The following is a 288,358-nucleotide window of genomic DNA, read 5'->3' on the forward strand; positions in this document are numbered from 1 at the left end:
ACTTAACCAGCTTAAATGATCCTCCCTGCCTGCTGGCATCCGTTGCACTTACCAGGCAGTTCCTCAGCTCTGCTCATTAGTTTGCCCAAGTAGAGACACGCTGTCTTCTCAGATGCTGCTGGCACTTCAGGCAGCCCTCGCTTGAAGGCAGAGATGTGCTGGGGCCAGGCTGGTTGAAAAGCAAATTTTTGATAACTGACTCTGATCAACTCATTGGCTTTCATGATAAACACAAGAGGTGCTGCAGAAGTGGGTCTCTGGAGGAGAAATCACACATTAGAATTCACCATACTTTAACAATCAAGTATTTGAAAATTCTGAGAAAGTCATAACTACCGTTTTACAGCTCGAAGGCAAAAGGCCTGGATCTAGTTCCTAGCTCTGCCACATTTTTGCCAAGTAAACTAGTATCAATTATTTAGCCTTGAGTTTCAGTTTCCTCATCTCTCCACTGGCGATCAGAAGATGGTTTGCTCATGACGTGATGCTTAAATGAAATAGAAACATATATGTAGGAATTAGCGTGCTGCCTGTCACACAGTAAATTCCTAGTAAGCAGAGGCTGTTATTAATGAATTATTAATACAGAGCCTTAGGTTGCAAGTTTTAAAAGTTTTGTGAGGGTTTTGTCTCATTCAGTTTCATAGCCTGCCAAGGTTTCAAACTCCCTGGAGCACATTTCTGCCTAAGGAGAGGTCTCTACATAAAAAAGATGGTCATGCAGTGTTTGGACCTGCTTAGTCTTCACAAATGCAGGGGAACCTGGTTCAATCCCAGCTGGAGGTGAGTGTGGATTTGCTGAGGAGGCCACAGCCTCTAACTGGACCTTTAAGGCCAGACCTCCTGTCTGGGCAGACATGCAAGTTACCTGCTATGACTTTCCCTGGCCACCGTTTGAGAGGACAGGAGTTTGGGAGGACGTGGCCCAGAACCTAAGGCTGTACAAACTGTCTTCCTGACTTCCTGCTGTTCTTGAAGAGAAATCAAAGGCAAACTTGAAGGACTCCGAGCCTAAAATGTTCTTGTCTGTGTAACCAAAGAGGTCAAAGATCATTCCTAAAATATAATGAAACATTAATTACAACAACTACATATTGAGCAGCTTCACAACTACATATTAAGGCGCCTGTATGGATGAGTGATACTAATTCAATACAGGCAATTATAACCACTGTAATTTAGTGAGCAAGTGCTACATGCCAGGCACTTGCCGATCACCAATGAACATCACCAGCCCTCACAGAAACTGCAGCTCTGGCATCTGAGGAGCCTGCAGGTGTCTCCAACTTTGTCATTTAGCAGCTATGGGATTTTCAGAAAGACATTTTGTCTGTTTCTCTCTCCTCTTCTTCCTCCTTTTGTCCATATTTTTCTCCCTGCCTACTTTTTTCTCACTTTAAAAATAAAATTCACTATGAGAATTAAGTAGGATAATGTGAAGTAGAGAGTATTTAGAAGGTGGCAGGTCCTGGAAAATGTTTACATTTCTACTATGCCTTTTTTACAAGAGGAAGAGACTATGCCTTTTGGAGAAGGTGGACTGAAATGGCAACGTACGTCTGTAAGATCTGGGTCAGTTTCAATCGGAGCTGGACAGGTCCTTCCAATTGACTCATGTCTCTCCTACCTGGCCACACATCAGAAGCAACTAGGCAACTTACTTCAAATCCTCTGTCCAGGGAGATTCCGATTCAGCAGGGCTAGACTCTCAGACTGCAGCGCTGCAAGGCCAGGTGGGGACCCAATGCTTTGACTGCTGCTACCTCTGTCTCTGGATCCCCCTCCCTGTCTCACACAGGCAAGTGTCTCTATTATCAGGAGCTACAGAGGACATGGTATTTTAGCTCAGGCTGCCTTAACAAAATACTGTAGACAGGTGGATGGAACAGCAGCAATTTATTTCGTAAGAATCTGGAAGCTGGAAGTCTAAGATCAAGGTGTTAGCAGGACTCATTTGTGGGCGTCCTCTCTGTCTTCCTGGTTTCCGTGAGGCTGCCTCTTGTGATGTTCTCATCTGATGTAGAGGTGAGGGGGGTGAGCCAGCTCTCCAGGGTCCAGCCCTCAAGGCATCATCTCTCAAAGGCCTCCTACAGATCACCATATTAAATTTTGAGACTTCTATGTAGGAATTTTGGAGGCACAGAATTCAGTCCACATCACCTAACCTAATTAATTTAAGATGTTCTCCTTTTGTGTTCCATCTTATAAGCAATTGTCTTAAAAAAAAAAAAAGAAGATATATCGGCCAGGAACTTGTTAACTGGGCACTGTCCCCAGAGGACTGTTTGCTTATTTATTCACTTTTTACACTTGGTCTGATTTCAAGAAAATTAGGATGCCTTCTGGGAGTTTCAACCTTCACAGGAAACACTGGCAAGGACACAAGGGTTTGAAGCCTGCAGGATACCGCAGTGATTTTCCGGAGGTGTTCCACACTGCCATGCTCTGCTCATCTGCGCAGGTTTCATTCATCCTCCAGTGGCTCTCTTCTCTATCCTCCCAAGTTTTTGTGGCTTGGTACCATGACCAAGTCATCAGGCAGCTCCGGACTTCAGGTGCCTCAGCAGAAACAAAAACAGATGACAGCATCTTTGTCATAAGTGATGATCTGAACAATCTACACCTCCATGTTCCTAGGATAAACACGATGCTAGGAAGAACAGGTAGCTTTCACCAGTCTTGTCTGTGTGCCAGACACAACCCCATTCAAGTCTCTCATCAACCCATGAGCAAGGGCTGCCATCTCTTCCTTTCTGCAGAAGTGTAAACTGAGGCCGAGGGAGACCACATGTGTTGCTCTAGATCTATTTTTGATTATTTGTTTATTTATTTTTACTGGTGCATTGTAGTCATACATCTTAATGGGGTACAAAATGGTAGAGGCATATACCATTTGTTCATTCATGTCCTTCATTTAGCTCTAGATTTTTTTACTACAGAGAAATCTGGAAGCTACAGAGATGTGCTTTGCTGCCTCTGCCTCCACTCAGGTGTTTCCATCTCTTGAAACATTGCCTACTATTGAATATCTGAGACAAGACGTTGGCATAAATATAGGGTGTCTCCTTGACCAACTTTTATGCATCATGGAGAAAATGTAAATATAGGAAGGCTAGAGAGGAGTGATCTCAGCAAACAAAAACGCCCAGCCACCATCAGTCTAGAGAAACAGATTCCAAGACTTGTTACCAACACTTATTAAAACTGATTTAAACAGACAATCGCTATGATAACTGAGTAATCACAAGCCCAGCTTCATAAATTCTTTCTGATTTTACTTGTCACATTCTAGAAGTAGATTTGGAATCTAAAAATCATGCTTAAATTGCAAAAGCAAAATAAACAGGAAATATCAGGTCAAATGATTCAATTATACTTTATAAGAATGATTTGATAAAATCTGCTTTCAAAACACCATCTCCCTGTCCAGTGTATGTTCATCAAGTAAACATATAAAGACCATTCCAGGAGGATTCAAACTGAAAGAAAAGAAGTGATATACCATGTCTGGTGTTTGTTCTCAAACTTTCACATAAACACGTCTCATACAGTTTTACACATATATGAAGAAATGAGAAATGAAAGCTGAAAATCTATTTTCCAAAAGAGATGGGCATACTTCTTTCTTTCTAGCACATCTCCACTCACAGGGCCATCTCCCAGGGACCCCAGGGTCTGGTACTTGGTCTAGTTTGCCTTAGATGCAGCGCTTGGAAGTTATAGCAGATAGTTTTAAGTTGAGGTCTAAAATAACTTACGTACCTTTGTAGGTATCTAAATATATACTGGAAACTGGGCCTAGTGGCATATGCCTAAAATCTCAATACTTGGGAGGCAAAAGCAGGAGGATCACAAGCTTGAAGGTAGCATGCAATAACTTAACAAGGCTCTGTTTCCAAAAAAAAAAGTAATGGGGATGTATCTCAGAGAGGTAGAGTACCTGGGATCAGTTGCCTGGAATGAACACACACACACACACACACACACACACACACACACACACACACGCATGTTTCTGAGATAGCCGATAGTTGTTTATTTCACTCTGGGCTCTGTGACCTCTACCCCAACATCTCACCTCTCCAAGTCATGGACTTCATTTGTAGAATGAAGATATTGGCGCTGCCTACTTCCTAGGGCTGTTGAAAGGATTATGTTAGAAAATACCTATATGCAACTTAGAGAAGCCACTGGGTAGTGAGAGCTAGATAATTAATAAGAATCAACACACTTATTATTACCCTGAACACTGCCAATGTCCCCATATGACTATTGCTATCATTAGTATCTCTATTACTTCCACTACCATTACTCCTCCTTTCTTTCCAGCTCCCACAACTGCTACCACAATGACTTTTTACTGCTCCTACTGCATCTTAATAAATTGTTAAAAATGTCTTTTCCATCCTTATTTTTCTCTGTGTCCTTTTACTCCTTCTATTTATAATGGAGAATGAGATTGTGTTTTCCTGCCAAAGGAGTTGCTTGAGATTGGAACATTAATTTATTTGAGCAGATGTGTGTCAGTATTGCTCTGAATAAAAGGATTCAATATGTTCTTCTGACACATTTCATGAAAAAATGAAGTATGGGTAATACATAAATTCATATTTCCACTCAAGTTCCACTTCCTTTTCAAAGCCTTTGGCCCACATCAATATCTTTCTTTTCTGAACTAGCCACCATCATATTCTCTAACTTTTCCAGGCTTGTGAGAATTGTCTAACCAATTTTTAAAATGTCAAAATATTAGTTCATTGTAAACACATATCATAGTGAATTTCAGAGTGATAAGGATATACATGCACACAGCACTTGGTGAGCTTTTCCCTGGACACCCCCCCATGCCTCCATTCCCTGTACATAATATTGAGATTGACATTGGTAATTTTATATATGTACATAACATACATTGAAATATTTTCTGCATCAAATCTGCCTTCCCTCTACCAACTCCCTTTCTTAAACCCACTCCATCACTCCAATGAGGTTTTCCTCTTTTATGTGGGGTCCCTTTTTGTCTCAGTTATCATTCTCACTCCTGTGACCCAATGTACCTGGCTGCTGCACAATTTAGAGAAAGAAAATTTATTTGCTAAAATTTCTGGGTATTTCAGAGGTTCAGTCCATGTGAGTCTGGGTCTGCAGAGCTCAGAGAATGCTTATGGGAAGCAGAGAGATAGAGACAGTGAGGGCCTTGCCTGTGCATCACAGAGGCAGGGAGAGAGGGGGGGAGAGAGAGGGAGAGAGAGAGAGAGGGAGAGAGAGAGAAAAAGAAAGAGAAAGCACCATATATAATCCCCAAGGCCACACTCCCAATGCCCTCCCTTTGAAAACCAAGCCCTACCTTCATCACAGCTACCTGGTTTCCATGAGGGCTAGGGGAAAATTCTAAATCCAAACCATAATAGTCTTATATAGCAAAATTTTCCTAATATTTTCTTGTTCCACCCATTTCCCTACAAATGGCACAATTTTGTTCTTCTTTATGGCTGAGTGTAATTATATTGTGTTTCTATTTCAGAATTTTGTAATCCATTCATCTGTGGATGGACACCTAGGCTGATTCCATAATGTGATTATTGTGAATTGTGCAGCTATAAACATGGATATATGTTTTCCAATTTGATAATTATCTGCAGGCAGACTTTAGTAGCATAAACATAGTATTTCAATAATATTGACATATGAAGATGGTATTGACAAAAACAAGAGTCTGAGCCCTATATGGATATTTAATTTTGCTCATGTAATCCATCAAATTCCAGCCTTAGTTCAGAGACAGATGGATTTGTAGGCTCACAAGAGGCCATCAGGGTCTAGTCTCTCTCCATCTCTCTCATCTATTTTTTTCTCTGTTGTTTCCAGGTAGATTCATCCCTGGTGTTAGGGAGCTGTGCTTTTATTCTTATACTGATGAGTCCAGCAGGAAATGTACTGCCTTTCTCTAGCTACTCCTGCAAAAAACACAGGGTAGGTAGCTTGCCCCTGGGTGGGCTCAGTCATGTGCCCATGCCAGAGCTGTGGGAGTGTGGTCAGCCTTGTCCAATTGCCTGAGCCAAATGAAGGGAAGAAATTTTGGAATAAGCAGCATGAACATTGGCTGGGGGGGAAAAGCCTTTTCAGAGCTCTTGCTTGTGTTTTGTAACTACCTTACCTCAAAACACATTGAGACACCACAGTAAGTGCTCATGGTAAATTCTAAGATGGATATATTTTTATGCATCAGACCTCTAACCTAAATCCTAAGTGGCTTCTCCTCTGACATCATTTCAATGTTTACATGAATTCAGGGATAGCATGTCTATAAAGGACTAAAGTTTTCCTGTCCTTAGTTGCTGCCTCCAAGCCCAAGGCAAAAGCAAGCCCCCCACCCCGCCCACACACACACACACAACCTCCCATAAATTTCCACTTCACTTGGCCAACATTTCTGCTCTGGCACTTGCCATGTTTTATCCTCTTTGTTCTTGTGTATGTTATTTAAGCCTTTTGTTTAAGTTGTTTAAGTGATATAAATCCTTACCAAAAAATAAAAGAAACAAGAAAGAAAGAAAGAAAGAAAGAAAGAAGGAAAAGAATGAAAAATGAAACAAGAATTATCAGAATTGAACAGTCCAGAGCTAGTTTTTTTTTTTAAATCAGAAATGGCTTGATCCATGGTTTTTGTGATATCAGCAGAATGGGGTTTCCCTCTCTATTTCTTTGACCACATCCCTATTACTTACTCCATTCTCATTCCCTCTGCTCACAAAATAGTTACCACAGCTCAAGCCTTTGTTTCTTGTTAACTTCTAATAGAAAGACAAAAAAAATGTCTTTTTAAAAATTCTGATAGTCCCCTTGCTTGTTCTCCTAGGCTCTAATTGAGGCTCATGCCTCCTAAAGCAACGAGGTCCTGGCTCAGGTCTAGGTCGCATGCTGCATCCCAAAGCTAGGTATGAGGTAAAATCCAAGCACAAGTCTAAAAATGGGAATGAGCCCTTCTCAGAGAAATATCCAGTCTGGTATTGGGAAGATAATTCTGTACGGGGGATAAAATAAACAACATATGCGAACTCTGATATAACTCCTTGTTTAGATCCTATGTTCGTCATTATCAAACACCTGCTGTAGTGCAGGGCACAAGCTAAAGGGTGCTTAATAGATGTTGGCAAGAGGGATGGAGGAGGAAAACCACAGACAGGGTGGGAAGAGCCATTGGCTCGGCATCTGTAAAAAATTCACAGAGCATCAGTAAGGGCCATCTTCCTCTATTTTAAAGGGAATTTAAAATGGAGGAATACAAAGCCACTCATCAATTTGATTAGCTTTAGCCTGTGCCAAATGAAAGTTTTCCATAAGCATTGGCTGTTTGCTTTCTTGCTTAAAATGTCTCTTAGTAAAAGCACCACAGAAGAAATAATTCATGTCTGAATGAAACTAAATTCTTACCTCTTTGACCCCAGAATCATGCTGCAAGCCCTGAGCCATATGATGAAAGAAACACCGCTCATTTTGGAAATAATTTTGAGTTGCCACTTACAGAAGCAGTTAGAGAACTGATTTACCAGAGTCAGTTCTGATGAAGTAATTTACCTTACATTCTCAGTTCTACTATACTTTTGGTCCAGTGAGGGTTTAATGGTAATATTGGTCTCTTTTTTATTTTTTATTGGTCTCTTTATACAGGGTTTAATTTACAGAATGAATATAGAAACCAAGCCAGCTTCAGAGTTGCATATTCTAAGAAAATGTCATTGGTATGACCTGGGGCTCATTCCTTTCTCATCTTTCCTCAAAGAAGCCTGCCATCAGAACATGAATGTGGGAATTGGGAATTGTAGATTCAGGATCATTGATTTTCTTATGCCCCTGTCAAAACCATTTAGATTTCTTGGGCCATTCCCTTTTCTGATCATCTCTTCCATCAAATACAAAAGAGAAATGACCTTAGTTAGGGTCCTCTTTGGAGATTAATGAATCAATACCTTTAAGTACCTTCACATAGTGAATTCTTGTGAGTTCAACTTTTTGTGTGGGATAAAAATTTCATATTCAGTGTAATTAAAAATTATTTTCGGATTATCAAAAAGCAATCGCATACTTCTCTCCAAAATTGAACACCTCAAGACTTGACTCCTCAAAATCATCCAGCCAATGTGCCAAGCAAAATACTAAAGCTGCAGCTGAATTCAAATCGAGAAATGACAGGACCTTCCTGCAGGGATCCCAGGAAATACACTGCACCTGGTCAATATCCTTTTAATCTACAGACCAACCAGCCAAACCTCTTAAATAACTCCTGTGGCTCTAGCTGAACTCCTCTCTGCCTGCTGGTACCCAAGTGGCACTCTTGAAGGCTATAAGCTTACAAAGCACCCCAGTGGGAACCTACATGGCTGTAAGGACTTGTGTGGTAACAAACAGACTCACAGGGTCTGTGAGTTTGAAAATCATCCTTTTGGAATGGAAGCTCTTTGTCTGCTATTCCTCTGATAGAAAACTAATACAGAGAATATGCAAAAAACTTAAGAGAATTAGCACTACAAAAAGTAACCTAATCAAGAAATAAATAATTGAACTAGACAATCTATAAAAGAAGAAATACAAAAGGCTAATAAATACATGAAAAAATGTTCAACATTATTAGCAATCAGAGATCCAAGTCAAAATTACATTGAGATTCCCCCTAATCCCAATCAGAATGGCGATTACCAACAAATCAAACAATGATAAATGCTGGTGAGGATGTGGGGGAATAAGCACTCCTCTACACTGTTGGTAGGATTGGAAATTAGGACAGCCACTCCTGTATATCTTTCCAAAGGGGCTGAAATCAGAATATTATAGTAATAGATGAATATTCATATTCATAGCAGCACAATTGACCATAGCCAAATTATGAAAGCAACTTAGGTGTCCATCAACAGATGAATGCATTACAAAATTATGGAATGTGTACACAATGTAATTCTAGTCAGCAATAAAGAAGAGCAAAATAATGTCATTTGCAGGAAAATTGATGGACCTAGAGAACATAATGTTCACTAGGATTAGCCAATCACTGAAAGTGAAGTGTTATATGTTTTTTTTCATATGGGGAAACTAGAGAGTAATTGGGAGACTATAGGGACTTTAGATAATGAGGAGAAACTTCAGTCAAACCAGGGAGGTGGTCTGGGGAAGGAGGTAGGGAGAGGGAGAATCATGTCCATTGGTATTATGTGGATATGTGAGAATACCAATGTCAATCTCAATATCTTGTATGGGCAAGAGGGAGGATGGGGAGTGAGCTGGGGGAAATTCCACCAAGAGCTCCATGAATGTATGTCACTATCACTATAAATTGCATTATGTTGTGAGACTCTAAAGCACCAGTGAAAGTATTAAATTGTTTTGAATGAATTCTGCTGATTTCATGAAATCAGAAGCCAAGAGAAGCTATGTTGTTGAAAATATTTTTCTGGTAGTAAAATATCCTACTTAGGTGATAAAAAACTCAGCTATGGAAACTCAGTGAAGGAATCACTGGAGCTTTATGAATTTTTATTTTAAGGCAACTCTCAGTGTTGTTAGTCATTACATGGATTGGCCCAAAGGAAAGAAACTGAACTGTTTATACAAAATAGAAGTAGGAGAGAAGTGGCAATGATTCAGGAAAAGTCCTAAGAGGACATTATAGTGAATAATTTATTCCTTAATTTATCTAACTCCATTAGACATCATATGTCATTCTGTACTAAAATAGTGTCTGCCACAACAGTTTTTGGAAAGATTCAAAATTGTTAATCAATATTAAGAGACAAAAACCTAGACCAAACAACAATAATTAATGTTCAAGGGACCTAAAGTTTAGTTCTGGCTTGATGTAGAATACTTAGGAGAATAATGGGTGCCATGAGATGTCTACTGAAACAGGAAAAATGGCAATATATTTTATAACAAAAAAGAAAGCAAAAATGGCTTCAGATACAATGGAAAAGAAGATAAATTTTTTTCAGAGGATCAGATTCTAGAAATTTCTGTAAATAGGCACAAATTATAGGAAAATGGAGACTAATATCTGAATTATTTAAGAACAATTTCAAGAATTTTAACACATGACATACTTTCCTAATTTTTAGAAAAACAAATGTTCATACATTTTCCTACAAGAATATTAAAATGATTCAGTCTCTGTGTCCATGGATCAGCTGAATTAATATCCATATTGCTGAAAGCAGTCTAAAGATTCAATGCAATCCCTGTCAAAATACCAATGACATTTTTAAAGGACTAGAAACATCAACCCTCAAATTCATATGGAAGCCAAAAAAACAAACAAACAAAAAAAAACCAAACAAACAAAAAACCCTCAAATCGCCCAAAAAATCCTGAGCAAAAAGAACAGTACAATACTAGAGGTGTCACCACCCATGACTTACAGTTATACTACAGAGCCATAGTACCAAAAACAGCAAGGTGCTGGCACCAAAACAGTCTGTTGCACCAGAATAAAAGAGAACACAGGCTCACGCAGCTACATCCATCTGATTCTTGACAAATGTGCCAAAAACATACATTGAAAAGAAGAAAGCCTCTTTATCAAATAGCACTGGAAAACAGAATATCCATACATAAGTCATTAAAACAAGGTCCCTGTATCTCATCCTATAGAAAACCGAATTTAAAATGAATCAAAAGCGTGCTGTGAAAGTTCTAGAAGACAACATAGAAAAACACTTCCCAACACAGAAGAGGGAACGAACAGCTTCCCACATAGGACTCCAGGGGCTCAGGAAATGATAGGCAAGGTGAGGCTGCATCCAATTAAAACGCTTTTTCACAGCGAAGTTAACAACAGAGATGGCCTACAGAATCGGAGAAAAGCTTTGCCAGTTACTCTTCCAACAGAGGGTGAATATTCGGAGTACATAAAAACTAAAAACCTTAACACCGAAAAAGAAATCCAAAGAACCCAATTAATAAATGGCTGAATGAACACTGCTCAAAAGAAGTGCTAATAGCCAACAATTTTATGAGAAAATGTTCAACATCTTTAGCCATCAAATTAAAATTATATTGAGACTCCGTCTCACCCACTGGCAGAGTGGCAGCATCAGGAATTCACAATAAATGCTAGTGGGAGTGTAAATTAGTACAATCATTATGAAGAACAGCGTGGAGCTTCCTCAGAAACTAAAGTATAATCCAATTATATCACTCCTTGGTATATACATGGAGGAATTAAAGTCAGTGTATTATCTACCTGTCCATGTTTATCACAGAACAACTCACAGTAGCCAAGTTAACAGAATCAGCTTTGGTGAACTTAACTGATGACTGGATAAAAAAATATATATATGGTATATGTACACAATGGAGTATTGTACAGCCATACTCAAGAATTAAATTGTACCACTTACAGGAAAATGGATTGAACTGGAGATTATAACATTAAGCAAAATAAGCCAGATTCAAAACTCAAAAAGACAAGTATCACGTTTCCCTCCCTCTCTTCCTTCCTTCCTTCCTTCCTTCCGTTCGTTCTTTCTTCATTCATTCATTTTTGTGGTATCAGGGATTAAACCCAGGAGCATTCTATTTCCAAGCTACATCCCCAGATTTATTTTTTATGCTTTATTTTGAAACAAGGTCTCACTAAGTTGCAGAAGACCTCGCTAAGTAGCTGAGGCCGGCCATGAACCTAGGATCCTCCTGGCTCAGCCTCCCAAGTACTAGGATCACAAGTGTAGGCCACCAAGCCCAGCTATGTTTTTCTTTATTTGTGGAATTTAGGGAAGAAAAAAAGACATGAGAGTCAAAGGGAGATTATGAAGGAAGAGGAGGGGTAGGGCAAGGCAGGGTCATTGGGGGTAGATATGATCTAACTGTGCCATATACCTGTTTTAATATGTCACAATGAAATCTATTGTTCTGTATAAATAAGATAGTAAAAACTATCTGTTCTCATTACTCAGAAATAAGTCAGGTGTAGTGGTGCACAGCTGTACTCTCAGTACTTGGGAGGCTGAGACAGGAGGATCACAGATTTGAAACCAGCCTCAGCAATATCATAGGACCCTTAGCAACTTAGACCCTGTTTCAACATAAAATAGGGCTAGTGTGCAGCTTGGAGGAAGAATGCCCCTGGGTTTAATTCCCGATATAAAAAAAGAAAGAAAATAGTTACTTTATTTCAATATTTTCCCTCACATTCATACTAGCATTGACATCTTACTTTTTGTTAAATCTTTCCAAGGTTTTGGGAAAAATTTATAAATCAAGGAAAATGTAAAAATATTTAAGATTACTCATGATTATACCAGCAAGCAGTATCCACTGTTAAAAGTCTAAATATATTTGCTTCCAGTGTTTTTTTTTTTTTTGGTGGTATTGGGGTTCCTGGAAACCCTTCTACCTCTGGGCTACAGTCCCTGACACCTATTTTTTATATTTTTATTTGGAAAAGGGTCTCCTAAGCCAGAGCGCCTGGCTTCAAGCCTGCGTGATCCTCCTGTCTCCGCCTCCCAAGCGCGGGGATTACAAGTGTGTGCCACCACGCCCGGCATTGCTTCTAGTGTTTTACTATACATTTTCACACAGTATTATATAAGTTCTTGACATTTCCCCCCTTAAAATTATAGAAATTCTACTGTTGGGCATTATCCCAGAAAATGAAAACATATTTATACAAAAACCTTTACATGAATATTTCTAGCAGTCTTATTTGTAATAGCCACGTTATAAACACATGTATTTCAACCACTGAAAGGTCACACTGTGGTACATCCATGCTCTAGAACACTATTCAGCAAAAGTAAAAGAAGAATTATATGTACACGCAAACACTAGGATGAATCACAAGAAAATTATGCTGAGTGAAAAAACCAATCATAAGAGGTTACCTATTAGCCAGGTGTGGTGGCACACACTTGTAATCCCAGAACATGGGAGGCTGAGACAGGAGGATTACAAGTTGGAGACAAGTGTGTAATTTAGTGAGGTAGTGTTTCAATAAACAAACAAATAAAAGGGCTGGGATGTAATTCAGTTGTTGAATTCTCCTGGGTTCAATCTCCACTATCATGAAAAGGTTACCTATTATAAGCATTTATATGACATATATGAATTAAGATTGTAGTGATGGAGTATGGTGTCTAAGAGAACTGGGGCAGAGAGGTGCCCATATCTATAAAAGGGAGGCAGGAGGGATTCTTATGATAAAATTGTTCTGTATCTTGTCTGTAGTGGTGGTTACATGGCATTTGACATATGTAAAGTCACATGGAAACAAACACAAACATACACAATGGTGCATGTAAAACTGGAGAAAGCTGAAGAGGGTCAGTGGAGTCTATGGATGTCCATTTTTCAGATCTGGCACTATCTGTAGTTGTACAGGTGCCGTCATTGGGAGAACCAGGTAAAGCACTGTATGTTGGAGCAACTCTGTTGTTTCTTATGACTTCAAAAGACCATACAATTACCTTAAAATAAAAAGCTAAGACAAAAAAAACCCACAAATCAAACTCCAAATGCAGCATAAACATTTAACCAGGTAAATATAATTCTATAATTTTACTCTCTGTAAATGTAATTTTAATGCATAATTAGATTTTCATCAAAACATTACTTACCCAAACATTTCTTTTAATACCAGCTTTTAACATTGAGCTATGTGAAAGATTGGAAATGCAAAGATTTTGGTGTGTAAAACTTTCTCTCATTTTATAGCACTTTCTTGGAAACGTATTTCATGAAGTGGAAAATTAATAGCTACAATGCAAAAATAAAGTCCTGTGGTTAAGTACACTGGGAAACAGATTAATTCATTCTGGGAATTCTGAATCTTTAATAGATAAATGCACAGTGAATCACCCAGAGGTGAAAATAGAACTGACATTTCTAAAACTTACTTGCTCTGGAAAAGTTCATAATAAATAAAAGGTGACTGTCAGGACTCCAGACCTCTGGTACCAGTGGCTCCTTCCCAGACATATCCAGCATTTGAGATAACTCAGCTGAGGTCTGAGTCACAGCAGAGCTCAGAAGAATTGTTTCCACAACTCTCTATCCAAATTCCCAAACCTAAAATTATGAGCAGAATAAAATGATTGTTTTCACCAATCCATTTGGGGTTGTTTGTTACACAGCTTATGGATGGCTATTATGCCTCATCTTTTTTTGTTCACAGCAAAGCACAGTGTTTCTGGTCCTTAGGCTTTAGAATCAGAGTAACAAAAGAGTCTGCAGTTTGCTAACAGCGTGATATTAGGAAATTAAGTTCTTCAAAATCAAGTGTTTTTCTTGGTAACATGGAAATGATAATAGTGCTCACAAAGTTTTTGACACTGACATGAAATTATACATGCTAAGTGTTTAGTATCATGTAGAAAGAGTTCAGCAATGATTTTATCTACCCATCGCTGGTCAACTAGGGCCATGTTGAACAGAAGAGGAATTACACATTCAAGGGTCTGTTTTACTTTTCTTCTTACAACATTTTAAAATTCAGATTGCTAAGTTTCCCCTAAAGCATGCAACAGTTTACACTCATCCGAGTATAGTAAAATGTTGAGAAAACTTTCTATTCCAGAAGGAGGTTTCACAAACCTCATGCAACAGATCAGACAGAAACTATTTGAAGCCTTTGTTTTTATCATGACTATTCAACTCAACTCTGGTTTGTAGTAGGAAAACAGTTTGTAGAAGGGGCCAGTTTGTAGAAGAATGTACATGGCTGTTTTCTGTGAAACTTTATTTGCAAAAGATAAGGTGGTTGAATTTAGATTGATTTAGTTTGTCAATCTCTGTTCTAGAGGTTGATCAAAGAGGGTTTTTACTCTATAGTTGTATTAATGGGAGTGTTGAGAATGTGAAAAACCATCTCAGGTCTACTATGTTCCATGCTTTTATTGTCCTGTCTCCTTCAAAACGAACTAGTCATTTTGTTAGGTATATAAGTGCCCAGGGCATGTAACTGCAATTGTACCATTGTACTCCCTGTGGAGTTAGCCACATCATCTGCTCCTACAAACTTTAATTGGTAATCGTCTATGTGCAAGGCATACATATTCTAATACATAGTTAAGCTTGCAATTAGGAAAGTGAGCTATTTCCTTGAAGCAAAAGTGATTTGGATTCTTTTTTAAGCACAAAGTAGATATTCAAAGTGAAATAAAGCCAGAGGCACAATCACTAAATATAGACAGTAGCCTTTCACAGAAAAAGGCCTGGGTGAACAAAGAAAAGGCCTGAATTCTACTTCTAGTTTTAGCTTCTAATGAGCTATGTGACTTTGGAGAAGTTAAACCTGGACCTCAGTGTGCTGTAAGTATATACAATGGGACTAATGGTTCCTTCCTTGGGTTGCCTTACAACATTGAGAAAAATACAAAATACCACATAAAATTTATAAATCTCATAGTGTAATATAATAAGCTATGTATCTTCTTTACAATTGAAAAAATGTAGTCCTTGGGAACAGGAGTTATGCCTTATGAATTTGTAAGTCCTCATTTTCGGATATGGTACTTTAGTATATACTTAGTGCTCAAGAAATGTTTGTAAAATGAGTACTCAAATGGATGGATGAATGAAACACTTGTAAATGCAACGATTAAGATCTGAAATTACAATGAAGCTTGTTATGAAGAAAAATGACATATATTGAAATAAAATGTTTACAGTGGAGTCAGCATTATGTACACCAGTAATTTTACTGGGACATCTCCGAATCTCTGAGATATAAGAAGTATCAGATGACTCACTGAATAAATGTTGGCTCTGCTTTTGAACTAAAAATGAACAATTTTTTGAAAAGTCATATACATAATTATTTGCAATCCTTAAAACAGCAATGAAAGAAAAAAATTATCGCTGTTGTATTTTATTCTAGGAGTAGGGCTAAAAGTAATATTCCTTTGTGAAACTTAAAATGAAATTAAAAGAGACGGGTGGATCAAATAAGCACCTGTAGAGTTAACCCCATTTGCAATGGATATTTTGGAGCATGAGGCTTTTATATCTTCCTTTCATTTCACTAGTCAGGTTGGTCTCCCTTAAATGAATCTCAGAGCCTTCGGAGGCTTTGAATTCTCCACTTGTTGGTAAATTCACAGTACTAAAGTACTGATATATATTTTATATCCAGTATGATGAGTTGATCAACAACTTGCAGATGAATGTGTCTCGCAAAAGATCATTTATAACAGACAATCTTTGTGCGTGTGACCATTGAATTATGACTGTACTTAATGGACTGGATGCTTTTACGCAAAAGGTTTCCTTTGCAATGCTGTGGATTTTAGTGCCTTCAAATGAGGAGATTGTGTTGGCCTTTCAGGTCTCTCTATGGCTGCACTGACATTATTGTGAGAAGAGTAAATAGCCAGAATCTGGAACTAAGAATTGGCAGCGATTACTGTTAATCAGCCTGATTGTTTCTCCTCTGAACATGCAGGAGAGAAACATTATTCCTTTCATAGCTCCTTTCTACACAGTAGAATACTAGCTAGCTAAAGGAAGGAGGATTTCTGTAGAACCTTACCTTCCTGAACAGCATGATTTTGCATAATTCTGCTCTGGATATCTCACTTCTTTTCCTGCTCTGAATGAGGCAAGTCAAAGGATTGATTGGTAGTGTCCTTTCTGTGCACATTTATACATCAGTGCATCTATAGAAGATTGAGGGAATGTGGTGTCCCCCAGGCTCATTTATCTAAATTTATATGATTCTGATTAGAGACTATATTTTACTTATTTTTAAACCCACACACATGTGATTTTACAAAGAGTTTATATAATGCAGAGTATATGTCATTTCTCTTACTGGGAGAAGAGCAAACAAAGGAGAGAAAATGACTTGAAGTAGCTATGGGAATTATCCCACTGCAACCTGTAATTTTCTCATTTAAGCCAAAATTTACTGCATGGGCTGGGTGTGGTGGTATATGCTCATAATGCCAGTACTTGGAAGGCTGAGACAAGAGGATCACAGGTTCAAGGTCAGTAAATGGTAACTTAGAGAGACCTTTTTTTTTAAAAAAAAAACAACAACAACAAACAACAGAAGAAAGGCTGGGGATATGGATAGCTCAGTAGTAGTAGAAAGCCCTGAGTTCAATCTCTAGTACTGAAGTAGGATAGCAAAAATAAAAGCAATATGTACAAAGATATGAAAAAGGACAAGAAAAATGTAACTTTAATATGGAAGGACGCCTCTGGCAAAATTTCTCAATACCCTTACTTTTCAAATCAGGCCTGTCATCCATCCTCCCCTCATCCAGACCTGTTAATCCCAAATTTCTGAAGAATTTATTTTTTTGGTGGTACTGGGGTTCCTGGAAGCCCTTTTACCTCCAGGATACACACCCAGACCTATTTTTTATATTTTTTATTTGGAAACAGGGTCTCTTAAGCCAGCACAGCTGGCTTCGAACCTGCACAATTGTCCTATCTCCGCTTCCCAAGCGTGGGGATTACAAGCATGTGCCACCACGCCAGGCTTCTGAAGATTTTTTAAGTCTTTAGTAATTACCATGAGCACAGTTGAATATCCTCAAAAGGGTATCTACTAATCAGACTAATAGACTATGCAAAAAATTCAGAAAAATGTCTGGGCACCATACTGGAAATTCACTCATTTACAAAATACTTTGAATTGTTAATTATCCAACCTGGGAAAAGTTAAGCAAAAGTAATATCTGTTGATCAGACAATAGAGGTGACACAAAAGAGTTATCTCCTTGGGTACTATTAGCTGTCCCATCTGTGAATAGCTTAAACCACAAAGATACCTCTTGATAAGACACTGAAGCCTGCGCCTCCCCAGTCAGGACCCAGAAGATGACCACAACACCCTAAGTTATCTTTTCATCACTGGAGTGTTGTCATCCTCATATACGTCCTCCCACCCACCCCTCATGAAAGTCTCCTATAAGAAGAGCCAAGCAACCTCATATGTGTCTCCCACTCTGGAGATGGCCTGCATTCTCCCTTGAATGTGTATTTCTTGCCTTCCTAAATACTGTATGTCTCTGGCTGACTCATGCTGAAATTCATTACCATCATTTAAGTCATGACTTGTGTTTCCCTCTCTCTCCTACTGGCAACTCCTCTGAACCCTTCAAAGACTCAACCCTTCTCCCATGACACCATCATATATACCTACACACACACACACACACACACACACACACACACACACACTGGCTGGAAGGAGTGAAACACTATACCCACTCTGCATTTACGGCAGATCCTTGGGTGTCCCATACAGTTGCTACTTTCCACTCCTTGCTCAGCTGTAAGTTTTATATTGTGGAGCCCGAGACACAGACTGGCAAGTTATTTAAGGTCACACATCACAACGATGACAGAGACAAATAATTCTGTTGAGATATTTAAATGAACTAATGGAAATTTTAAGCTTCCCTTTCCCCATATTATAACAGTTTTAAACATACATGTAAAGAATTAGCAGTAATACAATACGGAGACTTATATAATGAGATTTATTATGAAGAATTGGTTCAAACAATTACAGGGCTAAGAAGTCCCACTTTTTTGTGTCTGTAAACTGAAGACCCAAGAAGTTAGTGGTATGATTCCAATCCCAATCTGAACTCAAGAATCAGAAGTACTGTCTGAGGGCAGAAGAAGATGGATGTCCCAGCAAGCAGGGAGCAAATCCATGCTTCCTCTGTCTCTGTGTTCTATTCAGTCACTCAGCCTGATTCCCTTTCACATTGGTGAGAGTGGCCTTCTTTACTCAGTCTAACAATTCAAATACAGTTGCTCCTCAACTTACCATGAGGGTCATATCAACATATCCATCATAAGTCAAAATGTCCCTAATATGATGGGGGTTGGCAATGCAGTCCACTGTGGATGCCAGTTGCTTGACCTCGTGCTTTTGCAGCTGGCCACGAGCTGTGGGTTATTTCCAGGACTGAGAGTATCTTACCACATGTCAAAACCAATCACAAGCGGAACCATTGTAAATTGAGCACTGATTGTACTTCCCCTCTACTGGAAACACTTGACAGACGTACTCAGAAATAATGTTTTATCAGTGTCATCTGGGTGTGTCTTTGCCAAGTCAATTTGACATAAAATTAACCCTACCTTATTTATATATTCACCCACATATCATTAGCATTTTGCTTTATGTTTTCATTTATACCATTATACATCCATGTATGCATCCACAAACCATTTTATTTTGACACATTTTAAAGTAATTGTAAGCCAGGCATGGTGGTGCACCCCTGTAACCCTAGGACTTGGGAATTTGAGACAGGAGGATTGCAAGTTTGCAGCCAGTTTCAGCAATTTAGTGAGACCCTATTTCCAATAAAATAAAATAAAATAAAATAAGGCAGGTTATAGCTCAGAGGTAGAATGCCTTGGGTTTAATAAATTATAAACATTGAAACATTTCTCCCTAAATATTGGGCTTAAGGCCCCTGGGTTTAATTCTCCAACACACACACACACACACACACACACACACACACACACACACACACCCCACAGAGTATATTGCAAGCATTGGAACATTTCTCTCTAAATATTTCACTATGTATATAATTCACTACAGTTTGGTATTTGTTCAGTTCTTTTGACATAAAATTTATATACATCTACAAATTTAAAACTATACATTCACAATGTTTTGACAAGTAATATACCTGTATAACACAATCCTATAATAATACAGAACATTACCTTTATACCAGAATATCCTTCATGGCCCTCTGTCAACAGCCAACTACCATTATCAGAAGCAACCACTATTTCAATTTTTTTCCCCTTTGGTTAGATGCCAGCCTTTTGCTCAATTTTCTGCTACTTGGAAGCTTTCCTATTCATATTCTAAATGGCGTCTTTTGACAAGCTGAGTTTTTTAATGTTGAAGAACTAATTTATCTTTTATATTTTGGTCTACAATCTTATATAAGCCCGACCAGATAGTATATAAAAGCTTTATTTCATTCAGCATAATGTTCAAGAGTCATTTGTCCTGGTTGTTGTATTAGTAATTACTCTTAATTTCTGACCAGTATTCTAGTGTCTGAGTATACTGAAGTTTGTATACTCATTATCCTATTGATTGATCCAACAGCTGGTCCCGGTCTTGGGCTACTATATATAAATCTGCAAAGGCTTTTTGTACAAGTCTGCTGCAAATTTCTATTTTCCTTTCTTTTGGGTGTCTTCCTAGTTACATAAGAGGTGGTGTGAACATTCCTAAAAATAGTTATACGATTTACATTACTATCAACAACACATGACAGGTCCAGTTGCTCCATAGCTACGTTAACATTTAGTGTCAGGCATCTTAATTTTAGCCATTCTGGAGGGCACGTTGTCATTTCATGTGGTTGTAATATGCATTTTGCTTATGACTAATGATGCTGAACACTTTACCCTATGCAATAGCCTATTATTATATTTGCTTTTGTGGAGTATTAGTTTGGATCTTTTAAATATTAAAAAATTTTATTTATAGAGCCTAGACATCAGACCTTTATTCAAGATGTTTTGACAGTATTTTCTCCTACCTTGTGACATTTCTATTTATTTCGGGTCTTTTGATAAACAGAAGTTTTTTTTAATATTGATGAACAGTTATGTATCTATTTTTCACTATTATAGCTTTCTGTGATTCTTATAAGAAATATTATTGTACATCTGAGTTTAGAATATCCACTGATACGCTTTACTCTGACATAAACAGGAGTTTTCACTTTTTTTCTCATGAATACTTAGTTATTTCCACTTAATTTACTGAAAAGTCCTTTCTTTCTCAATTTGTTTCATTTAAAACCTCTACTGGAGCCGGGCATGTTGGCGCATGCTTGTAATCCCTGCGCTTGGAAACCTGAGACAGAAGATCACGTGGGTTCGAAGCCAGCCTCAGCTACTTAGTGAGGCTCTCAGCAAGTCAGTGAGACTCTGTTTTTAAACAAAATATAAAATAGGTCTGGGATTGTAGCCTGGAGGTAGAAGGCATCTGGGTTCCCTCCTCAGTACCAAAATAAATAAATAAATAAATAAATAAATAAATAAATAAATAAAATTTTTTACTGGAAGAAATAAGTATATATTTGGATTTGTTTCTGGGGTTTCTATTGATTTATTTGTCATTTCATATGCCAATAATGCACTTTGTAGCCTTCTGTATATCTATGTTAGAAAGTCCAATTTTCTAACATTGATTTGGTAGTATGTATGTATGTATGTATGTATGTATGTATGTATTGGTACCAGGGCATTCTACCTCTCAGCTACACTATCAACCCTATTTTATTTATTTTTATTTTGAAACAGGATCTCATTAAATTGCTGAGGGCCTTACTATACTGCTAAGGGTGGGAGAAATGCAAACCTATGACCCTCCTGTCTCAGTCTCTCAATTACTGGATTAAAAGTACGTGCCGCCGTGCCTCATTTCAGTAAGTTTTTTAACATCGTTTTTGTTCAAGATTTGAGTTGGACTATTTAGAACCTTTGCTTTTCTATATAAATTTTAAAAAATAGTGTATGAGTTTTATGAAAAATCCCTGGCATGATTATGATCGGGATTATGTTTATCTATAAATCAATTTATAGTCAATCAACATTTTATCAATACAAAATGTATGAACTCATGAAGTTTAAGCTTTTCTTAATTTCTCTCCACAGTGTTCTGTAGTTTACATTGTTAAGGTATTGCATGCCATTTGGTCAATTCATTCCTAAGTCCTTTTTTCAATATAAATAAAATTGCTTTTTAAATTTTATTTCCAATGTTTTGCTCCTAATCATAAAATTGATTTGGGTGTACTAGTCGTATCATATATTAGTCTTATTAAGTTCACTTGTTTCTTCTTTTTTTTTTATATTCCTTAGGACTTTCAATGGAAACTACCTCAGTTCTGGAGATAGTATTAATTTACTTCTTTCCAATTTTAGATCTTATTTTATTTTGTTGAGCTGTTATAACAACTAGGATCTGAATCACAATATTAAATAAGAATTATTAGAATAAGCACATTTCTGCCTTTTTATTCTTTCTGATTTGAAGGGTTTTAATATTTAGTGAACAATAAAGTTATCTTTTGATTTTTTACAAATTCCCTTTATAAGAATGAGGAATTTTCCTCCTATTTTAATTTGCTTAGATCTTTTACAAGGTTTAGATTTTTAATCATGTAATTTTCTTCATTTATTTGAAAGTATCACATTTCTCCCTTTTATTCTGTTACTGTAAGCAATACATAGAAAGATTTTAGAACATTAAACTAACTTTTTTTTTTTCAGAACTGAATATGGAACCCAGGGGCATTCTATCTCTGAGCTACATCCCCAGTCCTATTTTTTATTCTTTATTTTGAAACAGGGTCTCGCTGAGTTGCAAAGGGCCTCGCTAAGTAGCTGAGGCTGTCTGTAAACCTCAATCCTCCTGTCTTAGCCTCCTAAAAGGTGGGATTACAAAGCATGCACCACCAAGCCCGGCTTTAAAATAGGGTTGAGGGTGTAGTTGTATTTCTGAGACTTGTATTTCTGAGAGAAGTCTTAGTTGCTCGTGTGATATTATATTTTTTGTAGGTTACTTAGCTCAATTTGCTATTACTTTATGGAATATTTGTGGTTTTATTCCTTAAAGCTCATGGTCTGTAACTTTATCAGTGTTTCTATTTAAAGAGATTTTCCGGCCTCATAAAACAAAATGTAAATAGTTCTTACTTTATTTTTTCAAAGATTTGTATAAAATAAAGTATCATACTGAAAAGGAGTGATCATAGTGAGTAAACTTGTTTTGCTCCTGATTTTAAAGGGAATTCTCACAGTTTTTCCCCACTCAATATGATGTTGGCTTTGAGTTTATTGTATATTGCCTGTATGATTGATGTAAGTTTCTTCTATTCTGATTTTCTGCAGTGTTTTTACATGAATGACTATTGGATTTTATCAAATACTCTTTCAGCATTTATTGAGATGATCATGTGATTTTTGTCCTTAGGTCTACTTATGTGGTGAATGACATGATTTGCATAGGTTGAACCAGCCTTGCATCCCTAGAATGAAGCCAACTTGGGCATGGTGTACAACTTTCTTGATATGGTTTTGAATTCATATCACTAATATTTTTTTAGAAATTTGAATCTATGTTCATTAAGCATATTAGCATGTAATTTTCTTTTCTTGAGATATATTTATTATGTTTTAGTATTCAGGTTATATACATGTGATAAAAGAAGTTTGGAAGAATTTAATTTTTTTCTACTTCATGGAACAATTTGTTAAAGATTTGGTGTAGTTCTTCTTTAAAAGTTTCACAGAATTCACCTGTGAATTTATCTGAACCCAGAGTCTTCTCTTTTTTAAATTGCTGTTTCTATCTCTTTAATTGTGTTTGGTCCATTTAGGTTTTCTACATCCTTTCGGTTCAATTTTGGTAGGTTGTATGTGTCAAGAAATATATAAATTTCTTCTGTTTCCCATTTTATTGGAGTATAAACTTTCAAAATAGTTTCTGATGACATCCGAATTCTCCAGTGTCTGTGGTGATGTCTCTTTTTCATTTATTTTAGTAATTCAGGTAGATTTCTTCTTCTTTTGGTTAGGTAGGCTAATGGCTTATAATTCTTGTTAATGTTTTCAAAGAACCAGCTTTTAGTTCTTTTGTATTATTTCCTTTTCTATGTCATTGATTTCTGCTCTGATTTTAATTATTTGCTGCCTCCTACTAGCTTTGGGATTAGTCTGCTCCTGGTTTTTGAGAGCCTTGAAGTGTATTATAAGGTTTTTATTTGGTGACTTTTTGTTTTTCTTGTGTGGGCACTCAGTGCTATACATTTTCCCCTTAAAACCTCCTTCAAAGTGTCCCATAGACTTTAGCATGTTGTGTCTCTATTTTCATTTAATTTCAGAATTTTTTATTGTTTTATTTCTTATTTGATCCAGTCCTCGTAGAAAATATACTATTCAATCTTTATATATTTATGTAATTTCTATGGGTCTTCCTGTTGTTGAGTTATACTTTCATTCTATTATAAGCTGAAAAAATACAAGGAATTATATTACTTTTTAAAATTTGTTGGCATTTGCTTTGTGGCCAAGAATATGGTCTATTATAAAGATACTTCCATGAGCATCTGAGAAGAATATGTATTCAGCTGTTACTGAATGGGATATTCTGTATATGTCTATTAAGTCCATTTGGTTTAGAGTGTTCTTTAGATCTTTAGAGTCTTCACTGTTATTTTGTCTGAAAGATCAACCCAATGGTTTGAGAGGTATGTTCTAGTCTCCCAGTTTTGTATTGGGTCTATCTGAGTCTTAATGTCCCAAAGAGTTTGTTTCATAAAAGTGAGTGCATCCACATTTTAGGCATTAATATTTACTATCATTTATGTTTTTTATTGTATTTTTTATTTTGTCAATAAGAAATTACTTACTTTGTTTCTTCTGATAGGCTTTGGCTTAAAGTTTACTTTGTTGGATGTGAGAGTTGATACTCCTGCTTGTTTTCAGTCTTCATTTGAATGAAATATCTTTTTCCATATTTTTACTTTAGCCTATGTCTTTGTCTGTAAAGTGAGTTTCTTGCAAGCAGCATATAGTTAGATTATGGTCTTTAATCCACATTGCAAGTCTATGACTTTTAATCACAGAGTTTAGACTGTTGACATTCAATATTATTATTGAGATATTTTTTATTTCCTGTCATTTTGAGTTGTATTTTATGCTTGATTTTATTTCTTCTTCACTTAGATGCTCATGTGGTGGAATTAGTCTCTTCTCTGGTATTTACTTCTTGTTTCTTCTTTGTGTTTTATTTCTTTAAGTATTTTCTCTAGTACCAGCTTGGTAGTCTTGAATTCTTTTAGTTTCATCTTGTATTAGAACACTTTTATTTCCCATTAATTTTGAAAAATATCTTTTCTGGATATAGCAATCTTGGTTGTTTCCTTTCAGAGTTTGGAGTTTGTCATACAGATAATTTCTGGCTTTTATGATTTGGGTTGAGAAGTCTGGAGTGATTCTTATTGTTTTGCCCCTGAATTTCACCTGTCTTTTTGTTCTTGATGTATTTAAGATTCTCTCCTTGACCTCTGTATTAGTCATTTTGATTAGTATGTGGTATGGAGAAGTTCTTCTTTAATCTTTTCTTATTGGGAGTCTGAATGTCTCCTGTATCTGGATGCTCATCTTGTTTTTCATATTTGGGAATCCTCTGATATTATTTTTCTAAAAAGATTTCTAATACTCTTAGTTTGTGTGTTTAGGCCTTCTTAAATACCATTATCTATAAGTTAAGTCATTTCATATTATCTCATATTTCTTGAATATTCTGGTCATGTTGTCACATATGAACTGATTTTTGGAGGGAAGTACACATGGGATTGAACCTAGGTGAAGTCAACCTCTGAACCACACCTCCAGCCATATTTTATTTCATATTTTGAAATAGGGTCTCACTAAGTTACCAAGGTCAGTCTCAAACTTGTGACCCTCCTGACTGAGCCCCCAAAGTAATGGGATTACAGGCATGCACCACCATGCTCATCATCTATATAATTTTTAAGATTATCTACTTTTTGATTGTTCATACAACTTTAAATGGAGGTTTAAGTTATATCTTTGTTTATTATTTATATGGAAGTTCTTGGTTTCTGTATATTTACTTATTTGGATACTTACTACTTTATGACAACCATTTTGTCCTGTGCTTGGAAAATTTTCCAACATTTATAGCCACAATTTCTGAGTCTTATCTGATTGCACTGACAAAATACATTCAAGATGATTTTAAGTAATCACTGTAGGAGCATTTTTCAACTTTATGATAGTATGAAATGGTAACCATACAACCAATTTGTTTTTCAGTTTCATCATTATATTTAATATATTACATAATATCACCAGATTATAAAAAAAGCTTTGTGCTAGATGATTTTGCCTAAATCTAGGATGAGTATTCTAGTTTGTTTACAGTAGGCTAGGCTAAGCTATGATGTTCTGTAGAATATGAATATTAAATGTATGTTTGAATTATGCTGTCTTTCATTTACAATGGGTTTATTGAGATGTATCATGTTATCATAAATCAAGGAGCAACTGTAGTTGGCAGGGTTCCTTGATTATTTGAAGAACTACATGTAGATAGCTTGAGTTTCCTTGTATAGTGGTCACAGTACAGTTCTAGAGGATGACTTTTTCCTAGGAAAAACCAGATTTTTAGTCCTTAAATCCAAGTTCTAGAAGTGACAAAGCATAATTCTTCCATATTTTATTGGTCAAGGCATCACAAAGCCAGATAGTTCACATTTGAACATAGGCAAATTAGACTCTATTTCTTGATAGATGTATCTGCATGCAAACAGAGGGATGGAAGAAATTGATAACAGCTATTTTAAGACTATTCATCACAGATAGAATGATATGGTAGACCTAGATTCTAAACACAGTTGGTTAGATTCAGATTTCTAAAGCCAGAATTCTTCTATAAAACAACCTAGCTGGGCGTGGTGGCGCACGCTTGTAATCCCCGAGCTTGGGAGGTGGAGACAGGAGGATCACGCTGGTTTGGAGCCAGCCTCGCTGGCTTAAGAGACCCTGTTTCCAAATAAAAAAAATATAAAATAGGTCTGGGAGTATAGCCCGGAGGTAGAAGGGCTTCTAGGAACCCCAGTACCACCAAAATAATAAAGAAAGAAAGAAAGAAAGAAAGAAAGAAAGAAAGAAAGAAAGAAAGAAAGAAAGAAAGTAAAACAACCTAGTAATTTTCTGTATGGGTTAATAGCATCAATAATTTGCCTAGGCTCACTGTTATCAAGAGGTGCTGGTCTCACAAATCACCATAACCATTTGGACTTCCTCAGGTCACTGTAGATACCAGACAACCCGAGAGACTTTTGGGTATGTCTGGGATTTTGATTCAAGCTACTCAATTATTTCATAATCTAATTGATAAAAGCCTCATTCCAACATTGTGTCTTCTGAACTGATAAAAGAAAAACACAGTGGTTTTATTCATTGATTTGTTTGCTTTGATTAGACCATCTCTTCTCTAGAATATAAACTTAAGGGCAGAAACATTTTTCTTGACCATTATTCTATTCCTGTACTTAGAATAATGTTGAACATACATCGATATTCTTTAAGCTCTGTTAAACTACTAACTGAGAACATCTGAAATGTTAGTTCCTTGTTTATAACCTTTTCATCGACTCTATTGTTTTAAGGTAAAAGTTTCAGCATATCAATATTATCCACAATAATTTCTAGGATTTCACTTCTGTTCACCTCTGCAATTTTATCTAAAATCATTCTCCCTAATTATTATGCCCTCACATACTTATTATGTTCAGTTTTCCTTTTTCATTCATTAGGGGCTAGGAGAAATTAGTGCATTTGCTTGAGTAAGCTTTAAAAGAATGCTTGAGCAATTCTTAAAAGAATGTTTAACATAGCTGTTATTATTCACATTTACAGATGAGGAAAGATCATAGAAGTGAAACTACTCATCCAGCTAAGTGACAGAGTCAGGATTAAAATCTATGCCTATTATCATCATGCCATAGTTCCTCCCTTCAGTATTTCAATTACTACCTGAAATTTGCATTTCCCTAGCATCCCATAATTTTTCAGACATTTGTGTATAATCAGCCCCTCTTTCTGGAACACTCACCCTAGCTCTTCTTGATTTACTTGAACTCATCTTTGAGAGTAGGCTCTAATATCATTTTCTGCAGAAACCTCCCCTGTCTAATCTCCCCAGTTACAGTCTGAGTTACAGGCCCTTTTTGGGCATCTTAGCACACTCTGGGTACTTCTCTGTCATGCACATTACTCACTTCTGGAAGCACTGATTTGCCTTGTGTGTCTCTTCTTTAGTTTCTGGAAAAGAGAACCACTATTTGTTTGCCTCCCTCCCCCCCCCCAAAAAAAAAACACTACCCAGAGCTGTGTTGTCTAATATGATAGTCATTAGCCACATGTGTGTACTGATCACCTGAAAGGTAAATAATCAGATTAAAATGCATTGTTAAACATAGATTGGATTTTGAAGACTTAATAAGAAAAAAGTATGTGAAGTGTATCACTAATAATTTTTATACTGAAATACACATCAAAATTATGATATTTTGGATATCTTGGTTTATATAAATTATTAAAATTGAGTGATTGTATTTAGTCTTTTAAATGTGGCTACTAGATAATTTTTTTTTTTTTGGTATTGGGGATGGAACCCAGGGGCATTCTAGCTCCAAGCTACACCCCCAGCCCTATCTTTTAGTGTTTTTATTTTTGAAACAGAGTTGCAAAGGGCCTCACTAACTAGCTGAGGCTGTCCTCAAACCTCAATCCTCCAGTCTCAGCCTCCTGTATGATAGGATTACAAGTGTGCACCACCATGCCGGGCTCGCTACTAGATAATTTTAAGTAACAAATATTTCATTTTGGGGGAGAACAGCAGTGCTCTAGTGTTCTACCCTATAGCTGGTGCTTAGTAGGTCTTTGATAAATTATCAGATGTTGTGAAGGGATACTGTAAAATCTAAATCATCCTCCTTGGTCTGCTTTTTTTTTTCTTCTCTACTAACTTTGGGCAGTGTCATGGTTAGATATAAAATAGCTCCATGTAGAGCTCATGTTTTAATGTTCAGTGTTGATGTGATTCAGTCAGGAGGGTTATAATCTCATCAGTAGGTAAGTCCATTGTGATGGATTTCCCATGGCCTGGGTGGTCAACTAGGTGGGGTATGGCTGGAGAAGGGGTCTTCCCGGGGGTGTGGCTTTGGGGATTGTGTTTTTTTCTTTGAATCCCCTTGATTATTTGCTCTGTCTTGCTTCTAACCTTCATGAGAGCAGAGCTCTCCCTCTCTCTGCTTCCCACCTCCACACCCTGAGCTCTGTAAATATAATGTGGCCTGACATGGAATGAATCTCTAAGATCTCAAAAGAACTGTGAGGAAGCAAATTTTTATTCCTCTAAGTTTTACGGTCAGTTGCTATGGGTTATCACAGTTAGAATGTTGAATAAAAGAGCAATTTGAGCTGGAGAAGTAGGGTCACCATTATTTCCAAGCCTAATCATGTGATTGTGAGTTTTTGGAACTGGTTTGTGAGAGAAAGTTTGAAGGGCCAGAAAGCTGATAGAAAGGTGGCTTCTATCTATACAGTCTCTAAGAAAAAGATTGTGATCAGGAGATTTTGGAGGGCAAAAAGGACTGCAAAGAAAAAAAATGTAGAGGCCACACATCTTACATTATGGCAAAGAACTTTTTGGCATTTTGCCCATGTCCTGAAACTTTGTGTGAGGCCCAATTTAAAGATGATGAACTGTTTCAACTGGCAGAGAAAATCACAAAACAGAAAGATATCCAAACTGTATTCTAGATACTGATGACTTCATTCAGCCAATTTTACAATGAATTTCAGAAGCAGAAAGTCAAGCAGAGACTTTCTAGTTTTGCAGTTTGGCAAGAAAGGCACATGGAAAGATGAAACCTAGAGAGATAGTATTGTGAAATAAAGTAAGTTGGCTGAAGGGAAGTCTAATGTTTTATTTTATTTTATTTTATTAATTAATTAATTTATTTATTTTTGGTGGTACTGGGGGTGGAACCCAGAGGCTTTCTATCTCTGGGCTATACTCCCAGATCTATTTTATATTTTGTTTGGAAACAGGGTCTCACTAAGTTGCTGAGAGCCTCACTAAGTAGCTGAGGCTGGCCTTGAACCTGTGCGATCCTCCTGTCTCAGCCTCCCAAGCATGGGGATTACAAGCGTGCACCACCACGCCCAGCTGGTGTAATGTTTTAAATAGGAATAAAGAAAGGAATGTATTCAGAGCATTCATTCCGAAGCATGGAACTATTGCAAACAAGAGACCAGTGGTGGTGGCTATGATTAAAAAGGGACTGGTGGCGGCCAGGATGAGACAGGCCAAGTGGCAGTGATTGAAAAGGGCCTGAGGCAGTGATTCTTAATCACTAAGGTGTGATTAGCTGGACATGGTGGCACACGCTTGTAATCCCAGCATTTGAGAGGCTGAGACAGGAGAATTGCGGTTCAGTTCATAAACAGCCTCAGCTACTTAGTGAGGCCCTTTGCAACTCAGTGAGACCCTGTTTCAAAATAAAGAATAAAAAATAGGACTGGGGGTATATAGCTCAGAGGTAGAATGCCCCTGGCATCCATCTCCAGTACCACGCTCACAAAAAAATGTGACTATCTTTTTTCTGTTGGTAGTAGTTTGAGAGTGCTTATAATTCTGGCTTTGTTTTAAAAAGGGGACCATGGAATTTTTCCTCTGAATTTGAAAGGAAGGACTTGGAAGGCAATGGGGCAATTTGTGAAGCTGTGAGAGTGAAGCCAAGATTCAAAAAAAAAAAAAAACTCTGATATTTAGAAATGTCAGAAATGTGGAATGATTTTGAAGGAAGGCTGCATCATCAAGCTATGGAACCAGGCTAGAAGAATGAGTATGCTGCTCATTGCAATAACCAGGCCACAGGGTCAGGGCTGCTACATCTCTTTAGAGATTGCATCTCACCACCATGTGCTCTGGATGCCAGGTGTGGAGCTGCAGGGTCAAATGCCTTCTCTGCTGGATTTCAATATTGTTTTGGTCCCATTCCTTCTTTCTAAGGTCCTGTTCCTCCCTTTGGGGATGAAAATGTTTACTCTGTGCCATTGTATACTGGAATCATGTAACTTTTACTTTTATTTTCTATTACAAGTATTTACAATCAAGAGTTCACCTTAAATCTCAAAGTATACTTCAGACTTTGGGACTTTTGAGTGATACTGGAACTGTTAAGACTTTGGGAACTCTTGGAGATAGACAATGCATTTTGCATTCTGAAATTAACATGAATTCTTTAGGGACCAGGGGAAGGATATCATGGTTATATATCAAATGTCCCCTCATATATTAATGTTCAGAGTTAATATAATTAAATTATGAAGTTTGTAATCTCATTAGTAGATAGATTTATTTTGATGGGCTTACCATAAACTGGATGGTAAAGTAGGTGAAGTGCGGGTAGAGAAGGTGGGTCCCTGGATAATGGCTTTGGAGACTGTGCATTTGCTTTTGAATCCTCTTACTATTTTCCCCTCTTTTGCTTCTGCTGTTTGTGATGTGAGAGCAGAGACTTGCTCTCTCCCTCTCTCTTACTTGCAGCCTCCATAATGTGAGAGTAGAGTTCATACTTTCTGCCTCGCTCTGCTTCACACTGCCATGTCCTGAGTGCTGAGGATATAAACTCACCTGACAGGGACAAAAACATTCAGATCTCTAAAAAACTGAGCAAACAAATCTTCCTTTTTCTAGGTTGTGTGATTAATCTCTTTGGATTATAGCAGCGAGAATGTTAACCAAGGCAGATAGGCTACTAGTAAAAATTATGATCTGATTTGGGTTTCCATGTGTACTTATGCTGTGCCTTGGGATACTGATGAGCAGATGGGCAATCAGCACATCAGTGTTTTACTAGCTCTGTAACCAGAGACAAAGAACTGATGTTTGTGCCTCATTCTCCCAAGCATAAAACGGAGATGACAATAGATTGTTGAAAGGTTGAAATCAGTTAACTTGGTGAGGTAGTTCACAGGTCCAGTGCTGGCTGAAAAAGTATAAACACCAGAACATGCCAGCTTTATTGCTGTGTCATAGCTGTGGGGGCTCCCTGGTGGTAAGATGCAGAGAACTGCCCTCAATCTGTGCTCTGTCAAATCTGTAGAAAGCCCTAGGCACCCTGGGCAGTTTCCAGCTCCTTGATGGCAAGCAGTGAGAACAGTGGCAAGGTCTTAGAGTGCCAGGCTCCTGCAGATGAATAGCAATCTAATGACTTCTCTTGCCAGCTCTGAGACCTTCACACAGACAGCTTCTCTTCATTGGAGCACAGGGAGCTAAGCATCTAGAGAACTGCAAGCTTAATTATCTTAAGCAAGGGCAGCACAAAGAAAGACGTCATAGACAGAAGCCCCAAACTTGCAAATTAAAGTGTGGAAGGCACTTGTATCACAAATGCACCTCATTAATGGACCAGGCCTTCCAATTGAGTTTCCATATTTTATTTGTGAAGAGCTGATCCTTGACCTCAAAAAGAATGGCAAAAGAAAGGGACCTACACTTGGCTCCATGTTTTTTGATGCATCTTCAAACCCACTAAGGAATTCTTTCTTTCTTAGATCTCCTGTAACTTGACCTTGGTTTGCCAATTAAATGTCTTTCCAGTCAGTTTGTCTAAAGATAAAATCTGGCTCTACCCTGGATTGCTCCACATATGGGACTTTAGTGATATATTCTGAAACTCATTGTTAGCTGAGACTCCTAACAGCAGACTTTGGGCAGATAGTAGAAATGTTTTGGTAGTTTTAGCCCTTCTGTATTCCTACAGATGTTTCAGTCCAGAATATAATCTGAAGACAAACTAGGTTCACCCAGCATAGGCAGAAGTATTGTGGTATATTTTGAAAGAACAGGGGACTTGGTTTAGGATGACAGACCAAGCACTGACCAGATGTGTAATCATAGAGGCTGCTTCTCTGTTTTTCACCTGTAAAATGGCTACAAAATTATCAGACTCTCAAATTTGGAAAGAGGATTAAATGAAATAGCATAACACTTCTATCATAATGCCCCAAATGTAGTAGAGATTTAAATATAGTAGCTGTTGTTTATTGTTTGTGGCTAACAGTGTCACTAAGAAATTAGCCTGTAATCATAGGAGGTTGACACAGGAGGATTACAGGTTTGAGCTAGCTTTAGCAACTTAGCAAGACCCTCATCAACTGTCTCAGTCAATATTCTCATTGCTATCTTCCAAAAAGACCTGCCCACACAACTTAAAAGAAGGAAGATTTTTTTGCTCACAGTGTTTTGGAGATTCTGGGTTCAATTCATGTAAGACCAAGGTCTGAAATTCAAAGTATGGAAGCTGAAAGTGGAGAGAGGCACAACACTCAGCTCTACTTTTCACATAACAGAGGTGGGAAGCAGAGGGCAAGGAGAGGAGAGAACCTGATATAATCCTCAGGTGCCCCTCCTTACCACCCAAACCATGCTTCCAACATTGCTACCTTGTTACATGAAGGCTAGGGGACAATATAAATCTAAATTATTACAGCAATTTAGAGACACCCTGTTTCAAAAATAAAAATAAAAGAGGTAGGGTTATATATCAGAGGCAGAATACCCCCTGAGTTCAATATCCAATGTTAAAAAATAAAAGCTAAACAAACAGCATCCCCCCCTAAACACACACACACACACACACACACACACACACACACACACACACACACACCATACTCCTGTGTTATCCAGCCCTGACAATCTTGGTAAGTGTGGAACATTTTAGCTCTGCTTAACTAGGCACCAATGAACCATTACTGGGCATTGGGGTAAGTTCTTTTATTCATTCAGTTCTTTAGAAAAAAATAGTCTGGATATATACATTTATGAGCCTATTTTGAATTCAAAAAATTGCGCCAGTCTCTAGATAAGGGCCTTTTCTCACAGAACTTAAAATTCAGCTGAGGTGTGAATGACACACTCCCAATGTTTCTTACATATTCTGAGCCATTAAGGTTTTATAATTGAGGCATAAAATTTTGTTCTGTTTATTTAATTTTAAGATGGAAAAATGGAAAAAAAAATCCCAGGCTCTCGCTCTTTAAAAATGTTATGTTATATAACTAACAAGGAAAAATAGAGATGAAAGAATTTTCACATTTCATTTTATTCTTTTCACAGTAGAAGCAAAATTAGTCTGAGAAAGCCTTACCATGAATACAGAAGTGCTTCAGCCAATGATTTAACTGCTGAGAAGGGGAAATAACATGATGTATTTTAGGAGTTTAAAGCTACCCAAACAATGACACTTGCCTAGTTCAATAATTTTCATTTTCCTTCTTTTCTTAGGTTAAGGCCATATAGACAAAGAGGGAGTGAGAACATGTATATTTCAAAAATTGTATCTATTGCTTCACATAAAATTATTCATGATTATCAAAAAGACTAATGATAACAATAGCAGTTACAACACTGAATATTCTGATGATCCAAGAACTTTCTCTACATTTTCTTTTTGAATACCCACAGCAACATTAATGGTAAAATAACTGACTAAACCAAAAGGTTAAGAAGTGATGAGGCAGGATGTGGGAAGATTTAATCTTGTACATAGAAAGTACATGCTTTGTTTTTTAAAAGTACTTGTATTGGCATCAAAAGAGACAAACAGAAAACAGAATGATTTTGTACAAAGTGTTCAATGGGTAACTGATTTGGTTGTTTTTATGCTAGATATTTAATAACATAAATGGCTTCAAGCCAGTCACTAGTGTTCTTTCTGGGCCTATGTATGTTTTAGGCTTGGGCCATGCTCTGCTAATAATTCAAGAGTTTGAAGGTTCTTCTTCCTATCTTCATAAATCCTATTTTAGCTTGCATGAGGAAAAATAATCCTAGAACCCACACTCTGAATCTCAGGGCTGAGATGAGCTCTCACATAGCATCTCCAACAGCTTGCCGCTCCCCTTGTAGATGACTGAGATGGGTCATGACGAGCACACTCGGCTCAGTCAGCATTCTCAATCCTGTGACTCAAAACACCTGACGACCACATCTGAGAGGAAGGAAGAGTTATTTGCTCACAGCTCTGGAGATTTTAGAGGTTTTAATCTAAGTCATGTCTGGGGAGCTCAGGGAATGGCAGAGAGAGAGAGAGAGAGAGAGAGAGAGAGAGAAGAGAGAAGAGAGAAGAGAGAAGAGAGAAGAGAGAAGAGAGAAGAGAGGAAGGGAGAAGAGACTTCGACATTTATATAGTTCCCAAGGCCACACCCTCAGTGACCTACCTCCTCCAGTCATATTTAACGCTATTGGCTTAAATTATTACCTAATAAATCCAATAGTTATCAATGGATTTATCCACCAATTAGATTTGTTCCCTCATAATTCTATATAATCCAGTTATGTCAAATCTGAACTTCAATGCTCTTCTAGGGGACATTCTATATCTAAACTATAACACTTATCAATATTCCAGATATGGAAAAATGTGTTTGATATTTTAGAGATATAATTAATATTCCATTATTAAGATATGTTTTAAAAATAAATCAAAGTGAAGTCTTATCATGGAATTGCCTTACTCTACCTTAAAATGGAAATTAATTAGAATGTGACTAAAGGTGTGGAGGGGAACACACGGAAAAGCATTTTAAATATAGGGAAAAATCAACAAAATAAAAAGACAGTCTAAGAACTAGAAACAAATGTTTGAAAACCACATATCTGACAAGGAATTACTATAAAAACATATAGAGAGCCAGGCATGGTGGCTCATGCTTCTAATCCTAGTATTTGGGAGGCTGATACAGGAGATAGGGGTTCTCGGACAGCCTCAGATACTTATTGAGGCCCTTTATAACTTAGTCAGACCCTGTTTCAAAATAAAGAATATAAAAAATTGTCCTGAGGTGTAGCTCGGAGGTAGAATGTCCCTGGGTTCCATCCCTAGTACTGCAAAAAGCAAGCAAGCAAGCAAACAAACAAACAAACAAAAAAACCATATAGAGAACTCATACAACTTAACTGCAAAAAAAATCCTATTTAAAAATGGTCAAAATATTTGAATAAATATTTTTGAGAAGACATAAAAATGGCCAACAGGTTTATGAAAAGGTTCTCAATATCACTAATCATCTGGGAAATGCAAATAAAAACATCAATGAGATATCACCTCACAGCTGTTAGGATAGCTGTTATCAAACAGGTAAGAGATAACAAGAGCTGGTAGGATGTGAAATGGGAGCTCTCACCACATACACAAACACATGCATACACGTAAAAGTAACTGAGATGTTGAATATATTAATCAGTTTGACTATATATAATCATTTCATTATATATAAATACATCAGGTCATCCTATTATACACCTTAAATCTTATATTTTAAATTAAAAAATAAAAATAGAGAAGATTGTTGTCAATAACCTTCTCTTCTTACAACCTACCATACAACTTATGCTACTTAGTAACTTATATATCTAAATACTACCCAATCCTTTTGTATTTCAGTGTGGAAGGCCACATCCTCTTGCTAAGAAAGAATAAGAAGTGTTTACCATAAGGGATTACAAGAGTCATATTGGGGCAATGGTAGTATAGTAGCTTTGACATCTAACAAGTTTGGCTTCCTACTGCCTGTGCAATCTTGGGCCAGTTATATAACTTTTCTCTGCCTCAGTGCTCCCTGCTGAGGAAATAATGCCTAGCTGATAATTTTACTGTGAGAAATTACTGTGTTGGCAACTCATAATAAAATACCTCATCCAAAGAAGCTCAGTAAATGTTAGTTGTTAGGATGAGGATTAGTAATATGTTATACTTTATAATTTGCAATTTGTCTTCTAAAATTATGTATTCATGTGTCAGAATCATCAAATGCTCAATATCTATTATTATTGTTATTTTAAAACATAGGCCTAGCTACTTAGTACTATAATTATTATTAAGCAAATAGGACCAGATCAAATATTGGGGATGACAGAGGGCACATAGACTTCTTAGCTGGTACTAATTGAATATAAAATGCATGTAATACATTTTAACACAGGTGGTATCAGTGATTAGTAGCACTGATATTAAAGATTTATTTTCTACTTTTTGCAAATTTAATACTGAGAATCCTAAAATGTCTCTTATGTTATTTATTGATCCTTTGAAACTCCAGAAGGAAAATTAGATTAGATTTTTAAAAACTTATTAGATTTTTTAAAACCTGTTTTTACACTAGTACATGAGCAAGCTAATCTAAATCCACTTTCAGTTTACTACAAAACACATGTCTTTGACCTCTAATCAGGGTGAAGTCAACTTGAGTTCTACCCTGTTAACCTTTGTGTAGTCTTTGGAGCTCATAGGAAGATAACACATATATGTAGTGACCCTTCAGAAACTGGAAATAATAGAGGAGCTTAAGAAACTGTCTTTATTTCTTTTGTAATTAGCCTCTTGGGACAGTATTTCTTTAACATAGGCTGAGCTTTCCATGAAATAATTTAAAAACTAATGTGGTTTCACGGTCATAGATATTAATTCTATTAAGAGAACTGAACTCCAGAAACAGAACAGAGCAGGAGCTCAGTGAATGGGTTGCAATGTATGAGCAGCCTGGAGGAGCCTTGCCTTCCCTTCTGGGTTCCACTGCCTCCTTCTGTTGAGGCCTGCAGAGACATCTGAGCCGCAGCAGCTCCAGATAGGAATGCAAGCTCTGGAGGTAGCAGATCTGTGTCCCATTCCTAAGCCCAACACTTACTGAGTGTATAATCTTAGACAAAGATTTGACTCTACTGGGCCTTCATTTACTTCTCTCCAAAAAGGGGAAAAATAGTTGTTTACCTTTTGCCGGAGACTGCTGGCAAGAGTAGGGGTTCTGAAGTGAGGCATGAGAATGAAGAGTTTATAACACTAACGTGGGGGAGCCGCCAGCCTACTATCTCTACCGGTCAACCCCTGTTTGTGGGTCAATATTTCCTACAGAATACTGACTATGCCTGAGTCAGTATTCTCTATTGCGCGGAAGTTCCTGGCCAACGCAACTTCTGGGTCAATCTCATCTTTATTGTGCCCACGCCGACCCTGGGTTTGTTTTTCCAGAGGTATTTATACACAGCTACAGGTCAATCAACATTCTCATGCTACCACCACCAGAATACAATAAAGACCAATACAAAACACATCATTACAGATAGGCCTATCAGTACCCTCGTGTCATCACCACCTGATCTTCTCTCAGACCTCTTTGAACTTTCCATAACCCCAAACCTTGTTGAATCTGGGCGAAGGACAGTCAGCTGAGTCAGAGACACCAATCTAGGGGAAGGCCTTAATGGCTCCCCACAACCTTTTAGGGATTTGTGAAGATTACCTGAGTTATGAAGTTAAGCCACTGGGTACCACACCTGGACCATAGAAAACATTGAATGGTGGTATCTATCCCCGTGCAAAGTGGTTTTCATATAGGAATGATTTCAGTCTAAATACAAACAATCAGCCAGGCAATTACCACTTAAAGATTAAGTATTGTAACTGAGGGAGCAAAATGTCCAGTGTTGGGCTTATTGTTTTCTATTAGTTCTCTGCTTTTCTGAGAACTGTGAGGTTTCTGAGGAAGAGCTCAGGGAGCAGTTGATATCTGTATTGGAGGATCTCATTTCCTGTTGTGGCAACAACATATCCATGGTCAGAACCACCCCTTGTCATGGAAACCATCATGGGAAGACTCACAAACCCTGAATGGTTAGCAATGGCAATGAACTATAAAAGAAAAAAAGAAGGGTTCTGATAAAAACAGCAAAGAAGAGCCTAGGGTCGTGAGATCATTCCTAATGCTGATCAAGTGCTCAATAAATATATCTGGTGTGCCCCTAGCATCTTTTCTCTTGATAATGAGCTGCATTATAAAAAATAATTTTGTTAGCAAAAACAGAGGAAGCAAGATCCATGTGAAATAATAATTCTGGTCTCCTAAATCCTTCTGTTCTGTTCTTCACAGTCACTGCATACCATTTTCTTTTGTGGCTGGAAGTTGACAGGTAACCTCAAAAGGAAGAAAAGGAGAATTAATTTGCTCCATCTGGATTGGGATGAGAACCTGAACTGTGTATCTAGCTCAGCTGCAAACTCAAGATGTGATGTGCAAAAGTCCCTTCACCTCTGAGCCCCTGGCCTCAGTTTCTTTACCTTTGAGAATGAGGCGTGTACAGATCAGTTGAGCTCTATGGAGGCAGGATTGCTGAATCTACAGTATCCACATCAGTGCATGGCGTAGTGGAGGGGCTGAAGAAATCAGATATTGTTGTTAAACTAGGAAAGTTCAAAAGACTGTTGGCTTTGCTTTTGAGACTCCGTTCTGTGAGCATATCCAACAAACTATGCCTGAATACTAATAAGTGAGCTTTAAAAGAAATGGAGCTGCTTCTTCAAAGTCTGGCTGACACCACAGGCTGATCTCACAAGGGGCATACCCAGCTCACAGCTCAGATCCTCAAGGAAATATCTGAGGTCTCTCCATTCTCTGAATCCCCATCATAGCATCTCTACTGAACAGAAGGCAGGGGTATTTGGAAGAATTCTGAGTGCTTGGGAGACAGCAGTGCACTTGCCTAGAAATTCACAGTTTAAAAGCACTATCTCATCTACTTTCACTTTGTAGTCATAGGAGTACTATGAGGAGGACAGGAAGTGGTGGCTTATTCAGTGCAGGATGCTGTCACTGAAGCTCACACGAGGAATCTGCTTGTTAAGAGTAAATTCACTGATAAGTCAAACAGCCAGGAGCTGAGCCTAAGACTTTTTCAAACCAAGGTCCAAACACTGTGTATGGACCCCCATCTATTGCCAAATGATAGTCAAAGATTCTATGTCCTGAGCAGAAAAGCAATTAGAAAGCACTTGTGTTAATTGCTACTAGAATCGTCAGTTCACTATATCTCAGGGAGTCTTCTCAGCACATCACCTGTCTTAACATCACAATAATGCTATGAGGCAGGCACTATTTTCATTCTCAGTTTAGAGATGAATGAGGTATGGAAATATTATAGTAACCCACCCAAGGTTGCACAGCTACCAAGGGAATCTATAGATAGTCGGGGTGTCAATAAGTCCTCTTTTTCCCAGTCCCAAGAGACAGCTGGTGGGAAGCCACTGTGTATAAAGATACCCTCTGTTCTCAGCTCATCAAAATGAGACTTGGGAGCCCAAAGAGGTCTGCCTATGTTTGAGGATGAAAGCCTTCCAGTGTGCATCATTCCAGGTTTGTAGTTACTGGCACCAAATACTTTCCCTTTTCCCTTTGGGATCATGTATCATGCCCCCTTTTCTATTTGCAGCAGCTGCTCCTTTTTATTTTCCCCAATTTTCTCACTGGTTAAGGCAGGGCTGAGAGAAGAGTGCCCTGGTATTTTCAGAAAGCTCTTTTGTCACCAGTTTCTAAGGACTAGGGAATAGGAGGGGTAAGAAGGAGGTAGGGCCATTAGAATCTCAACCAGATCCAGAGCCACCTAAGGTTCTCAAGTGCCTGCCATGTGCTAAACACTGAATTAATTAATTCATTCATTTTAAACAAGGCAACTATTATGCATCAGGTGCCAACCTGGTCATTCAATATGAATTAATTTTAAAATGCCATTGATCATTTACAAATATCAAGTGCTATGGTAAGCCTTATTCATGAATAAAGGTTATGATAAGATATTTATCAGGAACTTAACAGTGCTCTATTATATTTATTAAGTAGTTTAATCTCCACAATTTTATTACAACAGTAATAAACATATTAGTATTTTTATTTTATAGATTATGAAAGAGATGCTTAGAGAGCTAATATCATACAAATGGTAACTAGTAGAGCCTAAATCTAAAGATAGCTAAAATTTGGTTTTAGGTTTAGTGGTGACTCAATCAGTAAAACTTATTTATCCCTAGCAACAATACTTTGAGAAAAGTAACAGCATTGCTTGTATTGTGGATTATGTCTATTTAAGTTCTATAGTTTCTATTATAAGTGCTTAGTGGGCAAACCACATATGAAACATTTATTTTTTTGATAGAGCATGAGCCCTAGTGTCAAAGTAATTTCTCATCAGTCGGTAAAACAAAGACCTTTTAAAATTCATGAGTTTACACAAAACCATACCCAATATACTTTAAAGTGAGTCCATTTTGTTGGACAAATGAGAAACAGGCTTGGAGACTTTAAGTGAACTGCTCAGACTCCATCATTAACAGGTAGCAAACCCAGTTTCTGAACTTTCTACCAAACTGTATGCATGGGCTTGACCTGTGGGATTTTTTTTTTTTTAATCTTAAAGGTATCTCTAATACTAATTGAAAACCAACTGGTAATGGCTCTTTAGGGAAGACACTTCTTCATTGTCAATAGCCTCAATATATTTTGGAGTTCTCTGACAAATTCTGAAAAACTGTCGAAGCTAAATTTCTAAAAACTGTCTCTTGTTTTGATGTCCTGTGTAAAAGTTGACAAATGTGATAGAGGATGGAGATTAGGATCTCTGGGGTTGGGGTGGAGGATTAGGTTTAAAGGCCTGAAATAGAATACTTCAAATATAATGGAGAGCCCCTGTACAGTAATGTCCTGTAAGCAGAAGAAAATTAGTCTTTATGAGAGATTTAAAGATGACAGTTATTGGAAAAGTTTGGAAAATTTTCTTCTGCTTAAAGTATCTGCCCAATGCTTAAAAATCCCAGCAGGAAATATCAATAACCCGCTCTTTGTATACCTTAGCTGAACTTTTAAATGGATAAACTTTTCTTCTGGGGTTTTGCTAGCATTTGAATATAGAAAGTGATATTAGGTGACTCACGCAGCTCTCTGGATTGCAGTTCTTCCATTTTTTTAAAAAGGAAAAATATAGAAAGAAATCTTTACATAAATTTTTGATATTATGGGTCTGAATCCCTTTGACAATCTAATAAAATTTCTGGATATTCTTTCCTGAAGTATGCAAATATTTTATCTTACAAAAATTCCAGGTTCCTTGAAGCCCAATAATGGTTTAAATCCTCAGTTTAATGGATTTCAAGTTTAGAGATTGTAGTCTAATTTCTTTCTCAATTTAATTTCAGAAAAAATGTATTATTTCTATCATTAAAAGTTCTGGATTTTGTATATACCTTAGCACTGCCAAGTGTCTTGGCTTCCTTGATCAGAGTTCTAAGGAAAGTTCATAGGATGAGGAGTTGTCCCTGGGGACAACAAAGAGACTAGTTTCTTTAGAACTTCCCTTAAATACTTGACTTTGTGAGGAGATAACCCTTTTTAAGTAGAAGAGCTACTTTGGGAATTTCAGAGGCTATAAGATCACTAACCTAGTGTCTTGGTTAGTATTCTCTTTGCTATGGTCAAAAGACCTGGCCATACAACTTAGAGTAAGGAAGATTTATTTACTCAATTTCTTGGAGATTCCAGAGTCAATCCATGTGAGACCAGTGTCAATGGATCTTAGGGCATGGGGGAGGGCAGCGAGAGGGAGCGTGTATGGGCTCCACTCCTCACATCATGTAGGATTGAAGCAAGAGAGAGCCAGCAAGCAAGGGAATTGAAAGACACAACACAATCCCTAAAGCCAAACCCCCAGGGATCCACCTTCTCCAGACACATCCTACCAGCCTAAGTTACCCCCCCACATTGTAACAGATTTATCTACTGATAAAATTATAATCCTTATGACTCAATGATATCAACTCTGAACACCAATATATGAGGTCTTCAGGGCACAGTCTATAACATTCTGCTCCTTCCCTGAAGAGCTAATGGCCATTTCAGAATGCAAAATGCATTTAGTCTATCTCTAAGAGTTCCCAAAGTCTCATCAGTTCCAGCATCACTCCCCAAAGCCCAAAGTCTCTTCTGAGAGTCAAATTGAACTCTTGACTATGAGTCCTTGTAAAAAATTAAAATAAAAAGCAAGTTAAGCTGGGTGTTGTGGTGCATGCTTTTAATACCAGCATTCGGGAGGCTAAAACCTGAGGATTGCAGTTCACAGACAGCCTCAGCTACTTAGCGAGGCCCTTTGCAACTCAGTGAGACCCTGTTTCAAAAACTAAAAGAACTACAAAATCGGGCTAGGGGTGCAGCTCGGAGGTACAATGCCCAGGTTTCATCCCCAGTACTGCCACAAAAAAAAAAAAAAAGTTACATGATTCCAATGTACAATAACACAGAGTAAACATTTGCATTCCAAAAGGGAAAAAAGGACCATAGAAAGAAGAAATGGAACTAAAACAGTATCAAAATCCAGCAGGGCATGCATTTGATGCTATAGCTCCATTTCTGGAGTCTCGGGCACATAGTGGTGAGATGTAATCTCCAAGGGGCCTTAGTAGCCTGTGGCCTGGTCGATCTCAGTGGGTGGTATACTGACTCTTCCATCCTGGCTCCGTGGCTTGCAACCTTCTTTCATGATCATTCCATGTTTCTGGCATTTCTAAATCTCAGGGTTTTTTTTTTTTTTTTCAACTTTGTCTTCACCCTCTCAGCTTCCCAAATTGCCTCCTTTGGGCCTGCTTTCAGGGATTCTGACCCAGCCACACATTGCCTGGCTTCATAGGCCTTCCTTTGAAATCTCGAAGAAAGACTCCATGACCCCTCTTTTTTATCCAGCAAAACCAGCATTTTGTGACCACCCAAAGGAAAGGTAGCCATGCCCTTTTCAGCCATTGCCACTGGACCTGTTTAATCACAGCCAACACTGCTGGGCCTTTGTTTCTCTGGTTCCACACTTGGGCTTAAACTGCCTGAACCACATTCCTTTCTTTTTTCCTAATAAAAACATTCAGTCTCCCTTCAGCCATCTCACTTTCATTCTCAACACCATCTCTGTGGGCTTCAGCTTTCACATGCATTTTTCACTAAACTGCAAGTCTATAAAGTCTCTCTGCTTTCCTTTCCATTCCTAAAATCCGGTGTGTAACTGGCTGAATGCAGACATCAACATTCATAATTGAGCTTGAATATTTTGCTGTTTTGAGATTTTTCTCTGTCAGTTTAATCACTCCATCATCTTTAAATTTGGTCTCACACAAAGTTTCAGGATATGGGCAAAATGCTGTTAAGTTCTTTGCCAGAATGTAACACATGTGGCCTCTAGTCCATTTTCCTATGGAGTCCTCTTTGCCCTCCCAAATCTCCTGAGCACAGTCTGTACCATCCACCTTTCTAACTACATTCTGGCCCTTCCAAATTCTCTCACAAACCAGTTAGAAACACAAACACATAGTCAGACTTAGATAGAGCAGTGACCCCACTTCTCTGACACCAATTTCTGTGTCAGTCAATATACTCACTGATATATTCAAAATGACTGACCACATAACCTATAGGAAGGAAGATTTATTTGCTCACAGTTTTTTGAGATTCCAGGTTCAGTCCATGTGCGGCCAGGGCCAATGGATCTCTGGATGGTGGAGGAAGCAGAGAGGAAAGCACGGAGGGAAGCTCACAGGCTCTGCTCCTCATACCACTCAGACTGACATCAAGAACCAGTAAGCAAAGGGATTCACAAACACAAGCACAGTCCCTAAGGCCATATTCCCAGAGACACACCTGCTCCAGACACATCCCACTAGCCTAGGTTACCACCCAGACAAATCCATTATAATCATAATTATAATTAATACAATTACATTATAATTATTATATTATGATCAATAATTATGTTATAATTGATAATTATGGTATAATGGATAATTATATTGTAATTAATACTTATAACTAATAATTAATATAATAATTATAATGGATTTATCTAGTGATGAGATTACAACCATTGTAACTTAATTACCTCAACTCTGAACACCAATTTATGAGCTATTCATGAGATATTCTATATTTTACTATAATACCTAATAGCTCCTGGGGTAAGATATGCCTTGATCCAAATTAGTTGTTGCTAAGAGAATGTAATCTACTATTGCCTTTTAATATCCCTTAACCTTTCAGTTTTGATGATCTTTATTACAGAAGCAGTTTTCAAGTTTATTTTTGTTTGTGTAGTTGTATCTATATAAGAACTTGGGAAATAAAAAGATGAATCATCACTTTTCATTTAAACATATTAAAAAAGACATATTTCTAATTTCATTTAGTGATAGTTTCAAAATTATGTAGGTGTTTAGGAGCATTATTTTGCTGGTTGTTCTTTCCTGATTTTTCTTTACATTGTAATATTTCCATGTGTATTTAGTATATGTACATGTACTGTACATGTTTGAGTTCATGTTCCTTACAAATCTATCCATAGGAATTTGGGGAGGGCTTGACAAGTACTTTTTCTGTGGATGTATTACTGTTTGGTATACTGGAAATACTACTGATTTTGAAATTCATTAATCCCCTTTAGAGGTATTTTATATTTTATTGGCAAGGTGAATTTGGCTACAAACTCACAATAGGATCAACATAGAGTTATAAGATCTCAAGGAAATGTTTATATATTATATTTCCCCATTTACGCAGTGCTGTCTCATCTTAAACAGTGGGTTGGTTTCTCATTCCTCTTTAGTTTGAAACTGTTGCCCTAGAGGATCCCAGGAGTGGAGATGTCAGATGAGTTCCTTACCTTTGAAGAGTTGTAGGCTTTACTTCCTTCTCTTATACAACCTTCAAAATTGGACCTCGATGATACAGTTTTTCTGGAGATGCCATCTGAGATTACTTCAGTTTGCCTTCATTTTTCTCTTTGCAGTTTCCTCATGTCAAATGCTCTGTACTTCATTTTAAATTACAATAGCATAATGAAGTGATATATTACATATTTCCATGTGTTTGTTTTTATTCACACCTCTACATGGTACATCTCATTTAAAAATTCTTATCTTAAAACTATAGCCAGAACTGACTTCCATAAGTACTTCAACTATTCTTGTCTTAACGCATGCAAGAACAATAGTCAAATTATGGCCTTGGACCAGCCGCTTCAGCATCTCCTTGTAGCTGGTTATAAATGCAAATTCCTGAGTCCCATCTTGAACTTACTGAATGAGAATTTCTTAAATACACAGTCCAGGAATCTATGTTTTTAATAAGTTCTCCAGGGCTCTTCTCTGACAAGAAGAAAAAAAGTTTGAGCAAAGACCAAGACTGGAAAGAAGTAATGGTAAATGGGAATACTAAGTTGTTGAGTTTGGCAGGGGCTTCTGTTTGGCAGAGCCAGATCACTGAGCTCACATCACTGATGAGTTAAAAACGCAATTACATTCTTTTTTTAGCCTCCTAGTAGTCTATACAAAAGTGGAAATCAATGGAGACAGCATAGTCTTGAGATAAAGTAATAAATTATTTCCTAAGACTCATGGAAATAACACAGAACACTACACTGAGTTCTGTAAAAGGAGTAAGGAAGATCTACATAGGCTGATACTAAGATTAGCCCAAGGCTTGGAATCTTCCTGAAGCACTTACAGTTCTGCGTTGGCAAGAAGCACATGGAAATGTATTTTCACAATTTAAATCAAGAGGCTTTAGGAGAGGATTGCCAAGTGCACAGATGCGGGGGATGTTAATTATTCCCATGGACAAAGCACCTGAGGACTTGGTGTGAATTATTAAAACGCTGTGCTAACATATTGCATTTGAATATGAACTGACTAGATTTCAGTATTAATAGATCTTTACTTCAGAACAAAATAATAAAAATTCTAGTTATCCCCTCTCTCCCAGAGCTGCAATTATTGTTGCCTTTATTGAATTACATGCTATGGAAATTGAACGGTGCTATGTCTGTACAAATACAGACTCCGAGGGGTTTTAGAAGTAGGCAGAGGAACAAAGAAGAAATAGAGCTTGTGTCAGTGATTTGATTTCTTCGAGGAAATGTTATCAGTTTTCTTAAGAAATGCTATCCTGGTGTTCTAATTGTACAACACCAAATAAAAGCACTTAAACGGTTAAAAGAGGGGTAGGTTGGAAGGAGGGTGGGTGCCCAGGGGAGTCATGGCGTGTTCAAAGTTGCCAATAAATGACTCGCTGATTGATTCCTCGTAGACATCTGCATGTAAATTAACCTCATTAGCCCCTCTGAAAAACATAGACAGCAAGTACTTAATTTGTGAGGATTAGGGAAAAAATCAGTTTAGTGCACCTTGCAAAATTTACAACATATGGTAGAGGCTCAATACATGGAAGTTTTTCCTCTTATTAGTGAATTAAACTTGACCAACCAGGAGCCAGAATCAGATCATGTGTCTCCTAACTGTTGCTTGATTTGCACAATGACTATTCTTCCATGAAATTTTGACATCAGTTGAGCCCTTTTCCTTTCCAGACAAAGCTTCAAAGATCCAGGTTAGGCCATCAGTCTGATGCTGATAGGTGGTACCCAACAGCCCCCAAACAGGCCTGCTAACCAAAATGAACCTAGTTCCTACCTGAGAGCCTAAGAGCACTGTGACACCTGCCCCTTCAAAGGCTGGGTTCTTCAGCCATTTCTTCTATTCTTTGGGCTTCCTTATTCTTTTCAATTGCTTGAGAAAAAAAACCCAACTTTAATTAATGTAGAATATGAAAGTTGGAATTATCTTCAATATCATCTATCCTCATTCCATTGTTTTATAGAGGAGGAAACCAGGGCTCAGAGAAATAATGATTTTTTTCCCCTCTAGGTCATAGTGACAGAGTAGGGACAGCTCTGTCACATCTAGCTCTCATGGTTTTTAACTATTCCTAATTATTTCTGCCTGGCTAGGGTCTTACCTTTCATGCCATCTGTGGATATTAAAAGAATTTCTACAAAAACAATGCTCAGGTTAGTAGCAAATGTCAGCTTTCTAGTGTGTCCTATCACAGATGGCTCTGAAGTATAAGATAAGGTATCCCTGCACACTCAGCTGATGCCTCATGCCAGTCTCTAGGAAGGAGAGAAGGAAAAGGAGGAAAAGCAAGAGGTGGAGGAGGAGGTGGCGGAGGAGGAGGAAGAGGAGAAGGAGGAAGAGGAGGAGGAGGAGGAGGAGGAGGAGGAGGAGGAGGAGGAGGGAGGACAAGGGGGAGGGGAAAGGAGAGGAGAACGAGAAAAGCATCAAGCAGAATGAATGTTCCTGTCAATTTTTAAAAAAGGAGAGATCTGGAGTTCATGGCTTGACAGTTATGCAATTAGACTGGACAAGCAAAGGTTTTATTTAAATAGTAACTGACATTATGACTTATCTGTTTGCTTTACTTTCTCCTTTTATCTTCCTTCCTCTCTCCTTTCATTTTTCTTTCTGTCTTCCCTCCCTCCAAATATGACTATGATTTTGTTTCTCCCATTATCTATATGTCTGAAATTTTAAATTATTTTAAGCACATTAAGGAGGAATATACAGGAGAGAAAAAACGCCAATAGGCAAACCACTGATGTTTTTCTTTTTCCTCTCTCTCTCTCTCTCTCTCTCTCTCTCTCTCTCTCTCTCTCTCTCTCTCCCTCTCAATTTGTTTTCAGTGCTGGGAATTGAAACTGGGGCCTTGAGCTCTACCAATATCCAGTCTTTAAATTTTTTCTTAATGATCTACCTTCAAGATGAAAATGACTACACAATGTACTTACATTAAGGTTTTATGATTTTCAAAGCTTGCATTAATGATAATCATGAAACTACATTGCATAGCACAGTGATTAACAGCTCAGTCTCAAGAGGCTCAACACAGCAGGCTTACAAGCTGGTTCTGCCGTTACTGTCTGTAAGAGTGCAGACAAGTAGCCCATTCTAAGGCTTCCATTTCTTCATTGAAAAATGAAAATTATAAAAGTGGTATTTACAGAGGCAGGCATGGTGGTGCACGCTTGTAATCCCAGCATTTGGGAGGCTGAGACAGGAGGATCGCAGTCACAGACAATCTCAGCTACTTAGTGAGGCCCTTTGCAACTCAGTGAGACCCTATTTCAAAAAATAAAACATAAAAAATAAAAAATAGGGCTGGGGGTGTAGCTGGGAGGTAGAATGCCCCTGGAGTACGGCTGTATTTACCATGATAGTCAAAGTGGCTGTCTCATAAAACATTCATTTCAAACCTCTTTGTCCATGACTCATATCTATTTGAGGCAGAGAAGTTAAATAGTTGCATTTTCAGCTTCTCTGTTATCAAAGGTTAGCCATGGGAATGATGTTACATTTCTGGCCATCAGGGTGAAAGTAGAAATCTGCTGGAGAACTGGGTAAACTCCTCCCTCCAAAACCATTATAACTTTGCTCCTTTCTTCTTTCCTTGAAGATATGATGCTGGGCCCTGCAGTTTCTATTTTGTGACTATGAGTGAATTAGTATGAGAGAAAAGCAAGATAATCACAGAGGAACTAATTAGTGAACTTTCCAATAATACTAATTGCCATTTATCTCTTATTTTCTTTTTATGAGAATACTGAGGTGATGCTTTTCTCTAAGGCAGAACCATATGAGGTTTTCAATATTTGAGCATTTTAGCTTGCAAAACAGAAGTTTTACCTGGTTCAGTCTAACATTTGCAGCTAAGACATTTCTAATCAACTATTTGTTTCATATTGTTAAGAAATTAATGCATATAAAGAACTTATATTGCCTGGCATTTGCTCCGTAAATATTAGTTAACATACTACCTACATATAAAGGTACGGTTTTTGCACGTTTAAATGTTTCTGAAAGTAAAATAAATCTTCCAATGAATGCAAATAGTTGATGTGGCATTGTTTCTTTTTTTTCCTCCCTAAGGGGCAATATTAGTCTTTTATAATACAAGATATTGAAAAATTGAGTTCACATAGTACCATGATTAATTTATGGAATTAACAAGCAATCCTTATTAGTCAGTTTACCAAATTAAGCATACAATAGGTATTTTCTTTCAAGAGTACTTTTTGGGTTTGGTTTTGGTTTTTAATAATTGGAATGAAATGAGCACTGTTTTAGCTCTCTGCTATTATTTTGGCCCTAAAGATAAAGATATAAAAAGAAATAGCCAGTTCCGGGAAGATGGTGACGGAGCAAAACGGGGCTTACGAGCCCCGCTAACAAGCAATCTCTATTACCACAAAATCAGCACCTTTCATAGCCAGAAAACACCATCAGCAGAGAATCAAAAAATGTAATTTTAAGGGACAGAGAAAAAGAGGGCTGGAAAAATGAGACACCAGAAACCAGACCGCAGTGCTGCAGCCGGAGCCGTGGGGTGAAGCGGCGGGCACCATTTTGCCTTGCAGCACCAGGCTCCAGAGAGGAAGGGAACTCATAACGGAGTTCAGAAACCAGAGAGGAGATACGCCGGCCTCACGCCCGAGAACGCAGCAGCAGCGCCTTGCTGCTGGCGGCAGCGGTGAGTTCACCAGACGGCATCAGACCAACACACTCAACAGCCCACCAAACTCCAGAGAGGAGCGGCGGACAGCGAGCCAAGGTGAGCCGCTGCGGAACAGCCGGGCGGGATTCGGCAGATTTCTCAGTGCAGGAAACATCTAAAGCTCCCAGGGGCTGGGCTCAGCGAACCCTGCAGGGACCCATAGCGGAGTTCAAAAACAGAAAAGAAATATGCCAGCCTCACAGCCGAGGGCGCCGCAGCGGCGCCATATTTCTACCGGCGGCAGCAGCAGCGAATTCGCCAAGTCCACAACAGCTCCATCTGCCCACTCAACAGTGAGTCAAATTGCAGCCCCTAGAGGAGAAGTCCCAGTACTGTACTCCCAGGGACTTGACCCAGTGGTGGAGTGTTGGTGGCAGAGATATTACACCATAGGAAAACGCCCAACCTGGCACCCCCCATGGTCTAAAGCAGCCTCGATTGACTCCCAAGGTCTGAGAATTTGCGATACAACCCAGTAAAGGAGTAGTGGTGACTGAGATACCACAGACTCGAGATCAGACCACCTTAAGTGAAGACGTAGTGACCTAGGGAAGAACTCAGAGAAGGCACAAACTTCCGAAATCATGGGAAAGAGGAATAACAATGGAGCAATGAATGCCCACAACCCAACAACATCAGAACCTGATAAAACAGAAATTCAGAGATTTATAGAAGATCAAATCAGGAAAATAACTGTAGAAATAATAGAGGTGTTTCGAAAAGAATTCAGAGAAAGCCAAAGAGAGATAAAGGATGCAATTAATGAAGTAAAGGCCTCAATTCAAAGTACAAACAACTGATTAGACCACATGGAGAATAGAATCTCGCTCCTAGAAGATGACCATTCAAAAAATGAACGCATAGTTTCTAATTTAGAAAAAAATATCTGACAGCAGGAATCTGACACTGAAGAAATATGGGCCCTTTTTAAGAGTGCTAACCTAAGAATAATTGGAATAGAGGAGAGAAAAGAAAGTGAAACCAAAGGGATTAACAATCTTTTCAAGGAAGTGTTAGCAGAAAATTTTCCAAACATAGAGCAAGAGGTCGATACACAGGTCCAGGAAACTTATAGAACTCCCGTTAGAGAGGATCAGAGAAGAGGATCCCCATGCCACATAATTGTCAAAATGACCAATGTGGAAGCCAAGCAGAGAATCTTAAAGGCAACAAAAACAAAGGGCCAAGTGACATTCAGAGGCAAACCAATTAGAATCACTCCAGACTTCCCAAACCAAGTCATGAGAGCCAGAAGGGCTTGGAGTAACATATTCCAAACTCTGAAAGAAAACAACTTCCAGCCAAAAATTTCCTACCCAGCAAAACTTTCTATCAAATTAGATGGGGAAATAAGAAGCTTCCACGACAAACAGAAACTTAAGGAATTTATGTCTTCAAAATGAGTGCTAGAGAAAATACTCAAAGAGATTAACTACAAAGAAGAAATAGGTAACACACACCAGAACCAGAAAAAAAAGATTTTCCATTCAACAGATAACTAAGATTGGTTATCTATGGAGATTCATTATTTATGTTAGTCTTTTACCTATCTCTAAATTGTATTGTCTGCTTTTATTGTTGCTAATCTTTAGGATTTCTAGTTGGAATATTAATATACCTTCAGATATAGCATTTGGAAATATTTTATCCCATTCTATCAGTAACTTTTAACTCTGTTTACATTGTCTTTGGATATACAGTATTTTTTTTTTATTTTTGGGGGGAGTTTGTTTACTCTTCTTTGCCTGTGCCATTGAAATAATATCCAAGAAATCACTGCCAATTTCAATGTTGTGAGGTTTTATGACCCAGATTTTCTTCTAAAAGTTTAAAGTATTAAGATATATACTTAGATCTTGTATCTATTTTGAGTTAATATTTGTAAATATGTTAGGTAAGGGTCCAATTTTATTCTTTTTCATGTAATTATTCTTTTTAAATAATATTTAGTTAAAAGATTATTATTTCCTCCACCAAATGTTCGTGGAAACCTTGTCAAAAATAACTTGACAATATATGGAAGAATTTATCTCTAGGCTTTTATTTAACTCCAATGGTTTATATATCTGCCTCTGGAACAGTACTACACTGTTTCAATTATTGTAGCTTTATATGGTTTGAAATCAGAAAATATACATCTTCTAGCTTTGTTCTTCTTTGAGATTGTTTTGGATATCTAGAGTCCATATTCCATATCAGGATAGATTTTTTCTGAAAAATAAATAAATAAATGTATGATAGCTTCACCCCCCCCAAAAAAAAAACAAGAGAAAGAAAAAATATTATCTGGTAAGAAAGAAAGCAAAAAGAAATATTGAACTGTTATTTTTTAGTCATCAAAAGCTTGGTATCAGACAAATGAAACTGTTTTGTGAGATTATCATCATTAATATTGGATAAATTGCTATAAAACTAGATGTCAACCACTAAGCCAAGCATGGGAAGGAGGGATGGGGAGGGAATGGGGTGGGGATCGGGTAGGGGCTAACTGGGCGATGTGTGCATGTATGTCTACAAAAGTATTTTCTTTATACCATTATGATGTATGAATACATTGCACCAATAAAAAATAAAATTAAAAAAAGAAATAAAAAAAATAAACTCTATAAAATGCCAACAAAACCTTGTGAATTTAAGTCATGTATTGGAACCCACTGTTACCAATGTGGGAATAAAAGAGCTTTTATATCAAGTCTTATGCTCCATCCAAAGGACTTAAGTTCCACCATGTGAGATGGGAGGCTTCGTAAGTTACCCCAGTGGCTAAGCACAGAAATCTGGGCCCAAGTCATTCTCCCAATAAATATGAGGCTTTCCCTAAATGCCCCTTTGTGCCAATAGACTTGGTACCTGCTGTCCCCCAATCTGCTAACCATTAACCATGCTTCCTTTCACTGAAAAATGACTTCTTTATTTAGAACTAGTAGTTTGGGGGCTAAGGGTATAGCTCAGTGAAAAAGCATGTGCTTAGTATGCATGAAGCCTTGAGTTCAATCCCAGCATCAAAACAAACAAACAAGTAAAAGAATTAAAGCTTGTATTGTTTAAGTGCCTAATATCTAGACACTAGGTTTCTATTGTTCTAGATCTGTGGGTTGTAATTTGTTAGTGGATCATGGCTAATACTTAAAAAAAAGAGATAAAAATAGAATAGAAAACATGAAGGTATGTCATAAGTGATAAAAATATTGTTTTGTGAGATGTTTTTCCAATTTCATACAATTCATTGATCATAGGTTTAGGATATTGCTGTAAAATGTGATCAAACTTTTATTAATTTTATTTATCTTTTATTGGTGCATGGTGATCATATATCTTTTTTATTTTTTGCAGTACTGGGGATGAAACCCAGGCGCATTCTACCTCCAAGTGATACCCACAGCCCTACTTTTTATTCTTTATTTTGAAACAGGGTCTCACTGAATTGCAAAGGGCCCCACTAAGTAGCTGAGGCTGAATTCGAACCTGAAAAATCCTCCTGTTTCAGCTGCCTGAATGCTGGGATGACAGGTGTGTGCCACCACACCCGGCTCATACATCTTAATGGGGTACAAAATGGTAGAGGCATACATGCACACGTCACTCATTTAGCCCTTCCTTAATTCCCACCCCATTCTTTACCCCTCTCTCATTCTCATATTTGGCTGTGATCAGACTTTTAAGCGGCATTATCTTGGCAGTTATGGCTATAACAGTAATCAAAGGCTGCCTGTTCATGCAGAGGTTTTATCCTGGAGGGTGGGATAGGTAAACAGAAGCAAATCAGCAAGTGAGTAATTACGGCATTGAGGAAGTATATAAATTGCAAAAATAAATTACTGGTTGAAGTGTAGACTGAGGGAGTCAGAGTTGCTATTTTGCCTAGTAGTCAAGGAAGAGCTCTCTGATAAAGTGACATTTGAACAGATTCCTGAAAGAAGCAAGGGAATGTAGTGTTCAGCTGTGGAGGGAAAGGTGTGTGGGCAAAGTCCCAAGGCACAAGTAATACAGAGTTAGACTGAGGGGGCACAGGTGAAAGATGAAACCAAAGTCTTACATTGTGTTCCATGGCGAGAACTTGGGCTTTGTCAGGGAAGATGGGGGATTCTTCAAAAGGCTACCCAACAAGACTGAGGGTAACAATCAACACAGATTCCTCTCTGTTTGAGTCATTATGGATCTTAGCATCTTTCATTTGATCCTCCTTGCCTTCTCTTGGTTGCATAAGTCTCTCTACATCTAGGTTGTTCATTCTTTAAAGTAATTTAAGTATGGGTGTAAGCACATGGCTATAGAAGTAAAAAGATGTTGATTTATCTCTCTTTTGCTTCAAATAGTACCAGGAACATGGTAAACTTGATATGTGATTAATTTTTCATAAATCTGTTAAAAATAACGGAAAATTTTTTGCTATTACTGAATTGTTCTTGGTTCAGGGACATACATTGTTCTTTCAAGTAGTATTAAGAATTGCCAGGTGTTTGAGTCTTATAGTCACATTGGCCAACATTTATGAAGTGCCTGCTGTGTGCCAGGGGCTTCATATGTAATATACACATTGGGAACAGATATCTTGTGTCCTAATTCCTCTCTCTCCTCATAGCTGCTTAGAGCCTGTTCTGTCTTAGAACATCATTACTTCTCTTATCATCATCATTTCTCTCTCTCTCTCTCTCTCTCTCTCTCTCTCTCTCTCTCTCTCTCACACACACACACACACATACACACAATTTCAAAATCATTAGTAATGAATGAGGTAGGCACTGAAGTTTTCATACAAAACAGAAGAGAGTGCCACACCTCACTCGATACAGCAGAATTTAAACCAAGTCTGCATGGCCGGGCGTGGTGGCACACACTTGCAATCCCAGCATTTGGGAAGCTGAGACAGGAGGGTTGCGGTTCACGGACAGCCTCAGCTACTTAGTGAGGTCCTTTGCAACTCAGTGAAACCCTGTTTCAAAATATAAAGAATTTAAAAAATGGGGCTAGCGGTGTAGCTTGGAAGTAGAATGCCCCTGGGTTCCATCCCTAGTATGGCAAAAAAATAAAATAAAATAGAATAAACCCAAGTCTGCTATTAAATATTTCAGTCCTTTCCCCAAATTATCTCTACTTGGCTGCCCTGTTGTTGAATTTCTCTTCTTGTCCTTTCCCCACACAGCTTCTAAAATGTCCATGATATTTGCCAATGCAAACCAGATCTTCCCCTCAGATATGACACTTCATCCACTAAATCAGAAATCCAGTGGTTAGCCCACCAATTTTCATTGCAAATCACCATTAAATGTGGCCACCCACTCTGTCCCTGCACAGTTGGCCTTTTCATACACCAGCAGTTCAGACAGTACGGCGACAGGTAAGGAAGGGGCAGAGCTGGGCGTGAACACACATCTGCCTCACTCTAACAATCTGTGCTCCTTGCGCTGGACGTGTCCCTCGGGGCCTGCCCGACACAGGTGGACAAGGAGACAGTTTTCCTGGCGGGGGCTGTTGTGTGGACACAGAGGACAGGTGGCTCACACCGGGCTGTCCCCTCTGGAAACCATGGTTTCTGTTCCAGAGTGTGTTGACTCTCAGACCTCGGGCATGGCGTTCTCTAAAGTTTCTGTTTATGAGTGGACTGTGCAAAAACATATGTGATTACCTGGCATGTGGTTAAGAAGTAGGCTATATCAGACAACACTGCATTTTAAAACTCACAAGGGTTGATTCAAAACCAGATCCCTTTCCTGAAAAGCAGGTTTTCCTCTTCCCTCCTAACTTTACATCTTTGCCCTCCTTTCTCAGCATATATTTTTCTTGAGGTTATTAGGATACTTATGAAGTCATTATTAAGGGGTGTGAAGCATGTATGCTGTCCAAGTGTGGAGTCATCAATGTATCACATAGCTGATATTATGGAGAAGTAGCCTGCAGTAGCGCATATAGGTAAACAAATTGTATATCTAAGCAGAGTGGGAATCTTAGCAGAATTAGCAGTGCAGGGCTTCTAAGTCAGAATCATCTATGTTTGAGAGTGAAGGGTCATATGTTTTATTTAATATGTGCAGGATAGGGAGTAACTGGGATACAAGAGAGACTCCAGATAATGAGGAGAAACCTCAGGGGAGCCAGGGAGGAGATATAAGGGTAGGGGTGGAGGAGGACTTAGGTTCATTAATAGAAATACTACCATAGACTATGTGTATACATGTGAATGTATACTAATATCAACCTGGGTACTCTGTATTGGGATGGAGGGAAATGGAGAGGGAAAGTGCCGTAAGCCAACTCAGTCCAAACAGGGCGCGAGTCCACTCGCGGTTGAGAATCTCAGAAATGATGGAGAAGGATAGGGTGAAATACTGCAGCCTCTTATCTGCAGCGATTCTTTCCCTTCTAGGAACTAAATTTCTTTAAGTTCCTAGTGACGGTGCTTTTGGAAAGAACCTGATATGGACAAGAGCTTCTTGAGCTAATGACACTTTATTACAAGAACCCCGAAAAATGTATACCCTTCACCAGTAAAGTTAATAATAAGAGAAAAGGAGGGGAATGCAATCACTGTAAAACAATAGTGAATGACATGTAAACAAAGGTAAAAAAACTAGTCCGGCTTTCAGCTGGCTTTTGGCTTTCAAGAGATTAACTCCGGATCTTCTCCCCGATCTTGCAGACAAGTAGTTCCAAAGGGCAATCTTCCAGAAGAAACGGGCATGCCCAAGGCTTGGAGGCTTCTCGGGGAATCTTCTTTAACTTTCTTGGAACTTTCCATCTTTTGGGCTCAGTCCATATGGCAAGTGTGGGGAGATGTGGTGATTCAGGTGGATGTGATAGAGTTTCTTCAGGTGTTGCCATCTTACCTTCTAAAATCTGAAAGCTTAAGCAAACTCACAACACAGTTTGGCAGACAAACACCAAAAATACCATGTAGTTTTTAGATTTAGTTGTCAGATATACTTCCTTAGCTGTGAAACACTTTTCCCCAAACGATAGGCTTATTAGAAACCTATTCATCTTATAAATAATCTATATTCCTGTCCCAGACCCTTTGCAATATCCTTTCCTGGGCCACGTGGTGCCCTTCCCATCTCGGGCAGGGCTCATACTGGGTGTAAAGGTCAAGAATCTTCCTAGCCTTCAGCTCAATTGTATTGGGCAGTATTAGTTGCTCATAAACTGGGTTGCTTTGATGTTACACCCAACGTTTGTCTTCCCGTATCTGGGCAGGATCACAAAGAGAGGTAAATGGAGGCATCGGGTCGCCTCCCCCTCTAGGATAGTTAGTAATTAGGTTGAAGGTCAGAGATTGAGAGGAAATCTGCGTTTGTAATTACTGACTGGAATGCTACCACTGCATCTAATCTCTAACTAAGTTCTTTTACCATCTGAACAAAGCCAAGGACATTTATAGGTTTGGACAAATTACCAGAAATTTTATTTTCCACGGACTCAGTTTCTCTCACAGTCCTGATCTTACACCACCAGAGCAATTCATGTGGAGAGTTAAAAGAATACTAAAAGAATAATAGTTACGAAAGAATATCTAAAAGTGGAGAATGCTTTTGGCCAGCGACCACCCCTTCTCTCGGGGCTATTTCTCACTTTGAGATTCTGCCTATGGACTGCATGAGTAATAATAATGCAGATGCCGAGAGGGCGTGGCTGTTGCTGGTATCTGCAGAAAGAACCAAGAGTGTGTGCATGTATGTCACGGTCAACATGGTTTACATTACAACGTGAGACTATAATGCACAAAAAAAGAGAAACTTCTCTGATCGACCAAAAATTGCAAAGTTTGGGAATGAAAGAAATCTCTGCAGGGAAAATGCACAAAACACATTTCATCAGGCTTCAATGGGTCTCTGAATTAGAAACAAAACCCTTGCTTCGGTGGAGTTTTTATTAGCTCTGGCACTACTTTTTCATGTATTTGGCTTATCACTAAACATGCATTTTCTAAGAAACTGGAGCTTTTCCTTGTTGTTGCTGTAGCAATTAAGGACAGCTCTGGCCGGGCAGCTCTGACTTCCCAGCAGGGCTCTGAGTGCTCTGCGGCCTTTCCTTGACTCTCTATGACACAGAGAGCTCTGCTCACTTATGAACATTGCTATTGTTCTGGGAAATGCGAGATAAACTCTGCCCTAGTGCAATGAGCCAGGTCAGACCTATAAATATGATTCTAGTAATAAGTCAATGACAGTTGATGAGAGGAAGCTATATTTATTGATTAAACGTCCTTTTGCCCTCCCCCAAACAAGGCACCTTATTATCTCCAGAAATATGTGCCTTATTGTTTTATTCTCTGTGCTATAGTGAAAAGTGTGGGGCACAGCAATGTCTGCTAGCTCATCTCTGCAATGATTATACTAAAAAAGGCCACACTGTGCCTAAGAAGACTGGTTCCACTCATAGTGTCCATCTTTCTACTAGGAAGGAATAAACTCTCACACCTCACGTGTGTAGGAACAGAGAGGTGACTTCACTAGTTCACAAAGTGAGCCAGTGGCTGCACTGAAAATAGGCATGTAATTATTAAGGAGAAGCCCCAGACCATTTTCTTTATCCACTACCTATCTGGCGATCTCTGTTGCCATCACCAATTCATATTATATAATAAAAAACGGATCAAGAGCCGATGTGGCAATGTGCTCCTGCAATTCCAGTACTTGGGAGGCTGAGACAGGAGAATCACAGGTTTGAGGCTAGCCTCAGGTACTTAGTGAAGCCCTCTGCAACTTAGACCCTGTTTCAAAATAAAAAAAGAAAAAGAAAAAGGGCTGAGAGTGTGGTTTGGGGGTAGAATGTCCCTGAGTTCAATCCCAGTACCACAATAAAAATAAATAATAAATAAATCAATAAATTCATTAAAAAATCTGAAGACTTTGGCACTTGTGCATGATTTGAAGATATAAAAGATTATGAACCTGCCACCGATAGCTGGGACAGGCCAAATCGTTATTTTTCAGTGAGAGAGTGTCTCCCCCTTAGTTGAGGCTATTATGGCTTCTCAACTACTCAAGTAAATTCAGAGGAACAGAGAGTAAAAGCTCAAGATAATCAGAGAATCATTAGGAGTGCAGAGAGAGCGTCTCCAAGGAGCAGTCGTTCATTGCAACACTTGCAGAAGGAAAAGCTTATCTCTTTTCTCTCAAGGGATTTTAGAACTAAATAGAAGAAAGCATTCTTGATGAAAGGAAGCTAGTTTTCTTTTTTTAAAAAAGAGCAAAGCAAAGCAGCCAGATATTCCTCACTGCAAAAGGACACCAGAGATATCAGAAAGATAAAAGCAGACAGAAGATGACACGGTTACTCACTGTGTGCTGATGGCAGGATGGGGCTCTGTGACCTCCTTGGCTGGGCAGCAAGTCCGCGTTGAATTCTGAGCCACGTCCAGAGGCCCAGGGTGCAGAAGAACCAAAGTTCCCTGTGGCATACCTGAGAGGCCTCATCACAAGCACTGGAGCCTGACACTCGCACACATAGAAACCTACTGAGACTAACAGTTAGTTTTAGAATATACGAATCTCTTAGATTCATCTGGTCGAACACATAAACAGCAGACTGTGCTGATCAAGACATTTGGAAGCTGTTGATAGGAGGCAGGTACACAATCAAAGTGACCTACATTTGAGACTATGCCCTTGCAGGTATGAGGTTGGGATTATTGGACTTCTTTTTGAGCTGTTGTGAGGATTAAGTAAATTTATATGTAAAAGGGAAACAAAGCCCTTGACATAAAAGTCAATAATATGTACTCGCAAACATCATTAGTGTTGTTGCTGATATGATTATCATCTTATTGGAAAGAGTATTTTTTTTTACATCCCTTAAGTGTGGGCCACACTTAGTGACTACCTTCCAAAGAGTACAGTATGGAGAGGAGAAAAGCAAATAATCTCATAATACAGAAACCTGATAAATACTAGTTTGGCCAGATTCAAGGTCAACATCAACAGGTAGTTTGTCCTTTCAAAGTTATATGGTGAGAATGGAACTATTCCTGTAGCCTTCCTCCTTCAACTACATAATGCTAGTTTAACCATTAGTAAAATCTCAGACACATCTCAATAAGGGGGCTACTCACCAACCGACCTGACCAGTGTGCCTCTTTCTTCATACTAGTGGCCCCACCTTAAATAGGACTTTCTCAAGTTCAGCATGTGAGGTTTTTCTCATCTGATATAAACTACCATATACTATAGAGAAGGCAAAAAGAAGCTGCTGCTGTGGTTAAGTACACCTGTGCATACTACCTCAGCCTCTCTGGGGAAAAAAAAAAAATTCCCCAGCTCCCATCCTTTGATACCCAGGCATCCTGTCACAAACCACTCCACCTCCAAGAGCCTCAGTTCTCAGTTACTTCTCCAAATGAATATAATGCTGGCTGTCTGGTCTACATAATGTTTACTAGGCATGCACTGATAGATGATTCTGGCAGCAGTGTTCCGTTCATAATAGCTTGTAATCCCACCACTTGGGAGGCTGAGACCGGAGAATGGAGGTTTGCAGACAGCCTCAGCTACTTAGTGAGGCCCTTTGCAATTCAGTGAGAGCCTGTTTCAAAATAAAGAATAAAAAAATAGGGCTGGAGGTGTAGCTCGGAGGTAGAATGCTCCTGGGTTCCATCCCCAGTACCACAAAAAATAAATAAAATAAAATAATAAAATAAAATAACATCTCACTGAGGAGGATGGGAAGTTTCCCAGTGAGCAAGGATTGCCTGTGCAGATTCCACACAATGAGCACCAGGTGAAGCGTTTTTATGCCATCATTTTATTTAACACTCGCAAACACCTTTTGGTGCAAATTATTACTGGCCTGCTTCACAGATGCAATAATTGCAGCTTAAGGATGGTAAAAAGTCTCATATATATATATATATATATATATATATATATACATTTTTAAAATGTGTATAAAATATGACAACATGGCTTAAAAAGTGTGAGACCAAGAACATGTTTCCTGTGCATTCATTTTAATTTGGTGCCACGTAATTATGGAGAATAATGAGACTCATCGTAGCACGTGACAGTGTTTGTTCTGTTTCCTTCCCCGAACCTCGCCTCCTCCCTCCTTTATCCCTTTCTACTACTCTACTGCATAAAGGTTGCATTCGTAGAATGTCTTATTTGATGCGCTTTTGTTTCTTTTCGCAGTGGTGGGGATTGAACCCAGGGCCTTCTGCATGCTAGGCAAGTGTTGTACCGCTGAGCCACACCCCCAGCCCTGAGACCAGGACATTTAAACAGAACACATGAAAAACAGCATTCATTGCTCACTTTGTGCCCTCCTTTTCTCTCATCCCTTTTTCTTAGGTTTAAAACTTCATCATATCTGCCTTTAAGCCCAATTTCCTGTTCACTTATGAGTCATCTAATGAGGCCTTTCCTCCCCTTGCTGCTTGCATTTCTCCTTTCTGCCATGCAACATACCTCCTCCCCCCAAAGCTTATTGTACAACTGAAAAGGCTCAGGCTTTTGTCTTCAGGACAAATCAGTAGTCCATCTTGGGAAACAGACTTCCTCTTCCTTCCTTCTGGCCTCTGGGTCTATAATCTGCTTCTGAAGTTGGAATGCAGAAAGGCTGGACCAGAGTCATCTGTACCTTTCACATCACTGATAAGTCAGCCAAAGAAGCCCGTGTGCGGCAAGAGCCCTGCTGCAGAAGTTTTGTGTGGTAGCAAGACAGATACTGCAAGGGACCAAAATAAATGATTGATGTTATTGCTTTCCTCAGATGTGTTAAGAAACAAGCAGACAATGGGCTTTCTGATTTCCTGGGAACACAGTGCACAGGGCGTGCTGAACACAGTCACGCTCTCAGACTCCTAAAAGAGAGAGTGGGAGCTCGAAGCCCTGGTTGGCTCTGTTCTTACTGGAACACACTCAGGGGCAGGTCATTTAACTTTCCTGAGCCTCAGTGTCATCAGATAGAAAATGGAGCTAATACTCACTTTACTGGAGCATAATTCCATAGTATGCAAGCCAGATGTCCAGAAGTCATCCTTGTTCCTTCTCTCTTCCTTACCCCAACACCCAGTCTGGATCTGAATTTTGTTAACTTCATGTCTTAAATATCTCTCCAATCTCCTTATCTCCATCCCAACAGGGATGTAAGTTCAGGCATCAGGATGTCCTCACCAGACTTGTGCTTTATTCTCTTTGTCCACCTCTTTGCCCCTAGTCTAACACCAAAATCAATCATTTCCTTTTCACTGCAGTTATCTTGTTCAAGTGTACCTCTCATTATCTTGTTCCAGATTAAAGTCATTATCTGAGTTTCAATCGTTTATTTATAAAGTACAAATTTACTAGCCGAGGGTACAAAGTCCTTCATGACCTTGACTTTACCTAGCTGTAATAGTTAGGAATCTTTCAGATGCAAGTCACAAAAACACTTCTCCGAAGTGTTTTGTCTTAATCAAGGACAAATACTTATGGCCATAAAACCAAAAAGGCCTGGGGCAGAGTGCTTGTTCCAAGGGCTCAAACTGTCTAAGAAGCTGTCTCTCTCCAACCTGGGTTTTGCATTCCCAAAAACTTTGGGTGGCTTTGTTCTTGGTTAGGCTCTTCCCATTTAGTAACACATTTGCCCCCTGCAATTTCAGGCTCGCCTGGCACTATTTAGCAATTGCCTCCACACCCACCCCAGGGAGCATCTTTTTCTCATTAATTTCAACAACAGTCATGAGGCAAAATCTCCATGTTCTGCCTTGATTCCTTTGCTCAAACTTTATCAATACTGACCCTCAAGGGGAACTTGATGGCTGGCAGGCACACTTTTGAGGCGGGGAAGTGACAGCCCTACTTGAACTACTGTCCTGAGAATAGGTTGCCCACATCCCAAGCCACCATCACCGGAACAAGAGATGATGAGAGCTAGCCTGGCACGAACACCGCCTTCTTTTTATTACCCTCACCAAAACCGTCTTTCCTACTCCAGGCTCCAAAACGTACTGGCCCAACACAACCATTTTGGTTTGTTTGTGATTTCTTGGAGACCAGGAATTCCGAAAGAGATCGGCTGGGAAGTTCTTGGTTGGGATCTCTCCTGTGGTTGCACAGAGCTGTTACAGGATGCTGTGGCTGAGAGTCTAAGCTGGACTATAAATGCTGCCTGCCAGAAGGGAGCTCGGCTGGGCTCCCAACTGAATGTCTACTGGCGATTCCTCAGCATGGGACTTCCTGCATGGTAGCTCAGGGCTCTAAGCACTGGCTTTCCAGCGAAAAGGGTGAGATGCGCCTCTCTATCCTAATCTCAGAAGTCATGTAGTGTCACTTTTCTGAATTCTGTTGGTCAAGGAAAGGGAACATAGACTGTACCTTGCAACAAGAGGAATGGCAAGCAATCTGTAGTTACTAGCATTTTCTATGAATATATCTTATCATTTCAATAAATTTTTCCCTTAGGGATGTACTTATTTCTGCCTAGAATGCCCTTTTTGTTCATTTACCAAGCCCTACTGATCAAGGCACACCCCCACTGTGAAGCTTCCCCTCCAAGCAGAAATGCATGTTACAGCCTTTGGACCACCCACCTAGAGTACATATCTCCTTAAAAGTGACTTTTTTTTTTTTTTTTGCGGTACTGGGGATGGAACTCAGGGGTGTTCCACCTCCAAGCTTACACCCTCAGCCCTATTTTTATTCTGTATTTTTGAAACAGGGTTTCACTGAGTTGCAAAGAGCCTCACTAAGTAGCTGGGCTATCCTCGAACCACAATCCTCCTGTCTCAGTCTCCGAAATGCTGGGATTACAAGTGTGCACCACCACACCTGGCTTCTAGAAGTGATTTTTAATGATGTATCATATACAAGGCCTTTTTTTTCTGACTCTATCACTAGGCTATGAACTCCTTGAGTGTTGGGACCAAGTCTTATTTGCCTCTGTACTTCAAATATTAAAACTGTCTCTTACAGGTCTTCAGTAAAATACTTTCCTAAGGACAGAATTATATGATAATGCCAGAGTTTTTCAGATGTTCAAATGCTATTCAAACGAAGGGTGTCATTATTTACAAGAGAAGTGAGCCTTTTACAGAGAAAATGTAATAGTTTCTAGTGATAGCTTTCCGCCTGAAAAATTCTAAATGAATAATCCATTTAACTGAAAAAAATGAAGATTTCCTTTTCTTTCTCTAGCTTAAAGACTAGACACCTAGCTGTTTTTATACTTTATTTGGTATTTGGGTCATGGTTCCCAGGTTTCATCAAGTCACCTCTCCTTGGTCCTGTTTGATCATGCTTATATTTTTCTATGTCCCTTATAAAGGTTTGTACCTATTTTTTATCATCTAATTTTCCTAATTAGAAAATTATCATCTAATTTATCATCTAAATTTTCATCTAATTTATTTTATTTAATATACATTTGCTGAGAATCTGAGGGCCTATTCTTTTTTTTTTTTTTTGTGGTACTGGGGTTCCTGGAAGCCCTTCTTCCTCCGGGCTACACTCCCAGACCTATTTTTGCATTTTTATTTGGAAACAGGGTCTCCTAAGCCAGCGCGCGGGGCTAGCTTCGAACCTGCGCGATCCTCCTGTCTCTGCCTCCCAACCGCGGGGATTACAAGCGTGCGCCACCACGCCCGGCTCTGAGGGCCTATTCTATACCCAGCATTGGGATGGACCCTGGGGATCCAGTAAAAACAAGTTAAACTCCCCCAGAACAGGAAATCAGTGCCTAATGAAAGAGGAAAATGTCAATGGAAGATAGAAGATGTTAAACCACAGGCCGGCAGAGCGGTCTGAAGTCTAACCTTGTCTGGTTTTCTCTACAGGGAGAAGCAGCGAACCACTTCCTAGCATTCCCAGGAATTAGACTAGTAAAGATGACATTCTGAAAGAGCATGCAGAGCAAAGATACAGAGAGCACAAGGGCGTGCACGCCCAGCAACACTCCCACCCTTCGCCGTTGTTTTAGTCAGCTTTTCTGTGGCTGTGATCAAGATACCTGACAAGCACAGCTCATAGGACTCACTCACGGTTTCCAAGGTTTCAGAGGCTTCAGCCCACCGTTAGTGAGCTTCAAGGCAGCAGAGCTTCAGGCCAGAGAAAAGCTGCTCTCAATAATGAGATAATGATCATTCTGGAAGCAGAAGGATCTAGAAGAGGGGACCACGGATGATGTATATGGTACATTCTCTCCAGGGCCACACTCCAGTCTTGTATATGATGCACATATATATCCAGTCGATATATATGATGCACCTTCTCCAGCCTTGCCCTGCCTCTGAAGTCTCCTGCACTGGGGAACACGCTTCCAACACATGAACTTTTTGGGGAGAGGGGCATTCTAAAATCAAGCCATAAGAAGTGTATAAAGTAGGAAATAGAAAATCGAAGTTTTCTAGAGATTCTACCCAACAAAGTTGTGGAAACCCTCACACATATTAGACTCCAGAAATCTCTGGATATTTGGGATGCTAATTACTTATCAAAAGAGATTCTTACAAATAAGAATACTTAACATTCCTGCCTATCTCGGAAAGCTGCTGGGCAGATCACAGAAGATGGTATAAGCGGACATTCCTTTAGTAGAGAGTGGTTATTCTGCCCAACCTGCTGCCCCATTTCTACTGATGAGAGCCCACTTTCTTTCCTTCTCTCTTGGGATCACAAGGCTGCCACTTCACTCCATGTGTGAGCTTGTGATCTCGGCCTGGCCAGTCAGTGCACGATTTAGCTCTGTCCATATCAAACTATGCAGGACTCAGCATGTGCCCCGGTTTGGTTCATGGATGACCAAACAGTTCCATCTGATTCAATCAGAATAAATCCTGATTCATAAGAAACTTAAAAGGAGGAGACTTTTTTCCTAATGGAATTATAAAATGAGTACAGTTCGACCAGAACAACTAAAGAAGTACAATATATGAGAAACATGCCCAAGAAAAAAGAACACAGAGAAAAACAGGAGAGACAGGTAACTTATGAGTACATATGATCTCTAAAATAAAAGTACATCTTGCGGTTATTAATTAATTTTTTTTTGCAGGTCTGGGAATGAAACCCAAGGGCATTTGACCTCCGAGCTACACTCCTTGCCCTATTTTTTATTTTTTATTTTGAAACAGGGTCTCACTAAGTTGCGGATGGCCTCACTAAGTAGCTGAGGCTGTCTGCGAACCGCAATCCTCTGGTCTCAGCCTCCTGAATGCTGGGATTACAAGCGTGCGCCACCATGCCCCGCTATTAATTTCTATTTTTGTTTAGGTGATTTCGACTGCTGTTTATGCATTTTACAATCGAAAGAGTCCTAAGTTATGAAGTGCTATATATAATTTAAGGTTATATAACATCTAATGATTTGCATATTTTATTTGGCTATATCATTTACTTTCAGTATTACATTCTCCAACTTCCATTTCAAAACAACTTCTGAAACTTAAAGTTCAAGCATTTTTTACTGAAATAACATACCAATTGGACATGCTATATACCTGAGAAAACTGAGCTTGAAGGCCGGGCGTGGTGGCGCACGCTTGTAATTCCCGCGCTTGGGAGGCGGAGACAGGAGGATCGCGTAGGTTCAAAGCCAGCCATGCTGGCTTAAGAGACCCTGTTTCCAAATAAGAATACAAAAATAGGTCTGGGAGTGTAGCCCAGAGGTAGAAAGGCTTCCAGGAACCCCAGTACCACAAAAAAAAAATGAGCTTGAGTTATTACCAGGATATATTTCTCTTTTTTTGTAATAGTTTTATTGAGATATAATTCACATATCATCCAAGTTATTCATCTAGTGTTGTGAAGATTTTCCCCACTATTTAACCTAAGAATTCTATGTTTTTAGTGTTTTTATTTCTATGATTCATTCATAGTGAATATGTGTGTCTAAGTGGTAGTAGTGATCAAACGTTATTCTTCTGCATGTGCTACCCAGTAATTCCAGCATCATTTATTAAAAACACTAGTGTTTTCTATACTGATTTTTTTCTTTGCACCCTGGCTGAACATCAATTTACCATGAATATAAGGGTTTATCCCTAAACTCTCAATTCGATTTCACTGATGTATGGCTATCCTTATTCAAGAAAAAAAAACAAAAACCCACATAGTCTTCATTATTGTAGCTTTGTAAAAAAATTTTGAAAATGGAAAGGATGAGCCCTCTATAATTTTATTCTTTTTTATAAGGACTATTTCAGCTATTCTCGAGTCCTTGTATTTTCATGTGAATTTTAGGACTAGCTTGCCAATGTGTATTTAAAAAAAATGTTGGGATGTTGTTAGAGGTTTCATTGTGTCTACATATTGATTTTTGGAATATTAATAATTTAAAATATTTTATCTTCTGACCCAGGGCCATAGGTTAGCTCCATTTATTGAGGTATTTAATTCCTTTTAACAGTGTTTTGTAGTTTTCAGTATGCAACTTTTGCGCTTCTTTCATCCATTATAGACTTAACTATTTCCTACTTTTAATGATATTATAAATTAAATTACTCTCTTAATTTCATTTTGGGGATATTCATTGGAATTGTATAGAAAAATAACTATTTGTATATTGATCATATAGACTGTAGCTTTGTTAAGCTTAAGTATAATAGCCTTTTTAATAGATTCCTTACAATTTTCTATATATGAAAGCATGCTATCTACAATATAGTTAGTTTTACTTTATCCTTTCCAAGTTGAATGTCTTTCTGATTCTTTTTTTGTGGGGGGGGGTAATTGTGGTAGTTAGAATCTCTAGTATAATATTGAATTGAAATTGTAAGACCACTCATTCTTTTCTTGTTCCTGATCTTAGGAGAAAAATATTAAGTCTTTCAGCATGTGCATATATTTTTTGCAGATGCCTTTTACCAGAGCTTGAAAATTCTGTTACATGTCTTGTTTGTTGAAGGTTTGTTTTTAGTAATTATTATTATGAAAAGATGTTAGATTTGGGCAAGTGTATTTTCTGTGTTTATTGATCAAGATTCCTTCCTGCCCCAGCCAGAATTGTTAACTTCAAAGAAGAAACAAGTATTTTGGCTTCTGTATGTGAGAATATAATTAGATCTTTCCTATCAGAGGAATAGCTTTACGTAAGCTCCATTTTACTTTACTAAACCACCATTTTGTAATGTGATGTGCACTTACATTCTTTTGTAAAGTTAGCATTACCTGGAAATTACAAGTACTAACCCCTCCTCTGGCGTCCCTCTGGCCAATGATGTACATAAAAACTGTGTGACTATGATCCCACCTGTAGGCATACAGCACAGGAGCCCCTCATTGGAAGTTAAAGACCCATCAAGTTTCTGCCATTTTTATTTTGCACACCTAACTGTAGTGGTGGCAGGATCCCTTTTTGCAAAAAGTAAAATCTTGCCGAGCCACTTTCGAATATCTGTCTTTTCCTATGACTCCAAGGAACTTTATTTCTAACATAAGAAAATAACATCAGTATAAAGAAAAGAAAAAAAAAACTATAAAGATTCTCGACAGCATACTTTATCTCGGAAGAAAAGGTAATAACATATCTGAAATAGTGAAGGAAAGTAAACCTTGAGATAAGGAAAATGAGAAGAAAGAAAATTAACAGTTGAATAAGTTTATGATATAAACATCAATATCCTACAAAGATAGTAGCATGCTACAGTGCTATATAAAAATGTGGTCTTATTGTGACCAAGATAGACTTTTTCCAGGAATATAGCCAAACCAGATATTAAACAAAACTTGATTCAATACTCATTTGCAATTAAGTGATTAGCAAAGAAGGGATAGTAGGAAAGTTCCTTAATTTGTTTACCATTCTCTAAAAACACATTCATATTACTTAAAGTAAAAGGAAAGAGTTGGGCATGGTGGCACATGCTGGTAATCCCAGTGCTTGGGAGGCTGAGACAGGAGGATTGTACTTCACAGCCAGCCTCAGCTACTTAGTGAGGCCCTCCACGACTTTCTGTGTTTCAAAATAAAGAATACAAAATACGGCTGGGGGTGTAGTTCAGAGGTAGAATGCCCCTGGGTTTCATCCCTAGTTTTGAAAAAAACAAAACAAAAAACTGAAGAAGAAAAACCCTTATAACTGAGATATGAAAATCAAAGATAATAAGCAACCATGCTTGTTAATTACTAACACTGAATACTAATGGTATTCAACAAGGTTTCAGTACTGATTTCAGTACAGATGATAATTGTATTTCAGATGATAATTGTATTTCAGATGATAATTGTATTTCTCTTATTTAGTTAGAAACAAAAACCTAGCAAATGTAATTTCTTTTTTTTATTCTGATGAATGTCAATGGATACATCACAGTGGGAAAAAATTTGACAGCATATAATTGAGTGTATCCATTTGCTATAGTCCTACAATTCTTTTTTTTTTTTTTTTTGGTGTGTGTGTGTGGGGGGGTCTGGGGATGGAACCCAGGGGCATCTGACCTCCAAACCACACCCCCTGTCCTATTTCTTATTCTTTATTTTGAAACAGAGTCTCACTGAGTTGCAGAGGGCCTCACTAAGTAGCTGAGGCTGTCTGTGAACCGTGATCCTCCGGTCTCAGCACCTGAATACTGGGATTACAAGCGTGTGCCACCACGCCTGGCTCATAGTCCTACAATTCTACTTCTAAGAACATACGTAGAGCCACTTCCACTCAAACACACAGGGAGAACGGTGTAACCATGTTCATCATCTGATGGGCAGAAATTAATTTGAGACATATTTATAAAATGAAATGTTATACAGCAGTGAAAATGACCAAAAATAGATACTAATGCAGATGGATGCAAAAGAAATTGCCTAAGGGAATAAAGACAAGACACAGAAAAACAAATGATGTTATTCATATAAAATTTTTAAATAAGCGAAATAATACTAAAATACTTAAGACATATAAATATGAAGTAAAATTACATAGAGTTGCTAAAAATGATAAATATCAAAATTAGATTTTCAGTTACCTATTCAGGTGAAGGAAGGGATTCAGCTGATTGGTCACAACTTTTATTCTTAACTGGCACTGGATGGTAAGGTTTTATCTAGTATTTGTAATACTGATTTTGATATCTTTTTGTATGTCCAGATACATATATTCATAATAATATAAATTTTAAAGAAATAAAACACATGGTAACAGAAAGATGTTCAGAATAGAATACATTAATCAGTGGAATATATAAAAACATACACATATATGCTTTATTTGTTAAAAAAAAAACTCAATATTGACTGGGGATGATGTTGTATGCCTGTTATCCCAGCACTTGGGAGGCTGAGACAAGAAGATTTCAGGTTTGAGGCCAGTCTCACCAACTTAGTAATACCCTATTTCAAAATAAAAATTTTAAAGGGGTGGGAGTGTAGCTCAGAGGTAGAAGGCCCTTGAGTTCAATTCCCAGTTACCTGACCTCTTCCCCTAAAATAACACCACCAACAAAAAACACCTCATCTTCATGAAAATATACACAAATAAGACGAAAAATACTGTAAAACTAAGAGAAGTAAGCAGTTGGTGGGAATGTGATTATTTTTAGTTTGTTTATTTGTGACTTGTGCTTAATTTCCCCTAGTGAACATAATTAGCTCTTGGCGAATGTGTTGATTTAATAAATATGGTGAAAGATACAGTTGGAATAAATATTGACAGTCTACTTGTGCTATATCTTCAAGAAGCAAGTAAGATTCAGGAAAATGTTCAGAGCTGTACTTCTCTATACAATACTGTATTTGACCTAGTTGAAAAAATAACTTTAAAACAACATCCCAGTCCTCTGTGAGCTTACCAGCTATAAATAAATGAGAAAAGGGCACAACAGGCCTATAAATGGAACATTAAACACCCGCATTTGCATGTCGGTGCTCTTTGACATTTAGACAGGAGGCTGGTCTGCACTCTGCCTTTTTATTCTGGAGAGGAGCTAAAGCCGCTAACAAGAGTGTGAAATAGCTGTCCAAACATGTCTTTCCTGCCCCAGCCTGTTTCGCACCAAGTGTTCTACTTTCTTTTTCAAGCCAGGATGGCAGGACCGGATGCGGTCCAGCGTGGTGGCTGTTGGCATAGATGCCCCTTGCTGCAGAGCAGTCAGCCCAGGGTGGGCGTGCGGCGCTCCCCTGGTCTGCGCTCGGGCTCAGCTTGTGATAAAACAGAAAGAACCAAGATGTTGAGTGTTTTCCTGCAGGATTGAGAGGGTGGAGGGAGATCCCAGATTATGTAAAATAAATAAAAGTAAGCCGGGCGTGGTGGCACATGCTTGTAATCCCCGCGCTTGGGAGGCGGAGACAGGAGGATCGCACTCGTTGGGAGCCAGCCTTGCTGGTTTAAGAGACCCTGTTTCCAAAAATAAAAAAGTATAAAATAGGGGTCTGGAAGTGTAGCCCTGAGGTAGAAGGGCTTCCAGGAACCCCAGTACCACCCAAAATAATAAATAAATAAATAAATAAATAAATAAATAAATAAAAGTAAAAGGAGGAGGTGGCTCAGTTCATGCAAAAGAAATAAAAAACCAAAAGAATTCTGAAACAGAAGAGTCTCAGTCCACCTCATCCTTTTACAAATACCTTAGAGGTACTTGATGATTGTATAACTCACCTGGTCTGCATTGAGTGTCCTGTAAACACATTATCAAAATATAACACCCAAGTCCTGTTTGGTGCTCAAGAGTACCTTAGATGTTCTACTGCGTTCACTGTCTCAGTTAATCCTCTCAGCAACTATTGAGTGGATGGTATTTTACCAGTCCCACATTCTATGATGAAACTGAAGCTAGAACAATGGCTCACCAAAGCCCTGAAGCTGCCAAGAGATAGAGGCAGGATTTGAGCCAAGGGGCCCTGTGTGGAGCCCGAACTCTTCACCTTTTTTGACACCTGACTTCAGCGTCAGTGAGTGGCTCATCTGTGCCTTCCCTTTTCCTCCTTTTGTAGCCCTTTGAGGTTGATATTGCAATCCCTGCTTACAGATGAACGGAATCTCAGGGAGATCAAAGAACTTGCCTGAGAAAACCAGAGCCAACCAGCTGTGACATCCATGCACTTAACACCTGGAATATTCTTCTTCACAAACCATAGCCCGAATGGAGTCATTCCAAGTCCCTATTTCACCCTCTGTTTCTCCATCTGCAGAAGCAAATAGGGTCGTATTTTCTCTCTTGTAAACCTCAGTGGTTTTTATGGAGGGCAAATGAAAGACTATAAAAGAACTATGAAAAGTGCGAAGACGTGGGGATCCATATTTGCACCCCCGTGCAGCTGGGTTTTCTTATCTGCCATAAACTGTTAGACAAAGCCATGCCCCTCCTGTGTTTGCTGGTCAAGCTATACACTGTTAACTTTTCACCGTAACAGGATCTTTTCCCAACCAGCCCTGTGCTATCAGACTAAACTATCTGCATCCCCAGGTCAAAAGTAAACCCTGGCAGGCTTAAATTAAACAAAATAATCTCAGTACTCTGAACATAGTGATTCTTTCCGTTGACTTTGATTTAAGCAATGCATGCATGCCCTGGACTAGGAGATTTACATAAATTTGTGTACTGATGATGCTGTATGCAGATGGGAGGCCATGAAAGCCACTGTCCATGGTAAGGGTTTATTCACAGGACAACATGGACATTATCGGAAGTGGTAAAAACTTTTTTTTTTTTGCGGATCTAGGGATGGAACCCAGGAGCATTAGACCTCCGAGCTACATACCCCCTGCCCTATTTTTTATTCTTTATTTTGAAACAGGGTCTCACTAAGTTATGGAGGGCCTCACTAAGTAGCTGAAGCTGTCCGTGAACCACAATCCTCTGGTCTCAGCCTCCTGAATGCTGGGATTACAAAGGTGCGCCACCACGCCCGACTGTAAAAACTTAATAAATGCTAATTATTTGTGTAATTATGCTAAGATTTTTGACAGTTTCTATCCCAAATTTGGTGGTCCTATACCCTTCTTATTTATAGGTCACTTTTCAAGGACATTTTCATTGAAATTTGCACTTTCAGTCTCTAATTCTTCCCTGCTATAAAAGCCACTGATATGTATTAAATCCAACAAATTTGCATGAAAAAGAAATCTCCATTTTACCCAGTTACTGTCTCCTTTGCAAAAGCGCTAAACTTTGATGTGGGTTTTGAGGGTGGGGAGAGCATTTCATGGCACAGGTAATGAACTTCTCTTTCCACCCACACACCACCTGAAAAGCAAATGTCACAGCACTTCACACACCAGCACTTAGGGATGGCTCCCTGACCAGACTGGTTATCACTAGGCTTCATCTAATTTTGGAATTTGAAGGGTCTTTGCTTTCACTGAAAAGTGCTGTTGACCACATAAGTTTAACTTTTCCCCATGTATTAGCAAAACTAGGTATGTAACTTGCTTTTTATTATTAAATCCTGTGCTCAATGAATTGCATATGAATACACCTGACATCCATAAAATAAAGATGTTCTTACATCTTCCTGAAAGGGGAGATTTGAAAAACAGAAAAGATAAGTGGAAGTGGTTTACTCCCCCCCTTCCAAGCAGCCCTAATCTATAGACTTTAGTTTTCTCCATTTGTGTCTCCCAATCATCAAATTTTGTATTTCTAGGTGGCTTAATTTTTGTGTTAAAGAAAATGTGAATTTACATTAACTAGCCCCCAGGAATTTTCTGTCTTTAAAAGCTCTCACAAGAGTGCGTTACTTACCTCGACTCTTAGCTTGTCGGGGACGGTAACCTGAACGGACCCGGTTTCTGTTCCTGTCGCCTCCACATTCTAACTTGTATCCACTATGCATGAGTGCATCTCCATCCACGTTGGCCAGGCTGGTGTCCAGATCGGCAACGCCTGCTGGGAGCTCTACTGCCTGGAACATGGCATCCAGCCTGATGGCCAGATGCCAAGCGACAAGACGATTGGGGGAGGAGATGACTCCTTCAACACCTTCTTCAGTGAGATGGGCGCGGGCAAGCACGTGCCCAGGGCAGTGTTTGTAGACCTGGAACCCACAGTCATTGATGAAGTTCGCACTGGTACCTATCGCCAACTCTTCCACCCTGAGCAACTTATCACAGGCAAAGAAGATGCTGCCAATAACTATGCCCGGGGCCACTACACCATTGGCAAGGAGATCATTGACCTCGTCTTGGACCGAATTCGCAAACTGGCTGACCAGTGCACGGGTCTTCAGGGCTTCCTGGTTTTCCACAGCTTTGGCGGGGGAACCGGTTCTGGGTTCACCTCCCTGTTGATGGAACGCCTCTCTGTTGATTATGGCAAGAAATCCAAGCTGGAGTTCTCCATCTACCCAGCCCCCCAGGTTTCCACAGCTGTGGTGGAGCCCTACAACTCCATCCTCACCACCCACACCATCCTGGAGCACTCTGATTGTGCCTTCATGGTAGATAATGAGGCCATCTATGATATCTGTCGCAGAAACCTCGACATTGAGCGCCCAACCTACACTAACCTGAACTGCCTTATTAGCCAGATTGTGTCCTCCATCACTGCTTCCCTCAGATTTGATGGAGTCCTGAATGTTGATCTGACAGAATTCCAGACCAACCTGGTGCCCTATCCCCGCATCCACTTCCCTCTGGCCACATATGCCCCTGTCATCTCTGCTGAGAAAGCCTACCATGAACAGCTTTCTGTAGCAGAGATCACCAATGCCTGCTTTGAGCCAGCCAACCAGATGGTGAAATGTGACCTGCGCCACGGTAAATACATGGCTTGCTGCCTGTTGTACCGTGGTGATGTGGTTCCCAAAGATGTTAATGCTGCCATTGCCACCATCAAGACCAAGCGCAGCATCCAGTTTGTGGATTGGTGCCCCACTGGCTTCAAGGTTGGCATTAACTACCAGCCTCCCACTGTGGTACCCAGTGGCGACCTGGCCAAGGTGCAGCGAGCTGTGCATGCTGAGCAACACCACAGCCATTGCTGAGGCCTGGGCTCGCCTGGACCACAAGTTTGACCTGATGTATGCCAAGCATGCCTTTGTTCACTGGTACGTGGGTGAGGGGATGGAGGAAGGAGAGTTTTCTGAGGCCCGTGAGGACATGGCTGCCCTAGAGAAAGATTATGAGGAGGTTGGTGTGGATTCTGTGGAAGGAGAGGGTGAGGAGGAAGGAGAGGAGTACTAGTTGTTAACAGTGCTGGATCCTGTCATTTCCAGAGTTCAGCTTCCAAGTTAGCTGACAGTGTTGTCATCTTCACTCAATTATGACCATGTGTGTAAGATTTCTCCATCATGTCTCAAAGTAAAGGCTTTAAGGGAAGAGTTAAAAAAAAAAAAAAGCTCTCACAAGTTGGGCATGGTGGCACACACCTGTAATCTCAGTACTTGGGAGACTGAGACAGGAGTATTCAAGGTTTGAGGACTGTCTCGGGCATATAGCAAGACTCTCAGCAACCTAGTGAGACCCTGTTTCAAAATAAAATATAGAAAGGGATGGTGGAATAGCTTGGAGGCGGAACACCCCTTGGTTCATCCCCAGTACCACACCCTCAAATTCAGCGCTTTTGTCTGAGAGAAGCCACTATTCCAACTCAAGTCCTTGTCACTCTCTTCTAGAGCCCTATACCATCTTCCCCTCTCCCACTCCAGTTCTGTTTCTCTTTCCTCTTTTGGCTGCCAGAGTAGTCCTACTTAAGCAAAGTCTGATGATAACTTCACTCTCATGTGTAAGCCTCAGGGTTGCCCATTATCTCAGGATGAAATGCCCCCAGCATGGCTCCACCTCTGACCAGGGGACAGCAGAGTATCTTCCACTTTGTTCCCAAACTCACTCTGGTATTCTTGCTCATGGCAGTTGCCGTGTTGGGTCATACCCTCTGACATAACAGGCCAAAGTCAGACTATAAGCTCAGAGGAAAAGTTTTTTAGACTTTAGGGGGCTTTAACCTACATAGTTTCTAAAAGCTTCACATATATAACGCTTAAAAGCTCTTAACACTAGCTTTTGGGGGACTTCTGGGAAGATGGCGACAGAGAAAAGTGGGGCTTATGAGCCCCACTAACAAACAATCTCTATTACCACAAATTCAGCGCCTTTCATAGCCAGAAAACACCATCAGCAGAGAAACAAAATATGTAAATACAAGGGACAGAGAAAAAGAGGGCTGAAAAAATGAGACACCAGAAAGAAACCAAACAGCAGAGCTGCGGTGCGGAGCAGCGTGGGCGCCATCTTCCCTTGCAGCACCAGGCCCCAGAGAGGAGGGGGACTCAGAACGGAACTCAGAGCCAGAGAGGAGATACGCCAGCCTCATGGCTGAGGACGCAACAGCAGCGCCATAGTGCCAGACAGCACAGACCAACGCCCTCAACAGCCCACCAGGCTCCAGAGAGGAGCGGAGGACAGCGAGCTGAGGTGAATGGCTGCAGATCAGCCAGGCAGAATTCGGCAGATTTTTTGGTGCAGGGAGCGACTAAAGCTCCCAGGGGCTGGGCTCAGCACACCCTGCAGGGACTCAGAGCTGAGCTCAAAAACAGAGAAGAAATACGCCAGCCTCACGGCCGAGGGCGTAGCAGTGGTATCATATTGCCACCAGCGGCAGCAGCAGTGAATTCACTGAGTCCACTGCAGCTCCATCAGCGCACTCAACAACAGTGAGTCAAATTGCGGCCACTAGAGGAGAAATCCCAGTACTGCACTCCCAGGGACTTGACCCAGTGGAGGAGTGGCAGTGGCAGAGATATCACACCATAGTAACAACTCCCTGCAGGAGAACACCCAACCTGACACCCCCCCCATGGTCTAAAGCAGCCTCGATTGACTCCCTGGGCCTGAAACTTTGGAATACAACCCAGTAAAGGAGTTGTGGTGACTGAGATACCACAGACTCGAGATCCAGAGCACATTAAGTGAAATCATAGTGACCCAGGGAAGAACCCAGAGAAGGCACAAACTTCCGAAATCATGGGAAAGAGGAATAACAATGGAGCAATGAATGCCCACAACCCCACAACATCAAAACCCAATAAAACAGAAATTCAGAGATTTCTAGAAGATCAAATCAGGAAAATAACTGTAGAAATAATAGAGGTATTTCAAAAAGAATTCAGAGAGAGCCAAAAAGAGATAAAGGATGCAATTAATGAAGTAAAGGCCTCAATTCAAAGTACAAACAACAGATTAGACCACATGGAGAATAGAATCTCGCTCTTAGAAGATGATCAATCCAAAAATGAACGCATAGTTTCTAATCTAGAAAAAAATATCTGACAGCAGGAATCTGATATTGAAGAAATATGAGTCCATTTTAAAAGAGATAACCTAAGAATAATTGGAATAGAGGAGGGAAAAGTTGAAACCAAAGGGATCAACAATCTCTTCAAGGAAGTAATAGCAGAAAATTTTCCAAACATAGAGCAAGAGGTTGATATACAGGTCCAGGAAACTTATAGAACTCCCTTTAGACAGGATCAGAGAAGAGGATCCCCACGCCACATAATTGTCAAAATGACCAATGTGGAAGCCAAGCAGAGAATCTTAAAGGCTACAAAAACAAAGGACCAAGTGACATTCAGAGGCAAGCCAATTAGAAACACTCCAGACTTCCCAAACCAAGTCATGAGAGCCAGAAGAGCTTGGAGTAACATATTCCAAACTCTGAAAGAAAACAACTTCCAGCCAAAAATTTCCTACCCAGCAAAACTTTCTATCAAATTAGATGGAGAAATAAGAAGCTTCCATGACAAGCAGAAACTGAAGGAATTTATGTCTTCAAAACAAGCGCTAGAGAAAATACTCAGAGATTAACTACAAAGAAGAAATAGGTAACACACACCAGAACCAGAGAAACAAGATTTTCCATCCAACAGACAACTAAGATTAGTTATCTTTGGAGATTCATTATTTATGTTAGTCTTTTACCTATTTCTAAATCGTATTGTTTGCTTTTATTGTTGCTAATTTTTACAATTTCTAGTTGGAATATTAATATACATTCAGATATAGCAGTTGGAAATATTTTATCCCATTCTATCAGTAACTTTTAACTCTGTTTACATTGACTTTGGATATATAATTTTTTTTTAGTTTTAGGGAGTTTGTTTACTCTTCTGTTGCCTGTACCATTGAAATCATATCCAAGAAATCACTGCCAATTTCAATGTTGTGAGGTTTTATGACCCAGATTTTCTTCTAAAAGTTTATAGTATTAAGATTTATATTTAGGTCTTTTATCTATTTTGAGTTAATATTTGTATATGGTGTTAGGTAAGGGTCCAATTTTATTCTTTTTCATGTAATTATTCTTTTTCAACCATATTTAGTTAAAAGATTATTATTTCCTCCACCAAATGTTCTTGGAAACCTTGTCAAAAATAACTTGACAATATATGGAAGAATTTATCTCTAGGCTTGTATTTAACTCCAATGGTTTATATATCTGCCTTTAGAATAGTACTACACTGTTTCAATTATTGTAGCTTTATATGGTTTGAAATCAGAAAATATACATCTTCTAGCTTTGTTCTTTTTCAAGATCATTTTGGGTATCTAGAGTCCATATTTCATATTAGGATAGATTTTTTTCTGAAAAATAAATAAATAAATGTATGATAGTTGCACCTAAAAAATAAAAAGAAAAAAATATTCTCTGGTAAGAAAGCAAAAAGAAATATTGAAATGTTATCTTTAAGTCATCAAAAGCTTGGTATCAGACAAATGAAACTGTTCTGTGAGATTATCTTTGTTAATTTTGGATAAATTGCTATAATACTAGGTGTCAACCACTAAGCCAAGCATGGGAAGGAGGGATGGGGAGGGAACGGGGTGGGGATCGGGTAGGGTGTGTGTGCATGTATGTCTACAAAAGTTTTTTTTTAATCCCATTTTGATGTATGCATACAGTGCACCAATTTAAAAAAGAAGAAAAAAAAAGAAAAGAAAGAAAAAAAACCACTAGCTTTTGTGTATAGTGTGAGGTAGAAACAAAACTTTCTTGTCTTTCTGATGAATAACTAGTTGTCCCAATGGCATTTAACCAACAAATAGTCATAAGATAGTCATTGTCAGTTTTTGAGTTTTTTTTTTTTTTTTTCGGGTCTGGGGATGGAACCCAGGGGCATTCGACCTCCGAGCTACATCCCCTGCCCCATTTTTTATTCTTTATTTTGAAACTGGGTCTTACTGAGTTGCAGAGGGCCTCACTAAGTAGCTGAGGCTGTCCATGAACTGCGATACTCCGGTCTCAGCCTCCCGAATGCTGGGATTACAAGCGTGTGTCACCACGCCCGGATAGTTTTCGGAATTTTATAGCTAAAAGAGCTCTTAAAATTGTCTCTTGGGGAGGAAGCCTGCAGAGATCTTCAAAATTTTATTCCACCCATTTTGCTGTACAGAATGAATTTTTTTTTAACCTAGATCATGACTTGAAGAACATGAGTCAAAAAGAAAAGCAAAAAAGATAGATTCAGCATACTAAATTCATCAACAAGTCCTACAAGCAAAATGAAAAAATGTGCTACTGGAAGTATATAATTGTCATAATCTGACAAAAGGTATATATAGAAAATTCAAAGAAGAAATTAAGACAAGTAAAATACAAATCAGTAAAACTCTCTGTGTGTGTGTGTGTGTGTGTGTGTGTGTGTGTGTGTGTGTGTGAAAGAGAAAGAGAGAGAAAGTAAGTAATCCAGAAACATGGGCAAAGATTTTGAGACATTCATTTGCAGGAGATGAAACCAAATAGAGTTGTTTGTTGTTTTTGCAGTGCTAGGGATTAAACCCAGGGACATTCTGCCTCTGAGCTACACTCCTAAATATATATTTTTTTCAGGTCTGGGGATGAAACCCAGGGGCATTCGAGCTCTGAGCTACATCCCCTACCCTATTTTTTATTCTTTATTTTGAAACCGGGTCTCACTGAGTTGCGGGGGCCTCACTAAGTAGCTGAGGCTGTCTGCAAACCGCGATCCTCCTGTCTCAGCCTCCCAAATGCGGGGATTACAAGCGTGCGCCACCATGCCTGGTTTAGATCTATTTTATTTTGGAAAAATGACCTTGTTAAGTTGCTGAGGGCCTCACTAAGTTGCTGATGCTGGCCTCATACCTGTGATCCTCTTGTCTCAGCCTCCCAAGTGCTCGGATTACAGTTGTTTGCCACCATACCTGGTTGAGAGCTATTTTTAAAAATGATATTTTTTCTAGTAATCAGGATATGTACATCAAAAACACAATGGAAACGTACTGTACACATAAGAGAGTTGATAAGGTACATCTCCTTTTGTACCACAGTGATTACAAATTCCCATATGATGAAATACAGCATCACACCTGTCAGAACACCAAGATAAGAGGGGAGTGTGGATACCAAATGTCGGTGAGGATGGGCAGCAGTGGCTTCATTTACATACTACTGATGGGAAGGTCCCTTGGGATTAATAATTGATAAGACAACCTTTTTTCTTCTTTTTAAAATTTTTGCTCTCAATGTACCATTTTGGGGGACTTGAGGCTGTGGATTTGGCTCATAGTTTTTTTTTTTTTTTTTTTTTTTTTTTTTTGCGGGTCTGGGGGTGGAACCCAGGGGCATTCGACCTCTGGCTACACCCCCTGCCCTATTTTTATCTTTTTTTATTTGAAATGGGGTCTTACTAAGTTGCAGAGGGCCTCACTAAGTAGCTGAGGCTGTCTGCGAATTGCGATCTTCCGGTCTCAGCCTCTCGAATGCTGGGATTCCAAGCCTGCACCATCAAGTCCAGCTCTGGTTTATAGTTTTTGAACCTGCAGCAAGATCTCAGTTCACAGAGTGATCAAAAGGGCTCTGTCCAGGGCAAAGTGGATGTCTAGTAAAAAGACTTTCCTGGAAGAACATCGACCCACAGACCGAGTGGGCTGAGGAGCAGCTGTGGGCCAGGAGTTCGAGACGTGTAGACAGAGGATCAGCGTGGGAAGGCTCACAGCCAAAGAGGACAAATTTCCAAGGCCCTGTCCAGCTTGGCTGCAGAACTTTGACAGTCTGTAGCCTCCTCCCAAGAGTACAAAGGGTGCAGAAGGGGCCAACTTCAAGCAATTTGGCGTGTGATGGAGCCGGAAGAGTTGATTCTCCAAGGCCCCTGCTGCCAGGAAGCTGCGGAGCCAGAGTTCAGAGTTGTGACTCACCTGTGGCTTTAAATTCTAAATTTTGTTTCAAAACGAATCCTGTACATTTCCCTCTTCTCATTCAGACTGAAGAAGAAAACTCACCATCGAATATTCTTGAGGAAATTTTCAGCTCCTGCATTGTGGATAATACAAATAGCCCAAGACGCTTTACCTCTTATGCCCAAGGCTTTGTCCTCTGAAGCAGCAGGTCACTGTTTATTTTAATAGTAATATATTTTGCTTTATGACCCCCTCCCCTTTCCTTGAGGACAGACAGGTTGTTAATATATATTTTTTTCCTGGGTCTTTTTGCAAGGACACAGTGAAGAACACAGGGTGATAAGGCTCTTCTTTTCTCTTTCCCCACTACTTTTTTCCAGCTTATAGCCCGGAGGCTTGGTGGCACAAATTTGTAATCCCAGCATTTGGGAGGTTGAGACAGGAGGATCATAGTTCACAGACAGCCTCAGCTAATTAGTGAGGCCCTCAGCAAGTTAATGAGACCCTGTTTCTATATAAAGAATAAAAAATAGGGATGTGGGTGTAGCTCAGAGATAGACTGCCCCTGGGTTCAATTCTTAGTTCCTATAAATAAATAAATTAAATTCAAACTTATGAATGCAATAAGATTGGGGGAGAGGAAAGGAGCCAGGAAGGGAGTAACTTTGCAAACAGTCACACAAAGGATTCTATCTCTCTCACATCTCCCCTGACCTTGGGTGATGCCTCCAGGCTCTAGGTAAGGCTCCTCCAACCAAGAAACACAGCAGCAGGTGCTTAATCTCCAGACAGGCAGGACTGGAACTTGGACACGTCTGGGGTCACCAGAGTAAAAGAAGCTCAGGGAACCGCCTCCTTCCTGGTCCTTTGGCTCTGTAAGACCCTGGGACATTTAGGTGATGGGGACAGGAGGTTGCATTTCTCATCAGTCTGGTATGGTAGAGATTTAGACATATTTAGTGTGATTTATGAACAACAAATGCAGTATTTCTCATATACATTTGTTGGTACAGTGTTTAAGATTTGTGCCGCCTTCTATACTGGAAACTGTAGAACATGAGAGTTGGAGGGATCCTTAAAATGTGTCCAACCTCATCATTTCCTGGTATCAATGGCTCTGGCCCAGAAAGTTGAGTGATTGCCAAAGGTCAGCGCATCACTGATACAGGCCCACGGAGTAGGCTAGTGTTCTGGGATTTGGTCCAGCAAGGTTACCACAGCATGGCAGTGCTATCTGGAAAAGAACAATGTCCTGGAAGCTGGGGCAGCTCTAAGCATTTAGAATGGAAAGCCAGACACAAATCTGAGCTGTAGGCATGAAGACACACTTGATTTCAGAAGCAAATGCTGGTTCAGACTGCTCTCTGGTGGATAGAAATAAAATTGTCTTTATTTAGCTCTGACATTAAAACCCATCGAGTCTCATTACTCTAATATATAGAATACCTATAAAACTTAAATTGAACAATTGTCTAGGTGTCCTATAAAATTTTATAGCTTTTAGTGAAGCAAGGTGGCACATAACTGTAATTTAAACTACTCTGGGGACTGAGGCAGGAGAATTGCAAGTTCAAGGCTAGTCTTGGTGATTAAAAAAAGAAGCAGCTGGGCGTGGTGGCGTATCCTTGTAATCCCAGTACATTGAAGACTGAGACAGAAGGATCGCAGGTTCAAGGTCAGCCTCAGCAACTTAGTGAGGTTCTTCGCAACTTAGTGAGACCCTTTTTCAAAATAAAGAATAAAAAAAATAAAAAAATAGGGTTGGGGTTGTAGCTCAGAGATAAAATGACCCTGGCTTCAATCCCCAGTACCACAGAAAAAGAAAGAAAGAAAGAAAGAAAGAAAGAAAGAAAGAAAGAAAGAAAGAGAGAGAGAGAAAGAGAGACTGGGGATATAGCTCAATAGTAGAGCACCTCTGGTTTCAATCCCCAGTACCACAAAAACTCTTATAGGTGATTATATATATATATATATATATATATATATATATATATATATTCTTATTATATTAATATATATTTAAATATATATTTAATTATATGTTTTTATATATATAAAATTATAGGACATTACATATAATAATAATTATATAACAATTATAGGATATACTAAGATAAAAGTGAATTGGAAACTTAAAGATATGAAGAAATCTTCCTGTTCAATCTTAGCAATTTTAGAAAAAGTAAACTCATGGACACATCACTACAGTCTTGATAATTGGGGAATATTATAAAAAAATTACCTTAGACTGGTGTGATTTCATGCATTTTTCATGGGTTCTATTACTTCCGTAAAAATTGTCCATGTGTTTACCGGTTTTTTGTATATTTACCTTAATGTTCACCCCACTTATAAAAACATCATAAATATTCTCTATTGGCTTTTCACTCCTGTCCCTTTTTTAAAATTCAGTGACATTAAAAAAAAAAAAGACTTAAGTCACTGTGTCAAGCTGTTTCAGGCTTATTTGTGGAGAGAGAATGCCTAATGATGAACATCACAGTTACGCTGCAGGATCTGATGCATGGGGCACATTGAGTCCTTGCTTAAGGAAGGCCACCCTCACAAGTCAGTGGCTTCAAACACTGATGACTTCCTCCTTCCCCGACTTGGCCAGCCAATCAGCCTACTGCTGGCACCACGGCCCCTCCCTCCACAAGGTCTGGTCCTCAGTAGGGTGCTCAGGGCTTATGTGCTGGCCAAGGGTCAGTGGCAGCCAGACAAGGCAGCAGGCCTCAACTCGCAAGCACTAGTAACCTCTGCCTGCTGCACATCTGCCAGTTCACTAAGCGCTGAAAAGAGTCCCATGGCAAAGCTGGGTGTGGTGGCGCACGCTTGTAATCCCAGGATTTGGGAGGCTGAGACAGTAGGATCATGGTTCGCAGACAGCCTCAGCTACTTACTGAGGCCCTTTGCAACTCAGTGAGACCCTGTTTCAAAATAAAGAATAAAAAATAGGGATATAAAAAATAGCTTGGAGGTAGAATGCCCCTGGGTTCTGTCCCTGATACCGCAAAAAAAAAAAAAGAGCACAATGACCCAGGTTCAAATCCTAGTTTTGCCCTTACCAGCTGTATACATTTACTAGAAATTGAGCATCCCACTCTAAAAACCTGAAATCCAAAGCGCTCCAAAATCTACCATTTCTTGAACACCAGTAAGATGCCATACGTGTAAAATTCTACACTTAACCTCAAAGGTGATAGGTCACAGTCAAAATGCAGTTGTGCTTAAAGAAATCACCTGAAATCACCTTCAGGCTCTGTGCCTATGGTGTATATGAAACATAAATCAATTTCATGTCTACACTTTCCCTTCCAAGTTATCTCATGTGTATATGAATATTCAAAAATCTGAAAAAAATCTAAAACCTGAAATGGTTCTGGTCTCAAACATTTTGGATGAGGGATATTCAACCTTCTAAGAGATATCACAGTATTATTTGTGTTTCCAGAACACTTTGTATATAAATATACCAACCGCTCTTCCCCTGGATCATATTGATTGTACACATTTCTACTTTTCTCAGTATACCAGGATCGCTTCATAATGCAAATACCAAAAATATTTATAGAGTTTTTACTTCATCCTTTAACTTATTCTTGATTTCAGGAGTTAAGTCACTTACCTATATGTGTTATTTAACTCTTCTGACAGCTCTGAAAGAACAGCATTCTTTTATTCCAAGTTTATAGATGAAAAACAGATTTAAGAAAATTGTGCCCATTTTTCACAGTTAGTAAACTGACAGTGATGCAATTTGAACTCAAATAGATCAATCCTACACAAGGTTATTCAAATTAGGATCTGTAAAGCCTTACGGTATGCATGGGACAGACTTTTGATGTCTGCAGTTTCCCTCAAAAATTTTCAAATTTTGCATTTTTTATATCCTTAAATACCAGTAGCACTTCCTGAGTATTTGAATGATCTTTTCTAAGCTCATGTATGATTTCGGCACTTGGTGGCACTATTTTAATAGCTACTAGCTCCTAGCTAAGAAAGAAAAAAAAAAGAAAAGAAAAGAAAAAAGAAATCGGGTGTGAGTGTCACACTCAAGCCCTGTAAAGGCCAAATGTTTCACCACAATGACATTTTGGTATTTTTAATGAAAAAGTGGTCCATTGACTGGTCTTGTGTACTAGAGGCATGCTGTAACTCCCTTGTGGTGGTGCACACCTGTAATCACTGCACTTAGGAGGCTGAGATGGGAAGATTGCAGATTTGAGATCAGCCTCTGCAATTTAGTGAGACTTTCAACAATCTAGTGAGTGTCTGCCTCAAAACAAAAAATAAAATAGGGTTGGAGGTGTAGCTTGAATGTAGAGTGCCCCTGGGTTCAAGGCTTAATACCACAGTAACAAAAACAAAACAAAACAAAAAGAAGAAGAGGGAAAGAAATTCCCATGACAGAATCTCTACTATGTCCTTGCTGTGAGTGACAGTTTCATATCAGTGAAATGAGATTCATTGTCCCCTATTCAATTGTGCTAATTTGAATTTTGTTGATTTTATTCTTTGTTTATATTTAATTTACAAATATATATATTTGGTTTTATGGTTTTATATAAACTGTAAGCCTATACATATACACCTGGACTTATATTTATACTTGTAATGAACAAAATTATAATGAAAATTAAATAAGCTAGCTGACTATAAAAGTTTTCCCACTTAAAAAGAGCTGGCATCGCAGGGCATGGTGGCCCACGCTTGTAATCCCTGCGCTTGGGCGGCCGAGACAGGAGGATCATGCAGGTTGGAAGCCAGCCGTGCTGGCTTAAAGAGACCCTGTTTCCAAATAAAAACAGTATAAAAATAGGTCTGGGAGTATAGCCCGGAGATAGAAGGGCTTCCAGGAACCCCAGTACCACCACCAAAAAAAAAAGATCTGGCATATTTCTCAGTGGTAGTATAACTGGACATCACACTACAGTGAGTTCTGAAGTCACATGATATGAAAGTGGTTTCAACTCCAATACCTATTTGTTATGTGACCCCAGAAAAGCCACTCAGTCCCTTTAAGACTTGGTTTCACAATTTGCTAAACAATGGGGACAAATAGCGTTGCCAGGAGAACAAAATGAGATTAATAGAAGCTCTTAGCAAAGCACTCAGCACAGCAGAACTGACTAGAGCGGACAATAGGAGCGATAGGACACCTCAAGAGACTTCCTACCCAGTGGATAGAAGCGCTCACCTGCAGACTTTGACCAGGCTTGCCTGGCTGTGATTCTGAACTGAGAATTTACTAGATGGAGAGAGAATTTACCTCTTAGACAACAATGCCCAAATTTTTTAAATGAGCAGTGAAATAATCGTGTCTTATATGTAGCCATTTAATTTCGTAGAACATGTTTTTTTTTTTTTTTTCAATGAGTAACTTTTGAAAATCTGGGATAGCTTCCAATCAGGCAATTAGATTGGTTTCCCAGAATTGGTTTCTCATTTCCAGCTAAATGTGTTATTGTTTTACCCATCGTCTCTTTGCATGTCTTTGTGGACCAGAACAAAGAAAATCTGCTATAGATATTACTTTATTTTATTAGAGATTAAGCATCCTATTGACTCATGGTTTTGGCAAACCCCTTAGGATAATTATGGAGGATGAAGATATAATATTTATAAGAATGAACGTGGCTCTAAAACACCATTAATAATCAACTGAGATTTGAGGCCATCTTAAATAATTATGAAATAATATTAACCACTATGCTCTTAGACAATGTCTTTTAAGTGGAAGAAATCTGCACACAGTAGCCAGTGCTGTATGATGGGAATACCAAGCAATTTTGAGTCAGGAAGCCTCAGATTTTAATTCTAGCCTGACGGTCAGAAGAAGGAACCTAGAACAATTTCTTTTCTTTTTTCTCTTGACCTTCACTTCAATAGCATGAATTGGAGTAATTGTTACTTTACTTTTCCTTTTTATTTTTCCAGCAGGAGAATGTCTGACACAGTAAACTGTTTTAACACTCCAGAGTGTTTGGCATTATGTACTTCATTCTTTCATTGAGTCAGTAATGACTGAGTGACTGCTTCTTTCTTTCTTTCTTTCTTTCTTTCTTTCTTTCTTTCTTTCTTTCTTTCTTTCTTTCTTTCTTTCTTTCTTTCTTTCTTCTCCAGGGATTGAACCCAGGGGTATTCTACCTCTGAGCTACAATCCCCAGCCCTATTTTTTATTCTTTATTTTTGAAACAGGGTCTCTCTAAGTTGCAGAAGGCCTCACTAAACAGCCAAGGCTGGCCAGGAGTGGTGGTGCACGCTTATAATCCTCGTGCTTGGGAGGTGGAGACAGGAGGATCGCGCAGGTTCAAAGCCAGCCACACTGGCTTAAGAGACCCTGTTTCCAAATTAAAAAAAAAAAAAAAGTATAAAAATAGGTCTGGGAGGTAGAAGGATTTCCAGGAACCCCAGTACCACCAAAAAAAAAAAAATAGCTGAGGCTGGCTGCAAACTGGGATCCTCCTGTCTCAGCCTCCAAAGTACTGGGATTACAATCATGCGCCACCACTGGACTGCTATTTTTCATGTACTCTAACAGTGGCTGGGGATTCAGCAGTCAGAAAAGAGGACACGCTGCTTTCTCTCAAGGTCTTGGTGAGGATAGAAAATAAATTCAGGAACAAACTATTAAGAAAGACTGTTTTTAATTAAAGTGAGTGCTAAAAATAGGGTTATGATAGCAATAAAGCACGCGTGTGCATGCAGGTATGTGTGTTAGTTACTGAGGATTGAATCCAGGGGCATTCTAACTCCGATTTACACCTTCAGCCCTTTTTATTTTTGTTTTGAAACAAGGTCTCACTAGGTTGCGGAGAGTCTCACTCCTTGCTGAGGCTCTTCTGGAACCTGCTATCCTCCTGTCTCAGCTTCCCAAGTACTGGAACTGCAGACGTGGGTCACTGTGCCTGATGAGTAGGTCACACAAACAGACCAGTGTGGCCAAAGCGCAGTGTGTCCAGGAGCGGGCAGGGGACAACTTCTGTGAGCCAGATTGCAACAAACCCAGTAAACCATGCAGGAGAGCTGGGGTTTTATTCCAAGCAAGGTAAAAATCCTCCAAGGACTCCAAACACGGGAATGATATGATTGATTCATATCTCTAAGGCTGATCTGGTTGTTATGTGGGAAACACATTGTAAGGAATCAAGAAACGGTTCATTCCTGCTGCTATAAGAAAATACCATTGACTGGGTAATTTTCAAATAATAGAAGTCTTTTCTCCTCACTGTTCTGGAAGCTTAAGAAGTCCAAGATCAAGGCATTGGAAGATGCCAGGTCTGGGTCTCAGCTTCTAAGATGTTGCCTTTAATGCTGTCACCTCCAGAAGCGAAAATACTGTGCCATCACACTAGGAAGGAACAGAGGGCACACAAGTGCTCAGAGAGTTCCCTTGTCCCTCCTTGATAAGAGCATTGACCCCACTAACGAGAGTACAGCCTGCAAGACCTAGATAGATACCACCCCAAATCCCCACCTCTCAACATGGCTACAGTGGGAATTAAGTTATAATGAATTTTAGGAGAGACACGAACATCCAAACCATAAAAGGAAACAGGAAACAATTATAGCAGCGCAGGAGACAGACGAAGACGGCATGAGCTGAGATTACCTAGGAGAAGATGGAGAGGACAGAATTTGAAGTGGGTGGGTTTAGTACACAATTTAGCAGTAGAATGTACCAAACCATCATGGCATTCAGTATCCTCAGTGTTTACAGGGCCCCTGTTGATTTTTCAAAGGGAGCCATGATTACAATGACCTGCTGTCCTTTGTCTACTTTGTGGAGATCCAGAGGAGTTATGGGAGACTGATTCTTATGAGACAGAGAGCTAAAATAATATCATGGAACTCATAAATAGTTCTTTCCAGAGTTCTGAAACTTGCTTTTACTTTCTAGGGGCGTATATGTTAAAACAAAGCACAAAAGAAAAAAAAATGAATGAACATGGTAGTTGCTTGAAATATTTTCCTACAAAAACATAAAGAGGAAGAATGTTAAAAACTGAAAGGAAAGTTGTACTTTTTTTGAATGATTGAACCCAAGAGCATTCTATCCCTAAGGAACAATTCCAATCCACTTTTTACTTTTTATTTTGAAACAGGGTCTCACTAAGTTGCTGAAGGTCTCACTATATTGTTGAGGGTGGCCTTAACCTGCAATCGTTCTGTTTCAGCCTTACAAGTACTGAGATTACAGGCACACACCACCATGGCTGATGAGTAGGGCAAATATGAACGAAATATTTGGAGCTTGAACTGGCTTGGGCCCAGAGTAGCCAAAACATGACAACTGTAAAATAAATAAAAAAATAAATAAATAAATAAATTTGTTTCTACTAATATTATATTCTCATGATTTTTCTTCAAATATCACAATTCTCTGTAATTTTTTTTATTATGTGGTACTGGAGAATGACCCTAGGGGAATTCTACCTCTGAGCTATACCTCCAGTTCGATTTTACTTTAGTTTTTTTATATTTTGTAAAAGGGTCTCACTATGGAGTGAAGGGCCTCACTTAGTTTTTGAGGCTGGTGGTGAACTTGCAATCCTCCTATCTCAGCTTCTCAAATACGGGGATTACAGGTATGTGCTACCACACCTGGCTTTTAAAGCTCCTCAAAGTCACCCTGCAAGAAGCTGAGCATGGTGGCGCAGGCTGAGACCTGAGGATCGCGGTTCATGTTGTGGACAGCCTCAGCTACTTAGTGAGGCCCTCTGCAACTTAGTGAGACTCTGTTTCAAAATAAAGAATAATAATTTAAAAAAAAATAGGCTGGGCATGATGGCGCAAGCTTGTAATTCCTGCGCTTGGAAGTCAGAGACAGGAGGATCACACAGGTTTGAAGCCAGCCTTGCTGACTTAAGAGACACTGTTTCCAAATAAAAGTATAAAAAATAAGTCTGAGAGTGTATCCCGGAGGTAGAAGGGTTTCCAGCAACCCCAGTACTACCAAAAAAAAAAAAAAAAAAAAAAAAAAATAGGGCTATAGCTATCCCCAGAGCTGAAAAACAAACAAACAAACAAAACAAAAAACACTGCAAGTCGTGTCTCCCACCTCCCATTATTGAACTCACAGAAAATCAAGACATTTATACTGAGTATTAATGTAAACTGAGAGATGCAATTAAAAGGTGATTAGACACCACATTACTTTTTGCAGGTAAGAGACAGCATTGGAAGCAATTGTGAGACCAGGGAGCGAGTCCTCTAGGAATGAGGAAACATTCTGCTGAATGACTTTCTAAAACGCTCCTTCCAGAGCCCTCTAGCCCATCCACAGTGGTTTGGTCTGTAATGACTGCACGCTGCTCCAGTCCGTCCATCAGCCCATCACACGAGCTCATCAGGTTTAACACAATCCTCCCCCAGCCCCACTATTGAGAACATTTATCTAGAAAGAGCTTAAGCATTGTTTTGTTTTCATTTTTCACCAAAGCACTATCGTTTTTCCTTCCTGAATACAGATGGGGAAAAAATCATCTGAAACTACATGAAGTTCAGGATAACGTCAAACCCAAGGACTTTGAAATGCAGCAGCAACATTGGCTGGGCCAGCAGAGATATGGACCAGCTTCCAGAGCCCAGTGCCAAGGATGGATCCTGAACAATGCATTTTAACTGCATTGAAAAATAGTTAAATCATACTACATAACACACTCACAGAAGCTACCTCATTAATAAGTCTTTTTGCCATGACAGAGCAAGGCTAGTGCTGGTTCACAATGCTCTGGCTTTTTTAGCCGATAGTAGGTTTCCATGGAAACCGCTTCATCTATTAGTGCTGTTCCAATTCACACGGTTCCTCAAATATCCAGCAAACTAGCTCTTCATAAGGCAAGTTAGGCAGCTCTAACCAGCACACACTCATTCTACTCTTGCCATCTGGCCAGGGGTGTGTTGACACAACTCTTGAATAAGACCTTTTGACTAATGAGATCTTCAAGTCAGGTTAAACACCATTTGCCCAAGTATGTGGAAATAATGTAAAAGATCATTTTCACCATCCTTTCTCTTTTAAGTTAATTATTTCAGGATTTTTCTTATAGTGACAAAATGCTGACTCACATACCAACCATTGTACTTTTCTGGTGCCTGAAATATATAACAAAAAAAGATACCACTTAGTTAAAAGAAACATCAAGGAAGCCTAGAAGGGAGGAGGCAATAAGGAAATTGTTTCCAGAAAAATAGAAAAAAGTTCCCTTTCTTTCATCTACACTTTATAAAACCTGAAAGAAGGAAATTTTGAAGACAATTATTTCAAATCCTATTAAAGGAATAGAACAGAATTAGAGAAGGCATAATTATATTTAGAACTGGCTGGATTATTTGGAAGACATACTTTGAACATTTTACATTTTACTTTGCTAAACTGTTTTACAATATGGTTACACTATACTATATTAAATCTTAAAGGAGGGATGAGCATGCTATGAGCATTCTGTTTGCTCTATATCCTGTTAATACTTGGTGTCATCAATCTTTTTTAAGGTCAAACCATCATAATGGACCTTTTGAAGTTGCAAGATATTTTTAATGGTATCAAATTTTTCTATAGGCAAAAACTTCTGTACACTGCACATAAATATGTAGTCCTTTTGATGGTTATAGTGAGCTTTCCTAATTACTAAGAATATCCAAAAATTATACTGTAGCCCATGTGAAAGCACTAGTATGTAAGGAGCACTTATCTCATGGCAGATACTTTCTGTATAGTTTTATCATGTTTAAATTTCCTAATATATATTACTTTTTATAAGTGCATTATAATCAGACATCATGGTAAAGTTCAGAGCCATAGACACATACATGCACACATCACTTGGTGCACACCTTCTCCCCTACCCCTGCCTAGCCATGCACAATATTCAGACTGGCATTGATAATTTTGTGTATGTATGTCTTTTTCAATGTTTCCTTTATCAACTCTCTCTTCCCCACCTATCTCCCTTCCTAGGCGTCTTGCATCACTCCACTAGGGGGTCTTCTCTTTTGTCTGGAGTCCTCTTTATATTCCAATTTCTCTCTAGCTTCCACATGAGTCTATTTTGTATCCAGGATTCTCTCTAGTTTCTATATCTGACCCTTCATTCTTTGTGACTGACCAATCTCACTTAACATAATGATCTCTAGTTTCATCCATTTTCCTGAAAATGACATCATTTTTTTCTTCTTTATGGCTGAGCAGAACTGCATTGTTTATATATTTTAGAGTTTTTAATTCATCTGTTGATGGACACCTAGCCTAGCTCCTTAATTGTGCTGAATATATATATATTACTATAATAGCCTGGTTTCAATTCCTTTGGGAAGATACCTAGGAGTGGTATGGTTGTGTCATATGGTAGTTTCATCTTCATTCTTCTGAGGAATTTCCACACTGATCTCTGAAGTGGCTGTACTAATTTGCAGTAGTACCAACAAGTTTTTATTTTCCCCAATTCTCACCAGAATTTATAATTTATAATTTATAATTTATAATTATAATTTATAATTATAACTATATACTTTATATAATTATATAAAATTATAGAATTTATAATTATAATTATAATTTATATATAATTTATATAATATACACTTTATATAATTTATATAATTTATATAATTATAATTTATATATAATTTATATAATTATATAAAATTATATAATTTATAATTATAATTATAATTTATAATGATAAATTCTCACCAGAATTTATAATTGTTTTTTATTTTCGATGATTGCCATTTTAAATGGGGTTATGTGGAATCTTAGTATAGTTTGATTTACATCTCCCCGATTGCTAATGATGTTGAACATTTTTTCATGAATGTATTCGCCATTTATATTGCTTCCTTTGTGAAGTGTCTGTTTAGTTCTCTTGCCCATTTTTTGATTGGGTTGTTTTTATTAAGTTTCTCAAGTTCTTTGTATATTCTATTAGTCCTCTATCAGAGGAATAGCTGACAAAGATCTCCCATTCTTTTGGCTTTCTTGTAAGGTTCTGGATGGTTTCCTTTGCTGCAGAGTAGCTTTTTAAATTTAATGCAATACTACTTATTAATTCTAATTTTAATTTCTTGTGCCTTGGGGGCCGTACTGTGGAAGTTTCTACTAGTGGCTCTATGTTGGAGAGTTTGTTCTGTGTCCTTTTCTAGTAGTTGCCGTCTCTGGTCTAATTTCCAGGTCTTTGATCCATCTTGAGTTGACTCTTGTGAAAAGTGAGAGAATAGGGTTTAATTCTATTTTTCTACCTGCTTTTCCCACACCATTTGTTGAAAAGACTATTTCTTCTCCAGCATATTTTGGCATCTTTGTAAAAACTCAATTGGCTATAAGTGTGTATATGATCTTCTATTGTATTCCATTGGTCTATGTGTCTGTTTCTGCGGCAATACCATGCTGTTTTTTTAAATCACTATAGCCTTTGTAGTAATTTAAAGGCAGATATTATGATACCTCCTGCATGGTTCTTATTGCTGAGAACTGTTTGGGCTCTGCTGGATCCTTTGTTATTCCATATAAACTTTAGGACTTATTTTTCTAGTTCTATGAAGAAAGGCCATGATGTTTTAATAGGGATGCCATTGAATCTGTAGGTGATGTTTGGCAGAATGGCCATTTTGAAGATGTGTTCATGGTCCCAATGTGTCCAACTTCAACATCCCAGGATCTGCAAGGATTCTCTGCAAACTCTTAAACCTTATGAGTTCAGTAGTTTCCACAGAGACCTCCCCCCAACCCCCACCACACACCTTCAGCCACATGGGCTGCTGTTGAAGTGGCTGTAAAATCATGATCACCATAAAGTATACAATTATGACAAGTTCTGTCATGGCCACAGTGATATTTGCTGGGCAGCCTGGCTGGGTGATCAGGAGGTTTCTGGATAAGGAAAGCAGATTTACTTGACCTTTCAGTTGGTACTCACTACCCTCTCCATCAAGAGGATTCAGTTTCTTCTTTCTTGGTTGGCTGGAAATCTCCTGAGGGCAAGGGAGCCCCACCTCTAGACTGCAGTGCTCAGAGCTGTCAAGGCACACTCCCTACATGTATCCTGCCGTCTTGCTTTCACCCCAATAGATATTCTTAACCCAACATCACATATAATTTCACTATGTTGAAACTTCCTAATAGACATTCTTAAGATAGCTTTACATAAAAGAGTACGAAAGCTCACAAATTAAGGGAACATGGTTGGTAAATAGCAGAAACTGAGATTGCTGTATAACTGATCTGTAACATGTGTGGCTTTCGTCCACACTGCCTTCTATCATGAGCATCCTGAAAGGTGTAATGACCTTGAAGGAAACCTGCTACTAATAAAGTCAGAGATTCCCAGAATATGAGACATTGCACTGGTTGTATAAATATTTGATTCGTTTATGTTTTATATATTTTTAAAAATCAGACTAACACATCAGGTGGTGCTTCTCTATCCTATTTATTCCCATTATCTGCAAGGATATCCATTAAATCAAGGATTTGGCATGTGAATCACATTCTCTCATACACATTATGCATGAACTGTTCTATATTTGGGGAAATATCTATCTAGTGAGACAGATAGTATTAGGAGATAACATGTGAGACAATTTTATATGCCTTACATGGTGATGATGTTTTATGCAGTAGAACAAACAAGCCAAGCTTTAAACAGCTAAAATGATTGTTCATCTACATGATTTTATTTCAGAAGATTTTTACCTTCAGAAATAACTCTTCAAATGTGGCTCATGCCTATACTGTAACCAATAAAAATTAATTTGTTTAGGATAAAATATGTCTTTCTCTGTCAAAATGAAAAATTTTCAGGCCTCAATGACCCTTCAAAATGGGTGAAAAGTAGTCTACTTAGATTAATGAAGTGATTGGATTCTCTATGCTAGTACTTCACCTAAAATATGTCCATATACTAATGTTTTAGTGGCTGGAAACCAAGCCAATTTTCTCATTTAATACTCTTTTATAAAGTAGATTGCTAGGTTGAAGGTCAAGAATAAAACAGGTTGGACAAGAAGAGGGGGTAGGACAAAGGTTTTTTTCCAACACTGGCAAGCAGATAGGCTGATACCCAAAGTGGTATCAGCACTGAAAGACAGGGTGAAAGTATTATTATAGGGGAGGATATGTAAGCTGTACAAAAGATTTGCAAGTTTGTAAATTTTTAGCATAGCCTGAAACAGGAGGATGCTAGTTTCTCAGGGTCTGAATAGAAGGGAGTAACCTCCAGTGTATCACAGACCAGGAGGGAGCTGGCTTCTTAGGACCCAAACAGGAGAAACCTGGACTTCTCACAGTTGAAATAATCTTTAGCACAGTACAGTGTGAAATAAGAGGGAGTCATCTGTAACATAATAAAAAAAAAATCTCCAAGGGCATCTGCCCAGGAGAAATGAAGTAGCACTGGGTTTTGTCCTAACATAGATGAGCTGAGTTGTAAATACATTTTCCCACCCCTCCCCTTTGCTGAACTAAATAAAGTATGGTTATACAATTTCTCAGCGGTTTTTTTTTTATCTTCCATCATAGAATACCCAAAACTGTGTGATTTAAAAACAAAAATTTCTTTCTTACAGTTCTAGGGGCTGGGAAATCCAGGAAAAAGGTGCCAGCTCCTGGTGAGGGCCATCCCGCTGTGTCCTTACTTGGTGGGAATAGAAGGGCAGGGCAGAGTGAAGGGCCCTGCAAGCCCTATCATAAGAGTGTATTCCAGGCCCAAAGGTGTGACCCTCATGACTTAAAACACCCCCAGGCTCCACCTCTCAACGCTTTTGCATTGGGGATCAAATTTCCCATACATACATTTTGAGGGACATTCAAACCACAGCATACTGAAAGTGTTTTTGTTGTTCTTTAAAATGTAGTCTATGAGCCGGGCATGGTGGCGCATGCTTGTAATCCCAGCATTTGGGAGTCTGAGACAGGAAGATCATGGTTTTGAGGCCAGCCTCAGCTGCTTAGTGAGGCCCTTTGCAACTCAGTGAGACCCTGCTTAAAAAATAAAGTATAAAAAATAGGGCTGGTGGGTTGCTTGGAGGTAGAATGACCCTGGGTTCCATCCCTGGTACTGCAAAAAAAAAAAAAAAAAAAAAATGTAGTCTATTTAGAATATTAGATTCTGGGTGTTTTTTTTTACATTTTAATTGTGCATTTCTATAAGTAAAGACACTTTTTTTCTTTTAAGATAAAATGCATTAGCATTTTATTTTTCTAAACTGGAAAATTTTCTTTTAAAATAATGGATTTCTCATTTTTTTTCCTGAGAATATTTTTGCATAGGCAAACTGGCTATTGAGAAAATGAATCCAAAGATGTCTGATATAGTGGAAGTTTAAGAGTAGCTATTCTGTGTATAGTAATATATTGGGAAGAAAAACAAACCAAAGAGTTAAGGAGGGTTATTTCTTTAGTGAAGGATTAAGAATGAAGATGTTAATTTTTTCTATTACTTTATGTATAATTTAATTTTTTAAAATTAGTAGATAATATTGTTACTAAATATTAAATCAAAATTTTAACAGAATATAAACCTCACTCCAAAATTATTAAGTTCCCTGTTATAAAAACTGAAGACACAGCCAAGTCTGCATTGTTGGATGCACTGAATTCCAACCTGGGTTTCTGTGACACCACCACAGAATTTAACTTACAGAATCGTCTGTTTGGAAAGAAGGAATATTACCTGGACATCGTAGTGCACTCTTGCAATCTCAGTACTTGGGAATCTGACACAGGATGATTGAAGGCTCAAGGCCAACTTCAGCAATTTAGTGAGACCCTCAGAAATTTAGTGAGATCCTGTTTCAAAACAAAAAAGTAAAAAGGTGGTACAATTTGAAGGTAAACATTCCTGCGTTCAATTCCCAGTACCCCAATAAAAATGTAAAGATAAAAGGGGGACATTAGAGGTCATTCAGTCAAAAGCTATCTGACAGAGCAGAACACTGAAGCTCATTTGTCGCGATCAGAAGAGGGTAATAATCTGGATTCAAACCGGGTGTGGTGGTGCACGCTTATATATAATCTTAGTACTTGGGAGGCTAAAACAGGAGGATCAGAGATTCAAAGTCAGCCTCAGTGAGGTCAACAGCAACTTAGTGAGACTTTATTTCAAAATAAAAAACAAAACAGGGCTAGGAGTGTAGCTCAGAGGTAGAACAACTGTGTATTCAATCCCTAGTGTCTGTCTGTCTGTCTGTCTGTCTGTCTGTCTGTCTGTCTGTCTCTCTCTCTCTCTCTCTCTCTCTCTCTCTCTCTCTCTCACACACACACACACACACACACACACACACACACACACACACACACAGAGTCTAGGTTCAAATACTAGGTGTTTGTATTCTTTCATTCATTCACCAACAGATGATGATGCTCTACAAAGGGCCTGACACTGTTCTGTATGTGAGGGGGTCAGTGAAAAAGATCAAAACAATCCCACTCATTGGAGTTATTTATTGTAAAGGGTTCCACTGCTTAGGTCAGTGAATCTGGGCCTTTGAATCTTTGAGGATGCTGAATTATCAGTGGCTCTCCAAATGTTGTGCTTCAGGGGTCCTATGGTTCGAATGCACCCCTTCCCAAATTCACATATGGAAACTTAATCCACAGTGCAACTGTGTTGGGAGGTGGGGCCTCATGGATGATATTTAGGTCTTGTGGGAAGAGCCCTTATGGATGGATTCATGCTCTTGTAAAAAGGGATATGCGTAGAGTCACGCCCTTCTGCCTTTCTTCCATGTGAGGACCTAGCGTTCCTCTCCTCAGGAGGCCTCAGCATTTGAGACACCGTGTTGTAAGCAGAGACACTGGCCTTAAACAGCAGCGATCATCATCTTTGACTTCCCGGTTTCAGATGTTCTGTTTTAGCAACACAAAGTAGACCAAGACAAAGAGTCACCTTGGGTGGCTAGGTCAGGAGGAGGAGAGGCATCAACAGGTGATGCTATTGAAACTTCCTTAAGCCAGGGTGACATCCTTTTAGCTATTTATACGTTCAAATTATACTTAAATTTTTAATGGCAGAATGGGTTCCAGCTCTGAGAAAAAAAAAAGTTGAAATTATTTGAACTAAAAGATGGGCATCAGAATTAATCCCTTCAAGAGTAAGACACATCCTTTATTTTTTTAAGACTCAGTAAGGATGCATGGAAACCTAAGAATCCGCATTTTTATCAACTAGGAGGAGGATCTGTTGAAGCAAATCAAACGTTCCATGCTTTGGGAAGCAATAAATGAAATAGCATACAATTCTCTAACAAAAATAACATTATTTTGTTCATATAATTAAAAAATGTTTTTGCAGCTGCAACAAGTATTTATTATAATCAGTAGGACATAGAAAAGGAAGAAAAGAAAAGCAGTGTGCCTGGGGCATTCTGGAGAATCTGAAAGTGAATGCTGCCCCCTTCTCCATGCTCAGACTTTAAATGGACTTTGTGTTGGTATGTTCCCATAAGCATTACCAAGGCAATAGGCTAGAAAATTATTTTTTTCCAGGTGGTGCCTCTTTGCCTCTGGACAGTGCACTTAGTAAGGGCAGGGGTCAATAATGTAAAGGAAATTCAGGACTTTAGCCTTAAAAGCCCTATAGACAATTGAAGCCTTTAGCCCTAAAAATATGTGGAGGCAATCAGCACCTCTGTTTACCTTTTTTTTTGTGACTCAGCCTGGGTATAGGAAAGGTGAACTCCATGTGCTGCTTCAAAGCACCCATAGTTGATGAGCAACCAATATTGCCTAATACAATACAGGTGTAAGCCGGGTAGAAAGTAGCATTATTTTAAAATAAGATGCATATTTCCAGGCACAGGTGAATCCAGTTTATACTAAGAAGTCATAACATATTTGTAGGAAGAGTAATGGATTACTAGACTATTCGTGTGTGTGTGTGTGTGTGTGTGTGTGTGTGTGTGTGTGTTAGTTATTAGGGATTGAACTCAGGGGCAGTCTCTCTCTGAGCTACACCTTCAGCCCTACTTAATTTTTTTATTTGGAAGCAGGATCTCACGAAGTTGCTGAGAGCCTTGCTAAATTGCTACTTCTGGCTTCAAGCCTGTGATTCTCCTGCCTCAGCCTCTCAAGGACTGGGATTACAGGTGTATGCCACCATGACCGGCCCAATCAGAACTTTTAGAAAAACTAAAAGTGGGAAAACTAAACTGGGAAACACAATTCCAGCTTGTTGCTATGTAAACAGAAACGTTTCTACAAAGCTGAGTCAAACAAATAAATGTCCATGTGTGCCAAGCTCCAGCTTGGCTGTACTGAGAACTTGGCTAGATTCAATAATAATTATGGAATTACGAAGAAAGAATTTTAATATGCTAAGAGAAATTAGTGTGATTTATGAAAATCCAATTGTACCCAAAGGATAGGACAAATATTACAGTTTGGGAGGAGTTCAAATTCACTGTAATTTTCCCATGATTATGAACATAGTATATGTTAACTGAAGCTAATTTGGAAATTATGCTATTATTTAAAAAGGAAAATTATACAAATTGCTACGAACAAACATATCGTTAGCATTTTCTTCCAAATTTATGTACAGTATATTAAAAATGAAATTTAGAATATATGCCCTTTTGTCTATTTTTCAGCATCAAGTAATGAAACAGTATTGTAAAAACATATATTCTGTAAAAAATTTAGAAAACTAGCATATAAGGGGTAGTGCTTCAAAAATAAAAACAAATCATGGTATACATATTCTACTTTTTCTTTCCTTTTCTTTGTACTTGGAATCGAACCCATAGGCCTCTTACTTCCAAATGACATCCACAACATAAAAAAAACTTATTTTAAAACAGGACTTGCTAAATTGCTGAGAGTCTAAGTTTCTGAGGCTGGCCTGGAACCTGTGATCCTCTTATCTCATCCTCCCAAGTACTGGGGTTACAGTCATGAGCCATTGCACTAGACTTATATTTATGATGTGTGAAACTTCTTATACGTATATTATACCTCAATAATGTTTTACAATGCAATGCCATATTAACATAACACTTTTAAATGAACTTAAAGTAAGATTTTAACTTTCTAAAAACATACAAATAGAAATTGTTAAATTTTTAGGTTGTAAAAGAAAGCCATTATTTTTCTTGCCTTCAGAAAAATATCATCCATCAGTTGTTGGCAAGCCTCTTGTGGGAGATTATCAGAGCTGCACAATCAGACAGTGTCAGCGGAAGCCACTAAGAGAGAAAAAAATGTTGAACACAGGCAGCACTGTGTTCACTCCAGAAAATGGGGAAGAATGCTTTTTATCCATGGAATTATTTTCTTTGACTTTCTAGTTGCATCGGGATGAAAGGGAGCTATTTATAACACAAAGAATATTTGTGCCATATTACAAAGTTAATATACCAAAAGGGCAATGAATGGATTTTTGTTCTTACACAACCAATAATTTGGGTGTGCTAAGCAGATAGTTATAGGCTCTAAGAAGAAAAGGGTATCTGCTGTTAAATTAGGTCTAATTGGGAAAAATAAGCTTATCTGTCATAAACTACAGTTAATAATGTGAGAGTAATGATAATGTTTATCATCATGTTTCCATAGTATTGCAATTAACTAAGAATTGTACCGAAGCACAGTGTATCATTTATCCTCATGGCTCTCTCGTGCCAAAAGAGACAAATACAATACTCTATGTCACAGATAAAGAAAACGTTGAACATAACTAATACACAAGGCAGAGGCTGAAATAAAACAATCATGTATCTCAAATCCCTAATTAATGTTTCAATTTTTACTTGGATTATGCCACTGAGGTATTTTCCAAAGGCTTGAGAGAAGCATCTAATGTTGGGAAGAAGGAAATGATATTTAGAATTCTTATCTGCCTGCGAATATGTATATTTCATCTCTGTTTGGTGAAAAAATTCTCTAAGATACAAGCATTTCTTTTCTTTTTTGCAGGTCTAGGAATAGAACTCAGGGGCATTCGACCTCCAAGCTACACTTTCTGCCCTATGTTTTTTCTTTATTTTGAAATAGGGTCTCACTAAGTTGTGGAGGGCCTCACTAAGTAGCTGAGGCTGTCCGAGAACCGTGATCCTCCTGTCTCAGCCTCCCAAATGCTGGGATTACAAGCATGCGCCACCACGCCTGGCCGAGCATTTCTGAATGTAGGAAAATGGCAGGTGTAACTCCAGACAAGCTATGATTAGTATGTTGTGAGCGGAGATCTAGGTATAGGCTGAGGTTGACCCTGGGTCAGGGATTGAGATATATTGCTAGGCAGAATTAAGAATTATTGTGAACTCCTATTGGATGATCCATTCCTTCTGTAGGGTGCTTGAAGGGGGTGTGCTGAGTACACAATTTAAATGGCCACCACAAACAGTGGTTTGATCACCTAACAAAGTTATCAGAAAGGTAAAGAAAACACTCTCTGGCCTGCAGACTTTTCTGCTACCATAGATATCAAAGCCTGAGAAGAGCTGGGCATGGTGGTGGTCGCTTGTAATCCCCGCGCTTGGGAGGCGGAGACAGGAGGATCACGCTGGTTCGAAGCCAGCCCTGCTGGCTTAAGAGACCCTCTTTCCAAAAATAAAAAAAAAGTATAAAATAGGTCTGGGAGTATAGCCCGGAGATAGAAGGGCTTCCAGGAACCCCAGTACTACCCCTCCTCAAAAAAAAAAAAAAAAGCCTGAGAAGAAGCATAAAAATATAAAGGCACTGGTCTAGGAAGTTGTTCTGGGATTTCGAAGGGCTTAAATACAGGGCTTCGGTTTCTCCAGTATGTGACAATGCAGCAGCTTTTCTTAAGCATTTGACACAATCCTTAATCATTTGCACCCTTGTGGGCAAGAGTGATAAGTGAAAGTTGAGGTTTTAATGTCTGGTGCTACCTTAGATTTATTAGCATGTATCAAATGTGTAAAATTCAATGAAGACACTTCATTGTATTCATCCCGCCTGAAGCGGGGATAGTTGTAAGTATATAACACAGGTATGAATACATCAACTCAAACCTGGTCTTAGAAAAACTTCATATGGTAACATAAGATAACATGCTGTTCATCAATATAACCAAATTTATCTCCCCTACTGAAACATATTGCTATGGTTTGGATTTAGAAACCACCCTGCCTCATGGAGAGGAGGCAGCATTTTAAAGGTGAAACTTGATTGCTGAGGAGGGTCCTTGGGGGTGTGGCCTTGGGAGGATATATGGTCCTTCCTCCTTTCTTGCTTTCCCCCTCTATAATGTGAGAGTGGAGCATTTGTTCTCTCTCTCTCTCACTCTCTCTGCCTCCTGACACCATGACCTGAGCTCCCCAGATGTAGCCTGGTCTAACATGAACTGAAACCTTTGAAATCTCCAGAAATGTAAGTAAGTAAATCTTCCTTCCTCTGAATTGTGGTAGTCAGTTGTTTTGGATACAGCAGTAAGAATGCTGGTGCTTTCCCCTCCTCTGATTGAACAAGACATTAGGCAGGCAGCTTGCATTGGGACATTATGCATTAAAAATATGTCTTTAAGTCATAGACTCATACTCTGTATAGAGTCATGTTTCTGATGGAGGAAACAGAAAGTTCCATCTAGAGGCATGTACCCAATGAAATCAGTGGCAGCCAGAAGAACCAGCAGTGTTTGAATGACTCATTCACTTATTCTCTTTCTCATTCTCAAAATGACAACCACACATCCTTTATTTCTGTTTCACTCACTCACCTTTCCTCCAACTCTTTTGTTGGCGGAGCACAAATGTGTGAATCTGTATACACTAAATATCCTTGTCATGTGAATCCACTGCAGCATTCAAAGAAGACAAGACCAATCAATCACAACATGGTTTTCCTCCCAGCAGGCACAGAATGACCTTGTAGTTTTTCCCAATACAACACTGCAGGCAGCCTCTACCAGCTGACCAGTCTAGACCCTGTGACATGCCATATTATATTTTTAAACCACCTATTGTCCTTTGCTATTTTTGAGCTTTATATTCTTATATGACTAAAAACAAGGCATTAAGTTGGAGAATGGTGAAGCACACTTGTAATCCTAGTATTTGGGAGGCTGAGAGAGAGAGGATCACAGGCTCAAGGCTAGCCTTAGCAACTTAGTGAGACTTGGTTTTAAAATAAAAAATAAAACAACAGGGGGTATATCTCAGAGGTAGAATGCCCCTGGTTTCAGTTCCCAGCATCAAAATCAAACCAAAAGAACAGAAAAATGCATTAGATTAGATGATATCTAGACTTTACTATGAACTTCCATGATTTTATCAGCCTTCAGGTTACAGCAAAGGCCAGCAAAATAGGCTCACTGATCTAATCCAGTCTGTATGTGGCCTGGGCACTAAAAATTGATTTTACATATTTAAACCATTGGGAAAATTCAAAACCTATAAGTTACATAAAATTAAGATTCAGGGTCCCTAAATGAAGCTTTGTTGGAAATGAGCCTTGCTCATTTGTTTACCTCTTTTCTCATACTGTGTTTACCTCTTTTCTCATACTGCTTTCCCACTTTAACTGAGAACTCAGAAGGTGCATCAGATGCCATGGGACCCACAAAGCCTCAAGTATTTACAAATTGACTTTTTACATAACAGGTTTGGAAAGAGTTGGTGGTGAATTTGTGGGTTGGATGCCAGTTCAAAAGAACTGGTGTCTGATGCAGAGGCTTAAGGGACGGCAAGGCTGGTGATTATATGAATATTTGTCAAAATTCATCCAATGATATAGTTTTAACAAGTGTATTTTATTACAAAAATTTTATAACAAAATAGTTCCACACTTAAAAAATAAAAAGGAATAAGTACACTATAGGGAATTATACAGAGGAATTTTACCTTAACATAGGAGCTCTGTGACAGAGACTACTTTGAAATGTAAATTCCACATTAAATTTCAGTATTTCATTATCCAAGTCAAGATGTAAGTTAAAGAATTACTCTACTTTGCCATATATTCTATTTTTCAAATTCTTCATAGTTAATTAATTAAAATAGTCTTACAGTTGTTAAAAGCAAGTAACTTCATTTCTCTAATTTTTTATTTCAGGCATTGAAATGAAATCTTTCCCTCACAAGGATGGCAGAAGAAATCCCCAGGAAAAATGCTCTAAGTCAATTTATGATTACTAATAAATATGTATATTTGATGTTAGTGTAATTAATTCTTTTAAAAATTGTTTAGTTGTAGAGCCGGGTGTGGTGGTATACACTTGTAATCCCAGCATTTGGGAGGCTGAGACAAGAGGATGGCAGTTTGTGGCCAGCCTCAGCTACTTAGGCCCTTTGCAACTCAGGGAGACCCTATTTGAAAATAAAGAATAAAAGTAGGGATGGGGGTGTAGCTCAGAGGTAGAATGCCACTGGGTTCCATCCTCACTACCACACACACAAAAAATTGTTTAATCATACTTTATACCTGTCTTTACAAGTCTTTAAGTTGGTATAAAATGATGCAAACTCATCTACTATGTTTGTGATTAAGTTTCAGTGTCTACAAAATGAACAGCCTAATATTGACTATCCATATGTAAACATTTAAGTAATTCAAAACCCAATTGCAAGCTAGGCATGGTGGCATAGGCTTATAAGCTCATCACTTGGAAGACTGAGGCAGAAAGATAACAAATTCAAGGATAGTCTCAGCAAGAGAGACTTTCAGTGACCTAACAAGACCCTATTTTATATATATATATATATATTTATTTATTATTTTTTTTTACGGTTTTGGGGATGGAACCCAGGGGCATTCGACCTCCAAGCTACACCCCCTGCTCTGTTTTTTTATTCTTTATTTTGAAACCGGGTCTCACTGAGTTGCAGAGGGCCTCACTAAGTAGCTGAGGCTGTCTGCGAACTGCGATCCTCCTGTCTCAGCCTCCCGAATGTTGGGATTACAAGTGTGCGCCACCACGCCTGTCTGTGTTGAGTAATTTAAATAAGGCCATCAGTGTTAACTATGTGAGTTAATAAGATCCATTATAATATACAGTATAGTATCCTAAACAATTAGAAAATAGACATTCTTGGAATAATTTAGAGATAACATACCAAGTAGCACCAGACTGACCAAGGTTTCATTATGGTCTCAACTACTATATCCTAGGCTTCTTAGTCACACACCTAACCTGGCTGAACTTTAGATTCTGTAATATTACAATGGGAGAGTTTATTCACTTCATAAGTTTCTATGGAAGTTAAATTCACCTAAGAGAGTAACCAACAAATGTTTGTAATATTTCTATAACTTTGCAGTTTTATTTACAACTTTGAAAAATATCATCAATGATAATTCATCATTACATTTAAAATACAATTTCCATGCATTTGATACCCTTAGACCTATAGATTCTCTAGTTTTATATACTCTATTTTTTAATTAACATTTAATTCTATTCGCTTTATCACAGATCTATTCTTGTGCCCACCCATCTTATTTAGTTATACATCTCAAAGTTTCAGACATCACTACTTTTTATTCTAGACACTTCAGGGTATATATTATTTTTTTTTTATTTTATTTATTTTTTTATTGGTGCACTGTATTCATACATCATAGTAGGATACATACTTTTGTAGACATACATGCACACTTTTCCCAGTCAGCCCCCACCCAATCCCCACCCCATTCTCTCCCTATACCTCCCTCCCATGCTTGGCTTAGTAGTTGACATCTAGTATTATGGCAATTTATCTAAAATTAAAAATGATAATCTCACATAACAGTTTCATTTGTCTGATACCAAGCTTTCGATGACTTAAAGATAACATTTCAATATTTCTTTTTGCTTTCTTTCTTACCAGAGAATATTTTTTTTCTATTTTTTAGGTGAAACTATCATATATTTATATATTTATTTTTCAGAAAAAAAATCTATCCTAATGTGGAATATGGACTCTAGGTACCCAAAACGATCTTGAAAAAGAACAAAGCTAGAAGATATATATTTTCTGATTTCAAACCATATAAAGCTAAAATAATTGAAACAGTATAGTACTATTCTGAAGGCAGATATATAAACCATTGGAGTTAAATAAAAGCCTAGAGCTAAATTCTTCCCTATATTGTCAAGTTATTTTTGACAAGGTTTCCACGAACATTTGGTGGTGGAAATATTAATCTTTTAACTAAATATTGTTAAAAAATAATAATTACATGGAAAAGAGTAAAATTGGACCCTTACCTAATCCCATATACAAATATTAACTCAAAATAGATAAAAGACCTAAATATAAATCTTAAGACTATAAACTTTTAGGAGAAAATCTGGGTCATAAAACCTCACAACAATGAAATTGGCAGTGATTTCTTGGTTATGATTTCAATGGCACAGGCAACAGAGGAGTATACAAACTCCCTAAAAAATAAAAAAAAATATTGTATATCCAAAGACAATGTAAACAGAGTTAACAGTTACTAATAGAATGGGATAAAATATTTCCAATTGCTATATCTGAAGGTATATTAACATTCCAACTAGAAATCCTAAAAATTAACAACAGTAAAGGCAAACAATACCCTTTAGAGATAGGTAAAAGACTAACATAAATAATGAATCTCCACAGATAACCAATCTTAGTTGTCTGTTGGATGGAAACTCTTGTTTCTCTAGTTCTGGAGTGTGTTACCTATTTCTTCTTTGTACTTAATCTCTTTGAGTATTTTCTCTAGTGCTGGTTTTGAAGACATAAATTCCTTAAGTTTCTGTTTGTCATGGAAGCTTCTTATTTCTCCATCTAATTTGATAGAAAGTTTTGCTGGGTAGGAAATTTTTGGCTGGAAGTTGTTTTCTTTCAGAGTTTGGAATATGTTACTCCAAGCCCTTCTGGCTCTCATGACTTGGTTTGGGAAGTCTGGAGTGATTCTAATTGGTTTGCCTCTGAATGTCACTTGGCCCTTTGCTTTTGTTGCCTTTAAGATTCTCTGCTTGGCTTCCACATTGGTCATTTTGACAATTATGTGGCGTGGGGATCCTCTTCTCCGATCCTGTCTAAAGGGAGTTCTATAAGTTTCCTGGACCTGTGTATCGACCTCTTGCTCTATGTTTGGAAAATTTTCTGCTATTACTTCCTTGAAGAGATTGTTGATCCCTTTGGTTTCACTTTCTTTTCCCTCCTCTATTCCAATTATTCTTAGGTTAGCTCTCTTAAAATGGGCCCATATTTCTTCAATATCAGATTCCTGCTGTCGGATATTTTTTTCTAGATTAGAAACTATGCGTTCATTTTTGGAATGATCATCTTCTAAGAGCAAGATTCTGTTCTCCATGTGTTCTAATCGGTTGTTTGTGCTTTGAATTGAGGCCTTTACTTCATTAATTGCATCCTTTATCTCTTTTTGGCTCTCTCTGAGTTCTTTTCGAAGCACCTCTATTATTTCTACAGTTATTTTCCTGATTTGATCTTCTAGAAATCTCTGATTTTCTGTTTTATCGGGTTCTGATGTTGTGGGGTTGTGGGCATTTATTGCTCCAGTATTATTCCTCTTTCCCATGATTTCGGAAGTTTGTGCCTTCTCTGGGTTCTTCTATTGGGTCACTATGACTTCACTTATGGTGTTCTGGATCTCGAGTCAGTAGTATCTCAGACCCCACTACTCCTTTACTGGGTTGTAGCACAGAGTCACCGACCCAGAGAGTCGATAGAGGCTGCTTTAGACTGTGGGGGGTGCCAGGTTGCACGTTCTCCTATGGTGTGATATCTCTGCCACCGCCACTCCCCCACTGGGTCAAGTCCCAGGGAGTACAGTACTGGGATTTCTCCTCTGTGGCCCGCAATTTGACTCACTGTTCTTGAGTACGCAGATGTAGCTGTACTGGCCTCGCTGAATTCGGTGCTGCTGCCGCCGGTGGCAATATGGCGCTGCTGCTACGCCCTCGGCTGTGGGGCTGGTGTTTTTCTTCTTGGTTTTGATTTCCACTCTGAATCCCTGCAGCGTGTGCTGAGCTCGGCCACTGGGAGCTTTAGATGCTCTCTGCGCAGAGAAATCCTGCCTGGCTGTTCCGCAGTGGCTCACCTCTGCTTGCTGTAGCCGTCCCGTGAATTCGCTGGTGCCGCCGGCAGTATGGCGCTGCTGCCGCGTCTGCCGCGTCCTCGGGCACGAGGCTGGTGTATCTCCTCTGTGGCTCTGTTCTCAGTCCGCTTTCTCTCTGAAGCCTGGTGATTTTTTGTTTCACTGGTGATGGTGTTTTCTGGCTATGAAAGGCGCTGATTTTGTGGTAATGGAGATTTGTTGTTATCAGGGCTCTTAAGCCCCGCTTTTCTTGGTCGCCATCTTCCCGGAAGTCCCCTTATATACTCTATATAAACACATGTAATTTGTAGTACATGTTACTTAATTTGTTTTAATAGTTCATTCTTTTAAATGTCATGGCTTTATTGAAATGTTCTTATTTCTGTGCTATCCAGATCTATGGAAAAATTTCTACTGTAAATGTGTTTTTCTTCTAATCAAAAGTACATCTTTGTTTACTCTAGTAATAACTGTAAATAAAACTCTGTTCTAATATACAGGAAATCATAAAGCTGGGGGAAATGCATTGTTGCTTACTTATCTGTCTTACTTATGGCACATTCTCAGATCCCATTATACTGTGTGGGAAGAAAGTCTGGAATTGAAAGAAAAGGCCAGACATCTAAACAGACTTTCACTTGGAATCTTTAGGACCATAAGTGGCACTTATATTCAAAGAAACTAGGAATCTGTGCTGCTGAGATCCACAGAAACCACCATTTGCATAGGAGAAGCAGAGACTATTATTCAGGGTTACTACAGCTCAAATCTCAGTACCTGGAATCACTGCTTCCAGGTTCAATTAAGGTTTTAAAGAGCAGGTTCTCAGAAAAGGAGTTGTTGCTACACCACCATTCCCTTTCACCAGCAGAGATCATTTCAAATGAATTGCAGCTGCAGTAATTATGTCACTATACCTTCCCAAATGTCAGTGCAAAGGCAAATTTGACCCAATGAACCATCCATACTGTTTTCAAGCAAAAGGAAGGAAGAGAAAACCAGTCTAATAACTCAAGCATAACAAGCACAGAAAGGAAGAAAGTTTGCCCCAGTTTCCTTCAAATAATCTATGTTATGTTTCTGATATTCAATAGTTTATCTAAGAAGCTGAGTGAGTGCCATTACCCTATGTCCCAGTTCTTTGACAGTTTATCTAAGATATAAAAATTCCAGGCAAAGGAGTTAAAAGAAGTCTCTTCTAAAGGGTTATGTCTAGAATGATAAGGTAAATGTATCAGGTATCCTAGTAGGGTGATCAACGATTCAAGTTTGTCCAGAGTGTAAATCCTATATCTTGGTCACTCTCCTAATTTCTCTCGGTCTTGGTCATACAAATGTGGAGGTCATCCTAACCACAGGTCATAGAACACGTCCCATCATCACAGAAGAGCAGTACTAGAAGGAACTACAGAAACAACTTAGTCCAGCCTCTTCATCTTTCATATGGAAACTTGGATCCTAGATATGGTCTAATGATGTCCCCACAAATTCAGAGCTAACCCCAAGGAGTATTTCGAGTGACAGGTATTCTTTCTATCCACTATTCTAATTTCAGGTTTGAGAACATCACACAGTAGGAAGTATTCTGTAGTGGCAAAATGTCTGGACCCTGATGCCAGATCTCCCAGACCTCCAGTTACTCTGGGAAAGCAACCCACCTCTTCAGGCATGTTGTATTCATGTGCTTTGAATGACAGGGTGAAAATCAAGTGTTGATCTCAATGTTTGGCACAAAAAATCACTGTTTATTCAGTTTTCATCAATTTTCCTCTTTTTCTCCACCATTATTAAAGTGATTCTCTTTATCATATTTAAGGTTTGTTACTTGAGTGAGGAAGGCATACGACCTAGGGTAACAAGATTCAACTTGAGATTCTGGCTGCAATCATGTGAACTTTAAGAACATCAAAGGAAGATACTTCATACATGAAATTTTCTTGAAATAAGTCATCGTGAACTTGTATCATGCTGATATGAACAATTTTCAGCCCCACCTTTTAAAATACACTTCCTGGAGTATGATAACTACATGAATATTGCTTGAGTAATTCAGCACCAGGGTATTTCACTAAATTCTTCAAATGCAGGATCCCTACCACCATCCCCTGGGTCCTGAGCCACTTTCTTTTTTTAAAAATTTATTTATTTATTTTTAATTGGTGCATTGTAGTCATATATCAATCACATTGGAGTACAAGACTTGAGAGGATATACAAGCACACATCATCCAATTAGCCCTCATCCAGCCCCCATCCCATTCCCTCCTCCTCCCTCCATCCCATGCTTCATTGGTGATTAACTCTGATACATTTGTTTATGTACCTCCTGCTTTTTAAAGAGGCTCCGTCGTCCACTGTTCCATACCCTCTAATTGGTCACATTAGTTGCTTCACTATAGGGCCCTTTCTATAGCTCAACCTCTTCCTGTTGCCCCTTTCCTCCTAGTTATTGCTGATTAGGGGAAGCGTCTAATTTATATTTTCTGCGATATTTCTCTGTGCATGCCACTTTCTATAGAAGACAAACTCCTAAGAGCTTTCTTCATCTTAAAAATAAAGTGAAAGTATATATAAAATGATTTCATAAGTTAAAAGAGTAGAGTTTGTTGAACTAAATTTTAAAAGAAAAGTAATACTTCATAACTAGTATTCAGAAGATTAGGCCTACTTTGAGATATTAAAAAGCAAAATGCTCAATATCTTTCTTTCATAGATCAACTATGAGGTTTGTTAGAGTGTCAGTCACTTCTAAACCCAAGTATGTACAACATAAATTTTAGCCAATCAAGACAGGGGCCGCCGAGGACCACAGTCCCCCTTCTTGGATGGGCATAAAATGAAGCCGTGTTTGAAGAGCAGAAGACAACATTTACTCTTAATTACATCGATACTTTAAAATAATTTACAAAATTTTGCTTTGACGGGCACCCTGGATTATTTCATATTTGCCTTTTGTAAGCTTCTCAATAAAATAGCCTCCCAAAATAGAAAACTCCATAACAAGTCTGGGAGAAAATGTCTCCAACTAAAGCATGGAAATGATAGACTCAAAAACAATTTGGATTTAAACAGGAATTTTTTTTTTAAGTGGGGAAAAACTACTATCCTCAGAACTTCATGAATTTAGAAACACATATGATAATCAAATAAGACTTAATCCTAAATATGATTATATTTTTATAGATTTTAAATATTTCTCTAAGCAACAAAAAAGAGATATGTTGTCATCAAGAGCATTTTCCATTGTCAGAGCAACTCCTGGGAATTCTCTGAATTCCTGGGTCATGCATGAGCCCAGCTCAATGTAAAGACATTCCCTATTACAAAAAAACTAGGGGAAAAGAAGGAACACAGAATATACTAGAGGGCTCATTTGAGTTCATTGTGCTACTTAGGTAAACATCAAATCCACAGCCTGTTCCCCCATAAGCTCCTGGGACTCAATATATGTGCATTTGCTGCTGTATAACTGTGTATGAGATGTTTGTGTATTTGGGGAGAGAACCAGAGACCAAAGGAGTTAAAATAATTTGTTAATAAGCAAATAAGCTATACCTTATTTTCTATTTCACAATATTCCATTTCTTATGAGAGTGGTGTAAAGCATTGATACAAATATCAAAGTCGAGAGCCAGGCATGGTGGTGGCGAATTCTTGTAATCCCAGCATTTGGGAGGCTGAGATAGAAAGATCACAGTTCGCGGACAGCCTCAGCTACTTAATGAGGCCTTCTGCAATTCCGTAAGACCCTGTTTCAAAATAAAGAATAAAATATAGGGTTGGGGGTGTAACTCAGAGGTAAAATGCCCCTGGGTTCCATCCCCAGTACCGAAAAAAAAATCAGTCACTGTGTCTCATTTCTTTCTTTTGCTCTTTTTGAATTGATAAATTAAATTTATGCATTTTAATGGGTTACCATGTGATCTCTCTCTCCCTCTCTCTCTCTCTCTCTCTCTCTCTCTCTCTCTCTCCTCTCTCTCTCTCTCTCTCTCCCTCTCTCTCTCTCTCTCTCTCTCTCTCTCTCTCTCTCTCTCTCTATATATATATATATATATATATATATATCTTATTAAATGTTCAAACCAGAGTAAGCCTATCTGTATCTTCAGATGGTTATAATTTTTATGTTAAAGTATTCTTTATAATGTATAATTTGTTTAAGGAACTATTTGTATATTTTGAGCTATCATTCATAAAGCATTTGGTGGACTAACGTGAGTTGCCATCAGACAGGCCAGTTGTACATTTCTTATCTCTGAACAACAACTTAATGGGAATGTTTTCTCTTTAAGGTTGTATTTTTTTAACATTGCATTTACAATATAGAGGGATTAAAATTATAACACACACACCACACACACACACACACACACACACACACACACACACACACTGTACTACAATGAAAATGGTATTGGCTTTGCAGCAAAGACTGGGATTTTGGAAAACTTACCCACACCGTTTGTTTCTATTTTCATTTCTAAAAATAGATGATAATATCACGTGATTTTCGAGGCAGTCCTGCAGAGTACACACCGTGATGCAATGGCACTTACCTCCCTCACATCCAAACTGTCACACTTGCTGGCTTCTCAGGGTGTTTTCTCCTTCACAGTCCCCAGTTTCCTTGAACACACCTGCTACCTCCTGCCTACAGCTCTGTTCATCTTCTTCCTTCTGGCTGGACCACATTCTCTCCCTTTCCTTTGTACAACTAACGTGCACTTCCTTTCAGAATCACACTTGCATGTTATTTTTCTTGTGGACATTCTTAGATTAGACTGTGTACTTAGGGTGCACTCACAAAGCACCATAATTTCTGCTATCATGGCCCTATCTTGCATCAGAACTATTTTTTAATAGACAGCAAGGTCTTTAACATAAGAATCTATATCATTCAGTGTTGTCGCTTTGGCTCCTACCAATGATCTTTTAAAATGACCAGCCGTGCTAAGGGTACAGTGAGATGGGTATTCTTTCACACGTTTTGTTCAAAAGAGGCATTTGGTGTGATACACTTGTTGGGTACCTGCATTGCACAAGGCGTTACACTAAGTGCTTTCATTTATTATTTAATCATCAAACACTCTTCAGGAATAAGTAGTACTTTTAGTATCCATATCATACAGACTAAAAACACTAGATGCCCCAGAGTCTAAATTATTTGCACAAGGGCTTTAGGAGGAAGAATCAGAAAATGAACTCAAGTTAGATCAAATGCTAACAGATAATTTTGCTCAGTGATAATGTTCTATTGTGGAAGTTTTCTGCAGAGCAGTTGAAACATTCAACATCAATTGATGCTATAGAGTAAATCACACATTTATGTTTATGTGTTCAATTCTTCTGCTTTAACTCATACAAATTTTCCTTCTTTTGCTTCTTTTCAGTTATTTACTAAGACGCATGTATTAAGATACATACATATATATATATATATATATATATATATATATTTTTTTTTTTTTTTTTTTTGCTGGTTTGGGGATGGAACCCAGGGGAATTTGGCCTCTGAGCTACACCCTCTGCCCTATTTTTTATTCTTTATGTTTGGAACAGGGTCTCACTAAGTTGCAGAGGGCTTCACTAAGTAGCTGAAGCTGTCTGCGAACTGCGATCCTACAGTTTCAGCCTCCTGAATGCTGGGATTACAAGCGGGCGCCACCACGCCCGGCTAGGGATATTTTGATACTATGTCTTTTATCTTTTATTTGGGAAACCAGAAATAAGATGTCTCTACTACTCCCTATTGCTGTTTTTCTGTCAATTAAATTAGTTCAAACTCGCAGGCTGAGTTGTAAGGTGGTGTGCTATGTGTTGTGAGTTCACTAGAATACTTGCTCCCAAGAAGGATAGATTGATTTAGCTTCTTGTCTCTAGGTCCCTGACCTGCATGGAGGCTTCCTCACTGTAGACAAGTGACTACATTACAGGTGGGTTAATAAATAGATAATGAATTGAGTTACAAAATTTTCAAAGGTCTTTTAGAAAAGATAAACTTTGATTATTAACTTAAATTAGGAATTAAAATGGAATTTCTTTGCCAACATAATATGTAAAAGAAAAACTTTTCAGGAGATTATTATATAGAGTTTCTCAAAGTGGTTGTGTTTGTAGACACTGAGAAGATAAAACTGAAGACTGAGTTAGGTTCAGCAAATATTGAAGACTTTAGTCAATATGGGACATTATCCTAGGACCTGATTATAACGATGGAAAATTTTTATTGTTATAAGAACTCATCTTTCTAATAAATAATAGAAAGCATGTATATAAGACCAAGAGAAAATAAAGCTTTACCTTATATAAGGATGGAAGAATGATCTTACTGAAATTGGACAACAGCGAGGACTATTTTTATGAAGCATTCTTGTTATTTTTTTAAAACTTCAATTTTTTGTCCATACTGTATTTGATTCTTCAAGATCCTGCCCTCATCCTTCCTCACTGCACACTGTACTCCTATACTCCAATCCCAGTAAACATTTTATAATTCTCCCCACATATTATCCCTTTTTATGCCTCCATCCCCCAGACCGGGAATGTCACCGTTCTGTCCAGTGACCCTCCATTCATTGTTTAAGGTGCAGAACAAATGTAACCGAGGCCTCAGGCTCCTTCGCACAGAGCTAACTGACTGTAGTGCTCCCTGAGGGCTCCCACCTGGCTACTAAGGGTCTCAGGCTATGGCTACCGCTGAGCCCAAGCCCAAGGGCCTCAGGGCCAGTGGAGGTTTCTTACTTGCTGCTTTGTACCATCCAAACAGCCCTATAAAGGCTGCTCACTTCCTGAGGGGCTTCTGCTTCAAGGGGTAACATGGCTTCATTATATTTTCCTCCTGAACTTTTATTTGTGTGTGTGGTACTGGGGATGGAACCCAGGGGCATTTTACCTCGAGCTACAACCCCAGCCCTATTTTTTATTCTTTATTTTGAAACAGGATCTCACTGAGTTGCAGAGGGCCTCCTCACTAAGTAGCCAAGGCTGGCCATGAACCATGATCTTCCTATCTCAGCCTCCTGGATGATGGGATTACAAGTGTGCATCACCACGCCTGGCCCTCCTGAACTTTTTGAGGAAAAAGATGAGGGAAACAAATAGCCAGGTGGAAAACCATGCAAAGAAGTTGCACACACAAAATACTGGTTGCTCATGATGAGTGATGGCAAGAAATTCAGATTTATAGTGGAGAATGCAGGAAGTGGTGGGGAAAAAGCCTTTGGAGAGGGGACTGAGGCAAAAGTCTCTTTGACCAGAATAAATGTGATCTGAGAAAGGTGAGATGACCCCTGACTGAGGAGTCAAGAACCATGTGCGTAATGAAGAACCATTCTCATGTCCTGTGGTGGGGATGAGCCTTGGGTGATCGGCAAAGATCAGAAGGCTGGTGGCCTGGAGTGGAGGAGCAGAGGAGCACTGGCCCTAGATGAGCCCGCAGAATGGCAGGAGATGGACAACACAAGGCCATACGGGCGAGTGCTCTTTCATAATGCAGAGAAATCCAGTGGACAGTTTTAAGGCAAGAATAATATGGTTGAACCTGCATGGTATTAAAATTTGTGTTGTAAGCCGGGCGTGGTGACGCTCGCTTGTCATCCCAGCATTTGGGAGGCTGAGACAGGAGGATCGTGGTTTGCAGACAGCCTCAGATACTTAGTGAGGCCCTCCTCAACTCAGTGAGACCCTGTTTCAAAATAAAGGAATAAAAATAGGGCTTGGGGTGTAGCCAGGAGGCAGAATGCCCTTGGTTTCCATCCCCAGTACCAAAAAAAAAAAAAAAAAAAAAAAAAAATGTGTTGTAAGCTATAATTGGCATTTTAGCTTTTTTTTTTTTTTATGACACTGAGGATTGAACCACCAAGGGGCATTCTACATTAGATCTACATCTCCAGCCCTATTTTATTTTTATTTGGAAACAGGGTCTTACTAGATTGATGAGAGTCTCACTACTTGCTGAGACTGCCCTCGAACCTGTGATCCTCCTGTCTCAGCCTTCCAGTATTGGGAGTACAGGCATGTGCCACCATGCTGGACTGGCATTTTACATTTGAAAAAGTTCTATATAGCCGGGCATGGTGGCGCAGGCTTGTAATCCCCGCGCTTGGGAAGCGGAGACAAGAGGATAGTGCAGGTTCGAAGCCAGCCGCGCTGGCTTAAGAGACCCTGTTTCCAAATAAAAATATAAAAAATAGCTCTGGGAGTAGCCCGGAGGTAGAAGAGCTTCCAGGAAACCCAGTGCCACTAAAAAAAAAAAAAAAAGTTCTATATAGCGCTGTGTATAACATTGCCTCCCTGGCTTAGTGGTCACTTCATTATCCTCTCCACTGGGGGGCTCCAGAGATTGTCATACGGATGTACCCACTCCCCCAAGCACCTTCACTGTGGCAGCCACTGTTTCTCCAATAGACAATGTAATGACAGTATATGTGTAACTGGCTGAATAAAAGATTAAATGAAATATTAATATCCCAGCATCCAAAACAGCAATCATTTGATAGACTGTGAATGATAGTTATAAAATCCATAAAATCTCAGCCAGGCGTGGTGGTCCACGCTTGTAATCCCTGCTCTTGGGAGGGGAAACAGGAGGATCTCGCTGGTTCGAAGCCAGCCGCGCTGATTCGAAGCCAGCCTCACTGGCTTAAGAAACCCTGTTTCCAAATAAAAATATAAAAATAAGTCTGGGGTATAGCCCGGAGGTAGAAGGGTTTCCAGGAACCCCAGTGCCACCAAAGAAATAATAGTAATAATAATAATAATAATAATAATAATAATAATAAATAAAATCCATAAAATCTCTAGTATACAAAGCATATTCATGAGCAAATGCTTTGGGACTGAGTTTTGTTTTAAGCAAAAGTGACTGAACAAACAGATGGTTGATTTATGGAACAGATCTGAGAAGTGTTCAAACCTAACCTGGCAGCCTTCTCATTGAAAACAATCGTGACAAGTGCCGATTTCTGAGCGCCTCGTCTCTGTTGCTCCACACCATTCTAAGTGCATGACTCCTTATAGTTTGTTTGTTTGTTTGTTTGTTTGTTTGGTGGTACTGGGGTTTCTGGAAACCCTTCTACCTCTGAGCTATGCTCCCAGACCTATTTTTATATTTTTATTTGGAAACAGGGTCTCTTAAGCCAGCGCGGCTGGCTTCGAACCTGCGCGATCCTCCTGTCTCCGCCTCCCAAGCGCGGGGATTACAAGCGTGCGCCACCACCCTGGCCTTATAGATTATTTAATCCTCCATCAATCACAGCTGATAAAGGTGGTCATTGTTCCTTCAGTGAAATTATAAAACTGAAAACGAGGGCTTTGGAGTTGGCCAACATCTCAGAGAGTCACTAACTCCAAGGCCCTCTATGCCAACCAGAATGCCAGGCTGACGAAGGTTGCAGTCACTTCAGGTCCTGTCGCAGTGCACTTTCTTGCAGTCTCAGTTTCTTTGGTGATAAAATGATATAATGTCCTTAGGGGAAGAAAAAGATGCATTCAGCAAATTTGTATGTAGTTCATGTTTAATGCCGTAAAGATAATCAAGAGTTTTTATAACTACCAAAGGTTACACAAAAACAATATATTTTTGACAAGTGCCTGATTTTGAATTAAAAATAAATCCCTCAACTAACTATGGTGGTACACACCTGTGTTCCCAGTATTTGGGAGGCTGAGACATGAGGATTGCAGGTTCAAGGACAGTTTTAGCAACTCAGTGGAACTGGAAATAAAAACTAAAGTAGGGCTAAGGGTGTCGCTTGTAGGTAGAATGCCTCTGGATTCAACCTCCAGTACAAATATAAACATGTACATAATAGATTATATATAAACATGTACAAAATAGATTATATATAAACATATAATACCAAAATAAATCTCTACGAAAAATAAATCCTTAAAAAAGTTTGCTTTTAGCCGGGTGTGGTGGCGCACGCTTGTAATCCCAGCATTTGAAAGGCTGAGACCAGAGGATCGCGGTTCGCAGACAGTCTCAGCTACTTAGGCCCTCTGCAACTCAGTGAGACCCTGTTTCAAAATGAAGAATAAAAAATAGGGCAAGGGGTGTAACTCGGAGGTCGAATGCCCTTGGGTTCCATCCACGACCCGCAAAAGAAGAAAAAAGAAAAGAAAAGAAGTTTGCTTTTAGCTGGTGTGGTGGCACAGGTCTGTAATCCCAGTACTCCGGAGGCTAAGGCTAAAGCAGGAGGATCACAGGTTCCAGCTGAGCCTCTGCAATTTAATGAGACCCTTGGCAACTCATCAAAATCCCGTTTCAAAACAAAAACTAGAAAAGAATGGGGATGTAGCTCAGAGGTAGAATGCCCTTGGGTTCCATCCCACTAACACACACACACACACACACACACACACACACACACACACACACACACACACGTTTTGCTAACGGGGGTGGGTGTGTGTGTGGGGGCATTTCTGGTTTCTGAATCTCAACTCCCTGAGCAAAAGAGAAACATTGCCTGGCCATGGTCCTTAAGCATCCTTAAGGGGTCTTTCTGTCTGAACCTGTGAACTTCTCAGTCCGGTCCGGGATTCCTCGCAGGACCACCCACCGCAGGAGGGGGGTGTCTTTGGGGAAGCCTCGCCTCCCCGCCTCTGCCTCTAGGGTCCGCCATCTCCTCCGCGCCTCTGCTGAGCTGCCCGCCCCGGGCAGGGGTCACCCCAGGGGAGCCCCGCCCCGGTCCGGGAAGTTGGGGAGCGCCCCGCGTCCCGGCGGCTCCGGACCTGCCCTCCTCCCGGTAGTCCTCCCTGCCCCTGGTCCAGGCGACGCGCGGTCCCCAGGCGCTCACCCGGTGCCCGGCAGCTCTGGCTCGCCCCGCCGCGCCCGTCCCTCCCCAGGGCTGCGCTGGGCGGCGCTCGGACCCTCGGCAGCTGCAGGTGCTGCAGCCCGCGTTGGGTCCTCGCCATCTCTCCGACTTCTGCTAGAGTTCTCTTGGCCCCCGCTGCCTGGATGGAGTCACCCTTCCGAACTGCACGGGAGGAGAGACAAAGAACATAAACTAGGTGAGTAAAGATGTGCATTTCTCCCGTATCCGAAGGGCACATTCGGGAAGCTGGGAAGTTAAAAGGCATGAGAAAAAGACAAAGGCAGCCAGCTAGTCTAGGGAATTCACACAACCATGTACGGGGCTGGACCATGCTCTGCTCAGTACCCCACTGGCTCTGTGCCCCTCACACTGAAGGACTCAGGCCCAGATGTAGTGCAAGTGTTTGTTGGGGTGAGATTAAGTGAGCGCGGGCTTTTCTGCCTGTTTCTCCTATCTATCTTCAAGATGAGCAAAAACTGGTTTTGATGGTTGTCTTTATTTCTACAGGGAGTCCTTCCATCTCTACACCATCAGCAAGGCTGAAGTATGTAAACATTTTTACACGGAAAAGTAAATTGTGTTGCATTCACACCAGGGACTGCTAGATAGCACTTAAAAAGCAGAATCCAGAGCTGTAGGCATCAGCTACCTACACCTAGATCTTGGAAATATGGTGGAGAACGAGCGTAACGAGGTGCAAATTCTATCTGCCCTATATAGGCATGCAGATGACTTATTTAAAACACTCGCCATAGATGTAAATTTGTAGAAAGTGGAGTGTAAAATATACCCTAGATGCACGATTGTGACTGTCTTTGGGAAGCGTAAGTGGAGAATCGATTTGGCATGAGAGTTGATGTGGAAATAATATTTACCTGCGTAATTTGTAACATTTAAAAATGATAAAAGCATAGTTGAAAGAATATAAACAATTGCTAACTGAACGCGTTAACTTGGTGGTTTTTTTTGCGATATTTTCTTTCTCTGTTTCTACCTATTTCTCAATTTAAGAAATTCTGTGAATTTCAAATGCTGAAAAATGTTATATCTATGCACACACTGCGATCATGAAATCCAAACAGTTCTATCAGAAGTTGCAACCTTCTTGCAGCAGACCCTGTGTTCTCTGCTTCTAAAAGATGACATCTCTTTACCCAGGCAGCCTTAGCTGTCTGGAGACACTCACCCCCCAGACATGCCCCAGCAGTACAGGCCAAAGGTGAAGTGTAGATATCAGGGAACTAGTCGGCAGTTAAGAATCTGATAATTGGTCTTGTCAGGGTAGAATCTGAACATTTCATGTGTTCCTGCAAGACAAATTACTCTACCTTTTATATTTTCTATGTTTAGGATTTTCAGTTCCATGCGTGGAGGCTGTCCTCTTGATACTTATCCAGTGCTGTGGACTTAGGACCAGGAGGTTGGGAATGTTAGGGCGTTTGGTGGGGGAAGAGTCCTACAGTTCTACTGGGCTCTATTCAGCAGAGCAGAAAGAATGCATCTCCATCTTTTTTTTTTTTCCTGTGAGATAAAGGTTAATTTCTTTCTGATATGAAATGAATGATGATTATCCCCATGAGGGGGCAGAAAGAGAAATCTTTATTGTGTGTGTTAGCTTCAAAGGAGAAGACATTAGGCCATCACCTGATAATTCTACTTCTCCTCTCCTAAACATCTACAAAAGAGGTCCCCTATATAGGCATGTAGATGACTTATTTAAAACACTCGCCATAGATGTAAATTTGTAGAAAGTGGAGTGTAAAATGTACCTACTGAAATTCGCTGGATCTGTGGTGGTCAAAAAATGCACATCAGAATGAAACTCTGAACTGTGGGAGACTGTGATCATATCCCTCCCTCTCTCTCCTTCTGATTTTAGAACTTGACAAAGTTACTGCTAGGTGTATCGTATATGGTGCATTGTCCTTGTCCTGAGCTTGAGAGACACCTAAGGTGTGAAGAGAAACACCAGAATGATAGGACTGTGGTGTGCTGTGAAATCTACAAGAACTCAGAATTTAAGCTCAAGATAAGAGACGGTGGCCCTGGTGTGCATTTGCTAACAACTGTACTTCCTTACATTTGCGTTCTCTTTAGGACCAATCCCTTTTGTAGTATCGTCAGTGATTCGGTCCTTGCGCTATCCCCCATTTGTATATTCTAAATGCAATAATAAAGCACAAAGGGCTCATTAGCTTCTTCTAAACTCTCAGTAAAACATAAAGGACATCCCATTTGCTACTTCTTAATTCTTTTTCTGCTACAGTTTAAAACCTTTTTGATTTCTTGGCCTTGGGAGACAGTTGAATTCTTTCTATCTTCCTGGATCTCAATAATCCCACTGAGCTTCCTTCAGCCACCTGTTACCACCTGCCCCCAACTCTCCCATGCGATTTAATTGGTTACTTCCTAATTGCTGACTCTTTCTTTTCTCTCCATTTAATGATTGTTTTTAAGGTCTATAAGGCACTATGCCAGCAGTTGGCTTTTGGTATGAAAAGTAGCATTTCCTTAATGAGTCTGCCTTCAAATGAAAGCTGTGCTTACATTTTCCTAATGGGAAATGAGCTTTTGTTTTGTACTATTTCAGGGGCTACCCAAGTTTTATTGAAGATTTTATTCACAACCTGTATTAGCTTGGACACTTTCTTCAATTCTGCCCCAGAAGAAAGTAATCAACAGGTGTTAATAAAAAAATACACAATAAAGAAATGTCAAAAAGACCAGGAACTAATATTCATTCTTTGTATATTGTATGCCAGGCATTGTGTTAATTGCCTTAGATCATCTCATTGACTATATCCATGAGCCATCTTTGTCCCAGATGTGAAATTTTCTGAGGCTACATAGCTGAGCTGAATTTTAAGATATCATTTTTATCAAATTGGAATCTTTACTCCCTTTGTAAGTCAAAATATCTGGTCCTTTGGTTTCTTGTTTTCCACTTGGCAATGATCTCTTGAACGGAGAACATTTACTTCCTTGAGATTGAGCCAGCCGCCACTGTCTTCACGGTTCACTGTTGTCTAGTACCTAACATGGCTGCTCTTTGGCATGAACTTTCTGGCCTTGTGACTCCTGAGGGAAGTGAGTCATTTCTCCCACTTAGAGGCTAACGGTTAAGTTCCAAATCCATGAACATTGTCAGTTTTAGGACCAGAACCCAGGCTGCTGTCTCTCCTTACCAATTTCAGAGACAGTAAGTTTCTTTATCATTATATTAATTAATTAATTAATTAATTAATGTTAACATCTTATTTAAACCAGTACTGAATCCCAATCCAGGACTTGTTTCTTTTACAGTGTGGGACCTTCTGCATCAGCCAGAAAGACTAAAAAGAAGGGAAGCGTCTGTTAGTCAATATACACACACAAAGAAAATATAAAATTAGAATATTTCTCAAAAATATAGAGATTTGCAATTTTTAAAATTTTATAATTGTTAAATAAAGCATTGCTGACCTCATCTTAAACCTTTCTACTTACTTGGGAAAGTATTTTGCTTTCCTTCTACTGTGTAAGTACAGGTTTGCTATTAACAAGGCCATGTAGTGGGTTCTGCTATTGTTTGATATTTTATTTCTAGAGTCATAATTTTTAAGGACAGAAATTTCTGCTGCAATGATAATAGATTAGGTTAATATTTTACTAGTCTGTACCCAGGGCCTCTGGAGTATACCGTTTTATAAGGATACCATTCTTTTTTTTTTTTTTTTCTAGATATCCATCTAAGTTTCCAGAACTTGTTCTGAACAGAGATGAGTTTTCCTGCCAGGGTACTATAACTGCAGAGTCCAGCTCAGGGCAGACTTGACCATGGGCGCCAACACTTCAAGCAAACCACCAGTGTTTGATGAAAACGAGGATGGTAAGAGATGTAGGCTAGTGTCATACTTTTAAAAATGGAATTTCGTGAACTACAAACATAAACTTTTGGTTTCATAAGTAAAGTGCAGAGTGGTCTATAGAGCCTTTAAGGAAAGAGAGATAGAATTGTGAGAGAAGTTCAAGGACTTACATGATGATCTCTGGATTGCACTGTGTGCTTTCTGCTGGATCTTTGACTGCTTTCTCCGTTGCAGTTGTACCAATGTCCTCCTTTGCTCAAAGGGACCTGAGATTGGACACATTGGTAGAGAGTTAAAGGATTTGTTTCTTCTCTGAGCTGTTCCCTTGACAGTTAAAGTTACCCCCTCCCAATATTAGTTATAGAAAATTTTCAATAGTGTCAAATTGCAGATAATAATAATCAGTACTCATGGTATTCTAGAATCAAGTATACTGAGGTAGGTGCCTTCTGAATTTCCAGCTGCCGTGCTTCTGCATCTTAGACAAATAATTTCACGATGCTAGGTCATGAGAAATGGAATCCATTTAATTAGAGGATAGGGAAACTTCCCAGGTCAGATTTTGCAAGACAAGAAGCAAAAGCATGAGTATTCCTGACTGTTCTGTCATTCCCTCTGTGGCATGCTGCAGCCGAGGCCTGGGCCTCCCCATGCCTGGTTCCTTCCTGTAGTTGAAACCTAAGCAGTCTTGTCAGAGTCTGTAGGATGGTAGCTGCTTATAGGTTGTCTGGGAAAAATATAGTCCCAGGCCCCAGGTGGTCAAGTTGTTCAGACCTCCAGAGTAATTTCCAAGAGTTCTGCTAATTGGACCACAAAGAACAAAATAAACTGAAACTCAGGAGATCTAATACCAGTCCTATGACAAGCTACCTGTGAGGTTCAAGACGTTTATTTACTCATGTTAGATTCCATTTCCTCATCAATATCAATAAATCGAGGAGAGAAGGTCACCTTTTAGGTAACTTCCAACTAAAAAAGTCGATCATTTTGAGATCTTGAACCCATTTGGCAACATTATGAAGAAGTCTCTAAATCGTTAAGGAAAGTTTATTAGGCCAGAACGTAAGTTGGGTTGCTGAAGCAGAAACTACAAGTGATAGTTGCTCGCAGAAGAAGGATGTGCTTTTCTTTCTCACGTAGCCAACTAGACATAAACAATTCAAGTGGTTTGTGGCTCCACGGGGTTAGAAACTCTGCTTCCAAGTTTCCAAGTTGCCTTGCTCTTTTCCATGCTTCCTACCTCTGGAGTTACCGGTATCCTTGCCCTCACCCCTCAGGATGGTTAACCACCACATCCAAATTCCAACCACTGGAAAAAGGAGAAAAGCCAGGGATGTTCTGACTGCTTCTTTTAAGGATTGGCACTGGCTTGTCACTTTAACTCGCATGCACAGACTTCATTTACAAAACAGACCAGGAAATGGAGTTGGTTTGATTTCCTGGGTAGCTATGAGCCTTCTAAAAATAAGGTCTCTTTATTACAGAAGAAGAGGAAAATTAGCAGTTTGTCATGATTGGGAAATAAGTATATTTGCTATGGTTGAGGGACACAGTCTTAGTTTTGAATATTTGGATGGAGACACTTAAAAACAAAATATATGACTGATCAGGATGCCTTATTTTAAATGAGTCGCTATCCACACAGAAGCCCATATTTATCGCGTATATAAAGTACTGCACAGGAGCCATAAAATTACATAGCTGGAAAAAACATTAAGAAATTTTTCTATTGCTATTTTGGTTGCCTTGTTATATTTTACCAAGTAGTAAAAGCAAGGATCTAGAGACCAATGATGTCATAGGACTTTTTCCTTTCTGAAGTGGAAAGAAGAGTAGATCTGCTTTTCATTTGTTTAATCTACCAGGCACCCCATGGCTTCAGAACTATCGTTTGCATGAGGCATGTCTTCAAAGAACAGAGAGAGGAAGACAGGCCAGCTTCATGCTTGTAATTTGCTAAGAGTATGAGTCATCAAAGGTACTAGGACTGCATTATGATGAGCAAAAGCAGCCAGCCCTTCTTATGGGGTGCCCAAGAAAGCTGCATCCCAAGAGATTGTGCTTATGGGGAGACAAGGTATCACTTTGTTAACAGCCTTCAGGGAGTTAAGAGGAATACTAAGTTGGAAGGGAGTTAGGCTGAAGCACCAGGCAGGTCTTTCTTGACATCCTTCTTGACATACTTTTTGTTGTCCAGACCCCAATCCAATGTGAGAATGACTGCAGCACCTGTTAAGGGGAAGAGCTAAACCTAACAATAAGTTTGTGGGCTGTGAGGGGCTGGGCTCTGAGTCCATTTACAATCATGTAAGTGGGACATCTGGGGACAGATACAGTCCTTAAGGCTACCCCCAGTGACCCAACTCCTCCAGGTAGACCCACCTCCACACCTGGCTGCAGGGAGACCAGGCTTTGCCACAGGAGCTTTGATGGGGGATTGTAACCCTTCAGATCCAATCTGTAGCAGGAGGTGACATCTGAGCTGAATCTGAAAGATGAGAAGAGGCCAGCTATGCAGTGACATGAGAGGATTAGCTTGAGTATAGGGAGAAAGTAGGGTCAAAGTTCAAATAGTGACACAACTGACAATGATTGGTTGCCTTTATCATAGTATTCTCTGAGAAGTATGAGTTTATCAAAAGGACTATATTTAATTTCCACATTCATTTATTTATTATATCATTGAATTTTGGGGAAGAAAAGTATGTCATTCTGGGAGACTTCCTTTGTTCTTTTTTTTTCAGTTAAATCCTACAAAGCTATTTTTGCATCTTGCGTAACTCAGGATCAAGTATGGTATAAAATTTTGTTTGATTGCTGGGAGGCTTCTGACCAATAATAATAATAAAGCACTGAATAATAAAAGCACACTAATACCTATGTCATTTTTAATATCCATTTTTTAAAATAAATTATCAAATTGGGCCAGAATCTAGGGCACTAAATTGAGCCAATTTAATTATTTTTAAAATACTATGGAAAACATTCCAATATATGATGAAAAGATGTTTATCATTTCCTTCAGGTTGTATAATATTCTCAAAATATAGATTTGAGAAGAAAATTTAGCCAATGTAATGTTTCAAGATTACTTTCTCTTTTTTATTTTTTATTTTTATTTTTGGCGATATTGGGGATGGAACCCAGGGGTTCCATCTGAGCTATACCCTAGCCTTATATTTTATTTTATTTTATTTTATTTATTTTTTTGAAGGTTTGGGAATGGAACCCAGGGGAATTCAACCTCCAAGCTACATCCCCTGCCCTATTTTTTATTCTTTATTTTTAAACCAGGCCTCACTGAGTTGCAGAGGGCCTTGCTAAGTAGCTGAGGCTGTCCACCAAGCGCAATCCTCCTGCCTCAGCCTCCCAAATGCTGGGCTTACAAGCGTGCGCCACCACACCCAACTTTCAAGATTGCTTTCTCATGAAAGTCTTTTCATTCATGTTGAAGGTAGTTCAGGAATGTGATAAAATGTTATTGAAACATAACGTCCCTTGAAATAAACTATTCTTGCTAGAATTCATCCTGATACTTGTATTCCATGACATTCCGTCGGATATCTGATCTTGAAAGAGTCATTCTGTTGGTTACTTATGTTGATCATCAGTGAAAATAAACCATGAGAATTACAGTCTGGTGAACAGAATAAGACTTGCTTAATTGGTTACTGTTAAGTCATCTTTTACAAAATGGACAGAGAATGATACTTTTGTGGCTCTAGCTTTAATATTTTAGTGCAAACCTAAATCCTGATTTATTATTATTGTGGCAAAATATGCATAGTGGAAGATACTCTTTGGACCTTTTTTAAGCTCTTTGGCGTTAAGTTCTTTAAGTTCATTGAGTTCTTTGGGCATTCATGTAATGATCTACCCATTTCCGTCTCAAGAATATTCATCTTCCTAAACCGAAACTCACACCCACTAAACCACTAACTTATTCCCATTAAATTTGGTTGTTTCTACTTTTGTATCATTATGAATAATGTTACTACAAATATCAGTGTATAAATATCTGCCCAAGTCCCAGTTTTCAATACTTTTGGGTGTATGCCTAGAAGCAGAATTATGAGTCATATGCCGATTGTTTGTTTAATTTTTTGAGGAACTACAATACTGTCTCTACCTGTGTTACCTATGTTACATGTGTTAGTAATGAAGGAATGGTGCTCTGAGGGCATGAGCTCTGATATTGGAAAGATCAGGTTCAAGTCTCAGCCGTGTCACCTATTACTGATCTATATGTTTCTATAAGAAAAATCAAAGGTGAAGTAGTCTGAACAACCTTTTTTTTTTTTTTTTTTTTTTTTTGTGGTACCGAGAATGGAACCCAGGGACAATCTACCTAGAATGGAACCCGGGGACAGTCTACCTCTGAACTACACCACCCCTAGCCTTTTTTTTTTTTTTTTTGGTGGTACTGGGGTTCCTGGAAGCCCTTCTACCTCCGGACTACACTCCCCGACCTATTTTATATTTTTTTTTATTTGGAAACAGGTTCTCTTAAGCCAGCAAGGCTGGCTCAGAACCTGCTCGATCCTCCTGTCTCCGCCTCCTAAGTGCGGGGATTACAAGCGTACGCCACCACGCCCGGAAATATTCTTTATTTTGAAACAGGGTCTCACTGAGTTGCAAAGGGTCTCACCACGCCCGGAAATATTCTTTATTTTGAAACAGGGTCTCACTGAGTTGCAAAGGGTCTCACTGAGGCTCTCCATGAACCATGATCCTCTGGTCTTGCCTCCCAAAAGCTGGGATTACAAGTGTCCGCTACTGCGCCTACCTTTGACCAACCATTTTAAGACACAAGTCATTTTGACTAATTTTATAGTGTTCTAAGAGGGCTTGGAGTATCATGAAAAATGTCTCTGAATCTAAATAATTACTAATGAATCCATTTGAACAACAACAACAACAACAACAACAACAACAACAACAAACCACTCTAAACTCCTATTGGGAAATTTATTCAATCTCTCTAAGCTTGAATTTGTTGTTCATATGCAAAAGACAAAAAAAGTAATAATTGAATCTAAACATTGGGCAATTGTGAGGATTAAATAAAATAATGTAAGTAAAACACTTAGGGGAGTGTCTCACATAACTAATTCTAACTAGTAGTATTATTTACTAGCATTGGAATCTCTTAGCATGAACTCTTTAAATACTTCCCTTCTTCTTTCTCCTCCTCCTCCTCTTCTTCTTCTTCTTCTTCTTCTTCTTCTTCTTCTTCTTCTTCTTCTTCTTCTTCTTCTTCTTCTTCTCCTCCTCCTCCTCCTCCTCCTCCTCCTCCTTCTCCTTCTCCTCTTTCTTCTTCTTCTTCTTCTCCTCCTCCTCCTTCTCCCTCTCTTTCTCCTCCTCCTCCTTCTCCTTCTCCTTCTCTTTCTTCTTCTTCTTTTGCGGTACTAGGGATGGAACCCAGGGGCATTCTACCTCTGAACTACACCCAGCCCTATTTTTATTCTCTATTTTGAAACAGGGTCTCACTGAGTTGCAAAGGGCCTAAGTACCTGAGGCTGTCTGAGAACCATGATCCTCCTGTCTCAGCCTCCCAAATGCTGGGATTACAAGCATGTGCCACCAGACCCAGTAAAATACTTCCATTTCTGAAAGAAACAAAGTAGGATAAATACCACTCAGAAGATGCACTAGTCAATATGCCCTGCCTATTGGAAGAAGCTTGACAGAATAGCAGATTTCCTGGGTTCTGTGAAAACTATAGAAAACCCTTTAATAGAAGCCAGGTCACTGATGGCACAAAAAGAATAATCTAATCTAGTTTCTTCTTTTTATCTCCTTTGGGGTGATTATATTTTCATTTAAGGCAAAATCAAAGATAAAGGTCAGTGACCTTTACTTTATTTGATTTAAACCCCAAACTGACTATTAAGAAATCTCATTTGATCAACAGATATAGTTGAAATATTTCCCCATATCCAGCTGCCATATGCATATTCTGAGAGATAATTAAATGATACAGAAAAACACTTTGAATTGTTTAAAAAGTAAGAAATATGCAAATGACACTTGTTTTTAACTGTTTTTCTTTAAATCTACTCTCTATTTTTCTGTCTGAACCTTTTTTTTTGTTTTGTTTGTTGTTGTTTTCGCTCATTTATTTTTTTAAATCGCCATTTTAAATCTTTAATCATTGAGGTTTTCTAGACTGATTTAGTGAAAGCAACCTTTAATACCAGGAGAAAGTGGACTTGTTTACAACTTAGGATCTAAGCAACAGGAGAAGGTCATGCCATGTTGCAATACATGTTTTCAAGCATAGACAAAGAATGTAGAGGAGTTATCGGTGTGTAAAACCAAAAGACAGCCTTGTTCTGGAATACTGTAGCTAAGAAAAATTGGATTGGCTTTAGTTTTAAAATCTTCTCTAAAGAGTGCACCGATGCCCTGAGTTACAGAGAGAGCTCAATTATTGCATTATTCTTTGGACTTGCTGGAAACTCGGTGTTCTTTCATTTGGCAACACTCGTCTCCTAGGATATGTGGCTGTTTCCAGTTCTCCAATATCTTCGGTGACAGAAGCAATAGGGTTCCTCGTGATGCTGGGCCAAGAAAATTGGCCACAGATTTGCAAACCAAAAGAAATGGGAGGTATGATTCCAACTAAGAAGGACTTTGAGAATTTCCATTATTTTAATGTTCATGCTTTGCATATTTTACCCACATGAGTAGGCAAATGAATTTCTGACTTTCTCCTATCAGCTTTGAGTAATGTTTCATTTTATATTTATAATTTTTCATTAGAATGATCTAAAAAGTTAAATGAGAAATTCCCTAGTAAGAATTGGTGTCTTTATAAGTTAAGTCATCTTGGACAGTCTAACATTTTTTAAAAGGCATTTGTCATAAATAATCTCAAGTCCAATTGCTTATGGCAGCATTTTTAATTTGTAAGGGCTCTGTGCAAAGGATTTGGATGAGCGAGGGGGAAAAGAACTGAAAAACCAAGAAAACAGACCAACATTGGATGTGAATACATGCTTAATAGAATCTACTCAAAAAAATTTATGAAAGCTACATCTTGTCTCTGGAGACGCAGACTTTTATTAGTGGCGCTAAATGACTGGCCACATTGAAATCTCAGTCTTCTGATGTTTTCATATTTATTTCCAAATTAAACCATTTTTATGAAAAGCTTATGACATATAATTAACATTCTGTGGGTCTCATTTCATAAATGAAAGGTTATGATCATATCAATCCCTCCTTTGTTTATTTTTTATTTTTTTTTTTGTGGTACTAAGGATTGAATCCTGGGGCATTCTACCTCTGAGCTACACTCTCAGCCCTATTTTACCTTTTATTTTAAAGCAGGATCTCACTAAGTTGTTGAGGCCAACTGTGAACCCGCAGTTCTCCTGGAAAGCATCCTTTCTTCCCAGTGATTTTTCCTTCTTCAGGTTTAATGGAAAACAATTTTTACATGTGAAATATTTGTAATATAATTTGTATGCAAATAATAGAATTTTGATATTTTGTGGCAAAGAGTGATTATACTTCTCTGTAAGGTTTTAAGTTCTTCATGGTGGTAGTTTACATTTACTCTGGTGAATGGGTAAAATGCATAGTAGCTCACTTTAATTCTAGAATATTGGATATTACTAGTTGAATGAAGGAGAAGTTGTACCCAATGAGAATTCATTGCATCCATTATTATTATTATTATTATTATTATTATTATTAATTTGAAGTCAAGAACATTTTAATCTAAAGTGTCATGGGAACAAATGCTGGTAAAATAGCTGCTGACTGTTAAAATATGACTTGTAATGCTGCACTAACTTTTTATCCTTTTTATAACTGTGGGCAATTTTTATTTGCATCTTGGAAACAGCTAGGTTGAAAAATTAACTATAAGCCAGTTTCAATGATCAAACAACTTGATCAGTCCAAGACTACTGTTTTCAATGTTCTTACTAAATTTCAAGGGAATGAAGACCTCCAAGAGAGCCAGTGTCTGCTGTGTAGCTTTGCAGATGTAATCTGAATGACAGTGACCAGTGTTAGCATCCAGATCATGAGTTCAGGTTCTGTGAATTACGCAGAGATTTCCACTGTGTGGTGCCATGTGACTAGTCATGGAGGCTTCATTTGGATACAGGAACATCAAGAAGCTAATGATGGAGTAACACTCCTATCAAATAGAACTTTAAGAACAGTTTATATGGCAAGAAACCTAAAAAGTTTAGAGCTATAGACTTTGAATTCAATAGCATGACACACTCTACTTTTTGTCTTTGAACAATTTTTCTTTTTCTTTCTGGAGGCATATTTATAGTAAGATAAATATAATTAACCTTGTTTTATACTTGAGCAGTCTGTATCTATGTCTACTCAAATTTATTTATAAAGCTGACTTAAAAGGAAGGCTGAAAAACCTTTTCTCGAATGGGTCAGATAATAAATATTTTAAACTTTGTGTGAACAATATGGCCTGTGTCTGCTATAACCACTCAGCTCTGCTGTTGTAGTGTGAGACGGCCGAAGTAAATGCATATGCTATACTACAGTAAAACTTTATTTGTGGACACCAAAATTTGAATTAAAAAAATTTCCAATTAGAGCTGGGTGTGGTAGGGCAAGCTTGTAATCCCAGCATTTGGGAGGCTGAGACAAGACGGTCACAGTTCTTGACCAGCCTCAGCTACTTCGTGAGGCCCTTTACAACTCAGTGAGACCCTGTTTCAAAATAAAGAATGAGAAATAGGGCTGAGGGTGTAGGTCAGAGGTAGTATGCCCCTGGGTTCCAATCCCAGTACCAAAAAAAATCCCAGTTATTTTTTTTCCACTTAAAAATATAAAAAGCCATTCTTACTTCATGAGCCACACAAAAGTAGATGTTGGGTTAGATTTGGTTCTCAGGTCATATTGTGCAGCCCTGTGCTCCCCAGCATCTTGCAGATAATTGTTTACATGCTCTGAGATTCTTTCTGATATCTATTTATGACCTGTTAGCTTTAAACCAGGAGTTAGAGCAAAAAGACTATAATCCAAAGACACTTAATATATTCATTCTCGACTAACTTTCATTTGGTTGATTAGTGTGAGCCAGTGAAATTACTTGGACCAATAAATCTAGTGGTTTGAAAGATAAAATATGTTAACTGATAATACATATTATTACATAGCTGCACAAACTGTATTCAGTTAAATGGTTACAACCTGTAATGTATTTGAAATATGACCAGGCAGAATTTGCTTCCTGCTAGGGACATTTATTTAACCAAAGGGCATCCAACATTTGGAGATGTTAATCCCTCAACTCTCCCTACTGTTCTACTCTGTTACTTTTTCTAAAGGAAATGTCAGTGTATTTCTGAGTTCTAAGCATATTTTTGAATTAGTGTCTAGGCAGCAGAACAAGAAAAACTGTTGTTGCCCTTTGCTTGGTCTTGGCACTAGTGATAGGTGTCTGTAAATCCTGACTTCCTGGGGCACCATGTTTCATGAAAGGGAAGTGGCCTCAGAGCCAATGGCTGCTATGTGCTGGTTTTGGAGGCCACTTTTCTAGAAAAGTTCCAGTTATATTCTTAAAGGACCTGTCAAGCTTCCAATATGTTAGTCATTTGCTGCCAACCATTTGGGATGAAGGGCCAGTGAGCCAGGCAAGTAGTTTTTCGTCAATAATGGGCTGGAACACTGATCTTTACCCTCAGCATATCAGGGTGTCAGAGAACTGCATCATAAACCAGTGGTTCCCAGACAGCTCTGCAGATGTTGTAGCAATCTATGGCAAAGGTTTTTCAGTCTGTGGTGAGAGACAGAAATGGGGACACTGTAATAAGCCTCTTGCCAAGCTAAACCTGTTAAAATTATTAATTCTAAGATAAGTTCTAGCCAGGTGTACTGGTACGGGTCTACAATTCCAGTAGCTGGGAGGTTGAGACAGAAGGATCACAGGTTCGAGGTCAATATCAGCAACTTAATGAGAGCCTGTTTCAAAAGTAAAAAAAAATAAAAAGAGTTGGGGATATAGCTCAGGAGTAGAATGCCTCTGAGTTTGATCCCCAGTACTAAAAAATAAAAAAAGATTATGTCCTTGATTTTTTGTGTATATTTAATATATATGAATTATAGAAAAAATCATTTTTATAGTGAGAAGTAAGCAATTTGTCCTGCCAATCCTGTTTTCTCATATGTGAAAGAGGGTTAATATAGTTCCTAGCTCATAGTTTTTGTGGGGATAAAACAAAATGATTCATGTATAGTATCTTAAAGTGTCTGACACATAATAATTGCTCAATAAATGTTAGCTATTATCACTATAATTATCAGAGTCATAGTTTTCAATCACTTTAATAGTAAAATAAGTAAATAATTTTTAAAATCCCATATTGGTTTCACTTTTCTCCACTAGTTTCTCTCCTAGATATTTTTTTGGGAGAATGAGAGATAGGATTTTCTGATCTGTGAAACACAAATGTATAATCTCAGTTTTCAGTAAGTGCTACTTAGAGAATTTATTTAAGTAGCTGAGATGGAAGAACAATCAGAAGTGACCCATTTGAATTAGGAGCATCATCTTAGACAGTGACTGGCTAACCAAGTGGTCAAGGAGATAAAAAAGGGGAGAGTTCATTTAACATGTATTTTCTATGAAAAATGAATAAAGCTGGGCATGGTGGTGCATACTGGTAATTTGGGAGGCTGAGACAGGAAGATAACAGGCTTGAGGCCAGCCCTTAGCAATTTAGTGAAACTCTTAGAAACCTATTGAGACCGAGTTTGAAAACAAAAACAATTTTTTAAGAAGGGACTGGGAGTGTAGCTCAGAAAAACACCCTTGGGTCCAATCCCTTGTACTACACACACACACACACACACACACACACACACACACACACACAATTAGCTGGGTATGGTAGTACATACCTATATAATACCCAGTACCTATATAATACCAATACTTGGGAAGCTGAGACAGGAATGCCTCTGGGTTCAATCTCTAGAAGCCTACCCCCTCAAAAAAAAAAAAAAAAAGAGAAAATAAATAGGAGTTATTGGTGGTTTGAATGTGGCGAAAGGTAGAAAGACTAAAAGCAAGTGTGAATCCTAGGTATTTTCTTGAGAAGAGTGGCTTGGGACAGGTAAAGAAACAGTGAAGAGTCCTCTTGGATATATACAGTCAGACATCTCACTGTGAATGTTGAGTAAAAGGCTAGAATTGAGTGTTCAGCAATAGGGTGGGGAGTATCTGGGTAAGATATATAAATGTATGGGTTTTAATTCTCTGAAGATTGATGAGTCTGCCTTGGGAGAGAGGAGAAGGACAAATAATGAGGGTGTCCTAAAATTGGGAAGTCAGGCAGAAGAGAGAAATCTAGCTAGGGCAATCGAGAGGGGCAGGCTGAGCGCTCCTGAGTGGCTGAGGAGGTGGTGGTATCCATGGGAGTAGGCCACAAGGAGGACCTTGGCAGTATCAGTAAAGGCGGTTCAGTGGGGTTGTTCGGGCATGAGCCAGACTAGCAAATTAGGAGGGAACGGGAGATGAAGATATAGATACAGCAAATATTGACAACCTTCAAGAAGTTGAGTCTAAAGGGAAGTACAGAAATTACCTAACAACTGAAGCTGAAAAGAATGCTTATATAGGGGATTTTCTCCCCCAAGAGGAAATGTTAGGGCATGACGATGCTGACGATGGGAATCACCCAATAGGAAGGGAAGAGACAGTTAAATTGGGAAACCAGGAACCAGGGCTGGCTCCATCGGTTTGGGACGAGAGCAGTCACAGAGGGCCTAGTACTCAGAAGGGCGACCCGCATGGCTTTAATTCTCGGCCGTGTCTGTCTCTAAATTCTTACTCATTTAACGTTTAAATTTGTGTTTGCAAGTGAAGCCTGCTGGGATAGTGGACCATGACCTGTGGGTCTGGAGTGTTGGCTCACAGCCTACCGCTTCCCTTAGAAGGGTTCTGGGTTGATGGCTCCCTGGGACCTAAAACTACTGCCCCCCTCCATCCACAGCAAGTGCCCACATGCTGGTCAGGGATGGTCGAGGGTGAGCATCACCGTGACAACCCCAGGCAGGGTGAGGCTCTGCCTCATGGCCACGGCCCAGCAGCTCCTCTGTGGGGAGTCAAGACTGCCTCTCAGGTCCTCAGCTGCCCATGTCTAGATACTGAATAAGTTGAAAAATTTCGGGTTGGAATAAAATGATGTGAAAACAAGTTACATTGCAGTTAGGGATGGTAATAGAGACATCCAACACTCATAATGTATTTGATCATAGGTTCAGTCTGCAGTTCTTTTTGTTTTGTTTTGTTTTGTTTTGTTTGTTTGTTTATGTGTTTCTGGGGGTGGAACGCAGGGACATTCTACCTCTGAGGTATACTCCCAGCCCTATTTTTTATTCTTTATTTTTTATTTTATTTTTTTAATTTTTTTGCGGGTCTGGGGATGAAACCCAGGAGCATTTGACCTCCGAGCTACACCCCCTGCCCTGTGTTTTATTCTTTATTTTGAAACAGGGTCTCACTAAGTTGTGGAGTGCCTCACTATGTAGCTGAGGCTGTCCGCGAACTGCAATCCTCCGGTCTCAGCCTCCCGAATGAATGCTGGGATTACAAGCCTGCGCCACCACGCCTGGCTTTTATTCTTTATTTTGAAACAGGTTCTCACTGAGTTTCAAAGCCTCACTAAGTAGCTGAGGCCGGCTGCAAACTGCGATTCTCCTGTCTCAGCCTCTTGAATGCTGGGATTACAAGTGTGCACCACCACTCCCGGCCAGTGTTCAGTTTAAACAAGACAGAGCTGGACTAGGACCATGAGAAGGTCAAACTACTGACTCTATGGCTGAATCCTTATATAAATGGAATCCCATTTATTTCAGTTCTAAATATCATCTCAAAGATGGACAGCTGGAATGAATGTATAAAATTAAATAATTTAATTTATCTCCCAGCCATATTTTACTCTTTATATTGAAACAAGTAAATCCAGGGGATTGCTCTTCAGCAGCATCGTGTGTGCCTGGCTCTGGGTCCCTCTCTTAGAGAGCTGGGAGCTGTCGTGGTGATGCTCCCCCGCCCTTGAGCTGTAACGCCCGCATGGCTCTGCTAGGCATCACCGAGGTGTTGGGGCTCCATAGCGAACACCTGTGTCCCCCGGAGTTCAGCTTCCAGTTTAGCGCCACTCCTGAGATTTGCTTGCCTTTCTCTACCCATTTTGATTCCAAGAGGAATTTCAATGACTTTCATCCATGTTGTTCACAATTAATTTCCTCCCCCCATCACCATTCACTCGTCATCCTGTTTTACTTCATTTTAATTGGTGTGGTGCCTCATGTGATAAATTGTATTTACTTTTTTTTTTTTTGGTGGTAGTGGTATTGAGATTGAATCCAGAGTGTTCTGCCTCCAAGCCACACCCCCACCCCAGCCATATTTTACTTTTTATTTTGAAACAAAGTCTCAATACATTGCTGAGGGCTTCCATAAATTGCTGAGGCTGGCCTCAAACCTGGGATCTTCCTGTCTCAGTCTCCCAAGTACTGGGATTGCAGGTGTAAGCCACCATGCCCAGCTTTATATTTGCTTTTTTAAAAATAATTTCATTTGTGCCGGGCATGGTGATGCTTGTAATCCCCGCGCTTGGGAGGTTGAGACCCAAGGATCGCAAAGGTTTGAAGCCAGCCTCAGATACTTAGTGAGGCTCTAAGCAACTTAGTGAGACCCTGTTTCCAAATAAAATATAAAATAGGTTTGGGAGTATAGCCTGGAGGTAGAAAGCCCCTGGGTTTCTGCCCCAGTACCACCAAAAAAATTAATAATAATAACCTTATTTGTGTCTGTAATTATACATCGCTGTGAGATTCAGAATAATACATTCACATATGCACACAGCTTCTCTTGCCGTGCTCCCGCTACACCTCATCCCACCACCTCCCGCCTCCCCGCCCTGTGTTCATGCTAGTAAGGTTGCTACTGATACATTCATATATGAACGTAATATTGCTCGGCCTGTTTCCTTTCCTCCCTCCCTCCTTCCTCCTCCATCTCCTTCCACTCTTCTACTGGTCTCTCTCCTTATTGGCATGAAGTCCTTTTTCTTTCCTATTTACTCCCTAGTTTTCACATCTGAATGAAAACATATGACCCTTGACTTTCTGAGACCCGCTGATTTCACTATTTTATAAAATGCCAAAGTCATTGCCACTTTGATAACTTCATTTCCTGCCCAGGGCCTAACACACCAGGAAAAAATGCTTGAAAATCGGGCTTGATTGAAGTATTATAAAGAATTTCTGCTTAGGTCTCTGGTCTCCAGCTGTTGGGTGGAATTGGGCTGCCTGCTATGGCCCGTGGATTTCATACCGGGGACGGCAGACCCAATAAATAGTCCCTGTAGTCAACATTCGTGGGAGTAGCTAGTATGAAGGTAAATGAACTTTGTTGTAGCTACCCTTAAGAAATTCATGTTTAAAAGCAAGTTAGTTTTACAGTGATAAAAAGTAATGCATGTAAATTGTAGAAAGCTTAGAAAATACCATCAAGTACAAAACGGATGTAGCTGGAGGTCATAATGCCGTGAAATAAGCCAGACACATAAAGAGAAGAAACACATTTCCCTCGTACGTGGAATCTAGGGGGAAAGAAGGTGTGTGAAAGTAGCACGGAGACTGTTAGCAAAGGGCCAGGGATGGGGAGGAAGAGGGTGACTCGATCAAAGTGTGTTATTTGCATGAATATGCCATCATGAAACTCATTATTCTGTATAATTAAAATGTACTAGAAAACAGAGAGAACGTGCTTGCACTATTATTCAGCAGTTAGTTCCTGGCTCTCCTGGGGAAAGGTTAACAGACTTACAGCTGAGCCGGAGGGAAGGACTGAGAGGCATCTGCCAGGGGAATTAAGAGACCAGTTTTTTTTTGTTGTTGTTTTGTTTTGTTTTTTTGTGGTATTGGGGACTGAACTCAGGGACATACTACCTCTGAGCTATACTCCCAGCCTTATTTTTTATCCTTTATTTTTGAAACAGGGGCTCACTAAGTTGCAGAGGGCCTCACTGAGTAACTGAGGTTGGCTGAGAACCTGTGATCTTATAGTTTCAGCCTCCTGAGTACTGGGATTATAAGCCTGTGCTACCATGCCCAGACAGACTAGTCTTTTTAAGTCCTTAAAATGGGCTACTTTGCCGGGCGTGGTGGCGCGCACTTGTAATCCGTGCACTTGGGAGGCAGAGACAGGAGGATCATGCAGGTTCGAAGCCAGCCATGCTGGCTTAAGAAACCCTGTTTCCAAATAAAAATATAAAAATAGGTCTGGGAGTGTAGCCCAGAGGTAGAAGGGTTTCCAGGAACCCCAGCACCACCAATAAATAAATAAATAAATGAATAAATAAATAAATAAATATGTGGAAACTCTCTTGGGTGTGAGCTAAGAGGTATAGATGGTTGCTTCTTGGTTGGGAAAGATTGGAAAGGGGATCAAACGACTGTTATTCTAGCCTTTTAAAAATGAAAGACCTGTTAGAAATATTTGATTGATGCTTTAAAACACATATGTGAACAGAGATACAGATACATAACTTTAATAAAATAAAACTGTTTCAAAAGACTGAAATATGTGGAAGCTAGGAAGAAATTCGGACACAGGAGAGACCACAGAAAAAGGAGGAGAAACCTTAATGGAGTGAGACAGGGGACCTATAGGAGGAAGGCAGGATGGGAGAGGCAGGCTTGAGGGAAACACTGCAATGGGCATAATGTATATGCACAAAGTTATCAATGCCAATCACAATGTTGTGCACGGGGGGAAGAAGGGAGTGGGGTTGGTGTTGGGGGAGGGCTGTGCACATATATGCTATATAACTCTGAACTTCATCGTGATGTATAATTACAGTGCACCAATAAAACAAATTTTTTTAAAAACTGCAGAAATAACTTGAAATGAATTATATATCTTTGGGGGAAAAGACTGAAATAAATCAAAATGCAGATGTTATCTTTAGATAGTTTTGTTTTTCCCTCTTTCTGCTTTCTGTATTTTTCTGTCAAAATATATTCATTTTTTATAAAAATAACCTTCATTATAGACAAGAAATTGAAGCTCAGAAAGACCAGACAAATGCCCTAATATCATAGGTCTTGTACATGGTGACTGGGATTCCACTGTAACCCTTGCTGACTCGGAACATTTTTCTCTTTCATCAAAGCATTCAAAGTTAATTAAAATACACAAAGCGAAACTGTTAGGCCTCATCTTTATCTCCTATCTATAAAGGTCCATAATGTTTTTTTGTATGCCACACAAACCAAACTGGATTTCTGTCATGTGTTTCTTTGTTTACATGTCTGTTTATCTATACCCATCTGCTTCTCGAAAGGCGAGACTCTGGATTCCAAAGATACATGCACTATAGCAGACGAAATAAAATAATTACAATGAGCGAGGGTGTTTGACTATTCAGGTTTTGGTTCTCAGACTTCTTTAAAAAATTTTTTTTATTTAAAAAAAATAAAAAAATATTTTGGGGTAAAAAACTTGTGTGTATATACATGTACACATCACTGATTTAACCCCTACTCAATTCCCACCCCATTCCCTCCCCATCCCTTCTTCCCATGCTTGGCTTAGTGGTTGACTTCAATATGTTTAAGTACTTTTGTGTTTTAGAGATTTTCCTTCTTCCCCCCTCACATCCCCTCCTTTAGGTTGTCTTGTTTGCTCCTCTATAGGATTTCCTTTTTCATCTAGAGTTCCTCCTATGACCCATTTCTCCCTAACTCTCACATATTAGGGAAAGCATCTGATTTCTTATTTTTTGTGACTGACTAATCTCACTTAGCATAATGTCCTCCAGTTCCATCCATTTCCCTGAAAATGATGTAATTGAGTTTTTTTAATGGCTGAGTAGAATTCCATTGTGTACATATCCCACAGTTTTGTAATCCATTCATCTGTTGATGGACATCTTGGCTGGTTCCATAGTTTGGCTATGGTGAATTGTGCAGCTATGAACATAGATACATATGCATTAGTTTGTCAGTTTGGTTTCCTTTCTTTTGGGTAGATACCCAGAAGTGGTATTGCTGGATCAAATAGTAGATTAGTTCCCATTCTTCTGAGGATTCTCCATACTGTTTTCCAGAGTCGTTGCACTAATTTGCAATCCCACCAACAATGTTTTAGAGTTCCCACTTCTCCAAAACCTCACCAGCATTTGTTGTTGTTTGTGTTTTGAATGATTGCCATTCTAGTTGGAGTTAGGTGAAATCTCAGGATAGTTTCGATATGCATCTCTCTGATTGCCAATGATGTTGAATATTTTTCATACATTTATTAGCCATTTGAATTTCTTCTTTCGTGAGGTGTCTATTTAGGTTGCCTGCCCATTTTTTGATTGGATGATTTTTTTTAGTGTTAAGTTTCTTGAGTTCTCTGTATATTCTAGATATTAGTCCTCTATCAGAGGTGTAGGTGGCAAAAATCTTCTCCCATTCTGTTGGTTCTCGGTTGAGGTTCTTGAAAGTTTCCTCTGCTGAACAGAAGCTCTTCAGTTTCATGCAATCCCATGTATTGATTCACCTTTTAATTTGTTGTGCCTTTGGGGTCTGGTTGAAAAAGTGTCCATCTGTGCTTGTGTCTTTCAGTGTTGGACCTATGCCCTCTTCAAGAAGCCTCAAGGTCTCTGGTTTAATTTCCAAGTCTTTGATCCATCTTTAATTGACTCTTGTGCGGGGTGAGAAAGTGGGAGTAATTTCCAATTTTCTGCATATAGTTAACCAGTTTTGCCAACACCATTTGTTGAAGAGGCTATCTTTTTTTCCAGTATATGTTTTTGGCCTCTTTGTTAAAAATCAATTGGCTGAAAGTGTGTGAATTTGTTTCTAGGTCTTCTATTCTGTTCCATTGGTCTATATATCTGTTTTTGTGCCAGTACTATGCCGTTTTTATTACAATGGCTTTGTAGTATAGTTTAAAATCAGGTATTGTGATTCCTCCTGCATGGTTTTTGTTGCTGAGGACTACTTTGGCTATTCTGGGCTTTTTGTTATTACAGATAAATTTAAGGACTGATTTTTTTATGTCTGTGAAGAATGATCTTGGTAGTTTAATGGGCATTGCATTGAATCTGTAGATCACTTTTTGAAGGAAGGCCATTTTAATGATATTTATTCTGCTTATACATGAACATTGAAGATCTTTCCATCTTCTAAGATCCTCTTCAATTTCTTTTTTCAATGTTTTATAATTTTCTTTGTAGAGATCTTTTACCTCCTTTGTTAATTTTATTCCTAAGTATTTAATTTTTTTGTTGGAGATCCTGAGTGGAAGTGTTTTCTGAATTTCTTTTTCAGTGGATTTATGGTTGGTCTATTTCTTCTTTGTAGTTAATCTCTTTGAGTATTTTCTCTAGTGCTGGTTTTGAAGACATAAATTCCTTCAGTTTCTGTTTGTCATGGAAGCTTCTTATTTCCCCATCTAATTTGATAGATAGTTTTGTTGGGTAGGGAATTTTTGGCTGGAAGTTGTTTTCTTTCAGACTTTGAAATATGGTACTCCAAGCCCTTCTGGCTTTCATGACTTAGTTTGGGAAGTCTGGAGTGATTCTAATTGGTTTGCCTCTGAATGTTGCATGGCCTTTTGTTTTTGTTGCCTTTAAGATTATCTGTTTGGCTTCTACATTGGTCATTTAGACAGTTATGTGGCATGGTGGACCTTTTCTCTGATCCTGTCTAAAGGGAGTTCTATAAGTTTCCTGGACCTGTGTATCGACCTCTTGCTCTATGTTTGGAAAATTTTCTGCTATTACCTCTTTGAAGAGATTATTGATCCCTTTGGTTTCACCTTCTTTTTCCTCCTCTATTCCAATTGTTCTTAGGTTAGCTCTCTTAAAATGGGCCCATATTTCCTCAATGGCAAATTCCTGCTGTTGGATTTTTTTTCTAAGTTATAAATTATGTGTTCATTTTTGGAGTGATCATCTTCTAGGAGTGAGATTCTATTCTCCATGTGGTCTAATTGATTGTTTATAGTTTGAATTGATGCCTTACTTCAGTGATTGCATCCTTTATTTCTTTTAGACTCTATAAATTTCTTTTGAAGGTCCTGTATTATTTCTACAGTTATATTCTTGATTTGATCTTCTGGAGATCACTGAATTTCTTTGTTATCAGGTTCTGATATTATGAGTTTGTGGGCATTCATTGCTCCATTATTATTCCTCTTTACCATGATTTCAGAAGTTTGTGTCTTCTCTGGGTTCTTCTCCAGGTCACCACAACTTCACTTAGAGTGTTCTGGATCTCGAGTTTGTGGTAATCTCAGCTGCTACTACTCCTTTACTGGGTTGTATCGCAAAGTCTCAGACCCAGGGAATTAATCGAGGGTGCACAATACCATAGGGGTGCCAGGCTGGGCGTTTTCCCATGGGAAGCTGTGACTAGGGTGTGGTATCTCTGCCACTGCTACTCCTTCACTGGGTTGGACTGCAAAATCTCTGACCCAGGGAGATTATCAAAGCTGCGCAAGTCCCTGGGGGTGCAGTGCTGGGATTTCTCCCATAGGGGCTACAATTTCACTTATGGCTGTTGTGTGCGCTGATCTGGAGCTATTGAGAGTGTGGTGAACTCCGCTGCTGCTGGTAATATGTTGCCACTGCCATGCCCTTGGCCATGAGGCTGTTGTATTTCTTTTCTGGCTTTGAGCTCTGCTCTGAGTTCCTGGAGGGTGTGATGAGATTGGCCACTGGGAGCTTTAAACACTCTTTGCACTGAAAGAACTGCTGAACTACACCCAAATGATCCGCAGCTTCTTGCCTCAGCTCCTAGTTTACCTTTCCTCTCTGGAGCCTGGTGCTGTGAGGCAAAATGGCATCGGTGCGGTTCCACCGCCACAATGCAGGCTGGTTTCTTTTCTGGTCTCTGGTTGTTCTTCTAGTCTTCTTTTTCTCTGTCCTTTTTATTTACAGTTTCCATTTCTCTGCTGATAGTTTTTTTAGCTATGAAAAGCACTGATTTTGTGGCAATAGAGATGGAGTGTTAGCGGGACTCGCAAACGCCGCTTTTCTTGGTCGTCATCTTCCCAGAAGTCAGTTCTCAGACTTCTGAGAGCTTAGGCCATTCAGTCTTCCTTCCCTCTGAGAGTCAGTGTCTGGCAGAGTCTGAGCATGCAGATACCCAGTAAGGTTTGTTGGTTTGATTTGCCAGCAGAACTGTGGCTTCTGGGGATCTGACTTCAATTTCTTTCCTATCCTGCTGTGACTGTCTTAAAAGGGTAGAAGGGAGCCCTTCTCGATAACTGACTGCATTGGGGCATGCAGCGTGGCAGATTAAATATTCATCTAATTTATGCAAAACTGCTAAAAATACCTGAGGAATTTTCTCTGTAACCCATGTTTATATCTGTCTGTCCTTTTCTCCTTTCCATGAAAATCAGGTAGTGTCCAGTCTTAGAAATGGTCAGGACATAGTCAAGAGGCTGATTCTATCTTGTGTTGGCCAACTATAATTTGTATTAGTGCCTTTCTGTTGCCATAGTGAGACACATTTACTTTTGTTCAAAGATTGTGCAGCTCTGGCAAAGCAAATACCCTGGACTCTGGCTGCTAATCATTCTTCAGCTGCTCCAGGCTTTTCATCCATGTCCTCACCTAGTGGACTTGCCCACTGTGAAGTTCTTGGAGTGTAAAGTGGCAGTTCTCAACACTTCTGCACTCAGGAATGAGTAAGACAATACTTGAGCTTTTAAAATGCAAATCCAATGTCTGCAAAGAACTCTGAAGTAATACTAGAGCAAAGTGTGAATAGAGACTTTATTGCCTTTCTTTATCAAGAAGTTTCTTAGTCATAGGTTATTGGTAAGGCTTTGTAGGAGGTGTGTATTGTTAATGATGAGATGTGGGGAGATCAGTCTGAAGGAAAATGTCTTTAAAGCTTTTTCTCCAAAGTCATCTGATTTCTGTGAAACCTTGATGCTGGTACCTCACTCCCTCCTACCTTAATTAACAAGTGTTTACTATGCCCCTGCTACATGCCCGGGATAGTTCTAGGGGACGTGGCAATCATGATGATCAGGACAAGCCCAGTATCTGCCTTCATAGAATCTGTATTCTGGGAACTGCTTGTCTTGTGTAAAGTTCCCACATCATTTTGCCAGATATTTTGGCAAGAAAGGAAATAGTTCTGGGCTCATGTCAAACTAACTCATCTAGTAACAACAGCAATAATACATTTATTGAATTCCTACTCTCCACCAAAATATTTGATAAGCGCCTTTGATAAAGATTGCTTTTTAATTTATTGGCATATTGTAATCATATATCTTAATGAGATACAGGATGATAACAGTTATTTCACCTAGTCCTCATAATTACTTTGGAAGCTGTACTACATAGGATAAAAATTTTACAAAGGAGAAAATTGAAACTCAGAAACAATAATGTATTTAAAGTTTATACCTAGTAAATACTATAGCCAAAACCCAAACCCAGAGATTCATGCACATTGCTACCATAATATTCTGAAATTTCTGTGACTTATAATAATATTGGATCATGGAACGTAGAGCCACACAAACTTAGATTCAAGTCAAAGCCCCAACTGTGGGACTTAACTTCCCTGGGGTCTATGTAACTCATCTATGAAATACCAATGACATTATGACCACTCCTGCTGTTTTGTCAAGGATTAAAGAAGATAATGTATATGAAGGTGCCGGGACCATGCCTATACATGCAGATGCATACTAGATGGGAATATCATCATAAAATCTAACCCAAGATGTGCCATGGGATAGAAAATAGAGATAGATTATTAATCATTTATAGTCTCCATCATTAATTTGCTTGAGACACAGGGATGAGAAGGAGGGCGGAAGGGGAAATTTAAGACAATCAATTTGATGAATACATTAATTAAATGCTACCCTTCCTTGAAGTTTTCATCTTCTGTAGTGGGAAGAGATTTCTCCAGCCTTAGAAATCCTGTGGCTTTTACTATATAGGACAGTGGTTCCCCGATAACTTGCAGACTAGTTCCAGGCAGGTTTTATCAAAAATCCTTCAGAGAATAACTAAAATACAGATTCCCAGCTCCAGCCTCCAAAGAGTCTTATTTATATGAAGCCCATGATCTGCATTTTTAAAAATTATTTGTGTAAGTCTGATAGGTGGTCACATTTGGGAATCGTTGCAAAACAAGTAGCAGCTCTCAGTACTTGCATTACTTTGTGTTACAGTTATGTGTGTATGTGCTTCATCTTTATTTTCAGGAAATTTTTTTTTCTGGTACTCTGGTTGCTTGCTTTGAATGTACCCCTAAATTTCAATGTGTTAGAAACTGAATATCCACTTATATGTGGGTGGTTGGCAGTGGAACCTTTTAATTAGGATCAGCTAAGGTCATAAGGATGCCCCCCCATCATAGGACTGGTAGCTGTACAAGAAGAGAGAGAGAGTTCTAAGCTGACGTGTGCTTGCTCTGCCTTGCCATGTGATGCCCTCCTCCATGGTATGATGCAGCAAGAACTCCTCATGGTATGATGCAGCAAGAAGTACTCACCAGCTGCCTGGCCATGTCTTTCCAGCCTCCAAACCATGAGCTAAATAAATTTCTAGCTTTATAAATTACCAAGTCCCAGGTATTTCATTATAGTAATGAAAAAGAAACTAATACACCAATGCAAGAATAAAATGAAGGAAATCTAAAGGAAAGAAAATAATCAAGCCCCTTGCAACATTTCTCGCTGGTTTTGACCATCTCTACCAGATGTCTCGCTGGATTTCCCTAGACCAGGCCGACTTTTCCTGCTGGATGACGTCACTGCACCCTCATCACCTCCCCTCCGGCAATGGAATTTGCCTTACTTAGAATTTGAATCCATCTTACATAAAATAAAAAATTAATTATTGGAAGTGTGTTGGAGATAGCTGCAGAATAATCACAGAGCCAGACAATTTAATGCCATAGCGGCTTCCCCATTGTCTGACAGTTCTACTTTATTGCATGTGTTGGCTCTATTCTCTTGACCTACTGACCTGCTACTTCTGTATCCAAATGGTTGTTTTTATGATCTGGAAGCTATATGACATAGGGGGGAAAATTATTTCCAAATCAGAAAGTCCAGTGCAAGGATGTTGATCGGAATGTCTTGGGCCACAGTCTAAACATCCAAACCAGGATTCTGGCTAGGAGTTTGGGATAAGACAAGCAACAGATACCCGTGACTGCAAGCAGTTGGTGGGACGGGGGTGCACAAGAGGGTCCGTGAAAAATGAAAGACAGTGTGTGATCACAGGAAAAAGAGAAAGATGGATATTGTTGGGAGTCAGCCCTCCTTTAACTCTGCTTTCTGTGCTATGGAAAGATAAGCAGGATTGATCTCCTGTGTTTAATGGAACTCAGGAGAGAACAGTGTTTGAGGGCAGCTGTTGAGTCCACTTGAATAGGGCTCTGCCACTCTGCCACTTAGCTACTTTGGCCTTGAGAAAATTACTTAATTTCCCTGGGATATAGTTTGTCCATCTGAAAAAAAAATGGCAATAATTGCAGTACTATTTCATAGAGTTAATGGAAAATCGGGATAATGATATAGCATGCTTAGAATAATGATAGGTATCCTTTACATAAATGTTAGATATTAGTTATGATGCTTCTCTGGTCCCACTAGATGGTAAGCTCCATGCAGCAAGCAACTGGGATTTCTTTTATCCTGGACTTAGCACAATGCTTGTCTGTTACTGAGCAAGCAATTAGTCATGGTGAATTGTGAGTGAACACAGACTGAGTCCAGTCTATGAACTGAGCGCCTTTGCCATGACAGGGTCTTTTGCTGTTCAAGGTTGGGGGAAATCAAGTATTCTCTGGACTGAAGAGCGAAAGCTGGTCCCGGACAGCGAAGTCTTTGTTGCTTTCATGTTGAACTCACTTTGCCTTTAGAGAAACACAGCCCTAAATATGCTACAGTGTCATATTTAAGCAGAAGAAAAGTATATAATAAGTGAACACCATAAAGGCAGGTGAGAAATTTGCTACACTTTCCCTCCTCTGGGAATTTAGCTTATTTTGGGACTCTTGAACTTAGATAACACCAGCTTAATTGCTACCAAGGGGGACTGTATAGCCTTAGAATTTAACATCGTGTTGTATAAGCAAAACATTTGGTAAAAAAAAAAAATTATCAGCATAAGCAAGATTCAGAGGACTGACCTTACGATGATATTCTTGCAAAACATTCAGTTCTTAACAGTCACATTGGCATGGGCGCAGGAGATTATCAATTGTTTTGAAACCTCGGAGCTTAAAGCTTTCTTTCTCTGTATATTTTGAATGGGTACAGCGTAATGTGCTCTAAGGTTATAGCTTAGAAAGAGATTTTAGAGACGGAAGCATGCATAGCAACCGGAATTCATGTCAAAAACTATGAATTTAAAATATATGTTTTATTTTAATACTTTCATTGCTATACTGTAACTATATATCATAGTGAGATTGAAGTAATGTAGACATATAAGCACACATCACTTGGTAGATTTCTCTCTGTATCCCACCCTGTTCCCATCTTCCCCTCCCCCCGTACATGTTAGTGAGATTGGTAGTAAGACCTTCATATGTGGAAAGAGCATTATTTGAACTATTTTCTTCCTTAATTCTCCTTTTGATTTTTCCCTTCCTTTCTCCAGTCCCCTTCCACTATGCTCCTGGTCTCTCTCCTCATTTATCTGAAGTCTCCATTGTTTCCTGTTTTTCTCTCTATCTTCTTTCTACATATGAGAGAAAATAAATGACCCTTGACTTTCTGATACCAGCTGAAATCACTTAGCAATATAATATTCTCTAGTTTCATCCATTTTCCTGAAAATAGCGTAATTTCGTTCTTTATGGCAGAGTAAAATTCCATCATGTAAACATGCCATTTTCTTTATCCATTTATCTGTTGACAGACACCTAGATTGGTTCCATAACTTGACCATTGTGAATTGTGCTCCTATGAAAACGGGTATGCTGTATCACTATAGTATTCTGACTTTAATTCTTTTGGAAAGATACCAAGGAATTGTGTAGCTGGGTCATATGGTGGTCCCATTCCTAGTGTCTTGAGTAACCTCCATACTGATCTCCATAGTGGCTGACTAACTTATAATCCTACCAGCAGTTAATGAGAGTTTTTGAAAATAAAACAATCCACAACAACAACAAAATCACTTCAAAAGCTAATAATTTAAAATATGGGTATGTGTTTTTCATAATCTTGAAGTAAAAGAAGACATAAACCCAAAGGAGAAGAAAAAGAGATTGATATATTTAACTATAAAATTTGAAACTTCTACAATAATAACATGTTATAAAGCCAAAAGCTAAATGGGAGGCTGAGATAGAAGGATTGTGGTTCGCAGACAGCCTCAGCTACTTAGTGAGGCCCTTTGCAACTCAGTGACACCCTGTTTCAAAATAAAGAATAAAAAATAGGGCTGAGGGTGTAGTTTGGAGGTAGAATGCCCCTGGGTTCCATCCCCAGTACCACAGTAAATAAATAAACAAACAAACAAATAAATAAATAAATAAATAAATGGACAGCCCAGAAAAAATATTCTGAGATATATTAATGGGCTAATTAATTTGCCTAATATTTTTAAGTGTATCTGCAAATCAAAAAGGCTAGCAACTCATCAAAAAAAGCAACTTATAAGAATAGGAAGGCTAGGTGTGGTGGTGCACATTTGTAATCCCAGTACTTGGGAGGCTGAGACAGGAGGATGGCGCAGGTTTGAAGCCAGCCTCAGCTACTTAGTGTGGTTCCCAGCAACAGTGAGAACCTGTTTCCAAAGAAAACATAAAATAGTTCTGGAGTATAGCCCAGAGGTGGAAAGCCCCTGGGTTCCACCCCAGTACCACACACACACACACACACACACACACACACACGAATAGGAAGTTTGCTGGAAAAATACAAATATATATACATGCAGCCTTACTGATTATTAAAGATACATAAGCTTAACCAATAATGATATATTGATAATAATGATAATAATAATATATTCTTTTTCATTAGAAAATCAGAGATAGTTGATGTCATAGTGTTGGCAAATTGGTGGCTCAAAAATCATTCTTCTAATTTAGTGCCATGCAGATTTGGTGTGACACCCTTGGAAGAAGACCACCAATATCTCTTACAGTAGAAAATTTGTGTATTTTTTTATCAGCAGTTCTACTTTTATAAATTTTGTCTACAAACATGCATGAGAGCTCATCAAGGAAATAATTAATCTATCTTTCGAGCCTCATCAATAAATTTAAGTACTGTGTGGCACGTTGATGCAATGAGAGACAAAGGAAGTTTAGTTAGATTTGTAAGCAACAACATGAATGAATGAAGGCAGTAGAATTATTTAGAGAGCTGAACAACCTAGGCTCCTATAGGAATAACAGTATGTCACTCCTGTCAAAAAGGAATACATATATGGAGAGAAAATCTCTTAGAGGATACACAGAAATTTGTCAAGTGTTTGCTTTGTGGGAATGAAACTAAAAAATATATATATATTGGAATGAAAGGAAGGGCTAATTTTCATTGAATAATTGCACTTTTTAAAAAAATGGTTTGTAATTTTTAGTTTTCAGTGGGCCAGACATTATACTTCTGCTTTACAGTGTCTCATCTTCAAAGCCACATGCAAGTTAGGTTTAATTAGCTCCATTTTATGGATGGGACATTGAGTAATTTGTCTAGGGTCACACAGCTGCTGTCCTTGTTCCATCTTCAATAGAAAGATTTACATAAACACCAAGATGGACTGTTCTCAATAGACTCCCATATGTTCATAATTTAGTACTCACTAAGGCTGGAATGAAGTTTTTAGGAAAAAGATAAAAATATTTCGCAGATATTTTTACCTCAAAAATAGAAAAAAAAGTAGATTTTTGCTTTACTTTCTAGAACATTCTTATCACAAATTTCGAGTGTCAGGGTATTATTCCAAACTCTACAAAGAGTTTCCCTCAATTTTTTTTGAATACTGTTCTTTGTGTATATGCTGAGATGGGACGTGGTAAGAGAAATAAATCAGCCTATTTATTTAGAAAAAGACTTGGAAAACCTGATTTGGCTCATGTAATTCTATAAGAAGAGAGGAAGAAATCTCAGGATGATTCTCATAGTTCTACTACTGGGACAGGTAGATTCACCATACAAATAAGATTAAGACAACTATAAAAATAATGGTTACCAGGTTGGGCACAGAATAAGAAAGAAGTATGACATCCCTATGATACTATCAAACTGCTTTTGGAAAAATAATCTACAATTATGGATTCATCCAAATCTCTTTCCCTGTCTCCATTTATGAGGATTGGTTCCATTTTCAACTTAGGTTTTCTCTTAACTAGTAGTTCTGTTATTGGACATTTAAGAAGAGTGTACAGGATTCAATAAGAGCTTATCTTCCAGTTACTTTTTATCGCTCACTGGCTTTCTTTTGCGTTTGTTTTGTTGCACATGGAAACCACATTAGATTGTTTAGTATTGTACAAGAGTTCTGTTTGTCCCTTTTTTCCTATTTATTGGTGCATTGCAATATTATACTGAGGCAAAGAGTAATAGGACTATATACGCTCACATCTCGTGGATTATTTCCCTCTATCTGTATATCCCTTAACTGACTCCAAATAAAGGGATGAATGAGATACGTAATCTCTAAAACTGCATGTCTGTTACCATTCCAAGATCTGACATTTGGAAGAACACATTTATTTAGGCAGATTCACTTGTGTAAATTTACCAGGGACCTGATATGTAATCTTTTATTATTTTCACCAAAGCTTAAAATGGTTTATAAAAGGACATGGTTCATGACATGGATTACTGTCACAACAAAACTTCATGTTTTCTAGGTACTTGATGTATGCTTGGAAAGGCAAATGTCATTACAACATTCTAGGCTAGTCTTCCAGTAAAACATTCACAGTTGCCATTGGATTTGCTCAATATAAAATTTTGGACTTACAGATAAATTCTGGTCAGTTTTTTTAACACTCCCATGGCTAATAATACATAACTCATACTATTAAATGAGTATAAAGATTCTATTGATTTGATTATTTCAGTATGAAACTCATAGTGGTGTGTATCTTAATCCCAGTGCTTAGGAGGCTGAGACAGGAGAATTATGGGTTTGAGGCTGACCTCATCTATTTAGTGACACCCACAGCAACTTAGTGAGACTCTGTTTTAAAATAAAAAATAAAAATAGGGCTGGGAGTGAAGCTTGTATACAGAATGCCACTGGGTTGAATCCCCGGAGGCAAAAAACAAAGGAAGAAAGAAATAAAGAAAATGTGTGTATACAATTCACAATTGCCAAACTATGGAACCAGCCAAGATGTCCATCAACAGATGAATGGATTACAAAACTATGGGATATGTACACAATGGAATTTTATTCAGCCATAAAGAAGAACAAAATTATGTCATTTACAGGGAAATGGATAGAACTGGAGAACATTATGCTAAGTAAGATTAGTCAGTCACAAAAAGTAAAAAATCTGATGTTCTCCCTAATATGCAGAAGCTAGGGAGAAAAAGGGTCATAGGAGGAACTCTAGACAAGAAGAAACCATAGATGAGCAAATAAAGTGAACTGAGAGGGATGTGAGGGAGAAGGAGGGAAATTCCATAATGTACAGGAGGTACATTCACAAACACATCAATCAGTAAGCCAAATATGAGAAGGAGGAAGGGGGGTGGGAATGGGGTGGGAACTGGAGAAGGGCTAAATGAGAGATATATGCATGTATGCCTCTACCATCTTGTGTTCCATTAAGATGTATAACTACACTGCACCAATAAAAAAATTTAAAAAAGAAAATGTGTGTATAGATGTGTAGAAGTGTTTTTCAAGCAATTTTGACCACAATCCTAGGTAAAAAAAAAAATTATACATCTACACACACATATATTCAGAGGCAATAGTACTTTTTTTTTTTTTTTTGGTGGTACTGGGGTTCTTGGAAGCCCTTCTACCTCCGGGCTACACTCCCAGAACTATTTTTTATACTTTTTTATTTGGAAACAGGGTCTCTTAAGCCAGAGCGACTGGCTTTGAACCTGTGCAATCCTTCTGTCTCTGCCTCCCAAGCGCGGGGATTACAAACGTGCACCACCACGCCCTGCGCTTAGAGGCAATAGTACTTTTACTCATTCGAGGTATTTCTGGTACGTTCTATTCTGTTTTAATGCTTTGTATGGATGCTAAATTTATTTCCTAACTCATTAATGGTTTTGACTCACAGAATGGAGAATTCTGCCTCAAAGGACCAAATCTGTACACTTTTCCTATTGACACTACTTTTGCTAGTTCTTATGTCCTTATAGCTAAATTTATGAGCTGAGAAACAACTTTGTGTGAATCACTGTGCCGGACTCTGTGGGAACTTGAGAGTTCTTTCTTCATTCTGAGCTGGGGATGTTCTCAGGTTCCAGAGAAAGCAGGGTGAGCAAAATGACATACAGTCTCTCTATGTATACAGCTTATATCGTAGTAGATGAAATAAAACTTGGGATTCAAGGAGATTTAGAAGATAAGTCATTCACTTGAATAACTATGATAAGTAAGCACACAGCTTCGTTAGCAGTCTAGATAAAGATGCTTTCTTATCTAGAAGGGTCCCCATTTTTACAGGTGAGAGGATGGAGACAAGAAGTCTATCTTTTATTTCATATCACATTATTATTTTAAGTCCATACAAATTACACAAATTACACAGCAACTTGGATGAGTGAGTGGCTTTTGTGCCCAAAACAAAGTGAGTTGGAGGTTCAGAAGTGAGGGTAATGATGAGTGTTATCATCAAAATGTTTGCTCCTCAGAAAACTGGGGAAGAATCTCCACAATCCCCACGCCATTCTTTCATTTCCTCTAGGAGAAGAAAATATAATTATCCTTGAAAAAATGAGACCGAGCAAGTCTTTTGAAGGGATGAGTGGCCCCTCCTAGTGTTTTAATTGTTATTTTCCAAATAAACTTAAACTCCTTCCTTTGGGATGTACCCATCGAGATCTTTATTTCAGGAAGCCAAGTGAGTATTTTCTGAGGTCATCATGGCAAGAAACCAAAGATTGCTACCTGACAGGGTGGAGCTGTAGTTCATCACCAAGCATTAACCCAAGAAAGCATGCAACCTGCACAGCACTTAATGCTTCTTATTGCTGGAAGCTGAAGATTTAAAATGCACATATGGAGGTCATCTCAGTTTCAGTGGACTTCTGTGCACATCTGTATCCTCTTCAGTTACTTCTCTGAAACTTGAAGATGGGCTCATTCTCCAAACTCATGGGTGTAATTGATTGCTATTTGGGAAAACTAAAGTCATTTGGAGACAAAAAAGTGGTTGTGGGGGCAAAATAGGCAGAGAACACTTTTAAAGTTTCATTTCTAAGTCAGGTGTGGTGGCACACACTTGTAATCCCTGCATTTGGGAGGCTGAGACAGGAGGATCACGATTCATGGACAGCCTCAGCTACTTAGTGAGGCCTTTTGCAACACAGTGAGACCCTGTTTCAAAATAAAGAATAAAAAATATGGCTAGGGTTATATCTTAGAGGTAGAGTGCCCCTGGGTTCCGTCCCCAGTACTGCAAGAAAAAAAAAAAAAAAGTTCCTTTTCTGAGAAAAATCATAAGCCTGCAAGACCTGACCTCTTTATGGTTACTGTGTTCAGTGAGGTTTCTCCTGACCTTGCTGACTGTGTCAGATCAGCTGTTCTATTTTCTCAGAGCCCTATGGCCTCTATTCTCTTTATCATGCAACATGAATTTTAATTTTCCATTTATTTTTATGACTAATCCATAGGTCTCTCTTTATAGAGCCCTCCCTATACTTACTATAGGCTTAAAAAGTAGAGGTTCCATTATTTACTCTATTATTGGCATTTCTCCAACAGTAATGATCAATACATAATAAGTGTTCAGTAGGTCTTTATTAGATGAATAAATTGGCATTTCAAGAATTTTAATGTAGTTGACATGTTGGTTTTAAGAAGATCTTTCAGTTTAGCCAAATCTTTATTATTGATTAGCTTCTAAGAAGTAATTGATGACCACGCATGATCTTTTTTGTTGTTGTTTTACAGTTAACTTTGACCACTTCGAAATTTTGCGAGCCATTGGAAAAGGCAGTTTCGGAAAGGTGAGAAATGAATTGATTATCTATCAGCAGAGCCACACAGCTCAGGGAGCAGAGGGTCTGGGAATGTTCAGATTATTAAGTTATTGAAGCCATAAGGAAAGATAATTCAGAGATGTTTTTATAATGGATTTCTATAAAACTGTCAGCACAACTTGAAGGAAAGAGTGTACAAAGGCAGCTGCATAATGAACCTACACTGTTCTCAGAATCACCTTCTTCAAATCAAATCTGTGTATTCTCACTGGAGTTGGAGACTTTCTATCCTAAAGAAGACTGAGATTTCAGAATAATTTTCAAATTGTATCAGCTCTACCTTTAATAATATTATCTTGTCATTGTAGGAGTTAATTCTTATCATGGTGGAAAGAATCCATTGATTTCAATTTCCTTTTCCCTAGTAGTACCATGCTTTTGTTTTCAAAACCTAACATGAAAAGTATACTTAGTCTTAATTTTTATTAGAATGTCTTACAGTCAAACTATGGTTATTAGTTTTTTGCTGGAGACATACTTTAAGAGGAAATAATATTTCATAGGAAACTTGCTTTTTACTTTACCAGGAATTCAAAGGACCTCAAAAGGAATTTCAGAAATATGGATATCATATTTAATGTCTCCTACTGTTTTGAGTCCTTTTTGTTACATCTGCTAGGGTTGTAAGGAAAAAAATGCACAGAGTTCTTGACAGTGTAGTCCTGCTCGTTTCAACCAATTAAAGCAAGATTACGAATGTTATTTGTTATTGGAAGATTCTTGACATGAAAGCAGACTTAACTCATATGTATATATGAGTTACATATACATGAGTTATATATACACACATATATATCAGTTACATATGTATATATACCAGGCAAACTTGTTCAAGAAAGAAGGGATTCAGCAATTGACCTGGTGCATGGGGAAGAAAATGAAATCTGCACTCTGAAACTGTAGCTAAGTGGGAACTTAAACATGAGCACATTTGCAAGAGATTGGCCAGCCAAGCCATGCTGAAGAACAGGCCTGTTTTGTCTCTCAGCCACGAACCGTTCTAACCTTAATCACTTGCCCACTTGGGTTTGCATCGTTAGGTCTGCATCGTTCAGAAGAACGATACCAAGAAGATGTATGCCATGAAGTACATGAACAAACAGAAGTGCGTGGAGCGCAACGAAGTGAGAAACGTGTTCAAGGAGCTCCAGATCATGCAGGGCCTGGAGCACCCTTTCCTGGTGAATTTGTGGTAAGTGTGACTAGACCTCTGAAAGGAGACACTTATACCTCCATTTCCAAATACCGTTAAAGAAACACCTCTTTTTAAAAAATATGGATGCATTGTAATTAGACATCATAATGAGGTTCAGCCTGATAGAAACATACACACATGGCACCTGGTGCGTTTCCTCCAGATCCTGCCCTGCTCTCTCCCCTCCTCATACGTAAGATTGAAATCGGCATTGATAACTTCATATATAAAGGTAACATTATTTGAACTGTTGCCTTCATCAAGTCTCTTCTTTCAACTCCTCACCTCCCTCCTCAAATCCCCTTTCATTATTCTACTAATAGCTCTCCTAATTTATCTGAAGTCCCCTTGGTTTCCCAGTTTCTCTCTACCTTCTACATATGAGTAAAAACATATGACTCTTGGGACTGGCTAATCTCACTTAGCCAGTTCTATCCATTTTCCTGCAAATGAAATAATTTTGTTTTTTTTTTATGGTTGAGTAAAATTTCATCTTGTGAAATTTTCTGTAGTTTCTGTAGTTGTGAAATCGAGTCTGTAGTTTCAGAATCAATGCGTTCATTTGTTGACAGATACTCGGCTGATTCCATAGTTTGGCTATTAGGAGTTGTACTGCTATGAGCAAGAATATGCATATATCACTATAATATTCTGACTTCAGTTCCTTTGACACAACCCTCAAGAGCTGGATCCTAACCCAATAAACACGTTTTTATTTTCACCTTCACAAAATGCTCATTAGGATCTTCCCCAAGGGTTTTTGGTCTCTTCCATTTACTTGGTTCGTAATAAAACAAAAGTTTTGTTTTATTGTTACCAATAAATACTTCTTAGTTAAGTCATTATAATCCCCTTGTGCTAGCTTTTAAAGCATTGTATCTACATGGTGGAAAGTAATAGATGTTCTGTCACTTATTATGTAACTTTTCCCATAAGCTGTGGGTCAGGGACTGGGTACAAAGTATGGAATCATTGGCTAATATGAAGCTGATCTTGGACCTTGTGTATATCACTTTCTCTCTAAAATAACTGGTAAAAAAGTGGCTTCTTTGTAGCATACTTTGTAATTAGCTACAGATATGCCTATGACTTTGAAGAAGATGGCACTCTCTTCCTCACCCAATAGATTTAAACACAGCTACAGCTAACTTATGTCAGTGGCTAGGCATTAACTGACTGTGATCCATTCTCAAAGCCATTATCATAATCCAAGGCAAAGAAATAGGGAAGAAGATTGCGATATCTATTACCTCCTTCCTGCTCTTCTCTTGTGCACTGAGGTTTTTATGTTTCTCCTTCATCTTACTCTACATTTTAATGCACCCATTATGTTAAGAGCTAGTTTTAAAGCTAATTCAGTATGACTGTTATTTAAATATGCATACCAAGGAGTTCTTACCAGCAAAGGAGGAAAAAAAAGTCTTTATCTAGTGAATGCTAATGGAAAAATAATTGGGATTTCACTATGTGTTTAGACACAACCTTCTGGAGGAATCAGTGCATAAAACCTGCCTTAATCCATCTTTAATTAATACAATTCACTTAATGCACAGTTCGTTCAAAGCGTCCATGCCACAGTTGAAAAGAAGATGGTTCTGTGTGAGTTGGAAGTAGATCTATTATAGTTTATGCACTACTCAGACACGGTAAGAGTCTAATTTTGGCTGAGACCCAATGTATTTAATCAGCATTTAGAGTGGCCTATTCAAAACGCTGCCATGTAAGAAGTTAAAATGGATGCAGCTCTCTCTTAGCGACTGTCAAATTGCTTTTCTCTACCTTAAGAATGACAAGATGCTTTTGCTTAACAGCCAGCCTTTGTTCAAAGTCACATGTTCTATCTTTAAAACTTCAGCCAACTAATTTTCTTTTTTAAGGCCAAGAACTCTTCCTAAGGGCATGCATAGCATTTTTGACCTTTTACGTTTATCCCTCATTGCTCTGTGACCAAAGTTTCTTTTATTTTTTTCCCATTTAAAATGTGCCTGTTTGAGATTTTCAGCTGGGCAAAGTTTAGGAGTTTTGTTATATGCAAACTTTGTGTCATTCCAAACAACATTCTACTCTCCATGCACACGTGCATATGTTATATAATATTATTTTCTTGTTCTTAATTCTTACATTGACTCTCACTGACAATGGGCACTTTAACATTGATAGAGAGGACCATCCTCCCCCATCCAATGATTCCAGCATCACATTCAGAGCTGGAAACCAGAAGGGGGGCATTCGTTTTTAATCCCCGCACTTGGGAGGCAGAGACAGGAGGATCGCACAGGTTCAAAGCCAGCCTCGCTGGCTTAAGAGACCCTGTTTCCAAATAAAATATAAAATAGGTCTGGGAGTGTAGCTCGGAGGTTGAAGGGTTCCATCCCCAGTACCACCACCAAAAAAAAAAAAAAAAAGGCAGGAAAAATGTCATCCTTCAAACCTTAAGTTAAAAATCTACAGAAAGCATACTTATTCTTTGCAATGAACACTTTTTATCCTAAAAAGCACAGTATAGTGGTTGTACGTCTTTCTACAACTATTGAACATCTTGCTTCTGAAAGTATAAATGTGAGTAATTTACATTTTTAAATTACAGTATTAGGAGCTAGGTTTAACATATATAACCTGGGTTATTTTTATTAATGAAATGAGATTCTATACCCAGTACCAAGCATATAATATCTTGCAAATGTTAGTTGTTTCCTTCTCTACTGCACGAAGATAGAGAATTCTGAATATACCCATTGCTAAGGGGCCGCTGTGGACATCTAAAACACAAATCTCCAGGATGCTAGGTCCTCAAGCACCAGGGGAAGTTGTGTGTGAGTGTCTTGAGTTCATTCTCTTCTGGAGTCTTTGCTGTTTGGTTTGTTGTGTTTTTCACCCTCAGTTTGCAAATCAAACAAAGAAACAATCAACAATACAAAACAAAGATTCTCCAATATCTTATATGCAACTTAATCAAGACTTGTGTCCCAAGTTCAACTATTAGATTTGTCTTTCTATCCCCAAAGCCATGTGAGCTGGCTTTCTTAAAAGATACTGCCTAATTTACCAAACGACAGCAGTGTGTTTTTAACTCCTTCCTACCTGTCTATTCTATTTTACTGACACACTTTATAGGCTTCTCCATAGTGCTTTGGGTAATTTTCTCATCCATACATAAAATGCTTCTAGTCTCTGGGGATGGGTTTAGAAATTTATCATATATATGATCATATATATCATATATCCATAATATATCAAAAATTTGAGAACTATTTTTTGCTTATTGCAGTCAGTTTGAAAAACAGGAAAAAAAATAGAAAATTGAGAGTTCTCTAGTAATCCTACCACTGTCCTTCAAGGTGGCTACACCTTTCTGGCATATTGGTGTGAGCTTTCCAGAAAAATGTCTCTATATGGTTTTCTGCGTTTGATCATGCAATAACCCCATTTATTCCTCATTTCTCTACATAACTACTGAGTGACCACAACAAGTTATAATTAAAATTATCCTATAAAATACAAGATCCACAACTATATTTGAATCTCAGTGATATAGGTGGTAATTTTTAGCCTATGTCCCAAATATCACACAAGACATATTTTCCTAAAAATTATTCATTATTTTTCTGAACTTCCAATTCAGCCAGGTATCGTGTATTTCTACTTGTTAAATCTGGCAAGTCTAATTGCAGCAGAGGTCCATACTTTAAGGGAAACAGTGGTAAGCAGGAATGAATGGAGCCCCAACTCCCCTGATGTCACCATTAGCTGCAAGAGTCTGACATTAATTCTGTAGCACATGCATGTATAAACTGTGAGCAGTACACAAAAAGACTACATATATGTGGTGTGTGTGTGGGTATGATGTGTGTATTTCAGGGAAAGAGGTCCACTAATACACGGTGGAGTTATTTATGGAGAAAGAACATTCAGAATTAAAATTCCACCCTGCCACCCCTCCAGGATGGGGCCCCACTCAGAAACAGTGTTCAGATATAGGCCATGCTATCAAGTGAAGGCTGCCAGACAGGCTGGCATCCAGGGCAAGTAAATAGCATCTTCCTGCGAGGCCCCCCTGAGGGCTGTTCACAAAGCCCTGGCAACCCACAGCCTGAAAACAAACAAGCCCCAGTCCTTTCCAGCACCCTGTTTCTGTGGCTTTTGTTAATTGAGATTAAGCCTGCAGCTGCACACAGCTCCCCAGGGCTGCGGGGCCTCCCTCCTCACCTTGTCCCCTGTCCCTGTGAGCAGAGTTCTGCCACATGTGGCCTCAGTATTAGAAATAATTTTTTTTTTTTCTCAATTCTGGGATTGAAACCAAGGACGTTCTACCTCTGAGCTACACCACGGCCCTTTTTCATATTTTGAAACAGAGTCTTGCTAGGTTGCTGACAGTAGCTCTGAACCTATAGTCTTCCTGTCTTAGCCTCCTAAGTATTAGCATTACAGGTAGCAAGCACTGCAGGTATGAGCCACCATGCCAAGCAGGATCATGTTTTAAGTGGAAAAGGTCACCTGTTCTGGGATTGCGCCAAGAACACTGAATACAGCCCAGTAAATAGGACCCCTGGAAGCCTCCTCCTTCACCTGGGCTCAGGGTCCCCCTGTCTTGATGGAATCACAGGAGAGAACTGTAGCCAGGAGAGCCACCCTATAGGTACTAACTTCCTCCTCAATGGTGTTCTGTTACTTTGGGGTTTACACATATCATACTCTAACACGGTTGATGGGGATTATTGTTTCCATTCTGAAGCTGAAGAAACCGAGGCTCCAAGGGGTTAAGGGCTATTCCCAGAGTCGCACAGAGGGGGACTGGCAGAACTGTTACAGCTCTTGATATTACTCTGCAGCGCCCCGTCCTTGCTTCTGTATGGGAAGTATTCACACAGAGAGACACAAATGAGGTCCTTGGGAGGTTTATTTGGAGAAGTGATGGAGCCCTGTGAAAAGCTTCTGGAACAGGCTGTTATCTGGGGCTGGAAATGGCTGGAATCTTCTCAGTGCTAAGTTTTATATTCCCTCTGGACTCTTGCTCATTTGGGCTGGATGACTGCCCTTTGCACCTTGCCCCTGGGTGACTCTGCACTGATTCCTTCTTCCCACAAGGAAGAGGGCCCAAGTGAGGCTTGTAGGCGGGCTTAGCCTTCCGACATCTCTGCTTCTAGCGCATCGGTCCCAGCCGACCCTAACTGCTGAGGTCTAAGTAGCTGCCTCACAGAACCAGGACTCAAATCCAAGAATTCTGACGTCAAGACCCTGCTCTTCCTATCCCTACTGAGACCTCACGAGGCTCCCTTACAAAATATGTAAGGAAGCAGAAATTACTCTGTGTATTGTCTTTTGTGCTCTAGAAGAACAAAAACTCCACGAGGCAGGTATGTTTGTTTGCATGTTCCCCTGTGTCTCATTCTGTCTGTTATGCTCAGTCAGGACCTGTGGAATGAGTGAATGAAACAGGATCAGATTCAAGGAGTGGGAAATAGGATCCACCTCTGACGAGAGACAGGGAAGAGTCAGTATTGCAAAAGCCCGTGTACAGGAATCCCTATGGCCGGTTTGCAAACAACACACCACAGCCCATGAGATAGTTTTAAGAAATCAACAAAATGATCAAGTAGAAGTTAAGATATCACCGGGTGTGGTGGCGCACACTTGTAATCCCAGCGCTTGGGAGGCTGACACAGGAGGATCTCACAGGTTCGAAGCCAGCCTCAGCTACTTAGTGAGGCTCTCAGTGACTTAGTGAGACCCTGTTTCCAAATAAAGTATAAAATCGGTCTGAAAGTATAGCCTGGAGGTAGAAAAGCCCCTGGGTTCCACTCCCAGTACCACCAAATAAAGAAAAAAAAAAAGGTAAGATATCAAATACTGAGATTGAGAGGTATGTGAGGTTATTGAGCACTCGGTGCTTTGAGAGGGGAAATTTGTCTTGGGGTATGATCCTGATGATCATGGATAGGTGGAGAGGAAGGGAGGGATCCCTGAAGAACTTGGCATTGAAGTGGTGTTCTTGTGCAGTCCAGGCATAGTGATTATACTGTGCATAGCTGATGACTGACTGGTGGACTAGTGAGCAGGAAAGTAGCTAAGTCTTTATAATGCAGACCTTGATTTTTCATTTACTTGTTCATATTAGGAAATTTTTCTTTATAAAACTAACATAAGGAGCCATTAGAAATTTGAGCTAAAAAAAATTCCCTGGAAGGATGTGGGGTGGTTTGCAGATTAAGAAGTAAAGCTCAAGACTGAGGACAGTTGAGGACAGAGGCAATTCTGGGAATCTAGGAAGCGCAGATGAATAAAGTTCTTGGGGCTGTCTGGGCTGAGATGAGTCAGCACCAACCACTTTTCTAACCTTTGCATCACCCACTCAAGATTCAAAGGCCCGGGAGAGAGTCCAGTTGGCCTTGCTTGGAAAACATGCCTACCCCTGAGCTAAGAAAAACATGCCTGCCCCTGAACTAAAAGAAAAAGAAATAAGGATCCCTGGATCGTTGGCCTGAGCAACTTGGATAGTCAAGTCACTCTCTGAGATAGAGAGACCTGAGCAGAGCAGCTTCCTTGTGAAAAGCAAGAAGAATCTTTGGCTGTGTTAGTATTGAGCTATTTCTCAGTCATCCAAATAAAACTGCTGAATAGGGAGTGAGTCTGGAATTCAGAAGCGATGTCCAGACCCCAAGGAAAAGCCCAGCAAGACAGATGTGAAAATTATAGGCTTGTAAGATGCTACCTTAACCAGAGACATAGGGAGCAGCTTTGGAGGAATGAGATAGACGACAAGGGCTGAGGTCAAAGAGTGAAACACTCTGAGAGTTATGAACTAAGAGGATTCAGGGAACTAGACAGAGAACACCAGCATGGTGCCGCATTTGTCATCAATCAGTTCACCATGCACGTGTGTGGTTTCCTTGACCTTGTTCCATTGACTTACTTACATTCCCTTGCAGATGTTCACACTATTTTCATTACCATGGCTTTATAATGAATATTCAGTAATATGATTTTTTTGGATAATGTTGGCTGTCGTTGGTACTTTACAATTTCATAATTAGCTTTTCAATTTGCCTTTTAAAGCTGCTTCTATTTATTATATTGAGTAACACTGGATCTGTAGATCAATTCTGGGTGAATTAACATCATCTTTAAAACATCAAATCTTTCAATTCATATAGTATATATCTTTTTTTGTTTATTTAGATATCACTTAATTGCTCTCTTTGGTTTCATTTCTAAGGTAACGATTAGCATAGGAGTCTAACATATCTGTCTTTAGATATATTCCTAGGTCTTTGATGTTTTTGATAATATTACATGAAGTATTATCTTTTAGATTTTTATTTCCTAGTAGTTTGTTGTTTGTACATACAATTGTATTAAATATTTATTAAAATACAATTCATTACTAATATTAACACTGTGTCTAATGACTTTGACAAATTTACTTAATTCTACTAGTTGTTCATTGGGTTGTCAATATTTACAGTCATGTCATTTACTAATAATGACAGTTTTATTTCTTTCTTTTTGTCTGTGTGGGGATGGAACCCAGGGGCATTCTACCTCTGAGCTACACCCCCAGCCCTATTTTTCATTCTTTATTTTGAAACAGGGTCTCACTGAGTTGCAGAGGGCCTCACTAAGTAGCCGAGGCTGTCCGCTAATTCTGATCCTCCTGTTTCAGCCTCCCGAATGCTGGGATTACAAGCTGCACCACTACGCCCAGCTGGCTTTCTTCCTTTTCAATCTTCTTAACTTTTGTTTCCATACCCATTGCACGTGCATTGAGAATAATGTTGAATAAAAGCAGTGACAATGGACATCTTGTCTCTTTTTCCTGAGTTCACAGAGAAGGTTTTCAACATATTGAGATTTCATATAATTTTGCTATAGGCTATTTGTATTTAACTTTTGTCATGATAAAGAAGTTTTCTTTCATCCCTAGTTTGCTAGAATGTGTGTGTGTGTGTGTGTGTGTGTGTGTGTGTGTGTGTGTGTGGTACTGGGGTTCCTGGGAGCCCTTCTATCTCTGGGCTACACTCCCAGACCTATTTTTTATATTTTTATTTGGAAACAGGGTCTCTTAAGCCAGCACAGCTGGCTTCGAACCTGTGCAATCCTCCTGTCTCCGCCTCCCAAGCGCGGGGATTACAAGCGTGTGTCCACCACGTCCGGCTTTGCTAGAAATTTTTTACATAAATACATATTACATGTTATCAATAACCTTTGTTTAAAATTGAAATTATTTCTGTTATGTGGTAAAATAAATTGATTTGCAAAATCTTAAAGCAACTATGATTTCCAAAAATAAACTGTAATTGGTCATGTTCTAGTTTATTTTGGATATTTTGCTGGCTATTATTTTAAAACAAGTTTATGTATTTATATTATTAGTCATATATTGAATATTACTTATCTAATAATTTTATTCATACATAGGTATTTTGTTATACATATATATATATATTGTATATATTTTAAGATGTGCATAAACAGATTTGAATGCCAAAAAGGGTAAGCCCATTAGAGGATGAGAATGGTAATGTAGGCAGACAGAAAGGTGGTGATTGTCACATGAGGTCCTACAGATGATGAGCCGATGTGACTCTGGGTATAGGTGAATGGGCCGGCCCTCAGTGGAGTAAGGACATTTCTCTCACTGTACCAGGAGAGGAAGGAAGCTATGTGAGTGTGTGCATGGCGGCTGGTGGGCTAGTTAAGGGCAGATGAAGTCATTCTTATGCCATTATTCTGTTTGCCCTGGGAACCATGAAGTCATTGATTGGGAATGAATGGTCAGCAGAGTTTAGAAAATTGTTGAGGAGAGAAGCTGCCATCTGAATGAAAGTATGAGAATAAGAGATAACTAGAATAGGATTTTCTAAGCATCCATTTGAGACTTGTGTTTATGAATTTAAAGTGAGTCCAATATTAAGGTTTTGTGTTTTTCTCTTTAGACGACATTGACTAAGTGCTAGTGTGTTTCTGCTGATGTTTTAAAGCATATTGGTGGACTTAATCAGAATTGGAGTTTAATTGGGTGATGGGTCCTCACTATGACCAAGTTTGGCGAACTCAAAAGCATACCTGTAAGAAGTAGACTCAAGAAGCCAGGCATGGTGGCACACAGTTATAATCCCAGTACTGGGGAGGCTGAGACTGGAGGATCACAAGTTTCAGGACAGCCTCAGCAAGTAGTAAGACTCTCGTGAAGCTAAGGAGACCCTGTTTCAAAATAAAAATAAAGTAGGGCTAAGGGTGTAACTTGAAGGCAGTCCACCCTAAGTTCAATCCCCAGAACCACATACACACACAAAAGAAGCAAACTCAAGAAATAAATTCTTGGGGAAATTTAGGGGACTCATACATATGTCCTTTTAAGATAGCTACCGCTAACACGTGTGTGTGTGTGTGTGTGTGTGTGTGTGTGTGTGTGTGTGTGTGTTTTACTGGGAATTTAAACCAGGGTTGCTCTACCAATGAGCATACTCTCAGCCCTATCTTATTTTTTTTATTTTGAAATAGGGTCTCATTAAATTACCACGCACTGGCTTCGAGCCTATGATCCTCCTGTCTCAGTCTCCCAAGTGCTTGGGATTACAGGTGTGTGCCACTGTGCTCAGCTTGAACCAGCTAACATTTAAAGGCTTCATTATTTTTGAAGTGCTGTGATAATACATGATATACATAACTTTATATATCTTCAATTCAATTCTTATCCTGTAAGAATTAGTATTTTTCCCTTATAAACATGAGCCAGCTGATGTATGACAGGTTTCATTCTTTCCCAGAATGAATGAAAAACCAGAGTCATAGCAGATCTGGATTCCCATTCCAAGAGCCTCTAAGACACTCAGTGTTAACTTATCTTTCATTTTAGTCTTATATATGCATCATTACTCATAGAACTTTAAAACCAAACATTTAAAAATTAAATACAACTGGTAAGGCAATTAGAAATTTTAAATAGCCAACTAATATGATAAATGATAAAATCTTAGTGAAATCAAATCACATCTTATACTCTAATAATTCCAGTCTTAGAAAAAATGATAGCATATTCCTACTTTATTTATTTATTTATTTATTTATTTATTATTTTTTGCGGGTCTGGGGATGGAACCCAGGGGCATTCGACCTCTGAGCTACAGCCCATGCCCTATTTTTTGTTCTTTATTTTGAAACCAGGTCTCACTGAGCTGCAGAGGGCCTCACTAAGTAGCTGAGGCTGTCCGTGAACCGCGATCCTCCGGTCTCAGCCTCCCGAATGCTGGGATTACAAGCGTGTGCTACCACGCCCGGCTATATTCCTACTTTAAAACCTTTATACTAGCTGGGCATGATGGCTCACGCTTTTAATCTCAGCATTTGGAAAGCTGAGACAAGAGGAAGCACACAATGTACTTAAGCATACCGAAGTCAACTACTGAGCCAAGCAAGGGAAGGAGGGATGGGGAGGGAATGGGTGGGAATTGGGTAGGGGTTAAATCAGTGATGTGTACATGTAAGTACACACAAGTTTTTACCCCAATATGATGTATGAATATAATTCACCAATAAAAAAATTTAAAAAAAGAGGATCCGGTTGGCAGCAGCCTCAGCTACTTAGTGAGGCCTTCGGCAACATGAGACTCTGTTTCAAAATAGAGAATAAAAAGTAGAGCTGGGAGTATAGTTCGAAGGTAGAATGCCTCTGGCTTCCATACCCAGTAACACACACACACACACACACACACACACACACACACACACACACATTATACTGTATTCCCTGGTAGCATTCAACTGTTGGGCATCAGAGGTGGCTAGTCGTGCCCCTGAGGTAAGAGCAGAAGAAGGAACGATCAGGACATTTCTGAATGCGAATGATCTCGTTCGGCTGCCAGCACTGCACAGGTGAAGGGAAGCTGGGTGCACTGAACGTGGAGGTTGTTGGGGAGGGTGTGAAGGATGCAGTAAGAATCTGTGTGTTTGCTATGAATGGTGGGAAGTCTTGCCCATGCCCTAGAAAACTGAGTTGTATCTATTGGTCAATAAAGAAAGGATTGTCTATTTATTTAGAGAGGTGGAGGGGTGGGCAATACACAGCACCAAGTGAACGTTTCTGTCTCCCCACTGCAGGGAAGGGCTAATAAGCAAATGCGATCCCCACGCCCTGCACCCTGGCATCCTGGCCAGGGTGTACATTTTACTTGAGGCTACTTTCTGAATCATGAGCGGCCATTCCTATCCCATCCAGGACCAACCGAAACTCACCAACTTAAATTGGTCTCTCTTCACTTGGTCTATAATTGCCATGGGACACAAAAGTCTGATTTAATTATCCCTCATTATCATCTGAGCATGTGTCTTGGCTTTTTCTTCTATAATAGGAGCTAGATGATATTCCCCTTTGCCTGTTTACTGTCTAGCTTATTCTCGAAAGTAACTGTCTCAAGAGATTCTGCAGAAAATAATAATAGCCAAATTTCCCCCTGGAGAGGCTTTGTAAATGGCGTTTCCAGAGCAAGTGCACAGGAACTGTCAGGTCACAAAATATTATTCAAAGCTCTGTCCAAGGAAAGGTCAGGCTTCAGAAAAATCAGCTGTGACATCAGACCATCAGTTATTTGAAGCCTGTCATGGGGTTTTTAATGTCATGCTATCCTTTTCACTGGTAAATTGTACAATTTTTGTGTATATAGTGTGTGTGTGTGTGTGTGTGTGTGTGTGTGTGTGTGTGTAACTGGGGATTGAACCACCCAGGGGCCTTTTACCTCTGAACTAGACCCCCATCCCTTTTTTCTTTATTTTTTAAGCTCACTAAATTACTCCATGCTGGCCTTCAATCTGTAATCCTCCTGTCTTAACTTTCTGAGTACTGGGATTACAGACGTGTGCCACCATGTCTAGCTTATTTTTGTACATTTTACTTGAGGCTATAGTTTATGGCTTGATCACACAAGCATATACGCTAATCTGTGAGGTTTTCTTGGTCACTACAATCAAGCACGGGCCTTCCTGTTACTCTCTGTCGTGCTATCCTGTGCTTTTCTTTCACGGCCCTTGCTAAATTTTATAACTACATATTTATTTACCTTTCATAGATAACTGGCTTCAAGAAGTGGGAAACCATGTGCTTGGTATACTCATTTATTTTCAGCACCTTGCACAAGAACATAGGCAAGAGTTATTTGTAAAATGGCCATTGAATAAATAGGTGTTCATTGTATAGCAAAGTATAATGCCAGGGCTTACTGATGGATACAGAGAGAAGCAAAATCAAACCCTCAAATTATTCAGCAAAGAGTGAAATTCAGACAAAAAAATTTAAGTGTTCCAATGCAATATAATTCAGTGAAGCCATCTACTGCCATGACTGTTTTTAAAGTCTGCAAGTCATAGACGAAGAACAAGTTATAGACTATGTTCTATGGTGGAGAAATTCCTGGGTGTCCTGAAAGTCAGAGCAGGAAAATACAGACGGGGAACATTTCATTTCATTTGGCAAGGATAAGCCAGGAAAGACTAATGTAGAGAGGAGGTAAACTCAGCCCACCAGTGTTTATGTCTCTGAGACTTAAATAAAAGTTTCCTCTTTTGAAAAAGGAAGTCTTAATTGGCATTTCTTACAACTGTTACATGATAGTTCCCTCAAATTTATTCTAGCCACAGCCCCTCAAATGTAAACTACAAATAGATATGACTTATAGTTCGATCACTTAGATAACTAAGTTTTCCTGCAGAAAAATTGTATGCATACTACAGCATATGTGTGGAATATGTCTATTTTCATTTTATGATTGTCCTATTCACTTTGCAAAGATTATATCTACATTTTGCTAAGTGGTGCATAAAATAATGCTCAATGAATGGGTGTCTTCCCTGAGTTTCAATTTCCTTTAAGAGATTTGTTGCAAATCACCTATGTAACATTAGCTATAATTGAACTCATATCTGAAGCCTATGCATTTTCCACTTATGTTTTCCTTAGCTGTTTTTAATTGACTAATCAATCAATGTTATTTTCTATGAAACCTAAGAGGTTTTAGATTTAATCATACATTTTCCTTTACTTTGCTAAATGGGATTTCAGAAGTGATTTTTGATGTGGTGCAGTTGGAGTCAGGATTTGGGATAACAGTTTTGCAAAATGAAGTAGTTACTTCTATTGCCATGATTTTCAAACCTTTTTCTTTTTTGCAGTCTATAGCTATATTTTCATCCAGCCCAATAGATACACTTACAAAGTGACACTATGTTTACAAAATCAATTTCATAAATAATATGTCTTACATTAATAGCATTTATCCTATGTTATTCCATCTATTTTATTTCTTAAAAAATGATTATCATAATCACCAAATTGATTCACAACCTGTTCATGGTTTATACTTATAATTAAAAAAAAACACTATGCTGGAGAATATTTTAGATATCTTTCACCTCTGGAGTCAGTCTTACTTCACAATGACTCCCATCAGACAGCTGTAAGCACATGAGTGAGTCTTTTCTTAGTTACCTCGTTTTTGTTTTTGTTTTTGTTTTTTTGCGGTACTGAGTATGAAACCCAGGGGCATTCTACCTACAAGCTACATCCCTAGCCCTATTTTTTTATTCTTTATTTTGAAACAGTGTCTCACTGAGTTGCAAAGGACCTCACTAAGTAGCTGAGGCTGTCTGTGAGTGGCATTCCTCCAGTCTCAGCCTCCCAAATGCTGGGGTTATAAGCGCGCCCCACCACGCCCTTTCTTACCAAGCACACTGTGTAATCAATTTCATATGCACTGGGAACAGACTTGTTAATTATGGAACTGCCAAGTTAGAAATAAATAAGCCATGGTATGGCATACAAAAAGATAAAGAGTTATGGAAATACAACAGTGAGCGTGTGTGACAAATTATTGAGGTACAAGGAAGCTCTTACTCTTTTCTTTAAATTAAATCCGATTACGATATGAATCTGAATATCCTAGACATCACCAAATTGAGTTATACCCACACATTTTTATTGGGTATTGTTCTGAAAAGTAAAATACTCATCTTCTCTCCCTCCGAGAGTTAAGAATCAGACACAAAGAGATGCACCTCTTATGTGCTGAACATAATTTTTAACAACCAAACTTGCCTGTACAGTATAAATTTATATTTATACTGGCCAAGGGAAGCATTGACCAGTATAGATATAGATTTCCTTGACCTCTTCTTCCTTTGATTAATAATCCCCTGCATGTTTGAACACTGTTGTTAACTTTTTATGACTACTACCTTTATCAGTGTGTTCTTTGAATTAAAAAAAATAGCTTAAGCCAAGTCTCAGTAAAATTGTTTGCTCATTCAGGCTGAATTGAATACGTATCTCTGCTTAGAGTTAAGTGGAAGGACAGAAGAGGAATCCTTTGGTCTGTCACTAGGTTTCTGACCTATATCCAAGGTCTTTGGACAATAAACAGCAGAGAGAAAGCCAGCCTGCTCTATGTGCTGACCAGTCTGAGTATGTTATTTCCATTGGCATCCAGTGATGCTCTATGGTTAATGCATTTTTTGGTACCCAGCCCTTGCCCAGTTCATCTACCCATGTACCACCCAGCCCCAAGAGACCTTGCTCACAGGAGAAGCCTAAGAAGCAATAGGTTCCAGGCATGATTACATATTCACTAGCCCAAGGTTGCTCACTGAAGGGCCTTTAGGACACAATGAGAATAATTTGTATTGGTGCAGTTGGAAGGATTTTGAATCAAATTGTCTAGACCCAGCAACCTCCCTGGTACCCGCTAGACATTAGCAGAGCTGTCTAGCCAGTCATTACATAGAGATAAAAAAAATATATAATTTCCTAAAAGACAATACCAAGCGTGCATATCTCAAAGTTTTACAAAGCACTTCCTGTGTTTCTAGTGTCTCAGAAGCTTAATTTCTCACATCTGTGTGAATCAATCTTCTGCAGTAAACAAAATTTTATTTATCGAACAGCTAAACAGCGGGGATTGTTAGCCTTCACCAGAGTGCTACTGCCTCAGATTAATGCGCCATTGAATTCCTCCCTCCTTTTTTCTGCTGTTGTTTTTAGGTCCCTTTCCTGTCCTTTAGCACAATGATAATTATAAAGAAGAAAATGTACTAAGTACAGTTGTCTCATCCTCGACGTTCTAGTTATTTCCTTAGCAAAGATTTGTCACTGGGAATTGGCGTACATTTCTGGGTACTGCTTTCAGGCACTTAATTCTTTAATTCAAAAAAAAACCTTTAAAATGCCATCTAAGTGACATTTTTTAAGAAGAAACATGTCAAAACAATGATGATAAAGGGAACATTATTGTGACTGGAAATCATCTGTGCTTTGAGCAAAGCACAACAAATCACCGCAGTAGGAATGCATTTAGAAGAGGCCAGAAGAGGCCAATTCTACCCTGTGTCTCATCTCTTCTAATCCCTCAGCCCCATGCAACTTCAAGTGAGAAGCCCGTGGCTGATCATACATCCTGCTTCTAACCTGGTGTCCACAGACGCACCCACACGCTCCTGCCCTGGGTCTGGCCTCTCCCTTCTCCCCCAGGCTCAAGCTTCCCCATCATACTTCTTGTTCCAGAAAACCCAGACTGTTTTTCTTTCCCCACTCATGTGAAGTTCTCTCGCAAGTGTGAGGTTGAGTATGCACTATTTCCCTCTCGTAAATTCTACTTTTGCACCTGGAGAAACCTTTGGCTCCACCATTTGTTAAGTTTTTGACCTGTGCAAACCACTTAAACTTTGCTGGTCCTTGATCCTCGTGGAAGAAGGGGAGCCTGAGGGTGCCATTGTAGAGACCCACAGAAGCAACACGAAGGGCTTTGAAACCAGCCCATCACAGCCACACAGAAGAAACAGGACATGTTAGCTATATGATTTCATTGTTATTATTATCATCGCTATCCTTCAAAATGTAGCTCAAGGTTTATCTTTCCTCACCATCTCATCCCAAAGGCTGAGTGAATTATATCCTGATACTGTTCATTCATCTCTTTATTGCCCCTTTAATTTTTTTTCATTATTGAGATGTGATATGGTTTGTTATAACCTTGGTGGGTAAGAAAGTTTTTAATATGGAAACATGGGCATGAAAATAGTTCAAGGAGGCCTTGTCAGTCATATTATCTGGATTTCCTGTGACAGGGTGGTTGGAGTACAAACAGTACATAAATAAATTGAGTTCTCCTTATTTCCTGGGCTTTCTAGTCTGCAGCTAATGAGTCCTTACTATATTTCAGACCTGCTGTAAATATTATGCTTATCCTATTTACTATTCACTGTGATAAGATGTAATCGTCTTATTATTCCCATTTTACACATGAGAAAACTGAGGACCCAAGGTAACAGAACTTGGCTTTTTTTTTTTTTTTTTTTGAAGGTGTGGGCACTGGGATCGAACCCAGGGGCATCCTTCAAGTTACCAAACTTTTATTCCCCTATTTTTCTTTTGAAACAGGGTCTCACTAAATGCTGAGACTGGCCTTGAACCTGTGATCCTCCTGTCTTAACCTCCCAAGTACTTGGATTACAGATGCGTACCAACACACCGGGCCAGAGCTTGTGATAAATCATCTGCTCTCAAAGCCTGAGCTTGTGGCTCAGGAAAGTTCTCCTCTGATCTGTACAATCGCCTTTGCTTCTGGGCCTCTTTAGCGTGCAGATGTACTTGATATTTCCTTTTCTAATGTTCCTCCAGGTATTCCTTCCAAGACGAGGAAGACATGTTCATGGTGGTAGACCTTCTGCTCGGTGGGGACCTGCGTTACCACCTGCAGCAGAATGTTCGCTTCCAGGAAGACACAGTGAAGCTCTTCATCTGTGAGCTGGCCATGGCCCTGGACTACCTGCAGAGCCAGTGCATCATTCACAGGTCAGCCAAGTCCAGGGAGGCAGCGTTGAGCCATACACACAGGAGAGAATCCACAATGTGCTGCATTCTCCAAATCCTTGTTGAGCATGAGCTTGATGCTTATTTAATCCGTGTAACAGTTCCTTGAAGAAGACTGATGGTCCCCATTTTGCAGATTAAAAAAATGGGGCACATGCAGCCTAATTTGCTTAAAGTCACAGTAATGACAAGATGAGAATCAATGACTATTGGTGCTTTGTTATAACTAGACCTAGACAAAGAGGAGAAAAGGTGCTGCATAGTAACTTAAGTATGAAATGAATTAACTGAAATAAAAATGGAGGAAACAGATGGAGGAAATAAATAGGATGGGAAGAAAGAAAAAATTTTAGGGAGAAAATTTGAGTCTTTTTTTTTTTTGGTACTGGGGTTCCTGGAAGCCCTTCTACCTCCAGGCTACACTCCCAGATCTATTTTTTATATATTTTTATTTGGAAACAGGGTCTCTTAAGCCACCACGGCTGGCTTCGAACCTGCGCGATCCTCCTGTCTCCGCCTCCAAAGCGTGGGGATTACAAGTGTGCGCCACCACGCCCGGCTGAAAATTTGCGTCTTTTTAACATCCTCCTGCCATGCCCTCTGTTAAGTGAATCTCTAACATGTGTGCTGCAAATAGAAGCAGCTAAAACAAGGTGCCCCGTGCACTTGGAGGACTTGTAGTAAGAACAACACATGAACCACACAAGAGCTATAAACCTATATTGGCAATATAGAAAAAAGGATATGACTTTACCTTTGAAAAGAAATTGATAGTTTTAATCATGACTTCATATATGGTATCCCATTTAAACTCCGAAATAACCTGCGATAAATGATCAGAGAAGTTATAGTTAGAACAGTATTAAATATGAAGAAGCCATAATTCAGAGATATTAAATGACCACCCAGGCTTACTTATAAGCATTGACAACCTAATAACTATCAAAGCAGCTCTTCTTTACTGAGGCTTACTGTGTGCCAGGCACTGCTGGGTACCTTATATACATTCTCTTATTGAATCCTCAAGCCTCACAAAGGACTCCACATTTCATGACAGCGTTGCCATGAGAAACTGTGGCTCAGATATTTGCCAAGCTGACAATGCAATTGCCAGGACTTAAACCTAGATCATTCTGACTCTAGCTCAGAGCTATGCCCTACCAACTTTCATTAATTACACATATAAAACACCTATATTCGTTTTACATCATTAAGTAAAAACTAGCACATGAAACTGCCACTGTCACCTGTAATCTTTGAAGAAGTCACTGAGTTTTTAAGCACAGTTATATCTTCTTTAATAAAACATTGGCAAGATAAAAGATTTGACCACTACCTTTGACATTAATCTGTAATTTATGTGGAATTGGACAGAGCCTGTGGATAAAGATGTAGCATACACTTCATAGATTCTCTACAGACACTATGAACAATTTTTTATTTTTTTGGCCTTGCCCTTGTATGCTTAAGTAGTTGTTTAACTTTCCATCTTTGGAAGTATCTATTTGTATTGAAAACGTGCTCTTTAAACAAAAGCTAAATGGAAAGTGGGCCAGTGAGCCAGGCAGGGTCTCAGAAGCGAATTTACACACCTGGTGTTTTGTCAGCAACGGCAAATCCTGTTTCAAGCTCTCTTTCTTCAGCCCTGACTCACTGGTCCTTCACGGTTCTTTCTGAGGAGAAACTCCTTCTATCTGTAGCCTATGGAACCCCCCTCAGAACTCTTACATTCATTCATCCTCCACAAAACTGCCAATCAGACTCTGTTTTGGTTGCTGACATGGTAGACATGAGACAGAAGACAGTTAAGTGAGGAGAAGCTAATGTGGCCTAAGGGCACCCCTCACTCTTTCCTTTCTCTGACTTGAATCAATGCCATCTTCCTCTGGGCTTCATAGTCTCTCTTGTCACAAATAGACATGCTCTTAACATTTTTGCCTTGTGCTTAGAACTGTATTCCGAGAAGAATTCAGGAGGAAAAAAAAAAAAAAACAGCAAGAAACTCAATACGGTTTTACTGTCAAGGAGATAACTAACATCAAACATTGCTTTTTCTGTCCTTTCTCCCTCTTTATTACTTTCTTTTTGCCACTTTAATCCATAAACCAAGAATTAACTTCCCGTCCCTTACCCATTACACACCCACAGTTTTTACTAGTGTCTCTCTTCAGAGGACCTCTTTGTACTAAAATGTCTCCTTACCAAGACACATGAATAGAAGGCATATATGATGACATTTTGAATGCTCTTAAATGGAAGTGACTATTATTTGGGGGTCAAAAAATGACTTGTGTGTATTTTTATTGCCTGCATGCCATGCTCTGCTTCCCATGAGTTATAATTTATAAGATATGTTAGCATCATGTACCTCTTCTGAGGAGTCCTGACATTTTTGGGGTGTGATCACTTAATTCATTTGTCTCCTCTCATCTACTGTCCTCTCATGAGCTCCGTGAATTAGGGCTATGCATGTTCTGCTCTCCATCGCATGACCAGTATGTGGCAAAAACATGAAGGAAAGGATGCTGGCCAAGCCATAAGAATGACTGATTGGCCAGATATGTGGACTTACAAATAACAAAGGTGAAATTAAAATACAGGCATTAAAGCCAAAGCTTTCAGACCTACCATCGTCTTTACACTGGTAATCATATACTGATGGTCTTTACATTGGTAAGTTAAGTGGAATTTATGTAATGATCTTTACCATGGTCTTTGAATGTTAGGGTACTGCTGAAAGCAAGGGGGATACTATTATCGATAATGCTGCAAAAGCAGTCAAAAATCACAAATCTTCTGAGAAGTTCAAGATATATATCAAAATTATTAAGGCTTTTCATGACAGTAGTCCAAAGAGCATTTTCATTATAGTAGAGCTCTGATAAATAGAATTTTCTGTTCTCTAAAAATCATATAGCAATTTGATGTGAGCACAATTTGAAAGAACATGTACATGGTAAATAAGAAATTTCCCTTTGTCTACAGAATTCAAAGGACAATAATGGTGGCAGTGGAGACTGGGGCTCACAGGAGAGGGTTAAAAGCAGAAAGAGCAAACAGAAGAGATGTTGGCTTTGAAGTATTATATTTGCTTATTTTGATGGCTAAGATATTTCACAAGGTGTTTCATGATATATAATACAAATTTTTCAAGGGGAAAATTGAAGCAAAAACATAACTTTCTTCAAAAGAATAGACAAAATTAATACTCTGCTAGATTGACTCCAAGATACCAAGAACATTGGATTGACTCTAAGGATATCTGGATTGACTCCAAGCTACCTAGAATATTGGATTGTAAAACACTGAGTTTTAATATCTTAGTATCTAAGATACTAAGTGAGTGAATGAAAGAAAGAGGATGGATCACACAATAGATTCCCCAGATGAGAGACCATCTGCATAAAACTGCTCAGGTAAAATATGGAGTTTATAAAGTTCAGATTAAAGTCTAATTTGCCTCTGGACAAAGTAGACAATGCAAAATTATCCACAAACAGTCAGCTAATATGTATGGGCAGGAACAGCAACAGGCTGCCATGTCGTGAGTGTTTTCTGGGTACCAGGTTCTTTGCTCAGCACTATGACTTACTTTATATAGTCTTCTCATGACTCCAGAAAGTTGATGGTACTATTATTCTCTATTTTATAATCAATGAAACTCTGGTTTGGGAAAATTAAGCAACTTTTTCAAGGTGGCATGGCTAATTATCAGGGAAGGAGGCGTGGTATTTTGGGATGCAGAACTCTTAACCACTGCGCCTCCTACTGCTCTTGAGCTGGGCTGAGAGTGGAAGAGAGAGCGTGGTACCAGTCCTGCGTGGTCACCTTCTCTGCACCCCCTCTTGGATCACTCTTGGGTACCTTGGACCCAACAGAGGGGAGAAGATGCTAAGGCTGGAAACTAAATTTTGTGAAAAAGACTTAAGAACTTCAGAGAAGATGATTTTAGGTAACAAAAGAGTCTTGTTAGAGCTCAGAGGGCTTAAGAGGAGTTTAAGAAAGTGAAAGGCAGATTTTAGTCTGTAGTTTCACAAACTCAATTACTCAATACTCCCTGAAAATCTATTTTCTTTCTTTGTGTGTGTGTGTGTGTGTGTGTGTGTGTGTGTGTGTGTGTGTTGTACTTTTATTGGTGAAATGTAATATACATCATAGATACAATGTGATACAAACAAACATGTACATACACTTGCTGTAATCTTTCAGCAAAGAAACAGAAAGGTGCAATGACAAACTCACACTTTCTTATGTCTGTATACTTCATTCCGTGATACCCAGGGATGGTAGAGCCCACCTGGAGAGCCTACGGTAGTCCATTAAAGAGAGCTGATGAACAAAAGCACTCATTTATCTCCCCGTGGTACAGAGAATGGGGTCTGTTTTAAAATTTTTCTCACATTGGCTTTCCTACCAGCAGTGTCCAGCTTATTTTTTAAAAATATCATAGGTCCTATTTCTGGCATAAATTCCAAGTGAGAAATAAATGAAGATTTATCTTATTTTTTGTCATTTTTTTTATCCATTGACTTGACTTTTAGTAGCTTCCTATATATGGAGACTATTTAGCTAACATTCATCAACTTCAGAATCTTATGTTAATGACATTTACACTATGTAACATAACTTAATTGTTGTTACACATTTGAACTGTACAATTAAACATTGAATATTCCTTTTTACTTAATTTACATAAATGACTGAAGGTTTTAAAATATGGACAAAATTGATTATTTGGTTTTATTATAAGATAATAAAAATAGCCCGGGTGGTGTCACATATGCCTGTAATTTTGGTACTTGGGAGGCTCAGAAAGGAGGATCACATGTTTGAGGCTAGCAATTTAGCGAGACATTATTTTTAAATAAATAATTAAATAGGGCTGGGGTGTATCTCAGAGGTAGAATGCATCTGGGTTCAATCCCCAACACCACACACATACACACACACACACACACACACACCCCACCTCATTCCTCTGGGGATAATATTTGATTTAATTGCCATAGTTCCTCTAATGAATAATATAATGTAAACTAATTATTATACTACAAAAATAATTTGTATTCATGCCCTTGTCAGATGTTAAAGACTCTCTTATGAATTTAAGCTAATGAGATGAATTAAATAGGATAGTTCATAATGAACTCATCTTAAATCAAAATACCATCTAAGTAGGTAGTTGACTTTTTCCCCTTTTCTAAGAATTACCCCATTTTTTTTCTGTACTGCAAATTGAACCCAGGGGCATTTTACCTCTGAGCTACACCCCTAGCCCTCTTTTATTTTTTTATTATATATGTATGTGTATATGTATATGTATGCATATATGTATGTATGTGTGTATGTATGTATGTATGTATGTATGTATGTATGTATTTGGTGCTGGGGATTGAACTCAGGGGTGAAGTGTAATCCCCAGGATGGGGATGTAAGTGTAGGCAAGAAAGACAATTTTTATGAAGAATATTGTTGTCCAGAGACCAAATTAGAAGTAAACCCTTCTGAAGATGGTCAAGTTGGGTATAAGTGATGTGTGTGTGTGTGTGTGTGTGTGTGTGTGTGTGTGTGTGTGTGTATACATCTCAGGATAGACACAAGAAAATATATATTTTTATAACGCATGTTGCAAATTTTTAAAGTCTTTCTTATACTATTCTGTGATAATGATTCCTGCAGAAAACCCTTGATTCACTTTATATATTCTTCTGTGTATCCACAGAGTGTGGGGCTCTGTGCTGCTCTTTCTCATGTTATATTTGTTTTATTTATTTCTGTATTTTCATACTGGGATTAAACCCAGTGAAATTCTACTTCAGAGCTACACCCCTAGCCATTTATAAAAATTGGCTTATATTAGCTTTATAATTATATAAAAACTTACCAAAAACTTAATAGCTTAACCTGCATTTATCAGCATCCAGTTTCTTTGGGTCAGGAGTCTGGGCATAGTTTATCTGGATTCTCTGCAAGGCTACCATCTGCCATGGAAGGGTTGACTAGAACTGGGTTTCTTCCAAAGGCTGGGCCAAGTATGTTGGCAGAATTTATTTTCTTGAAGTCCATCTAGTGCTGTGAGCATGTGTGTCACTGTCACCAAGATGCAAGACTATAATGCACCAGTAAAAATAAAAATAATTCATGGCGGCTTGTTTTGTCAAATTCAACCAGGAGAACATCCTAGGAAGATATATCCTTGTCCTTGCATTAACATTTGGTAGCATCACTTCATCACAAGCATGACCCTTCCCCCATCACTTTTGCGATACTAGTGATGGAACCCACAGGCATTCTATCTCTGAGCGACACGCCAGCCCTGGTTTTTTATTCTTTATTTTAAAACAGAGTCTCACTGAGTTGCAAAGGGCCTCACTAAGCAGCTGAGGCTGTCCACAAACCACAATCCTCCTGTCTCAGCCTCCCGAATGCTGGGATTACAAGCGTGCATCATCATGCCTGGCTAAAATAATGTTTCTTTTAACCAAGGCCTTTAATTTATTACAGGCAGAAGTCTGGGCTGATATTTCACCTTTGTTTCTGACTTGCAGACATTAGTATCTTAGATACTAATGAACACTCTATTTGCTTGCTTGCTTGCTTTCCTCTTCCTCTTCTCCTCCTAATCATCATCATCATTATTATTATTATTATTATTATTGTTATTATTATTATTTAGACACTGGGGATTAAACCCAGGGGCATTCTACCCCAGCCCTTTTATTTTGAAACAGGGTCTCTCAAAGTTGCTGAGTTTGTCCTCAATCCTGTTTTCCTCTTGTCTGTCTCACTGTATTTTCATGAGATAATAATTCATAGGGAAAAAATCAAGACTTTCTGTAGCTAATCATTTTAGTCAGTGATTATTGAGTAGCAGTAGCAGATGATCTCCTAATAAATGAATTTACCAGCACACGGACACTCCAGCTTTCTGAAGTCTTTGGGGGAATGAGTCATTTGCTGAGATGTTTTTCTAATACCTGGAAGTGTTTTCTTCTTTCAGTTCACTAATATTTTTAACCTGTTTCATGTGTACTATGAATACACATGTCATTTCCTTAATGACTCTACAAGAGTGACATCTGTGGAGCATATACCAAGAACTGGGCACTGTGCTCAGGGGCGTGTTGCCCACGCTGCCTGTTCTCACAGTGACGGTACCATGATGAGGTTAAGGGATCTGTATCAGCTAGGATACAGCTAGGACCTGGGGGCGAAATTCAAAGGTGAGGGCCTGCTCTAAATACAGGCTTCCTCAGTTCCACATCCTCAAGATGAGATGAGCTGTTTAATGCTGTTTACCTAATTTCAACAAATTTTATTTTAGATACATACTTTGGTTGTGCATTAAATTGTGCCCTTCTTGAAAAAGGATAGATAAAAGTTCTAATCCCTCATACCTCAAGAAGTGAGACTTTGTAAATCGCATCATTACAGAGATAATCAAGTTAAAATAAAGCCATTAGGGTGCACCTTGGTTCAACATGACTGGTGTCCTTAAAGAAAGAGGAAATATGGATGCAGAGATTGCAGATGGGATGGAAGGCGGGGGAGATGATGTGGAGAAGCCGCAGACAGGCAGATGTATCTGTAAGTCAGAAAACACCAAAGATTGCGGGTAAGCCTGCCAAGTTAAAAGAGACAAGGTAGGGTCTGTGCCTACGTGTTTTGGAGGGGGCGCTGCTGTCACCCTGATCTAGAACTTGTAGCATCCCAAACTGTTAGATAATAAATGTTTAACTCTTCTGAGCCAGACAATTTGTGGTTCTTTGTTACAGCAGTGGAAGAAAACTAATACAATATGTTTTTATAAGTTTTCTTCGCCTCTAGGAATCTAATCTTCTAATCTTGCTTCTCTGGCAGGCGCCACAGAGACCCTGTTTGGTCTTTACTCCTAACTTGCTGTTTCCAATATATTATGAGATGGAGATAAGAGAGCAAAACTTGTTAAAATTGTTTGTAACCTGAAAGTAATATAAAAAAAATATTAAATAAGTCATTAAATTTTAGTATATCTAGACTACTTCAGGTTGTCCAGAAACTATCTTTTCTTGCTTTTGTATTTCAAGTTGGATAAAATATCTTGGATATCTGTGGCTTTTTATATGAATTCCCTGGTCCACAGTGTTTTGTTTTGCTTTTAAGTATCTGTAAGAAAGGTTAAATCTTTTCCAAGTAGGAAGCCTGAAAGTGATTATAGATCATCTGACTGCCGCAGCATGTGTGTTGGATGCCGCCTTTCTTCCTTTCAATATATTGACACAATTTGCTATTAATTGCATAAATAATAGAATTGGGTTTCAGGCTACAGCCTTCTGTGGAGTGGTTGTGAAAATGTCTTTCTGTTTATTTTATTAAATCTTCAGTAGACCACGAGCCCTTGCAAATGTCCTTTTTCTCACTCCCAGTAGCAGAAGGGACACTTGAGCCTCAAAAACAAAACGCAGCGCACTAATGAGGGTATTAAGTTGCTGTGCTCTATTCAGCACCTGCTCCCAAGCTACCGAATAATGGATGAGCGTGAGTTACACGTTGTGTAAACAGGGGAATCTGCCTTCTTTGTATTCTGCATCAGGCAGTTTCAAAAGGGCTTGGAAACGGTGGTGCTCCTGCACATAAGGCCACCCACCTGGGTAAAACCTACATGAAAAAGGCAAAGATCTGCTTGTTCACAGGTTAACATTTAACTAGATGGGGCTGAACTTTCAGTAATTTCTATAAGGTTAAGGAGTTTCATTAATATGCAACCTGGGACTTGGTCCAAATCAATCTGACTTTGCCCGGCATACATCTTAAAACGAAGCATAAGCTTCATTCTCTGATATTTAGTCATTTCACACACAGTATCCATCCCTCCTGTGCAAGGTACCTAGCTCTGAATAGGGCTTTGAAAAATGAAAGTGTGTTTCTTTTCCCCTCTTGCAGCTTATAGTTTCACTGAGTAGATAGGATAGTGAACAAGCAACCAGACACTTAAGGAACATGTTAGTTACAGGTCATGTTTAGTGATTTATGGGAAATAAACAACGGCCTAAGAAAAAGTGCAGGTTTGGGAGTGGAGGCTATTTCAGCACTGCCTTCAAAGAAGACCTGGCTGAGTTGAGGCCTCTGAGCCAAGAATGGACTTGCAGGCAGCTCTGCAGTGTAAGTGTGGGATGTCCTGGAGCAGAATGAAGGGCGCTGTGCTTGGAACCTAGGAGAAAGGAGGAGAGTGGACAAGGAGCCACAAGATGGGGGCCCGAGCATCTAAAGTGTTCAAGCAAACACAATAGCACAATCCTATTCCTTATCTTTGCTTCAGTGGAATACAGAGCCAGAGAAAGGAGTATGTGGCTTTGTTATCAGTTTGGAGATGCATACTGCATTCACAGTAGGTGGTAAATAGGGATAGAAATGGTAGAGAATGGCAGTTGTCAACTGTTCTGGACAGAAGGGCAAGAAAGGACCTGAAGACGACTTGTCTACCTTGCTTACCCAGCAGGTAAGAGACAAACACTTTTTTTTTTTTTTTCTGTGAAAGGCTACATAGCAAATGTTTCAGATTTGGAAGATCATAAGGTCTCTGCCACAACTCATCAACTATGCAGTTTAAGAAGGAAGATAGCCATTGACAACATGACTCTAATGAGCCTGGCTCTGCTCCAATAAAGCTTGCTTACTGACATGGAAGTAAGGTTGTTAGGGAATGATATGAATAAAGCATATGAAGGGGCAGAGTCAAGTTTCTCCTAGGTAATAGATGAAATTTATTCTTGTTATGCCACAATGGTTCAGTGAAAGATTAAAATATCCATTCATTACTAAAAGTCCTCAGTTTATCACTGGCTTCACACCATCTAGGTCTTCCCACACTGGACACTTTGTTTATGAAGATGCTTTTATTGATGCGGTGTAGTCTCACATCATAATGTAGTTCAGAGTGAGAGGGCCACGCATACACACAGCGCTTGGAGAGCTTCCCTCAGCTTCTCCCCCACGCCCTCTCCTTCCTATTCACGACACTGAGACAGGATACTTTCTAATTATTTATTCAAATTTTTGTTCTGGTACTGGGGATTGAACATAGAGGCATTCTGCCTCCAAGCCATCCACTCCCGCTCTTTTTACTTATTTATTTTTATTTGAAATAGAGTCTCCTCAGTTACTGAGAGTCTCGCTAAATTGCTGAGGCTGACCTTGAATCTGCAATTCTTCTGTGTTAGTCTCCCTAGAGGTGGGATTACAAGCCTGTGCCACCATACCTGCCTATATTATTCAATGATTTTATTATTTATTTATTTATTTATTTATTTATTTACTTATTTATTTATTTTCGGGTCTGGGGATGAAACCCAGGGGCATTCGACCTCTGAGCTACACCTCCTGGTCTATTTTTTATTCTTTATTTTGAAACTGGGTCTCACTGCGCGGCAGAGGGCCTCACTAAGTAGCTGAGGCTGTCTGCGAACCGCGATCTGCAGGTCTCAGCCTCTCAAATGCTGGGATTCCAAGTGTGCACCACCACGCCCGACTTATTCAATGATTTTAAAGGTTAGTTGGCCAATTAGTGTGTGAAAGATACTACGCATGCTTTATTTAACTAAGTTATCTCAATGCTGTAAGGTAGATACTCTCATTCTCCTTAATTACATGTATAGAGGGATGAGTTTCACAGTGTTATTACCAATATATTCTTGGTCTTAAGTAACAAAAAATCGAATGCACATGGGCTTAAACAGTAAAAGGGTTTTAACAAGTCTTTTTTTGTGTGTGTGATACTGAGGATTGAACTGAGGGGCACTCAACCTTTAAGCCACATCCCCAGCCCTATATTTATTTATTTATTTATTTATTTATTTATTTATTTATTTATTGCGGTACTAGGGATGGAACCCAGGGGCATTCTACCCCCGAGTTACACCCCCAGCCTATTTTTTTATTCTTTATTTTGAAACAAGTTCTCAATAAATTGCAGAAGACCTCACTAAGTAGCTGAGGCTGGCCATGAATCATAATTCTCTTGTCTCAGCCTCCCAAGTAATGAGATTGTAAGCGTGCGCTACCACGCCTGGCTTTACTTTTATTTTTTGAAACGGAGTCTCACTAGGTAGATGAATCTCACTACTTGCCGAAGCTGTCCTCGAACCCGTGATCCTCCAATCTTAGCCTCCCAAGTACTGGGATTACAGGTGTGAAATCTGTATTTGGTATGTGCCACAGATCTTATAAAACTGTAACATCCAGATGTGTGGCAGGCTTGCAGGTCCCTTTGAGTCAACCGTTCACCAGCATCACTGATGACCTGGCGTCTCTCTTTCTCTCCTCTGCTTCCCACAGGGTGGGGACCCTTCGCCCTCAGCCTGCACCTCCATGGGACTGCAGGCAAGATGCAGCTCCATGTCAGCTCCTCCAAAGCCAAGGACTCACACTCCTTGAAGTTTTCTCCAGGGCCGTAAGGACTTGTCTTTCTCAGGAGCTTCTTTCTCAGTTGCTTCCTGTTATTTAGAAAGTATAACTCTTCCTCCTACTCTGTGTGAGTCCATTTCTGAGTCAGTAACTGGGGCTGTGAGTTGGAATAATGCTTAGCTTAAGCTTAGACTTAGGGTTGGAGTAGGTTTCCTCAAAGCACATGGTGTAGTGCGTGTGTGTGTGTGTGTGTGTGTGTGTGTGTGTGTGTGTGTGTGTGACAGAGAAGTTTATATACCCAAATGAAAACTGAAATAAATATTAAGAGAATTAAGAATGCATGTTAGGAAGCAAATCACATTATACTAAGGTACAGAGCTATCAGGCTGCAGAGGTAGCATTTGAACCTGGGTCATCTCGCCGCAGAGCCCAAATTCTTAATCTCTGCTGTCTACCACTTTCTGAATGAACCTAGAAATTTCAGGGTTGAGCAGGACCATTTGTGTTTAAGACTCTTGCCAAAAGGATTCTATATACTAATATACTTTTTACACTGAATTTTAGGTTGCATGAACATACTAGTAAAATATATATGTTTGACTGTCAATCAGTAAAATATATGTTCAAAAATATTTATGTACAATATATTTATAAAATGTAGGTTTATAGTAGTTTGACCACATCAGTTATAAAAATGCTGAAGCAGGTTGGGAGTGTAATTCAGTGGTCGAGCACTTGCCTAGCATGTGTGAGGCTCTGAGTTTCACCCCCAGTACCATAAGAAAACAGATAAAAATTAAATAAAATGTTGAAATAGACTAGTATCACTCCCACGGGTCCATCAACCACACTGATAACAACCGAACCAGCAGGGTCCCTTCAGGCACCGCTGTGTCTCTACCACCATCCATTCTGATTAGCTTGATGACAAAGGTTCTAGTTGCTAAGTATATTAATATCGTTGTCTATGAGTACATATACTTATACAAAATACTGTGCATGCCTGCAAGGCTTAAATAAAATTTAGCGTACTATACTCTATGTGCAATTTACTTGTAATCCCAGCATTCCAGAGGCTGAGACAGGAGGAGCACAGTTTGCGGATAGCCTCAGCTACTTAGTGAGGCCCTTTGCAACTCACTGAGACCCTGTTTCTAAATAAAGAATAAAAAATAGTCCTGGGGCATAGCTCGGAGGTAGAATGCCCCTGGGTTCCAAACCCAGTACTGCAAAAAAAAAAAAAAAAAAAAAAAAAAAAAAAAAAAGAGCCATTATGGCCAGTGAGAGCTGAAGGAGATACTACTATAAATGGTTTCAAAAAGTGTTTGTTTTCTTAATAAAAGATGAGAAACTCAGTTAGTTTTGACTTCCTCAGCTTTTTTCTGTCCTAAAGGCAAATATGATGTCTGGAGCTAGAGCAACCATTCTGAGAGTAGGAGACGACAAGCCAAATCACTGGAAGATTAGATAGAATGAGGCGGGTCCTTGATGCTAGTACGGAACAACGACACAAGCCCTGGACCACCTGTTCCTCCTACAGACTGTTCATGAGAAGAGTACACCACTTGCTGATGCTTGCCTGCCAAAGACCACCGGGAACACATCTGTAGTAGAAGATTGGCTTTGTTAGTATCTTTTTTTTTTTTTTTTTTTTTTTTTTTGGTGGTACTGGGGATGGAACCCTTTTACCTCCGGGCTACACTCCCAGACCTATTTTATATTTTTTTATTTGGAAACAGGGTCTCCTAAGCCAGTGAGGCTGGCTTTGAACCTGCACGATCCTCTTGTCTCCACCTCCCAAGCTCAGGGATTACCAGTGTGCACCACCACGCCCGGCGATGTTTTGATAGTATCTATTCCAGAGAGAAATGTGATCATCTCAAATAGTGGCAGGAAAGGCTTGAATAGGATTGGGGCTGTTGGGTGAGTTGGAGAAGGATCAGGGAAGCATAGATTCTTTATAATCAGGTGCTGACAGAAAGCAGGGCAATTGCCAAGTATGGTGGGCATGTTTGTAATCCCAGTACGTGGGAGGCTGAGACAAGAGGATCGCACAGGTTCACAAGCAGCCTCAGCAATTTAGTGAGGCTCTCAGCAACTTAGTGAGACCCTTTTTCCAAATAAAATATAAAATAGGTCTGGGTTGTAGCCTGGAGGTAGAGGCTCCTGTGTTCCATCCGCAGTTCCACAAAAGAAAGAGAGAGAGAGAGAGAGAGAGAGAGAGAGAGAGAGAGAGAGAGAGAGAGAGAAAGAGAGAGAGAGGAAGAAGAAGAAGAAGAAGAAGAAGAAGAAGAAGAAGAAGAAGAAGAAGAAGAAGAAGAAGAAGAAGAAGAAGAAGAAGAAGAAGAAGAAGAAGAGAAGGAGCACAAGCAGGGAAATTTCTGGGCATTGTGGAACACGCCTGTAATCCCAGTACTGGGGAGGCTGAGACAGGAGGACTGGGAGTTTGAGGTTGGCCCCATAAGTTAGCAAGATCCTGTTTTAAAATAAAAATTCAAAAGGGCTGTGGATGTTGTTCAGAGGTAGACTGACCCTGGGCTCAACCCCCAGTACCAAAACAGATAGAAAGAAAGGCAATTCCATGGTTAGGCATCTTGACATTTTATTTTTAATCTAGGAGATGGGAAAGGAGAGCAGTATCATGCTGTCACTGATAAAGACATCATCAATTGTTGCAAAATCCATTCATGACCAATACTCTAATATGAGCCCTAATAATAAATGGCTTATTTAAGAAATTTATACTAGCACACTCTTCCTTCAGCCCTCCTGCTACAGATTCTGTTAAGATCACTTATTTTATGGCTTTCTTTCCCCTGTTCCACATCCAGCTTCTGTTTTTTTCCCCCCTACAGTGTTGTTATCTCTGATGTTAGGTTTCCCCTGTTTGTCTGTTTCCTCTGTTGAGTTTTAGACTTTATGACCACATCTCTTATCCACCTGCAGTTTCAACACTGTGTCTACTTTGCCAGCTTTAGAGCTGGGATCTAGGTTTACACGGCCCATGTCCAATCCTGGATCCACCACTGAACGGACATGCCACTTAGCAAGTGTCCCAATCTCTCTCGAGCTCAGTTTCATTATCTGTAAAATCTAGATGACAATAACATATACCCACAAGTAGCTTTTTTTTTTTTTTTTTGCAGAGTGGGAGGAGGTAAGTTAAGTAACATGATTCGGGGCACATGATACACAGTCAGTATTGGCACTTTATTATAAGCTTATATGCTTTATAGTATAGTAAAGCAAAGTATCTTAAGGTATGTGCTAGCTGGCTGTATTCTGAAACTCTCTTTAACTTACAGGTTGTTTCAGCCATACAGTCCTATTCATCTCCAAGGCTTCCAAAAGCTAATAGACTCAATCTGCTCTGGAAAGTTTCAGATGTTCTTTCACTTTTACCTTTTTAAAATTCTCTTGGTGTCTAGGAAAGTTAATTTATTTTTAAATGACAAGTTAATTTTTCCTACTACTAGAGAAGGTACTTTTAGTTCTGGAGTTGAAATGGATTAAATTTCTCTTTACTTCTAATTGAATATTCCTCTCTACTAGTTAATACTTTTTAAACTCTCCTAAGAGTTTATTATTATCAAGAGGCCACAATTGATCTTGTTCCTTCTAATTTGATGTTTTCCCTCTCTATGACGAGTACTTTCTTTATTTAAACCTTCCTGGGGTTGAGAATGACCGAGGGGCCTTGAGTTCAGTCTAGTCTCTGTGGCTATGTGATTTGGCCTGAGCTCCTAATGTTCTGTGTCTGTGCTTCCGGCATTGAAAATGCAATTAACTATGACCTGGGTTTCTATCTGTGTGAATCTGGATCAAAGTAAATAATGCTAATGAACAAGCATTGCCTGATGCTGGACCAAGGAGAGGAAGCTTTGCCTTATAAGCATTTGCATCTGAAGGCCATAAGATAGTTCAACAATCTCAAATTACTGAGATGATGGCATACTGACTTCTTAAGATGGGGCGCCCTTAGTGTTGTATTATTAGGGATCTCAAACATCAGGATAAACAAAACTTTATCTTCCTAGAGCAACAGACTTTTCTTCATAGTAAAAAATTTGGTACTTAATTTTTATATTGAAAAAAGGTGAGTGGGTCTGTGTCATAATCTCTCTTTCATTACTGTAATCAAATATCTGAAACTGGGAACTTAAAAAGAAAAAAGGTTTATTTAGCTCACAGTTGTGGAGGCAACTGGCACTGGCTTTGGTGAGGGCCTCCTTAACTGTGACATCCTGAGAGAGGGAACCGCAATGGTGGGAGACTGTGAGAGAGGGAGAGATCACTGGGTAAGACCAGAAGCCAAGGTGAGGGGGTGGGGACAGTCTTATAGCCTCCTTCGAGGCTCCGCCTCTTAAAGATCCCACCACCTCTTAACACCACAGCACTAGGTAATCAAGGCTTGCACAGACAAAACTGTGGCCACCTCACTCAAACCACACCCAAACTATAGCAGTATGTTGCAGAGGGCAACATTTATATAATGTTCAAATATACGATAGAAAATTGTGAGAAAAATGTAAACTCGCTGCAAGCCAATATCAACCATGTGCCAGACCACTGAGTATCTGAGGATACTCTGCTCTCTCCTTATGGGAAATAAGATAAACACAAGCCCAATCGAACCTCAGAATCTGGTTGCAATCCCAGCTCTGTCAGTAACTTGTCATACTCTTGGACAAGTAATTTGAATTCTCCTTTTTCATATGTAAAACTGGATGTCATCTCAGTGTGTAAAAGTTATTTTGCCATCAGGTGCCTGCCACGGGGATAGACAATAAATGGTCCCTATGATCATTCTCATTAATCATGGGAGGCATAGCAGTTAAAGAAATTTTGGGTGCTTCTCTTCAAATATTCTTTCTTCTGTCCATGGCAGAAATGTTGATAAATCTTGGCCCTCTGTCTCCTTGAACATGTGGAGACACTACTGGAAAGGAATTGGCTCCAAGATTGATTCCTAGTCACCATCCTGCTTAATATATGGTGTGTAATTGCAGAAAGGGCATGAAATTCAAGTCTCACCCCTGCTGTGTGGTCAGGGGCAAGTCAACTGTTTCTTCATTGGTAATCAGCTTTCCTGTGCTGATTAAATCAGCTGTGTGGTAAATCAATGAGGAGAAGTGGCTTTCAGGGTGCGTCCTGGAGACTTTTAAGGGTCAGCTGGCCAGGCAGGTGTCCCTTCATTTTCCTCATTTACATGTCTTCCTGCCAAGGGTCTGTCCAGCCTCTGTGACAATATCTGTGCCAAATTTCACTATTTTCTCATAGTTCATACCAACTTCAGAAATCTAGGACTATTAAGTTCCCTCCCATATCTTCATGTAATGTTTCTTTGCTACTCTCCTGGGTGGTTTCTACTGAAGTTTTATCTGTCTTCACCAGATGGGCCTTCAATGACTGCTCCCTACTCCCCTTCTCTGTTCTGCTGAAAAAACACACTTTTGCTGGATTACTATTTTGGTAAATTGCTTAGTCTGTGGGGGATTGAAGAAGAGGGAAACCCTGGATTAGGTATCTCATAACCTGGCTATTGTTTCACTGAGTAGACAACTATTCTTACTTGTTAGGGAAGTTGAGATGATGTCCAGGAGAGGGAAGGGAGTGTTGAGTGCGCTGGCATCTTGAGTGACACTTTGGGTGGGGGGACACAAATTGGTAAAGGTAAAAGTATGCCGGATGCCACTTTATGGATGGCATGACCCCTACCCTTACTACCTCATGATGACAATTACCATTACCTTATTAACTGATATGTCATGGAATTGGGCTATATTTGGGGGGTGAAGAACACAGAGCAATGTTTTCCATGAAAAGCCATTTGTACCTAAAATGAATATATAGGTATGTATAACACGTTTCCTTCTGAGCATTGTATGCACAGCAGTGCCTGAAAGTCACATGGTCCCTTTACCTGATCTGCTCCCCATGGCTTCTGGAACTCATACATATTCTCTTGAACAAGAGAAACAGCCTGTTGGTAAGAAGGATATAGGGGCAGGCACTCGATAGACAACTCATCCTTTATTCCTGACCACAGCTCTCTAACATAGAGATCACATTGTTTTTGCATATAAAGAAGAAGCTCAGAGTGTTTAAATTACTTGTCTAAAATTAACTACTATGTAATTGACAGAGCTCAGAATTATGACCAAACACTGTGAGGTCCCCTCTTAGGGGGGTGGTACCCGATCCAAAATAATCTCAGCCTGGAAGATATTCACTTCTACTTCCTGCTCCAAACTGTGTTCTGTTTATAATATTCCCTCACCCCTCTCACTCCTTACCCACTCTTATCCTAATATAGGTCTGTTTTGTGACCAGTGTAGATTTTGTGTGACACCCTAGGTGACATGTTGTAGAATTATATGTAAAATATTTTTCACCTCTCAAGAACTTGGAGATGACTCAGTCTAAGGAACGTTACATGACAAAGAATTAAACCCAAATCGTGGACTAGTCAGAAAGCCACAGCCACTGAAGGGGGTTGGCCTTGGCTTGTATACGCTGATTTCCTTGTTCCTGTTTCACAGGCCCCATTTTGCATCTCAGGCTGAGCAACTTGATGCCAGGCTAGGTGCAGTGAAGGGATGTAATTGGCCTATTAAGCTCTACTAATGTCTTGTAAAGTCATTCAAGTGAGAATGGCAGATAGATCTGTTCCGCCATGGACCCTGCCACAAGAAGCATTGTATTTCCACCCTGCTATTTATAGTTCTCACGGTTGGGAAACAGCTGATTCAGCAGGACACAGCTTTTTCTATTTTGTCAAACCAAGATGAAATGAAGACTCTCCACACAGAATGTGTGTCTTTCTGGGATTACACTTTACTATCCCCCAAATCCATAGCCCTGCTCTAAAATTATAAGCCCAAACTGTACAGAAATCATTTTTACTCTAATATACTCACCAAAAATGCTCAACTGTCAGTCCACAGTGAATAAAGTGCCTCTGGCATAAAATGTCTGTCTGTCTGTCTGTCTGTCTGTCTGTCTGTCTGTCTGTGTTTAGTATTCTAGGAGTTTGAGAAGCCAAGGGATGAGGATTCATTCATTCGTGTGATGAATATTTGCTTAACAACTTAATTGGTTCTGAGTATTTTTATGAGCTATAGCAGCTACAGCATTGGACAATACAGAAAAGATGTCATTTGTCTTAGAACTTGCATTCTAGTGGAGGGGAGGAATTAAATGAATGGGAGAGCAATGGGTGATGGCAAGTGTTATGCTAAAAATAAGACAGGGGCAATGCATTAAGGATAGAGTTGGGGTGCTGCTCTAGAGTATGTGGTCAGAAAAGAACTCAGAGGAGATGATGCTTTTGGCTGAGATTTGAATGCCAAGAAGGAGCCAGCATGCGAGGGTCCAGGGACGAGGATTGAAGGCAGAAGAGACTTCTGGGCAAAACAGAGAAAGAGGCAAGTGGGGCTGGAGCAAGTGTGGCATGTGACCAAGAGAAGTGTAAAACGGGGGCCAGGGCACTTTTGGGGCAGGTAAGGCAGGGACCAGTGGTGTGGAGAGGGGCAGTGGGAGCTGTTAGGGAAATTACATGCAATAAGAACATTCACTCTGGGTGCTATGTGGATAGTGGATTTTCAGGAAAAAAGAGAAAAAGCAAGAAAAAAGGTGCATTGCAATACTTCCACCATGACATGGTTGTGGCAGTAAAACGTTAATTTTATTACTAATTTATTTATCAATGTTTCACAAAACATAAAATTGAGCACTTTAACCATTTTTTTTTTTTTTTTTTTTGGTGGTACTGGGGTTCCTGGAAGCCCTTCTACCTCCGGGATGCACTCCCACGGGCTACACTCCCAGACCTATTTTTAACATTTTTATGTGGAAACAGAGTCTCTTAAGCCAGCGAGGCTGGCTTCGAACCAGCGCAATCCTCCTGTCTCCGCCTCCCAAGTGCGGGGATTACAAGCGTGCGCCACCACGCCCGGCCCACTTTAACCATTTTTAAGTGACAACGTACATTAAGCGCATTTGCACTACTGTGCAACTGTTACCAATATCCATTTCTAATACTTTTCTGTCACCTCAAACTGAAACTTCACATCCATTAAACAATAACCGCAATTTTCTCTCCCACTTATCTAGTAGGAATGACCACTCTATCGTCTATCTCTGTGAATTTGACTATTGTAAGAACTTCATAGAACTGGAATCATACAATATTGGCCCTTTTTATGCTAACTTATTTCACTTAACATCATGTATTCATGGTTTATTCATATATCTGAATTTTGTTTCTTTTTAAAGCCAAATGATATTTTGTTATATGTATATATAACATTTTACTTAACCATTCATCCGTGACAGGTGCTTTAGCTGCTTACCCCCCTTGATTATTGTGAATAATACTACTGTAAACATGGGTGTGCAAATATCCATGCAAGTTTCTGTTTTTAACTCTTTGGGGGTATATCCTGGAAGTGGGAATACTGGCTCATATGGCCATTTCGTATTTAAATTTTTGAGGAATCTCTACACTGTTTTCATTAATTATATGTTAAAGGTAGATTTTTCTGGGAGTTGCTAAGTAATTTTTATTAGGAGTTGTGAGAAAGAAAAATTAAGAGTGATCTCAAGGTTTTCACTTTTGAAGTGGGAGAACTGTGGGGACATATACTGGAGTCAAGAATTCTGGAACAGGGGAGTTTGGGCGTTTCTGTGTAATGGGGTTGTGGATGGGCATCAAAGATTCTGTTTGGGGAATATTGTATTTGTCATAGCTATTAGGTCAGCAGATGGAAGCTTCAGGCAGGCAGTTTTGTGTGCTAATCTGGAACTTCAGAGTCAGTACTGGAAATATAATTTTGATATCTGTAACTTTCACATATAAATTATACTCAAAGTCATGGGATTAAATGGAATTATTTAAGTAGAAGTTGGTTATATATGAGACTGAACTTGGAGAATCTCAGCATTTGGAGGTTGAGCCAAGAAGTCACCAGCACCGCAGTGTGAGGAGGGGCCTCTCTGCATAGGAGAGGAGACCAGTAACATATGAATTTTTCTAACCTGCAAAAGCAAAGTATGTCAGCAGGGAGGGAGCGATCTGTCTCCTGAGAAGTTAAGCATGGTAAGTGACGGTGTGACAACTGGGTATGGCATGCTCGAGTTCATTAGTGAACTTGGCAAGCGTCCTTCCCAGGCATGAAGAAGATGGAAGTCAGGTTAGAAAGAGCCAAGAATAAAATGGCAGAAATTCAACATAATGAGCGAGAGGAGTGGTACATTGGAAGGTTGCTAGACTCAGTGGTAAGCGAGCCCACAGCCACAGTTCTCTTATCTCTGTGAGGTAGGGAGGCCCAGCTGTCATCAGCTGAGAGAGAGCAGATGGGGTGTGTGGAAAGCTTTGAGGAGCAAAGCAAAATGACGTGGTCCTCTAGGAGGAGGTGAGCATCTCGGCCTTGCCTGGCATGAGGGTACTTATGTGAATGAGAACAGTCAATGTAACTGTGTCTTTTCTTCTAGCAACCTTCAGGAACTTGGCTACAGGCAAGGAAAATGTGGAGAATTATGCTAATAGAGGTATTAGGTGAGGACAAATGAAAGGGAAGTATATATATTATGTTGCATCCAGCTTCCAGAACCTTGTTTCTTCCCTAGTTTTATTTCATTCCCTCTTCTTTCTGACTCCTATTTAATCTTGATCAATTTTTCTCAAACACTGATATGACCATCAGCTACCTGGGGATCTCATTATGATGCAGATTCCCACTGAGCAGGTGCAATGGGGCCTGGAATCCTGCATGTTTAAGCAGCGCCCAGGAGATGGACATCTCTGGTCTTGCCCAGACTTTTGAATAGTCAAGATCTAGGCCACCATGACATCCCTTTCCTGGATATTTACAGATGCTTTCTAAATGGCTCCCTCTGTCTCTATGAAGGATCTTATTTTATTTTTGTGGTGTTAAGACAATGTCATTTGAGTAGAGTGACTGCCTTACCACTTAACTTCCCCTTGGAGCTTCTTTATTTAATTTTTTTTTATCAGAGCATTGCAGTTATACATCTTTTTTTTAAGAATTTTCACAGTAACTTTACTTATAATAACCCCAAACTGGAAATAGCCCCTATTTCTTTCAATATGTTTATACAAATGCATACAGAAGAGAGATTTTTACAAAGAATGTTAACAGTGAACAGTGGCAGATGATAGGGAATGTGCTGGTATTGGAAAGTGGCTTTGATACTAACTTCTAAATGTATTGGAAAATAGCTTTGGTATTAATTTTCAAAATATAGAAAGTAGTCAGAGCCTGGGTGCAGTGCAGACACTCAGGCAGGGAGGAGGAGGCAGCTCTTACCCTGCAGAGTTCTGGGCACCAAGAATGATTAGCACGAACACAGAAGAGTTGTAGCCCAGGGCCTTTGATTTTGTGATTTTTTGTTTTGTTTTGTTTTGTTTTGTTTTGTTTTGTTTTGTTTGTAGTACTGGGGATGGAACCCAGGTACATTCTACCTCCAAGCTACAACTTTTTTTTTATTCTTTTATTTTCTTTTTTTATTCTTTATTTTCAAACAGGGTCTTACTGAGTTGCAGATGGTCTCACTAAGTAGCTGAGGCTGTCTGTGAACCATGATCCTCCTATCTCAGCCTCCCGAATGCTGGGATGACAAGTGTGCACCACCATGCCCAGCTTTGTATTTTAAAGACAAGTTTACATAATAAATAACTTCTAGCAGACAGGCTAAAATTCCCCAAGGATGCTGGAGGATGGTACAGGTATTTCTCAAAGAAGGCAGATACCATGTGACCCCTGACTTTGTTGATCAAGTAACCCATTTTGGATCTTAACAAAGACCTGGGCTTGCACAGGAAACAGTAGTGGGCCTATACTGGCATCAGGTCAGGAGCAAATGGAAGGATTAAACAGGATATAAGATAAGTGAATCCTCATAATCATATCAAAAGGATTGTCCTGGAGTTAATGGGAGGATCGGGTCAGGAAGGCTATTGGTTAAGCAAAGATAGGAGTTAATAATCTTTATAAAAACTGTTCAGAGCCAGGTGTGATGGTGTATGCTTGTAATCCCAGCATTTTGGAGGTGGAGACTAGAAGATTTGAGTTCATGGACATCCTCAGTACTTAGTGAGGCCCTCCACAACTTAGTGAGACCCCATTTTAAAATAAAGAATAAAAAATAGGGCTGGGGGTGTAGCTTGGAGGTCGAATGCCCCTGGATTCCATCCCCAGATTCGCAAAAACAAAACAAAAACTGGTATTCAAAAACCTGAGTGTCTTTTTTTCAATGCACTCCACTATATTCCTCAATATAGTACTTTAATTTATGTCTCTTCTTTCTACCTTTGTAATAATAAAAAGTGCTTAAGCTTGCAGCATAGTTCTGGCTATTCTTTTCTAAAAATAGCTAAGAACAAGAACCCACAGCTCCACCTCACACCGTTACAGAAGAGAATTGAGAATTTGAGTATTTTGATATATAAGGGAAAAGTTACAGGGTCAATAACTGGAAGTCATATGGTGATGGGTAAGCCAGTTTAAGAACTGTATAGGATAGAGGGTCATGCTGGTCATGGATAGCTGTAGTAATGACGAAGAGGAGATTAAGGAAATGAGAGTTAGGAAACAGCAGAATAGGAGAGATGAAAAGATTACTGGAGGTAAGGGAAAGAATGGAGGGCACAGGGTTTGGGATGGAGCATCAAAACAAACACTGAATTCACAAAGAATGATAAATAGCATGTGGAAGGAAACTCATCAGTTGCTACCTGTTGATACATAGTTCGTAAAAGGCCTCCATAAAGCCAGGCATGGTGGCACACACTTGTAATCCCCACGCTTGGGAAGCTGAGACAGGAGCAATGTGCAGGTTCGAAGCCAGCCTCAGCTACTTAGTGAGGCTCTCAGCAACTTAGTGAGACCCTGTTTCCAAATAAAATATAAAAGGCCTCTATATGTAGTTTAACAGAAGAATTTGTCAGTGAATGATAAGTGCTGGATTTGTGCAACACCTTTTCCTTCATAAATATGCTGTTAAGGGATTCATATTTAAAATTAGATCGATGTTCTTGGATTTGGCCAATGTCTAGAGGGTATTTCTTAACATTTTGACTGCCCCTCAAAACATCTTAGAGGATTCTCTTTGGTTTTGAACCTATACCTGGTCCATAGAGAATCTGAGACCTTAACAACTGAGCTAGGTCTGAGAACTCTCACTATTTAAAGTTTCTTGGGTGATTCTGAAGCAAATCCAGGCTTGGTAACCACTCAGTGAGAGCATATTATAGATAGCTTTCCATGAGAGACCCATTTTAGAACAAGTATTTCAAAATTACACTTACTTGGAAAGACTAAATTGATGCTCAAGGAGGAAAATGGAGCTAAAATTTAGAACCACAAAAATTTCAATATGCTCTAGCAGGAATTGTTTTTTTAAATATAATTTATTGGTATACTGTAGTATCACATCATAATGAATTTCAGAGTGATAGGGACATACATACACACAGCACTTGGTGAGCTGCCCCCTCCACAGCTCCCTTCCTCCTTCCTCCTCTTCCCTGTATATGATATTGAGATTGGTATTAATAATTTCTTAGATGTGCATAATATCAATAAAAGTGTTTTTTCATTAATTCTCCCTTATTCCACAACCACCCTCCTCGAATCTCCTCCATCACTCCACTGGGGTTTCTCCTCCTTTATCTAATCTAGGGAGCCTGATTCCTCTCTAGCTTCCACAAATGAGAGAAAACACATGACCCTTCACTTTATGTGACTGGCTAATCTCACATAATATAATGTTCTCTCAGTCTACCCATTTGTCTGCAGATGGCATAGTTCTTTATTGCTGAGTACTTTTCACCGTGTGTATATGCCATAATGTTATAATCCATTTATCTGTTGATGGACACCTAGCCATAATTTTGCTATTGTGAATTGTGCTTTTATAAACATGGATATGCATGTATCACTATAATATTCTGATTTGGGTTCCTTTGGAAAGATACCCAGGAGTGGTATAGCTGGATCATATGGTGGACACGTTCTCAGTTTTCTGAGGAACCTCCATACTGATCTCCTTTACAGCTGCACCAGTTGTAATCCCACCCATGGTATATAAATTTCTATTTTCCACATCCTTGGCAGGATTTATTGTTTGGGGTTTTGATGATTGACATTCTAACTGGGGTTAGTTGGCATCTTAGTGTGGTTTTTATTTTCTAGAAGAAATGTTAGTATAGAATACTGGATTTTTAAAAATTTCCTTTCTCCAAGACATGAATAAGCAGTTTTATCATACTGCAGTTTTTCCCATAGTGACTTAGAAGTTACCTCATCACATTTTGGAGAAACTGTGTACTTAGAATCTAAGGTTGTGTAATTTATTTTTCCATTTCAAAATCTACTTTTCTTTTACATTTTTATTAGATTTTTCTCATATTCTTTCTCTTAATTTGTTGTAAACACACGTCTTTCCCATTTTATTATCTTTATGGCATGACTCCTTTTTAATTCTTCCCATTTTACCCATCCTTGAGGGACTGGTTTATTTATCTTTATGTTATCCTCATACAGTGATTTAACAAAAACACATTAGCACTGGGTGGCTAAATAAATATAAGGTCAAAGAAGTAGCACATTCACTTAATTGTTACCTCACTGACCTCTGTATTAGTCTCTAATTTTCGAGATAGTTTCTGGGAAATTCAGTGAACTAATGACATTTAGATTCCCAAAATAAGCTGGGCATGGTGGCACACACCTGGGGCTCCTAGTTGAGAGAAAAGGTTTGAAGTTTGGAGGCCAGTCTCAACAACTTAACAAGACCCTCAGCAACTTAGTGAGATCCTATTTCAAAGTAAAAAAACTAAATAAGTAAAGGCCTGGGGGTGTAGCTCAGAGGTAGAACCCCTGGGCTCAATCCCCAGGAACACACACACACACACACACACACACAATGTTGGTCAGGGACGTAATAGTAAACTCATAAAATGCCAAATCCATAGCAGTTCATTTCTCCCAGCAAATCTTCACACATTCAGATCAAGATATCTTGATGCTAATCTTTCCACACTCAACTCTTTCCTTCTGGGACTTCTGTCCTCTCCAAGTAAGCACTAACAGATTCTCACTGGCTACAGATCTTAAAGGGCTAGACAGCCCAGAGCCTGGCTTATCCCTAACCAAAAGCCCTGGAGAGGTTTGGTGGAGTTGGGTGGCCCATGCTTTTAGGACCAGCCTTCTTGAGTGCACTAAAATGTCCCTGTGTGTCATTAGTTATTCATTTAGGAACCCAATCTGGCCTCTGTGAAGGAATGCAGCATTAGTAGAGAACCCACTCCTGACGTCACAGAGTTCTGTAAACACAAGAGAGATATGAAGAAAATGGACTTTGGCCAGACATGGTGGCACACTCCTGTAACCCCAGTACTTGGGAGGCTGAGACAGGAGAAACACAGGTTCAAGGCCAGCCTCAGCAACTTAGTGAGACCCTATTTCCAAACAAAAAATGACACAAAATAAAATAGGGCTGGGGTAATAACTCAAAGACAGAATGCTTCTGGGTTCAATCCCCAGTAACACACACACACACACACACACACACACACACACACACACACACACGACCTCAGTGTAATAGATGTTGTGGTAGAAGAGATAGTCTTGGGAGGCTCCCTGTAAGAAGTGGCAGCTGGACTTGGAGGCTAAGAGTGAATCTGCATCGTCTGAGTGCAGTGGTGAATGGCAGGATTCTGGCAAAGGAGCAGCGGGTGCAGAGCTAAGGTGGTAAGGTGACACAGGGAGCTTTCAGGGAACCCAGGAGCATCTTGCGTGGCTGGGGCAATGAACCAGATTCTGAAAGGGCCTTTATGCTCCCCAAGTGAGTTTGGACCTGATAATTTCTGACGTTCTGGGATCTGTCAAAGGGTTTGGGGTGGGTTTGCAATATTATGAGAGCCCTAGCCACTGAGACCTGTGATTCAAAGACCCCCTAAGATGATCTTTTAGCAAAGCGTACCCTGCACCAGAGAAAATTTTGCTACCAACACAGATGATTGCTCTATGGATCAATAAGTAATTTTAATAACCTAACCAAACAGATGAGAAGCTTTTCAAGAGTGACAAGATAATCTATGTCACCTATACATTGGTGTGGCATGTACTTATTTCTGTGAAGGTAAGGAGTTGTTACTCATTTGTATTGCTAAGAAAAGAAGAGGCTGAAAGTCTTGGTCTGTCAAAAACCAAGGTCAATTTTTATTCTAGCAACATAAAAGCCACTTGACCAGCCTGGAAAAAAAAAAATGTGTTCACAAACCTGTTTCAGAATTTCTTCCCTAATGGATTTTGTGAATCTAGGTTGAAGGGCCTTAATGGTACATTAGGGAAGGGCCGTGAAAGTCTGAGAGTGGAGAAGTAGGGGCTGTTAGAAACCACAGCACTATTCTCTAGTTGAGGAGTACTGTTTACAATAATGATCATTTTAAGAAGACTTTGAAAATTCTATTAACTACTCTGTTAACACTGAACTACTCCCTTTACTGGAAGAGAATGAGGTTTGCTACTCCCTGTGGATTGTTTTTGTTTTTATTGTATTATTTTTCTTTTATGTGCTTTTATTGGTACATTGTAAGTATACATCATAGTGAAGCATACAATGATAGGAATACACGAGCACACAATACTCGTAACATTTCCCTCTGGATCTCCCCACTCTCCCTCCCCTTCCTCACATATTTCCGTCTTTGAGATTAGCGCTGGTAATTGAATACGTGTACATAGCATTATTTCACTGGTTATCTTTTCTACACTGCTATCCCTCTCCTCCTTCCCCTACTCCCCCACTCCACTGGAGTCTCAGCTCCTCTATCTGAGATCACCCTTGTTTCCCAACCTCTATCTAGTTTCCACATACAAGAGAAAACATACAGCTATTCGATTTTGAGACTGGCTAGTCTGGCTTAACATAGTATTCTCAAGTTCCATACATTTTCCTAAAAATAATAGGAATTTGTTCTGTATGATTGAATCAAATTCCATCGTATGCATGTATATACTACAGTTTTGTAATCCATTCATCCACTGATGAACATTCAGGCTGCACCCATAATTTGGCTGTTATGTATTATGCTATTTTTCTTTATTAAATAAAAGTGATATGTATTAAAAGTGTATAATATAATCTTCTCATAGTCATATACATTTTGAGTACTAATCCCAAACAAATTAATATATTCATCTCCTCACATGGTTACTTCTTTTTTTTTTTAATTTTATTTTATTGGTGCACTGTATTCATACATCATAGTGGGATACAAACTTTTGTAGACATACATGCACACATCGCCCAGTCAGCCCCCACCCGATCCCCACCCCATTCTCTCCCCATCCCTCCCTCCCATGCTTGGCTTAGTGGTTGACATCTAGTATTATAGCAATTTATCCAAAATTAAAAATGATAATCTCACATAACAGTTTCATTTGTCTGATACCAAGCTTTTGATGTCTTAAAGATAACATTTCAATATTTCTTTTTGCTTTCTTTCTTACCAGAGAATATTTTTTTCTTTTTTTTAGGTGAAACTATCATATATTTATTTTTCAGGAAAAAATCTATCCTGATATGGAATATGGACTCTAAATACCCAAAACAATCTCGAAGCAAAAACAAAGCTAGAAGATGTATATTTTCTGATTTCAAACCATATAAAGCTACAATAATTGAAACAGTGTGGTACTGTTCTAAAGGCACATATATAGACCATTGGAGTTAAATACAAGCCTAGAGCTAACTTCTTCCCTATATTGTCAAGTTATTTTTGACAAGGTTTCCACGAAGATTTGGTGGTGGAAATAATAATCTTTTAACTAAATATTGTTGAAAAATAATAATTACATGGAAAAGAATAAAATTGGACCCTTACCTAATCCCACATACAAGTATTAACTCAAACTAGATAAAAGACCTAAATATAAATCTTAAGACTATAAACTTTTAGGAGAAAATCTGGGTCATAAAACCTCACAACATTGAAATTGGCAGTGATTTCTTGGATATGATTTCAATGGCACAGGCAAAAAAAGGGTAAACAAACTCCCTAAAAAATAAAAGAAAATATTGTATATACAAAGACAATGTAAACAGGGTTAAAAGTTACTAATAGAATTGGATAAAATATTTCCAAATGCTATATCTGAAGGTATATTAATATTCCAACTAGAAATCCTAAAAATTAACAACAATAAAGGCAAACAATACAATTTAGAGATAGGTAAAAGACTAACATAAATAATGAATCTCCACAGATAACCAATCTTACTTGTTTGTTGGATGGAAACTCTTGTTTCTCTGGTTCTGGTGAGTGTTACCTATTTCTTCTTTGTAGTTAATCTCTTTGAGTATTTTCTCTAGCGCTGGTTTTGAAGACATAAATTCCTTCAGTTTCTGTTTTGTCATGGAAGCTTCTTATTTCTCCATCTAATTTGATAGAAAGTTTTGCTGGATAGGAAATTTTTGGCTGGAAGTTGTTTTCTTTCAGAGTTTGGAATATGTTACTCCAAGCCCTTCTGGCTCTCATGACTTGGTTTGGGAAGTCTGGAGTGATTCTAATTGGTTTGCCTCTGAATGTCACTTGGCCCTTTGTTTTTGTTGCCTTTAAGATTCTCTGCTTGGCTTCCACATTGGTCATTTTGACAATTATATGGCGTGGGGATCCTCTTCTCGGATCCTGTCTAAAGGGAGTTCTATAAGTTTCCTGGATCTGTGTATCAACCTCTTGCTCTATATTTGGAAAATTTTCTGCTATTACTTCCTTGAAGAGATTGTTGATCCCTTTGGTATCACTTTCTTTTCCCTCCTCTATTCCAATTATTCTTAGGTTAGCTCTCTTAAGATGGGCCCATATTTCTTCAATGTCAGATTCCTGCTGTTGGATATCTTTTTCTAGATTAGAAACTATGCATTCATTTTTGGATTGCTCATCTTCTAAGAGTGAGATTCTGTTCTCCATGTGGTCTAATCGGTTGTTTGTGCTTTGAATTGAGGCCTTTACTTCATTAATTGCATCCTTTATCTCTTTTTGGCTCTCTCTGAGTTCTTTTCGAAGCACCTCTATTATTTCTACAGTTATTTTCCTGATTTGATCTTCTAGAAATCTCTGATTTTCTGTTTTATCAGGTTCTGATGTTGTGGGGTTGTGCACATTCATTACTTCAGTGTTATTCCTCTTTCCCATGATTTCGGAGGTTTGTGCCTTCTCTGGGTTCTTCCCTTGGGTCACTATGGCTTCACTTAAGGTGCTCTGGATCTCGAGTCTGTATTATCTCAGACCCTACTACTCCTTTACTGGGTTGTATCACAGAGTCTCCGACCCAGGGAGTCGATAGAGGCTGCTTTAAACTATGGGGGGTGCCAGGTTGCACGCTCTCCTATGGTGTGATATCTCTGCCACCACCACTCCCTCACTGGGTCAAGTCCCAGGAGGCACAATACTGGGATTTCTCCTCTGTGGCCCGCAATTTGACTCACTGTTCTTGAGTACGTAGATGTAGCTGTACTGGACTCGGTGAATTCACTGCTGCTGCCGCCGCCGGTGGCAATATGGCGCCTCTGCCACGCCCTCGGCCATGAGGCTGGCGTATTTTTTCTTCTCTGGTTTTGATTTCCACTCTGAATCCCTGCAGCGTGTGCTGAGCTCAGCCACTGGGAGCTTTAAATGCTGTCTGCGCCGAAAGATCCCGCCTGGCTGTTCCGCATCGGCTCACCTCGGCTTGCTGTAGCCATCCGCTGAGTTCGCCGCTGCCGCCGGCAGTATGGCGCTGCTGCCACGTCCTCGGGCGTGTGTGTCTCCTCCGTGGCCCTGAGCTCTGTTCTCAGTCCGCTTTCTCTCTGGAGCCTGGTGGTTTTTTTGTTTTTCTGGTGATGGTGTTTTCTGGCTATGAAAGGCGCTCTTTTTGTGGTAATGGAGATTGGTTGTTAGCGGGACTCTTAAGCCCCGCTTTTCTCGGTCGCCATCTTCCCGGAAGTCCCCGGTTACTTCTTTCCCTTTGTGCTGAGAGCATCTGAAATCGACCCTCTTAGCAAATTCCCTATATGCAATTGAGTATTATTTACAATAGTCATCGTGCTATAAACCAGTGCTTGGAAGATCGGTCTCTTTAATGGCCCCAGCAATAATGAAGCAATGAGTGGCGTTTAAAAAAAGTCATCCTAAAAAAAGTCTACTCTCTGCAAGTTTAAAGCATAAGCGCATTATAGAACATGTTTTCCTCATTTTATCGTTTAAAAACTTACATCTTTTGTGTAACACAGGGAAAATATTGCTCATTCTAATTTATGGCAACTTAAATGCTGCATATAATCCTATGAGTCAGCTTAGGTATTACTATTCTAAGGAATTAAGGGTTTTGAATGAGAGAAACCTGGGTTCCGAATTCAGTTTCTCCAAAAATTATCTCTGTGAGCTTGGGCAAAGCCTCAGTTTTCTGAAATGCAGGATGGGGTGTTAACGATCACTTTCTCTTTCTCGTAGGTTGTCCATGAGAGGTCAGTGAGGTTGTTACTGATGAAGTTCTGGTTCTCTCTTTCAACCCTAATCATCATGAACCCTTCTGCCTTTATCTGTTAGCTCTGTCTGTTTGTTTTCTTGTTTTATATGAAAGCATTTTCTTTTCTTTTTACTTCCCCAGGGATATGAAACCTGACAACATTTTGCTTGATGAACATGGTAAGTAAATGATTTATTCCCCATCAATGTCGCTTGTAATCCCAGGATTTGGGAGGCTGAGACAGAAGGATCGTGGTTCGAGGACAGCCTCAGCTACTTAGTGAGGCCCTTTGCAACTCAGTGAGAACCTGTTTCTAAATAAAGAATAAAAAATAGTGCTGGGGGTGTAGCTTGGAGGTAGAATGCCCCTGGGTTCCATCCCCAGACTCGCAAAAAAAAAAGAAAAAGGAGAAAATTATTGCAGTTGTTTTGGTGTTAGTTTGCCTTAGTATTGGATACGCTATATTATGTGCATGTACAAATATGTAACAACAAATCCCACTATTCCGCCTAATTATAATGCACCAATATAAAAATATTAAACTGGGCATGGTAGTGCACACCCGTAATCCCAGTACTTGGGAGGCTGAGACAGGAGGATCATAGGTTCAAGAGCAGCCTCAACAACTTAGCAAGACCCTCAGCAACCTTAGCAAGACTCTTTAAAAACAAAAAAATCAAAAAAAGAGTTGGAGGTATAGCTTAGAGGTAGAATTCATGAAGCTGGGTTCAATCCCCAGTACCACAAAATAGACAGATGATAGATAGATAGATAGATAGATAGATAGATAGATAGATAGATAGATAGATCCATAGATAATAGATAGATAATAGAACAAATTTAAAATCCCAACATCAAATATTATATAATACATAATCACCTCTGTCCCACAAAGACAGAGCAGGTCTCAAGATTAAGGCATTTGATGGATAATTGTTATCAACCAAGTTAGTGATATTATTTTGCTATTGCATCATGCATGTGCCTGTGTGTGTGTGTGTGTGTGTGTGTGTGTGTGTGTGTGTGTGTGTGTGTTACTGGGGATTGAATCCAGAAGCATTCTAATCTGTAAGCTATACTCCCAGCTCTTTTTATTTTTTGTTTTGAAACAGGGTTTCAAAAGGTTGCTGACAGTTTCTCTACATTGCTGAGACTATCCTAAAAAATGTGATCCTCTTGTCTCAGCCTCCCAAGAATTGGGGTCACAGGTGTGTACCACTGCAGCCAGACATTATCTCTACTCTTGTGCTTCCTTCTGAGGAAGGTAAAATACTTTTACATTTGCAAGAGGGATATCAAGTTTTCTTTTCAGAAACTCTTCAGTTAAAACATTTAGAAAAAAGATATAAAGTATTAAAAGTAGTACAAAATGTATAAAATTGATACAGAGATATGGCCATAATCAAAAAGGTATAAGTGACTGCCAGATTTTTAAGAAAAGCCAATTAGATATCCTTTGACACATTTTTGTCAGCAATGACTAAATGTACATAGTCTCTCCCTAATATAATTTTCATGTACATTTGGATTTATAGGTACTATGGGAGAGAAGGCCTGTAGGGTATATAGCCTGTGTGTTACTAATGTTATAATAGCAATATGATCCTTGTTCTGCGTTTAGAAAGCTGCTGGATGGAAGTCCTAGATCTGCAAAGCTTCTTATTCCTTTGATTTTTGTTTGAAAAATCCTGTTTGTAGGATTTGCAAGTGGAAATAAAACTCCAAGTACTACCTATTGATCATTATTTAGTTATTTACCCAGTTGAGTTTTAGAGCTGATTTTCCAGACCCCACCTGTGTGTAGAAGGCTAAGAAACACTTTTGTGTATGACCTCTAATCTCAGAGCTCCAAGTCATTATTTATTTATGGACTGTCTAAAAAGATTTTTTCCACTTTCTTACAATACCTCATTTGTTCCTTAACTTTACTGCTTCTGACATTTGGGAACACATTTTTGAATCTCAGAAATGTGAGCAATGTTGAGACAGCATGAAGGTGACTTTCATAGAAATACCAGCTGTTCCCCCCTTAACCGGGAGGCAGGATCCTCTCTGGCCACGGTTTAAATGAACTCTAGAAAGTTTCATAATTGTAGACAGGGGGACTATAGAGTTCCCCTGCTTTGCAGCTTAGAAAAAAGTACTTCCTGTGCCCACCCAGCTTTCCGGTAGCACAAGCCATCAAGCACCCTGATCAACCCTCAGCTGGAGCCTCGTCACAGGGTGCCTGTCGCTCCATCATCTGTAGAAGCTCTGAGTGAACACAAAGGTCTTATCAACCAAACCCTTTTTGAGATGCATCTTCCACTCTGAAGACAGTGCTTCATGCTCGGGTCTCGGCTGGCTTTATATTATTTCTACCACAAAGGCAGCCTAGTCTCCATTTAACATCTTCTTCCTCCTTATTTTCTCAGCAGCTTTGTGATTGTAGGTTAGGAAAAAGGTAAAGAATTTAACTCATTCTCAATTTAACCACCCTTAGAGACTACCCTGGTGAAAAGCTATGTAACAGGGAAGTTAGAGTGTGGATTCTTGAACAAGATTGCCTTTGTTTAAAACCCATTCACTCCTCGGGCGTGGTGGCGCACTCTTGTAATCCCCGCGCTTGGGAGGCGAAGACAGGATGATCGCACTGGTCAGACCTTGTTTCCAAATACAAATATATATATATATATATATATATATATATATAAAATAATAGGTGTCTGGGAGTATAGCCCAGAGGTAGAAGGGTTTCCAGGAATCCCAGTACCACCAAAAAGAAACAAAACAAAACAAAACAAAAAACCAATCACTCACTATGAAGCTCTGAGAGTTTCAACAATCCACCTAAAAGTTCTCTGTGTCTTCATTTCTTCAGGGATCAAGAGAGTAAGTCCTTACTTCTTAGGGTTATTGTAAAAACTAGTGGACATAATATTTACAAAGTGCTTAATGCAATATCTGCCACAAGAAACCACTCAATAAGAATCTAATGGAAGTCCAAGTCCAGGGAGGCAGTAGAGGCTTTTTCCCCGAGGAAAAGAAAAGCTTGGAATACTACATCTTGCTTTATGTGGCTGTGTCTAAGCCAGCAGCCAGTTCTCTGTATCAGAGAACGTCTGTAAAAGCTGAGTTCTTCTTTTCCCTAGTCACTTTGATTTTAAAAGTGATATACCAAAGATTCTGTGTTTCTCCTTGTTGCATCTTGATTTAAGCCATTTCATTGACCTCTTAATCCTCAGGTGACACTCTTTTCCTTCCGGAGTCTATTCTTTTTTTATGCGCATAGAGGGATGTAGCCATAGTCCCTGGCATTTTTGTCTCTGGTGGTTCTGGGGCTGTTGCTTAGGAACTGTGAGCTCTCAGCCCAGTCTGCCAGAGACAGTTCCAGTCTACACCTATAACCTGGTGTATTATTTGCGGTGCTTCCTTTCACTACTGAGTTTGGGGCTTGAACAAAGAATTCAATGGAGGCTTTTCTCTATTATATTCCCATCCTGAACTCAGTTTGAGAATCACTGCTGTTTACAAAAGAAAAATTGCTTTGGGAGAGATGGTATAGGAATGGGATAGAAGTAAACAACAACAACAAAAAAGATTGAGAGCCATTCTCTGAATATTGCTGTAGGGACCCCTTTCTGAAGGAAAACCGTTTTTCGAAGTTATTTTCTCTCCATTTTGATTCTGAAAACGTAGGACTTCAGACATTGCTCAGGGACCCCAATTAACCACTTTTAAATGAATAAACTGAGCCCACCTCCGCCCAGCTCCTCAGGTAGTTGTACTATGACAATCGGCTAGAGCATAAATCAATGCGTGCTTTCCGGAGCTCTGCATGCTGTTCTTTTCAGTGGGGAGCTCTTATTTGAAGCCCTAATTTGTCTTTTTTATCCACATTTATATTTCACTCCTGAGGGGCCACACATGGGCATCTTGTATGGGCATCTTAGCAGCTGTGAAGGGCAGCATCTATTTTCTTGATGTACTTCTTAGACCCATCCTTCCAAGAGAGCTTATATTTATGCAACTTATATTTAATGCAACTTATATTTAATCTAGCACCACTCAATAAGAGGCAAGAACTTTGTTTTATTTTTATTGATTCATAAAATAATGACATTTACTGAAGGTGATTGTAATATGGAGAATCTTTCCTTCATATGAATGAACATTCATTATACATCAGAATTTGACATAAAAAAATGTTCTTCCTTTCGAGTGTACCTGTTGCTGTTCTCCTCTGCTAGCTCATTTACTAATTCAGAGCCAAGACAGAACCAAGTCTTGGAAGAGTCATAATAAACTATTCTTATAAATATTTTCACATTCTACCAGTTTAAGTGCCCCATCCAATTCTATCAATCCCATGGTATCTAAAATTCTATTATTTGTATTTAGTTATTAATGAAACAAATGCTATAACCAGAGGAACAATAATGTCTGTCTGGCATATCAGAGACTATGACAATTATGGAAGCATCTATAATTAGGCACCTTAATATTATCCCAGGAAAAAAGGCAAAAACTGAATGTGGGGGGCTAGGAGGAACTCTGAGCCTGCTGTCTCAACAATTTCCCTCTTGCAGAGTTCCCAGATGTATCTGCAAATCAAGTGGATGTGTCTTTAATAAAAAAAAAATACAATGCAGAATACTGTACCCAATTCTGAGACAATCAGATTGATTCTCAGGTAGTGCCTGAGGATGTGCATTTTTATTTTTCTATTTTTTGCAGTAATAGGGATTGAACCCAGGGGCATTCTACCTCCAAGCTACACCCTCAGGCCTATTTCTTATTCTTTATTTTGAAACAGGGTCCCACTGAGTTGTAAAGGGCCTCACTAAGTAGATGAGGCTATCCTCGAACCACATCCTCCTGTCTCAGTCTCCCGAATGCTGGGATTACGAGCATGCACCACCATGCCCGGCTCAGGATGTGCATTTTTTTTTGGGGGGGGTACTAGGGTTCCTGGAAACCCTTCTACCTCCGGGTTACACTCCCAGACCTATTTTATATTTTTTATTTGGAAATAGGGTCTCTTAAGCCAGCGAGGCTGGCTTCGAACCAGCCGGGCGTGGTGGCGCACGCTTGTAATTTGGGAGGCGGAGACAGGAGGATGCTCAGGTTTGAAGCCAGCTGTGCTGGCTTAAGAGACCCTGTTTCCAAATAAAAAATATAAAAAATAATAGGTCTGGGAGTGTAGCCCGGAGGTAGAAGGGTTCCATCCCCAGTACCACACACACACAAAAAAATCACATTAAAGATGTGGTGTATATCTTCTAACTCTTGCAAGTAGGGTAAACTTTTAAAAGTTGAGGTGTGCCAAATGATTGGTTATGGTGCCCCAAAGTATTGTTCTGAGAGGAAAGATTCTCAGATTGAATACAAGCACCAATAATGGTTAAATTTGATGACTTAATAAGGCGAATTCAGATTTTTAATGTGGTCCCCTGTCTCAGGCTACAGAGATAGAAAAGAAAGCACCCCCCCAACTTCTGAGGGTGCTAGAGCAGGAAGTTCTTAGCCTTATACTTGAAAAATGTTTACACTAAAAGAGTGGGCTTTTAAAAATGTATTTACTTATTTATTTATTGGTACTGGGGATTGAACCTAGGAGCACTCTACCTCTGAGCTACACCCCATCTTTTTATTTTTATTTATCCTTTTATTACATTTTTATTTGAAATGGGATCTGGTTAAGTTGCTGATGCTGGCCCAAACCTGTGATCTTCTTGTCTCAGCCTCCAAGTACTGGCATTACAAGCATACCCCACAAGCCCAGATCCATTCATTGTTTTATAAAATGAAATTTTGAAACAACTAGTTTATAAGTGAATTCAGTTTTTATCTACTACCTAGGAAAATGACTTAAATTTTATATTCTTAGATGTAGAGCTCAGGGAAGAACTCAAGTTTCTTAGTCCCTGGCCAGTGCTCTGCATACAGTCCCTACAAAGATAAAAGCTTATTTCTCTTGTTTTCCTTTTATTTCAGTTATTTTGTTGGGGACTGATGGAGATGACCTGAACTGCCCCCCCACAAAGAAATACAAATGGCATTCCAGAAAAACAGGGAGAATAAGAACTCTTGTTAGGCAGAAAATATACGTATCCACACTTGTGCCAGGTTGTAGTAATTTTGCCTCTATTTTATTTCAAGATTGCAGAAGAGACACTTGGGATAGTGATACTTTGATTAGCTCTTGTCTGTCTTCCTCATAACGATCACAGGCTGAACTTTAAATGTTGCCAATAGACAAAAAATGCCCAAGTAGAATAATCAGACCATAAGCCCAGCCAATACAGTTCAAACCCTCTGAGGTTGAGCTTCAAGCTTAAATCAGAGACTAGTCACTGGACGGTGTGTTCTTGCTGCACGAGGGTTGGTAGCTTAAGACCATATGAGCCTTGAGGAAGTAATAAGTGAGCCTTTCTTGCCTGTACCCAAGTGCAACTAGCATAAAAGAATGGATGCGTTCACTTAGACAGTTGAATGGGACCTAATGCTCTCTGTGACCTTCCTCTCTCTCCAGGGCACGTGCACATCACAGATTTCAACATTGCTGCCATGCTGCCCAAGGAGATGCGGATCACCACCATGGCCGGCACCAAGCCTTACATGGGTATGGGCTTCAGTAGTGGCCGTAGCTACTAAGAACAAAGCTTTTGTTCTTCATTGCTGTGCACACCATTGATGGCAGGGAACTTGTAGTAAGAGTAGACAATTGCCCCCTGATATTATTACCTAGGGAGCTTCTGACTGAATAGGGTCTGAGGTGAGCCTCGGATTCTCCATTTGCAAGTACCCAGGGAGATCTTGATTCAGGAGGGCCATGGATCACATTTTGAAACCACTATTTCGTGAGCTAATTAAAACAGTTTCTATCCACTTCCTAATACAAATATTAATTAATTCAATAAATGTCTCTTAATTATCTTGGTGGCTTGAGCAACTGCCAAGCATACACAAGGTCTCTGTCTCATGGAACTTGCATGCTAGTGGGAGGAAATAAAAAATAGGAACAAAAAAGAATGAGTCATAACTAGAATGGCAGTAAGTGGCCAAAGAATAATTTTAACAATTACTTACATAATACTGCCTTGTATTCACAGTGCTGTACAACATACAAAGCACCTTCCTGGTTGTAACTTTAGCGTCAATTTTATTGCCACGTGAGTTCTTTATAAAGATGGAGAAACTGCCTCAGAAGAGTTAAATGATTGCATAACATTGCTTACAGTGAGGTGAAGAACTAGCTTTTGCCTTCATTTAAAATTCACTGAGGGGTGATTAACAGTAGGATTAGGCCCAAAATTTCTGGTGAGGTCTCATAGGAAACAAATCTACTACAAATGTTAGCTTCCATTGTTAGAGGCTGCAAGCTCTGTATAGACATCATTTTAGCAGAATTTGCCCTTTCTCTTCTCCATCCCAAAACGTATAGAGAACTGTCACCCTTTAAGAGGCATACAGTTCTAAGAAAGGGGGACTTTCTTCTTAACTGTTCCTAAGGCAAGTGAGTCAAATCTCAAAGAATTATCTGAAAATTACTGGGGTGACTGCAAGGAGAGGGGCCTGGTGTTCTACGTTGGTTAGATGTCTGTTTAGTCACTGGGCTTCTAGTTGGTCAAGGAGGGTTGATGAATTTGGGCGCAAGTCTCACCAGAGATGATAGCAGCAGGAAACAGAAGTATACAGTGAGTGTGTTAGTGTGGTTGGGGGACCAGCTAGTGCATGTGATACAGCTCCACAACCCCCCAGTGCAGGAGTGCAGCCTGGAAGGAGGCACCATCACCATGGCTTCCTGGAGATCACAGTTCCAGCGCAACTCAACTCTATCAGATTCTCCAAGGATGGGGCCCAAGGCATCAGCTCCTTTCAAAGCTCTTCAGATAAGCCTGCTGTGTAGCCAGGATTGACAGGCTCTGCCAACCTAGTGACAGGAGCAGCACACTTGTGTCAGGACCCTCTACCTTCTGCTGTCCCTCGTCCATGTCCAAAACCAAACAGTGCCCTCGAGGAAATGGAGAATGTATGTGAGAGACAGATCTGTCCTCCGTCTCTGCACAGAGGTAGGGGGATCCCACCAAGTGTGATGGGTGAAGAAGCTTTGATTCACTTGTGAGATTAAGTTCAATTCACGGGACTGAATTTTCAAGTTTCTAAAGTGCTTAAAATTTGTTATGCCACAGACTGAGCTATCATTTGGGAAGCCCGAATCTAGTGAAAATAGGATACATGCTGACCACTTGCTGGCAGGTGGTAGAAGAATAAAAAGTATTCTTGCATCCATCCTAATTAGCTAGACTCTTAGATTAAGCAGGAAATGTTGTTTAAACGAGTGGAATTAAGTTGGGGTGAAACAAAGAGCATCAGTTAGATGTGGTCAGAGTAACGGATGGGCAAAGTATGTGAACTTGAAAAGCAAAAACACTTATGATTTGTTCTGTGAGGCCTGGCATTGGAGAGAATTTATTACTTACAGAGGATTTTCTTAAATTTTAGAAAAGAATTTTTTGTAAAGATATTTACATTGAGCCGGGCGTGGTGGCGCACGCTTGTAATCCCCACGCTTGGGAGGCGGAGACAGGAGGATCGCGCAAGTTCGAAGCCAGCCCCTCTGGCTTCAGAGACCCTGTTTCCAAATTAAAAAAATATATTAAAAAATAGGTCTGGGAGTGTATCCTGGAGGTAGAAGGGCTTCCAGGAATCCCAGTACCACACACACACACACACATACACACACACACACACACACACACACACACACACACACACACAGATATTTACATTGTTGGGCATGGTGGCCCATCCTTGTAATCACAGCATTCGGGAGGCTGAGACAGGAGGATCATGGTTCACTGACAGCCTCAGCTACTTAGTGAGGCCCTTTGCAACCCAGTGAGACCCTGTTTCAAAATAAATAATTTAAAAAATAGGGTTAGGGGTATAGCTCGGAGGTAGAATGCCCCTGGGTTCCATCCCCAATACCCAAAAATATATATTTATGCTTAGTTATTTTGGATAGCTGTATAAATTCTTGAATAACAGCTCCATCTTTATATTTTATATGGAAATATATATATATACATATATATATATATTTATATATATATAATTTTGTGTTGGAGTTGTAAGATAATCTTTTAATTTTATTTGGCTTTCTTTATTTGACTTTGTTTCTATTACTGTACCTATTATTCTTGGCCTTGGTATTTGTCTTTGTTTGATCTATTACTCAGGTAAAGCTCCTTTAACCGGGCGTGGTGGCACATGCTTGTAATCCCTCTACTTGGGAGGCTGAGACAGGAAGTTTGTGGTTCGAGGACAGCCTCAGCTACTTAGTGAGACCCTCCGCAACTTAGTGAGACCCTGCTTCAAAATAAAAAATAAAAATTAATCAGGCTGGGGGTGTATCTCAGAGGCAGAATGACCCTGGATTCAATCCTCGGCACCACAAAAGAAAGCCCCTTTACAGACTTTTTAAATTTTTTCTAACTTTATATATTGTTCAGTTGCATATGACAGTATGCATTATTTTTCTTACCTCCTTAACTAGTTCAGAATGTTCTTTTTATTGTAAGTACAATGGTAAGGAACTTACACTATTGCTAATACACATTTTCAAGCTTTTTAAATGTATCCCACATGTGTATATAGTAGAGTATCGATGCAGGTAATAAATGCATCCACTCATCAAAAATCTAAATCAGCATCTATTACATGTTAAATACCACCAACTGCAATAAAGTAATAATAACAAGAGAGAGAAAGAGAGAAAAGAGAGAGAGAAAGAAAGAAAGAAAGAAAGAAAGAAAGAAAGAAAGAGAGAAAGAAAGAAAGAAAGAAGGAAAGAAAGACAGACAGACCAGGGTAAGAGCTATACCACTTTCTTTTGCTGTTTTATCCTTTTCTTCCCATATTGTAATGAAACAGAGAGAAACAAAGTATGTATCTGAGGGAGAGAAAACCCCTACACACAGGGCCACCTTACTTTCCAAGAGAAAGAAATCTTCTGTGGAAAAAAAAAAATGAGCCTTATTTTATATGATATTTAACAACTAAAAATTTCATGGCTTTCAATTACCAGTGGGGGAAATAAATCTCTTTTGTTATTTCTAAAATAATGAACACGTATAATTCAGCCTACTTTCTGCCTAAAACCCATGGCATTCAAATGATAAAAGGGAGTCTCCAAGCCCGCTGGTCTGATGAGTTTATTCCCCAGGTTTCCTGGGTTTTCATATTAAGGGCTATTTTCTTGGAGCCAAATCAGAAAATGTGCATGTGGGGTTTCTGGGCTGGTTTCCATGGTGAGAAGAGTGCAGGGAGGCCACCATTCTTTCCTTTCCTCGGGAGTGATTGTAGTATCTGTATAATTCAATATACAGTATCTGTATAATTCAATTTTTTTTCAAAATTAACCAGTCTAGTCTTTTCATAACATATAACGAGGAAATTGGAATTTAGGGAAGACTCTATGCCCCTCCCCACACTCACCTTGTATTAAAAAATGGCTAATGTTTTCTGAGCTCTTTCGGCAGACCGAACAACGTGCTGAATGTTTTATATTCATTTACTCATTTCTTTTTTGCAGTAGTTCTATGAGGCAGGCTATATTTCACATTATTTTAAAATGAAGAGAATCAGAAACTAAGTAATTTGCCGGTGATCACATGGCTAAGAGTTAATAAGCTAAGCATGAAAAGGCTTAGATTTAAGCCACGCTCTGTGTGACTTCAGAAAGCAAGCTTTTCTTTGAAAGAAGCAGGAAGAGAGAAATTTTATTTTATTTAGAAACAAGGTCTCACTAAGTTGCCGAAAGCCTCACTAAGTAGCTGAGGCTGGCTTCGAACCTGTGCTATCCTCCTATCTCTGCCTCCCAAGAGCAGGGATTACAAGCGTGTGCCACCACGCCCTGCCAAAATAAAATATATATATATAAATATATAATAATAATATAAATATATATAAAGTATATATGTGTGTATTTATTTATTTATTTATTTATTTATTTATTTATTTTTGGTGGTAGTACTGGAGTTTCTGGAAACTCTTCTACCTCTGGGATACACTCCCAGACCTATTTTTATACTTTTTTTTTTTTTTTTAATTTGGAAACAGGGTCTCTTAAGCCAGTGCTGCTGGCTTTGAACCTCTGCGATCCTCCTGTCTCTGCCTCCTAAGTGCAGGGATTACAAGTGTGCGCCACGACGCCCGGCTATATAGATATAGATATAGATATAGATATATTTTTATATGTGGCTTCTAAATGTTTCTAAGCCAATTTAGTTAGGCTGACATGTTGGAAATGTTTCTTGTTTCATTCCAAAGCAAATGCTTGGCTGTCATAAATTATCTCCTTACCAGAACCTTTTTGGGACAGGAGTCTTTTGAGAAGGAATTGTGAGTGGAAGGGGTTTTCACTTTTTAAAAAATTATGTTCCCAGTAATTCGGTAAAATCTACCTAATAGGCATTCACTGGCGCCCATTTTATAGTGCTTCTATAGTAAACTAATTACAATTGACCAGAAAGACAAATCTAAAACGAGAGAAAGGAAACCAGGGTAAAATGCTGGCTGAAGATGAGAGGAAGCATTTGCTTGACTATGGAAATGAGAACGGTCCGTCTGCGGGCTCTTTACCACTCTCTATACAAAATTTTCAAAATTCATAATCTTCTACCTCCTACTCCCTCTGATCACGCTAGTCCTTCCTAATTTCTAGTTTTAGATCTATGGGAACATTATTCGGGTCACTCAGGTTTCAACAGTTAAAAAATTCTCCTTTATAAATGGGAGACGTGTTTATGCATATGTGTATCCAGATTTGCTTAGAAAAAGTGTAAAATGCTGATAAGGAAAAAGGAAAGTAAATTGACCCTTCTACCAAAAGACGTTTACAGTTTCTTTCCAGATTTTTTCCTATGCACAAACACATATACCTTCACAGTTTTTTAAAAGTTGGATTACACTAAATTTCTTTAATCTCAATTTTTGCTTTATAATATAATACAATAATAATAGACATTATATAGTGAGTGTTTATGATATCCCAGGCACTTTGCCAAGCGTTTAACATTTATATCATTAAAATAACTTATATCATTAAAATCTCAGAACATGAAATAGGTTTTGCTATTATTTTTATTTCATAGATTTTGTTAAAAATCAGGCCCAGAGAGAAAGTGATATATATGATTATAACCACACAGCAAGTGATTGACAGAGCATGAAATTAAATTTGAGTCCAAAAACATCCAGCGTGGGACATGGAGGAGGCGGACAATGATAAGGAATAATGACTGACTTTTATTGAACCTCTTGACAGGTTGATTCCTGTTCCAAATGAGCACATTGCATCATTTAAATCAAAAACAGTTTTAGGAAGCAAAGACTACTGTTATTCTCAATTTACAGATGAGCAGACTGAGAAGAAGGGAATTTGCAGGGTGTAGCTGGGCCACAGTCATAAAGAATCTGATGCCAGAGACTGAACTCGTGTGTGTGTGTGTGTGTGTGTGTGTGTGTGTGTGTGTGTGTTGAGAAAACTAGGGATTGAACCCAGGAAACTCTTATCACTGAGCTACATCCCCAGCCCATTTTTTATTTTTTGAGACAAGGTCTCACTAAGTTACTCCAGCTGGCCTCGAATTTGGAGTCTTCCTGCCTCACTCTCCAAGTCCCGGGATTACACACTGTGCTCAAAGACCCAATTTTTTTTTTTTTTTTTTCCTGTCGTACTGGGGATTGAACCCGGAGGTATTATACCTCTGAGCTACACTCACAGCCCTATTTCATTTTTTAATTTTGAAACAGGGTCTTACTAAGTTGCACAGGGCCTCACTAAATTGCTGAGGCTGGTCTTGAACCTGTGATCCTCTTGTCTCAACTTCCTGAGCACTGGGATTACAATTATGCACTATCAATTATGCACTATCATGCTCGTGTCAAAGCCCTAACTTTTTTTGTGTGTGTGGTACTGGGGTTCCTAGAAACCCTTCTACCTCCGGGCTACACTCCCAGACCTATATTATATTTTAATTTGGAAACAGGGTTTCTTAAGCCAGCAAGGCTGGCTTTGAACCTGTGCGATCCTCCTGTCTCTGCCTCCCAAGTGCGGGGATTACAAGCATGCGCCACCACGCCCAGCCAAAGTTCTAACTTTTAACATGCTGCTATGCTACCCCTTGGTTCAAGTCAATATATATCCCCTTGCTAGAACCAAAGCCCACTGGTCTCTGACTTAGCCTATGTCTTCACAACTGGCACTTCACTTATTTTTTCATGCGAGTACATATAATTGTCATTTTAATGAAAGGGTAGCAACAAAATGTATCTAACCAATTCCTCATTGCTCAACACTTGGTTGTACTCATTTTGAAATACTGTAGTTTTGTAGTAAAAATCTTATTGGCAGAATCATTTCTTGCATCTTAGTTATTTCTTTATAATCTTTACAAATTTCCATTAATATAACAATATATTCTATTTCTACAAATCACTAAAAGTGAATTTAAAATGTTTTTACCACAAAACATATACGCTATTCCACAATGTATACATATTTCAAAAAATCATGTTTCACACAATGAATACATATAATCTTTACTTGTCATTTAAATTAACTAATTAAATTATACAGGTTAATTTATCTCCCTCCTGAAAGTTCCTATTGACCTCTGTTTGCTCAGGAATTGTCTGACTCTCGTCCCTATATTTTTTTTTTACCAATTGTGAACCAAATCTTTAATATTCTCAAAATGATAAGTAAAAGTTGTACCAGATTATAATATGAAAATCACCCTCCTTTGACTCTTGTGGTAAAGTGCCTGTTTATATTCTTTGTCCATTTTCTATGTGGTTATTAATATTTTTCCTATCCTGATGGTTTTTGTTGGCTATATATAGAAGTCTTATCGCAATGTATTAGGAATACTTAAACCCTAGCATATCATATCTGTTATAAGCTATTGATACAAATATGGCCTCCTACTTTTTAGTTTACTCTTTTTATGACATTACCGACATAACTGAGTTTTTCTTAATATCACCAAGCTACTCTTCTCTTTGGAGAGGTGCTGACGATTGAACCTAGGTCCTCACACATACTGTACATATTCTATACCACTGAGCTATATCTGTAGCCCCTTGTCCTTTTACTTTATTGTTTCTATGTTTAATTATATTTTAAGAAAGACCTTATCACCTGAATTTAGATATATTTACCTAATATTTTTATTATTTATATTTTTACTTACCTCAATTGTATATTATTTTGAACATAGGTGTTTAGGATGTGACTTTATTTTTGCTACATTATTAAATAATTATTTTGAGACTATGCATTAAAAAGTCCCTTCAACCCTTCTCATGATAATTTGAAATATACCCATCATATATATTAAGTAATGTTATGTACTCACATCTGTCTTCTGTGGCTTTCAAATCTTATTTAACATAGCTTTAAAATGTAGGTTAATCATAGAATACAAGTCTCTTTCCTCATTTTCTTAAAAAATCTATATTATCCCCTCACTTTCTCATGTGCATGGTTATTTATTTTATATTAAATTTATAGGTTTACTTTTTGAATCTTTTCTTTATGTCCTCACTAAAGTATAAGGTCTAGGCTGTTTGTTTGTGTTTTGTGGTACTGGAAATGGAACCCAGGGACATTCTACCTCCGAGCTACACTCGCAGCCCTATTTTTTATTCTTTATTTTGAAACAGGGTCTCATTAAGTTGCGTAGGGCCTCACAAAGTAGCTGAGGCTGTCTACAAACTGTGATCCTCCTGTCTCCCAAGTACTGGGATTACAAGCGTGCACCACCATGCTCGGCTTCTAGGGTTTTTTTGTTTTTGCCTGTCTGGGGATAAAACTCAGGGGCATTCGATCTCTGAGCTTCACCCCCTCCCCTATTTTTTATTCTTTATTTTGAAACAGGGTCTCACTAAGTTGTGGAGTGCCTCACTAAGTAGCTGAGGCTGTCAGTGAACTGCAATCCTCTGGTCTCAGCCTCCCGAATGCTAAAATTAGAAGCATGCGCCACCATGCCTGGTGACTTCTAGGTTTTTTTTTTTTTTTTTAATTTGAAAACCAAATTATAGAAATACAAATACCTAATGAATGTATTAAAATGTAGTCAAGCGGTCAGGCTTGGTGGTGCACTACTGTAATCTCAATACTTGCAAGGTTCCAGGCCAGTGCACAGTAACTTCATGAGACTCAGGCCCCTACACACACACACACACACACACACACACACACACACACAATATATATATATATATATATATATATAGTCTCTATATATATATATACACACACACACTATATATATATATATATATATATATATATAGTCAAGCTTATTAGTAACCAAAAGAATGCCAATTTAAACCACTTTATGAAATACAATTACACACTTACCAGGTGTTAGCTAATTCCAAGTGTGAGTACAGATGTTGAGCAAAAGGAACTTTAATACACTGATATACCACTGGTCCTGGTGTGAACTAGCACTGCCATACTGGTAAATAGTTTGGTATTGTCTACTGTTGATGACTGTCCCCATCAGCAGTTCCCCTCCCAGGAATATATCTAAACACCAGGAGTCTTTCATGTACAGGAATATTCAAGACAGCATTGTCATGAGTCTCCTAAATTGAAAATTGACCAAAGAGTTGTCAACAATAAAACTGGTCAGTAAGTTACAGTATATTCATATAGCATTAAATGTGAACAAACTATAACTACATACAGCAACTTACATAATAGACCAGAGGTAGAAGGCCCCTGGGTTCCATCCCCAGTACCACCAAAAAAAAAAAAAAAAAAAAAATTAAATACCAAAGAGCACAAGGTATAGGATTTAGTTTAAGAGGACTTAATAGAATGCAAGAAATAGGCTATTATCTTTTTGCTTTAACGATGTTTTCTTAATTAGAAAGCACTAAGATAGAGCTGGGCGTGGTGGCACACACTTGGAATCCTAGTACTTGGGAGGCTGAGACAGGAGGATTGCAGGTTCGCGGGTAGCCTCAGCTACTTAGTGAGGCCCTCTGCAACTTAGTGAGACCCTGTTTCCAAATAGAGAATAAAAAATAGCTCGGAGGTAGAATGCCCCTGGGTTCAATCCCAGTACTGCAAAAAAAAAAAAAAAAAAAAGAAAAAGAAAAAAAGAAAAAAAGAAAACAAAAGAAAAGAAAGGGAGGAAGGAAAGAAAGAAGGAAGAACTGAGATAAATAGATTGCTAGGAATTTCTTCATCCACAGTCCGGGGGGGGGGGTATATGTAATACAGGAAAAATTAAATCATTCTAAAAATGTATACATCAAGCATAAATCTATTTAATAACCAAGAAAGTTGTTAACTTAAAATTCAGGATGGTGAGTTCCAGAGAAGTAGATAGGGAAGGGGCAAAACTCTACTTCTTGATCTGTGTAATGCTTACACAAGCATTTTTTTATAACTTTATTAAATTCTTCTTTTATGTTTTATTTGCTTTGCTAAATGTATGTATAGAATTACCTTAAGAATAGTATACAAAAAGACTAAGTGGCTTTTTTGAAGGAAACCTTGCACCTATCCAAGTTAATTTGTACCCTCTTAGGAGAAAGGGATCTTCTTGAAGAGTTAGTGAAAGCCCCTCACTGTCTTTCCCTCCTTTTTACGCTATTTGGGAGCTCAATGAATTGCCTATCTGTTCTGCTTTTGCATGATGCCATCATTTTTGTTCTTAGTGTCCGACCAAAATTCTTCATTGCCTAGCACACTGTGCGTGATTCACGTTCAGTGAATGCAGACATACCCAAATGCCTTTGTGCCTGAAAACAGAGCACCCAGAAGAAGAGAAAAAGGAATAGTCATTCCACAAAGCTGGGGGAAAAAAAAAAAGAAAAAGAATACACATATACCCTCCGAGGATGAGCCGTGTAACAGAATACACAGGTCTCCTTGACTACTGTTTATTTTATGTGGCATTTTCCTCAAAATTATCTGCAGCTTCTCTAAGTGAGATGTCTGTCACCTCCCACCTGCGGGACTCTCTGAGATGACCTGTGGTGAGAACTGAAAACGTGTGTACTCCATCCAGTCTGTGGGAGTACGGTGGGTCAGGGTCAGGGCGTCGTCTCCTAGCTGAGCTGGGAGCTGCGCCTTGTGGAGAGGGTGCACTGGGGCACGAAAGGTGAATGCACTAGGGCGTGAGCCCTACTTGGTCCCGCTACATCGAGCTCTTATGGTCAGGGTCAGTGCTGGGCACTGGGAAGTCAGCATCTACCTTGCTAATGGATGCTGTCCACAGAATTTTACTTAGAATTTAAGTGCATCAGCAGGCAAGCCTGTGCATGGAGGCTTTGATTTATCTAGAATCAGCATTTTCTATAGAAGACTGGAGATCAAACCTATGCACCCTTGCTCTAGGCTGAATCCTCCATTAAGGATATTTGCCTCTCTAGAAAAAGTGCCAGGTACTATGCTGAGATTTTCACATCCATTAGTGCATTTAATTTTAACTCTATAGAGATTGCCTTCTTGGCTGGGAACAGTGATGCACACCTGTAAATTCCAGTACTTGGGAGCTAAGACAGGAGGATCTCAGGTTCAAGGCCAGCCCCAGCAACTTAGTGAAAACTTGTTTCAAACTTAAAAAAGGGGGGGGGGAATAAATTTAAAGGAAAGGGAGTATGGTTTGGAGGTAGAATGTCTTTGGGTTCAATTCCCAGTACTAAAGGGGGAAAAAAGATTGCCTTCTTATCCTTTTACTTTTGCCTATAGAATGTCCTGCTCTGCTGCTCAAGGGCAGAGGAAGTAGGGGATACAGAACTTGAACCCAGGCAGTACAGCTCCAGAGCCAATGATCACAACTAAGACCTAAATAGTTGATTTATTTGTCCATTCATATAACAAATTGCTGTCCATCTTACTGCCAGGTTCTATACTAGACACTAGGAATGTGCTGACAAGATTGTTTTCCTTGTGTTTCATTCTCCTTCTTCCACCTCTCAGGACCTAGGCATATTCCAGGGAGGCTAAGCAGGAGGCTCCCAACATGGCAAAGTGCTTAGACTGAGGGGGTAAGAGTGTGTGTGGCTCTCCTTCCTTTGGAGTCACTTCAGAGCACCACGATTGCAAAGTGTAAAGGACCCATCAAGGTTGTAAAATCTTCTGCTTCCCAGAGCATCCTCTAGAGCATCCTCTCCCCCAGGAGGAGGCTGCAGGTTCTGCCCTTGCTGCTTCTATGTGATTCTGACATGTTGTGCCAAAGTCTGAGCATTGTTTACAATCATAATGTAAATTTAGAGCCCCTAGGGTGAACCTTCCAGGTCAAGACACAAGCATATTCTCAGCCTTCATTTCAGAATTCAGAGCCAATTTTTTAAGCAGGTACATGATCAAAATAAGAGAAGAGTTTGTCTACTAAGGCCTGTGCATGCCTGTGTGTGCTGGCTGATGGATGAGGCTACTGCGAGAGACCAGAAAATTGGAAAATTTTGCCTGCTGTGAGCAATCTAGCAGATAATAAACATCCATAAAAGTGTTTCTATCAATGGATAATTAACATCCATAAAAGTGTTTATCCTTTATGCTGGTAATTCTCCCCTGGAGGACTTTGTTGGGAGAACAGATATGTTAATGTCTCAGGGAGCAAAACTGGCCTAACTTTTCTGTTTTTCAGCACCTGAGATGTTCAACTCCAAAAGAGAAACAGGTTACTCCTTTGCTGTAGATTGGTGGTCCCTGGGAGTGACGGCGTATGAGCTGTTGAGAGGCCGGGTACAGTAGAATCGCATGTTTTCTTTGGTTTTTCTTCCAGCAAATTTGGTTTTAGAATGAAAGGATATATTGGTTGCTGCAAACCAAGCAGTGTATTTGAGAGCTGAGAGCAGCTATGTCATGTGATGCTGATGACACCCCTGGAGTTTTCTGCACAGATTAATTTACTGTCCTACTTATGGGACCAACCCTGTCAGTTACATTAAATTATGTAGATAAAACTAAATGAATAATGTGGGTATTATAAATCCCCAAAGAGAGGAAATCAACACACCTCACTAAATATCTTGGGTAAATATATGTTTGTTTAAAGAAAGTCATTTTTTAGTTACAGTACAGCACTAATTCAGACACACCTCACAAGGCGAGTGTGAATTAATAACACAGCTCATGCCCTGTCTTGTTGGACTCTTGTCTGTCATTTGGCTCCTGGGTGCCGGGTTCAGTGGCAAATTAGTTTCCCCTTAAAGGAAACAGCTCTTAAACTAAGAAATTCTCTTCTAAGATAGAGAGGAAGGGGGAGAAGGGGAGAGGGAGAGAGAAAGAGAATAAGTCAAACAAATGATAAAAATGATATTTTATACAATTTTTACAACAGTACTGTCTTTGCCAGCCCAGCCTTCCATAACAAAATACTGTAGGCTGGGTGATTTAAACAACATATATTTATTTTTCTCAGAGTCATTGGAGCTAGAAATCTAAAATCAAAAAGCCGGAAATTTTGAGTTCTTCTGAGGTATGCTCTCATGGCATGTGGACAGTGACTTTTACTGTGTCCTCACAAGGGGAAAGGGAGAGAGGAGAGGGAAAAAGGAGAGTCTTCCTCTTTATATAAGATCCTTAGTTCAATCACAAGGGTTCTACCTGCATAGAGGCAGGTAATAACCCTAACTACCTGCCAAGGATTCATCTTCAAAACCATCACATTGAGAGTTTAGGCTTCAACATAGGAATGCAAGTGAGATCACGTTCAGTCATGAAATTTAACCCCCGTCAAATTCATGTCTCTCTTACATACCAAACATGTTCATTCCATTCCAATAGCCACAAAAGTCAAGTCATTATAGCATCAACTCTAAGGTCTAAAGTCCCATCTCAATGTCATCTAAGTGAGTGTGGATGAGATTTAAGGTATGATTCATCCTGAGGAAAAATTTCTTCCTAAGTGTGAGCCTAAAAAACTAAATAAGTTATTGTCCAGTTTCTGTGCTTTCAAATAGAACAGTAGCATGAACACAGGATGGAAAATACAATTTCAAAAGAGAAAACCTGGGCGCGGTGGCGTGCACTTGCAATCCCAGTACTTGGGAGGCTAAAACAGGAATATTCAGGTTCACGACCAGCCTGTTATTTAGGCCCTCCACAACTTAGTGAGAATAAAAATAAATGGGCTGGGATATAGCTCAGAGGGAGAAAGCTACTGGTTTCATCCCCAGCACTGCAAAGAAAAGAGAAAAAATAGAAAAGAAGAAAGGAGGACAAAGTCCAAAACATTGTGTGGCAAAACTCATTACTTCTTAAGATTCAGGAATAATTCTCTGACAATAACAAAGGATGAAGTACTGTCATTTGCAACAAAATAGATGGAAATGAAAAATACAGCAGTGCATAACATAAGCCAGGCACAGAAAGACAAATGACGTGTGCTCCCACTCATTTGTGGAAGCTTAAAAATTGGTCAGATAGGAGTAGAGAGGGCAACTTCGGAGAGGTGGAGGGGATTGGAACAGAGAAAGGGTGGATAATTAATACCAAATTACAGTTGGAGGAAGTAGAGCTAATGTTCTATATCACAGTAGGGTAACTATGACCTCCAACAATTCATTATACATTTCAAAATAATAAGAGAAGAGTTCAAAAGTTCTCAGCAAATAGCGATGCTGGTATTTGAGAAAATACAAATTACCCTGATTCGATCATCACGCATTGTATACATGTATTGAATTATAATCCTGTTCCCCATAATAGGTACAAATATTATATGTTAATTAAAAATAAAAATAAAAGGATACTCCTCTTTGGTTTAATTATCTTCCCTCCAGGTCTTTCAAAGGGGCAGCATCTCTCCAGTAGCTGGGGTGGAGGAAGAGAGACCCAGTAGCTCAGCCAGAGCCCTGTCCACAGGGCTACCTGTGGGTGCACTGGGGACCTGCAGTGGGAAAGGCAGCCCAGTGCTCTCTGAATTGCCCTGGTGGTCCTTCTCCCCTTCTGGAAGACAATGTGCATTCATAGCCAGATGACATTATGGTCCTGTCTGTCTTGTGAAATCTAAGTAGTCTGACAGCCTTCCTTCTTTCCACCCCAATTTCTCTGTGCCCTTTCATTTGAATGGGCAGTATTTTTGCTGGTATAATCTTATCTTTATTTCTGGCTTTTGTCAAGGTCACTGATTAAATTTCTGAGCCACATGCATCATCTCTTTATCAACTAGTTGTTCAGCTGTGTCCCTGATGTTCTCTGCAGCATAAGCTTACTCACTTTTTGCAATATGGGCTGGTCAAAAATTTTCCAAATTTTCAGTGTTCTATTTTCTTTTGCATGACAACTTTTTCAGTTTTCTCATCTGTGCTTTGCATTTTATTGCAAGTAGTTGAGAGGAACCAAGCCATTCCTTTAATATTTTGCTTAAAAATCTCCCCAGCCAAATATTCGGTATTAATACTCACATGTCCTGTCTTCCACACACAGCTAGAACAGAGTTCAGACATGGTCTTTGCCACTTTATAATGAAAATTACTTCCCCTTTATTTTCTAATAGCATGTTTCTAGTTTCTGAGACCAGACCAAACTTACCCCTAATCCCTCCCTCCTTCCTTCCCTTCCTTTCTTCCTCTCTTCCTCCCTTTATTGTGAATTGAACTATTCTACCTTGGGCTACACCACCAACTCCTTTCTTTTATATTTTGAAACAGGGTCTGGCTAAGTTGCTGAGACTGGCCTCAAGCCTGTAATCCTCCCATCTCAGCCTCCCAACAACTAGGATTATAGGTATATGCCACCATACCCAGCTCTAACATCCATATTCCTGATAAGCTGATAAACACTTTATTGTATTTATTTATTTATTTATTTTGGTGGTACTTCTACTTCCGGGCTACACACTCCAAGACCTATTTTTTAATATTTTATTTGGAAACAGGGTCTCTTAAGCCAGCGAGGCTGGCTTAGACCCTGCGTGATCCTCCTGTCTCCGCCTCCCAAGCACAGGGATTACAAGTGTGTGCTACCATACCTGGCTGAGCACTTTAAAACTTAAGAGAAAGAAGATATCTCTCTCTCTCTCTCTCTCTCTCTCTCTCTCTCTCTCTCTCTCTCTCTCTCTCTCTCTCTCCTCTCTCTCCATCATGTAAGGACACAGCAAGAAAACACTACTCATCTTCAACCAGGAAGACCACCATGAGGGTCCCATACCTCATAAGCCAGGTATGGTAAGCACTTTAAAACTCTTCTAGCCTGTACCCAATAACCACTCCAAAGTTGCTTCCATGTCCATGTGCTTAGTAATTTTGACAGCATCCCTGTAATTAGTACCAAGTCCATTAAATCAGCTAGGGCTGCCTTGACAAAATACATACATCCAGCAGGGGACTTAAACAACAGAAACTGATCATTCTACTTGTGGAGCTGGAAGTCTGAGACCAGGGTGTCAGCCTTCTGCTGAGGAATCTCTTCCTGGTTGAAGATGAGTAGTGTTTTCTTGCTGTGTCCTTACATGATGGAGAGAGAGGAGAGAGAGAGAGAGAGAGAGAGAGAGAGAGAGAGAGAGAGCGAGAGAGAGAGAGAGATATCTTCTTTCTCTTAAGGCATTAACCACCATGAGGGTCCCATACCTCATATTAAAATCCATTGAAGACCCATTTCCAAATACCATCATAATGAAGGTAAGGTGGCTTTGATGACCAGATCATGGTGATGGATGAAACCAGTGATTCTTCCAAGATTGTTAAAGACTGTGGAACTGTTAAAGACTTTTGTCTCCCTGACACTGAGAGCTGGTTCATCCCACAGAACCAAGGCATTTGGGTCTCAAGTCTTTTGGATACTGCAGCCGGTCTAACCTTGGAGTCATTCATTCTATTTTAGTCACCAGCTCTCTTCCTGGTCTTACATCATTCCACCATAGATTCTACATTAAGAGGACCGTCTTACAACTGATCTGTCTTCTCATGTATTAGAACAACCATTAGAACTTGGGGCCATTTCATCGTGTCTGATGCTTCATTTTACTCACATAAGCAAAAATTAATTATTCTACAACAACCAGAGGAAGCCCTCACAACCCCGTGTGTCTCGTTCCCTCTACAGGGCACCCTTCATGCCTCAACATTCATTTGTTCACTGTTCTTATTTCTCTCTGCCTTGAGGAGATCAGCTATCTGTTGAGGATATTTCAATTGTGATGTGTTTTTTCATGTTAATGAAAGAGGACAACCTTTGTAAGCCAGACACGTAGGTCCTCCAGGATCAGACACAGCTTTTGATGGACTTTTTCCTGTTTTCTAAAGAAACTAATCAAGACATGAATACTAAATTAATAATTATACAGATGAGCACATCACTTACTTAAAGTAGAAAATCTCTGTTTCACCTCACCCTCCAGTTCTTCTCTACAACACCTTCCCCACAGACCCTCATCTGGCCCCTTCTAAGGTGAGAGTGTTCCGCCTTCACCTTCTCAAAACGCTGAGCAGCGAGTAGAAAAACAGAAACCCCTGCCCGTTATCTTTCAAACACGATAGCATTATATTTCAGTGTTACTCACCTAGAAAGGATCTTCATACCTGCTTGAAAAGAATTCTGCTAAGAAAACAATCACTCTTCCTTCCTCCCATGTCACTTTACTTCTATGTTAGTTCCCTGTGATCTGATGCAAAAACATTGACAAATTCATTTTTCCAAAACAACAATTGGGCCTTTCCCTTAAAACAACAAATATATGTTGTTGTTAATTTCCTCTCTCTCTCTCTCTCTCTCTCTCTCTCTCTCTCTCTCTCTCTCTCTCTCTCTCTCTCTCTCTTTCTCTCTCTCCAAATGCCTTAACTTGGCATTCTTCACCTTTTAGACCCAGTCTAACTTTTCAGAGTTTATTTCCATTTGAATAATCCTGAACCCTCATGAACTCACTGGGCCCTCTTTGATTTTCTTCCTCTTCTCAAAGATTCCTTTGAGCCTCTTTATCTCTTGTTGCTTTCTGTAAAGATATTTCCACAAGCTGGATATATGGCTAACTTAGCGAGACCCTGTCTCAAAATAAAAAATTAGACAAATGTAGCTCAGTGGTACAGCACCCCTGGGTTTAGTTCCCAGTAACACACACACACACCACATTTTCAGTGTAATTCATGATGATCTTCTTGGGAACTGATAAATTGAGTTTGAATAAAGTTAGGAATATATTGGATTTGAGGGATTTTTAGAACCTCTATATACAATCTATATTGCTCATGCCTAAGAAAGTATATATTATTCAACTCCTAATTTTGTTGACAGTGGGGAGGAGGAGGGAGACGACCTTCTTCAGATCTCTTTTTATTAAGATCCTGCACTGGGCTTGGTGGCACACGCTTGTAATCTCAGCATTTGGGAGGCTGAGACAGGAGGATCTGGGTTCACGGATAGCCTCAGCTACTTAGTGAGGCCCTTTGCAACTCAGTGAGACCCTGTTTCAAAGTAAAGAATAAAAAATAGGGCAGGGGGTGTTGTTTGGAGGTAGAATGCCTCTGGGTTCCATCATTCCAAGTACAGAAAAAAAAAAAAAGATCCTGCTTATACTTTATGACTTAGGACAAATGGTGGCTTTTCTAAAGAACCTTTCTTTGAGCTCCATAGGTAAAGTGACCCATAACTGCATCAAACATTTATGTGTTTTCTCCTGTGGCCCTTCTGAATTTAAACCTATTAAGAAATATAGAAAACCACAACAATGAAAGGAAGAATCAACGATAGTCCTGAGACCAAAGAAAATTCCCGATTAAGAAATTAGACTTCGTTTGACCTACAAAAATGAACAATTTGTTATATTCATTCCCAAATATTTTCTGGTCTCATAAGTATAATCTGCCTTTATAAAAACATAAACATACAATTTCTCATTTTCTGAATTTTATTTGTGCATATTAATCCTACAGAATAGTGGGTTTCATTACAGCATATCTGAACATTTGTTATTAGTATCTTAGGCCAGAGGCCTGATTCAAGGCCCCAGTAAACTAGGTCCAGCCACTCAATCCAAACGCCAAGCAGAAGTGGTTATGGTGAAAGACAGGAAGAGCTTGAATGGATGTGGCCATATTGGAATGGATGTGGCCATATTGGGATGGATGTGGCCATATTGGGATGGATGTGGCCATACTGGAAGACAGGGTGCAATCTAGCACCTCAGCCCCGTCTTCAGGTTGTTGATGGGAGCGGAGGTGTAAGAAGAGAAGAATCTGGATGGGGTCAGGTCTTTGGAGTTAAGCAGCCCTGGTCCAGCTGTGCTCTGGCTGCTCAGCTCTGGTCTGTCAAGTGGCTCTGGAGAACTGCTTATCACCTGAGCAGGCGATTTCCACTTGTGGCTCAGGGTGTTTGCTTTTCAGACCCGTGTCCTGGAGTGGGCTGACTAGAGACGTTCAGGCACAGCTCCGGGGCTCTGGAACAGCTTGCTACAAGTCTTGCCTCAGACTTCCGAGGGGAAAATGGAAGGCTAATAAACCTTGTATTCCTAGGTTTTAGATGAACAGTCCTTAAATGATTACCATGTCCATGTGCCAAGCTGAGTAGGACCCTGACCCAAAGTTTAAGGTAATGCAGGAGACAGGTTCAAGATGCAGGCAGAGATGCCAAGTGCCTTTACTTACCTGTAGAGCATCAGCAAAAGGAGCCTCTCTAACTTTCCATTGCATATTCATATAATGTACGTCCACCCACATTAACAAAAATAAAATCGCTTTACCTTTCTGTTGAGATGTATTTTCCATCAAAAAGATAAAATGTATAACTTTCTAGATCAGAACACCAATTCTAATTTTTTAGGGTTAAATCTTATTTGTAAATGTATTGCTCTTACAAATTTTTCTGAATATGCCCATTTTTATGTTTTTACCTCTTTTATGTCATTAGATAGTTAATTAGAGGTGAGGAAAGTATCTTATACAGCTCAGCATTACTCACAGTATTTACCCTTTAACATATAAACAACAAATATGTATCGAATGAACAGAAGAACAAATAAATACAACTCAATTTTGACAAGAAAGAATCACCAAGGAGGTTGTATGTCATTTTGTGTCAAGATATATAGCTAATTTTAAGAAAACGAATTGCCAACACTTAAGTACCAGTATCATCATTACTAAACCACAGGAAAAGGGTAATAAATAATAACTGCCTTTATACTTATAAATTCTTATTTACAGAAAAAGTACATGCTTCACAGAGAAAATGTCCTTGGTAATATCCCCATAGCCTCTGCACTTGACCACAGTCTTGGCGAATGTGCCCCTCCACCAGGAACCCGCTTTGTCGTCTGTCTCTCAGCTCTCCCATCACCACAGAAAGGCCAAGGCTCATGTCTTTGGCAGCTTTGTATTATTCATAAATATTAATTTAAAATATACCCTTGTCATTTTGCACCAAAATTAATGGCTGGAACTCTTCTTGCTTTTGCAGTCCTGAAATATGATTATAATTTCAGCACATTATTTATTACCATCTAATATTTCCCTTTCTACCTTGTTCATTCTTTATGTTTCACTCTTAGTTTATATGCTGCTCTAAAGTTTTTGAAATATTCTGTCATTCACTGAAACTCTTTTTTCTACCTGTATCCCATTTATTTAAATGTGTCTCTGTGTGTATGTGTACGGTCTATGTAAGCACTTAGGTGCTTCTGTATGTAGATTCTAGGCTCCGCCAACACAGAAATCACACCTCTCTTGTTTTTCACTGAATCGCTAGTGCCCGATAGAGGTGGTGAAACATAGTATGCATTCAATAAGTATTTGGTAAGTGAATAAATATAAATGAACAAATATATTTATTTATAAATAAATAAATGAACAAAGTTGATAAAGTGAAATTTTAAATTTAGAACCGGAAAAAGTAAGTTAACAAATGAGATAAGGAAAACTTGATCCTTTTTATATGACAGACTGTGGAGATTTGTTTTTCATGTTCAATTCACTCATGTAAACTCTTAAACTAGTTGATTGAGGCATTCATAGGTTAATTCAGTCAAGTTTATCAAATATTTTGTTTGCTAGATGGTCAAGAGATAATAGGCTTAGCAGCAGTAATGAACTGAAATAAAGAAGAAATTTAGAAAAAAAAGCAAAAATACTGCTTCACATTCATATAACTCTGGAAGCTCCAGTCTTCTCAGCTTAGCCTAGCCCTTGTTGATAAATGCTAAAAGAATCTAGTGGAATAACCTCTAGTGCCCTCAGGCTGGTCATAGTCAAAACACATTGGTAAAGGTGAGGAAACAACCAGTATTCCATTTCTAATATTAAAGTGTTATTTCCCCTATATTATTACCAAGACGAATCACTTAGCTATGGTCCTTTAATTAGTCTGAAGGAAGAAAATACCATGGCAGTTGGTTTTAGAGCTTACTTAAAAAGAACGAAAAACGTGACCTAATCTTCCTCCCAGGTCCTACCTCCTGGCATTTCATGTTCCCTGTGCAACTGACCTTGACTTTCTACATGCTTTATATTTCTGTTGCTAAGGATTCATTTCTTTGATCACTATTCACATTTATATCTGCTGTTTCCTATAATTGTGCCAATAACAAAAAAAACAGCTCTTCTAGGTTTAATAGGCATTAACCACTCTATTGAGAAGTTTACTCTCTCCTCTAATTTTCCCAGAATCTCATGAGGTGATTCATCTTAGATGAAGAAACTGAAGCTGGCTGAGTTTAGCACCCAAATCCTCCCCTCTGAAAGCTCAAACACTTGATTACATTATATTACTTAGTACTTATTTACTATAGGGAAACACATAGATTCTTTTCTTCCCTTCAATTTAGTTATTAGTAAGTAGTCATTTATTAAATATCTGGAAATGGCCAGTCACGTGATGAATGTGTATATTCAATATATTAACCATCCAATGGTTAATCTAATGTGGAAATTTTGTTCATTCACAAACAATTAACAGACAAATATCCGATGCCTATTAGATGCTAGGTCTCACAGACAAGAATGAGAATGTGGCATACTTTCTGGCTTTATGTTCTCATGAAAGAAAGGAAATTTCAGTTAGTGAGTTCCTTGCAAAATAGAACTTGATACTGATAAAGGCTGCCCCCTAATGGACGGCTGTGCCAACCATAACAATCCACTTGGTTTCTTTTCTCCCAATTAAACTATCAGGATCACCATCCAGTCACTACATTATGATATGAGATTGTAATGCACCAATAAAGTTATTTAAAAACCTACACATGATTAAATAGTGAATAATAAAATGACATATTTCAAATGACATATGGGGATTGTGGACAACATTAACCTTTGGTAGGTTTGAGTTGAAATTACAAAAAGAAATAAATTAAAGGGAAAAGAGTACACATGAACCTGTTTCCTCCAGAAATTAAAAATAAATCTATGCTTTATCGTAAAATTCTGCCCACTCCATGGCACTAGGGACTCCTAGGATTCGGGGCTCAAGTTGATGTTTCCTGAGTGGCTTTCTGCCCTGAACATCCTCATTATGTTTCAAATAAGTGGAAAAGAGACACAGCATATTACTAGGTCTCTCTGTAATCAACCCATGAATAACAGCTTTGAAAGCTTCAATTCATTGGGCACTTGTTTGGTGTTTTAAATAAATATTATATGTTACCTTTCAAAACAGTTTTAAATTCACATTTCAAAGGCTAATTCAGCCTCCCAAAGTATTTTGTTCGGATCAGCAGAATTACCACTTTTTAAAAATTGTGATATCTCACAAGAAACTAGAAGTTTCTGGCATCTCTAAACAATTGTAGGAGGTCTGGCAAGGTGTAGCCTCATATGCTACGGCAGCATAACAGCTGGATGGATTATGATCGATATTGCTATTTTATTGGTTGAAAATTTATCTTGAAAGCATTTGCACAATTTTTTTTCTTGACAAATAAAAAGACTCTTACTTCTTCTCTCCCTGAAGAGACCATATCACATTCGTTCCAGTACTCCCAGCAAGGAAATTGTGCACATGTTTGAGACGGCTATTGTGACTTACCCTTCTGCCTGGTCACAGGAAATGGTGTCACTTCTTAAAAAGGTAAGAAGGAAGACTGCCTGTTAACAGCAAGTAATAAAAGAAAGCATACTGGCTGAACAAGAGTGCACACCTGTGATCTCAGCTATTCAGGGGTCAAGGCAGGAGAATCACTATAGTTTGAAGCTAACCAGGGGAACTAAGTCAGTTCTTGTCTCAAAATAAAACATAAAAAGGCTATAAATGTTTCTTGGTGATAGAGTATCCCTAGAATAGAGGGAGGAGGGGCAGGGGAGGGAGAAATGAAGAATCATGTTTTCTGGTTTAAGGTTAGAAGTTAGTATATACTATTAAGGTAGTCACGAGAGTATGCATTTGTCAACTGGCTGTTGATGCTAAGAGCTTTCAAATATATGGCTTTGTTAAGTCAGTCCATAAGTTTGCCTCAATGACTCAAAGCCTTCTTAAACTTGCTGTGTTCAAAATGGAAATTTTAATCCCCCTGTATTTCTCAGGCTTCTTCTAGTGTTCCCTCTCAGGGGCTGGTCCCTTCAATCCATCCATGTATGCAAGCCAGAAACCAGCACTCACTCCTTCAACACCTCCATAACCAATCCATCCTTGAGTTTGGAAAGTCTGCATTTTAAATATCTTCTGAACATTTCACTTGTCCTCATCTCTACTGCTATCTCCCTAAGACAGCCACCACCAAGTATTGTCTTGGAACTGGTTTGGCCTCATGTATTTTCCCCATTCCCTTCTGTCCTCCACTCTGCCCTGTAGTTATCTGCTCAAAAGATAGTTCAGTGTCTTCCCACTACTCTTAGAATAAAGTTCAAAATAATCAGTATAATATAAAGGTTCTACTTCTCAAAAAAAAATTTTTTTTTGGTGGTACTGGGGTTCCTGGAAACCCTTCTACCTCTGGGCTACACTCCCAGACCTATTTTTTATATTTTTTATTTGGAAACAGGGTCTCTTAAGCCAGCGAGGCTGGCTTCTAACGAGCGTGATCCTCCTGTCTCCGCCTCCCAAGCGCAGGGATTACAAGCGTGCGCCACCACGCCCGGCTCTCCAAACATTTTGAATAGTTGTCCCCCTTCTACTACACATACATTGCTCTGCCTTTCTTCCTCTCCTTCTCTTTCCCTTCATTGGCTTCACATACCTCATCCACTCCCCCAGTAGCCTTTGCACCTACTAATCTCTCTTCCTGGAACATTGCCTCCAGCCCTAGCTCCTCCAGTTCCCTCCCTGTGATGAATACTACTCAGCCTGACTCACTGATAAATTCTAGTCCATAAGTTGCATCCTATAGGTCCATGATAATCACAAAACTGAACGAAGCATTTGGAATTATTTACAGAAAGTTGACACTGTGTAGCATCTAAGCACAGGGCCAGGGGACATGCCTCACCTAATAGGGTAACATGCTTGATGGACTGGTGCTGAACTCAGATTACAAGTTGTACAGTGGTGTGGAACTGCATGTGAGCCATGCACAGTGAGCCACATACAGTGTGAATGGGTCAGAAATTAAACAACAAAAAAAGTAACTGCCCCTTCTTTGGAGTTTGGTAAGTGCAGCTTTAGATCTTAGCCCAAATATTACTTCCATAGGGAGCTTTCTGTTGAAAGCTGTGTTAACACTATCTTTCCTTCATAGCATTTCTGTGGGTTGAAATTGTGCATAGCATTTGTTTGGCCCTTGTGTTAATGATTATTCTCCTGCATAAGGGTATGGACCCTGTTTGACTGTGTCCTATGGTTTTTTCAGCATTGGCCTGACAGTAAAATTTGGTATTTGAATGAGTAAGGTCTATAGCAGGGTTCCCAGGCTCACCAAAAAAGATCCAAAACAATTATAGTAAGAACTCAAGAGGCCGAGTGTGATGGTACACACTTGTCATCCTAGTACTTGGGAGGCTGAGACAGGAGGATCCAGGTTCACAGCCAGCTTCGGCTACTTAGTGAGACCCTCTGCAACTTAGTGAGATTTTGTTTCAAAATAAATAATACAAAATAGGACTAGGGGTGTAGCTCAGAGATAGAATGCCCCTGGGTTCAATCCCCGGTACTGCAAAAAATAAAAATAAAAACACCTCAATAGTGTGTGTTAAATAATTATGCAAAACAAAGAATGAGGCGCCCAAGAGGATGGGCTGGACTCCCCCCCTCCACCCCCGCTTTTCTCTTTCTTTTTCAAAGAGAAAAAAAATTGCCTAGATTATGGCTGGTAATGAGTTTCAAAAGCTAAAGATTATCTTATCTCTAGGAATAAGTTCCCTGTTTTGAAACATAAACATTCCAATACTAAATGTTAGAGATGGTGAGTAGGAGGTCATTTGCCATAGCAAATTATTTCTCAAATGTAAGATGATCCACTTCACCCCAAAACTGCACCCTGCTATTCCTTGCTTGTCCTCTCTAGCAGTAGTCTCAGGCAGGATTGACAGTTCCCATTTAAGCCAAGCTATTGATGCGATATTGGCTCAGTCATGGTTAACCATAGGAAAATCCTTAACCCCAGTTACAGAAACCCAGAACTATAACAGTAACCGTAGTTATACTTTTTCTGTGCACTCCAATGTATTTTAAAATTCTTTGCAAAAAAAAACAGCTAATTTTCTTCATGGGGACTCAGTTTCTCTTGTGAAAATGTATAAACATTTACCACCTAATAGGAACAGACTTTCTAGAAAGCTTTTTCATATACATGGCCTTATTTATTTGTGGTTATGGCCTTATAAAAATAAGTTATCCCTTTCTTACGGGTTGGTAAACTGAGGGTGAGAGAACAAGCTTGTCCATAGCTAGTAAGTGAGAGAGTCAGGAATCAGAAATATTGGACTTAGTCGGACAAACCATTTGTACTTACCACATTGCAAACCTTATTTCTAGTGCTTCCTCTAACCATGCATTATCTACATGGCTTGTGTTTGGGGTTAGAACAAGGGGACATTGCTTTGGATGCTTCAGTCCTACCTTTGGAAACACTTAGATGAAATTTGCATGATGCTTCCGTCCCCCAGAGTTTTGGTCTTCCTTGTGACCTTGACATTGCTTTTCATTGGCAGCTACTTGAACCTAATCCAGACCAACGATTTTCCCACTTGACGGACATTCAGAACTTCCCGTACATGAATGATATGAACTGGGATGCGGTTTTGGAGAAGAGACTCATTCCAGGCTTTGTTCCTAATGTGAGACAATCAACAAACCCATAGTAACTCTTATTCAGTGCCTGTACTCTCTGTATGACAGATCCACACATTGTCTTATTAGTCACACGAGTATTGTAAAAGAGCCCAAATACCTATTTTCTAGATGAAAAAACTGACAGGGTAAGTTGGGCATTCACAGTTAGGTGTCTAGCCAGGGTCCAAGCTGAGATTCTAATGTAGGTATATTTATGTCTAGAGATCTAGACCCTAACCACATTTTGTGCTGTGCTTTTATTAGCAAGAAGTCCAAGTCCCCTAAATAGTCATGTCCATGAATTTGCTGTTGGGAAAAAAAAATGTTTTCTTGGATTACAAAGATGTAGTCATATGTGTCCATGATGATCTGTGAGTCAGAGGACTGAAAATTGTTGAATGTGAGGGTAAAGAATTTTTATCATTCGTTATCCTTTCTTATGAGTTTTATCTCATAGGCCTATATTTTTAAGGACTAATAGCAAAAGAGAAATATTTCTCATGGAGTGAACATCCACCCAAGGGCCATCTATGTCCTACCACAGACTGCTGGTAGAAGAAGCTCAGGCCAAGGGGCTCTATTTGGCTCCTAGCTCCTTTTCTGTGCTTGGGACCTGAATTTTAAACATTCAGTTGTAGGAGTCCTGGAAATAATAATGGCTCTTAAAGGGACTTGTAAAACCAACTCAGTGTTTTCTGTTCAAGGTGAGACACTGGCTGTGGGCAGGTGGGAGTGTGCTCTTCCATGTACACTGCTGGGCGGGATGTCACAGTGAGTGGCTAGCGTAAGGGTGCAAAGGCAGAGAGTTGATGTCTTCTTGTGGTGGGATTCTGGGGATGGAGCGCTCTACCTCCTGGAGCAACAGGAAAGTGAGGCAGAGTTCATACTGGTCCACATCACAGGATCCAGTAGTGGCAGCTTGTACCGTGCCTGTCGCGTGACATAGTGGAGGTCTAGGTACCACACAAGGCTGCCTCCATTTCCCCTCCGCTAGCCATTTGTGCTGTCTAAACAAGCTCCCCGTTAGGGTTCTCTGGATTTTCTGTGAATTTGATTCAGTTGGAGGAGCTTGTTCAAGGGCAGATTCTTGGCCTCATGTTCAAAAACTCTGACACCTTGACTTGGAACATCTGGTTGGAGACCCGTGAGGCTGAACAAGCAACTGGGCTGATTCTCATGCGCGTGGTCATTAGAATGAATTTGGAGAAAACCAAGAACTCTAACTTTAGAAGTTAATTTTAATTTGGTTTTCCTTTCTTGCTTGTCAGAAATGAACTGGAAATTTAGAATAACTAAAACTAAAAAAATTTATAAAAACTAAAAATTCACGCAGGCAACTTGGAAGAGGAATCCGAACGTCTTATTCTTTGGGTGCTTCATTAGGACTGAGTGTTATTCTTTATATTAGGTCTGGTATGTTTGCAGAAGGTTACAGAGATCTGAGGACTAAGCCAAACTCTCTCCCTTATAGAAAGGTAGGCTGAATTGTGACCCCACCTTTGAACTTGAGGAAATGATTTTGGAGTCTAAACCTCTTCACAAGAAAAAGAAGCGTCTGGCAAAAAAGGGGAAGGAGATGACAAAGTGTGGCTCCTCTCAGGTAAGTAGGTCCCCACCAAACTCAGGGTGATGGGTGTCCTGGGCTGGGCCTAGCTCATGTTGGAAGGTCATCTGGGAAGAATGTTTTTGTCTGGTGTGGAAGAAATTGTAACAATGAGGGAGGACATCAGTGACAACCAGCCTCTGCGCCTCCATGATTAGAAACAGCAACCAGTGATCAGAACACAGGTCCCCAGTATTTGGAAGACATAGTCCTAATTTCTTCTTGCGGCTCCTTCAAGCTGTCTAAGAACAGGTGCATGGCTCCCTCTCAGGAGCCTGGTGGATGGTAGATGGGGAACTGCTACTGTGCTATAAGCCAACATTAATAGTAATGAATGGCAGCTGGGCGTGATGGTGCATGTTTGTAATCCCAGCGCTTGGGAGGCGGAGACAGGAGGATCACGCAGGTTCGAAGCCAACCGCGCTGGCTTAAGAGACCGAGACCCTGTTTCAAAAATATAAAATAGGTCTGGAAGTGTATCCCGGAGGTAGAAGGGCTTCCAGGAACCCCAGTACCACCAAAAATAAATAAATATAAAAAAATAAAAAAAATAGTAATGAATGGCACTTGACCACTCAGGCCTTCCCAGTGGAAATCCCAAGCCTTCAATACACTCCAGGCTCCAAAATAAATACATCAGACAGAGTCTGCCAGTGTCATGGTTATGGAGGTGAAAAGATTCCTACCCAGACGCCTTCCTAGAATCTTTTTATGCAGCTTCCATTTTAGAACTCACCGATATTTCTTAAACTTGGGCTCTTCACTGAATAGAAACTCTAGATTACTTGCTTCTTGAGAATCATTCATCTCCTAACTCTACCTCTATTCTTTCTCCATGTCCATTTGAAAGACATGTCTTCTGCAAGAGCACCTTGAATCTGTCCAGAAGGAGTTTATAATTTTCAACAGAGAAAAGTAAGTAATTCCTGGATGGGGGGAAAGCAGGTTAGAAAATGATGCTGTCCCAGCCAGTATGTATTTGCAGATAAATATTTTTAATATTTTAAATTTATTCTAATGACAAAAATGATGCACATCTGTAGTTTTAAAAAATGAAAATTTGGCTTGCTTGACTTCTAAGAGATCTACATTTTTTTAGTAAGGAAATGACCCCAGCATCAAGTTTTTGTTAATGGGAAGGAAATGGGGGGGAGACACAATCGATGACTTTCTGAGGCTTACTTGACTCAAACCTCTTCATAAATTACCCAGCTTTGTGTTATTTTGATTGTTTAATCTGTTCATTTTTCTTCTCAAAGAATAAAACCCTCCTTTTTCTCTTAAGAGTAAAAAGAGACTTTAATAAAAGTCAAGGAAATCTAACCTTGGAACAAACCAAAAACTCACAAGAAGAGAATGGGCAGGATGACAACCTGTAAAGGCCTCGGCATCTCCTCCTTGGGGCATCCTTGGCGCCTCAGGCCAGGAACTTCTGAGTATCCACATCAATAGAGCCGGCAGCAGTTCTTGCCACCCCACGCCTCATGACTTAGAAAATGTGAATGAATATCCTTTGAAGGAGGCAGCATGATACTGTGAAGAGTCCTGGGCCTGAGCTCCTGGGATCTAACTTCATCACTAATTAACTAGGTGACCTTGAGCGAGTCTTTTAACCACTTTCTCTGCTTCTGTTCATTCATCCAAATGAGAGGGTTATAGTGGCTGAACTGTACCTTGCCTTTTTAGTGCTACAAATGTTATTCTAAATGGCCTTTATTTTATTTTAAAAGGAATATTTGAATGTAAAGTTATTTTTTCATTCCTTCTGATTACACTGTGACCAATAAACAAAGGACACAGCCAGACTCTTCAGAGGCTGAAACTTCATAAAGATGCCAGAATCCCAAAGACCCATTGAAGAGAAATAAGGAATTCCATGAAGAAGAAACACATGAAGTAAGATTAGAAATAACATGGAGTTCTAGTACCTCCAGGGAGCACTGGACTTAGCCCTAATCAGCTGGTAAGAGCCTACTGTGTGCAAGCTCCCCAACTTTTTCCGTGGTTGTTAATTTGAAATGGGTGATAATAAGAGGATTCACACCATAGAAATGAGCAAATGCTATAAGTCAAGACACTTTTTCCCCTTTCAGCAAGTTAGTTGTTTCATGTTAGCACACCACTTGCCTTCTTCTAACATGCGTGTTCATGGAGAGCTAGCTGTCCTCTGAAAATGGGCAGAGACCTGCGTCCATAGATAGACGGATACCGTCACTGCAATACTGTGTTCACTTTAGAGTGCGGGTCAAGTTGCACCTGACGAGGGTATGTATGTTCACTTCTATCAAGAAGTGAATTCTCAAGATATTAAAACTTACCTTTGAAAAAGCCCCTAATTATCAGTAATACATGGAAGGTATCTTTTCTTAATGAAGCCTACTACTGGTGAGTCACTCTTTCATAACAAAACAAGTGACTTCTTTTTGAATTTTGGTCTCATTGGGCTAACACTAAGTGAACTAAAATATTGGACAATATTTTCATGTCTTTATAGACTAGAATGACACATAGGTCAGCAGAGTGCTCACGCATCTGAGGGGTCAAGTTCATAGAAACTCACCAAGGGCACAGTCTCCCCCAGTATTACTCCACTCTTGCTTACTGTAAGAATAGCAGGCAGAATTGTCAGTTATTGAAATTATTATCGATGTCTCAGTCTTTCTTTTAATTTATTTATTTGCAAAGTTTAATTCATCTGAATGTGCATATGATATAAAGTCACTGTACTGATACAAAGACAAGACCTTCTTGGTCTTTGCAGAATAACTATTTGTTGGCAATCTATCAGTGCCCTTTAGTAGAGTCAAGAATAAATAGGCTTTCAGAGGATTGTTTTAACCATTTTGCTAGTCAAATCATCTAAACCTGCCCTTGCCAATGTAGAGTTTGAGCCTCATCACCATGGCAGTAAGTTTGCAACCCAGAAGACCAGACTGACGCCCATGTGGGCAGCCAGGCGGTGGAAATAAACAGGATGCCTGGCTGCTACACCAGACATTTTTCAGAGAGAGGTCGCGCTAAGATTAGGCAGAGAGCCAAAGCTGAACTTAAGATCAGCATTTATGATTTTATTTACATTGAAAGGTCCAGAAATTCTATAGCTATCAAGTAGTGCCTCTGTACTTTAAAGCAACCATATTTTTATTAGAGAACTAAAAGCCAGCTCTTGTGTGTGTGTGTGTGTGTGTGTGTGTGTGTGTGTGTGTGTGTGTGTGCGTGCTTGGTTCCTGTTTCCAACAGTTCCCACTTGTTATTTGTCTATGCTATTTTATTTTTTCTCCAAACCCTGTAAACTCAAAACACTCACTTTCAGAGAGTAGGATGGGCTGAAAAAAGCAAGAATAAGAAGGTTACCAGATCCTACTCAAGGCTGGTGACCCATGAGTGTCAGGAGCCACTTGCTTGTACCAGCCTCCATCTTCCATTTGTCTTTATTCAAGGCTAGGTGCGTGGTAGACTCACCTTTCCTGCCACCTCCTCCCCTGAGCTCCTTGTTTGCATCACTTCAGAGGTGGGGCTTCCAGGAACACTTACCAGAGGACTGCAGGAGCAGCAGGCGCTCCTCGACCACTAGGGTTAGTCATGTGTGCTGTTTCGCGTCTATACAATGTAAGACGGGATAGGAACCCCATGACATCTCTGCAGTTTGACTTCATGCTTTTTTTATTTTGCCAAAAACACTACTATTGGCTTTCAGAACTATGGACATACCAAGAGAACAGCATATATTTCCAGAGCTGTCCAGGTGACTGGCATGTGATATGCTTCAAGTTAAAAGAGAAAAAGCATTGAGTTGGGTCGACAGTGGTAGAGTGCACACTTAGCATACATGAGACCCTGGACTTGATCTCCAGCAACACACACACACACACACACACACACACACACACACACACAGAGGCATCGTACCTGGCAGCACAGAAAAACTGATTCTAAGTGCTTCCCACCACTGTGCATTTTAAAGATAACCATAACAACAACAACAAAATCCCAAAACCAAATTTTTAAAAATATATTTTTCTAAATTCTTGTGGCGATTGCTAGCTACTTAAATTAGATATTGGTTTTATTCTATAACTCGTGCTAAAAGTTAATTGCCTACCAGATGGAATATGTCTTGTCCAGATTTGTGACAAGGCTCGAGCTGAGGAGCTTAGAGCACAAGGTGGATACTGCATCCTTTCGTTGGGTATTCCTGGCATCTTCTCTCCTGACGCATCCTTCCTCACCTACGTAGAGTATCCCAGGGGTCTGGGCGTCTGAGAGATGGGAGCATCCTGTTAGAATGCTCTCGCTCTGCAGCAGAGTTGCCACCTCCAGCGTCTTTTACAAACTGTGCGGAGGTGGGGCCCTGCCCCCTGGCCCTGTCCTGATTCTACAGAGCAGAGTGCAGTGCTGCTGATGACTGACACGCTCGGAGCAGCCCCGGCTTTGGCTGAGGTCACTGCTAGGGCAGGGATGAACTTCAAGCAGAACAGAGCATTGCTAATTTAATGACTCTAATCTAATTAATTAGTGGGCAGGCTTGGTCTGATAGGAAAATTTTAACCAGAAATGACTTGCTTTCCCATCATTGTAGCTTTCCTAGATTGGCTGGATGGGTAAATAACTGGGAAGATTCTTAATGTAGCTATTAATGGGCCAGCGTTGCTGTGTGTGGCTGACAGTGATGCGAAGGGTTCAGTGCTTCAAAAGCTGAACAAAAAGTCACAGAAAGCATTTTTTTGTTTCAGCACCCACTGGTCTTGGTGTTCTGCCCACACAAAATCCTGTTTCCTACTTCTGTCCACCTGTGATTACTGTTGATTACGATTCAGTGTGTCTGACTGATATTAAACATTGATGTTAAAAATACAAACATCAGTTGTCTGTCCTGTTGTGAACTGACAGCTGATCTCTTGAATGAGAAAAATCATGCTTCTGTTGAGCTGTAGCATGTAGAATGTAAATGTGCCTGCATGTATTAAACTATGTTCTCTGTCACGGTGAGCCAGTTGTCTTTCTTTGCCAGGGGTGTGTGTGTGTGTGTGTGTGTGTGTGTGTGTGTGTGTGTGTAATTTGTTTTCCTTAGAGACAATCTTGGGGAATTCCCTGTAACCCCAAATTACCTGTTCTTACTTTCATTTCCTCTCTTGAGGAATGTCCCTTAGCAGAGAAAAGCTGGTGATAGGAATGATATCCTATAATCTATAGAAATGATGATCTACACCGCATATCTTAATGGACCCATATATCAAACATTGAAATACTGGATTCTTCTAGCATTCACACCGCAGGGAACACAGTCCGGAATTCCAGTTTCTGCCTTTCACTGTGACCTCGCTCATAGACAGCCCCCACAGTCTCCTTTTTCAATACTCTGCTATCCTCGTCCTTGGGGTTCTATCCCGTTCCATACATGGGAGCAGGAGGTGGATGCTCCAAACCCCATAAGCTAGGACGAGACAGTAACAGGCACCTTTGAATTCCTGTAGCTAGAAGTAATTCTGCCTTAGAAAAGAACGAAGGGGGCTTTCAACTATTTCTCAGACTCACAACAGCTCTGCACCCAGCAAGCTGCTGACTCCCTGGGATTTGCCTGGAGTAGGTAGGTTCTTGTGATTCTTGTGGGTGCTAAGGTACTGCATGCTGAGTACCCTGTCATGGTAAGTGTGCTGTCTTGCTGTTCCCAGCAGCCAACAGCCCAGCAGACAGTGAGCAGTGGGGTCTAAAACTCTTTGGATTCTGAAGAATGTTGGCCTTAAGTATATGATCTCATTTTTGCAGGTTGGTCTGGCCCTTTTATCTTCCATTTCCTGTTCACAGTCATGATGGGTTGGTGTTAAGAGACCTGATTCCAGAAATTTCTTTGCAACCCAAAGGGCCCTTGTTATTCCTGTTTGGTGTTCCTTTTGCCCACCTGGCCAGATGTGACTCAGCCACTGAATACCTTCAGCCTACATAGCTGAAAGTTAATCAGTTTATCTTTCACCAGAACTTTACAAAACCACTTCATATCTTTTAAAGCCCCTCTTCCTGAGTTCCTTATATGTGCTGATGACCCCCTACAAACCTGCTCAAATAGTTGGCAAAGCTCACTCATTCCATGCTCATGAGCAGGGGGAGGTACCTCACCAGTCCTCAGCTTGAGCCATCACACAGCACTAGGGACCAAAGCTTATTAAACATCAAACTTTGAACCTCAACTGTAAAGTAATTCCTTATTGACTCGGAATAGCTTTTGACCTGGTTTCTGTGCTAAAAGGTACACTCACTCTGCTCTTGTATCAAAGGCAGTGTCCTACCCGACCAAGAAGGACTCATCACACATAAAAGCAATTAATCAGAAATTGCTCTCCCCCGGCCCCTTTCTCGCCCCAGTTCCCCCAGCTTGCACGGGCACTCTGGCCTCCTCACAGGCTGAGTGTGCTGCCCCGGCCCTTGGTCCACCTTCCCACCACCCATTCTTCTTCTGTCTCCCAGGCTGATTGTTTTTGTGGCGTTTCTGACACCATGTGCTTCAGGTGACTCGGGGGTGAGCATGTGAACAGGTGTAAGCAATTAACCCCATGTTGGTGCCTGAGAGTGACCACATGACCGAAACAGACCAATCAGGAACAAGTTCTTTTTGGACTCTTGAGGAAACACTCACCTTCTGCTGAGGTTAATAAGGTTAGAGGAGAACCTGGAGGTACTGATAAGCAGCTTTGCCCTCTCAGATGGGAAGAGCTGTCCTAAGAAGGAAGCACCTCCCACAGGCAGGCGGGGCTGAGGTGCAACCTGATGTCAGGGTCCAGCACTTTGACCCAGCTGGTCAAACCAGGTCTGAGCTTTTTCGTTGCACTGTATTTTAAAATTCCTCTTTTCAGCCAGGTGTGGTGGCACACGTTTGTAATCACCATGCTTGGGAGGCTGAGATGGGAGGATTGCACAGGTTCGAAGTCAGTCTCAGCTACTTAGTGAGGCTCTCAGCAACTTAGTGAGACCCTGTTTCCAAATAAAATATAAAATAGGTCTGAGAGTGTAGCACAGAGGTAGAAAGCCTCTGGGTTCCACCCCCAGTACTACAAACAAAAAAAGTCCTCTTTTCACATGTCCACCGTCATACTCATACACTAGTCTAACCGTCCCAGTGAAGAACAATCTGAACAAATCAGCTCTGGATTCAGCAGCATGTCCCCAGAAGGTCTGGATGACAGGTTTGGTCGGCTATAAAAACATGATACAGGGTGGAAGGGTGCTGTAGTCAGAATGTCTTGGGAACCCTGAGGTAGACAGTTTTGTGTGTTGGGTTTTTGTTTGTTTGGTTTGGTGCTGGGGATGGAATGCAGGGCTTTGTGTATGCAAGGCAGGAGCCCTACCACTGAACTACAGCCCCACGCCTGGAAAGAGTTGTAAAGACTTCTTTAGTATAGAATTTTAGAGCCTTCTACTTGCTGATATTTACCTGAAGGCCCTAATAAGAGTATACATAGTAAATGATCCTTTCAAGCACCCACTTGACCCTTGAAGATCAGTTTGCTTAAGAATATAGTTTGGAGCCAGGCGTGGTGGCACACGCTTGTAATCCCCGCACTTGGGAGGCTGAGACAGGAGGATCGCATAGGTTCGAAGCCAGCCTCAGCTACTTAGTGAGGCTCTCAGCAACTTAGTGAGACCGTTTCCAAATAAAGTATGAAATAGGTCTGGGAGTATAGCCCGGAGGTAGAAAGCCTCTGGGTTCCATCCCCAGTACTACAAAAAAAAAAAAAAAAGAAAAGAAAAAAAGAATATAGTTTGGCCCATTTAGTTGGAGTTTTTCTCTAAGCCGGGGCTTTCAGAAAGATGTAGAACATGCTTACAAAGCAACCTAATAGCGAGGGTTTATGGGATGAGCAAAGCCTGAAAAAGGCAAACATAACAAACCCCACAAAAATGCCCTTTTAGGTACTGTCTGGGACTCAGCTAGATTTATTCCAAATAACTCCTTCTATATTGATACTAAATCTAATTGCTCACAGGACAATCTTAAACCCCAAAGTTTCAATAAAGGGTCTGGGGCCCAAACTGAAAAACCTCAATGAAAAGACAGAAACAAACAAACAAATCTCCAGATAACTGTTGTCCTCAGATGAGGCTTACTCGTTAACCATTTCTGTCTTGCTCTGCCATGTCAGTGGAACAGGCGGAATGGCGCATCATATACAGAAGAGCCTGGAGGACAAAAGTCGTCATTTTATAGTTATTTTAATAATCAGGTTTACAGTAACAGTCACTGGATGAGTTTCTTTTTTTCTCTCTTTAATCTCAGCTAACTTAAAACACAGTTTTTTTTTTTTCACGGTTCAAACCAAACAGCTCTTCAGTGCTGAAGAGCTGCCTCACAGCTATCACAGATCACAGGGCGGTTTACTGTCTTTCCATATCCACCGACACAGAACTGAACACCCACACACCTGAAAGGAGGGGACTTATGAGGAACGCTGGCTGCCTGAGACAGCCCAGGAGTGCATCTGGGACTCCAGCTGGGGTTGTCCAGGGAAGAAGGAAGGCCTGGGAGGCTTCTGGCAAGAAACAAAGATGGGAACCGTGCACCCTGTTGGAAGGGCATCTCGCGGGGAGTGGGGGGAAGAATGGTGTCCAGGAATGGGATTCAGACCTTGAGAGAAGAGAATGACTCTCTGGGTAGAGTCATAAAGAAAAAGGCCAAAGGATGACTGGGATAAACAAAAGTCATTTGGAAGATGACAAATCGTACTGATTTTAGAAAAATTAGTAGTAAAAGAATTGTCTCCAGTGGGATGGCTTATTGAACAGTTCACACAGATACCTTAACAACCCAAGATTGGCCCTCTCAGTGAGAATGACTGACCACCATCTGGCTTTAGAGACCATGTGAGAAGGTTCCGGGGATGCAGGGCCATCCCCAGAGAAGCGTCAGCCCAAGAGATGAGATGGCACGAGCGAGCCGGGGACTGAGGCAGAAGGCCCAGCGCGCACCCCTCGTGGACAAGATGCCAACGAATTTAAAGAGGGTCACGACTCATTGCCGCTTTCTTTCCCCAAGTCCTTCATATAGGGCTGTTTGATATGTCTGTGGAACAGAACAGAATCGAATGTAAATTTCAATGTTAAGTACCATGTTATTCAGTACCCATGTGAAGAACATAGTGGAGAGTTTTCTGGGAATTCTCAGGAATTTCTTTGCTTGAATGTTACTAATTTTGAGTGAAGGAAGGGAGACTTCCTAAGCTGGGGTTGCCCGGCATTGGTTGTTCCTTCCTTATAGCTTGGGATGCTTGTGTGGAATACAAAGCTCTGGTCGAATGCTGCGTTTTGAAATCCAAAGCGCGGTGCAGATGACCAGTTTTCCCATGGATGATTTATTTTTGTGGCATAGAGAGGCCACAGAGGAACAAGCGGGCGGGGCTGGGTAATCAATCACACAGCAGATGGTGCACAGGTGGAGGCTCAGGCTAGCTTGTTTATATGTCTTTTCCTCCATCTGGTGGTCATGGATGGTACTGCAACCATCCTAAAGCCCAGCCCAGCCCTGCTGAGGTATATGCTTCAGATCTGGCAAACTCCCTTTGTATATAAAGGTCCTTCTGAGTTCCTTGATAGGCCTCCAGTTTTTTGAATTGTCAATAAAACTACATTTCCCTTTTTACTTAGGTTTCCCTTCAAAAAAAGCACCATGAGAGCCTTGAAACAGCAAGATTTCCTACTAGAATAAAAAGGAGCTTTAAAAAGAAATACCTTTTTGATGGTCTTCAACCAGGGCTGGGGTTGGGGTGTGGCTCAGTGGTAGAGCGCTTGCCTAGCATGTGCGAGGCCCTGGGTTCCATTCCCAGCATCACAAAAAAAGAAAAAAAAAAAGCACACATACAAACAGAGGTCAAAGATAATGGTTTCTCCTAAGCACTTAAAAGGTGTTTGAGGCCTGCTCTTCTCCTCAAAGTACTCAGTACACAGGGTTATGTGTTCTACCAGCTGGATCCCCCAGATTGAATATACAAGGGTCTCTTGGTTTTACTGATTTTTTCCTTGCTCACAGAACTTGGTCCATACTTGAATTCTCTGAAGTGGCCGGGTAAGTGAAGTGGACCTTCAACTGTCATGGACAAGAGAGGTGTAGACACCGTGCGCTGAATTCCTTTACGTGCCCATCAGCAGGACCCTGCCAGGTCTCTTCCACTCACCTTGGAGAGTATAGTACTGAAACACAAACTTTCCCTCAAGCTTCTGCTAAAGGAAGAGGGAACAAATGATCTGGAATTGAAAGACAGAACCAGGGTTACGTAACACCCTCCCTTGGCTCAAGTCTGGCTCTACCAGTGTCTGCTGAGATTACCTATCTGTTGTAAAAATTAGGGAACAAATAATTCCATCAAATTTTAAAGGAATCCTCTTCCATAATCGATGTGCCTGGATCTCAGGAGATCAAGAGCTCTGCTCGGTCACGATGGCAAGAGAGGCCCTTCATCCTGCCACCTGCGAGCTCAAATCTCAACTCCAGATGCCAGAGACATGCTTCTCTTCTCGGATGGCAGAGACAGGAGAGCTAGAGGTCCTCTCCTGTCTCCTGTGTTCACAGCAGTGTGCGTTTCAGCTTCCACTACCTCCTGACTAAGAGCCTGTGCTGTGCTTTCAGCTGCTACCTTTTAAAAGCACCAAGGAGGGAGACAGGGAGGCTGAGAGGAAGAGAAGAGTCCTTCGTTCTCTCCCTGTCTGGCCTTCCCAGCCCGGGGAAAGAGGAGGCGTTGAAAACAACACCAAGAAACAGGCCCAGCAAACCCTGGCATAATCGAGTAGGTGAAACTGGTTGGGATTTGGCATTTTAATGAATGTTCAAAGAAACAAACTTTACTAGGAAGGGATGTGGCCAAGTCCAGAACCCAAAGACACCCCACTTTCTCTGCAGACCCCGTGGGATCGTGATTCAGTGACAGCTGCCACAAGTGGCCAGCCATCTTCCATGGAGATGAACGTAGATCGTCAGCACAACATATAACACCCCTTCTGCTCACCTGGCCCACCCACCTCCCTTCTACATGCCCTACCCTCGCCCTCTGCACCCTCCATTTTGCTCTGGACTCCCACCACCCACTCACCCCAAATAACCGGTGTCCCTTTAGTTCGATTTCCTGAAACCCCAGCACTGTCTGTCCCCTCGTCGTAAGATGCAGCACTACACACGCTCTCAACACTATATTATAGCAGACTCTTTTACCTTAGTGGCCTGTCTGATTGCATGCATGTCAGGGGAGGAGAGGGCCAAACCAATTGAAGCTATGCATAAACAGAAAACAAAGCAATATTCGTAAAGCTAGGCAAGCGAGCGTAACATGGAGAAACATAAGGCTTGAGGCTTCTTGACTCTGGAGATCACAACCGTTTGGATTCGCTTTCCTTCTTAAACATTGCTGTACCATTTTGGCTTCAAAAAAATCTCTTCTTTCTTCTGCTCCCCTCTGGGGGTGGGGGTGCTTAACTCAGGGAATGTGATATTAGAACGGCCTCCAGGGGGCGCCACGATGCGCTTGCTGGCTTAACTCAGGGATGTGATATTAGAACGGCCTCCAGGGGGCGCCACGATGCGCTTGCTGGCTGAGCGGACCCCCTCATCCACTTGGGTGCCTGCAGTTAGGAGGGGTATCAGCAACAGAGAAATTGATTAAGGGATGTAAGATATTAAGCACCTTCCTGGCCTCATCTCCCAAGGAAATTACACTAAGCCTGAGCTTTTCATAATCTCTCCCCTCTCTGAAAAACTACCAGCTGGTGGGAAAAGTCTATTAATCCTAGAAAGAAGAAAGATAAGGATATGGAAGAGAGCTGCTTAATGTTAACTGCAGCGGGTAATGTTTTAAGAGTTTGACTGGTCGTCTCATGTACCCCTTACCACGGTGGTAGGCGAGGCACCATGAGTGTTCCAGCTCACAGAGGAGATGAGAGACTCTGAGAGGCTAGGTCTCTCAGGCAAAACCTCGCAGCTTGATGTAGGATGGACAGGTCCCCGTGGCTACACAACATGAAACACCTGTGTGCCTGAGGACATTCAGAGAGGAGTCTGGGGAGGCTTACGGGCAACCCGAGAGCAGAGAAGGGCAGTAAAACACCAGCCCGTGTGCTTGGGGCCAACAGAGTGAGAGGGCGCACCAAGGCGTTGAGCCCTTTCCCTGTGTCCTTCTCCCTCGTGTCTCCCATCTCTCTTTCTCTCTGTCTCTTCCACTTCTCACTGTTCTTCCTTTTACTAGATGCTGTGATTTTCTCTTTACATCGTTTCTTTCTTGTTACCTTGTCTCTCTTACATTTATATTGTTCATTAAAGAGGTACCAATTGGTTTCCTCCCATCTTAAATCTATTGGCTACAGAGCAATTGAACAATTATTTTCTATTGATATTTTGAGTTCTGTTTTGTTTCAGCGGTACTGGGGTTCCTGGAAACCCTTCTACTTCTGGGTTACACTCCCAGACCTATTTTATACTTTTTTTTTTTTTGAAACAGGGTCTCTTAAGCCAGCACGGCTGGCTTCGAACCTGCACGATCCTCCTGTCTCAGCCTCCCAAGAGCGGGGATTACAAGTGTGCGCCACCATGCCTGGCACTATTTGAGTTTTTAAACAATAGATAAGATATAGGAAACGCATGGTACACATTCAGTCAAGTTAGGACTGATTACTAGAAAGGGGAAATTTTAATAAAAACCCTACATCAAAAGAAACTACTGCAATTTGAACATAAAAATAATCTGAGATTTCTTTTTTTTTACCTGAACAGATAAAAACGCACAACATAGTCCACAATTCCAACAAGTTCATGTAGAAAAAATCATTATCAATTTGCAGTGGAAGTCAGCCCTCCTGCCCACCCCAATCAGGTCTGATTTCTAAGCAGAATCTGGCATTATTTGTGTCTTCTCTTAGCTGGCTGACTCCTTGCTGACTCAGCACAACTTCCTGCTCGCTGCAGTAACCTTCTCCTAAGGACACCACCAGCACTGGACGGGGCATCAGGTGGAGCTCTCTGGCTCTCTCTCCATCTTCGGAGCTGCCCTCCCACCTGGATCAGCGTGGTCCACTCACCCGACAGGCTAAAGCCCGACTGATGGAGATTCCTCACGGGCGGGTTTGGCCGAGTGGGAGAGCCCCGGGTAGAGCCCGCGGGGGTGCCCCCTTTGGGAGTGGTGGTCAGGTCAAACACCGGCCCGTCGTACATGCCTCTGGGGACCGCGTGCAGATCCGCCATCTGCAGCCAGAAAAATGTGTCAACATTCAGCAATTTCGGCTCTCTGCTGGGTGGCATAGACATATCAGTTAAAACAATAAGTAGGAGGTGGATCAGATCAGAATAATGACAGTGAAAAGTGTGTGTGTGTGTGTGTGTGTGTGTGTTGCTGGGGATTTGAACCCAAGGGCATTCTACATCTGAGTTATATCCCCAGCCTTTTATTTTTTTTTAGTTATTATTATTTGTTTTGAAACACGGCCTTGCTATGCATCTGAGTTATATCCCCAGTCTTTTTTTTAGTTATTATTATTATTTGTTTTGAAACACGGCCTTGCTATGTTGCTGAGGTTGGCTTTGAACCTGCAATCTGCCTGTTTCAGCCTCCTAAGTACTGGGATCACAGGCATGCACCACACCATGCCCAGCTATAATACTTTTAAGGAAGGGAGTAGTATAAAAGAAAGAAATGTGCCACAACAGACTGAAGATGGAGGTGGTCTGTGGAGGCCTCTCTAAGTAGATGAACTTCCTTCTGAAGGATCCAAAGATGCTTTTGTAGGGCTGGGATTAAGGAAGGGAGAAGGTGTTTCAAGGGTGCAGGCCTCACCTCTAAGTTAACTAAGCTACTCTATTATGCACATTTAACAGGATATATTGTCCCAATATTTGTATAAAGTATGTGTGCCTGTATGCTGTACATACATGTGTGTATGTAAAATGAGGGACAAAAATAAGACTGTATTTGAACCACAATAGCTAAAAGTTGCATTTCTTTTCCTGGTGGAACAAGCCTAGACAAGCTGGGAACAAGATGGAGGGTGTAGACTACTGGCTCTTGTCTTAAGCCTTTCCAGGTAATATAGTTATAAAAAAAACATACTGACATTGTTATTAAAATTTTAAATTTTTTGAATAAAAGCACTATAAAAATATAGGGAAGTCATCTGGGAAACAGCTTTCTTTGGCAAATATGTTTTCAGAATTTCCCCCCTCTGTACACGAGGTCACTGCTCTCCTGGCAGTCACTGCTGGGAACTTCTTATAAGGGTCAAGGGCAGACAAGCCTCATGGTCACTATCCCGGAGCCTGAATGGTACACACAGCACCGCCCCACCTCTGGGCTCCACCTGTTCCTTACCCTTCTCCTGGCTTTGATGCGCTTGTAGACGTAGTCAGAGAATGGGCTGCAGGGAATGAAGCGGCCAGCCCCCTGGGTCACATGCAAGTTGCCATCTTCCAGCATGATCTTGCCCTGGCAGATGACGACCAGCGGCGCCCCACGCAGCTCCATCCCTTCAAAGATGTTATACTCGGCAGCCTACAGACATGGGTGGGGACAGCCAAAGTGTGAGTGTGGTAAGAGGAGAAAGAGGAGCCTGGTTATCTCCTGTGTTGGGGACCCTGCCTTCAGTATCTGTAGAAACTGAGTTACCAGGGGAGCAAGGGAAAGCTCAGTGTCTGAAAGCTTTCAGTGGTAGAAGGCATCAGGACATGGAGGTTCAGAAAGTGAACACTGGACTTCTAGCCAAGAAAAGTGTCTCGTCTTTATGAAGGTCTCCAAATGGCAGTCACTTTCAATCATCAACAGTGTTCAAAGAGAAACTGAATAACCAACCACGAGAGAGATTGCACATAGAGTCTTGGGTAAAGTGGGTAGGTAGAGGGGAGGCGTGGCCCTTTGGTCCTAATTAGCTCAAAATTACAGGATGTGATAGAACAGGAAGTTTAAGCAAAGGCCATTACTGTTAAAAATGGGATTTCTCCCTACCTCCTTCTCTTCTTCAACAAGAAAGATATAGTATTGTGAAGTGGCTAAGGACATCAGGTTGGAGCCAGGCTGCTTGAAGGCTAGCCCCCCACTGGCTTGCTGCATAAATTATTGAATTTCTCTGCACTTCCATTTTCTTACTTATAAAACGGGGATAAGAAGAGTACCTACCTACCTGCGGAAGACTATTTTGAAGATTCAGTGAGCTAAAAGTAGGGGGTTTCAAACATAAGTGTTTAAAAATATTAACTGTTTTTACGAACCGTTTTACTTAAGTGCCTTTCTATTTGGCACTGGGGGATTGAACTGGAGGCATTCTACCTCTAAGCTAGACCTTCGACCTTTTGTTAAAAAATGTTTTTAATTTGAAACAGGGTCTCACTGAGTTGCTGAGGGTCTTGCTAAGTTGACGAGGCTGGTCTCAAACCTGAAAGCCTCCTGTTGCAGCCTCCCAAGAATTGGGATTACAGGCAGTGCCACCACACCTGGCAATTTAGTGCCTTCCTTAGGTATTAGCCTTTGGTTAGTTATTACCTTCCTTTGGAACACATGACAAAAATATCTATACTTTCCATCTTCTGAAACCAAAAGGCCTGTCTCAACTTTAGCAGTCATGGAAGCCTGGGCAGAGGTGGACCCTCTATCAGCCTCTGTCCCAGGGGCACCGGAAGGGCAGCATCCTTCTGTAGACCCACAATTTTAGAATTCAGGAATGAGAAGCAGTTTAAGTTTTAAGCCACTAAGACCCGGGGGTGGATTACTATTGCCATCCATTCTTGTGCAACTATGCTGGTACACCACATACACATATTTCACATGACCGAGCTCTGCATGCATCCTCCGTTCTGTTCTCGCCAACCCAAGCGTACCGACTGGTGGTTCTTGGCAGAGACAATCTTCACAGCATCTGGATCCCAGATGACCAGGTCGCTGTCGGAACCCACAGATATTCTTCCTTTGCGGGGATACAGGTTAAAGATCTTGGCAGCATTTGTGCTTGTTACAGCCACAAACTGGTTCTCATCCATTTTCCCAGTGGCCTAGTGAAATATAAAATATATATATTTTACATATGTATAAAATGCAGGGCATGGAACTTGGAGAAGATCACCCCGAAGGCCTAATACAAAGAGGGACCCGGGAGTTGGTGAGCAGAGGTCTTCTAGCAAGATGGAGAATCAGCTGAGCTGTTGAGGTCACCCAGGCAAAATGGATAAACACATGTCATAAGGTGGAAGTTACTCCCCCTGAAGCGTATCTTTTTTCTGGATCTGTGCATATACTTACCTACTCTATTTACTCCTTCTAATTCCAAAATGGATTTTAAAAAGTTCACAGTAAAAATAAAGGTGATTATGATCCCATTCTTTGTATGCGTATGTGTACATTTTAATGTCCATACAATAAATATGAAAGATTCTCACCCAGATACTTACGCTTACTGCTGGGTCACTGAATTGGGGGAAGTGTTCGTTATTTTCATGTGTGTGTTTGAGATTTCCAACACTTAGCTGAGTGTTTATCATGTTGGCCATTTAAAATGCAGTTGTGCATCACTTAACAATGGGGATTTCTGAGAAATGTGCCAGCGGTGATTGGTCATTGTGTGAACATCATAAGGGTGCACACACACACACACACACACACCAAGTCAGCTGTGGTGTCACTCGTTGATGTGATCTAATGGGAACAACCTTTTCATCATTAACTGAAAAGTCACTATGCAGTACATAAGTGTATATATTACTTCTGAACAAATTCAGACAGCGCCAGCACACACACACACACACACACACACACACACGCGCGCACACACGCATGCATACATACATACAGAAGACAAAAGTTAACTGTGTGAGATGGGAGAAAAAAATTGTATACTTTCTGTTTTCTCAAAACAAAAGGCAAGAGGAAGGAAAGAACTGATTAAAACCTAATTTTGAGCTTCTCATGGGCCAAGAAGAAAAGAAGATCTGTAGCTGACATTGTGTGGATAAATGAGGGATGATTTCATATACATTCTCTTTGGTGCTGAACATAGGGAAGTAATCAACTTAATAAAAAGTTTATTATTAATTTTATTTAAATCTTTGGGAGACTATTTTCTCTTGGCTATTACTTTGATGATACAAACAAGGAAAGTACAGTTTCACTTTGCTAGAAAACACTGGTGAAGGATGTCTTCTGTAGCCTGGGTGACCATGTCCCCTCAGCCTAGGGCATTCCTGACAAGCAAAATAACGCTGGGCATAGACTTGCTGTTCACCATTCCAAAGCGTTATATCTAGACCTTCCAAAAGAAGTCAGAAAACTCTCCAAACAAAGAATTCATTCACTCGCACTGTAAGCACAGATAGCTCATGAAATCAGATGGGAGAGTGGTAAGTCTGACTCTTAGTTCTTCACATTTCAGATGAAGAAGTCTCTTTATAGCTCTATCTAGACCTCAACTTCATCACTAGAAGACAAATTCCGAAACCACTTGAGCCACTGGCCCCAGAGACATCTCAGCAACGTGAGATCTCCCCTGCATCCTGCGCATCCTCTCCAGGGCAGGCTGGAGGAGTGGCGCTTTCTGGGCCCTGGATATTCTGGCTCTGGCCACCCTCCCTTACCACAGCCTTGTCCCAGATGACAGACATCCGCTCCTCCACACCGTTGGTGCCCTCGGGAATGGCTGTGAAGTTGTCCTTTCCAATGGCTTTCTGGGCGGTGCTGAAGGTGCAGTGGGCACTGCCGGAGAGCTGCAGATCCCCACTGGAAAAGGAGGAAAACTCCAGGTGAACAGGAGCAAAGGCTTGAGCTCATGGGACACTGAGATCTGGTGGCTAACGTGAGTGTGGGTTCTGACTACTGCAGTGTGGAATCCCTCCGCTACTGTGGATGTGAGCTTAGGGAGCTTAGGCTTAGTTACACATCTGGAAGGCAACAGGGGGCAGGGTGGGATTAGATCATCTCCTCTGTGGCAAAATGAAAGGGATTCAAATGAGTGATTGCCTTATCCTATATGTCCACAGAGCACTGCAACAATCTCCCTCTAATCTTGTCTAAGTGTCAATGAGGCAAACTCTTTGAATTTGAACAAGTAATTTAAGCTTCTTGACCGTTGGCTGCTTAACCTGTAAAATGAGAATACCCATGCCTCACTCAGAGAGTTGAGGAACAAATGAGACCATGCATATGACCTCAACAAGAAGCTGGGCACAGCACAGGTATTAATTGCTATGATCATTATCAACACCATTACTGCATTATCACTTGAAATATGATGGGGAAGAACTTGGCTGTACTCAAGACTGCAGGAGAATTGTGCACTTTAGATTTTAGTCTACTCCTTTCCTCATTCCAGCCAGCCCCAAGATGTCCCCACAAAACCCCTGACGCTGGCATTCCTGCACCAACCTGGCCAGCAAGGAGTTGATGTAATCAGGAGTGGTCGGGTCAGGGCTCAGAGGTGGGGATGTCACAAATGCAGCCGCCTTGGCCCAGTTCTTGCTCCAGTAATGGGTTCCATCTATACCGAGGCTGGCAGTGATAGGCTCGCCAAAGACCACAGTTCCTGGAAGGAGCACAAAATAGGCAATGAGTTAACTTCAGATATGTGCCTCACTGAGCCCAGCATAGGTAATCATAGCTCTTAAGTCCACCCAGGGTTAGCCAGACGTGGGTTCAAGTCTATTTTTGCATCTGTGCTTCTCTTTCTCCTAAATGTAAACAATTTTGTGTTCCCTAAATAGGAAGACTTTGGTTTCAAGACACAACATTAATTCCCAAATTCTTCAGGCACGTTAAAATGTGAGGCAAAGAAAATAAAAGTATACATCAACTATTATATTCATCTTCATTTGAGAAATATTGTACTGTGACATAGGTATGTCCTAAAATTAATGAAGATACTATTTACTGCTCAGGTTTGTGATCACCCTTGGATACTTAGCATAGTGGAGGGTCTGGCACAAATTAGATGCTGAATAAAGATTGACTTCTTGGCCTCCTACTCTTGACCTCTTACTTTTTCCCACTGTAAAGGCCAAGACCCTGGAGGTGCCCCCATACCACTGGGCATTGCTAGATCCTCCTGTTACAAAGATATGATGGTTTCAGAAAGTAAAATCCATTCATGTGGGTCAGAGGCTCTCTTGAGCTTTTTCATCAAGTTTGTAACTCCTTAGCTTAAGGCAAAAAATGATTTGCTCAAAGAGACTCAACAACTAAGGACACATCAAACATGAGGCTAGGTTCTTAGACTGCATGTCAGGAATCAGAGGCTTAACTGAGAAGAGTTGAGGAAAGATGCTGGAAAATATATTGTTCTAAGCTCTGGTTGAGTTTCTTAAAAAAGAAACAATGATACAAAAGGCAAATGTTATCTTACAGAAACTTGATTGGTACCAAGTTTCTCTATGCCAGCATCTTGGACCAAGAATGCCCTGTGCAGACTGGACCAAGAATGCCCTGTATAGACTTGGGATTCTTTCCCTTTTCACCTCCATCTCCCCTCATCAAAGTTTACATGAAATTATACTCTAGGAGGCTATATGGCCAGGACTATAAAGAGATTTTGTTTTTGTTCAATTCCAATCAATTTGTTAATGGTTACATAAACTTCTAGGTAGAAAAGAATGCTAGTAGTTTTCTGTTCTCACTAGCTAAGACTTATCACTGATTAGCAATGTCTACAATGAGCAAAAGAAGGAACCAATGGCCATGATTCACATAAGACAGCCCTATATTATGGCTGGTGGTAAAAAGAATGAACTTGGAGATGGTGTGAATTTCCAGAGCTTTCCAAAAATAGTTACCAAACTAAAGCATGTAGGGAAAGAAATAAAAAATTCAAAGTCAAAGCAAGCATTCAACTGATATTGAAAGAAGTACAACCTTATAAGTGGAAGATCTCTCTGGACTATGTCTGGCATGGAAGAGTAGAAAGAAAATATTGGCGTTATGCCTGGGTCTGAGTACTAGCCTCTCCCCCTTGGAGATCCTAGTTAAGCTGCACCCCATTCTTGCACCTGAAACAGGGTGATAATAAAGCTCATATCACATGTCTCTGAGTTCTTCAAGAATTCTACATATAATAAATCAAAAGTATTTATCATAGTGTTAGACAATAAGTTGGTTCTCATTAAATTATAGCTTTCTAGCATTAATTCTGAGTTATTAAAGAGTACCGGTGGTTGGCAAATGAATGCAGTGGGATTAAACAGAAACATGGTCAGGAAGGGAGAGTGAACCCTGATATAATCTGTCTTCCTGCTTTTTCCCTGGGAATGACAGTCCATGAGATACTTAGTGGCTTCAATCTCAACAACCAGTTTCTCATCACTGAAATAATACCTCCCTTCCACCCTGGGGACACAGCTGCATTAGTTCTTCTAGCCAGAGACTCATGAGCCAGGAGGCTAAGGAGGAGAAATTTTTCTTGATGAAGTTTGAAATAAGACCATCATACAACTGAAACACCCCATTCTCAGGGCTCCCCAGAACATCCTGAGGATGAGTCCCAGGCAGGATAAAGTCATCAGATAGGAAGCATGAGAGGGTGAGGATGGTGAGTGGTCATGGCCAGACCCTCCCACCCCTGTGCATGTTAAGGGTTGAGGATATTTCTCTCTTTCTCTCCATCCCCCACTCCTTCTCCCTCTCCCCTTCTTTCTTTCTTTCTTTCTTTCTTTCTTTCTTTCTTTCTTTCTTTCTTTCTTTCTTTCTTTCTCCAATAATGGGTAAGGAACATTGAGCTGCTTTCCTGGCTCTTTGCCAATAACTCACACACAACCAAGTGGTTCAACTCCATCTTCTTGGTCGAGTCATTGAAATGTGAGAGAAAAAACAGTGGGCTCACCACAAACATAATGAGGTAGAAGATTCCCCAGAGCCTATCAGTTGGGTTCAGACAAGTGGAAAGATTCTCTTCCCATAGGAGAAGGGTTACCCTTTTCCAGGCCAGGCAGCTGAAATCTCAGCTGGCAGAGTCTATTGGGACTATTCTTAGCCACCACAGTCACCCGCATTGAAGTTCTGCAGACCAGTTTGGCAGATAAATCTCTCTTCCTGGGTCTCTCCAGTACCAGGATGGCCACTGACACACAGCAGTAGCAATTGCACAGCTGGGCCTGGTAAATCTTTTCACAACCGCAGAGCCTGCAGCTCCAGCTCCGCAACCACACTGCTCATTTCCCTAACTTTGCACTAAGGATAAGGACCAAAAACAGAAAAAAAAGCTTTCAAATGGGAGCAAACCTTAGCCAAGTCAAGCAACAGAAGCCCTAGTTAACAGCAGTGGAGAAAGAAGCAGGGACAGAGGCCCAAGCCATGAATGCCATGCTGGTAGGCTCTCTTCAGAGACCCGTTCAATTCCTTTTCTGATACAACCTGTGCTAATCTGTCTGCCCAGGCAGCATGACCCTGCCCCTGCATTCTGCCCTGCATCCTGTCCATATCCTACCATCTCCAGGGCAGTCTTTGATTCAGGGATTAGTACATAGCTTCAACTGAGACAATCTCAGTGTTCCTGGCCTTTTTGCTTGAGCTGTCATAAAAGATGCTTTCTACTTCTGCATCCCATTCACCACCAAAAATGGAGGGAAAAAGGGGCCTCCTGGTATCTATTCTTATTACTGTTCATACTGAACATAAAGCCATCAGGAAGGAAAGAGAGCCCAGAAGGGAAATAAGAGTGACACAGTCCTAAAGTTCTAGTCTTAGTGTGCTGGTATTAGAAAATTGCTTTGGTATTAATTTCCAAAATGTAAAAAGTAGTCAGGGTCTGGGTGCTGTGCAGGCACTCAGGCAGGGAGGGGAAACAGCTGTTACAATGCAGAGTTCCCCTCTATCTTTGCCCTTCATTCTAATGATTAACCTATAATAAAAGCCGTAACGTCAGTTGAAGCCTTTAGCCCTAAAACTATATATAGGCAATCAGTGCCTCTGTTTACCTCCTCTCCTCTGTGATCTAGCTTGGGTATAATTTTGTGTGCATCTTCAAGGCACCCTAGTCGATGAGCAACCAATACTGCCCAATATAAGAGAGGCAAGAGCCAGATAGATTCTTGACAGTAAGTACACTGTCAGGAGACAAAGAGACACTACCTGCCTAAGAAATAAGTTACTAGCCCATTGCCTTGGTAACACTGATAAGAAGATGCCAATACAAAATCTATTTAAAGGATGGGGTCATGAAAAGGGGCCAGAGTTCCATTTTCAGGCTCTCTAGCATGCATGCCAGCATGCTGCTGTCCTTCTCTTCTCTATTTCCTACTGATTTTGTAATAAAGACTTGTTAAAGCTGCACTGAGCTGCCTATTAGTTTTAATTTTCTATTCAATAAACTTTAGTTGAATAAGAAAAACTCACACCATTTAAACTGTAACGTTAGGACAGATCAAAAGTCCTAAGAGTGACATAGTTATTGAAATGGTATCATACAGTACACCACCTCCCTCTATCTGTCCGTGCCTGAAATGCCCACAAGCAGCCAGTGACTTTTGTTTGCTCACTGAAGTTGGTTTGGGTTGGGTCTTTGACTTTGGTACCCAGCATAACCTAATTTAGATTAATATGTCTATTTTTAAAGCTCGGCTCATGTGAACTAAGAAAGACAGGTCAAAAAGGACGGGAAGGGGCCACATGGTACGTCCAAGACCTTGGGGAATGCAGATTACCTTTTTTCCTGGCTTGCGAGATGATATCAGCTGCACTCTTGCTCATGACTTTCGTGATGTAGAGGGGGCAGTTGGTTTGGCTGGCGATGGTTATGGCACGGAACACAGCCTCGGCTTCCAGCTGGGGAAACAAAAACGCTCCAGGAATCAGTAGGAACCAGAGGAGCCTCTCACCCTTGCCACCCTCCAGCCTTCAGGGATGGAGAATACACACTGAGCAGCAGTTAACAACCAGGAGGATCTGGAAGAAGATGGCCTCCAGCCTCATCTCGGACCCTCCACTTCCTGGCTATTACTTTACTCAGCCCCTCAGGGTCTCAGTGAAATGAAGAGGGAGGAGGAATGACAGGGCTGTTGTCTGAGAGGGTGCCTAGCTGCCAGGGTGAGTCCTGGTTTGTTTGCTGTCAGCTGAGGTTTTCCTCAGCCTCCCTTCTCCTCTCCTTGTGGTATTCGCAAAGGCTGCACCCAAATAGAACCTGTGCTTTCCAGTCCTAGAGGAGGGCAGATTCCCTGGGAAAATAGGTTCACAGCACCATCAGGTTGAGGATGAGAGGAAGGAAGCAGTTAGGCATCGTAGTACCTCAACCCTTTCCTGCAATAATATGTGGTCAGAGTAATTTGGGGAGGCATTTCTTACGCGAATGATTCCTAGGGTTCTCAGCATACAGACTCCTTTTCTTACTGATCTCTTCCATCTTGCTTTCCAGTAGAATTTATGTTTCCAAATATGCTAACTAGCCCAGTTGTATTTATTAGGCATGAGGAGATTCATGTCCCGTTATTAAATACAATAGCATCTCTCGGGTAGCCTGAGTCTGAGTCCTGATTCTGCTGTGTACAAGCTGGGTGGTTTCAGGTACACTGCACAACTTCCCAATGACTTAGTGTCCTTGTCTTTGAAGTGGGGGCAAGAAAGGGGCCTGACACTTCAAGCTATTGTGAGGATTAAATGAGTTAATCCTTGTAAACAACTCAATGCTGATGAGGAGGTAGAAAGGAAGAAAGCAGGTAGGGAAGAGGCCTCCACAGAAAAACTTAATTTCCTGAGGGGCAGTGAATACTAATTAACTTCCAAGGCTCCTAAAAGAGACCAGCTCTTCCAAGGTTCAGAGATAAGAATGACCAAAGCTTCATAAAACCATCTGTTTACTAATCAACAAACCCAGGAGACATCACTAGAGCAAGTCTGACACCTCTACTGAAAGGAGACCCCTCAAAAGACATGCAAATACCCTATGCAAATTTTAAGAACCACCTCCCAGACTCCAACCAACAGAGGACATGCAGAGATATATAAACCCCTAGACCAGTCATCAGGAAGGTTACCCACTCTGGGAACCCCTCCCCGTTGGGGAGCTTTTCTTTCTCTCTCGCAGGTCGCGTTAGCTTTGAGAGAAGGTGAGGTGCAATTGAAGGCACTTGACCCAGGCTACACTCGGGTAGTGACCTGAAGGCCTCTGCTGGACATCAAGGCCGACCAGGGCCCCTAGAGGTGACCTGCATTTCTTTTCTGGTAGATCGCGTGGACTTTGGGAGAAAGCAGCTTGCAACTGAAGGCATTTGGCTTGGGCTACCCTCAAGTATTGTCCTGAAGGCAGCTGCTGGACATCAGAGTCCCGACAGCTCTTAGGGGTGTTGGGCCACTTTTCCCTATTCCCTGCTGCTTCCAATAAACCTTCTGTCATTCTTCGCTCACCGCAGACAAGAATCCGGTAAGAAAATGCCGGGTTTCTTCTCAAGAAACCCCGTTTTCCTGAGACAAGGTGAGCACCTCCGGAAGGGTGGCTCTTGGTCATATTGCTAATCAGTTTCTGACCAGGAGAGCCTGTGCTTCCACCAAGTTAGACAAATTCAGCCCGAAGCAGAGACACTGGCATTTTTCCATTCAATTGGTAACAGTCCCTTTTTGTATGAATATGACTTTCTGGTTAGCCTGTGTAGCCCAACACTTTAAAAAAAATCATCAAAAATAGCTTGCAGATGCTCAGTGGTTGTATAATGCAAACCAGTCACTGGCTCCAGTGGATGTGAAACTCTAGGAACCCTGAGCTGCAAGTTGCTCCATGTGGACAGGTCCTGGGGGCCCCTGAGTACAGGTAAATTCAGCCACTCCCACTATGCAGCCCTACAGGCCCTCCCCTGAGAGGCTACTCCTGCCCATTGGCTCCGAACTTTGTGAATGGCATCTGGGTGCTTTGAAATGAAGAAGGACAGCTCCTCCTCCTTCACTAATGCCTCCCCCTTTAGGCCTTTGCTGAGCACTCCAGCTCCCCCTGGCCTCAGGCATGGCCCCTTTGATGTCATTCCCTCCCAGCACTGCAGGTTTTCTGCACTTTGACAACATGACTATCTTTGGAAGGTGACATCATCCTCCAACTTCACCCCAAAGGGCTTCCAAGGTTGTAGAGATTTGCAGCTGCAAAGCCTTTTTTTTTTTTTTTTAACTAAAAAGACTGTAACCAGGAAAAGATTGGGGTGGTGTTGGGAGGGGGGGGATTGAAAAATCAAACTAGGAAATAAAAATAGCCTTTGCTCTGAAATCCCCTGGCTGCTGCTGAAGAAATCCATCTTGCCGGCACATCTCTCTAGTGACCAGCACTTAGGAAATTTCTTGAACAATGTGAGTCATCCTGGCCTGTTCACAATGTATAAATGGTTTTCTAATCCTTCAAACACGAGCAGTGAGTGGATTTACTACTCTAAGCTTCAGCCTCCTTACCTGAGTAATAATCTCAATTGCCTAGAGTGGTGGCAAGGATAACCACGATGATGCTTGCAATGAATACAGCACCAGGTACAAGCACCCTATAGGAAAGGTCTGGTATTATTAAGACGACAGACTTTCCAGGAATGCTGTGTGTGACTGGAATCCTAACCACAAACTTACAGATTATTTTGTACCCCTATTGGGAATGGCCTCGGAAGATCTGAGAAAGCTCTGATTATTAATAAATATATTTCAAAAATTGGGTGAGGAGCACACCTGTGGAAGGACTTGGTTTCGCCCAAGAAGCAGGCAGCTATTGTAATGTAAATTAACTTGGCTAAAGGTAATTAATAAGCAGAAAGAGAAGCTGAGCTAGGACTTCCTCATTCTAAAGACAGGTTTACATAATAATTGATGATCTAGTTAGGATGGGAGGAGGGGATCGACCTTCAGAAAAGGAGAAACCTGGGCATAGACCAAAGTTTGGTGGGAAAATCAAGGGGATGGACTTGACCTATGTCAGAGTTACATAGAACAAGATGGAGGGCCTTATGTCTATAAAAACTATCCCGGGTTTTGTATTTTGGTGATTTCGTTCGAAGTACCCCTTCACATAACACGAGGCTGTAACTGCTTTCTGTATTTTTATCTTTTTAATAAACTCTCTTAAATCTTCAGCAAGAGTCTGGGCTATTGCATATTTATCCTTAGCTCAGGACAAGAACCGTGGTTTTCTGGGGGGAATTGTTTCCGCGGGTCTAACAAAGGTCCCTGGGGATGGTTCCCCTAAACGGTAACCCTCACCCCCAAATGGTAACATTCATCTTTAAGCACAACATATTTCAAATGGCAAGAAAAAAAATTATTAGACACAAGTAAGATTCTGGGGAGCTGGTAATGTTCCATATTGCCACCGGAGTACTACTTAGACAAATGTATTAAGTTTGGGAAAAATCCATTGCATCCTTAGGATAGGAACACTTTTCTCAATGCCTGTTACCTTTCAGTTTCTACAAAGGCTCTACAAGAAATGGGCGATGGGAAGTAATCCTTTTGGACACTGAGTCTTTCTTCTACCTGTTGTAGAGTTTGGAATGACAGGACAGGATCTGCTTCATTGACATGAACAGCCTTAATCTCAGGTATCACTCCAAGTGTTAGACCCAACTGCTTCCCAAAGACAAGCCACCCTCAGCCCCACAGGCAGTCAATTACCAGCTCTATGCCCTGTGCCAGCAGATATGCTTATGACTTCCCAGAGACATGAAATCAGCTACTAGTCATTTTTTTATTTGTTCTTTAGAGGCTAAATTCAGACACACACCATCATACATTTTAGAGATAGGAAACTTCCATATCAGGTTATAATCATTACCTTGTACAAATAAACAGGCAGAATGCCTATGAAAAATTCATTTGGCTGGGGAATGGCAGGTTTGAAGCCAGTTTCAGCAACTTAGTGAGACTCTGTAACTTAGCAAGATCCTATTTCAAAATAAAAAATAAAAAGGGCCAGCGGTATCGCTCAGAAGAAGAGCGCCCCTGGGTTCAATCCTCAGTACCATAAAGAAAAGAAAAGAAGAAACATTCATTAAACTTCCTATCCACATGGCGATTATTTTTGCATGACTGAAAACATAATATGGAATAGGAGAATAAGCAGAAACGTTTCCAAGATTCACAATGATTAAGACAGGAATTAGAAATTTAACACTCCTACTGAAAGTCTGCACAGTATGCTGTAGCTTGTGTTATCTTTAAGGAGATTAGGAGTCAGAAGGAAGCCTCTCCTTTACATTCCTTTCTAATTTTCTCACAGGCCCTTATGCTAGGGTGAGTCCAAAATATCGCTATCTGGTACTTAAATTTTCACCACCTTTCAGCAATGTTTATTCATGTGTGATGTGCTTATATATGTGGCTTGGGCCAGGAGGTCAAACAGAAACACCTCAAATGTCAAGTCAGGGGCGAGCAATGGCAGGATGCGATGAGCAAAGTCTTCCGAAAGATGCTGCAAAAATGAAAGCGCCCACTGCTGCTGCATCTCTTGCCCTAACCCTCCGCCACCCCAACGCTCGCTGGACCTTACCTCTTCTGGTCTGCTCAGTACATGGCCTTCGGGACCAGTTATCCCCATTTCCAACATCCGGGCTTGCTCCTAGCAGAAGAGAAAAGTGGGGAAAAGTTCTCAGATGAACTTAGTCATGATTTGGAAAAGTATACTGATATGTTCAGATCTGAAGATGTGCTCGAGAGAAAAGAAGAAGAAGACGTGGATGTGGAACAAATATGTTTTGACTTGCAATAACGGGTAGATTCTTAACTTAAAAAATGGAAATATATTTCCCTTTTCTTAAAAGGAAGACATTAAGTATTATGAGAGTATCCACTTTTTGTCTGTATTAACCATCAAACATCACAGCAAATCACTTTTTTTTTTCAACTTTTTCAGACCCAGCTCCTCTGAAAACATATTTGCTTAACTTGTTAGATTCTTCCTTCATAAACTTTAAAGCCATTTATTCAACAAAATGTATTTGGATGTGCTTCATGCTAGGCTCTAGTTGAATGTCCTGAGGTTACCTGCAAGGTGGCCTGTGACCTCACGGAGCTCAGTTTAGTGCTATGCTCCCCAAAGTGTGGTCCACCTGCCACCTACATCATGATCGTCTGGGTTGCTTTTGTATTAATATAGATTTGTGGCTTTATCTTGGCCTACCAAATCAGAAGATATGAGGTTGAATCCCAGCAATCTAAATTTTAATGTAGTTTTTATGCAATAAATCTGACTTAAGCTGGGTGTAGTGGTATATGCTTGTAATTCTAGTACTTTAGAGGCTGAGAGAGAAGGATTGCAGGTTCCAGGCCAGTCTCAGCAACTTAGTGTGACTCTGTTTCAAAATTAAAAAAAAAAAAAATAGAAGCCAGGTTTGGTGGTGCATACTTGTAATCCCAGTACTTGGGAGGCTGGGACAGGAGAATTGCAGATTCACTGTCAGCCTTGGCTGCTTAGTGAGGCCCTCTGCAACTTCATGAGACCCTATTTCAGAATGAAGAACAAAAAATAGGGTTGGGGGTGTAGCTTGGTGGTAGAATGCTCCTGGGTTCCATCCCCAGTACTGCAAAAAAAAATTAAAAAAAATAGGGGTGAAGGTAGAGTTCAAAGGCAGAATGCCCTGTGTTCAATCTCCAGTCCTAAAAATAAATAAATAACAATCTGTGGCTTAAATATATAGATTCAGAATTTTAACAAGAGAAAATAATGGTTCAGACATTAGGGTTAGGGTTTTGGTCAAACTGTATTTAACTAAGTTGTGGAAACTATAGAAGAACTGCCTTCTTCTTGTGGCTGATTGCTAAATTCCTCGGGCTCTGGGCAGCGTTCACAGAGGCAGGTAGCTGGGCAGAAAGCATGCACAGGAACTAAGAGGAACTGGCAGAAATCCTGAGCTGGTATGTCTACGTCTGCAGTTTTATTGGCCTTCACTCTGCCTTTACTAAGCCTAGTTCCTAAGGACCTCTGCTCCAGCAAGCCTGGCCAGTGGCCTCAGATTATCCTGGTAAAGCAGGATAAATGGTAAACAGAACAAGCTTTATCTCACTTGGCAACTATGAGACATTACTTTTTAATTTTATTTTTAATTTTCCATGTGGTACTGGGAATTGAGCCCAGGGGTGCTCTACCTCCAAGCTATACCCCCAGCCCTTTTTATTGTTTGTGTTGAAACAAGTTCTTGCTAGGTTTCTAAGAGTCTTGCTACATCGCTGAGGCTGTCCGCAATCTGAGATCCTCCCATCTCAGCTTCCTAAGTACTAGGCTTATAGATGTGCGCCACCATGCCTGGCTACTATGAGACAGTTAGAAAGAACTCTTACCACTTGCGAAAGAATATTTTTGTTGTTGTTAATAATTCAAATTTACAAGTGAGGAGTAAAAAAAGAAAAAGTGCATACTATAAGCAATGTGAAAAATTTAAAAAGGTCATAAGCTGATTTTTTCGCCAAAGCTTCTCCACTGTTCATTCCTGTAAGGCTCTCATTTACTGAAACCTAGACTTAATAAAATTTCTTGCAAGCTCTAATGAGCATCCACTCCGAGTGGCCTCAAGGCACAGAAGGATGAAGTTTGACACCTAGAGTAGCTTGTGTCTTCCATGACACTTCTGTCTGGCATGCCTGTCAGCTCAAGCCACGATTTCCAAACACATTTGCCAGAGATGATACATTTTCAAAATTCATTTTCCTGAACTCTACTACCAAACTACTGGCTCCAAACCTCTGGAATCAGTAAAATCCAGTGATTCTGATATACTGTTCGTGCAGAGATGTCCTATTCTAAAATCCATGATGTCTTTATCTCTGGAAGAGTAGGAAAGACGATGTAGAGGGGTGCTGAGGCCGTCTGATGTAGGAGAGCAGTGGGAACTTTGGGGTGCTCGTCATAGCTATAGTTTCTCATCTCATTTTGCATCAGAGCACAAATGTGGTTTGCTCCTCTGAAGAAAGGAATCCTGTCTTTTTCATCTTTCCTCTCCAAGCTCGTCACAGAGTAAACATCCAATAAATATTTATTAAATTAATTGCTAAAGATACTGTCCTCACAGACTGTCCTGCCAACTTGGAATTTTTGAAAATTTCCCTTATTTGTGCTCAAAGGAAAAGACATCCTCTCTCTCTCTCTCTCTCTCTCTCTCTCTCTCTCTCTCAAGTTGCTTTTGCAGAAGTGCAGCAAGAAACTCTGAGTATAGCAGCTGACTTCATTTAGATAATGTGATAAAATCTTTCAGCTCAAGCTGAATTTAATAAACACATACAAGAAATTCATCCAGATGGAAACATACCCTTATCCTTTTCCTGACTAAAAAAATAGATCATCCCAAGGTAGAGAAAGAGCAGGGGTGGAGGGGAGCCAGAGAGATGTCTGTGCTAAGAAGGCACAGGTGAGAGGCTTGAGCTGGAGCCCCTTTGCCTCTAGAGAGGCTAGGCTGAAGCGCAGAGGGCTGGCTGAGGTCAAGGGCGGCTGAAGGAAGGCTGCAGAAGGGGGAGGAGTGACAGTTTTAGCACCAGCAGGGCCCTGTGTGAAAGTGATTTCATTATGTCTGGGTGTGGGGGAGACCTGGGAGAAGGTGCTGTTAGGGCCCAACTAATTAGCCTCATTGGTCATAAGTGACAGGAAACTATACACTGAGCTCACCTCCTCCACCAGTGAGACAACACTCAGAATCTCAAATCACAACAGGCGAAGCCCCGTACCCCAGGGGTGCTTCCTCCCCAGATGGCCTGCGAGGAGCAAGGAACCCCTGATACCCTACGTCTGGGTCAAGGTGCCCACAGAGGCTAATTACTTTAGATCTGAGATCTTGTTCTCCTAGATTTTGCTTTGGGATCACTGGCCCAGTGATTTTATCTTTCTGAGCTTTGACGTTCTCATATATGAAACAGGAAGGACACTGACATCATCGAAGGATTGGAAGAAAACTAAATGAGAATACCTAGAGCTCTTGCTAGTGTGTGGCATGCAGCAGAACCTGCTCACCAGATGGCGCCTGCTCTTAGGAAGTAACGGGTCTGAGATGAGAGTCCACCTGTGTGTTGCTCCACACCCCTGCTGACCACACTGAACAAGTCCTGAGCATCTTCTGAACACAAAGGTCCAGCCCAGGTACTCGTGAGATAAGGGGTGTCTGTTTTGGTTCACCTTTATAGCCTTGTGCCCAGTACAAAGAGCTCAGGACATGCTCTTTGAAAGAATGATGTTCTCATTGTTAACAAATGGACTGAGAGAGCTCCCTCCTCCTACCTTACTTTCTACTCCTAGCAGAGGCCAGTGCTGAATGCTTCTGAGATAAACAAAACCCCACCAAAGACACATCTGTGCATCTGGCCCATTAAGTAGCCCAGGGGACGGAGAGGGAAGCGTTTCTGCTTCCTTACAAACGATCCACTTGGACCCTGGGGGCTCGCTTTCATCACTCTTTCCTCAGGTTCCTCAATATAATTTCTAGAAAACCAGTGGGACGTCTGATCCCCATAAGACTTAAACGTTTTATTATCTAAGGCTGTGCGTTCTGCGGAGCTGGACTGGATTGCTGGCTTCTGAGAAATGCTGCCTAAGGGTTTTTCTTTTGGTCAGAGAATGCTTCCCACCTTTAGTTCATTTTTAGGAGAGAAACAGCCTCACTCTCCCACTAACTGACCCAAATTACAAGGCTCCTCTTCCAGGAGTCCCTTCCTAATCCTCCAGGACAACCAGACCTCTTCCTGTTTTAAAGCATCATCTAGTCTCTCCGAGTTTGTCTTCATTCTTCTTCCTCTTTTTCCTCCGCTCAGACTGTGAGGTTCTTTAGGGTGAGTTCTGTCTTCATCTAAGTGCCCTGACAGAGCCTTGTACATGTTGAAAATGCTAGCAATGAAGAAACAAAGGGGATGTTGACCCAAGACCTCAGGGAAAGCACACTCCAGGGGCCACACAGTGTTACCTGGGCAATGATATCCCCATTCTCAGCATGGACTTGAGCAACGGCCCCCAGTTCTCCCAGGCAGGTGAAGATCTCGTAGAGCTAAAATAGAAACAAGCCTTTGTTACCTTCCTTGCCACTTTTGTGATTTCATGTCAAGTCCAATTACCAAAGCCAGGGCAAAAACAGATGAAATCAGCCAGAAGAAATCATTGACTAGAGCAGAAAAATGGACTAAAATCTGCATGAGCAAGAGGAGTTTCTGCCACAACTCCTAGACAGCCAGGACAAAGAGAATGAAGCGCAGCTGACCCTTCTCTCTGCTCTGCCACACATTTTAGTGGAGTCATTTCCCACTGAATTAAGATACAGCTTCAGAATCCTTCTTGACAAGTGCTCCAGAAAACCATTACAGCCCTGTCAAAGCTTATCTCTGGATCTCTCAAGAGAGTTCTACCTTGACCTCCTAACCAGGCAGTATCAGAATTGATTTCTTGTATTTTATGTGATAACTTGAGATTTTTTTTTTCCTGAAATAAACACAGGCCATGGCTTTCTAGGTAGAAATTTGGAGGCAAGCTGAGACGTTGACTTCAAATAGCAGAAGGCTCTCCTGATCTAGAAGGCAAAGAACACCATACTTTCATTTAACTCAGAAGGGTTTGGGAATTTTATAATAGATGGAGATTTAGGCATGTCCTCTTTTTTTGCCTTCAAGAAAGCTACTCCCCGTGGAAATTCTAGCTGTCTATCTGCTTCACCACAGGCACCCTGCCTGTGACCTTATTTAAAATGCAGTGTGGACTGCAAGGGCTTCAAGAAGCACTTTTGCCCAGTGGGCCGCCCACAGTGACCACAGTGACTCATGGCACAAGGGCCAAGGTCATTAGTAACAATAGGAAACCCAGCCAGATACCCCTAACCGCAGAGCAAACGGGCTGTTACCTCTGTGTTGGACACTTGATACAAGTCCTTGTAGGCCATGTAAACCATGAAGGAGTTAACCCCTGCAAGACAGGGAAGGGAGGAGAAAGACAACATTATTATCAGCACCCTCCATCGCTCACTTCCACTTTCCATCACCCATGGGACCCCAGCATATCACTCACTGCTAATCAGTTACTTCAACTGCTCCAAGAGCATTTTAGGAGGCCCACCCCTACCCTGTAACATCCGCAGTTTCTGAGTGATATCATGGCAGAACAGTTTTTTCCACTCCTTTTCCCCCTTCCCCCTCTGATATTCCAGCCTCAGAGGCCAATGAACCCAAAGCAGTAGACACCATGGAGAGTCACCACAGTTGTGTTGACACACCCAGAGTATCACCACCTGGACCGACCACATGCTTTAGTGAGTTTTAAGCACTTAACCTCTCTGGGCCTTGGTTTCCTCCTTTGTAAAATGAGAAAACAGCAATACCCTATTTCATAATGTGGCTGTGAGCAATGAGGGCCAAAACACTTGAAAGGTGAGCTCTTAGCATCCATTTTGGCAAACAGTTGGTCTCCATGGGTGGATCTCCTGGGATGTGTTCATTTCCCTATTTATCTTTTCTGTCACCAAATTTGCACCTCTGAGCACTTACATATACATTGTTTCTTATGAAGAAAGTACTTTCCCCTCCGTTAGCTACAATTTGTTTAAAGAATAAAGTCCAAATTCAAATCTAGTTTTGTTAACTTAGAAATACTCCGTATAATTCTTTTTTTTTTTTGTAAATTTGGTACTAGTGATTAAGTCCAGAACATTCTACCCTGAACTATTCTATCCCAGTCCTATTTTAGCTTTTACTTTGAAACAGTGTCTTAATGGTTACTGGGAGTCTCATTAATTTCTGAGGCTGTCCTGGAGCCTGTGATCCTCCAGTCTCAGTTTCCAAGGTATTGGGACTAGAAGCAAAAAAAAGATATTGTTTTTGAACTTAAATAGCTATATAAATTTAAAATAAAAAATATAGACTCTGACCTCAGGAGAACTAAAAGAGTTAATTGAGCCAGAAGCAAGTTTTATCTTGTGCTTAAGTACCTAAGTACTAGGGGTCATAAGGAAAAAGTTATTTAATTTTCACCCAAAATAAATAGGTGGGACTGGGGAACAGGGAATCATTTTGAGGAAAGAAAGACAATTTTGGTCTCAACTGTTATGGCCATCTCAGCCCACAGTGTTCCCAGCCAAAAGTGGATTATAATTTGAGAATGTTTCTACCCAGCGTGGTTCATGGCAGTTTTCCTCAACACTACCCTTCCCGAAAGCTTCTGTGTCATCTGTGGAATGGCCTAGGCACTAAGTGGTTGTTAAAGCCATACCATTTTCTACCTCAATCGGGATGCCCAGTGTAAAAGGAGACACAGAAAGAAGGGAGGGAGCTAATCTCATATTCTGTGTCAACAAGGATTGGGCAGGACAAAGAAAAGAATGGGAAGAAAAATGTAACTTGCTAGGGGTCACTATTTCCCCTGCAGTCCAGGCACATGCTCTTCTGCTTCTCCTACCATTCATCCTAGACTACCAATATGAATACAGTTCTTGCATCTTGTGGCATCTGTTCTGTTGGTCTGCATGGCAAGGCTTCCTTTTGCATGGGATCCCCCGTACAGCCCATTACTTGCACTTCCCTAAGTTCTCCAGGCAGCCTTACAATGCTGAGTGTGTGGTTTATCTGTGGGCATGTATGGGGGCAGGGTATGTGTGCGCATGCGCGTGTGTTAAATAGCTGATGATCAAAACATAGAAGGAAGTAGACAACAGAAGAAGTCTTAGGCAATAATGGGACCAAAGTCATGTAGTCAGTGAGAAGGCACATATACACACACACACACACACAGGCAAACATATTCTAGCCTGTGTACCAGCACATTCTTGAATCTCCTAGCCAGTGTACAAACAGAGCTTTGCTTCTGGAAATGTGTTAACCCCTTTCGAGGATTCTGTGGTTATGGATAATAATGGACTTGTTTCTGGGGTCAAAGTGATAGGGGTTAAAAATTCTTAATCTCATACTCCCTAACTATGTGGCCGTATGTAGGATATGCTAACCTCTCCTAACCTCAGTCTCATCCCTGCAGTATGAGCAGTATTGCAAAGAGGTCAAGAGCCTGACTGGGTGGATCTACTGCTTACTGATCTGCGATCATTAGCCCTTATTCTGATCCTCAGCTTCTTCAGCTGCAGTGTGGGAATAACAATCTCTATCTTAAGAGGATCCTGAAAAGTCAGCATGATGACCTAGCTCCGAAGTCCTGGAATGGAGTGAGACTCCTTCAGCCAGTACCTATATTTAAAGGTACTGAGCAAGGGAAAGGACTCCAAGCAGTGGTTGATGTGGGAAGGAGAAGCAGAGAGAAGGCGAGGGGAGAGGGAGGAGGCTGGGCGGCTCACCTTTGTCCTTGGTGAGGCTCTGCACTTCCTGCTTGACGCTGTCGCTCCAGTGGGTGATGTCCACGTGCAAGGCATAGTCACAGCAGCTCTTCCCATCAGCCCATTCGCGCCATTTCTCATAAGCCTCGGTCAGGCTGGACTCGGGCTCAGGTACCACATGGTCAACTGAAGGACAGAGGCCCAGATGGTTGACTCAGACCCGAATTGGCTCCCCCTGCCCCAGCCTGCTCCTGCTCACTTAGCTACAACTCTATCATCTCTATATCCTGAACATGAAATTCAGTTTTAAAAGTGTTCCCTGGTCGCTTCAAGGATGTTGCTAATTTATATATCTCTTAGCTCTGAAATTTGGAAGATATTACTAGCTTCTTTAAATCTCAGTTTGCTCTCCTTAAAGTAGATGCCAAGGTGGGTGATGGGGTATAATCATGATTTCTTTCTGAGTTTGCTTTGGGATTAAATGGGAAAATGCATAAAAAGGGTTTAACCTGATGCCTGGTGAGTTACTACCAGCTGTCATGAGTGTCCCCACATGCTGTTCTCCCCAGAGCCGAGCTGCTGCTAGTGGGAAAAGGTGAACTCTTTCCATGGTGGGAAGAAGTGTTTTACAGCTATGATGGGCTCCAGAAGCTGAGGCCCTCCTGCTAACTGTCACAGAAAGAGCTGGCTTCAATAAAGCGAATCTGACACTGGCCCACAGAGCTCGTGAATATATGAACTTGCTGGCAAGAATCAAGAAGCCTAAGCCTACCCTGAAGCCCAGTCCTACCCTTTGCCCTGCAATCATGGATATTTTTTTTTGCAGGTATGGGGATGGAACCAGGGGTATTTGACCTCCGAGCTACACCCCATGCCCTATTTTTTATTCTTTTATTTTTGAAACAGGGTTTCACTAAGTTGCAGAGGGCCTCACTAAGTAGCTGAGGCTGTCTGTGAACTGCGATCCTCCGGTCTCAGCCTACCGAATGCTGGGATTACAAGCATGCATCACCACGCCCGGCTATGGAAAATATTTTTTTAAAAATAATTTTATCTAATGTTGCTATTTGCAAAATTTCAGTTCTAAAGTTGTGTGCTAATATATTCATATAAGTGGAAAACTCGAGACAGCTGAAGTCTTTAATAGATTTGATTAAATATGCAAATCATGAGAGGCCTTTGTTAAATAGTGATTAGGCATCCCTTTTAAATGTTGTGGCAGAATAAAAATAAATGAGAGGGAATAATAAATAATTTAGTAAAAATAGCAGGCTAAAATGCAGTATCAGTATTATGATCCTATCATTGTTAAATGGGGAAAAATGTAGGTAGACTGTACAACAAACTCTAACAGTGATGTGGGATTATGGGGCTTTTTTTTTTCCTTTTGACTATCTAGGATTTCTGAGTTATCTCTGAAGGACATGAATGCTTTTGTGGTTCTCTGTATGGTTTACTCTTTGTAACCTGGCTCTCTGATTTTCCTGCTGCTCACTCCCTAAGACAGAAGACTAAACATGCATCTCTAGGATGCTGAACAGGTCCAACTCTTGCCCAGATGGCAGAAAGCCAAGCCAAGATCACTCGTTTCCTCTGCCTTTTATCAAAGGCAGCCCAAGTGCACTTATCGGAAAACAAATGCAAGCGGCTACATTACTAATGTCTGGAAGGACACAAGGGCTCTCGTGGGCAGGCGTCTGCTGAGAAGTCAGCTGGTTTCCTCCCTTTGGCTGGAGAAAGGCTTTTGTCTGCCTGGATTGCACCTTTTAAGGCCTTGGTGCAATCTGCCTGGGCTTCCACACCCAACTAGCTGAAGTTGAGCCTGCAGAATGAAGTATAAGACATTGGGTGACTCCATGGCTCAGGCTGCTCAGGGCCTGTGGGTGGATGTAAATGATGCTAAAATGAACCGTGATCTTGGCTGACCAAGTCTGGGGCCAGCCCTGGGATAGGACCCAGTTGGCTGAGATTCCTTCGAGACAGAAAGGACTGCCCTGAAATGCTATCACTTTGGTAATTCAATGGCACTCAACTCCCTAGGTTTCGTTGGAATTGCAAGTTACCAGAAACAAAACAAAACAAGACAAAAAGTAAAATAAAACCCAAGAGAAACTACTCTTGCAGCTTGCCTAATCTTAAAGATACAAATTGGTCAAAATACAACACAGATTGAATAGCACTAAGTCCACGGGAACCGGCTATTTTCCTAAAAACTGCCAAGTCTAAATTATCATTCTCTCTGTGAAGTATCATTTTCTCATCTGTTTTCATGGTCATGAGTCACATGAATGTCCCCTACGCAGTTAGAGTGAGCTGCCAATGTCCTTGGGACAGCCCATCAGATAGGAAGTCTACATACCAAATTGAGAAAAGTGTATGAGGTGTCCTCAGTGAACACCATGGTTGGCACATGGGTTAAGCCTCGCCTCTGAACACTAGAAGTGTGGACAGTCTGAACTCACTGATCATGGTGGTGCCACCTGCCAAGGCGGCCTTTGTCCCCTGGAAGAAGTCATCCACTGTGGTCATTCCCTTGTATGGCATCTGGAAGTGGGTGTGGACATCGATGCCTCCAGGGATCACCATCTTTCCATTGGCTTCGATGGTCTTCACTCCTCCAGGGACAATAAGATTGTCTCCAATTTGCCTGGTGAGACAGTGAAGCAACAGGCCATTTAGAAAGTTCTTCAGACAAACGTGATAGTATACAGATTTTAAACACAATGATGTATTTGTCTTTGCTAGCAACTCACAAGTCTAGCAATTCTTTAAGCAAAGATAGACATAATATACACACAACATGTGCTATTATTGACACACAATAGTCAGTTATGGGACTTTGTGTCCTCGATTTGTACCAACACCCCACTGATTTTACAGTGTCCAGAGTATAGTATGTAAAGAAAAGCTATGTGTTCTCATTACTCCTCACATTTTGCTCCTTATTTAAGTGAAAGATAAGGAAAAGGATATTAAAAAGCACACAACACTGGATTGTTAGGAGAGACAGGAGCAGGGAGTGAATCATTGCAAGGCCAGGCATGGGAGTGCTACGCAGGCCATCTGTGCTCCTAACAAAAGGACCCTGCCTGGGTCAGTTCCTACCTCAGGCTTCAATTCCACCCTTCCTTCCCTGGTGATTCATCAGTCAAGCATAGCTGGTAGCACAGTCACAAGGAAGAAGTAAAAATGTCAAATGCCTTTGACACCAGCTACTACTGTATGGTCAGCATCTCAGTAGAGACTTCAAGCTAAGGAAGGTGATCAGGACAACCTTCTCAAGGCCCAGCGTGAACCTGCTAGCTTCAGAGCATCCCAGGGATCAACAGCGACCAGGTGTGGAGTAAGAAGATAAGCATCTCAAAGGCACACCTCTCAGGTACATAGCAAAGGCAACTACTCCCAAGTAACTCCCGAATTACTTACGATGCTGCTTGGCTTTTATGTAATGTGACACTTTTGATTTTAACAGCTGATTGATTCTGTACACATAAAACTAAGATTCACGACTTCACATCATCACTGAACATCTCCTACGTTCAGCATGAGTGCACCCTGTCTGTACAGAACCAGAATGGCTCTCTCTTAGGGCAGTGAGAAGTCTGCCGCTGGCCTGCCAGACTCTAAGTCCTGCAACTAAGGCATTTCTAGTATCTCTGAGAGTTCACCTTCACCACATTATCACAGACCATTCCAGGGCACTGCAATTCAGAACATGCTGGGAACACCTGCACAGTCTGATCCTAGCTCCACTCTAGTCCCGACACTGGCCAGTTCTCTTCCCATTTCGCTTCTCACCAGTTTTCCTCTGAGAGAAATCAAAAGCTAAAGGAAGGAAGAATTTGCCCAGTCGTGTGTGTGTGTGTGTGTGTGTGTGTGTGTGTGTGTGTGTGTGTGGTTGTGCATGTATATGTGTGTGTTGCCCATTTTGGCAGTTAGTATAATAGCATGAGACAGAAGTATCAAATGCCTCTACCCTTTATCTCCACCATATTGACCATTGTCACATCAGTTCTTGAAGACACACTTCCATCTCCCCCTCATTCGAGTTTCTACTGACAGCCCAGTCTAATAACTAGGAATATGGCTGTGTTCTGAATATAAGTTACCTGGACTCACAGTCTTGGCTAATTTACTTGTTAGTATCTGCAAGACCATGGCCAATGTACTTAACCTCTGCATACTTCAGTTCTTTCATCTGAAAATTGTAACAAATGGCTCCTCCATAGAGTTGTGTAGACTAAATGTTAATATCTGTTAGGATCATACAACAGTTAGGCTAATAGGGTTCAATAAACATCAGCTGTTGTAATTATTAATCAGTTCTCTCCCTCCTCTGAATTTCATCTATTATACTAACTTAACACTTGATATTGCTATTATCTGATAGTGTCCATTCCTCTGTTTATATATAGATCTCAGTTCCCCTAAAGGAATGTAAGACTCCTGGGGGAAAAGAACGTGATGATCCGGGCCCCCGGTGACATCAATTGTGTGACAGCAGTGCCCTCTTGCTTAGAAGCTGCCATACATAAAGCAAGCACTCCATAAGCTTTCAAGACAGGCGAGCAGCTCCTGGAGGACATTGTTTCTATTCTTAGGCTCAGTGAGTTAAAAAAAAAAAAGTTGGAGATATACAAAATTTCAAGAATGAAAGAAGATTGTGGTTTTTCTTTCCACCACCAGAGCGAAAAATGATAGTTAAGATTCTCTCCATAACATCTTCGGCCTTCCAGTCTTTCAATAACATGGCAAAAGATTGAAGCACTGTGTGAAGATGGACTTAAGGCTCAACTGCAAAAACAAAGTTGTGTGCCCAATTAGCGATGCCTGTCACGAGCCCTGAACTGAGCAGGAAGTGTCAGGTGCGAAGTGTTTCCATTTCTGCAAGTCTCTTAAGCAACAAAGGCCATACCTCCAAAAATATAGAATAATCTCTCAACATAGAAAAATACAGAACAAATTGTAGTTGAAAGTCAATAGTTTCAAGAGATTATTAGAGTATACTGTTTGGTTTGCCTACTATTTCCATTTCTCCTACTTCTAATATAGAGAAGTAATGAGGTAAATGGGCAAGACAGCGACGGTGAATGGAGGTGCTCATCCATCCGTTCCTCCACTCGCTCACTCAATGTCTTTTACTAATAGCCTGGGTGTAGCAAGTTATTTACTCTCTATGTGCCTCTTGTCATTCCAGAAAAGAGGATAACAACTGCACTTCACAGAGCTCCTGGCAGACTGAATGAGATAAAGCAAGTAAACTGTTTGATATAGTGTTTGGCACATTCTACACCCTCAGTCAACGGTGGTGCCTCCTTGTGCTAAGATCTGGGTTAAATGCTGGAGATATGGAGACCTCCATGGGCTAAGCACTGGGTTAAGTGCTGGGGATATGGACATGAGCACAATATGGTCCTGGCTCTCAAGGAAACCTAACTGTGTCAGGATTGCAGTGATGAATAAAAGCACGGGATGTTTTGAAAACATAGAAAGAGAAACTATGGATCTGGTAAAGAGTATCTGCTACAGAAAATGCTATCTAAGCCAATTTCCATAGGCTAAGAAAGAAATCCTATCTTACCAGAATCTTAAACTAGCCAATGAAGTTGAATGAGATAAAACTAAACAAGGTTAGATGTGGCTACGAAATGGGTTGGATACTCTGGTCTTAAAACATCTTGTCGATGTGGTGGTGTATTTTGTTGTACATGACAAAAGACCTGTAAGTCAAGTCCTGTTTTGAGGTTTACTACATAAATAACCTGTCCATAAAAATTAACTGGCTGTGCTTCTTGTAAGCATCCAGCAGCAAATCCTTTTAAAAAATGGAGTGTACCTGATGGGTCTATTTAGAAATTGTACCCAAACGCATGTCCAGTCTGTGGCCTTTTGTCAGTTTAACTAGGCTCTCTCCCCTTCTAAATTTTACCCTTTTTTCAGTTTGAATACTCTCTACCCAAACCCTTACCTGTAAATGAATTCCTCTCTGTGCAATTCTAAATCACTTATTCCGACTTCAACTCCTTCGGTACCTATTACAAAATGCCTAGGTATTTTTAGGGGGCTTCTATTTGTGTAAATTACTTGGTATCTTTACTAAGGAGAGTGGCCACAGTTTCAACCATTCATGGCTCAATGAGTGCTCATCAACACAGCTTTCACAAAGGGGCCCCAGAAGCATCCTGTGGACTAAATTCAGAGTGTTCACTTTATTAATGCAATCCCAGCTTCATTATAGGCCTTTAAAGAAGAAAGAAAAGAAGGAAGAGAAGAATTCTATGTACATACTTGATCAAGCCATCCTCCATGTAAATATCTGCATAGAAGGACTGGTCATCGTTGACGATTCTGCCTCCCTTGATAAGGAGACGATCGCTCTAGAAAAGAAGAAAAATATGAGTCACTGCTTCAGCGAGGACTTCAGAAAAGAGTGGTGTGCCCAGGTTTTCCTAATTCACTGTTCTAGAGGTCGAGCAGAGGCCTGTGTACTAAAGACACGTGTGTACACAGTGTGCTCATCATTTGAACCAAATGTATTTATTGGGGATCCAGTCTTTTTTGCTTGTATCTACTTTAAATTATTTTGCTTCTGCAACCTATCATGGCCACCAGCTTTTGAAAGTACATATAATGATATGAAGACATGCTTAGCTCTTATTATGCTTAAAACTCACAACACTTACATACGTAAGCACACAAAGTTGGAAAAATTATAAGAAAAGCACTAAATGAAAAAAATATATCCACAGTATTTAACTCAGAGTAGAGAAATTATACAGGATTTATATTTTGTTTGCTTCATTATACTCAGTGTTTCTCACATTTTTAAGGGTTGTGTGTGTGTGTGTATGTGTGTGTGTGTTACTAAGGAGTAAATGTAGGGGTGTGCTTGCTCTCTCCCTCCAAGCTACGCCCCTCAGATCCATTTTACTTTTTATTTTGAAACAGGGTCTCACTAAGTTACCATCCTCTGCTGGCCTTGAACCTGTGAGCCTTTTGGCTCAGCTTTCCAACTACTGGATCTGGGATTACAGCATGTGCCCCCATGCCCAGTTTTGAGTGTACCCCCCCCCAGTACTGAGGATGGAATCCAGGAGCATTCTACCTCTGAGCTACAGCCCCAGCTCTATTTTTTTAATTCTTTATTTTTGAAACAGAGTCTCACCGAATTGCAAAGGGCCTCAGTAAATAGCTGAGGCTGCCCTCAAACCCAGATCCTCTTGTCTCAGCCTCCCAAATGCTGGGATTACTAGCGTGCGCCACCATGCCCGGTTTGAGTGCATTTCTTTATTGCTTTAATCATGAGAAAGATGGTCCTTAAAAATTGTAATGAATGAAACTTGCAAAAGTGACCCAATTGGGAACAATAAAAATACTCCAAGGCTACTGACAAAATAAATGTATACTTTATTAGCAGTCAGGAGAGGGACAAATTAGTGTCAGCTCTATAGACCACAGATTTTATTATGTGAATGGTGCTTATGACTGGTCGGACACAACTCTATTGGATCAAGGGGGAGACAAGTATTCCTAAGAGCCTGGCTCCTAGGAATGGAGCTATAGGATGAATAAAGGATGGCAGGCTGGATTTTGTGAATAATTTAACTCCACCCATCCATCTATTGTCTGTCTTCCCATTGGTCCATTCATCTATGCATCCATTCACCCATATCATCCACCCATGGTTTCAGCAAGCAGTTACTTATCATTTATTATGAAATGGGCAGAGCTGGGCGTGGTGAGCACGCTTGTAATCTCAGCATTTGGGAGGCTGAGCCCGGAGGATCACAGTTCGCGGACAGCCTCAGCTACTTAGTGAGGCCCTCTGCAACTTAGTGAGACCCTGTTTGAAAATAAAGAACAAAAAATAGGGCAGGGGGTATAACTCAGAGATCGAATGCCCCTGGGTTCCATCCCCAGACCCGCAAAAAAAAAAAAAAAAAAAAGGAAAGAAAGGAAGGAAGGAAGGAAGGAAGGAAGGAAGGAAGGAAGGAAGGAAAAAAGAAAAGAAAGAGGCAGGAAGGGCACAGTTGTGGATAAAGCACACCAGGTGACTATTTATGGAACTAAAGGAGAAGTCTAGGAATAAAGAAATTTTAAAAGCCAATACAATAATGTAATATTGTATCAAATGTCAAGAGATAGAGGAGAGCAGGGCTTCATTACATAGAGGCTGTAAAAAGTCTTTTCATTCCCAAGCCTTTCAGAAATCACCCTGATCTCCATAGCAGCTGTCCCACCAACAATATAATAGGGTTGATATTTCCCCAGATCCTCACCAGTACTTATTATTGTTTGTGTTCTTGATGATTGCCATTCTAACTGGAATTAGATGGAATCTGAGTATAGTTTTAATTTGCATTTCCCTGACTGCTAAAGAGGCTGGACATTTTTAATATACTATTTTAATATATATTTTAATATATTTGTTGGCCATTTGAATCTCTTCTCTTGAAAGTGTCTATTCAGTTTGGTTGCCCACTTTTAATTTTTTTCTCAGTGTTAAGTTTTAAGCTCTTTGTATATTGCCTATATTAGATTTCAGCCACAAGGGCAGGTGGTGAAGATCTTCTCCCTTTCAATAGATTCTTGATGGTTTCCTTTGCTGCACAGAAGCTTTTTAATTTAATGCCATCCCACCCAGCGATAGCACTTCTGGGCATCTTCCCAAAGGAAATGAAACCAGAGTATTATAGTGAGGCTTGCATGTCCATGGTCATAGCAGCACAATTTACAATAGCCAAATTATGGAACCATGCTAGGTGTCTGTCAACAGATGAATGGGTCACGAAACTTTGGGATGTACACACAAGGGAATTTCACTCAGCCATAAAGAAGAACAAAATCATGCCATCTGCAGGAAAACGAATGACCCTTGAGAATATTATATTATGCGAGTATAGCCAGTCTCAAAGTCTCAAAAATGAGTTGATGCATATTTTCTCTTATATGTGGGAACTAGAGAGATACTGGAGAATAAGGGCGACATTGTACAGGCAAGCAGTGACTCCAGTGGAGTGACTGAGGACTGAGGGATTAGGGATGGGAAAGAAGGAGGGCCAATCCATAAAGAATGTAGCAGTTGAAATAATGTTACGAATGTATGCAAAACTACCAATTCCAATCTCCAAGACTTGCACAGGGAGGTTGGGGGGCAATGGGGAGGCACTAAGAGCCCTCCCTGTGCATGCATTTTCTGACACTCCATACCCCAAATGATGTAAAATCCCAATGCATCAAATAATAATGATATTTTAAAGTTTTTTCAGAGAAGAGCAGTTCAGACAGGGCAGAGGGTTTAGAACTTCTACAGGCAGAAGGAATAATATGTGTAGAGATTCTAAAGTAGTAATGAATTTTGTTTCTTTGAGAACCTGGAAAAGATCAATGTGCTCAGAACTTGAGGTTCAAGGGAGAAGCGTAGCATGAAATGAAGTTGGGAAGTGGGAAGGCCACTCGTTCTGGAATTTATGAGTTGGTGTTTAAATGAAAATACACTAAGATACACAGAAGGACTGTAGGAGGAAGTGTGAAGACCTGTGCGGAAAGGCAGCTCGGAATCACTGCGCAAAGCACAAGGGCTTTCTAATGGCTCTGACACGAGGGGTTAAAGGTGGCAGATCCAGGGGTCAAGGGCAAGGAGGCTTCCTATTCCAAATGATTCAACATCACTATCCCTATGAAGCTCTGTCCCTGGCCCCTGTTTGAGAACATAGTTTTCCAAGAGGTTATAGGTTTTGTGGAGAAAGAATCCCCACCCCCGCACGCCGCCCAAATAGGTTACTCTGGTTTCAAAACTGAAAGCATGTGAACAGAGTCAGAAAATGAGACACAGAGGTAGGGCTCCCTGTGAGATCCAGAAAGTTGCTATTAGCTTTTCCTGCTTCCAGGGCGTTTCAAGGGAATAAGACATTTCATCATGCCATATTGTCAGAAGAAGCTACAGATCAATAAAGTGGTAATTAAAAAAAAAAGAAAAAAACAACAGCTGGAAAAAAAAAACTACTTATACATCAAGGAAGTCGTGCTAATGAGGGCAAACTCAAACACCCACCACTGTGATCCACAGTCCCCCAAACCCCCTCCTGTATGAGCCTGTCAATAAGCCCAACCCTCATTCTTCTGTTTTGTACAGAACTATGAAGCATGTAGCTCTCGTCACAAATCCGGCCCTCCAGCCACTAAATATTTGTAAAAAACAAAACAAAACAAAACAAAAAAAAACGTTCTTTCTGCCTCCTCGTATGTTCTCTTGGCATCTTGCAACCATTTTTCTTTTTCTTTGCCAAGCCTCCAGCCAAAGGGTTTCTCTCCCAGGATGCATTACCTGACTTTCCAGCAAATTTCACTTGGTCCCACTGTAATTAACGACATGTTCTACAATCGCTGATTTATTGTCTGATTATCTCCTGCCTAGACCAAAGACTCTTTTTGTGTCTTTTGATCTTTTTGCCTTAGTTCCTGAGGCCAGCTTAGACAGCTATAATATTGGTCAAATAAATGGGTGAAGGGTGGGACACAGGAGGCTGTACTTTACCAGCATAATAAAAAGGCATCTGAGTCAGAAAATTACGTGAAGTGGTCATGAAATTTGACTTTGGAGGAAGATAAAATGGAAGGTTATTGTAAGCTGTTGTTCTAATAGTCGTGCACAATTCTATGAAGTAGTCCTAGGTTTGTGCTTCCAAACAACTGCACACATTAGAAAAATACCTCTTCCCAGTTCCAGTTCTTGAACACCAAATCTGTGTGTGTGTGTGTGTGTGTGTGTGTGTGTGTGTGTGTGTGTGTGTAGTATTGGGCATGGAACTCAGGAGCATTCTACCTCCAAGCTACACCCCCAGCCCTATTTTTTTTTATTCTTTATTTTAAAACAGAGTCTCACTGAGTTGCAAAGGGCCTCACTAAGTAGCTGAGGCTGGCAGCGAACCACGATCCTCCTTTCTCTGCCTCCCAAATGCTGGGATTACAAGTGCGTGCCATCATGCCAGGCTCCAAATCTTTGTTTTATAAGCTCCACTGACAGCACTTAGGCAGCATCAGCCAGGCAGCACTGAGTCACAGAGCAGCAGAGGAATCACTGACCCCTGCATAGCTCTGTGTGTCACCGAGGCAACACAGTCTCCTTTAGGAGTTTCCTGATAATAGTAACCCTCTCAGAGTTCCCTGCACTGCTGATGTTCTTTATCTTTCTGGCAAAGAGCTGAACTAAACTGGGTTTTGGAAAGCGGCCAATCTGAATTGAAACCAGTTATGAAATATGACCAGCCTAAGGACATTCAGCCCTGAACCACCGGTGTGGGCATCACTTCCTTCAACAAGCATCAACTGTTCAACCAGCATCAAATGTCGGTAAAGAGGCAAAAGCTATCTCAGGTCCTTTGTGTACTGCAGGGATAGTAGGAGCTGATCCAAGTGGAATTAGCACCACTGAGATGGCATCCCTGGAAACCCTTCAAATGGTAATTAAATAAAGCCTTTCTGGCTCAGTAATCAGGAATGGAGACAGAGCCCAAGAGGATGTTTAGGCCTGCTGTGGACCTCAGAGAGAAAATTAACAAGACTCATATTCCATGGGCTGTGTGTGTGTTGTTGTTGATATTATTATTATTATTACTTATTTTTATTTTGCAGAGTAGAAATATCAATATCTGAACTCACCAATCTCAATACATGCTTCCTCAAGGGGTCTCCACTCCTCTCCCCCTAAAAGCCCACTTAATTAATTTAACCCTCTCCACACATGGGGCTTTATTACAAAGGGCAGTTTCAGCCAACCAGCTGTCAGGCATGGGGTCTGAAAGGCGGCTCTCGAGCTGGCCCTGAGGATGTGAGGGTTGGGTATGACATGACTACTGACCACGCCAGGCCATACAAAGTCAATGCCATTGGACACGGGAATGCTGCTCTATAAGCTCATGGCCCAGCCTCATAGATGAATATGAGATACTGGGACCAAAACTAAAAAAGATGAAGAAAGTCAACATCTGTGATGAAATAAATTTCATCTTCAATGATGAATATGTCTTTGTCGGGCTCTTTATATTTTGTTCCTCAGCTTGGCTTCAGCTTTGCTAAGCATTCATGGTCCAGTATGGAGATTACCAATCTTCCTCATAGTAATAATAATAATAATAATAATAATAATAATAATATATATATATATATATATATATATATATGATATTTCTAGATCTAGAGCAGGCCAGGGTGATCTGGAGGGGGTCTGTACCAAGAGCTACTCAGAGCCAGATGCACCCAGCCAGGAACTCTGTTTTGGCTCAGCATGGGCACCACGGGCTGAACATCTCAGCCTCCTACGACCAGCAGGGTGTTGGGTCACCAGCTGGTAAGAGGATCCAGCTGTGTCCCCCACTATTGAGAGAACTAGACCACTTAGCTAGGCCTGTGATTTTGAGTTAGGACTTAACCTCCTCTTAAAACCTTAGTTTTGTGCCAGGCGTGGTGGCGCACGCTTGTAATCCCCGCGCTTGGGAGGCAGAGACAGGAGGATCACGCAGGTTCGAAGCCAGCCGCACGCGCTGGCTTAGGAGACCCTGTTTCCAAATAAAAATGTAAAAATAGGTCTGGAAGTGTAGCCCGGAGGTAGAAGGGCTTCCAGGAACCCCAGTACCACCAAAAAAAAAAAAAAAACCTTAGTTTTTTCATTAGCTCAGAGTGGAAAATAATACCTACCTCATTTTCCAGAGTGGCTGTCAGGAGTGTGTATGAGTGTGTGTGTGTATGTGAGGAAAAGAAAGAAAGAGACCTAGCATACAGTAATACATCTAATAAATAATATTAGATCTAATAAATAATATTAGATGTATTACTAATAATCTACTAATAGATTATTAGTAATACATCTAATACTAATATATTAAGAGCATATTAAATTTTTTTCAAAGCCTCAAGAAGTCTGTTGGAGAAAGATTACTCTTCTCATTTTCCAAGCAGTGAGGCATACATAGAGAAGTTACTTATTCCAAGGGACAGAGTGAACTGAGTACTGTTGCAAGTGAACCCAGGCTCTCACCTCTTGGCACGGCACTGACTTCCCCTAGGTCACTGAACCAAGTGTACTTAAATCTTCTGATAAAGGGCTCTTTTTGACAGGACTTTCTTCTCGGTTTGACTCTGACTGTTTTGGTGTTTAAACTTGCTGAGCCTGCAGGAGGCAACTCTAGGAATCCAATAACTTGCAGCCACTAAATTAAAAATATCAGTGCATTAAAATTGCCCTTTGTGGGCTGAATATATCAATGCAGTAAAGGGATCTCCCTTACACTGCAGTAGAAAGGACACTGTAAGCGTGATAAAGGTCTAACCTTTTTTCCTTCACTTGGGTATAATAATCATTGGAAAAACTAAAGATTCTGATTTTGTGAGAGAAAAAGTAAAGGAGGAAAGGAGGAAGGAAGGAAGGAAAAAGAAAGGAAGGAAAGAAGGAAGGAAAGAAGAGAGGAAGGAAGGAAGGAGGGAGAGAGGGAAGGAAGGAAGGAAGGAAGGAAGGAAGGAAGGAAGGAAGGAAGGAAGGAAGGAAGGAAAGGGTAGAGGGAAGGGAGAAAGAAAGGAGGGCAAGGGTATATGTACACTATAAACCCTTTAACAAAGCTAACAACACTGGCTGACTGATGACTGATTCAAACTAGAATAGGGAATGAGAAGACAGAATCTTGAACTCCCCCCATTGAATATGTTAGTCCCCACTTAGTTTTCCTCTCCAAGTCTTCCATGTAAAGAATGTAAATTGCCACCTCTGTTATCTGTGGTAATGAGAAGGTGCCTCCAGGAGAAATCAGAGGCCGCCACAGACCCAGTCAAATATGTCAGCCTGAAAACAGTGCTTAAGACACATAAATTTTCTGAAGCTCAGAATAAAAGCCATGATCCTACTAAGAGAAAAGAGGATATAAAATGGAGTATAAGTCTTCTAAAATCAAATATTTTGTCACCTTCATTCAAATCACAAAGCACAGACTCTGACCCTCAGTGCAGATTCAGGATCCTTTTCAAATCTAGATGAAGGTGCAAGTGTTTGATTTTCTTCCCCAAAGCAGAATCGTTTAAAGTAGACAAAACCAGGCTTGCTACAATAGTCCAAGTGATGAGAGGTGGCATCAGGGAAAGGTACCAAGGAGGCTCTAAGAAGATCAGAACTCTAATCCTGTCTTGACGATTCAATGCACACCTTTGAGCGAGACCCAGTGTTGGAATTTTACCACATATGCTACCTGGGTTTGGACAAATGCCTTTATCTCTCTGGGCTTCAGTTACCCCATCTATAAAATGAAGACAATGGCATCTTTTTCTTAGGGTACCGGCAAGGATTACGGGGCATACTTTATGGATAGGGATGCGCTCAGCTTGGCACAATGTGAAAGCTCAATGTATGTGAGCCAGCACCATTATTACGATTCCTTACAATTATAATGAACCACTATAAAACTCTTCTCTCAGATAAGAAGAACTGAACTAACACTTTGTTGATCCAAATATAACAGACCTGACCATAAAGGGAATTCCAGAGACGCCAGTCCCTAGTCAACCCCAGCAACTGTTCTGTGTTCCAGCCAAGGTCAGCCAAGGTCAGCCAAGGCTTCTCTTTAAACCCATACCCTCAGGGTCAGTTAGCACAGACCTTCCAGGTCATTCTTCCCCTCAAATAAGCCTTCATGAAAAGATAACAATCCACTGTCTTCCAACAGAAACTGAGAGTGGGTGGTAAGTTCTTAAAATCGCCCCCATACCCCCCACCCCTACCCCTGTATTCAACATATGGGTCTGTTTCTGGGACCCTCAATGACAAGCAGGCCTTCCAGACAAAGGGAGAGAACAAGGCTGACTCTGGACCAATGCTTGGCTCTTGAGTCTTATTGAAACGGGGCAAAGTTGGACCCTGAACAGGGTTGGCTCTTCCAAACCCCTGAACTGCCACTGTGGATGATTGAAACACACTCTTAATTTCTCTCAGCATCCAAACACAACCATGACCACCGATAGGTGCTGGTTGTAAGTGGACTTGGGGTACCCTCCCTAAAAAACACAACCATTGCCGAAATTACATAACACAGGGGAAGCACTGTTTTCACTTTATTATGTTTGGTTTGGCTCTGAAGGGGCCCAAAAAAGGAAGGAAAAGCAGAAGGGTGGAGGAAGCAGTAGCCAAGGCCAGTATTAACCTGGGCAAAATAGCGCTTCAAGCTTCGGTGACTAGCACAGCCAAGCCAGCCATGTGCATTTTTCCACCATCAAAACTTCATGTCTATCATTTTAAAAATGTAATTATTAAAGAGTCTGCTAAGTGAGGTGGCCTGCCCCGGGTCACAGCAGACTAGGGAGTGGACAGTGGATGACACTTTAATCCCAGCCCCCTGATAACAGTCTCTCAATCTTCAACAGGGTTCCAGACACAGATAAGCTCAAGTGGATAACTAGGCCAGCAGAAAAAGGGACACAAGGGGCAGTGTAGATTCGGGGTCATTCTGTTCTTGTAGTAAGGTCACCTCGGTCTGTGTAGGCCAAATCTCAAGTCACTTACACACCTCTTTTACTATATTAAGCATTATTTGTTTAATATCATCCTTAAATGAATATATTTCTAGAGTAAACACTTAGTCCTACAAATTTTGACCTATGACTGATACGTTGCCATCATCCCCAGTGAACTGGTGAGGACTTGGAAGCTTGGAGGGTCAGTTCAGAGTCTGACATCACACAACCAGCCAAGGGTGCCAGTTCAGGAAGCCTGTGTCATGGGAAACAGGGTGGGCAGGCCTGATGCTGAGGATACTGCCAGGGGATGTGTGGGGAGTGGCCACTTAGAGTGTGTATTTTGTGTTACTGGAGAGCTCGGGAGGGACTTTGAAAATATGAATGAAATTCAATCTCAGAGCTAAAATATATAAATATTACTTCAGCTAACAGAAGGACCATGCTGGAAACAAAGGAAGGAAAGGCTTAGCTAGAAAGTAACAGGAAGTGGCAGGGAAAAAACAATCAAGAAACTACCTTGAGCTCTCTGGGTACCAGCAGGAAGCAGATGGAATACTCAAAATGAATTGTTAAGGAGAGTTTAGCAAAGAGATTGGGGAAATTCAATGGATGCACAGTAGGCAGGGTCCAGGAGCAGGGGGCACTGCCACTCAGAGCCTCAGGGGCCCCGGGGAGGGAGGGCTACTAGAGCTGGAAAGGTAGGTGCAGGGAAAACGCTGTTCAGCTGGCGGGAGCCAGGCCCCTTCAATGGAGGCACACAGCCACTCCACAATGACCCAGCAAGGAGAACAGGAAGGAAAAAACGCCTGGCTTCACGTTTACCTCCTCCAGTCGGCTAAGGGCATCACAGAACTAATACAACCAGACAGCCAAAGGGCTCAGGAGTCCATTAACGCAGACCACACAGGTCCACACAGGCATTGAGCGAGTTCTCAGTGAGAGGAAAGGGAAGCGCGTAGAAGAGGCAAAGAGAAAACAGCAGGCCCAGCAGCCCCCCTGGGCCCCACAGTGCAGGAGGTGACTTCATGAACTGAGACAGCCATGCTGCGGATGACTAGTGCTCAGGCCATTTGAAAGCATGTTCGATCTGTGTCTTGAAGAAATATCTAAACTGCAGACCACTGTGCAAAAGAGGATCTAATTCTTGCAAAAGCAAACAAACAAACAAACAAACAAACAAAAACCTAAATGGATATATGTTTATTCTGTGTGATCCAGAGAAAGATCTGGAAGGACATGCACCAAATTATTAATATTGGGGCTGGGTGTGGTGGCGCATGCCTGTAATCCCAGTACTTGGGAGGCTGAGTCAGAAGGATTCCAGGCTCATAGCCAGCCTCAGCAACACAGC

The 288,358-nt window shown here is 40.0% G+C and overlaps 2 protein-coding genes and 1 pseudogene across 4 annotated transcripts in view; 2 read left to right on the forward strand and 1 right to left on the reverse strand.

The window, feature by feature from the left end:
- The first annotated feature begins 73,511 nt into the window (after positions 1–73,511).
- LOC308265472 (tubulin alpha-1B chain-like) lies at positions 73,512–74,865 on the forward strand (annotated as a pseudogene). Its single transcript has one exon. The product of its transcript is annotated as a tubulin alpha-1B chain-like (transcript).
- A 47,459-nt stretch (positions 74,866–122,324) lies between these two features.
- On the forward strand, positions 122,325–237,745 carry STK32A (serine/threonine kinase 32A; the record flags this gene model as incomplete). The annotated part of the gene is made up of 12 exons (XM_080698204.1): positions 122,325–122,478; positions 153,553–153,608; positions 154,682–154,833; positions 171,497–171,670; positions 202,753–202,790; positions 209,126–209,215; positions 221,277–221,374; positions 231,512–231,628; positions 234,643–234,768; positions 236,235–236,363; positions 237,217–237,281; positions 237,652–237,745. The coding sequence occupies exons 1-12, from the start codon at positions 122,427–122,429 to the stop codon at positions 237,743–237,745; spliced, it is 1,191 nt and encodes a 396-aa protein (XP_080554330.1). The 5' UTR covers positions 122,325–122,426.
- Positions 237,746–247,875: 10,130 nt separating this feature from the next.
- Positions 247,876–288,358, reverse strand: part of DPYSL3 (dihydropyrimidinase like 3) — a gene marked incomplete at both ends in the record, with an annotated part of 107,151 nt that continues 66,668 nt past the window's right edge. For both annotated transcript variants that reach the window (XM_080699377.1, XM_080699378.1), the window contains 13 exons: positions 247,876–247,964; positions 249,414–249,576; positions 250,697–250,876; positions 252,196–252,366; positions 253,942–254,083; positions 254,729–254,885; positions 258,991–259,111; positions 263,787–263,855; positions 268,177–268,257; positions 269,101–269,162; positions 271,534–271,698; positions 273,975–274,159; positions 277,801–277,889. In XM_080699377.1, the coding sequence (XP_080555503.1) occupies positions 247,876–247,964; positions 249,414–249,576; positions 250,697–250,876; positions 252,196–252,366; positions 253,942–254,083; positions 254,729–254,885; positions 258,991–259,111; positions 263,787–263,855; positions 268,177–268,257; positions 269,101–269,162; positions 271,534–271,698; positions 273,975–274,159; positions 277,801–277,889 (1,674 nt within the window). The remainder of the gene's footprint in view (positions 247,965–249,413; positions 249,577–250,696; positions 250,877–252,195; positions 252,367–253,941; positions 254,084–254,728; positions 254,886–258,990; positions 259,112–263,786; positions 263,856–268,176; positions 268,258–269,100; positions 269,163–271,533; positions 271,699–273,974; positions 274,160–277,800; positions 277,890–288,358) is intronic.

This window comes from Muscardinus avellanarius (genome assembly GCF_963383645.1).
Source record: "Muscardinus avellanarius genome assembly, chromosome: 7".
Lineage (NCBI taxonomy): Eukaryota > Metazoa > Chordata > Mammalia > Rodentia > Gliridae > Muscardinus > Muscardinus avellanarius.